This window comes from Leuresthes tenuis, unplaced genomic scaffold (genome assembly GCF_036924035.1).
Source record: "Leuresthes tenuis unplaced genomic scaffold, fLeuTen1.0.hap1 SCAF_21, whole genome shotgun sequence".
Classification (NCBI taxonomy): Eukaryota; Metazoa; Chordata; class Actinopteri; order Atheriniformes; family Atherinopsidae; genus Leuresthes; species Leuresthes tenuis.
Genome location: NW_027325375.1, coordinates 20,021,616 through 20,231,559, shown reverse-complemented (window position 1 = coordinate 20,231,559; position 209,944 = coordinate 20,021,616). Strand labels below are relative to the sequence as shown.

Genomic DNA, 209,944 nt, shown 5'->3' with positions numbered 1-209,944 from the left:
AGCAGCAATAAGTTGAAGTAATGGTTTTCTGTATGATGTTATCAGTCTTTCACATGGTTTTTTCCAACGTTGGTTCAGCTCATTGACGCTTGCAGCATTGGTTTATGCACAGCATTTCAGTCAGGTTGAGGTCTGGACTTTGACTGGACCATTGCAACACTGATTCTTTTCTTTTTCAGACGTTCTGCTGTAGATTTGCTGCTGTGTTTGGGATCATTGTCCTGTTGATGACCCAGTTTCAGCCAAGCTTTAGCTGTCAGACAGATGGCCTCACATTTGACTCTAGAATACTTTGGTATACAGAGGAGTTCATGTTGGACTCAATGACTGCAAGGTGTCCAGGTTCTGTGGCTGCAGAACAAGCCCACATCATCATCCCTCCACCACCGTGCCTGACAGCTGGTATGAGGTGTTTGTGCTGATATGCTGTGTTTGGTTTTCTCCAAACGTGCTGCTGTGCATTATGACCAAACATCTCCACTTTGGTCTGGTCTGTCCAAAGGACATTGTTCCAGAAGTCTTGTGATTTGTTCAGATGTAACTTTCCAAACCTAAGCTGAGCTGCCATGTTCTTTTTAGAGAGAAGCTTTCTCCTGCAACCCTTCCAAACAAGTCATACTTGTTCTGTCTTTTTCTAATTGTGCTGTCATGAACTTTAACCTTTAACATGCTAACTGAGGCCTGTAGAGTCTGAGATGTAGCTCTTGGGTTTTTGAACTTGCTGGGACGTCCACTCCTGGGAAGATTGACAGCTGTCCTGAATGTTTTCCACTTGTGAATAATCTTTCTCTCTGTAGAATGATGGACTCCAAATACTTTGTAAATGGCTCTCTAACCCTTCCCAGATTGATGGGCAGCAACAGCTGCTTCTTTCAGATCTTTGCTGATGTCTTTCCTCCTTGGCATTGTGTTGATACACACCTGAATGCTCCAGAGCAGCAAACTAACAAAACTGCTGCTTTGATAGAGGTTTAGTCCAGATACAAAAAGCCTAAGAATTGGGACGATATTCCTACTTTTTCACACAACTTGTTCAATAAATAGAAAAGGCTTTGTGTTAAAGAAAAATATTTTTTCCAAAAACAGGGTGGAGGAATTAGAACATCATGAAGGGATAAAGCAATGTTGAAGTTTCCCAGAGGTCCAACCCATCAGCGCTCATTTAAGTCTCAAATTCATGAAAAAGTGTCATTTTAAAATGAAAATAAACGACTCATGCTCCTCCAGATGCGGTAGACTTCTGCAATGTAATACAGCAGGTTTTTTAAAACACCCATAACGTTTTCACAATTTTAATTTGTTACTATTTTAATCTTTCAGAGTGTCAGGAGTAATTTCAGAAATGACAGAAGGTTGAACTGTTTTTGAGTGTTAAAGGTTCACACACACCAACAACTCCAACATTTAGTACGAGAGACAGTATTTTCATCTTGTCCAGTGGGACACTTTTACACACAAAGGTCCATCACAGGAACTGAGAGCATGCTTCTGCATCTGCTGATAAATTAGACGGTATCCAGTTCAGTGAAGCATGTGGTGGAGCGGGAGACAAAGTGGTTGAGGCTGAGATCACAGGCTGAGACTTCTAGCTGTTTCTCTTGGTGTGGATGAGGAGGTCCCTCTGCAGGTTTACTTCGAGGTTCCCGACGGTTTTGCTGCCAGGGGGGTCCGTGACCAGAGTCAGTTTGTTAAACACTCCACGGCCGAAATAATCGGCCACGACCGAGAAACCGTCGTTGGAGCTGCGCAACTGAAAAAAAAACAAACAGAAAAACATCATCGTCAGCAGCAAAAGGAAAAACTCAACTCCAGATGTGGGCAGCTGGCTTTCAGAGCAAGTTAAAACAGAATGTAAGGGACTGTGACGCCTGAAGCCGTAGCTTTTCCCTCATACCTGTCGGTTGAAGTGGTCATGGAGGTCGCGCTTCTGGTCCTGAGCGCGCAGCATGTCCATCACTTTGCGGTTCTCCGGCGTGCAAGTTGGACACTCGGCCTCGCTCTCCGCGTAGCTTTCGAAGCAGTGCTGGTGAAAGGAGTGGCTGCAAAGGAAGTGAACCGACGGCAGCTCCAAGGGGCTGTTGCACACGTTGCACTTGGTCTTCTGGAATATCTTGGCACTGCGTGGAAATGCTCAGTTCAGTTTTCACAATGACACGGAGCCGGCAGCTGCATGACACCGGTGACGTCTTAATGCCACTCACCTCGTTTTGAGTTCCTGGATCTCCGAACGAAGGTGGGCGGTTTCCTCGCGGTACTGGCAAATCTTGCGCTCATCGTCCTCGATCTGTTGGCTTTCTCTCTGCAGCTTGTTGATGAGGTAGTCCTTTATAACGGACAGAGTGGCTGTCGAGTTGTGGGCCAGGGTCTGCACAACTGGTCAGGAGAGAATTTACACATGTGGTACTGGCCAAACCATCTTCTATGAAGGTCATAATATCAACATAGTACCTACAAGCTTATCACAAATTTATCATAATCCACACAAGCATGCAAAAGAAGAGGCCCTGAAACACAGCTTTGGTTGAACTAAACTTCCCTGGAATATAATGAGAAAAGTAAAAACAGCACACAGGAAACTCTGCAAACTCATGCCATCCTGGCATTAAGTTTCTCAAGGTACAGTCGTGCAAAAAGTCTGGAGCCATCTCTCATTTACATATTGCCTAGAAAGCAGGAAAAAAAGGTGCAGGTCTTCAGGAGTAGTTCTCCAGGCTTCTTGAAGGACATCCCAAAGCTCTTCTTTGGATGTCGGCTGCCTTTTGTTCCGTTCTCTGTCAGATGATCCCACACTGCTTTAATAATGTTGAGGTCCGGGCTCTGGGGAGGATTCATCCCTCCATAAGACCTGTTGCCACTGATTTTCAGTCCACTTCTTGTGTCATTTGGCATAGCTCAGCCTTTTCTCCCTGTTTCCCTTCCTTAAGAATGGCTTCTTGACAGCTATCCTTCCATGGAGACCATTTCTGATGAGGCTTGGGCCAACAGTCCTTTGGGAACTTTGGGAATCACCTTCTTAGAGCAAAATACTATCTTCTGTCTGTCAAACTGTTAATTTTTGTACTTTTCATAGATTCAACTAAAGAAATGAGAACAAATGATGTGCCTAAAGATACAGTTGTCTGTTATGTCTGGACTTAACAGCGGTTCATCCCTTGAGTTAGGAGCCTTTTTTTAAGTGGCTTAATGAACAAACACATTCTCCTGAAAATGTTCAGGTACAAGAACTGGACTGAAAATGAGTGAAAAAGCAGCCAGTGTCCAAAGAAAAACTTTTAAAGACCTTCGGAAAGCCTGCTCAAGACCATTTTAAAAGATTCCAAGAAAGTCTGGCTGCTTGGAAGCAAAATAGAAAGAAAAGAGATGGTCCTTCAAGATCTTTGTGCAGTCTCTCCCCATTAGTTGGATGCGTTCATGCGTCTGTCGGCTTCACGGTTCAACAAACAAGTTCTGCAGGTGATTTCAGGGGAGTGAGCTGACCAGACATGACAAACAGCCCAGAATCCTTCTGTCTTCTCCCAGTAGTTTTAGCACAGACTAGTGGTGTGCTTGAGGTACTGCAGCATGACATTTAGGGTCCCATCAAACATGCTCCCGGTGGTACAGCAAGACACGGCAAGGTGGAATAATGTTAATGCTGATTTGGGGATATTATAGTGGTTTCTTTCAGCCATACAAACCTGCAACCTGAAGTCTTCTCATGGTGGAACAGGTCAGAGTTTGCCCCACTGAGGTAAAGATGACTAAATACCTTCTGAACGCCTACTGATATTTGGACTTTTTGTAGGTTTATCCTTCCCCAGCTGACTTGTGCTATTTATTGGGGAACATCCTGCTGTTTTTACATTTTCAAGAAAGTGTTTGAAGTCAAATTTTGACTTCATGAGAGCAGTAAACCCTCACCGTTTTGAAGATGCTAAAATCTTCTATGTGGTATGAAATAAGATGTGGACCAGCTTACCGAGTAATGGGGGCATCAGGTTTTTCTGATCAATGTGTTGCAGGACCTCACTGATGTAGGCCTTGCAGTCTTCTTCTTTCCTGGCAAAATATCCAAGTGCCTGCTCCCAAAGGCAACCCTCGTTGTCTCCGTAACGCTTGCAGGCTTCCACCACTTTCTCATACTCCTCATTCTGCATGTGGTAGTGCATGATTTGCTGGTACCTGCACAAAAATGGAAATAATGTCAGAGAATTATTTTATCTGGACACAGATCGGGAGCTTTGTTTTATTACAACATCAACGAAGAAGAAAAACAAGTCGGAATTCAGTGATTTGGTGCTTTCACCAAAAACTGACTCAGAATGGTGGTAAAAAAAAACAAAACCCCACTCTGATCCCCTTGTTGATGAGGTCAGAGAGGATTGCCTCATCTGTTTTTCCATTTTCTGTGTGTCTACATACTCCTGGTTCTTAGTGACTCGTTTATATCCTGTTTAATGCTCATGAGGTATCCTTTCGTCTTCCCTGTTACTTTAAACAATCTCTAAAAGAAGTCATCTGCCGGCTAAGCCCCGTTCTTCTCTCCGTTGTCGGGATTTGGGTCCCCTCCTCTACATATCGGGACATATTTCAACTTAGGGTGAGAGTTTGTACGTTTTTCTACACATACAGAGCTCCAGATACACATACAGAGCTCCAGATCCATCACTGTGATTGGTCAATCCTGCCCGTTTGTTAATAACAGCTAATAACCAGCGCTGTAGTCCCGCTCAGTGCTATGCCGACTGTTAGGGTTGTGAAGTCTGATAAGAAGAAGACATGTTTAACCTAATCGCACGTCATTTAGTCTCAATTACAACCGCAGCAGATAATGTTGAGCGTGTTTTTACGTCACAATAGGTCTCTTGGATCTGTTCTACTTACAGTTTGCCCTTCTCATAAAGGTAGAGGACACCTTCTTTGAAGTTGTGCATCTGGCAGAGTACCAGGGCCTTATCAAATAGCGTGTTGTCACTCCTCAACAATGACAAAGCTTCCCCCTGCAGCACCTTTTTTCTCTGCCAAACATATGCATCAGAAACCATCATGAAAAAGACAGAATTTTTGATCATCTTGAATGGCATAACCAAATTACATGATCGAATTACTGGGACAGCATTTACGACCGTTTTGTGCGTTTCACACTGACCTCGAGGACTTGTTCGTGTGCCCAGTCTTGCAGTCGGAGCTCCAGCAGTGTGTCATACACACCCTGGGGAGAACGGGGGTCGACCTCGATCATGTGCTCCAGGAAGGCTTTCAGCTCTCGAGGGTTATTGGCAAAAATTGGGATGAATTCCTCCGAGTTCGCCTTAAACCACAACAAATTCGATTAGTCATATTTCTGACAAATACATGAATCAATCCTGTGGGCAAAGGAGAATGACGGCACTGCTGGCTTACCTTGTTGACCCGACTCCTGTCCACGCTGTCTTTTTCCAGAATATCTCCACTGGGTTGGTAGTTGGTGCACAAGCCCTTTAGGAGCAACGTGGTGCCTTCAGGAACATGGTGCATCAGTGTCTTGCCGTAGCGCTTCATGTTGCTTTCGGCTTGTTCAAAAGGCAGACGGCCGATGTAGCGCAGCCCCTCCTGATAGTTCTTTAGGAGGGAAACAGGATACGTGAGCTACTGTACGGGCCACATGTTGCTGAGGTTGACTTGAGATGTAGCTCATTGGGGTGGGTCTGAAACCACCCTGGAGGTATTACAAATTGATGTTTTAAAAGGGGACATTTTCTCAAAAATTATTTTCTGTGCTTCAGAGCAAATACAGTATTTGATTGTCTGAAGTAACAACTGTTCATTCATTCATTCAGTGAGTGGCTACGTCACACTCCCAGCTCAGAGTACAGATATCAGGCCTTCTCATCTTTTTCTCCACCCAACTCCAGCTGAAGTCACTGTGCCTCCAAACGGGAAGTATGATCGCTTTACTCTTGCTGAGCTCCTATCATTTGATATTTAATCTACTTAACTCGAGAAAGAAAGTAGATCATAACGACCGAACAGGTCTCCAATTGAGCTTTTACATCCTGGTATTTATCTCTGGGCCAATTGAAGACGAGGGAAATGTGAGAATATGAGAAAAAACATGTTCTGATTCGTATTGGTTCATCTTTACACCCCACTTTAAGACTCCGTCTTATACGTTTAATCCACATTTCATCTTCAGTCACCTGCAGTTTGTCCTGTCAGGTCACAACCAATTCAACATATCTAGAAATCCAGTTGACAGTTTTACCTTGAGGTCCTCCAGCTGGATTTTCAGGTACCATTCGTGGTGTTTGTGCCTTTCAGCCAAAAACACAGCGTGGCTGTGGTAGCCGGCCTGACGAAGAACCTTGATGGCGATCTCGACGTCAAAATGGACCTCGGTTTCACTGCTCTGTTGAAATACAGCCATCTTTCAGTCACTTATCCGTTCCGATCCGTTTGTCATGGAAACCACAAAACAATACAAGTGTGACAGACTGCTAATGATCATCACCTTGATGAACTCCTCCAGCTTGGAGCTGTCCTTCAGCTTGGTGTAGCAGTTCAGCAGCAGCGTGGTGTGGTCGGCGTTAGCCAGCGACTGCCTGTGAAGGGCTTGCAGGTAAGCGGTGAGGTTGTGGATCCTCTGTGCATCCAGGAACTTCCTGATAACGTACGAAGGCTCCAGCTTCCCAATGGTGCTGAGGGAGAAACGCAACGAGAGATGGTCGGTGAGCGGTTTGGTTGATGGGGCAAACTTGGTAATCAAACCGCAGATGTGATCAAAACTAAATGAAACAGAAATGTGGAGCGAGCCAATTACCGAATGTACTGCTGGATGGCGCCATCGTGATCTCCCTTCAAGTACAGGTGATCTCCATACTGTCGGAAGATCTCCGATAGTCCGTCGCTGTCCAGGTGCTGGCTCTTAGCCAGGTTTATGGCCATCACAAACAGGTTCTTCTTAAATAGCATCTTAAAAGACAAACAGGCCACTTTCTTTATAATTGATGCTCTTGAAAGAAAGAAAAACAGCTGTGAGTCAACAACCATAGACTGGACTCACCTCTAGTTTGGTCTGTGTGTCTTTCTCCTGGAGAACGAACATTTTCCCATCTCTGGTCAGGATGTAGAACGAGCCCCACTCTGCCACCACGTCAACGACGTCATCAAAGCAAGCGCTGTAGGCGATGAACTTGTTGTCCAGGTCGTAGATGGTTAAAATCTGCTTCTCTGACGGCGAGCTCTCACCGCTGCCGAACCCTGATCTGGGTTCAAAACAAAACGCCGTCAGCACTCTGGAAGGAAACTCAGGAGACTTTCAGTCGTTCTGGAGGACTGTTGCGAGCTCCTGAATGATCATCCGACCCGATTGTGGGACTAAAACTGGTGGAAATGAAACGCTCTGGTGTATTTTCTCACGGAACAGCTGAGGGGTTTCATCTGGAATATCTACATTTAAGTAATGTGGAAGACGAATGGATTTCAGCTGATCCCACATCGAGCCGACTACCCTTATTGATGTTCTTTTCTTTATTCCATTAAGTAGAGTGCGGCATGCTTTTTATTGAGCTTTCTGATCAAATTAGGGCTGTTTTTCAGTTCTTTTTCAGGTCTTTACTGATACTACAGACACGAATGAGCCCAGTCAGAGTTCATTTGTTTTGCATTAAGCTTCACCATGATGACACGATGCTGCTTTGGCTGTAATATTTGCAGATGGCTTTTATGCTTTATTATCAGTTCAATAGATGGATTAACACGGTAAAGCTAACCAGAGCCATGTCAATGCGCTGATATAAGCTTTGCTGCACAAACAGTGAAGCAAAAACATGCTGTGTAATTTGTAATACTATTCATCTTGAAATTATATCATTAACATTAAATTAGGACTCTGATGACAACTCTTATTTCTTTATATTTTTGCTTCCAAGCAGCCAGACTTTCTTGTAATCTTTTAAAGTGGTCTTGAGCAATAGTTCTCCAGGCTTTCTGAAGGTCTGCTGCTTTTTCACTCATTTTCAGCTAGGTTCTTGTACCTAAAAATCTATCTGAGACCTGACACAGAACCCAAGAGATGCATCTGGACCTTCAGCTGATCCATCTACTGTTGGCCCAAGCCTCATCATAAATGGTCTCCGTGGAAGGGTGGCTGTCAAGAAGCCATTCTTAAGGAAGGGAAACAGGGAGAAAAGGCTGAGCTGTGCCAAATGACACAAGAAGTGGACTGAAAATCAGTGGCAACAGGTCTTATGGAGGGATGAATCCTCCCCAGAGCCCGGACCTCAACATTATTAAAGCAGTGTGGGATCATCTTGACAGAAAACAGACCAAAAAGCAGCTGACATCCAAAGAAGAGCTTTGGGATTTCCTTCAAGAAGCCTGGAGAACTATTCCTGAAGACTACTTAAAGAAATGGCAGAAAGCTGGTCTAAGAGGGTTCAGACTGTGTTGGAGAATAAAGCTGCTCATACTAAATATTCACTTTCAAGCTAAATAGTATTGTTTAAATTATTCTGCCTTAACAAACAAAACAATCATAATGTCTAATTGCAGTCATTTCAAATGTCATATTCCTGCGATCACACATGCATATTCTATCATGTGAATATCTACGTTATCACACTAAACCCATTCGTTCAGTCTTGTCCTTACTTGTTGGGCGACTTGGCGTCTCTGATGAGTAAGAACAAATACCCACGGTGCCAGTGGGCCAACAGCTTCTGCCCATCAAAAGCAAAACAGGGTCCTCGTTCATCAGGCTGGTACAGGAACACGCACTCATCACCAGCCACAATGAACTGGGAATCCTGGGACGGATCTGCCAGAGATGAGCAGTACAGCGCGCAGCCATGAGAATCCAGCTCCACTTTAGGATACTCCTTGATGGACAGGGTGTAGCACTGAGCAAGGGAAGACAAGCAGGAGTCAGAGCAAACTTAAATTGACGAATACTTAATGGCTGATGATGCAACCGGACTTACAAAGACTTTCTCCAAAGTGGCGACAAACAAATGTGTAACTTTTGCCATTTGGCGGAAGGCGAGGCCTGTGACTGGGCTGCTTCCCTCGTGCAGAGTTAGAGTTTTACTGTGACGATCTCTGGTGATGTCGCCTTTGGTCAGAACCACACTGCCATCTGTGAAAGCTGTGAAGAAAGGCGCCGCAGTTACGAGCAATGACAGAGAAGCGTTTAGTCCAGCTGCGGTCAGTGGGCGGGAACCGGGTTGCTTCTTTGCGTCTTACCGATAGCCATGAAGTTGAGGTTCTCGTGCACGCTCAGGCAAGACACTTCGGTCGGTTTGTTGCCAGGAATTGCGGGAAAAATCCGGGTGCAGAGCGGGTTCCCACTGTCTCTCTTGTCCAGGTTCCAGACCTTCACCTGTGAAGTAATCGCAGGTTCAGCTTGGTGGTGAGGTCACCCGGTTAGACCTGATAAAACATGTGTATCTCTCTCAGACCAGAGGGGTGTGCTTCAGAGCAAGAGTAACAGCTTTGTTCGGTATGTTGAGCTTAAAGTGAGAGAGTTTTCAGTGTCACAGAGGAGTCTCTTCTGGCCTCGTTACATCAATACGGTATCTCAGATATCTGGCCTCTTAAAAAAAAAAAAAAACGAGGTTTAAACACTAGAACGCAACAAAGACATGGAATTAAAATGTTAAACTTAATCTTATATGCACACATCGTTCCACTTCTCAAAGCGAATCAGCAGATGACACTAACAGCCAGCTGTTTTGACACAAACGGCTATAGGATTTCAGTGCTCCATCCTTTCAATCCATTTATTCGGAACGATTTCTCAGACGGCAAAATCAGACTGCACGGTCCAGGGGGAGGAGGATGGGTGAGGTGGAGAAAAGGTTTATCACACTCCCTTTTATCCAACCTCTGTCCATTCTAACTTCGTACTTTACAGCTACTCTTCTGATCCATTTCCTCATTTAATTCCCGTTTTCAGTGTCACGTTATGTTTCCCGATTATCTCTTTTCTTTAAGTATAAACTCTACGTTGATGCCTCACGCTGGAACCTGACTGAAAGCATCTGATTGAGGTTTGCTGTCAAATAATCCATAATCCATAATCCAACCGTCGGCCTAAAAGCCGGTCGGCACAGACGCTGATGAAGTGCCGGCGTTTTAATCACCATCATCTTTTCAGTATTTGATCTATTAAACAGTTTGAAATCTGAACTAAACGTGAACCCTTTTGTCTGGGTTTTGTCAGTTGGGGGAACATATGATACATAAAAGCTGTTGAGCTGTAAGTTACGCCACAGGGAGAGACTCAGTGACCATGTGTTTACACACAGTGTGTTTCTTTCTGTGTCTTCTGATGTTAAATCAAACACAGATTGGAAAACATGTCCATATTCTGAGCATATTCAATCAATAATACCCACATCTCTTTGATTGGGTTTGAAATAAAGATGATTTCGACTTCATCACTGGTCATTTCTTGGGTATAAAGTTAAAGGTTTCAGAGCTTTGTGCAGCTAAACAGCAACAGCAGGCGGATTATTGACTTTGTACACGCGGCAGTTTTCTGACTGCAGAGCTCTCGCCTGAACGCAGCAGCGTCGCTGCTCTTTGCGGTCGTGACTTTTACAGTTTTCAGGAATAAGGCGTCACGTAATCAATGCCTTTTATCAATGTCAGTTCCACACTGACAGGATACATACATACATAGGCTCATCAATGTCCAAAACACTTGTATTGACGACCATCAAATGTGACATCAGCAAAAACTGTCGGTAATCCACAGAAACAACCACCTCATTCTGAAGGTTGTCCCATAAATCACAACTAAAGATCTGATCGGGTCTCACCCAAAACCGGTGATATTGACGACTGGGTCTCAGTTGAATTATGTTGCTCAGACTTTCATAGACTGAGACTAATTGTCTAATTCCAAATTAGTCCAATTTATACAAAGCCATTTAAAGCCTCACTAAAGAAACAAGAGAGAGATATGCTGACGACAAATCAAGGTGACAGCTAAGCACAATCTGACGTGGCAAGTAAAAAAAAACCCAGATGCTCAGTTCATATAACAACACAGTTTGTCAGCATCTTCATCCTGACCAGCATCTTTCAGAATATTTGTGTTTTAGAGGCCAAAAACACGTGTCTCCATTTGGACGATCGGCAAAATAACTCGGAGTTTGTCAAAAGTGCAGAAGTGTGAACACTACTGAGCCCGATTTTTCAACAAAAGTCGGAAAACTCAACCTCTGAAATGGTTTTCCCGGTTCAGTTTAGTTTCACCGGAGGCTGAGAAATGACAGTTACAAGTTTTCCAGATAAAACCTGGTTTCAGAAGACTCCTTAAACACTGATCTAGTTCTGGAATGCTTTTTTTTTTTAAACACTTAAATGTTAGATGTGAATGTGTCAAAATCACCTACTGCCGTGTGTTTGGGGCCAAAAAGGGCCACACTTACTAGGGGGTTTATTCCGTGCTCATCCTGCCCCACCGACACAAGGATACTGTGCTGTTTCAGCTGGTAAAGGTGTGTTACCCGCAGCTTGTAGGCCTGAAAGGACATCAGCTGCAGGGAGCGCGTCAAGAGCCAGATTTTGCCATCCATATGTAATATGACAGAGGTTAAGATAAAATTACAGGAAGACATGTATGGCACCTCAAAACACAGAAAAGACACAGTTATTGCGGTTTTAAATTCAAATAAAAGCAACTTCCTCACATGTGCTTGCATGTCACAAGTATGTGATACAGCAAACCAAGTCAGTTATGAAAAGAAGCAGAGGCAGGTTGATTAGGTGGGACAGTGCAGGTGGTAGAAAACAAGCCAAGGAAAACATCTGAAGACACTCAGCTGAACTCGAAGGGCATATGAACGCTCCATCCACCGCCTTTAAACAACCACAAGCGCCACAGAACAAGACCCAGGAGAACTCCACATTAAAAAAAAATGCTTCACATCTTTAAGAATTTTTCCTACAATCTTTCCTTAAACCCTGATGTATTCAATACACACGTCAAGGGAAAAAAAAGAGCCAAATAAAAGACGCAAGGTCATTTTTCTTTCCTTTTCGATCAGACCCTACCTGTCAACTCGCAGCCACAGAGAGCATTTCCAGACTGTCGCTTTGCTCTAATAAAAATCCTGATTTTATCATTTAAAAAATTTCAACTGGCTTCAGATTTGTCCCTAAACTGTCACTGAATTAGGGACAATATACTTTTAAATATGATGCTCCACCTGCTCGGAATCACGTGCAAAAATCCCACTATTCTTCCAAAGACAGCTTCCCCAAATAAATTAATTGATTTAAGGTTAAGATTTCTCCCTTTTTACACGTGCATTGTTGGATGTGGATGCACAACACTTTGTATTACTTAATTCAATAAATGCACCCCATTAAAGTATATCTTCGCCTTCATGTAAGTTTGAAGTTAGAATTAGAAGGAGGAAGTATGCAGTGTTGCCTTTAGTTGGAATTTAGGTTACTGCTGTGGTGAGGAAGTAGCTCTCAATTATTTCCAAAACACAAAGTCAGTCTTTGATTCAAAGATTTGATAAAATGTTATCAGCTAACTGGCTAATAAAATAACACTATGACAGATGCTAAATTTGCTCGGTTTGATGTTTTGTTGTCACGTTTGCTTAGTCTTGGTTAGCATCAGCTGTCAGCAACTTAGCATAACATTAGCCGAAAATGCTAACTGTTGCCGGTAAAGGATATCTCCAAGAACGATGTGTCCCCGGCCAGAGTCACTTGTCGTTATTCCTTTGGGAAGGACAAAGTTTTTCCCATTATCCGCGGGATCCTTCACCGTGTCTTTGTCGAAGAAGACAAATTTTCTCCACTGTAAGAACGCTGCCATCTTGTCAGCGTTAGCAGCCTAGCGTCCGAAGGGCGTTGTCATGTGATACATTGTCACGTGACTCAAAAGGACGTTTTCATTTTTACACAAGCGCACAAAGCGGCTGAAACAGGAGGTTTGAGTGCAGCTTCGGGTGATTTCGTGGAGATTGCAAAAGACTGCTGTGGTTGAATGAAAAATAATTGATGTGTGTTTATTACGAACGCTCAAAGTACCAGAAACATTTACAACAATATAAAGTATACAATGGAGGAAAGAATTGGGAAAAAATTATATATCATATTTTTCTTCCAAACAGTCAGACTTTCTTGCAATCTTTTAAAGCGATCTTGGGCAAAGTTTATTTCAAAGTTCTTCTTTGGACATTGGCTGCTTTTCCACTCATTTTCAGTCCAGTTTTTGTACCTGAACATTTTCATTGGATTGTGTTTTGTTTGTTAAGCCACTTAAACACTTCCATAAAGTTTATAAATCACTCAAGCATGAAAAAGACTCATAACCCAAGGGATGAGACAGTGTTATGTCTACACACAACAGGCAACTCAGCAAAGAATTCATTTTAAATGGTATCTTGAGGCACTTTGTCACCAGCAGCCTGTCAAAAAGACACCACTTTTCTTTAGTTGCATCTATGAAAAATATCAAGGTAGCTGGATTGACATACAATATTTTTTTTTCTACCAACAAATGATCCCCAAAAAGCCACTAACTGAAAACTTGGCATATCTCAACATGGTTGCAGTTGTTTCACAAAGTCACTTGCACAAGCAGGTGATGAGCCAAACAGAGATGTCCTGTTGTAATCTTCATTGTGGCGCTCACTTTGATTTTCGGGATCCAGTTCTGGCTCAAACACACATAGCTGGATCTCACGTGTGGTCATGCTTAAAAACATAGCTTGTTTTTTTTCTTGTTCTTAAAGTGTTTTCTTGCAACTGAGCTAATGAGCGCTCACCAATCACCATCATCCCCTTCCATGCTCCCTCATGAACCTCCAGGAATTCATCAATCAGACACTTGCAGCCAGATTCTCAGGAGGTTTCCAGGCCCCATATCCCAGCGACCATTGGGTGAAATGTGGGGTACATCTTGGTCACCTGTCCATTGCAGAGGAGGAGACTTCCCTCCAGAGAACGTTCTGCTTGTTCTGAATTGAATCACAACCTATTTTGAGTTATGTGCAAGGCTCATCTGGAGATATCAACAATTAAGAATGAAATAACTGGAAATTACACCAATGGGTGCTTTTGGATTGCGGGTGGAGTAGTGAAATTAGGACCCCTTTGGCTTTCCATACACACAAACTCTGCTGTCTGACCCAAACTGCCCGAACTTTAATAACAATCCAAACAGAGCACCGGTCCTATTAAGAATCATTTGAGCGGTTCTGATTGGATCAGCCGGAGAGGCACTTCGCTGTGATTGGTGTTCAGGGTTCGAGAACGTCAGAAGGTGGGATCAGATGCGCCATCTTTGGCGTCCAGTTGTCCGGCAGGCTGGGGGGAAAAAATGGGGAAAAACAAGGATTTAAGTGACTTTGAAAAGGGACAAATAGTGATGGCCAGACGACTCGGTCACAGCATCTCCAGGACGGCAGGCCTGGTGGGATGTTCGCGGTTTGCGGTGGTGAGTACGTACCAAAAGTGGTCCAAGGAGGGACAACCGGTGAACCGGCGGCAGGGTCACGGGCGGCCGCGGCTCATTGATACCCGAGGGGAGCGGAGGCTGGCCCGCGTGGTCCAGTTGCACAGGAAAGCAACCGTGGCTCAGATAGCTGAGAAGCTGAACGCTGGCTGTGACAGGAAGGTGTCGGAGCACACGGTGCACCGCAGCCTGCTGAGAATGGGGCTGCGCAGTCACAGACCTGTTAAAGAGCCCCCGCTGACCCCCGTCCTCCGCCGCCAGCGCCTGCAGTGGGCGCGGGAGCGTCAGAACTGGACCGTGGAGCAGTGGAAGAAGGTGGCCTGGTCCGGCCAGTCACGGTTTTGTTTACTTAACGTGGACGGTCGGGTGTGTGTGCGCCGTTTCCCGGTGGAAGACGTGTCGTCAGGATGCGCTGCGGAAAGAAGGCAGGACGGTGGGGACAGTGTGACACTCTGGGCGATGTTCTGCTGGGAGACTTTGGGTCCTGGCGTTCATGTGGATGGGACCCTGACACGTGCATCCTACCTAAACGTTGTTGCAGACCACGTGCACCCCTTTATGGCAACTCTTTTCCCTGATCGTAGTGGCCTCTTTCAGCAGGACAATGTGCCCTGTCACACTTCAAAATTACTTCAGGAATGGTTTGAGGAACATGATGATGAGTTCAAGGTCCTGCCTTGCCCTCCCAACTCTGCAGATCTCAATCCGGTTCATCATCTATGGGGTGTCCTGGAGAAACAAGTGGGATCCGTAGAGACCCCACCTCGAAACTTAGAGGACTTGAAGGATTTGCTCTTAACATCTTGGTGTCTGATTCCTCAAGACACCTTCAGAGGTTTGGTGGAGTCCATGCCTTTAAGGATCAAAGCTGTGTTGGCTGAACAGGAGAGGGTGGACACAGTTTGAGATACGACAAGTGGACTTAGTGTGGGGTAATTTTCCATTTCTGTATGTGTGCAAAACTCTTGAGCCACCCCTCGTTTCTTAATATGCTGTCAGTTAAACACAAAGCTTCTTGTCATTTCTTCAAGTAGTCTTCACGAATTGTTCTCCAGGCTTCTTCAAGGACATCCCAAAGCTCTTCTTTGGATGTCGGCTGCCTTTTGTTCCGTTCTCCGTCAAGATGATCCCACACTGCTTCAATGATGTTGAGGTCCGGGCTCTGGGGAGGATTCATCCCTCCATAAGACCTGTTGCCACTGATTTCCAGTCCACTTCTTGTGTCATTTGGCATAGCTCAGCCTTTTCTCCCTGTTTCCCTTCCTTAAAGGGGAACTCCGGTATTTTTAAACCTAGACCTTATTTCTGGTATGAAATACGTTTATCTACTCACCGAGAACAGTTTGGCGAAAGTCGGCGTCCTTCGGACGCTATTTAGAAAACTCGCGATCCATATAACGGAGTGAACGGGGCTAAGACGATGCAGCCTCAAAATAAGGCATATTTCACCTATATTTTAAGACGAATGAACGAACATGTACTATACCTCTGTTAGCTCATAGGTGCTGTTATGTGGCTACTTGCGGCTATAAGAAAGCTAACGGAGGGATTTTTACACAGGCACTCTACTGGGACCACTTCATCCACACGCCCCCCTGGAGCACAGTTTATTTACTCCTTTCTCTGTGACAGTTGGCTAGCTTCACACATAGTTTGGTACTGCTAGTTTTGTGCAACATGGCAGGATGTTTATCAAATTTTGACAATGTGAACAACGACTTTGAGTAAGATGGACGTTCTTACCGGAGTGAATGAGCTGTGCTGCAGCCATGCGTGTGGATGAAGTGGTCCCAGTAGAGGTGTGTGTAGAATTCCCTCCGTTAGCTCTCCTATAGCTGCAAGTAGCTACATAACAGTAGCTATGTGCTAACAGAGCTATAGTATGCGTTCATTCATTCGTCTTAAAGTATTGGTGAAATAAAGACAGATAATGCCTTATTTAGTGGCTGCATCGTCTTTGCCCCATTCACTCTGTTATATGGATCGAGAGTTATCTAAATGGCTTCCGAAGGACGCCGTCTTTCGCCAAACTGTTCTCGGTGAGCAGATAAACGTATTTCATGACAGAAATAAGGTCTAGGTTTAAAAATACCGGAGTTCCCCTTTAAGAATGGCTTCTTGACAGCCACCCTTCCATGGAGACCATTTCTGATGAGGCTTGGGCCAACAGTAGATGGATCAGCTGAAGGTCCAGATGCATCTCTCAGGTTCTGTGTCAGGTCTTTGCTGGAGTTTCTCCTCTTTCTTAAGGACATCACTTTCAGATACTGTTCATTTGCTGTAGATAGTATTTTAGGCCAGACTCTACTTCTTTTGTCCAGTTTCCTCAAATGTTTTAAGGACACGCTGCACACCATGCTGAGATACAAGTTTTCAGCTAAGAGCTCTTTGGGAATCACCTTGTTGCTATAAAAATACTATTTTCTGTCTGTCAAACTGTTATCTTTGGTGTTTTTCATAAATGCAACTAAAGAAATGGGAACAAATGTGTCTTTGTGACAGGCTGCTAGTAAAGAAGTGTCTAAAGATACAATTTGGTTCTTTGTTAAGTTGTCTGTTATGTGTAGACACAACACCGGTTCATCCCTTGAGTTTGGAGCCTTTTTTCATGCTTGAATGATTCATAGGTCAGCGTTTGGAAGCTTAACAAACAAAAACCAAATTCCTCTGAAAAAGGTTCAGGTACAAGAACTGAACTGAAATTAAGTAAAAAAGCAGCCAATGTCCAAAGAAATACTGTGAAAGACCTTCAGAAAGCCTGGAGAACTATTGCTAAAAGATTCCAAGAAAGTCTGGCTGCTTAGAAGCAAAATATCAAGAATAGTTCTGTACATGAATACATATCCGCATACATTTTATGCTTGTGGGCTGTCCAGCAAAGTATAAACACACTAGTCCATGCTCATGTCAAGAGTAGTTTGTAATATTTATTTCTCTCTCAAATAGTTCAGTACTGTCTGCACACTGACACCAGGGCATGAGCCTCAGTCTGAAATCGTTGCCTTAATGTTTTCCGCCTCAATGTAACCAGCCCGTCCAACAAAGGCAACTTGTACAAGCCAGTGATACTTAGACGGGACGTCCACGAATAAGACGGCTCACTAACGCACAACAGAATCTGTTCACACGGACTCCCAGATGTAATAGATGTTATTTAATAGGTGTTGAAGAAGTAATAGTTGCATCAGCAAACAGTGTTATGACAGAGACGTGGGTCAGGTTCGGGAGGGTGGGAGGTGGCTGAGGGGATCCCACACTATGCAGGGACTCCAGTAAGGCAAGGCTGCATCAAACGAGTGGGCTTTAACAATCAAAAATGCATATGTCATGAAGAACACCGATTACATAAATTATAGAAAGCACATGATGAACAACGTCACATGATGTACAACCTATCGGAGGAAGGAGACTTCTAAGATGTGGCTTAACTTCTTCATCACAAACAAAAAACAAAAAAAAAACAAAAAAGGAAGCAATCTACATTCCAGTAAAGGGCAGGTAATCTCATACAAGTTCATGTATAAACAGATGCATATCGAGTTTTCCATCGTTGGTTTTTTTTTGTGTTTTTTTTAAAATTTTATTTATTTATTTGACTAAACTTTTAAAAAGGAACAGTAATAAATAAGTCGCAACTCAAGCATCCGGTCGCTCTGACTGCAGGAGTGTCCCTGTTTTATAAGCTCTCCTGAACAGACTTTCACCTCTACTGCAAAAAAGGGGGAAGGAAAAAAAAAAAAAAAAAAGAAAGAAAAAGGAAGAAGAAGCAAACCAGGGAATGATATTGCCCCACCGCTCGTTTTAAAAGAAAAAAGAAAAAAAAAAATGCAACAATCTCTCATTTATCAGTCTCATGGATGCTCACGTGGTGCGGTTTAGTCCTTTGGACTCATTTTCCACTGAGATCACAGCGCAGCAGCTTTATCCCGTCATGAAAACTGTTGTAACAAACGATGCACCTAAGGAGCAGTATACCATCACAGCATACCTACAGTACAATCAAGACTGAATTAGAAAAATACAGGTACAAAATGATTACATTCAAGAAGACAGTACTAGCACAAAAGGGTATAATCGTCATTTTGGTAACTAATATAGGAATCTAAACATTATATAAGCATTTTCTAGATAGAAAAAGTGAAGGGATGGGAGGGGGTGTTTAATGACAGAAATATGGCTGCTCTATAGATGTGTGGTTTTGTCGTTGACTGGATTCTTGGGTACATATATAGTCATTAAAATGCATCATTTACATAGAGTGGGTAAAAATGATATATTTTCTCTCAAAGACCATGATCATTTTGGTTTGGGTCATAAGGTGCAAATACTTTCTATTAAAAGAGAGGCATTGGGTGGTGCCATTATTTTTTTTTTAGTTGTTTTTTTTTTTTTTAGTTTTTTTTTTTTTTGTCGCCCTCTGGGTTCGAACGCAAAGGTTCTCCCATTCGATACGCAGGATGAATTGTGCTGATATTGTTACCTGAAGATTCAAACACTTAGAAAATCCAGTGCAACCGTTATGCTAGCTTTCTTTTTTTTTTTTTCTCGTATTGTCCCCTGCAGGATTTCCATTTGAATGTATATTTCCACTTCTTTGGCAAAGGTCAATAAACTCACTTGCAATAAGCAAATATATCCATTTTGGGAGGGGAAGACGGTCCGCTTAACGTCTTATCGGTGTTAGAAGAATTGTACTGTGGATGCGTGCATCCGTCACGCGGACTTTCTCTCGTATCTGAAAATATATGTGACATTACAAACCACACCGCGGTTCCCTTCGGTTTAACTGGGGAACGTCCCGTTTGCTCGACTTTGAGCACAAATTTATCGAGCAAAGCGATATCATCTATCGATGCCTTGGTTTAGGGAAAGGAAAATACTCTTTATTTCAAGAATAATCGGCTTTCTTAGACCCATTTGTTTCGTTTTGTAACGTATCAGAAAGCACTCTTAATGTATATCCAAGAGATAGAGTCAAACACAAACGTCCACGGCCGAAAAAGACCAGCTCGTTGTCTCGAGACGGTGCAATTTAGCTTACCGGGTAATCGCAGGCGCATTCAAGGTCTATGAGCTCACGCTTTCGAACAACAGTCATAATCCAGTATACTTGACCTCGAGGGAAAACAAAAACAACACAAAACACTTTCATACAGGACTTCGATGAAGGAACAGCATAAAAAAAAAACACTTGAAAAGCGAAATGATCAAAGAGGAAAAACAACAACATCAACAAAAAAGAAGCCACTTAAGTTATAAGTGTGACTGAGTCTAAAATGTGGTGATTTTTTTTTCTTCCCACGTACTGATCGACACAGAGGAACACGAGGCGGCTGGGTAAGGAGGCAAAGGGGGGGGTAATGCTGGGGGAGTCGGTGCAGCAGCTCCGGGGAAGAGGACAAACATCCCTCTGCTTTTACAGTCGCAACTATGGCCGAGACAGAGGAGTGAAATGGAATGATTCCAACTGAAGAGTCACAAGGAAAAAAATTAAAAGAACGCCAAGTTTTATGTATATATAAATACTTGGAAAAAAAAATAGCTTCTGTGTGACCTCTGGGTAGACTCGGACTGAGGGAAATACAATCTCAGAAGGCCAACAGGAATCAAGTAGGGAATTAAGAAATGCCTTGCCTCCACGAACTCGAAGAGGAACCAGAGCACAGCACTGCCAACCGATGCTTTATCTCGGCGTAATCATCCCCAGCAGAGTGCACCCCTCATATTTCCATGTGTTGCCATGGATGTCCACAGAAAAACTTTTAAAGACCTCCAGAAAGCCTGGACAACTGTTGCTCAAGAGCACTTTAAAAGACTACCCCAAAGTCTGGCTGCTTGGAAGCAAAAATATAAAGAAACGAGGCCTGGATTGGATATCACTTCTTCGAACTTCTTCGAAACTTCGTTTTTTTTTGTTTTTCAACAATTTTTTTTTTCACTCATTTTATGAGACGCGTATCGTAAAAACCGTTTTGAGGCCGTCAAACCTTCGAACATCGATGACGAAGCCTGTGGCGGGCTCGTGTCAGGCCCAGAGGTCAATGAAGACAAACCTGAGACGAGAACACTGCGACCGGCAGAGACAAGGCATTTTACTACACCCTTCCATGAGCAACTCGAACGCCTGCTACGAATTAGTGCAGTTCATATGGAATAAACAAAGAAAACGGCTGAAAAAAAAAAGATCCACAAGAAATTAACCTTTTTCCAACTGCTACGCAAACTGCAATAGGGATCAAGTACTGACGAAAAAACTGCATTCCACTATTGAAAAAGTGTTCACACTGACTGAGGCTGAGGCAAACGGGGTGTCGGCGGGAAGGTTAAGGCTGTATCTGAATCGCTTTCAGTCAACTTCGCCACTACGAGAAGCAGTTTTTTTTTTTCTTTTCTTTTTTTAAGCAGACGCACTTGTCACATAAGCCTGTGAGGGACACCGTGAACATCGCACTGAAAGATAAACGGGACGAACACCCTCTGCTATGATCAGTCCTAGTTCAGATGCAAGGGAATGCACACGTCTACTCTTCACATTCAGTCTAACATTATTTGTTGCCACCACATACCGTGTTAAAGTAGCATCATCATAAAATACATATAAAAAGCGCATCCATGATTTCATTTTTATATATATATATATATTTATATATATATATATATGTATATATGTTTTGAGCACACGTTGGTGTACCACAGGGAACAAAAAAAACTAAACAAGTAGTTGGTAATGGAAGCCTATCCATCATAATTTACCCTGGTTAAAGTTAAAGTCATTTTGGGCTGAAGCTGGAGGGAATGGAAGGGATGGGAGCTGTTCAAATACAGAGGTGGAGGGAACTCTCAGCAGGTGTGTGTGTGAGGTAAAAAAGTGACAGAAAGCTGTATTCGTCTACAAAACAAATGCACTGTTGTGTGCCTATCCTCCCCCCCCACCCACCCCGCCCGCTCGCTCACCTAAAATTCTACTGTTTTTTGTTTTTTTTAACTGCAAGGCTTGACCTTAAAAAACGGCCTCTATCGGACTTAACAGTGTACAATAAATCCATAACAACCATCTCTATAACGGAAGCCATGCACTGGTGGACAGCTTGGTTCTCCCACAGCGTCTTAACAGAGCATCTAAGGATTAAGGGTGGGGTGGGAGAACACTCTCAGGGGGTTTCTTTGCACTGGGGATGCACAAGGTTCTCTTCCATGGTCGGGTCATGACAGACAGCACTCAGTGGTTAGCATCAACCCCGCTTTGGAGAAGCGGACAGGGGAACCAGCACAGAAGCTGAGCTATGCCGCCGCCTCGGAAAAAAGTCAGCAGCAAAACATAGCGAACGTGGGGGGGGCGGGTTTTGTTTGTTTTTTTATGGTTTAATTGCATAGAACATATCGGTTTATATGGAGATATAACTGCTTTAGGAATGGAAGCATCTGGAAAGCCAAAAGACTCGGGAGCTGTTGGTCTCCCACACTGAAAACGATACACAAAACCTAACCGACTGAGTTAATGGTGGATGATCAACTCCCATGTTCTTAAATTACCGGGTTTTTTTTTTTTGTCAATGAGCCTTGGTGCCTTTGGAATGAGTAATGTAACGGCTTCAGGTTCTGTTTGGAAATTTGACATGGTTGATTTTTCTTTAAAAAAAACAAAAAAACAAACAAACATTTTTATGAGCCTTTTTTACCCCCACAGGTGGGTGAAGTAAGTTCTGCGTCTGTGCCGGTCCTCCTGTCTGCATCTCCAAAAGAGGGCAACACTGACCACCACTTCCTGTAGGGAATTCACTATGAAGTGCCTCGTACAATGTCACTTCAAAGACACAAAACTATCCCTTGAGAAAGCGTCCGCCCTCAAACCAAAGGAAGGCTTCGGGGGGGAAACACTGAGACACCAACAAGCAGGGAGAAGGAGGAGGAGAGGGTTTCTTTCCCCCACGGATCCTGGCCCGAGCAAAAATCTCCACAAGGGAAGCTGGAGTCTGTCCGAGGCCTCCTGATCGAGTGATTACTGAGGAAAGTAAAGCTCCACTGCCGCCGTTCGCGTCATTTTCTCGTCAGAGCAGCAGCAGATGTTCACTGATCGGCGCAGGAGATGAGAACCGGAGTCTGGGCCAGCTCTTTCTTCTGACTCTGAGCCAAGCCTCTCTGGCCTCTGAAACAGGACACGAGAGAAAAATTTAGAGCGCACCGACAGCTTTTACAGCGAGCTTTGTGTGTGAACGCGTGTCAGCATAATACAAACGGTTTCCTCGGGCCTTCCTCTGGAGCAGGTGCGACCACAAAGGTGAGAAAATGGACAGATTTGGTCGAAAACTGGGCAGGTGCTGGTAAAGGTCCTACTTAACACCAATATCCCCAAAATCTCTTTAACTCTACATGTATTTTCTAACTAATACGAAGTATAGAAAACATACGGTCTCTCTAAGGCCTGAACAGTGTGTCTCTGAGAAAATGGGACCGTTACACCACCAAAAGAAGTCTCACAGGAAGTATGACATCATACGCAACTGCTTAGTTTCAACTTCTACTTCACTTTTCAACTGTTTTTGTCACGTTTACGATCTTTGCACCTGATTTGGTTTTGATGGGTCGTACAGAAGATGCCTTTAGAGATAAACCTATCGCAAAAAACCTGTAACCTAGCATCTTACATGAAGGATGTACCCGTTCAGATTCTAACAGACGCGACAGCAGGCATGATGTGTTTCTACCTGTGAACGTTTTCCATGGCGGCCACCTCAGCGAGCGCTGCCAAGCTGAAGAAAGCAGGTAGCTCTTGTGGTACGGTGCTCCTCTCTGCCTCCTCCGCTGGGTCGCTGCTATAGCACCTTGTTTCATTGCATAAATTCTGTTGGGGTAATGGCTTCTTATCCTGTTCCTGGTTGGGGTCCCGAGTTTTGTCCTCCGTCGCTAAAACGCACAAACCGAAAAACAAATAACGTGAATAAAATAACTTCTCTAAAGATAGCAATAGCATCACTTTGTACCATGAGTATCTCTTTAGTTTAGTTAGTGAAAAACTGCTTTGTCTGATATCGTGATTCCACATTTCCATACATCACTGCACCTATTTCCCATAATCCCCACAATATAGAAGCAACGAGGTGTGGCTCAAGACTTTAAAGCCGTGCTTTGGGACTCACCTTCAGCTGGAGACACGCCGCCATCAGCTGTGCGCACCAAGTGTGTGATCTTGGTCTTTCTCGCCTTCCTCTTCTGGCTCCCAACCAGCATCTCCATACTGGCGGTGCCCTGGACATCTGGGAACATTATGGCAATGGGGGCACAAGATTTGGCTTTTGAAGCTGAGTCCAGCGTGTTGGAATCACTCTGCGGCACTGCAGAAAAGAAAGGCTTCTGAACAACTGCACAGTGATGGCGACAGTCCTTTAAGGAAGGACGGATTGATTTATCCGCCGTGGTGTGTGTTAACTTTTCATATTGTTTTAATATAGCCCATTTTCCTGCTTTTGTTCACCCTGAACACGAAGCCCTCTGGGGGTCAGCTTCTCTTAATTTAGTGGAATATATAAAAGGAGGCGAATTGACTGAACTTCATGGTTTCATTTATCTTTACGTGATGAAGATAGCCCTTCATCGGGGAAAACCAGAGCAACGGGATGTCACTGAGTACCCATGAAGTAGCTTTAACTCACTGTGTGTTTCCACAGGAACCTTCATGAGACTCCATTCCTACCTTTTCCAGCTTTAGAGGTGTCCTCTTGGTTGGTGGGGCTGTCGGCCTTCTTCTTCTTCGCGACAGCGGCCCCCTTCTTATCAAAGGTCACCGGGCTGTACTGTGGCAGGCTGTTGAACTTCTTTTCAAACTCCTCCTCCAGTTTCCCAAGTCTAACAAACAAAGTTCAAACAGAGGCTGATCTCAAACACGAACCAGGATGCAGAGAAACCTTGTCCTGCTCAGCTTTTTCTCAACAATGTTGGCACCCTAAAGTCAAATCGTGCTGCATTCACTGTCACTTAGAAATAGGACGTTTCAACCCTTGCTCTGCTAATAACAGCAAATTCTCATCAGCTGTCACCGCCAGCTTGTTTTATATCCCGACTAAGAAATTGGCTCTTTCTTTTTATCCCAGTCAGTCAATGGATAATCTGATTTCCCATTAGTCAAGTGACTGCACCAACAGCAGCTCCACCGTCACCAAAAATAACTCCACACTGTCACCTGTTAACTGAGGTGTAAATTCATGGAGGAAAAAAATAAATAAATAAATAAAATCGAGCTATTATACTGTATTTCTGTGGTATTTTGGCTAAAACTTCAGGAAATTGCATCAATATGCCCCCTTTCAAGACGTCCCATGAACATAAACACCTTCAGTGTAACACAAGGAAACATGACTGACCCCTGTGAAGGCTCATCTTTGGACTTAGACTTTTTCAGCTTCTTGGGATTCGGTCCTATCTGTGAAACCGCCCAGCTGTCGTGAGTCCAGTTGGCGTCATCAAAACCCCGGAAAGCCCCTCTTTTACCTGCAGACACGAGCACAAACCACAGAAATCGCATAAGATCATCGATATCCATCAACGTCACCAAGTGTACGAGGTAGACCGTGTCCTCTATGTGGCTAAATGGATACCTCGGTCAATATTGGCTCTCAGTGAAGTCAGCATCCCCTCAGAGACCAGAGTTTTATACAAGGCGCCTTTACAGCTGCGCTCGGATTTCCTGGAGCCCCGGCTCTCTGCGTTTAACTCGCAGGCGGTGTCACCAGCCCTCTCCTTCCCCTTGTCCTCCTCTTTGAGCTTCACGGGTGAATAGTCGCATTGGGGTTGAGGAGGTTCTGGCGTGAAGCTCTTGAGATCCGTGCCGTCTACGTTCGCTTCCTCTGCTTTTGACTTGGGGTTAACGTCAGTCATCGCCTCCTTCACCTCCGCGTCCGAGGAACCATGCTGCCCACTGCTGTCATCCACCTCCTCCTCTTTCTCTTTGACCAGCGGTTTAACTTTGATCTTGCTTTTCTTTTTGGGCAAACCCAAATTTCCAGCAGTCAGACTGGGGAGGACCCTCTTCTTGGGCTTGTCCTCTCCGTCCATCCAGGCCCCTCGGGCCACAGCCTCAATGGTACTGAAAACACTGTCCGCGTTTATTTCCGAATGGTCACACTTCTTGTTGAGCCGCTTCGCTGAGCACGGGAGCTCATCGTTGTCGTTCGACTCTGCCGCCTCTTTCTTCTTGTTCTTCTTTTTGACACGTGCACTTTGGCTGCTGTGTTGCAGGGGAATGGCATCAGTGGAGGTAGAAGTGACAGAGGGAAGAGAAGGAAGGAGGGCTGACGTGAGAGTGGAAGGAGGATAGTGGTCAGTGTCTGGTTTCTCCTCTTTGATCTCTGGCTTGATGGTGGTTTCCTGGAGAGACGCTGTAGAGGAGCTGTCCTCTGGCTGAGATACAACTGTGTCCATTTTCCCAGCTTCAGATGCTAAACACATCTGATCAAACACAAAAGAACAAAACATGTCAAACAGATGAAGAATAATCCATGTTTTTAATCATGCTCACACTCCTTTTTAGTAAGAAATACCGTCTTGATGTGTCTATTTTAAGCTGATTTCAGAAATGAATTCATCATTCTGAACTCTCACCTTGAAATGTTTCGATCAAAACTGAGGGACCTTTTTTTTCAGGATGTGCACATATAAACATACAAATGTGAAAAAAAAAGTGCACTCAAGAAAATAAGTACTTAATATGAAATTCATCTAGTCCCTATCAGGTCTTAAAATAAGGGAAATAAAAGCTCAGAGGAACAGAAACACATGTTAAACTGTGTCATTATTTATTTATAGAGAAGCAATTGTTGCTGCCCATCAATCTGGGATGGGTTATAAGGCCATTTCCAAACTATTTGGAGTCCGTCTTTCTACAGAGAGAAAGATTATTCACAAGTGGAAAACATTCAGGACAGCTGTCAATCTTCCCAGGAGTGGACGTCCCAGCAAGTTCAAAAAGCCAAGAGCTACATCTCAGACTCTACAGGCCTCAGTTAGCATGTTAAATGTTAAAGTTCATGACAGCACAATGAGAAAAAGACTGAACAAGTATGGCTTGTTTGGAAGGGTTACAGGAGAAAGCCTCTTCTCTCTAAAAAGAACATGGCAGCACAGCTTAGGTTTGTAAAGTTACATCTGAACAAATCACAAGACTTCTGGAACAATGTCCTTTGGACAGACCAGACCAAAGTGGAGATGTTTGGTCATAATGCACAGCAGCACCTTTGGAGAAAACCAAACACAGCATATCAGCACAAACACCTCATACCAGCTGTTAAGCACAGTGGTGGAGGGATGATGATGTGGGCTTGTTCTGCAGCCACAGGACCTGGACACCTTGCAGTCATTGAATCCACCATGAACTCCTCTGTATACCAAAGTATTCTAGAATCAAATGTGAGGCCATCTGTCTGACAGCTAAAGCTCAGCTGAAACTGGGTCATCAACAGGACAATGATCCCAAACACAGCAGAAAATCTACAACAGAATGTCTGAAAAAGAAAAGAATCAAGCTGTTGCAATGGTCCAGTCAAAGTCCAGACCTCAACCTGACTGAAATGCTGTGGTGGGACCTGAAGAGAGCTGTGCATAAAGCAATGCTGCAAACCTCAATGAGCTGAAGCAACATTGGAAAGAAGAGTGGGCCAAAATTCCTCCACAACCATGTGAGAGACTGATAACATCAAACAGAAAACCATCACTTCAGGTTATTGTGTCATGTGTTGTTGTATTTACTTAATTTAAAGACCTGGTAGAACCAGATTATTCCTATTTTTTTTTTTAACATTCTCTGTTACATGGATTACAGGATTTAAAATGAGGTGCAATTTATATTTCTCATGACTGTCCGTGTGTGTTTTTAGAGTGACTAACCACACACACACACACACACGCGTTGAGAAAATAATTCCATAAACAAACGTGCGTGTGCATTTCCGAGCCAACGCACACAAACGCGTTCACAAAATTACGGTTTTTAAAATCAGACGGCTAAAATAACATGTGACCCTGTGCTTTGTGAGGAGTGTGAGGCTTTATCCAGGATGGGGTCACACACACACACACACGTAAACTGACGACTAGTAATTGACCTGTTTACAGGTAAGAAGATTGATCAAGTGAATTATTTGACTCAGAGGTTGAACTAGTATCAGCTGATTAATCGGAGACATTAACCAACTATTACTTCGTGCCTGTATACAAACAATGAATGCAGACTCTTCTGCGATGCAATCAGTCGGTGTGGGACCATGTTAGCACTCCCCCTTGTGGCAAGTCTGCCACACTGCAGGCAGACATCAGGAAGTGCTCCATTACCTCTGACATAAGAGAGACGGGTAAGACTCACATTCCGAGGTCTCACAGCTCGATATGGTTCGCTGGCAAATGTTGACTTTATGCAGTCTGGAAATAACTCAATTCAAGTCCTTCAGTAACAACACTTACGACAACCCGGCATCACATTTGTCAAACATTTTCCTTGTGAGCCTTCAAACCCGGTAAATTAAAAGTTTACTACGTTCCAAAAACACCTTTACGTCGGAAAAAAAAAAATCTGCAAAGGGAATTCAAGGGATTGGGACTAAACAGGACTGGGGTTGCTGCGGTTGGTCAGGTCTAGGTTGAGCAACGTTATGCGCCCAAAGGATGAGGTCAGCTGACCACCTGAGTGGACTATATGACCAGGTTACTCCATCAGTGGATTTTTTTAGTTCCCTGATGACAATGCTGGGATTGATCGGGCTCAGATTGTGAAGGAGTGGTTCAAGAGTTGTCCAGTGAAAATATTACTGTCTTTTTGGACTTGCAGCGTATTTAAATGAGAGGAGCCTTACTGGGAATTTGGCCGTATTAATATTCACTGAAACTTTACTGTTTTTATCAAAAGATGGAGGCATGGAGGAGTGACTGGAACCCCAACCGTATGACCTGGGTGTGTTAGAAGCTCAGTTTTGACCGATTTTGGTCGGATGAACACATTTTTTGATAACTTAACTTCTAAGAAGTTTAATCTGAACCCAAATGACCCAACTAAATGATCCACTGTAGCTTCAAGGATCAGTATAATAAACCGTGTTTTCATCATAAAGCTGAGGTCCTGTTCATTGTTTTATATCCACCTCAAAGATTAAACTAGAGCTTCTTGATTAAAGTAACATCACGATCAGATTAGATTAATACCAGCAAATAAAAGCAACAGGTGTTAGAGGTTATTACTGTTTCTTAAACATGAAGCAAGTCAACACACCTTAAGACTTACTATCGGCATAAGAGACGACTGTTACTAACATCATTTTTACAATCTTTCAATGTTTAAGGATCATTTTTCCTACCTCAGCCAGCTGGAAGAGAGCAGACTGTCTGCACGGTTTTCCTTCAGGAGCCACTGACAGAGAGGACTGTGAACACACCACAACACGATTTGTCACTTGTTGCATTGCTTATAAAAAATCATCCTGCTGAGCCCTCTGAAGATGCTCTTTTTATTGAGCAAGAGGCACTCAAGATAACCTGCTTCACCGTGTTAATTTTCACTGAAAGAAAGAGGAAAGCCTGAAGCTTGTACCATGAAATACTTCCAGCTGAGTTAGACTCTTTGAAGGTTACCTGCCTTCGCTGGATCTAAAAGTGGTTGTTTTGGATAACTGGTCGTGTTAAAAGTTCACCAGCGACACCATCAGAACCATAAAAGATTTTAGCTGATAATAGAAGGTGTAAAAGAAATAAAACAGAACAGAAGCTGTTTGCAATGACTGAGTATATGATGAATATGTTCAGAATATTTCAAATATTTTACAAAGTTACATCTGATTAAGTCCTTATATATTGCCAGGTAAACAGGAAAAAGGTGCAGCAATCTATGGAAACATAAACAGAAATACAGTATATAAGTACATGAGAGTTTGTACAATTCTAACTTTAGACACTTTGTTAGAAGCAGCCTGACACAAAGTCACATCATCTGTTCCCATTTCTTTAGTTGCACCTATGAAAAACACCAAAGATAACACAGTCTGACAGACAGAAAATACTATTTTTGTACCAACAAGGTGATTCCCAAAGAGCTATTAGCAGAAAACTTGGCATATCTCAGCATGGTGTGCAGTGTGTCCTTAAAACATTTGAGGAAACTGGACAAGTGGAGGACAAAAGAAGAAGAGTCAGGCCTAAAAAAACTATCTGAGACCTGAGAGATTAACAGAAACCTTCAGTTGATCCATCTACTGTTGGACCAAGCCTCATCAGAAATGGTCTCCATGGAAGGGTGGCTGTCAAGAAGCCATTCTTAAGGAAATTCAAATTCGTCGTTCACATTGTCAAAATTTGATAAATATCCTGCCATGTTGCACAAAACTAGCAGTACCAAACTCTGTGTGAAGTTAGCCAACTGTCACAGAGAAAGGAGTAAATAAACTGCTCCAGGGGGGCGTGTGGATGAAGTGGTCCCAGTAGAGTGCCTGTGTAAAAATCCCTCCGTTAGCTTTCTTATAGCCGCAAGTAGCCACATAACAGCACCTATGAGCTAACAGGTATAGTACATGTTCATTCATTCATTCGTCTTAAAGTATTGGTGAAATAAAGACAGATAATGCCTTATTTAGAGGCTTCATCGTCTTAGCCCCGTTCACTCCGTTATATGGATCGCGAGTTATCTAAATAGCGTCCGAAGGACGCCGACTTTCGCCAAACTGTTCTCGGTGAGTAGATAAACGTATTTCATGCCAGAAATAAGGTCTAGGTTTAAAAATACCGGAGTTCCCCTATAAGGAAGGGAAACAGGGAGAAAAGGCTGAGCTATGCCAAATGACACAAGAAGTGGACTGAAAATCAGTGGCAACAGGTCTTATGGAGGGATGAATCCTCCCCAGAGCCCGGACCTCAACATTATTGAAGCAGTGTGGGATCATCTTGACAGAGAACGGAACAAAAGGCAGCCGACATCCAAAGAAGAGCTTTGGGATGTCCTTCAAGAAGCCTGGAGAACAATTCCTGAAGACTACTTAAAGAAATAACAGGAAGCTGGTCTAAGAGGGTTCAGACTGTGTTGGAGAATGAAGGTGCAACATATAAAGAAATGAGGGGTGGATTAAGACTTTTGCACTCTGTTGTAGATAATTACTTTTCTGTTTGCACATTTCAATAAATCACTGCACCTATTTGCTGTTTTCCTCACAAAATATACCGACACAAGGGTTGGATCAAGTATTTTGCACAGTGCTGCCACATTCATTCCTACCTCTGCCACCGGGGAAAGGGCGGACTTGACCCTGCTTTCAGTAATGTCAGGCACTCTGTTTGGAATAGTCCGAGACGACATCTGAATGCGTCAAGCGTGTGAAAGAAAACAAGTCAGTCGGCAAGTTATTAGATGAGACTATCTGCATGAAAGGGATCCAGCTGATCAAAATTCATGTAATTCGATTTAGGGAGACGAGGCAAAGACTCATTTTGTTGTTAGAACCTTTGATTTAAAACGATCAAAAGAGCCAAAGATAGGAGTACTCAAAAAGCACAATGGCTCATTTCACATTACCATAAACCCATCACTCTAAATCTAAATGATGGGGCATTAATGAGCAGGAATAGAAAGGAAGCATTACTTTAATGTTCCAGGTGGTAAACGTGGCTCTATCTTTGACTAGTTTTTCTTTGGCTGTTAAGAACTATAAATATATCCTATCAATTGTCTACATCTGCAAAAAAGACCTGGAATATATTGAGAAAGGTAAGATAGAAAACACACCTCTTCCTTATCCTCTGGAAAGGAGTTTCCTTCATTGGCTATGTCCGGTAAACTGGGTTTAATAGTTGAAGGGACCTGGAGATGCAAAGGTTAGTGAGTCAAAATAGAAAAACGTAACGTGAAAAAGAAATGCTTGCACAACAAATAAGACATCAGATTCAAAAGGATGCATCTGTCTGTAGGTTTTTAACAGGAACCAACCTCTCTGTTTGTGAGGGCGTGTTCACCAGCTAACAGCAGCATGCTAAGGCCTCCCATCTTTGTAGGATCTTACAATGAATGACACAAGTTACAAAAACACTCAAAGACTTGGTCGTGCTACTGCGGAAAACCATCATCTTTCACTATACGCACCTGCCATGGCAAAGTTTAACTGTGGCAAGCTGTCGGTTTTGGGCACTTTTTTGGCAGTGGAGTCCTTGGATGAGTTGCAAGGGAAGGACCAAACTTTTTTGCGGGGGTTGCTGACTGGCTGACAGGAAGGGCTCTTCACTGGTTTGCTGGTGGTGGGACACCACTTGTAGCCTGGGTTTGCCTTCATAAAGGCATCCTTGTACTGAAAGAACATGGAAGATTGATTAACAATGGGTGCCTAAAAGAGTGATCGGTACCAACTGTCTCTGTCGAACTGCAGATGAGGGAAATCTAAATGTTTTGAGGATTAAACTGCTTCCCTGCTTCGTTTGGTGTGTGGTAGTCTGAGCTGATTTTGCTGTGTGTGCATGTGTGAGCTCTTAGGACTGTGTGCTCTGTCATGTAGTTCAATGGTTACTGAGTGCAACTGATCTCAAAGGAGGCAGACCCAGTAGAAAGGAAGGGTGGAGTGGAATGAGTGGGTCATTCCACGCCCTAAAACAGGTCAATAGAGGTGAAAGAGGTGTAAATTCAAGGATAAAAGGTGGAAAATGAGCTGCTGTACTGTCTTTCTGTTGTATTTTGACCAAATCATTTCATTAAAACCACAGGAAATGGTGTCAACTTGTGAAAATTCTTCTTTTTTGTACAGTTTGAGACAAAACAAGAAGCAAATATGAATTAAAAAGAGACATGGACTCTGGGAGCAGTCTTACCTCCTTAGCCATGTCGGTGTATTTCTGCTTCTCTTTGGGCTCCAACACAGCCCACCAATCAGCCAGGATTTTGGTGGCCCCCCGGTTGTCAAGACGTGGGTGTTCCTGGCGCACCAGGGAGCGGTGGCGTTTGCAAAAGAGGAGGAAGGCATTCATCGGCCGGCGTGCCCGCTGCTCACTGGAGTCCTCCTCAACTTCCTCCGTTGTGCTTCCGCTCTGCACCTGCGACTCCCGCTCCTCACTGCACAGCGCTGGCTGCTGAAAAAACAAATTCAGAGAGCGCAAAAGCTTTACCGCGTCCGTGTGATAAACTCACAGCTCGGCTGTTGAGAGCGTGGCATTCAATGACATGCTGTGGCACGCTCACCTTCTCCAGCTCCTCTTCATCTTCTTCTTCCTCCTCCTCGGAGAAATCCAGGGCCTTTTTGGAGAGAAGAGGGTGCCACTGCAGGCATTTGCGCTTGGGGCGTTTCCCGGTGACCTCCCCTGCAGCAGGCGGCTCCTTGCCCCTTCCTCCGCTCTTCATGGTACTACCGCACCTGAGACAAAAGAAAATAAGAGGATCCATTTAGTACAAAACAACAGAGAAAACACATCAAGCCTCATTGATTACATGACAATAACAACTATTAATCTGCACGACTCGGCCAGAGGACGTAAAAAAAAGGCCTTTCAAATACAATGTAATGCTGTTTCAGTTCTTTTTAAGCAAATAATTAAAATACTTGAAACGATAAAATAACAATTTCAAGGGGACTTGAAATAAATTAAAATCCCCTGAAATAAAAATGTGGGATTATGAATTTAAATTAATCAGAAACAAATAAAAGTAATCGATTAAAATGGATCATTTTTAAATGACAAACAGTTATTTATTGTGCTGCATCAATTCTAAATATTAATATTCATGGAAATTTGCCCTGTGATGGACTGGCGACCCGGCCTCTCACCCAGTGGCAGCCGGGGAATTCAACTTTGGTTGCTGCTGCTGCTGCTCACGGCTCATTCCTACCAGAGGTTGGCCTTAGCTGTGTCTAATGTCCGGTGATTTCTCACTGGGACTAATTGGAAAATGCTCACCCTCCACGTGAATGTGTGGAAGCATAATGACAATGAAGAATTCTTGATTCCTGAGAGCATATTTCCAGGAAAACAATTGGAGACGATCGATCGATCGATACCGGTTTAAACGTACCGATTCTGGTCTGTGGTGACACAATTATCCCATTTTATTAGCAATAAATAGATGGAATTCATCCAGTTTAAGTAATAGTTCAGTTATAGACCCCCCCCCCCCCCCCAAAAAAAAAAAATTAAAGGTCATTACAACAGATTATGTCATAAAAATCCAGCTTAATTTTGAGGAACAAGTCTTTTCAAACCTCTGAAATGAAGCTCCTGTCTATATTTAGTCTGTCGGTTTTCTTATGTCACTGACCATCACTTCACTGGCCTCAATTTATTATGCTAATTCTCTCAGTTAACTGGCCTCAGATTATCCCCCCACTGTGGGATACACGAGCAGCCGAGTATGAGAGGAGCAGCAAACGATGGTAATTTACAGCCGGTGGACTCTATATGTGACCTGAATATTGAACAGGACCCAATTTATGATCGCACTGCGGTCTAAGCTTTCTCATCTGCCCTGTGATAGAAATGGGAAAAGAACTTAGTGGACACCCACATCCAGGTTTTCAAAGAGCTCACAAAACGTTTAAAGGCGTTCTAAAAATGGAACTTGAACCAGGAACCCGTCTAAATGTTTGTCATCGCGGTCATTTTTTCCGATTCGTCTGTAGATGACTGTGGCTGTCGGATCACAGCCTGATATCAGTCCAAGTCATGTCATATGTCCAGGAACTTTCCAGAAATTCTTGTTGACCATTAAAGCACAACGTAGGAGATCCTCCAGGCTTGTAAGAAGAGTGAAATAAAAAGCCAGCAACTCTGGCTTTACGAAAACGCGCGTACTGGACAACACAGCTTCTCATGCAGAGGGCTCAAAGGTCATCCAAAACTCTTAGATTTCCCCAGACTTCCTGAATCTTTTCACAATATTCTGCTCTATAGATGTTAAAAGACTGAACTTCTTTAAGATCTTTCATCGAGATGTTTTTTTTTAGGACTTATTGATGATCCTCTGACAGAGTTTGACACAAAGTGGAGAACCAAAACCCATCGTTGTTGGACGTCTTTGGTGGATGCTGCTTTTATACCCAATCCTGACACCCTCACCTGCTGATTGGAGAAGCTTCCAAAACATTCTTTCTTTTGTTTTTTTTAGTGTGTTGTTGGCATAAAACTTTCTCTTTGTTTATATTTTCGAAATACAACGAAGCTGTTCAGTGAAGACACTGAAAATACGTTCTTTGGACTCGTGTGTGTTCAATAAACGTTCAAATGAATTTGCAAATTACGGGTTCGGGTTTTTAACTGAATTGAGACAATTTCACAACATTTCTGGGAATAACCCTGATGGAGAATCCGGCATGTCCTTCTCCAAGTTTTGCCAAATGAGTCCTCCGTAACCGAACCCCAAGCGGAGGTAAAATACCCAAAGCCTGTTGTATCTGTTGCTCAGTGCAGGATATTCATTCATCTCAAGAGAGAAGCAAAGAAAAGTCTGTCTGCGGCCTCACTTTTTTGTTGTTAGCACGATATCTTTCACATTTTTTTAGTCCAACTGTGGCATCGATCGATAAATCTCTAGATTCCCTTTATGTGTGTCCATGAGTCCAGTAAACAGGGTATTATAAAAATGATAATTTGTCACCTTTGTCACTTGTAAAAACGTCAAAGTTAACATGTAAAGCTACGATGGAGAGAAAGGGGATTCACGACACTACTTTAGTTACAAGACATACAAACAAATTCACAATGCCTCACTATGGTATGGACGGGGACCAAAAACCAGAATTAGCACCAGCTCCAGGCTCGTAAACAAGCATCGATAAGGCCAAACTCTTTAAAGGCCACCAAATTAAACAGAAACGCAGTGAAATGCATCAAAAAATGACCTGAGAAATGCTGACAAATAAAACTTCATCCAATACAAAGGATGGCTTCTGCACAGCGGCCTCCCCCGTAAACATCCCAAAGTCATAAAGCTAACTCTCAGATCATTTGGAGAAGAAAAAAATGTCTGCAGTTATTAACTCGGGACACGGTAAGCGTTAGCTTGGAACATTTCTAAGTGATGTTGTCAAATAATGCCGCAGGCGACATGAGTCAGGAGCCATCAAACACCGTCGCCCAACACATTATTCATCAGCAGGTGATGGAAAAGCAGCAGAAAGTCACTGCAGTTTATTCTGAAGGAATTGCGTGAAGAGACAGTTGAATGCAAAGTCGTTAGCCTCAGTTTTTAACTCAGTGTGAGGGCTGTCCTGACAACCAAAGATAACCCCCGTGATTAATATCTCTAACTACGAACAGGCCATGCTTATCAACAACATCGTGCATCGTTGCACTTCGCATTGGTCCACAGATCCCAGGTCTGTTGATCGTACTACAGTCATAACCTGGTTCAGTTCAGCTCAAAACGTGAACACATGATATGTGACGCGTAGTAAACAACCCAAAGCAGCACCCAGAGATTCCACCCTTGCTGGAACTTTGCATCTCCACAAACAGGTGACGTGTCGCTCGACTGTAGTTTTCACATCTAACAAACAGAGCCTACTCCACTCTGTGGCAACTATCGGGGGAGCGGTGGCCCCGCCAAGGACATTTTCGCTACTATGTGAACGCTCGGCGAGGCATTATTTTGGCCAGGCTCTTCACTGAGACTCTGGGCTCTGCCAGAAAAGGGCACAGCGGCAGCAAGCGGCGAACGACACAGACCGCAACTCTGATTTTCACCTGGTAGCTGGTAAAAAATAATACCATCAGCATTGCCTGGATCTTAGGCAAAATAATAATAATCACAATCCAACCACCGACAGACACGGATCCCAATCATTTCAACTGACCGAATGAGAGGGCAGACAGTGTTATTTCGGTAATGACATGAATGTACACCCCCCACCACCACCCCCCAAAAAAACAAACAAACATTGAAGTCATATTGATGCTTAAGCATCGATTAAGCAGGCTGCAAATAAAAAAAAATCCACTGCTGTTTACTGGTGGGGCACATGGTCTTGTGAGTGCTTTGGGGAAATCGTAATTAGAGACGAATCACTTGAGGAAAACATGCATTAGGCAATATGTTTGTTGAATATTACAGCGACGATTTGACTTTGATAGTTGGAGGGATAGTGGAGGCCAGCTGTCATCAATACAGCTGCGACTGTCCTGTTATTGATGTCGATATCCTGATATTGAGCGCGTTAATACTTTTGACGCTTTCAAAATATCGTGCAGCCCTACCGCAGAAAGTTACAAGTCAGTTGTTAAGAGTTTCTGCAGTAAATTAATTAGAAAGTTCCAGCCATGTCTAATTTCTTTGTTGATTTTTCTCACGTTGCCGCAAATTCTGAGCAAATACTAATATATAGTATGAGGAGAATTTAAGCATTCTCGCGTATCAGTTACAGCTCTAATCATTGGTAGACCAAGTGTTAAGAGATATTTGTTTTGTTAAAGAGGGGCCGCGTGAACTATTTGCGAGCAGTCCGTGTCTTACCTGCAATAGAAATCAGGCCAAGCTAACCTCGGCTCGGACCAAACGACAACTAAAACGACTCAAACCTCGAAAAACTTCTTGGAACTCTGAGCGGATGCTATATTGTGGGCTTTCGCGATGCTCCACTTTGGCGTCAGACTGTTATTTACAACCGAAGCACATCTGTGACGCAAGCAAACACCTGTCTGACGTCAAAGGTACGGGCTGCACAGATCCACAAAGCGGCGCTAACTTGAAATGCTCTGAAAATCTTACGTATGTTTGGCTTGTTTTAGATGGTTAACATTCACCGTTCTCACGGCCCTGGACTGAGCAGCGGTTACTTCGGCTCAACTGTGAGAAATCTTACTGAATTTACCAAACCGAGAGCAGTCTGAACACTTCCTGCTGCAGGTCAAGGAGGATACACGCTGAATCGCAACAACCGATTCTAAGCGTACCGTTGAAGGAAAGTGGGTTTTATGAGCTGGCAGGCTGAAAAATGACTGCCCCGTTTAATATAGCGTTTTAATGTTTGCCATCTTTCATCTGGGACTTCAGGGTTCAGAGACAAACTATTCTGAAATATAACCCCACTGTAAAAAGATTAGGACATTGTGGAAAATGTAATTGAGAAACAGAATGCAATTGTTGTAAATCTCAAAAAAACAACGTTTCATTCACAGCAAAATATGTTTATGAAACAAAGAAATTAAGACAATTTGCTGTTTTATGAAAAATATGAGCTCATCATGAATCTAACGGCAGCAGCACGTGTCAGAAGTGTTGGGATGGGGCAACAAAAGTTTGGAAAGGTAAGAGGAAACAGCTGGAGGAACATGCTGCAACTTGTCAGCTTAATTGGCAACAGGTCACTGACATGTTGGGTATAAAGAGAGCACCTTAGAGAGGTAGAGTCTCTCAGAAGTAAAGATGTGCAGAGGTTCAGCAATCTGCAAAAAAAAAAAACTGTGCCTGCAAATTGAGGAGCAATTTCAGAAAAATGTTCCTCAGACTTTAAATATTCCATCATCTGCAGAACATAATATCATCAAAATATTCAGAGAATCTGGAGGCATCTCTGCTTCAGGCAGCTCTGCATTAAAAACGGACCCGATTCTGTCCTGGAAATCAATGCATGGGCTCAGGAACACTTCCAGAAATCATTCTCTGTGAACATCCACAGAAGCAGGTTAAGGCTCTATCACGCAAAGAAGCCACATGTGAAGAGGATCCACTGGACCACTGGACCAAAGCTAATCTAAAATGGACTGAAGCAAAGTGGAAAAAAATGTTTTGAGGTTGGATCAAAACCTGAAATTCTGATTGGAAATAATGGACGCTGTATCCTCCAGACTAAAAAGGGAGAGGGACCATCCAGCTTGTTATCAACTGATAGTTTGGGGGGGCATGGAACAGGAAACATGCACATCTGGAAAGGCTCCATCAATGCTTAAAGGCTTAAAGGTATAAACAGGATTTAGAGCAACATGTGCTTCCATCCAGGCGACGTCTTCTTCAGGGAAGGCCTTGCATATTTCAGCAAGACAATGTTAAACCACATACTGCATCTATGCCAACAGCATGACTTCGTAGTAGAAGAGTCCGGGTGCTGGACTGACCTGCCTGCAGTCCAGATTGTTCACCACCTGAAATCATTTAAAATACAACAAAGAAGACCCCGGACTGCTGAGCAGCTACAATCCTACATCAGAGAAGAAGGGGACAACATTTATCTCCCAGAGGTCCACCAGCTGGTCTCCTCAGTTCCCAGATGTTTACAGACTGATGTTAAAAAGAAGAGGAGACGCCACACAGTGGGAAATGGGAACCTGTCCCAACTTTTTCTGAAGTCCTGTTGCTGCAATTAAATTCAAGATGAGCAAATATTTCTCCCTTTAAACGTTTGATCCATTTCCGATGTTCTCTTGTGAATAAAACACCGGTTCATGAGATCAGCAAACCATTGCTTTGTGTTTGTATTTACTTTTTTTTTTGGTTCTTGGGGTTCAGAAATGAAAATGCAATATCCATTGAATAATTCAAGAGAAACTAGATTCTCCCCTACAAACATTGTATTAAGTGACAGTTTTCTTCTTATATCAGGAGCTGCAGGGCGTCCCGATGCTCTTTAACAACAAACAAGTGGAATTATTTCACATAAACAATGAACATTTCTGCATGCTGTCATCTCTTATCGGCGTGTGTTCTGTCTCCTGTGGCACACACGAAATTAACCATCAATGAATGATCTAATGGCTGCATCCCTCTGGACAGGGATGCAGACTGGATGCGAGTGTTTGTATTTATTCGTGAGTGGAAAAACGGGATACTTACTGAAGAAAAACTATGGAAATGCTGTATGAATGATGAAGATGAATCTGCCACAGCCTTTGTCATACAATGACGATGACCTATAAAATACAAGACACTGCTCTCAGTCATGCGTTACACCGTCATCTCTGTAAGGACTGTGCTATTACAAGATGCTCTCAAAGCCACTTTAGGGACACATCAGTGCGACACATCGAACAGCGACAGACTTCATCAGCCTCAAAGTACGGTGGGACATTTTGTCAGACTTGATCACTTATCGTGCCGTCGATCCGCCCTTGTGGCCAAAAGCTAAACATGTAGGCCAAAACCCGGCTGCCACTGGGCGCATTTCACACAGCACTAACCCGGTCCAAATCGAGCAGCCACCGCTTGTCGCGGGCGACTATCTGGCCGTGCAAAGGTTTCGATGTGATCTCAGGTGAAACTGCTGACGCCCGATCGGACCGTTGGTCTCAGAAGTGAAGTCTCGTGCTGTTACATCGAGCTTCTCGACGCACGATAACGGTGCAAAATGTGCGATATACGTCCAAATAAAAGACCAGTTCGCCCACACTACGGGTTCCGACCTCGAAGCGAACAGTTTTTGGTGCGTGTCTGAGTAAAATGTCGATCTAAGCTGCGACGAGACAGACAAGCCGAATGAGAGTCCATCTTGCCTCGGTTTGGAGGAGAAAACCCAAAGTACAGTAGTGGGAATTTCACTCCTGTCAAACTCTCCGATGACAATGTCGCCGATTTGTCTCCTCGTCCGTGGGGAAAAAAAACACTCAGAGTGGTTAATTAAACTGGGGATCTTCTGGCGAGGCAGATGCATATGTGAATGATGTTTGGCAGAGCAGCAGCTCCATTTCCTAGCACTGTTACTAGGAATAAAGTAGCTAGTTAGCTTGCTAGCTCTGCCTCCTGCTAACTGGACGCGTCACGGTTTTAAGATGCAATTGTTTCCCAAAAACAGCCGGAGCTCGTTGACCAATTGATGGCAAAAGTCAGCGGCCGAAACTGCGGTCGAAATCCTCGTTTGCACTATTGCAACTGTTCGTTAACATGCGGGTCCGGAGGCTGTGATGCGGATAGAAAAGGGAAGAGACGGGGGGGCCAAGTCATACCACCTCTGAGAGAAACAGTTGACATTTATTTCACACGGAAATTTCAGCCGAGGAGAAATGTTTCACGGTGACACAAATGCGCCCTCTTTAACCCCAGTGCTCATTGAAATGTCGATGGGAAACAAACTCATTCAGAGGGAACAGCCAGCAGGCGGACATCATGTCCACAGCAGCGATAATAACAATTTTTCAGTGGCTCAGAGGCTGACAAAATAATCACCGGGTTTTAACGTCAAAAATCGACCGAGCCACGAGTTGTCTGCCATTAACGTTCCCATTTACGCCTCGACATACCTCCAGTATTCTTCCCAAGAACCGTGGGGGTCCTCTCATCATTGGTCGTCCACCTTTTTAACTTATTAACACATGATAACAGTTCAGCACTTGCTGTACTAAAAGCACAGCTTCGTCAAGTGCAACCCAGTGAGACGCAGGCAAACAGGAAGTGGGACACATTTCATCGACGTAAAAACACTCAGGAACACATGTCACGCAGTCTGGTGGATACGAATGTAGCCTTTTTTTTTTAAAACCAGCCTTTGGATCAGATGCAACGGTTATTATGTTAAATCTGTTCAAGTTTTGTGCAAAACTCTTGAGCCAACCTTTATATAAGTAGAGGCGTACTTTAACATGTGCAAACGTCAATAGAAATACAGTAAATAAGACAAAAACAGAGTTGGTACAATTATAAGGAAATTGAAAGTGAATGTTTGGTGAGCAGCTTTATTCTCTGAACCCTCTAAGGGACGAGCTTTCTGTCATTTCTTTAAGCAGTCTTCAGGAATAGTTCTCCAGGCTTCTTGAAGGACATCCCAAAGCTCTTCTTTGGATGTCGGCTGCCTTTTGTTCCGTTCTCTGTCAAGATGATCCCACACTGCTTCAATAATGTTGAGGTCCGGGCTCTGGGGAGGATTCATCCCTCCATAAGACCTGTTGCCACTGATTTTCAGTCCACGTCTTGTGTCATTTGGCATATATCAGCCTTTTCTCCCTGTTTCCCTTCCTTAAGAATGGCTTCTTGACAGCCACCCTTCCATGGAGGCCATTTCTGATGCATCTCTTTCTTAAGGACATCACTTTCAGATATTGTTCATCTGCTGTAGATAGTTTTTTAAAAATCTTTTAGGCCTGACTCTTCTTCTTTTGTCCTCCACTTGTCGAGTTTCCTCAAATGTTTAAAGGACACACTGCACACCATGCTGAGATATGCCAAGTTCTCAGCTAATAGCTTTTTGGGAATGTTGGTTTTCTGTCTGTCAAACTGTGTTATCTTTGGCATTTTTCAAAGATGTCCAAATAAAAAAAAAACTGAAAGGCCTTCAGAAAGCCTGGATAGAAAAGATTACAGTAAACTCTGTCTCCTTGGAAGACAAATACAAAGAAATGAGGGGTGACTTAAGACTTCAGCACCAAATAGAATATTCAAGACTTTTTCAGGATTGAAGCAGGCTTCCTTTTTTCTTCCTTGCCTCTCACACGATTTCACTCAATCTATCAAACTTTCTTTACACTCTCATTGTACTCGCCGATTGACAGCTACATTTAAAATGAGAGAAGAAAACAAAGTGGAACCAACATCCTTCTTCAGAAGGAAGCCATTTGGGTCTTGTACCACTTTATCTTTTCAAGAGATTTTAAATAGTAAGGGGCTCCCTTGTTACTCTTTATCAACTGTAACAATGGTGTTGTTGCCAGGAGAGAAGGATAATCTAAGAAATACAGATACAGAACATTTGTGAAAATGAGTGAAAAAGCACATTATTCAAACTATAATTGTTCAACTATCAACTATTCAAATTGGTCTTGAACTATTATTCAAGACCACTTTAAAATATCACAGTAAAGTCTGGCTGCTTGGAAGCAAACATATAAAGAAATCAGGGTTGGATGAGCACTTTTTGCACAGTGCTGAAGTGAAACATGGTTTCAGGAGACTAAACTAAACTCAAATGCAGAATTTGTACTTTCCAAAAACAAATTTTTTAAGGCATGGAAGTTGACTTTAAAAACAAAAGACGAGTAAAAACGTTTATTTTCATATGTAAAAGGACACAAAGTGTGTGAAATTATAGACAAAAAGCGATGGCGAATGTTTGGGTTGGTCAAACCCAGACAGACGAGTGACAAAATGAACGATAGTCTCACAGTGCAACGTGTGGTTTTATTTCCTAAAGTAAACCGGAAGTCGTCCTCGGCACTCTTTGTTGCTTTACGTTGGCACGGAAACGCAGCTTCTCACAGATGATGAATGTTATTGTCGGCAAAGACGACACATTTAACGACCTCAACCCCCCAAAGTAACACTGTTATGAGTTCATTCTTTCAAAAAAACAGACTTGTTCAGTCACTTAATTTAACAGAAATTACTTTCGTTTTCCTCGAGGTGGGAGTAAATTCTCATCTCAGCTCTCCCCTCCCCCGGTTAGCAAAGTGCTCTCACCGCCGACCGTTTGGCTTGCCGACACCATCCCTGACTTAACTTCATCTTTTAGCGTCGTTACACAGACAAATGTTGCCGAAAAGATGAACAATATCTCAGAAAACTCAGATAACGACTAACCGCTGTTACAGTCAGCTGAGTGATTACTTGTCAGGAGCTTCCTGGGTGCTCAGCGCATGATAACCGATTTAAACAGAGTGATTGAGATAAACACCGACAATTTAACAACACTTACCTGTCTGAATACGCAGGATGAGGGTTGATAGTTGTTTAAATCCTTTAGGTTAGAAAACTATCAACAGTTTTGCAGCATACTGTACATATTGAGAATACCCACCCCCAACATACATCCCTGTAAGCGAGTGGTCATCTCTTTTGATTGACAGTTCCTTTCCACCAATGAGAAGCCTCGCTAGATTGAAGTGGTCGGAAGTTGCAGTCCTCAAAGTTTGTGTTCAGAAAGCATTTATGGTGAAGTTAGGTTTCAAAATATAAATACTGCTTCTCTTTTATATGTAGGAAGAACGAAACTGGAAGTTTGTTTTCATTCATGTACATTTTTTCATGGTGTTACCCACAGATATTGTCAAGAATGCTGCTACAAAGTGCAGTATGCTTGTAGCCAGTGCACAATGACTAAGTTTGATAGATTTATCATTATTTTTTTGAGAAGCCTGCTTGAAGATTGACTTCATCAGTTCACCAGGAAGAGATGCTCAACTGATCCAGAAAACAAAGAATGACTGGCCCAAATGTTGCTTTGAATGATGACACTGACTCTGTGAATTCGGCCTCCTATATTTCGGCCCTTATCCACCAGATATGACCCAAGTTTGGATTTTATTTGAGCCTTTGGGACATGTCTATCTGTGGTATTTGTGATATAGCAAACTCTGAATTTGAGAGGCACAGCAGCCTCCAGCTCAACTGTGGCAAGGTTTCACTGCACATATAAAGCAATTGTAATGTGTTTCTAATTCACTCAAACACACACATATAACTATGTGCTTTATACATGCAGCCCTTTTTCCCATCGTCAGCCAGGTGTTTAACCCAAATCCTCCCACTAAAACTCACAGACGGAGCTAAAAAAGCCATTCATCAGGCCAAATTTAAAGGCCAAGTTTAACTCTGAGGGGGGTGTCTATAGGGTCACTTTATGTCACACACCCCAGAAAGGTGGGATTTGTGGAACAGGGGACAGAAAAAGCCGTTGCTTAAAGACAGATCTTATTTTTAAACAAGTAAACATGTTTGAACTTGATCAGTCACCTGGAAGACTCCAAGCTTACGGGAAAAAGGTTCTTTGGTTAGGAGTGAGTAGCTTCTAGTTCCTCAAACAGCGACGTTGGAAGGCAGATCCCGTAGTCCTGGAAAAGATGGTCATTCAATCATTGAACTGCCTCAAGCACACAAAACAACTAAAGAGATGATGCCACTTCTCAAACTTGGGTATTGGGACTAAACAGCTGTGTGGCTTTAAAAGTGAAGCCAATCAGAATGAAACAAAAAGATTGGACTCTGCCGTAATGGAAAATTGTAATTTGGTCTGAGGAGTCCAGGTTTACTGTTCTAGAGTGGTGGAGCATCAGAGAATAAAGACTGTTAGTCGGTCAGGCCTAGGTTCAGCAACAGTATATATATTGGAGAAAATGAAATGCAACTCTCGACTGAATGCTCCCACACTGTGATCAAAGCGAGAGGTGGTCAAAGACACATGAGAGTGTGTGTGACTTTATTTGGCCAAGCAGCGTAACACACAACATAACTTCTGAGGTTGGTTTATGTGATAAATCAGTCACTTTTCAGTTTAATTTAAGCACTGGACACCATCGCTCTTTCAACAATGTCAACTCAACCGTCTTCCAATATCGTAAGTAAAAGGACTGTGAAGTTGTTTCCTTTTACAAAAGAAACAACTGAAAGGGTAAACTGTGAAACATATTGCCAAGACACAGCGTCTTACATAAGAGTTTTTATTCGGGTTTAAAATAGACACAGGTCTGAGTAAATGATCGGGATTGGTTGGCTGAACGTGTCTCGACACTCAGCAGATTACCTCAAGGCTTCAGTTGTGCTGAATATTGCACATCTACAAGAAACAGGTGACTGTTGTAACATGCGTTTTGTCAGACATACAATTCCACATAAAGAACCCCCCCCACCCCAAAAAAAAACTTGTCCGGTAAAATATTCTGCGTTACATCACAATGACTTTGGAAGATCTGAACGCCTCTACTTGCCATCATTTCCTAAATGATATTACACAGTATATCCTCAGTCTTTCAGATTGAAACACATAAAGACATGTTCCTTAGACATGATATCCGTGAAGAAACGTTAAATACATTAAAACAAAAATAAAAGAAGCTTTCATCGCTGACATACAGTAAACTTACTCTGTTAAGGCAAATGGTGACAAATACCAAAATCTGCAAAATAATCACGGAAGATGTCTTAAAACATTGTAATAATAAAGCAAACAGTGTTGATCTAAATGTACTGACAATGGATTAGTTACTCCATCGGCCACTAAGCTAAACCAATCTCACACACGGGGCATAAGCATTAATTTAATTCAACATCTAATAGAACTGTAAGGTTTTTGTCGTAGATACTAGTGCTCATTCCAGGAAGTTGAACTACATGAGGACTCTTTATTCATTTTAAAATGTAATAAATGTGTTGCTCAGTGATGATTTCTCTATCTTGGATGAATCTCACTAGTTCAGTTGCTAAAATAGAAGCAGAGGTCCACTGAGAGGCCACCTGAGGATCAGACTTTGCTCGGTATCATTAAGAAACAACCTCCAAATGAATTTTTCCAATGGAAAATAATTGCAAGGACAAAATCCACAGTCCTTTCTCTGTATAAAACGTGTGAAAACGAGGCCCTGGCAGTCTGAGCAAGGTAAATCGTGTTGTCTTAGAGTCTTTTTATCAACTGAATCACCGTGGGTGGGGTGGGGGTGGGGGGGGTCAATCATTTATTCTATTAGTAAAATGAAACCTGCTCTGTAAATAACCCTTAAAATGACACTTTTTGTGCTTGTGAGCAAATTAAGTCGCAAAACAAAGCATTAAATTAGCTTATTTTGCCTTTTAGTTGTCACTGGGACGCCAGAAATAATGAAGAGAATCAAACTGTGAACATTTTCAGACATTTTCATTGAAAGAAAAAGATTACAGAGCAAACAAACACCAAGCAGCGTCTGCAGGCTACGCGGATGCAAGAACGAGACAAAACGCTCGACTCCATTTGTTTATTTGTTGGTTGCAGCGTGAAAGGAGAAAGTCGGTATTACAGTTGGCGTACCCACTTTCCAGCAGACATCTGCAGTGTCTCTGCCACCTCCAGCCCCAATGTGGATACGTTGCCCCCCCGCATTTATTTCCTCTTCATTCTAATTCGGTTCCTTTTTATTCAAAATAACAAAACAAAATCAAAGAATATACAAAGATTTCAAGATCCAAGACTTAAAATTTCCTTACATTTTTCTTTACATTCGAGAACTGTTGAGTGAAAAACAATAACCAAACGGCAGAGAAAAGGAAACAAAATAAATTAGATTTTCAATAAGAAATGTGAATGAAGAACCTATTCGTCGCCACAGTTCTCGTATCTTACAGCTTATTATTAGTTCCTAGCAGTCCAACTCCCTTCCGGGGAGATGAGTCGTTATAGTTTCTCCTTCGATGGGATCCAGATATAAGGTCCTGAATGTTCCTCTATGACCTGTTTGCAGTGGTTATAAATGTCGTCTAAGGTGTCTCCTTGAACCAGCGCTAAAAAGGAAAGAGAATGTGCAGTTAGATTGTAACCGTGGCTCCCTGAGAGAGTCTCTCTGTTCTTTTACATGCTCCACATGTACGGGGAATGATGCCCTGCCTGTCGCGGTGAAAGGGAACTTCTTCGAGACACTTAGTTGCACCCTGTTGTTTATCTTTACTGCACTTAAGGTCTGGGCAGTATGGGATCACTAATAGTTTGATTAATGTGGAGAAATAGCCTCTTCATTCTGAGAACCAAGAGGGATCTCCCCACATTTTCAGGATAATTGCTTGAAGACATACTGTGAGGAAACCATGCAGCCCACAGGCCTGATGCAACAACAAGTGAACTAATTACAAATGTACACTGTTTGCTTACCAGCAAGGTCCGAACATTCATACATTCGGACTGCGTGTCAAATGTGACTGAGATCAGATTTCTTTCAAGACAGTGTGAACAGCACAAGTCGCATGGAATCTGACTTTTTCAATTCCAATTTGGCCTTCAGCATGTCACAAATGTCATTTAAGAAGATACAGACTGGATTTCTTTTTAAATGCGACCTCAGTCTCAGTCGGCCCAGTCAAATGTGAATTCATGCGACTTCCGATTGATGTTCGTCACAATTCTGCAGAAGTCATCACATGGTGCGTCAGTCTTTTCTAAACATGATGGTAGAGAGCACAGAAGTTAGCCAGTGCTGTCTTTCTCTTTATTTTTCTTTATTTGGAGCTTGCTTATCCTCTTGGTGTATCTCACCCAGTGTCCACTGATGTCTCACAATGTTTGTGGGCAACACGCCATCCCTGCCAGAGATGTCTCAGCTGGTTTTCGAGCGCTCACCTCCTGTCTAGATGACTGAGTATCCCCACCAGCACGGTGCTCTGGTGCAGTCCAAAAGAAATCACGTCCTTGTCTGATGGTAACTCTGTGGAGACAGGCCCAAGCCCAGCAGGCAACTCTGCACAGGTTGCATGTTCAGGAGGGCAAGGGGCTGCAATCAGGGCAGAGCTCCGAGTCAACCCACTGAAGCAGCTGGAAGCGGTTGATGAAGGCTCTAAAGACCTGCTGCCTCTCCGGGGTAAAGACAACAGCCACCATCATAAAGTCCAGCACTATGCCCTGAAATGCTGCCATCTGAGAAGGCAGGAAATTGTCCTTCTGGTGATACAGGGACACACCTGGACTTTCAAAGTGTTTGAAGCCAGTGTATTTAGTCATATTGTAAGATATAAATCAATTCCAGCACAATGTAACTGTTAAAGAAATGCCCTAAAATATCTATATTTCTTCGATTATTCTTCTCTTCTTTAATGGCAACAGCACGTTTTTTACAGTTGATACAGTTAAACAACTTCAGCCATAACTGAATCACAATCTTTAAAAGCCTCTTGAAAAGAAAGTCGTACGAAACCCAACTGGTTTCAATATGTGTCTGAGCAATATTTTGATGAAGGATGTTAGTTTCCCTTTGTTTTCCTTCCTTTTCTTGAAAAATGTAGTTCTCAAAATCCAGCAAAGACCTGACACAGGACCTGAGAGATGCATCTGGACCTTCATTTGATCCATCTACTGTTGGCCCAAGCCTCATCAGAAATGGTCTCCATGGAAGGGTGGCTGTCAAGAAGCCATTCTTAAGGAAGGGAAACAGGGAGAAAAGGCTGAGCTATGTCAAATGACACAAGAAGTGGACTGAAAATCAGTGGCAACAGGTCTTATGGAGGGATGAATCCTCCCCAGAGCCCGGACCTCAACATTATTGAAGCAGTGTGGGATCATCTTGACAGAGAACGGAACAAAAGGCAGCCGACATCCAAAGAAGAGCTTTGGGATGTCCTTCAAGAAGCCTGGAGAACTATTCCTGAAGAATACTTAAAGAAATGGCAGAAAGCTGGTCTAAGATGGTTCAGGCTGTGTTAGAGAATAAAGGTGCTCACACCAAATATTGACTTTCAAGCTTGCTAGCAGCAGAGGTTATTTAAAAGGTAACTGATATGTCAATACCGGGATTAAAGTCAGTTTCTCCAAATCCGAGGCCGTGGTTCTCCACCTCTGGGTTGGGGTAAGAGGAGTTTTAGTATCTCGAGATCTTTTTCACGAGAGATGACAGATTGGGGTGAGACATGGATAGACAGGTTGGGGTATTCGTCAGCAGTAATGAGGGCGCTGCTCCAGCGCTGTGGTGGTGAAGTGGGAGCTGAGCTGGAAGTAGAAGCTCTCATTTAACTGGTCCATCTTTGTTCCAACCCTCGCCTATGGTCACAGATATGGGTAGTGACCCAAATGGCTAGGCTCAGCCTTAGAGATAGAGGGGAGGAGCTCAGCCATCTGGAGGGAGCTTGAAGTAGAGCTGAGGAGGTTTGGGCATCTGGTTGGGATGCCTCCTGCTCGCCTCCCTTTGGAGATTTTTCAGGGACCAACCGCCAACTGGGAGAGCCAGACCTCAGGACAGACCCAGAACTCAATGGAGGGATTACATATCCCCTCTGACTAAGAAATGCCTCAGGATCCCACAGGAGGAGCTGGATAAATGTCGCTTAGGGGAGGGATGTCTGGGTTTCCCTACTGGACTTGTCACCAAGGCAACAGCTATCTAACTATCGCACTTCTGCTGCTTTAAGGGACAGCTTAAAAGTCAGGTGTGGTGTGTTTTCAAATTTTATTTAAGCTACATTCAATGATGAGGCATGAGGTGATTACACGTTTCGTGCTAATATCAATATCTTACCTGTGAAGTATTCACCAAACTCCTGCTCCAGTTTCATAGCCCTGTCAAAAGTCTTCTTTGCTTGCTCCTCAGTCAGTCTTTTATTCATGTCCCTGCACAAAGGGGCATGACACAAACATCAAGGTTTCACTTTAAAAGACCCCCCTGCACTCAGAAATGCTTTGCTGTACTGAACTGAGCTGCAGTTCACTGTGCTTTTGTCAAATTTGACTTCACCGTGTGGTTGCTTTCTGATCAGTTTAACACTAGATGTTTGGACATCTTTAAGGTCACCAGAAAACACATTTCAACGTCATCACTAATATCCTGGAAAAGAAAAAAACGAAATTAAAAAAAGAACGAGGCGCAGCTTTTCAAACTATATTTGTCGAAAAAAAAAACATTCTGCCGTGTTTGTAATCTCGCCTGAACTGGAGGGGATCGTTATTTCGCCGGGCAAACTAAATGAAATACCTTAGAAATAAGAGAAGGCGTGTGTGCGGAAAGCCTACAGCTTGTTCAGTTCAGTGACAGCAGCAGGAACAAAGCTGTTTTTGTCGCGCTTTGCTCTGCATTTCGGGACTAAAGACGTCATCCAGATGGCCGATGCTTAAAATACCGAAAGAAGGATGAAAGTCAACACTGTAGCTGTCTCTTGTACTGGGACACTGGGAAAAGTTGTGGCTCACCAATCAGACGAATTTGACCATCTATCATGTAAAATCTTTCACTTTTCTTGTGATTCAGAGCTTATATTTGGGTGTCCTCTGTAACGAAGTACTCAAAAACTATAAAAACACAAATGAGGCATGAGGGCCTCTTACGTTTGAAAATATCTCATCCAGTCAATGATTCTGTTAGAAATATCCAACTTCCCTTTTTTTCCTTCTTCCACCAACTTCATCGTCACATCGTGCTGCGTTCGTTGTAACTCTTTTGCTCCAGCATTTTGCTTTGCCATCGAAGAGAAATTTGAGAAATCTGTCGATGTTCTTTAGCTAGGAAACTTTCTTTTTAATTGGCTCTGTATGGATTGGACTAAATTGGAATATAATGAATTTGATTTGATTGGATTATGATTGTATCACAATGAACTGGATTGTAATCAGCTTGAACTGCATCTCTGAATTGTCTTGAGATGACATTTGCTGTGATTTGGCGCTTAATATGAAACTGAAATGAATTGAATTGAATTAAAAGGTGTTTACATTAATCTACCTTCAATGCGGTGTTTGGACCATCCCAACTCGTTCAACACACAACCAAAGACGAGATTGTGCCTAAATCGGTGCTAACTGTTGGTTGAAATGTAGACAAATGAAAATAAAAATAGCCAGCCAAGTATTTTTTCTTTCCGTTTAGTGGTTGGTATTGTGAGCTCTGTTTTTGTGTGTGCCTGTGTGAGCTCTCTGGCTGGGTGCTGTCATTCATGTTTGCATGTCTGCGAGTTTAAAGTGGTAGGACAGATCTCAAATAAACCACACCTCAAAGGACCAGAAGTGTGAAGTGGAGTCTAGTGGCTAACTCCATCCCCTAAAACCAAATGCTATGAAAAGAGCTGTAAATTAATGGTTATGAATCTAATTTAGCCAAGGCCTGTGTTCATATTCTTCTTACGTTGGTGAATAGTGAAAACAAATAAGGAAGTGATTATAAAAAAAACAAATACTCACAATAGTGAATCAACCGACTTCGGTTTTATCAAGATGGCGATCGGATAGAGTTGTGCTACTTGTAGTCGTTTGATGGCATTTCCAGACACATCCAGAATACAGTGTTTACCCTGAGACAGAGGCATGAATTTAGAGATGTACCATGCAGAAAAACAAAAGCTAAACTATGTTTTTTCCTCTTCCAAATAAAGACTCTCTTGCAATTTTGAGTAACAGATAAAAGCATCAATCTGTTTCTTTTTTTTTTTACATTAAACTGTTTGCCTCCCTCTGGCGCAGTTTTAACACACTAGTTAAGAATCTCACCCTCTCGGCCACATATTTCACAGACTGGACGCTTGTTCCGTACAGATTATCATTGTACTGTCCTGCCTCGATGAACTTGTGCTCTTGGATGTCTTTCTCCATCTGCTCTCGGGACATCACAAAGTGGTAGTCTCGCCCATCGACCTCGTAGTTTCTCCTCTGCCTAGTGGTATCTTCGGTGAAAGCAGGAGAACGAACTCTTAGGATACCATAACAAGACGGTTGAAGAGTTGCTGAACCCTACTTCTCTTTTCAATAAAAAACTAAAATATTACCAATGAAAGTTTTGCCAGATGAAGCGATCATGACCGCTGTGGAAATGTGTGTCAGAATAAAAGGGTAAAAGGGACAAAACAAAGACTACAAAGAGGCTATATCCATGCTGAAGCCAGCTAACTTTTTGACTAATGATAAGCTGCTGCTGGTAACTGATCGGCTGACGGTAAAGAATCCAAAGGCAACTACTTTAGCACTTTAGCACCCAGAAACCCATTGCATCTCTTTACAGTAAAATTACAGTACTCAAAGTTACCATGTGCCTGGAACAATGATCAGAAAACCCTGACATCTGGCTTTCGATTGCAATGAGAAAGTGTTTAATCTCCATTCAGTGGCATATTTAACCTATTCAGTGCTTCTTCTTTTTTTGTCTTTTTTTTAAAATTAGGTTCAGCTTTGATTGTCCTTGATGGGAACACAACAACTGGGTGAAGATGCTGATTTTCAATAATAGCGCTGCAGTCAAAGGAAACATGAACAGGCACCAGATCACTTTTTTCCTGACCGAAACATACTTTTACAAACCTTTGAGTCCTGCTCGGGTGTTTTAAAACAACTCTCTGACAAAAAGACATGAAACAACTTAATTTGTTGTCTCTGTAAGACAACCGGCAGCCCACTTTAAGTCCTGCTGTGAGGGGCTGCGGTCCAGCAAAAAACAAGAAACGAGCCTAATTATTTTAGAAAGTTGAGCTAATCAGAAATTGTAGTCCAATACAGCCTGCAGGATGCAGTGTAAATCCATGGGTAAACTCACAAAAACAAGCCAATCAAACCCTTTACCCATTGCCTGATGTTGCGTGTTTATCCTTAGCGCTCGAAGGCCTACAGCGTCTTCAGAACCAGTGCAGAAACTACATCTACCTCCTTGGGTACAAGCCTGTAACTACAGCAACATGAAAGGATGGCATTACACCGTAACCGACAGGCTGTGTTGGACCACAGCTTCTGATGAGCAGGACTTTCTGAGATCACTAGGCTAGTTTTTCTTTATTTTTGACTAGATCGTGGACGTGAGCAGAGTAAGACTAAGAGTGAGTGGCCAGCTGTCTCTTCGTTGAGTAAAATAAATAAAATTGCTTCTATTTTTGTCCACCAGTTGCTGCTTTTAATATCAGAGCCTCCACGTGAGATGGTGTCGACCATAAAATGTGCGTTTCAGTAAAGAAAATGTGAGCTGCTCCCACCCATGTCGCCCAGAGTGCAGCATCCTCAGTTAAGAGTAGTGCTGACACCAAGGTGTTGTTGTTCCCATCGATGCAGACTGGAATAATTTGAAGTGGGACTGAATTAAACACTTTCCTTTTGCACACAATAAAGAGATGTTAGCATGTGTGAATGCCTTTTACACAGATGAACAAAGATATTGAACAAAGCTAAATTTATCTTTAAAGAAACAAGTTGTCGGCTTTTACAAAGCTAACAAATGCATTTATTATAGACACTGCACACATCTAGCGTTCCTCACACTAATGCTACCGCTTACAAATGCTAACAAAACAATAAAAAGGGGGTAGAAGCATTGGTAGAAACAATTAACTCACTTTCAAAATACAATGGGGAAATCACCAGTTTGTTCAGTTTGCTCACTTACCTTCACACTCTGAACTGCTAGCAGCTTCATGTGATTTAGAGGGTAAATTGAAATGAAAAAGACGTGTAAATCAAGACATGCAAAGTAAGAAGTGACTCGGTGAATGAGGAAAAAGGTCACACACTGCACAGACGAGTGAGCTGATCTGTCAGGATGAATTCAAATAGATGGACCTCCATGTGACTTTTATTTCCTTACAGACAGCAGAAAGGGATGCACAGAGTTATCAGCCAAAATTCAGCTTGGCCTGTAATATGAAGTCATAGCTATCTGACATCGCCCTGAAACCGACAGGTTTAGCCTGCAGCTGCAGTTTCAACAAACATCCAACAAGTCGCTGCCTAATTTCATAGCAGGCCATTTATTTATTTTTGTCTGGTCTAGCAGGTGATAGTTTAACAAGCTGAAAGAGCTTCTGTAACTTTTATTTTTCACACAAAGGATTTTCCTCATGTGAAAGACTATAATAGAAGGTTTGGATCAGTCAAAGACAGCACGATAAAAGGCAGAAATCTGTTCATTAATTTTTTAAAAATACATTTTATTAAAACTTTTTTTCTCTTAAACTAAATTTAATTTGGTAATAAATGTCCCTTTTTGAATTTCAGGCCTGCAACACATTCCAAAAAACAGTTTGAACAGTAAAATTAGCACTTTGTAATCTTTTCAGTCCTTCTTACAACACAGAGGATACCAAGTGATGAAGAATTTCAGGAGTTAGTTTGTCTCATCCTTCCTGCAAACATCTCCTAAGCTGTGCAATAGTACGGGTCTTTGCTGTATTTTTTGATTGAAAAGAATGTGGGTTTACATGGTGTTGAGAAAGATGTGGAACTTTTCTGCACAAATGCTGCCATCGTAGAAATGAGCTTAGCCAAGATCTCTGATACAGCCCCATACCATCACAGAGCCTGGCTTTTGGACTGGTTGCTGACAATAGTCTGGATGCTCCTTTTGCTCTCTGGTCCGGCGCACATGGCGTCCATTTCTTCAGACAAAGATCTGGAGTACTGATTGGTCTTCCCCAACCTTAAATTTGGGAAACACTGTTTTTAAACAATTTTGCCACTATCTTGCTGACCAAGGATCCTCTTTGCTCCTGAGAGACTCAAGCGGAGTTCAAATTGTCCAATCTTTCTTCATAAAGCTCTGTCTGAGTAGCAGGATTTGAGAAATTACAGGTAAAACATGCACCCAAACCATAATTGAACGTTTATTTGTTCGCTCTGAACACTAAACATGTTGGGGGTAAGTTGTGTTGCGGGCCGGAAATACAAAAGTGGATGTTAAATGAATTCAAGCTTATGATATATCATACTGTCTGTAATGAGTTGAAAAATTGTCCTTCCACTTGTGCATCATGAACATAAAATAACACAAAGACGACACAAACAAAAGAAAAACATGAAGAACAAAAACCTTTGGAGTCTTCCACATAAATTGGATCCATTTTAAAAAGCTCAACTTTGTCTTTAAAATTCGATGTATTCATCAAAGTTAAATATTTCAAGTTATTTGAATAAATCAAAGTTGGATTGTTTTGTTTTTTTGTTTTTTTAAGTAAAACTGTTCTGTGGATACTATATTTCGCAATGATGTTAATTAGATTAATTAAAAAGATTTACCACCAGAGAAGTTGGAGTCACTGAAATGGAAACAAAAAGCAGTGGAATGAAAAGTTTCCCCCTCGTGATGACGAAAAGAAACACCTGTCATATTGTTTATATTCACAAGAAATCATAAAGATTTCCTTTAACAAGGTGTAAGCAGTGTTCAAATTGATAAAACACTTCTTCGATTCTGTCTGAAATGAGACATTTGTAATTAAAGAGTAGTCGAATACAGCAAGAAAAGATGGCTGCTCCTACTCTTTGACGGCTCATCAAATCGCTGAAACTGCTCATTGTCACGATACTAAAGTAAGAGGTTTTTAGCTAAAGTAAGTAGGTTCTTAAAAGCTTTACTGTATGAAAGATAAAAAACATCCAGTCTCACAGCGGAAAGCTGGGAGTAGCAGAAGAAATCGTCCAAATTAAACACAAATATCTATAAACATTAAGGAAAGTAAGGTGGTTTATGATAATTTAGTACAATCCTGAATGTAAAAATACAGGTTCTGCAGTCCTTTATCATAACTTAGAATATATAGCAGGGTATTTAAAAAAGACACATCAAATGTGGAAACAGAGACATTTGACTGGATTAGGGGTTAGAAATGATGCCTGAAGCAAAATAATATGTATTTCTTGTTAGCATGACCCCATTAAGTGCTACGACTGTGATGTCACAGCTCCCACGGTCCCTGATGCTCATGAAAAACAAATGATAAATGCTGTTCTGTACTCGGTACTTACGTGGTACACAGGAACCAAATTTGTCCGGGAACTCTGATATCAGATCGTCATTGATTCTGTCCTTCATGGGCCCGAGAATTATGACAGGCCTGGCATAATTAACTGGAAAGAGAAGAACTTGGTGAATTTCTGAAATAACTCCTAAACGACCGGGACATCAGCAACAGTTTTTCATGAAGGGGAATTCCATCAAGATATTTGTCAGTTGTCCAAAGATATATTTGGCTCTTCTGTGTCAGTTTTGACCAACTTTCTCCAAATTTGCCCACTTGAAATTGATTTTAGAAGCTAAATCAAGACACGTGATCGTGAAATCTCATATTTTAGAGCGATTACATTTAATTAAAAGCCAACCGAAAACGTCTTATGTAGGTTTTGCCTTTTCTTTTAAAAGATCAATACTTTCTGCTGAGCTTGGGTCTTCAGGGAAGTGTTCCAAAAACATGCCTTTATCACAGTTTTGTTTTCATTTTGGGGATTGAAATAATAATAATAAAAAAAATATATATATATATATCACACAAATCATACAAAGAAGAATCGAGAGCTTTGAATGGTGTATATGATATTATATTCTGTAGATGATGAATATTCAAAGGTTTTCCACAGAGGAACATTTTTCTACAATGTTTAAAATTTGTAGACACGTTTTGTTTGCAGATTGCTGAGACTGTGCCTCCCTAAGGTGCTCTTTTCATACCCAATCAAGTCACTGACCTGTTGCCAATTAAGCTGACTAGTTGCAACATGTTCCTCCAGCTGTTTCTTTTTAGCACCACTTAGTTTTCCTGCCTTTTGTTGCCCCCGTCCCAACATTTTTAAGAAGGACTGCTGCCGTCAGATTAAAGATAAACAATGAAAAATGTCTCACTTTCAACATTTGACACATATTCTATAACTTTTTGGGGGAATTCGGGTTTGTACTTTGTGGGGTTCACATTACAAGTCTGCCAGAGAGTAACATTGTGCCAAGACCACAATATCCATATCTTTGAGATGCAAATGAGGGTGAAATTAGGAAAGGCTGCATCTGCTACTTAGAGAGCACAAACTAAATGGTACCAAGTCCAGGTGGGAGCAAGGGCAACTAGGAATATGGAAGCTGTGTTTTCTGTATATCAATAAAACACAAGCCATGGTGACAACAGACTGTGTGAAGGCCTGCGCTTTAAAAATGTAATCCATCTCCACCAATTTGACCTTTATCTATTCTTTTGACTTACTTTCTTGCCGCAACACAGGTTCGTATGAGAGAATCACATCGTCTTGACTTCCTGGAGAGATACACAGTGACAAACATCAGAACATGCGTTTCTGAATAAATCCAAACTGAAGAATTGGTTCCAGTGTGTAACATTTAGTGCGAGCTATCAAGCTGAACTTAACGATCGCATAAGAATGAGAATTGGTGTGAATTCATCGCCCGAAGGACAAAATTTATATTCATCAGATGATTGTCTCATTAACTCATACAAACCGGATCACCTAATTTAGTTTTTCCCCACATCTCCATCTTTGTACATGAATGGATTCAGAAACTCAGAAAACTTCACACGACATGGAAAAAGATTTAAAGATACTGGGAGAAGAAGTCAAACCAAGGCATCTTCGTAAGGTCACTGTAAAGAAATCCCAGTTTTTGTTGGACAACAGTGATGTTTCATCTTTGTCTTATAAAGTCATGTAAATAAGAAAGGACAACATCTTTAAATTCTAAGGCTTTAAATATCAGGACATAATAAAAAAAAAAGAATCATCTGGTTATTACCAGGTCTTAATATGAGGTAAATACAACCTCATCCATTGAAGAAAAATGCAAGTCAAAATGCAGCAGTCCACCCTCACTGCTTCCACAGGTAAGTGTGAGCACCTCTAATTAAAGCAGCAGTTTTGTCATTTTGCTGCTCTGGAGCATTCAGGTGTGTGTTAACACAATGCCAAGGAGGAAAGACATCAGCAATGATCTTAGAGAAGCAACTGTTGCTGCCCATCAATCTGGGAAGGGTTATAAGGCCATTTACAAACTATTTGGAGTCCATCATTCTACAGAGAGAAAGATTATTCAAGAGTGGAAAACATTCAGGACAGCTGTCAATCTTCCCCGGAGTGGACGTCCCAGCAAGTTCACCCCAAGGTCAAAAACCCAAGAGCTACATCTCAGACTCTACAGGCCTCAGTTAGCATGTTAAATGTTAAAGTTCATGACAGCACAATCAGAAAAAGACTGAACAAGTATGGCTTGTTTGGAAGGGTTGCAGGAGAAAGCCTCTTCTCTCTAAAAAGAACATGGCAGCACAGCTTTGGTTTGTAAAGTTACATCTGAACAAACCACAAGACTTCTGGAACAATGTCCTTTGGACAGACCAGACCAAAGTGGAGATGTTTGGTCATAATACACAGCAGCACGTTTGTAGAAAACCAAACACAGCATATCAGCACAAACACCTCATACCAGCTGTCAAGCACGGTGGTGGAGGGATGATGATGTGGGCTTGTTCTGCAGCAAGAGCACCTGGACACCTTGCAGTCATTGAGTCCACCATGAACTCCTCTCTATACCAAAGTATTCTAGAGTCAAATGTGAGGCCATCTGTCTGACGGCTAAAGCTTGGCTGAAACTGGGTCATCAACAGGACAATGATCCCAAACACAGCAGCAAATCTACAACAGAACGTCTGAAAAAGAAAAGAATCAAGCTGTTGCAATGGTCCAGTCAAAGTCCAGACCTCAACCTGACTGAAATGCTGTGCTGGGACCTGAAGAGAGCTTGTCTAGGTTTGTCTTAAATAATGATGGGGGGTTATTTGTCATGAGTTGTTCATCTGAAGTTGTATTCACCTAATTTTAAGATCTGGTCTTGCTCTGTAAAGCCTTCAAATGAAAGAGGTTGTACTTCCTTTCTTACATGACTCTGCATCTGTACATAAAACTAAGCCTTTGACCTGCACAACACAAATCATTATGAAGGCAAATGCGACATGTTCCAACGTTGTATTTCAAACTGACATGCTCACAAGCAAAGGAAACATTTAGGATGTTAAACCTGGCATCATGCAAACATGCACAAATCACAGAATCACATCTGAGGACAGCAGTCAGTAAGGCCTACAGTCAAAGAAAAACAATATTATTGATAAGAAAAAAAGAAAAACATGAACCTAAAAAGTCTGTTTCGCATGCTCGTGTAAGTGTGAGGGGTCCAGTATAAAGGAGACAATCTGATGGCTCATTAACGATTCATTATCACCCAATAAATAGGTGGCCAGTTGACTGTCTGTCACATGGTTTCTAACCTGGAGTATTAACAGTGTAAATGGACAAGAACAAGGATTACAATAAAAGGCATTTCCTCCAACAGTTACAACAAATTAAGTCCAGTTTAACCAGAACTCAGTGTTGAATTATCCACCAATCACAGCAGATACTGAATGTGCAACCTGAATGTTGAATTTGCAATATCTATTTAGAACTTTATGGTCACTGAGAATGTTTTTATCTTTCGTCTGATTTACTGATGTACATTCTACACGGCTTTGATCTAATGATTAGACAAGAGATTTATTCCAGAGAATATTCAATCAACAGATACATTTAACTGTGATTTAGTCAAAAACTAAAGTGATTTCCACATCTCCATTACTGGAAAGCATCAGAGCTAAACGCACTTCCTGAGTTTATATTTAAATGTAGGATATCAAGTTTAAGAGCTTTGCTGTTCGTGGGCAACGTTTTTACTGAAAATAACAAGATTTGTCCCTTGTCATTGACATCCATCAGTGTTCTGTGCGCTTTACTATCTCTACCTTTGGACTTGCCGTTTTCATTTGAGCTGGAAAAATGGACTGCGGCAGGCAAAAATCACCTACAAATAATCTGCAATGAATTTACAAATGAAAGTGAAAAAAATACAGGGAATTTAGCAGTTTTTCCTCCACATTTCACCCCGTAAAAAAAAGCATCGCTGCCTCAATCTCAATCAAAGCTGCTGCAGACTGAAGACTAAATCAACTTATCTGAAACATATCAGTTTAAGCAATAGAACAAACAGATGATGACTCGACTTAATCCATGATCAAATCCCTGCATGATGTGATTATCAAATTAAAGTTAAGACTGTTCAACCTCTTGTGATTAAAGGAGACACATTATGCCCTTTTTTCCCCACAAGCTGACACTTTTCCTGAGGTCTTTATGAAAAGTCTGTGACATGCTTTGGTCAAAAATAACAAAGAGAAACAGAACAGCAAATACTTTTGCATCCATTAGTTTAAACTTGTATCCAAGTGAGTCATTTCCACTCGACCCCACTCTGCCTCCTACTTCCTCAGGGTCTGCCTTTGTCAGATCTGTAGCGCTTACTAACCCTTCGAGAGAGCCAACAGTAAAATATCCTGTGAGCTCAGCTCAGACCACGAAGCAACACATTTATTCTCAAATACCTACATTTCCCTCGTCTGCAGCTGGCAGACGACTGAAACCTCTTTTCGGCACAATCTCATCACAAGTCACGAGTCGAACCGGCCCAAGTTGTTTAAAACACAATGCAGAATCATAACACCTGCTGGTCGATTTATGACACCAGCGAGAAAAAAATGTGGTAATTCCTCCATCTCATATTGGCTCCAGTAACTCTGGACTTCCCTGTGGCTTCGTTCCTTTGCACTTTGTTTCAGATTTTAGGAGCTAATCCTGCTAATCCCGTTATCCTGCTGTGCAGAATTTCTTCTGACACCAATAAAAAGTCAGATTTAAATAAAAGAAAAAAAAGAAACATTGAATAAAGTACTTCAACTATTCACTCAGTTAGAGAAACTCTATAACTAGTGATTATATTTGCTGTTACTATCAAATCAAAGGAGTTTCAACTTCTGAGGTACAGTGAATGCAGCATCACCTGAAGCTGAGGTGAGGTGGAGATAAAGAGGTGGCTGGACAACCTTGTCGTGTTGCAAGTTTCTTCTACAAACCTGTACAACTGACTGACTGTCACATTTGAAAAAACTTGGGTCCCAAAACAAAACTCCAAGCGTGTGTTTTTTTTCGAGCAGACTTCAGACACCCAAATAGCATGCTGTCAAGCACAGAAAAAGCGGTTCTTCCATAATATGTACCCTTCAAAACAGTACAAAAACCGTCATGCACTTCCAGTTTAGAGAACCTTCTTTTGACAGACACTGGGAACCAAGAAACAAGCCAAATCCAACCACAACAGCATGCAGTGATGCAGGCAGGAGAGACAAGTTCAGACAAGGCAGGTGACACACTGGTTGTTGTGGGGTGGTCGTAGTAAACAGAGGTGAGGAATCATTCCTGGACCAACTTACTGAATGTCTTTGTCCCATACCCATCATCACCTATTCCCAGGATGTCCTAATGGCCGTCCAAAGAGAGCCGAGGCAGGAGAAAAAAAAAAAGAAGGGGGGGACAGTCGCGCCATAAGCAAAATGTTGGAGGCAGTGAGTCGAGGGAGGAGTTAGCCCTCATATCTGTCCCTGTACAGACAATGATCAGCCAGCAGAGGGAGCCAAATACAAAACGATAACAGCTGGGACTCTTGGGCCTGAACCTAAAAGATATCCAAGAAGAAACTGGGTCATACAATATCACCAGAAGGGGAAATATAACACCAAAAAAAAAAGGAGCTGCACTGATCTGGCTTCTCTCCTGCTGACTGATCAGCATCCGAGACGGTGATGCAACAGGAAAAACAAAGAAAAAGACAAAGTGACGGGAAAGGATCACAAGAGGAAGCGGGTAACGCGACCTCTGTGAAGCCGCTGCCCTTGAAATGCACCTGTGATTCCCCCCTGCTGGCTCTCCGGGCAGCGTACACTGACTCTGCGTGGAGGTGCATGTGTGTCTGTGAGCTTTACTTACGGTGTGAGTCACTGCCATCCTGCTCACCATCTTTGCTCTTGTAGAAGGGGAACTTTCGTGTAAAGATGAAATTCTTTTTATGCTTGTCAGTGAATGACTGTGAGGGGAGAGAAAGCATGGGGCAAACGGGCACATCTGTCAAAGTTCATGCAGACAAAGCAACCGCTTGCAAAAAAGTGGGATGTCAAGAAGCTTTTTCCAAGTTGCGTTTCAGATTTACAAGTGATGCCGACGTGAGTCGCTTTCGTTCTCCAGCAGTGTATAGAGAACCCGAAGCTGATGTCACACGTGTTGACTTGTGGGTAATTTTGCTTACACACCATGCGGTGAGGATCTTACTCGGTTAGAGGCTACTTCTATATGAAGTGCATTCACGTTCTCTATAGGCAGCGGAACATCTGATTTGGATGAAAACAGGCCACAGTTCTTAAAGATCCCTATTCAAAGATGTTTTGTTCGATAACTCACTTAACTAACTTACTGACATGTTAAATCCAACAACTAACTTTAAAAAAAAAAAGGTAAATAACTGATGTTTAACAGCTCTACATCTGAACAAAGTGATGTGAGCACACACCATGGCAATACTGCATGGTTTCCGGATACTTCCCATTTCTACGGACAGGGTTTTGATTTTCAGTGAACAGAAAAGCAGTTCTGATACTTATCAGGCTCTCTGGTTATAATCCAAACTGCTGCATGGCAACCGAAGACTATCTTTTCATCAATAAATTTGCTTTCAAGCGCACTCATTCAGCATACACGAAGATTTGATTGTAGGAGGTCAGATTTCATTTGAAAGGGAGTTCGCAAGGCTGAATTGAGTCCTAAGACGACAGTAGATCCGGCTGACTAAACACGGCACTTAGAACTTTTTAAAACAGAATTTTTCTTCATATCAGTTCACCTATTGGACCGTTTTATGAACAGTGACCCTAAAACTCATCCAACTAAATAAAACCAGACGAGGTTATGATTTTACAAGGCATGTGTCTTACGTGCAGCCCTTCAAATTTAGCCCTTTTAGCATGAGCCGATAGCATAAACGCTTGTAAAATCTCGAGTTTGACCACATGTGTTTGCTTCATCCCTTTGTGGGTGGACTACTTCTTGACATGCCACAGCTGCGTCATAAAGAATGAGAGGAGGGCAACGAAAAAAAAGTGTGAATCTCTTTTAGAGAACAAGGAAATGAACCGGGGAAAAAGTAAAGGTTGAAATATCGTCCCGTTTCTTGGACTTATTCGCTCACATTTCCACCTTTCGTTGTTCTTTTGGAATATTTCCTCATTCTTTAACAGAGTTACTTTTTTTCCGTTCAGCTCTCATCATTCCATAGTGTTCAGAGCCGTTTAAAAAGTAAAAGCAAGGCGGACGGACACGTTTAAAAAAACAGAAAAAACAAAAATCAAGCTATGAAAGAAGCCACATAAATTAGGAACAGACACAGAAAACACTGTCGCCACACGGAACAGACATGCAGCGATCGGAGGGAAAGATGGAACAAAAGAAGATGGAACGCATACGACGCCATTAACAGACCAGTTCTGAGATGACATTGTGTCCGTGAGTTCATGCCTGCTGCTTAAAACGTGCTTCATACAGCGGCCGTGTTTGCTGGAATATTCTTTTATTGTCGCATCGTTTGAATGAATTAAACATTTGAGCAAAAGCTGAGGGGACAACGAGTGGTGAACGCATCGAATTTAGCTGGTCCGCACGTTTAACCGTTTGACTGGTGGAGGGTAAATAATGACGAGAACAAGCGAGTAAGCACGACGCCTGTGTTTGTCTGTCACAGAGAGACAAACAGGTGGTTACGCAGATGGACAGAAAAAGTGAGTCAAGCCTTTGTCTGGCAGCCAGTCTACAACATCTCACATCATGGGAATGATGACAGATTTCATTCTGGTCACACATGAATTAATCTAGTCCTGTTCAGGATTTAAAAAGAAACTTTTAAGTCAACAGTTACAGCGCTGTGCAAAAGTCCGGATCCACCCCCCTCCCCCGTTTCTTTCTTTTTTTATTGTTCTGAGCCAGACTTTGCTGTGATCTTTTAAAGTGGTCTTGCACAATAGTTCTCCAGGCTTTCTCAAAGTTTTTCTTTGGACATTCACTCCTTTTTTTTTTCAGTCCAGTCCTTGTACTTGAACATTTTCAGATGAATGTGTTTTTTCTTTGTTAATCCACTTAACTCTGAACTACGAATCATTCAAGCATTAAAAGGCTCGTAACTCAAGGGATGAACCAGTGTTGTGTCTACATATAACAGACAACTTAGCAAAGAAAAGTTTAAATTGTACCTTTAGGCACTTTGTTACTAGCAGCCTGTCACAAAGACACATAATTTGTTCCCATTTCTTTCGTTGCATCAATGAAAAACACCAAAGATAACGCAGTCTGACAGACAGAAAATAGTATTTTTGCTCCAACAAGGTGATTCCCAAAGTGCTTTTAGCTGAAAACTTGACATATCTCAGCATGGTGTGCAGCGTGTCCTTAAAACAGTTGAGGAAACTGGACAAGTGGAGGACAAAAGAAGTGTCAGGCCTAAACAACTATCTACAGCAGATGAACAGTATCTGAAAGGAATGTCCTTAAGAAAGAGGAAAAACTCCAGCTAAGACCTGAGAGATGCATCTGGACCTTCAGTTGATCCATCTACTGTTGGCCCAAGCCTCATCAGAAATGGTCTCCATGGAAGGGTGGCTGTCAAGAAGCCATTCTTAAGGAAGGGAAACAGGGAGAAAAGGCTGAGCTATGCCAAATGACACAAGAAGTGGACTGAAAATCAGTGGCAACAGGTCTTATGGAGGGATGAATCCTCCCCAGAGCCCAGACCTCAACATTATTGAAGCAGTGTGGGATCATCTGACAGAGAACAGAACAAAAGGCAGCCAACATCCAAAGGAGAGCTTTGGGATGTCCTTCAAGAAGCCTGGAGAACTATTCCTGAAGACTACTTAAAGAAATGACAGAAAGCTGGTCTAAGAGGGTTCAGGCTATGTTGTGAAATAAAGATGCTCAGACCAAATACTGACTTTAAAGCTAAATAGAATTGTAAGTGTGTCTCCTGTATTTACATTGAGGTTGGCACAAATTTCAACAAACTGTTGAACCCGTTTCCTGTAAAATAAAACGTGGCTCAAGACTTTTGCACAGGATCGTATATCTGAGCTGGATTACAGCTCATAAAATGAACATGAAAAAAAACGCACCCTTTAGCTCTTATGAACTTACCCCTTTTGAATCAAATGACCCCAGTTTGGCGTTGAACTTCACAGTCTTTAGACGTGCCCGTTCTTTCCTTTCCACCCTGGAAAGAATCGTGTCAGTCACACTTTCATTGCTCAGGAGCGTCACTCAGGCCGACATCACGCATTTAGTTGATCATTTCCTGTATCTCTTGTGAAATGCAATGAAACAACACGACTGGAAACTAAGACTCAAACTCTGCTCACCTTCTCTTGCTGGGGATGACTCCCATTTCCTCACTGTCCCCATGCGGGGTGACCCGACGGGCCTGCCACCACTCATCATCCGAGGCATTGATCACGTGGAGGATGTCGCCGTATTTGAAGCTGAGCCCTTGGCTGGGGAGGCCACTGTCCTTTGATCTCTCGTAGTCAAACAGCGCCCTATATAGTGGAGGAGAACACGACGATCAGGTTTGGTATGAGAAACGCCATCATTCCCGTTTCTACGCCGTCCAACTCTGTGGAGAGAAACTGGAAGCTTTACCAGGTCAGAGAGATAATAGTGATGTGAGTCCGTGGGGGCTGCTACATTTAGACATGGTCTCCTGTTTCAGTCACATTCTCAGACCCGGTGTGAACGTGTGCACGCCTTCATCATTTCCTTAATTAGCTCCACAACCGTACGCATACAGTAAAGAAACGCGAGTTGCACCGCTCTTCACCGAAACAAGCATAAAATGCAAGCGCGACACTTTTCATCGCATCCTTTAAGAAAGAGACGTCTCGTGGAAGTGGAAAAGGCGTTTCAGTTTGTGCTTTCTCAGAATTTAGCCTAAATGTGAAAAAAAAAACAAGAAAAACAATGGAAAACAAAACAAAACTCTGCTTAAATCCAGGACAGACCTGACATAGAGTGACCTCTTCTGATTAGTTCGCAGAGATCCCGACCCGGAGCTCATGCTGTGGTTCATCATCTGCTCCCGGAGGTCATGGATTTTGGCCTCAAAGCGCCCGTATTCTGCAAGACAAGATTAGAGCGGCTGAAAAAAAAAAAAACGAGACCAGGGTCTTCTTCTTCTATTCAGGAAAATAAGAGAAAAACGAGGTCAACACAACAATGTCTCTCATATTTAGATCCAACAGTTAGAATTAAAGGGAAATTGTCTCTTAGAATAAGGTGCTCCAACTTTTATTATGAACTTAAAACTGAAGTGAATGCACATTTAATTAATTCTAGTGTGGAGATACTTTAAATGTACAGACATGTGAAAAAAAAAGAAAGTACACCCTCTTTCAATTCTAAGGTTTAACATATCATGATATAATAAGGACATCTTATGGATCTTATCAGGACATAAACATGAGGTAAATACCTCAGAAGGACAGCAGCACATGACATATTACACTGATATCATGAGCTACAAACTGACAGAATTGCTAAGATCTAACACTCATCGTCAGTCTTTAAACAGATGCTCTGAGAAGCACTTTTGTTTTCTAACTGTGTTTAACCAATGACATGATTTGAAAGAAAAAAGAGAAAAAAAATTGATATTTTTAGGCAGTTTTTTCCCCACATGGTGACAAACGTTGGTCACAAACTCTTCCTGATTGTAACTGGTGCCGACGAAACAGTTCATTACTTAAGATGCCAGCTTGTTCCCTCAAGAAAACACTCCATGTTCAGCTGTGACCAACCGTGACTGTAAGGGACAGCCACGTCATGGTCGTGCAGCATCGCATCTATGACAGCCCGGTGGAATGCAAAACGTAGTCTTGTCACAGTTCTGCAGCCCAGAGGGTGAAGAAACTGTGGACCAACGAAGCTGCAGCTCATTCTGGTTTGAGTCCTTTTGTGGTCAGGAGCCACTGAGAACTTCTCATTTCCAAATGAAACTCCTCCTGCAGATGTTTGCGTTCAGCAGCGTATTTGCTCCACAGGGTTTCTGTTTCCTTTTTTGCTGACTCACCTTCTGGTCTGTACTGAGCGATGATGGTGACCACCTGCCCCGCTCCTTTCAGTGCCGCCGCCGCTTGTTCATGCGTGGCCACCCGTAGGTCAATGCCGTTAACCTGTAGTAAAAGAAAGGCAAGTCACAGGATTATTCTAAATGATTTTACAATTTCTTCCCACCGTTGCCTCGTGCATGTTCAGTATCTCTTGGATCGAAGAGAAGCTTTGATGCAACATTTGATCTAATTGGCTCTGCATGAATTGGGCTCATTTGGAATTAAATTCACTTGATTGAATGGATTATGATTGTGCAACAATGAATTAGATTGAATTGAACTGGCTTGAATCGGACTCTTGAAGTGCCTTAAGATGATGATTTGTTGGGATTTGGTGTCTTATAAATAAAGTTGAATTGAACTGAACCAGAGCGACTTCGGATATATGAACCCTTTTTTTTGTCCAGGTCATCCTAAATCCTCCAACAGCAGGAGGGATTAAGAGCTGGTTCGTATGTTTGCGGGTAACAATGCTTTGTTCCGACAGTCCTCTCAGGTTGTTATCGTCCTACATCATGTCTGGTCCATGAGAAGCAGACTCTCACTCCCGCGGGACTCAGCAGGTGACCGTCTGACTCCTCTGCTCCTCCTGACAGGAAACACTCGTAAAGCTCGACAACAACGAGGGGACAGAAGCGCCGATGCGGCCCGTCGACCAGCAGAAATAAAACGAATCCACAAAATTCAGCCCATCCCACCACGTTGTGAGCCAGAAAGAAGAGCTGCGCTCACGACATTCTTGGTATGAAATCAAGCAAAACTGCTGAGTCGACAAATCAACCGACATTTACTCGTGACTGATAAAATGCTTTGGGGACGAAGTGTCAATTTAGTCTCCAGAAACACAAAGATGCTGATGTGTTTTGAAGAAGTGGACTGATATGAAGTGATTCTAAAATAAAAAGTTCAAAATTTTCTGTACATTTTCTCTTTGTTGCCAAATTGTTTATTCATCAGTAATGGAGGTAAGATAGAAAACATCCCGGTTTAAATGGTCATCCTAAGATTTTTTTGGACTGGAACACGGATGGTGATGCGTTAACATTTTATCTGTGAATTCAAATCTGATTCTTAAGAATTAAATGCAACACCAGAGAACACTTTGACATACTTTGACCTTTGTTACAAACATTCCTGGGTCTGTAAATTCCATCGAGCACCCAGGGGCTGAGAAAACTGGTTTCTGGCGCCGCACCACACTGTTTTGCTTTATAGTCACTTGGCTTTTGATGGTGTCTTTGTGGCCTCTTCAGCATGACAACAAGTTCTTGTGTATATCTGTACATGTGCAGGGCTAACACACTTTCCACAACTGTAGGGGGAGCCAAAGAGCAAGAAATTAGCCTAATTATCTGGTGTCATGTTGAAATAGACTAAAAGGCACTTGACTTTTTCCAAATAAACCAGATCGACTTACCCGTAATACAGAGAGGGGAAAAAAAACACGACATATACATGTTGGTTACTGACACAGCTTCAGTTTAACGCATGGTGTGCTTCATTCTGTCATCGAAGTCGAAGAAAAGCAGCGACGGACAGAAGAGTGGGACAGTAAGTGGGAGCAGACGGGGGAGTTATTGTTAGACTTTAAATCCAGGTCACTGTTGAATATTAACTGCCTGCTTTCATTTAGGTAGAACAAGAAACTGGTTGGACATTAAACAACAGTGCCCCACTGAGCTGTATTGTTTGCAAATGACAGTGTGTAAAAAAAACAACTAAATCCACTCCCACTGCTTCTGCAGGATTCAAAAGATTAAGTAGCAGCCAGATGATCAATGCACTGATTAATTGATCATCAGTCAGTGTAAGCACCTCTATTAAAGCAAAAGATTTGTCAGTTTGCTGCTCTGGAGCATTCCGGTGTGTGTTAACACAATTAACACAACGCCAAGGAGGAAATACATCAGCAATGATCTGAGAGAAGCAACTGTTGCTGCCCATCAATCTGGGAAGGGTTATAAAGGCCATTTCCAAACTATCTGGAGTCCATCATTCTACAGAGAGAAAGATTATTCACAAGTGGAAAATGTTCAAGGCAGCTGCCAATCTTCCCAGGAGTGGACGTCCCAGCAAGTTCAAAAACCCAAGAGCTACATCTCAGACTCTACGGGCCTCAGTTAGCATGTTAAATGTTAAAGTTCATGACAGCACAATTAGAAAAAGACTGAACAAGTATGGCTTGTTTGGAAGGGTTGCAGGAGAAAGCCTCTTCTCCCTAAAAAGAACATGGCAGCACAGCTTAGGTTTGTGAAGTTACCAAAATTCCTCCACAACCATGTGAGACTGACTGAGAACGTCAAACAGAAAACCATCACTTCAACTTATTGCTGCTAAAGGACATTCTACCAGCTGTCGTGGGGTTCACTTAGTTTTTCACGCACTGTTTTGGGGATTTAGCTTTGTTTTTGTTAGATAAATAATAATGTTGTTCACGATGCTTTGAATTTAGATCATTTAAGAACCTTTGATCAGATAATTTCTAATAATGTTCTGATATGTAAAACCTATGAAAAAGGGTGGACCTTCTTTTTCACATTACTTTGGTCAGCATTGGCTTATTTGTTCCAACAAACAGCTTTAAAGATATGATTGATCATCGTTTAAGCTACAGCAGCTTATAACAGTAAAATATGACCAAACCGTGACAAAAACTCGCTTAAATCTGTAATCTATCGGGTTGTTCGTGTTGTGATACAGAAGATACAGTTAAAAGTTCAGCTATGGCACTCTGTAATTTGCTTGGAATGCACAGATGTGACAAAACCTAAAAGTAGGACCGCACAGTATCGCTTTCATATCTTCTAGCATGGCTCTGTGTTAATCAGGGCGCGGTTTCTCTCTTGTACTCACCGATAAGATCTGGTCGCCTCGCTTCAGCTCACCGCTCAGGTCAGCTGGCCCTCCTGCAAGGATGAAGGAAACAAAGATGCCCTCGCCATCTTCACCACCCACAATGTTGAAGCCCAGGCCCGTGGAGCCTTTGTGGAGCACCACTTTCCTGGGTTCTCTGTAAAGACAATTAAGGTAATACATCAGCTCTGGGGTGTCGGTGGGTCTCAGCATCTTCAGCTCTGGTCGAGGAGGAAAGAAAGGTGGACAAAAGTCACGAGACGTTGAATGCCTCTGAAGCTTTTCTCGGGCAGAGGAAGCGATAGACTGCCACAGCTCCACAGGGGGATGGTGCTCTACTTAGGATCATCTGTCCCAAATTCAGGTCTGACGCGAGAGGAACCTTTTCAAAGAGACGCTTCCTCTCTTTATCCGTCCGCCTCTCTCACAGCTACAAATACCAGGATGTGCACCAGTATACACATAGAAAGCCGTCTTCCTTACAGACGCGTACGTCACACATTTCCCATTAAGGAAGATTTGATTTAGTTTTTACTTTCTCATTTCAAATCCAAATTTAAAAAAACAACAACAACACTGAAACCAAACCATTTATCTTTTGTCCATCTCACCCATGCTTCTATAATAAAGTGATAGTTGACATACTAAAAGCATCAACACACAATGTTTCCAGAGGATGAGGATGTCATCTCCAACATGAGCGGCATCTGCTGCCATCTGGTGGTCAATGCGTGAACTACACCACCAATCACCGAGTGTATCTCTGCAACACGACGACTGTTCTTAAATCCCCCAAAAGAGTTTAACTGCCAACAAAGCTATTCAAAACATCCAAAGAAGTCATTTTCAGTGTCGTTGCTGACCAACTTCATGGTATTTGGAAAAATAAACTAATTTAAAGTTGGTTTATGGGTATATTTAGTGTTCTTTTCTGAGGCCACGCTGCATTAAGTCAGAAGGAGGAACAAATATACTTCCTGACGTGTAAAACATGTAGAATTGAACTGAGTGTAACATTCCTCTCAAATGGCTGTATGTGTAGGATGTAACAATGCAATTTCCTGCAACTGTTTTGCTTTTCTAAAAGTTCCTTTTATGGATTCACCTATTTGTCAGACAAAGATGATCCTGACAGAACATAAAGTTCCAGCACAGAGGTTGTATCCACTCACTGATCACACTTCCTGACACCACTACCTTCCTTTCTCGGAGGTTTTGTCATCATTTAGTGTAAATAAATGTCCCTCCAACAACACATCTTAATGTTTTTCACTGGCAAATGTGTCGCTCGGTCTTGCAGGATGACGTTCTTTGGGACAGTGAATGCAGCTCCGTGAGTTGAGGCTTTTAAACAGCTCTTCTAGTTTATGCAGTTCACCTGCACGCCTCAACAGAACCACAAAGTGGAGGCCTCCTTATTTGTTTTTAACAGCCCCTCCGTCTCCAGTGGTAACTCTCCATCGATGGCGACGACGCGCCACAGTCTGCACACTCAGCAGAAGATTTCATTCCTCACTTTAAAGGTTTTAAACGGACCGGCACCCTTTTATTTATGTGAGCTGCTTCTCGTCCGCGGCCATGTAAAAGCTCTAAGGTCAGCAAACCTTTGCAGTAGCCGCTCCTCGTCTATGGAACCAATTACCTGTTCACATCCCGTCAGCTCACCCTTTAAACACCTTCCATTCCCTGCTGAAAACACTCTGTTCTCTGTTTTTATTCTGTCGTTGAGCATTGTGTAATAATATCGTCGTTCTTAGCTTTTACCCAGTTTCAGAACTGCTTTTAATTTCTACTATTTCACTGGATTCAATTGGCCGTTTTTTAGTCATTTGCTTTCCAGCTCCACCCACGCTGCTGTTTTTAAATGTGCTCTACGAATAAACTTGACCCTGATTTTAGCCCAGCAGTCTGTGACCCTGCAGAGGCCCTTCAGTGTTTTCTTGAACGCATGAAATGCAGGATTTCTCTGACGAGAATGGTTTCATGAATCTGACTTCTGAGTGCAGAGCTGAAAAATGACTCGAATCTCAAACGAGAGGCTTGCGCGGCAGTTAGCGGACGTTCTCTCCATGCATGCGGGGGTTCTCGTGAGTGTGAGGGTGCATGATTGTTTGTCTCGATTGTGTGAGCGTTGGCCCTGTGATGGACAGGCGACAGCACCTCGCCTCTCGCCCAATATGAGCTAGAATTGCCTCCAGCCACCCCATGACCCTGAATTGGATTATGTAGGTATAGAAAATGTATGTATGGATGGAAATTATGTAGGCTATGTTGTTTTTTTCCACACATATGAGGAGGCCAACACCGAGTAGCTCCTTAAAACAAGCGATCGGGGAACATGAACTACTTCATACTGAACTGAACTTGGAGCTCGTGACCCTGCTCAACACTGCCTGTGGCTCCTTTCTCCTCATCTCCTTTAAGACACATTTAAGGAAGCGGAACATAAGTCCAACGTTATCAAATGCATTTGGTTCATGGACGACGGGAAGGAAGAGCAAGGAGGGGAGGAAGCAGAATGAGCTAAATGGAAAGAAACGAAAGGCTGTAACTGACAATACATGCAAAGAGGCGCCTTCCCCATCGATCATTGTTTCATTCAAGTATGTTATATATCAAAGCTTATGTATTCCTGGAGATGTGATCAAGCATAACAACCTTATTCAGATCTACAGCCAGAGGGACCTTATTTTAACATGTTCTTTATCAGAAGAAAGACAGCATGCAGAAAACAGGTGGGTAGACTAACTAGGCATGCTTTTCATGCACTGGGATAATTGGTGGAGCACAGAGAGGAGGTGGTGGTGACGATGGTGGCGGTGTCAGAAATGTACCTGGTGATGTCCAACTCAGGGAACGGGCTTAAGTGATAGTTAGGGAGGGGAGCGGAGTGGAGGAGGCTTTTGTTGCACTCCACTGGGGAATAGAGTCGGGAAAAGGGCGCTTTGTCACATAGTTTGTTCACAGTGCTGTAAACTGGCTCTGGAGGCCTACAGTGGAGCAGGAGACAAAAGCAGAGAGGTTAGTGTCCAGAAACCGAGGCAGGGATGAAGGGACAGGGGATAAAAGATGAAAAGGAGATGCTACAAGGCATGCAGGCAAAAAACTGGAATAAAAATAGAAATAAAGCAGCTTGGGAAGCAAAGGAGAAAAGAGAGAGCGCTGGTGTACTGTGTAGATGTGTAAATAAAAGGTCTCTCTGGTCATTTTTCATGGTGAAATGATTTTAATCAAAACATCATCGCCTGAAGAATGATATTTTAACTCATATTCTTTCAATTAAAAAAAAAAAAACCCTCTTATTTCCCCTAAAATAGCTTTAAGTTTGTTAAAACCTAACTTCTCTCTGTCAGCGACTTTCTGAAATCTGCTCACTCTGACAGAAAAACTGAAAAACGTTGCTTTTCAGGAAGCGCCACCGTTTAAACTCCTGATATAGCTGATAGAAACGATCCGCCACAGCATTAAAACCCCTGATTGGGTAAAGTGAGTAGCACAGCTCATTTTGTTTGAAATGAAAGTGCTCTGCTGGGATAGCCCACATCCTGGCATTCGCATGGATCTTATTTGGACTGAGCTGAAACAGTTTGAGGTGTTCATATGGGCTCAAAACGCCACAGATACCAATCTGATGGAATCCGATGGCGCCTGTGGGAACCAAGCGTCATCCCCAGAGCCCAACTCACAACTGGCAAGGGCCCCATAGTTTCTATTGCTAACAAACCAGCTCTTTCTAAATATTAGGTGGTTTTAATGTTATGGCTGATGCCCTAACGAGGGGAAAACACAAAAGACCCCTCAAAGTCGCCACAGTGGGTTTTATCGCTTATCAGACGTGATAATATGCACTCAAGACTATTCTGTAGCCTAAAACAATTACCTCCTTTTCAGAATTAGGAGCCTTCGACCATATTTTGGACAAAAGCCCGAAGGATCGACTTCAATGAGGTCGAAGCAGAGAAACTGAACAGTTCTTCGTCGTTTCTTCACCATGATGAAAGGACACTCCTGCTTTCTAAGGTGCCGTAATGTCAAAACCGTTTCCAGTTCTCCTTTACAACAAAAGAGGAGCGAAATAAAAGGAAAGACGCATGCAAACACATGCAGGGGGTGATAAACTGCATTAAACCTCTCACCTCATTTCAAAGTGGTTGTAATCAAACTTGTTCCCTTCTCTGTCATCGAGCGAGGAATTTCTACCAGAATGGAAAAAAGTACATTTTGATAACGGCTCACCAATAGCAGTCTGATGTATCACCATTCAAACACTCTGCACGATCACAGGCACAGTTGAGTTGAGCTATGGCTACTCTCTTCGTCCCAGTATTCATGAACCAACAAGCTCAATAAAACGGTCTTACGAGTAATTAGTTCATACCCCTCAACACGTCCTGTGAAGAACCGCTCTTACAAGAGGCACAATGGAAATACAACGGAGCAGACGTCCCTCTAAAGACTTTTGAACAAGAAGCCACAAAGTCCTTTTAAGGAGTTGATGGAGAGGGACGGACAGAGCAGCAAAGCGCTAAACTTTAAACAAAGAGCCTTTGTGTGACGTGAGATCAAGACACATCAGTCAGTAACCGGTCAACGCGGCACTAAAACATGAAGGTCTCTTTACAGTTGGATGTGGACAACATCAGTCGGTCATGGTGGGGTTTAAAATACACTCATTTTACAATGGGACCGTCATCAGGGGCGCCATTTTGGTGACGGTCACGTAAATACACGCCGAAATGTCACGTTCTGGTTGGCTTTGGAAGTCTAGAAGGCTTTATCTATCACAAACTGTATGATCTCCACTTCTGAGTGAAGAACCTTTGACCAGGATCTGTCCTTTGACTGACATACAAAAGGACCGCTTTCTTTCACCTTCGTAATATCGCCAAAATAAGGAACATCCTGTCTCAGAGTGATGCAGAAAGACTGGTCTTTCCATTTGTTACTTCCAGATTGGAACACTGAGCCCTTTGCTCACAGACTGCAGGTTTACTTGTGGTTCCCAGAGTTCCTAAAAGTAGAACGGGAGGCAGAGCCTTCAGTTATCAGGCGTTCATCGTTACAGGGAGAGTCTCTGCGAAGCACAGCAGTGATCAGATCAGAAGTTCACGGATGAATTTGTGGAAGTTGAAGAATCTGTGTGCAAATCTAACATCAGCCAGGACGAGATTAATGACGACGTAACAATGAATCTCTCTGAATGAATAAAACACCTAAAGGCAGACCAGTGTTTATGGTGTTTGCATTATAAGCAAACCTAATTAAACCACAGCTTGTTATATTTCACACTTGTGTTCCAGAGGAGCATTTACTAGTATCTATTTGTCACTTTTCTGCACACGGCAAACAAGACATAGAATTAAAAATGATGGATGGCATGAGAATGAGTCTCCCAACACATTTGGGTTTTTTTTCCCATTATTCTTTGGACAACATCCCCCAATGGCCAGAAGACTCTCCATTTAGTCCGCTGACAGGTTCATTTTCTTGTAATTAAAACATATCTGGCTCCAATGACTGACCAATCGCCTCACTTTTGCTCTATTCCATGTTCCTAAACCATATAAAACAATTACTAATGTCAGTGTTTTAGGCTGGAGATTCATAAAACATCATAAATCCACTCGACAAGCATCATAAGTCAGTTACTCAGAACTGATCATCAGCAGATATACTTATGGGTGGAAGCCAATGAATGTCCCATCCGAAAGATCGAAATTAGTTGAATTGACACAGGTGGCATCAACTATTGCCAGAGTGCCACGACTTATATCAGCACAGCAATCCCAAAAGACCACATGGGATGCAGCTTGAGCGTGAGCAAACAGCTCATTGGTTCCTTCCCGAAACAGTCAGCCTGTGATATTAGCTTCCATTGTCTCTCTTCTGGTTTTTAATTTGCAAAATGGAAACCACGCAATCTTTGCCCCAAAGACAAAATCATATAAGCGAGCAGCACTATGTGTACACGTTCATTATTACTGTGTGCTTTTCATTATTCTTTTGTGACACAATGACACATATTCATTTAAAATTCAAAACAAACACGTGAAATTGGGAGTTCTGAGCATAAAGGCATCAGGCTCGGGGAAGTGTTGAGGTGGGGAGCCCCTACTGTGTGGCTGTAAATCCCTCCAACAACACATCTTAAGCTCTCTGCTGTTTAGACTGACAGCAGATGGTAGAGGAAAGGGACTCAGAACTTCCAACAGGAAGGCTTTTTGATGGCTTTTTGGAATTATCACACACACAGATAAGTTAGAACAAGAGGGAAACAGGAGGGGTAAAAAGCTTCTACCTGCACATCTGGTACGAAGGAGGTAATTACCGTAAGAGTGAAAAACCATCCAACCTGTTTATATCCTCTTCACCCAGTAAGTGCTTAGAAAGAGGGGAATAGCTCCCGGGGGAGATGGAGGGCAGAACAGACTTGTACTCCAGAGTGCCGCTGTTGATCGGCGAAGAGATATGATTTTCCATGGCAGGCAAAAAAGCTGCAGAGAAAGAGTGAGAGAAACAAGCGGAAATATAAACCAGCTGACCTTTTTCCAAGATACCAAGAAGCTAGCTCTGCGTACGCCTTTGTGCGCCTAATTTTCAAGCTTTCGACACTTTGTGTTGGCGTCCGGAAAAAGAGGTCGCGAAAGGGTCGTGTATCCGACAAATCAGTTAAGAAGCTTTAAAGGACTTTAGTTAGTTAAGGAATTAGTTGTCAGTACAAGAGCTATGGTGTGGGTGCCCACTAATCTAATGTGTAATAAATGTGCGATAAGCCCACCCAACGCAGGTATTCTAACTTCACTGAGCAACACTCTCTGATGCCGAGTTGAATTTTCAGTTTGACTGATAAGTTACACTTACAGTGTGTGATATCAGGGGGCCCATACGAATCCGATAGGTACACATTGGTGGGCTTTCCCACTTTTACGTAGACCACGTCTGACGTATTCTTCAAAATGACCACAGCCTCTTCGTGAGAAACCTCCTCCAGACTGCAGTTGTTCACCTGTGCAGACACAGACCATTCATCCTTTTGTGCATTCAAAAGTGTTCTTTTTCTGTCTCATTCACGTGAAAAGTGTGTGTCGTGCCTGTCGGGAGACTGAAATCTGGCAGACAACAGCAGGAAATGAATTAAATTAAGCGCCGGTTCCGCATGAGGGATGCCCTCCTCAAAAGAGGACTTTGGAGTACATTTCTGAGCCTGTAGGCAGCTGCTTTGTTGCTTTCCCAGCAGGTGCGGGACACACACTTCATCACTTCCTTAAGCTTTGCTTAAAATGTTAATGTTTCATCAAACTTTCCCAACACATATGACATTGTTTCCAGCATGCCTGACGCTTACCATCAATAACCTGTCTCCGACTTGTAGTCGGCCATCTTTTTGTGCTGCCCCACCGTCAATGATTTTGGTGACATATATGCTGTTGTCACCGGGGATGTGCTGGTTTCCAACTCCACCTGCGATACTGAATCCAAGTCCTGCGCGTTTACATGAAAGTAGCTGGTTAGTTTCGGACAATATGTGCACTGACGTACAGAAACGCAAAAAGACAACAGCCTCTCGGTTAATTCTTTGTGTGTTCTTACAGGCCAGCAATCAAAGATGTAAATAATTAATGCTTTTCAGCAAAGATATCAACTGTGCATTAGGTTTTTACAATAAACTGAAGGGCTGCGTGCGCAATTCTGATAAATTTCATTGAAATGATCTCGCCACAGACAAAAAACTGCAGTATAGATAACAAGAAAATAATTTGAACATATTTAACAACTCTAAAGTCACGATTATCCTCTAGTCACCTCTCGTTTCTTTAAATATAACAGTAGATGGATCAACCGAGCTAAAATGACGTTAAAAAGCAGCCACTGCCCAAAGAAAGACTTTCACAAAGTCGCTAAGAACCTTTGGTTTGATTTTTAAAAAAAGGATTTTAAGAAAGTCTGGCTAATTGGAAGCAGAATATAAAGAAATGAGGGGTGGATAAAGACTTTTATGTATAGATCGTACATATCTATGTATATGGACAGCACCTGAACCCACCTTTTGGTCCTTTGATAAGTTTAATCTCAATGATGGTCTCAAGCATTGGCCTGCGGCGCCGCACGTACAGACGTACGATGGAACCCGCAACCTTCAGGGCCTCTACAGCCTTACTGTGAGAAACCTCAGACACATCTGCATCATTCACCCGCAGGATGCAGTCATTCACCCTGGAAGAGAAGCAGAGATAAAAAAAAAAAAGTGATTAAATCATCCGACGCCATGTTTCGGGGCGAGAGTTTTTTCTCATTAGTCTACTCTCAGTACCTCGTGATGACAAAGTGAAAAAAGAGTGTTAGAAATGATTGTAAATCTGCTATAACAAAAAAAAAAAAGGGAAATATAACATTTACATTGAATTCAGGCCCTCTGCAACAACACTTTAAATCTATCTGAGGAGGCTCTCATGAGATGTTTCCGCACCTTAACTGGAGTCCAGTTGGGTAAAATCAAATTGATTTGGAAAGTCACACATCTAAGCACACATCAGAGCAAAAGCCAAACCATGAGGTCAAAGGAACTGCCTGCAGAGCTCAGAGACGGGCTTATTGCACAGCACAGATCTGGGGAAGGCTACATAAAACATTTCTGCTGCACTGAAGCTTCCCAAGAACTCCTCCGTGATTCTTAAATGAAAGAAGTGTGCCAAAACTGGGACTGTTTGCCCTGCCAATCTCAGCAATCGAGGGAGAGCCTGAGCTACAGCCGCCATATATCAGAGTAGCCTCAGAGTTGGACCATCCAGCTCCACCAACATCTAATAACTTATAATAATACCTTAGAAGCCACGCTCACTGATCCTAACCAGTCGAACTGGATGTGGGATGTTCCAATCAACCAGACAAATCCTGAGGATTTTTTCCATTTTGAGGAGTCATGCACTGAAATATGCAACCTCTGTCTGGGCCAAACTGCTGCTGTGAGCAGGGCTCTTTTAAAAAGGGCCTCGAGCAAAGACTCGGTTCAACTAAATACTGACTGACCTAATTCTGGAAAACAGCTGCCAGCAGCAGCATCATCAGCATTACCCACTGACATGTGCAGCAGTTCTAGCCTTCGCAGCAGAAATTTTACTGTCATATATGCATGCAGTAATTTAGCCCCGGCACACATAGCACAGAAACTGACAGACTTTGACAGTAAAAGGGTTCTCCACTCATTTCTGACAGCCGGTTTTGGGTGTAGTCTCAGTAAATGCTGCTGCTGTCAACTTCTGAAGGTTGTGTATCTTATTAGTAGGAATAATCTCAAGTCCACCAACTGAAATAAGTGTGGAAAGCTACCAGGCAAAAGGAGAAATAGCATAAGTTTGATGCCTGACAGGAATGGTCAGTCATATTTAAGGACACTCGAGATTCAAAGTGATACAAAAGATCACATATACAGTAATATACAAAGTCTTGAAAGACCCCTCAGTTTTTCATATTTTGCTTCCAAGCAGTCGGTCTTTCTTGTAATCTTTTAAAGTGGTCTTTAGCAATAGCTCTCCAGGCTTTCTAAATGCTTTTCTTTGGATATTGGCTGTTTTTTTTTCCCCCCACCCATTTTCAATTTTCAGTACAGACACTTTGACAGTCAGAAAATAGTGTTTTTGCAGCAACAAGGTGATTCTCAAAGAGCTGTTAGCTGAAAACTTGGCACATCTCAGCATGGTGTGCAGTGTGCCCTGAAAACATTTGGACAAGTGGCTCAAGACTTTTGAACTTAAGGAAACCCAAGAAATCAACAGAAAAATGACGCAGATCGTAGATTTTCCTCTAAAAAGAGTAACTGACTGACCTCAGGCGACCATCTTCTGCAGCAGCTCCTCCAGGAATGATCTTTGTGATGAAGATGCCGGGATCGTCACCAATGTGTGGGTTATCAGTCCCTCCAGCTATACTAAAGCCCAACCCTGAGTTTCCCTGTGGGCAAAAACAGTCGGTGACACCAGGAACTATACCGACAGAACCTGTGAAAAGTGCCAAAATGTCCTCCCTGTTCATAAGGATATAACAACATAATTACGCTCAAATAATATGGGACTGTAGGAGTTGTGAGAGCAAAGGCGTCTGAACCCCCCCTGGCAAAAATGAAAGGGTTAGCAGGACCCCCCATGAGTTGTTTTAAAGGGTCTTTATTGGAGGAGTTGTTGAATCCTCAGTAAACCTGGTGCAAATCATATTTCGATGTACCGGTACTTCTCGTCTCGGTTTTTATGCTCTTTCACCACCAGGGGGCAGTACGCTGAAATTATGAAAAGAGATCTTTGAAATTCACTCCTTCTCCCATTGTGTGAGAGATACAAGCATGTTCTTGTCTTTTAAATTCTGCACCAATTACAGCCAGTTCAGCTTGAAGCAAATGCAACGATTGGGTGACTCAACAAGAAACAATTCTTCAGGAATCCCACATTCTAGCGCCCGTCTTTTCTTCTCTGCACATGCGGAACGAAAAAGATAAACTACTAAAAACCAGTCTGAGCAGATAAAGGTCATCTCTGGCCACAAGAGACCCCCAAAAAAAGGTTAAATCATCCATTAAATGATGAGATAGTCAGGGATTACTGAGGCAAACTGAGCATCTGCAATGTCTTAATTTTCCGAACTTCTGGGGTTAAACGCAACTTTGGGATCCGAGATACTCACCCGTTCTAATGTGATTTCTTCAAACTCATATTCAATTTCTGTGCCATTGATCTTAGGAAACGAGAGCAGAAAAAAAACAAATTACATTTAGTTCAATTTTACCTCCTTAATGCAATCCAAACCTGCATTCCTGTCTTACAAATGGCTTATTTTGTATAATGCGCTACACCTCAGATTACTACTTAGTAATACAGCTTCTCCTGAAGTGTTACTTTACTACCCAGAGGATAGACGGATCCTGCACTGAAGAAGTCTTAACGGATGCAATCAAAACATACTCACAAAAGGAACCGACTCCAAAGTTTCTGTGTTGACGATTATTGGAGCAGGGCTCGCCTGTAGGAGACAGAAGGAGATAGGAGAGGAGAGATGAGACCGTAAACATGCTTCAGTATCAGAGAGCAGCCTGGGCCCACCACTGTCCTGCCTTCTACGGGACAAGTTTGTGTTTCCACAAAAACTTTTCAACTTTTATACGAAGGACGACACCGTAGACACTCCCCCCCTCATACAACAACACTGACAAATGTTACAACTGAAGTTTAAAAAGCCAGAGGAATGACAACATGGGGAACAATCAAATGAATTTGGTAAGTCTGTGTCATTGATTACTGAAAGCAAGTCAAACCAAGCAAAGTTATTGTAGAATTAATAATTAACATGTGAAGGCAGCTTGCTTAAAAGCCCCGCTCTGTTACAAAACAAGTTTTTAAGCGTAAAATGTCAAAAAGATACGTTTTTTTTTTTATGTTACAAGGTATATACTGAAGGAAATCATCCAGCAATGCGGCAGCTGAGGAATTCTGCTTCAGATAGGCGTCAGATAGGCGAGATCGGACAGTCGGTAAGTTCTGCGAAGAAGACCGCAGGGAACCGACGCTGGATACTTGCTGGGAGGGGTTGAACAGTTAGTTTGGATGCGCTCAGTAGAAACAAAGAGGTAGATGACAGACGGGACCTGCTCTGTTTGTGATCGCGACAGAACAAAATCAGACTCAGACAAAATATGTTCAACTAAAGCAGAAGAGGCCTTGGTAGTACTTCTGTGTCTGATTTTCAGCCACGATCTTTCAAACTGTGTGTAAAATAAAAGCTCCTGGAGTTTCTGCTCTTTTGCCTCCTCCCTGCCAGTTGCGTAACAAGTTTCAGGCGACATTTCAGGATGCGGCCGTGGACTGTGTTGAGTGAAAGTATTTTTTCATGGTCCTCCGGGGCCCATGTGGCTGCATTGATCATGTCGGCATTACGGTTTCTCATGCGGCGCTGCCTCGGGGCTTTAAGGTCATCCAACAGTGGTTTCTGTCCTTGGCCTTTGCACACTGAGATTTCCCCAGACTCCCTGAATCTTTTCACAATATTTTGCTCTGCAGATGCTGAAAGACCAAAGTTCTTCTCAGTCTTGTATCGACAAATGTTTTATCAGATTTTATTGAGGAATCTCTGACTATCTGGCACTAAGTGGTGGGCCACCAACCATCCTTTCATGGAAAGACTAAGGCCAAGCACACGTGAACACGGGTATTTTTAGAGAAGTCTCCTCTGTTTTGTTTGATTCCGGTTTCTTGTTGAGTTATTGGTTTGACTTAGGTTTGCTTCTATTTGCATTACTCATTGGTCATCCAGCCTGGCTGCACTTTCAGTTTCACTTTTAATAAAATCTTCAGTTAAGTTTCCATCTGCCTATGGTTTGCTGTTCTGTTCTTGGGTCCCCCCACAAACTCCAAAACTTTAAGACACTCATCCCTCAATGTCCAGGCAAAACAGCTCACGACGACCGCTTTGTTCACGAAACAGTTCCCACAACTAGAGGTCCGACAGAGCCTCGTGAAAAACTAGGGGCAGTGGCAGCTGGTTGTGTGTTGGATGATGTAGCGGTGAACTCTAAAGTTCATTCTGATGCTTCCGTTCTTTGATAAAGTCAAAGAGAATGCAGTGCAAACGTGTAAGAAGTGCTGCCAACAAGGTTGGTGCCAGCATTATCTGCCTGGGGTGTTCTGTTGCACCGTCACCGAGGCACAACTCGGCTCATATTCTGACATCAGACCAAGGAGTAAAGGCCCAAAGCTGCATTTGGACATGGACGACAGGCACAAACACATCTGTGGTATGGTGTGGTGTGTTCAGGGTCTGGGCATTGGGTGAATGCTCCTTTAAGACCTAACCCTGACACTCACCTATCACCGTTAAACAGTGCAACTTAATTGTAAATTCTTCAAATATCATGGTCTTTCTTTGCCTCTATTCAGGCTATTTTTCCTCAGCGTTTTCCTTGCACTAAATCGCATTTTTAAAATAGAATTTAATTGGCCAATGAAGACACTGAAAACTTGTGCATGATAAAAAAAAAAAAAAAGGTTTGAATGAATGAAAAAGTTACATCTTTAAGTTTGTATTGCATTTAGAAGACATCTAAACTTTTCCGTGCATCAAAATTGCGCATGCAATGAGCCTAAAAAGCTGCTCGACACAGTTCATACATAAACACCTCCCATCTGGCTATGTCTTAAAAGCACGTCTTTGACACCGAGAGGCGGTGCGGCCTCCCTACACCCGACATTGTTCATTCAGTCTTTTAACTCTCTGGAAAAACTATCGACTCCGGGGACCATCCTCACAGAACCAAGCACTTTCATTGGCTTAAACGTCTGAATGTAAAAATGAAATCGACCGCAACGGGGTAAATAATATTCATGAACCTACGCTACTCTATGCAACGAGGTAAATGCTCTGATCCGAGTCATTTTTATATACTTTTTACAATATAGTACAGAAAAGTGAGGAAAAAACTGGAAGGGGAGGATATTAAAAAAAAAAAACACTCACTTAAGAAGGCAAGTCCAATGAGAAGTAATCAAATTCGCAGACTTGTAGTCTATGGTTTCATTATTTTTGCACGTGCAGATGGTCTCACCGGTTCGAAATGAAAACGAAGGATCTTGTAATTTACGAGTTGTCCTCGATGTCGAAATAGCTTTTCCCTTCGATTCTGCTGGTTTGACCCCGCATTGTTGGCTTTTACTCCCATGTGACAACACACCTTTGGAGTAACTGTAGTCTTAATCCCAGAACTGTGCGAGTTAAGCTGCATCGGAGTTCAAGACGCATCTCGCATCGTTACACAGACCAACCTGTTTTCTATGTGAAAGGCATTAAGAACGGAACGACAAAAGCATTTAAAGTCTATACTTAAAAACCTTACAGCATAGGAAAGGTGACCGGTCTTCAAGCCTCTGTCAAGCACAAGCTTTCTAACCTGCGATTCATCCTCGGTGCCAAAGTGTCTCTTCTTCAGTTTCCCCATCAGGGTCTGTTTCCACTTGCAGACGGTAGCTAGAGAGGGCCATCTCATAGGGCTTAAACGTAGATTAAGTCCTGTACTTAGGCTCGACAGATCGGGGGCAAAGCTGTGCAGGATGTCCATGGAAAATCTCTTCTTGAGGGTCCCAAAGCCTTCTCTGCAGGAAGGGGAAAGAAGGCTCGGTGCACTTCCCCCATGAAGGCTACAGCCCATAAATGACTTGTTCATTACGCTTCCCCACCTATGCTTTCCCACAAAACTCATCTCAAACCCGGTTTTGTACAACCCGACGCACGCTTACAGGCAGAGACAAACGAACACGTCAGACATGCTTCGACTAACAATCGGGCATCCTGAGACGAGAAAGCCGAGAAAAAAAAATTCAGTAATTTCCCACAACATCTGCAGAAGTAAAATAATCCATCCATCAGCTTTATCAGCTTATGCTTTTTTTTTTTTTCTTTTTAAATCAACCTCTTATCCATGAGCTGAGGTTTGGATGGATTCGGTGCTCTTAAAAGCTGCGTTACGGTGCGACAAAGTGTGTTCTTTCAACATCCAGGAGAACTTCAGAACAATGGATGCAGTGGGGCTGTGGAGGGCAGATGGGTGATATTGCTCCAGGGTGGGGGGTGGGGGGGCGGGGGTGAAGCCAGTAGAAAACACTTGCACAGCATACTCAATATATCTGATTGGGTGAGAGCTGCAGCGGCAGGCTGCAAACAAATATGTGATTGGATTAGGCCGGGCAGAGTGCTGGGTGCTCTCTGATATAAATCACACGGAGGCGTAATTGATGCCTGAGGGAAGACAGCTCTGTCAGGAAGCCAAAACTAGATTAGAGACAAATCGATGGAGCACGTCGGCAAAAGAGGAGGAGCAGCTGTGCCAAGTGCCACTAACAGACATGAAAGCGTCACTGTGAGCAAAAAAACTCACAGAACTAACGGAAACTACAACGCAGTCACCTCTGTGGGAGTTATATGAAACACGGGCTAAATGCTAATGAAAGAAATTCTAAATACAGCACCTTTAAGAGAGATGAACAGCTTCTTTTGCCTGTCATCTTGTATTCTCCCACCACTCTCAAACTGGGACTTGTGTCCTTAGGCTTCCTCATCTAACGTCACACACTTTTCTATATTTCTGCATCCCCTGATTTGCCAGATCATTGGCGGGGGCCCTCTTAAAGCCCTCTTGGCTATCAGGCCACTGCAGCGCGCACATCCATTATCAACAGGTTCTGTTTCCCACACACCAAATGGCTGCTCTGCCACTGGGACATCAGGAGAGTAACAACCAGTGGAACAAAACAGGCAGACGAGGACCACAAACCTAAAGAGAAAAGAGAGTGATTGATAATAGCCGACAGAAGGGCTTTTCCCCTTGGGAAAAACCAACAAAAAACAAGCTAATAAGGAGCTATTTTCAAGCAGTTAGATGCTGTATGTTGAGTTTGATTTTAGGTATAGAAATTTTCTTTAAGTGAGCTTATCTTATTGAAAACACAGTTTAAAGTATGTTTTAGCTAAGGTTTACATCAAACTTTCACCCATAGCAGCTAATACAGACTAAAAGCATTTACATCTGATTTACATTATCTCAGCAAACTCAAACATTTGCTTAGACAAACAGGCTTTCGAAGCAAACTGCAGACACTGCTTCCTGACTGTAAGAGCATATCGTGTGATGGATCGGATAAAGTAGCTCTCTGCTGTTCTTATCCTCGTCTGCCTTCACTTGGCTAATGAGCATAAGCCGACCTCAAGCTAATGCTGACTAAGGTAGGTCATCTCTGGCCAGGTGACCCCAAGGATCAGAGTTGAAGAACACAGCTTAAACAATGCTGAAATGTACAGAGGGTTAAGTCCACCCCATGATCCAACAGCTGGTAGAACCTCCTTCAGCAGCAATAAGTTGAAGTGATGGTTTTCTGTATGATGTTATCAGTCTCTCACATGGTTGTGGAGGAATTCTGGCCCACTATTTTTTCCAACGTTGCTTCATTTAATTGAGATTTGCAGTATTGGTTTATGCACAGCTCTCTTCAGGTCCCACCACAGCATTTCAGTCAGGTTGAGCTCTGGACTTTGACTGGACCATTGCAACACCTTGATTCTTTTCTTTTTCAGACATTCTGCTGTAGATCTGCTGCTGTGTTTGGGATCATTGTCCTGTTGATGATCCAGTTTCAGCCAAGCTTTAGCTGTCAGACAGATGGCCTCACATTTGACTCCAGAATACTTTGGTATACAGAGGAGTTCATGTTGGACTCAATGACTGCAAGGTGTCCAGGTCCTGTGGCTGCAGAACAAGCCCACATCATCAGCCCTCCTCCACCGTGCTTGACAGCTGGTATGAGGTGTTTGTGCCGATATGCTGCGTTTGGTTTTCTCCAAACGTGCTGCTGTGCATTATGACCAAACATCTCCACTTTGGTCTGGTCTGTCCAAAGGACATTGTTCCAGAAGTCTTGTCAGATATAACTTTACAAACCTAATCTGTGCTGCCATGTTCTTTTTAGAGACTGATGGGCAGCAACATTTGCTTCTCTAAGATCCTTGCTGATGTCTTTCCTCCTTGGCATTGTGTTAACACACAGCTGAATGCTCCAAACCAGCAAACTGACAAAACTTCTGCTTTAATGGAGGTGCTCACACTTACTGATGATCTGACTACTACTTCCTAATTCCTGTAGAAGCCGTAAGGTTGGACTTAGTTTTTCACACACTGCTTCTGTATTCTAGTTTTGCTTTTGCTAAATGAATTATGAAACAGTATCATGTGTCATGTGAAGCTGTTCATGTGAGGCTGTATTTACCTCATTTTAAGACCCGGGAATGACCAGGGGCCAAATGTATAAAAGACTGCTTTAATGCTTCAATGAAACAGGGCGTAGTGACGGCATAAAGTACAATAATACACTCATCTTATCACATATTGTTCAATCAACAACAATAAAACCAGCTGCAAAGAACAAGAGGAACTTCACCGAGTGTGGGACCGAAGTGCTGACCACAGAGGAGGAGGCCCGCACAAAATATTATTAGCTGGTTTGTCTTCTGGATCAGGAACAAACGGAAAATGATGAAGTGGCAGTGTCATCGTCGCAGTTTGTGTGGCTGAGTCAAAAAAACAACCCAAAGCTGCAAAATTAACCCTGTCCGGAATTAAAAAGAAAGCAAAAAGTGGTCTGACGTTCACGTGAGCATAGAGGGTAATTGTGCAGTGCGTGACTGAGAGGATGATGTACAGGAAAGCCGGAGGTTGGGGCATATTAAAACAGGTCGGCTGCTATTTTACATTTAAATCTCATTTCAGCACAGTAAGCATGCTGTGCACAGTGACACCTCATAACGATGATTACTGTTGTTATAGATTGTGAAGCAGAAACCGAAGGGTGTCGTGCCAAGGAGACGACGCCATGACGACACCTGAACCAGGCAGAGTCAGAGGAAAGGGGAGAGAGGGACTTTCCAATTAAGCCCCACTGTCTCAATGGGAAGAAGGGGATCTCATATGCAAATAAAGTGTACTGCACATATGAAACGTACAGAGCTGTAAAGCCGTACGATTTCTTATGGTGCTCTTTGTAAGACCAAATTTTAGCTTCCAGCTAAAATGTTTGGCCGTTGTTTTGTTCCGTTTACAGGTCAACCCATTTATAAAGCCCAACACTAAGAATAAGCCGGGTTCGCTGTCAAGTTTCACAGAAGTCAGTGATACAGCACTGTGCAAAAGTCTTGAGCGACACGTTTTTTCTTTATCACTTTCTTCCAAGCAGCCAGCCTTTCTAGTAATCTTTTAAAGTGGTCTTGAGCAACAGTTCTACAGGCTTTCTGAAGGTCTTTCAGAGTTTTTCTTTGGACATTGGCTATTTTGTCAGTCCAGTCCTTGCACTTAAACATTGTCAGATGAATGTGTTTTTTTCTTTGTTAATCCACTTAACACTGATCTATGAATTATTCAAGCAGAAAAAAGGATCAAGGGATGAACCAGTGCTGTGTCGACACATAATAGATAGCTTAGCAAAGAAACAGTTTAAATTGTACCTTTGGGCACTTTGTTGCTAGCAGCCTGTCACAAAGTCACGTCAATTGTTCCGATTCCAAAATAACACAGTTTGACAGACAGAAAATAGAATTTTTGCTCCAACAAGGTGATTCCCAAAGAGCTCTTAGGTGAAAACTTGGCATATCTCAGCATGGTGTGCAGTGGGTCCTTAAAACATTTGAGGAAACTGGACAAGTGGAGGACAAAAGAAGAAGAGTCAGGCCTAAAAAAAACTATCTACAGCTGATGAACAGTGTCTGTAAGTGATGTCACTAAGAAAGAGGAAAAACTCCAGCAAAGACCTGACACAGGACCTGAGAGATGCATCTGAACCTTCAGTTGATCCATCTACTGTTCATCAGAAACGGTCTCCATGGAAGGGTGGCTGTCAAGAAGCCATTCTTAAGGAAGGGAGACAGGGAGAAAAGGCTGAGCTATGCCAAATGACACAAGAAGTGGACTGAAAATCAGTGGCAACAGGTCTTATGGAGGGATGAATCCTTCCCAGAGCCCGGACCTCAACATTATTAAAGCAGTGTGGGATCATCTTGACAGAGAACGGAACAAAAGGCAGCCGGCATCCAAAGAAGCGCTTTGGGATGTCCTTCAAGGAGCCTGGAGAACTATTCCTGAAGACTACTTCGGTTTCATCAAATTATGGTTATATTGGCAGTATACTTGTATCAAGAAATGAGCAGTGGCTCCAGACTTTTTCACAGTACTGTACACGGCGACAACATAATCAGCAGGATTGATGCTTTAATTACTGTTGAGTCAGTCCACAGTAACAAAAGCAGGAGGGCTGTGTCCAAGTGTGACAAAAGACCAAAGGAAAGAACTTAAGGCGTCCAGATGGTGTAGATGTCAAAACAAGGACTGTGCCCAGGACTCATTTAGTCTCATTTACTGAAAAAAAAAACAAACACAAACAACAGCTGGCAGAGGAAATGGGTTTGGACGGAAGAAGAAGAGGATCCGCTTCCTCAAGTGCCACCCAGCAAATACTGATGAGAGTCCAACCTTTGGATACAAACTAAGTCCCAACTGCACACAAAACAGAATGATTAACATCCCGCAAACATCCCGATTGCGTAGTATGTACGCTGAATGTGGGACGAGTAAAGTAGCAGCCACAGTCTCACAGAACACCCACGCGCAGGACTTCCACCCACTCCCACTGAATTTCTGACCATCACCTTCCCTCCCACCCAGGCCAGCAAACTTTCCATCTACAAAACAGTCACACCGAAGAAATCTGTCCAGATATTGGACACGCTTTGCCTTGCTTTTGTCTTGTAAAAGCCCTCCTTCGGTCTTCTTCTTAATTACACAAAGTCCCTCCGTTACTGTGGTCAAAGGTAAGTACAACAGCCGGGATTTGCTTCATTTTTGACCACCTACTCCCTCTTACTGTTGCTCACAATGTGAGAAAAAAAGAGCTAAAATAAAAAAAGACTTTACCCTGTAAGGTGCCTTTAATGTGCTCAATGAATTTTACCCATTGGGAATTTTTCTTGTTGACAGATTACAGTGGAATAAACAGGGTGGTTAACGGGCCACCATAGAAATGACTATAGAAATAGCCTCTTTATAATCAGAGTTAATATCTTTAATAGCAGATCTCATTCCTTTTCATTGTCTATTCCTCTTGGGTCACATCAGCATTTGGAGGCTGCAGGCAATAATCATCTCACTCTTCTAAAGACGAGGGTGAACAGCGTCACTGTGAAAAATTAGTAACCATAGGCAACAGAGAAAGGCTCCTTCTACAATATCAAAACTTGCCCGTGTTGAAGGCTAGATGACCTAAAAGATATTGCCACAAAAGAAACTGTTCAGAGACAGTATGAGAGAGGCAATAATCATATTCATTGAGAAGTGATGTGGTACCATTTGCTGCGGCACAACACAGATCATAAAGATGATGAGGTCACCCGAAGTGTCATTCTCACAATACTATTATGTTCTCTACTTGCTTTGTTAACACAAATTGAATCAGCAAAGCGTGTATTGTGTTAAACCTACCTTGTCTTTCAGCATTTTAGCTTTCCAGCTGTTCTGCACAAGTCGTCTCGCTAGCTTCTTAGCATAAAAAATAGAGGTAAACATAGCGGCAGGTCAAATAATTCTGTAATTCTGAGTGAACGGCTTTAGCTGGCGTCCATTTGGACGGAGTGCTCCTCATCAACCGAGTGTAGCGCACAGGCGAAAGCAAAAAAAAAAAAAAAAAAAGAAGAAGAAGAAGAAAGGGAGGTAGAAAAGACGGGGAGGATGCTGAGTGAGGGAGAGCGTCTGGACAAGCAAAGTCAGGTCTCCGTTGAGCACGAAAGCATGGGGAGGGAGAGAAAGAATAATGGGGGGAGGAAAAAGGGAGGAGGAAATGGCATCTTTCCATGTGGAAACAGCATCTTCAGCACCAACTGACACCTGCTAAATAGTTGTCGGCAGCTCCCAGTTTTCAGAGGGAGGTGGGGGAGAGGAGTGCGCAGCAGTTCTCACTGTTACTGCTGTGCTTTTCCTGCGTTGCACAGGACTCAAATTTCATATTTCTTCTGTGGAAAGGACTCGCAGAGCATGACGTATGCAAAATAAGATGCTTGCAATTTGTTTAATGGGCAGAAAACTTTTAATCGTGAAAAAAGTGACGTCGTCACCACACTCTAAATAGTTTGTTTCTGGATCTGAAGCCTCTGTGCACCAGCTGGAGTGACGACAACTCTTCGCTGCACCAATGGACACTGAAATACTTCCATATCTACAGCATCGACAGTTTCCTTTTGCCACCAAAGCGGTTCCAGTGCTGCTTCAGAGCCTGCCCCAAACAGAACCGAGCATTTCTATTTCAACCAAACAATTGATAAACCAACTCTGAACTGGCTCTAGCATCAGCACCGTGGTCAAAAAGGGGGAAAAGAACATTCTTCAAGAAACAAAGTGGGACCAGGGAGGATAACTCTGGGAAAATGCTCTGGCCCTAATGCCGAATCCAGCGAGATCATCACAAACAGCGGCTATGGATACCGGTTCTGAGGTGGAGCGATCATCAGCCACCTCCTCGACATGGATGACAACAAGCTGTGGGACAGGACTGAGAGAGACTTCTACTCACTGATCCACCACATCAGGACATACAGCACGGACATTCAGACCAGATAAATGTGGCCCCACGGTATCAAAGTGAGGCAAGATGATCACAACTGAAAGGGTTAAACTACCACATGACAACGCAGCAGGACAGCTCCAAATACTTCGGGATGCCACGAGAAAATGTCCGATATGAAGAAGGCCCGAGGAAGCCGGGCCACAACCAAGCGCATACAAAGTGAAGGGTATATACTGAAGAGTCGGCTGTGTGGGGAAAAAGTGAGAAATCACCACATGAGTCCAGCCTGTCATCAGAAACCCAGCTGGTGGTATAAGAAAGCAGAAACAACTGATGAAAAAAAAAATCAGGTAAGATCTTTCGAACAGTAAACAAGGAGTTACAGAAGTTTATTATAATCCCCAAACTGCGGTTTTGAGCCCTGGCTGAGTGCGCATTAAGTAATGTTTGAATATAAGAAACCCGTCTATCGGTGAAGTAGTTCTTAATCCTTCAGACTGGTGACTGACCTTTAGATTCCTTGTTAAAGCGAAGGAAACAGATTTAATATGTACACCTTCTCCTCACCTCTTTATTCACGACTCTCATCTGATGTTATGTATAATGTTTAATCAGTTAAAACAGATTTAACACATCACTGCTGTTGCTGAAACTGAAGAGCGACTTGGCCTTTGGGTTTTTTTGTATTCGCTTCATTAATGAAAACGTAGCTTAAATGAGACAACACATGGGTCCTTTGGTACATCAACATAGAAGAGAAAGGAGATTTATCAACAGAAACAAGAGTAACCGCACAGAAATGGAAGAAAACAAGCACGAGGAAGCTGATGGGACGTGGGTCAAAAGAAGACAGGGGTTGTCAAAACAAGAATGGGGAAAATAATATAGAAATAAATACCAAGAAAAAGAAATGACAAAGGGACAATAACCAAGAGGAAATGGAAAGACTGGTTCTTTAGGCACTGGATCAAACATAACACCAAAACAAAGGAAATGCATGACCAAAATCAAATACAACTTGCCATGTGGTTTGCTGTGGTCACACTCTGGTATTCAAGATCAAAACTGGTAACCAGTGCAGGCTGCGGGTAAGAAATGAAAGATAAGATCTTTAACCGGCACTTTGGAGAACACAGGAAAAAGAGAGAGGGGGAGGGGACAAATGCAGCAGGTAAAAACATCAGCATAAGTGACAATAGCAAGTATGTGCAGGGAAAAGGACTGAAAATGGCATCGTCTGAAATAAATACAAACATATATTAATGGCCAAACAAGTGAGTTGATACAATAATTATAATAAATGCTGCTATAACAAAATAATGACATTTGCATCATGAAACAGAAATGTATGGAGAATGTCAAACGGAGGCAGGGAAACGTCAAGAGAAAACATGGAAATAAATGGGTCTGGGGGAAATAAATATACTGGCGAAATAACAGAAAATTAAACATATCAATAGAATAAATTAAAAAAATTAGATGTGAAAAAAGTATATGGTGAAATCAAAATAAAATAAGAAAAAAAAAATCAAGTTGAGGGAATAAAAAGACCAATGTGAAACAAATAAAAACAGGAATTACAAATCAACAAAGGAAAAAAATCAGATATATTCTAATTCAAACAACAAATAAAATTTAAAGCTGAGTGGCAGAATTAACACAAGCTTTAATCAATACAGTTTAAAATCAAAGCAGAAAAAATGATTTTACATTCTTATTAATTACTTTTGCATAAAAGATTATGTGATACATTGTTTTAGCAGCATCTATTAAAATAAAAACCCATTGATTTAGCCAGCTAAACATTTTTGCATTCATTTTGGATGATGGCACTTTCAGTCCTCCGTAGAATACACGCTCTAAAGGGTTAAATATAGATGAAGTCAACGGGGAGTGGATCACTGTGTCTTCCTGTCGATACGCAGAGGAAAATATCAGATTTCCTTCATACAGCCCTAATGCCAATATTTTACCCACTGAAAGACTATTACATATAAATAAGCCCCCATGGAAATGTGCAGTATTACCAAGCCTTCTCATTGCATTGTGGGTAACACTGAAGAGATGTAGTTTTGTGTTGTTTTAAGGAAGTAGAAAATGTAGGCCTATTACTCGCGATCAGCCGTTAAGTGTCGAGAGATGGACCCAGGGTATGAAAATTGTTCACAGTCCCTGTCAGGACCGGCCTCAAAGCTCGCTTAGAAACCTGGAACAAGACATTCAAGACAATCCCAACTCCACTCAAATGGTTTGATGCTCCAAACGTCCGTCTTTTTTTGAAAAAAACCAGGAAAGACTGAATAATACTGGTAAAGCACAGGTGTAGGTTGGGAGTCCATAAGTCAGAATGAAAGATGCCTCCAAAGGTGGTGAGAAAACGACAGAGCTAACAGGAAGTGGGAGAGATGTGGGATATGAAGGCAACAGTGGGATCGGTGGTAATCTGAGCATTCGAGGCCGTGACCCCAAAACCAATCCCAGGAACGGCGTCAGACATCTGCGTAGAACCCTCAAGCTCCGCCCACAAGCAGCCTTTTTTGGAGAGGACCCTTTACCTGAAAGACTCAACTGGACTAACAATAAAATCCTACGCTGGACACTTTTCTTTGTTATCTTGAGATCGTGAGCCAAACTATCGCATCATCTCCAGACGACGAAGCTCGTGTTGCAGGTTAGTATGTTCTTAAAATCAGAAAACTAAATACCACATAGAAATAATCCCAATAACACCTGCAACAATGGAGCATTTCAACCATCTTTTAACTCCACGGCGGCCGCTGCCACGACTGGGAATTAAAGTCACAAAAATCTGGAGGGCACAGCGAACTACTCTGCTTTCCCCAACAAGATTTATATAAATCCCAGGATAAAATAAACCATTTATGAATAAACGTTTTTTATGGAGAGGGAACGAGCATTTAGTAACACCAAATTAACTGCTGTAAAGTTGCTTTGGTGAAGTAAAGACGTTCTGATCAAATTAGAGTAGGTGAGTTAACTATGAAGGTCGGTCTGTCATTGAATATGAAAGAAAGGAAAAGTATTGGTCTTATTTGGTCAGCAGGGGGAGCTTAAAGCACGAGCAGAGGTAGAGGAAGTCCCTGAGGATGAGGAGGATCAATGAGTGGCTGGTGAACTGGGTGCAAAAATCACATGGAAGCGTGTGAACTGCATGCTGTAAGTTTAATTATTGACCCTGGTCATTTGATATCGAGCCACTGAGCTACTTCAGGCTGACTTCACAGTCACAGCATGGACCTGGCACCTCTAACCACAGCTGAAATGTGCTTTCTGGAGTCCAAATCCAAACCAACACCTCATCAATGAAGACAGGAAGGAACGTGTATGCAGGCAATGTTCTATAATGTCCTTACTTTAAGAAAAAAAAAAAACGTGGCGCCTACATCTGCTCAGTGGATAAAAAGGCAGTGTGAGAGGGGGCGTGCTGTAAGGCCAAAGGGTGCAAACCTTGAGAGGAGAGATGTGGGAATGGGACACGTAGCCGTGCACATTCTCAATCTCAGAGATGTTCTTCTCTGACACGTGCACAAGCTCAGGAGCGTGCACTTCATTGATGAGCCGTGGGAATCCCTGGTCCAGAGGCGGCGAGTCTTCTTCTTGGTAGTGGAACTGCTGCGAGTTCAAAAGGTAGAGAGGCGAGAAGAAAACAGGGTTGTTAATAAAGAGGGAAAACATGCCCACGTGGAAATATTCAACAAGCTCTGAGAAAAAGAACGAACGGCCTCGCTTTACTGGGGTGTAAATATTGGATATTTGGTAGGATAGACATCAGTAAGGCAACAAGACGAGATCCTATCAGTTTTTTTACGAACAATATCGTTTGCTAAATCATTTAAACACTGTAAAATGTAAATAAAGATAAAATACAATGTTTTGCAAATAATGCCGGCAGCACGAGAGACGACAAATAAAAAAAAAATCAGTCGGGCAGTCGGGATAACGACGTCATCGTGATTTTAAGGGAATTTTGGTAACTGCATTCCACTCAAAATCGGAGGTAAGAAACTGTAAGAAAAGCACAAAACCCAAATGTTTGAATTTAAATCAGCCGAGATCAGACCACCATGTTATCTTCGGTGTATTTTCAACATTATGTCAATAATTTGCAAATATCAGTCTATGCAGGTGTACTGTGGTACCTCTAACTGTGACACAGATGGAAAGAATGATGTCATTGTGTGTTTGAGTTTGGATGGGATGAAGGAAACAACTTTGCCCCTCCTCCCCGCTCTCACCCAGGGCGTGTTCGTCAAGGCAGGGGTCATGCAGGGCTGATGCTGGCCGTTGTGGGGTGACCCCTGTGCTGCTGGCGGCCTGTTCTGGAAAGAGGAACCGAACCGCACGTGACCACCAAGAGCAAACGTGTGACTTGCGCCTCGTTTTCACATACGAGTTCGTTTGATATATAGTTCCGTCTGGTGTGCGACACTGACACCTAGTGTTCAATTGCAGGCATTACATTTCTTCTCAGACGGACTAAAAACGTCACTGTGGCAATGGGAAAGGCTAATTTCAACAGCTTCCCCGTTCAATTTGATGGAATAAGGGAGACATAAGTTGAAAGAGGTTGGTCTATCATGTGGTCTTTTTGGTTAAAGGACAGTTAATACAAAGCATGGACTCTGCATGCCACACAGCTTCCTATTATTTCAATCCAGTGTTGGCGAAATAAAGTTTTAGTTAAATGTTTTAAGTTCTTTGCCTGTTAGCCACAACTCACAGGCTCAAAGTGCCATCTCTTCCCAAAATCCACAGCAAAAGTTACAATTTTGACAATTTTTCGGAGGGGAAGGATCGCACCCCATCGGGACTAAATGAGATTAGAGTTTATGAGATTGTGTATGTGAAAACGAGACGCTAGAAATTAGGTCCACAAACAGTCAATCACATCAAAGATGCTAAACAGAGGCGGCACAGAGGTAAAAACACAAGAGACTGAAGGAGGTCATTCATTAGCACTGGTACATGCTTTACTGTTGATGCCTGTGAAATTCTGCAGTAATAATGTCTGAACACGCAGAACGGATGGGCTCAGACTCACAGCAAACCAAAACACATGACCACACAGAGGTAGGAAGAGACAGATAGCCCTTAAAAAGCTTTCACACTATCCCACGGCAGAGTCGAGCTGCATTGTTGGTACTGTACATTTATTATTGGAAAACAAAAATCAGAAATAACAAATAAAAGTACACCAAAAGGAGATGAGTGCGTCTTTCAGGCATCTGGAACCTTCACATACAGAAGTGATTGTCAAGCCAAGTGTTTTCAGCTCCATTTCTGAGAAGCACATCAATTTGTATAAAGGCAGCATGATGTCAGATATAAATATCGAATATTAAAGGATATACGCTGACATTTATTCGGCACGTTCTCGAATCCTTCCAGTCACCAGTAAATGTAAAACTGTGCATTCCAGACTCATCGTTCTGAAGTACGTTGAACAATTCACTGATTTTGGGGGGGCTATCAAAGCCAAAACTCCCGCTCTATGCACCAAAGTTACAGAGTGTTCGTATGCCGGTTCATTAGCTCAGAGTGCAATTATAAGAAGCCAACGGTGGAACTGCGACAGTGAAGTGAAATGTGGCTTAAGGACGTCTGAGAATTAGAGATTAAATCCACTCTGGAGTCCAGAGTTCATTTAGCCTCGAGGCTGAAAGAAACCCGATGACCTGCAGAGCGGCAGAGCCACGACAGCACTGGTGTAAAACACCATCAGGGCTCCGATTACACAACCTTAGAGGTATGAGAAGCTGTGTGAGAGGCCGGAACTTAAAAGGAGGGATTTTTTTTTTGCTTTTTAACTATTTGTATCAATAGCAATAAGACGATGAGCAGGATCACTGGATGCAGTGAGCCTCTTGTTCAGTTTGTGCCAACCATTTAGAGCCAGAAGAAGTCGTAGAAGATACAGAAAACCTCAAACCCACCTGTCCCTTCATTTGAGATAAGCAGCTCTGTTCAAACCTTCGAATAGATAGAGTAAACAAGTGGAAAATGTTCTCGTTCATTGTTTTCTTCCTTTTTCTGGCTTGGTAGCACACACTTGGGTCTCTGAAGTCACACAAAAACAACTCTATATATATATATATGTAGACAGATAGATGGATTAGATAGATAGACAGATAGTTAGAAGACCATAATCACAGCACACATCCCTGCAATGTAATGGCTCTCCACTTGAGTGTTGATAATATACTATAGCCGTGGTAAAACTGAGCTGTGCCCAAGACATAACTGCTCATGTGTGCGGTTTTCATGCTTCACTGAGAGGATCTCTCCTCACCGATGCTTAGTGAAGCCCTAACAAGCACAATAACGATGAGATGGAAACGTGGGGTGGCACGGCCAAAGCCTGATTCAGAGCCTCGGTGAAGATTTATTCGACCATCCCACAGCAGTGGTCCACACTGACCTCATTCTGTGGCTTTCTACACCTACAACTGGACTCTCTCCCCCCTCATCTCTCCATCAAAGGGGGAATTGAATCATGGTATACTTAATGCCTGCCCTGCTTTCATTGATTTCCACTCTCATGCTCTCTTTTAAATGGGTGATACCTACATAATGTGTGTGGGTGTTTTTGTCCAAGTGACGGTTAAACATGCCTCACTCAGAAACTACCAACAACTCCCAGGGGACAAACTTGTAACTGCGGCAACATAAAGCAACAGCATTAGTGTTTGAGTTTGTCACCATTTGCAAGGTATCAATACTGAATAGCTGCTAATCCATCGTCTGCTGGTCTAATAAAAACAAACAAACTATGAGACAGAAAAAATGAATGAAAAGCAGCAATGGGTGATCCACAGCTAGCTAGCCATGGATCAGCTGTCTATTAACTGCATTAAGTCACAGCATAAGCATCCTTACTGGTGGCTCACCTCAGCTCTGAGTAAAGCCTCGTCACCCTCATTAAAACGCATGCAGGCGGTGGCATGGAATCGCAAAGTGATGCTGCATCTGAGGCAGCTCGTCACAGCAGATACATCCAAAAGTATGGCCAGTGACACAGAGAAAACCACTTGGCTCCAAATCTATTAAGATTTAAAGTGGGTTTAAGGGCAAAAAGGTCTGACAAATTAAGCCAAAATCCATCAAAAGAGGTCACTGCGATGAATGAAGGGGTGACATAACAAGGATGCAGATATATCATAATAGCTAAAAATAAACCCTCAGTAAGCCTCATTGAACATTAATACAGCTTTGCGGATTGAAGACAAACGGACTTGAGCGAGCGCTGCTTGTTGTATAAAAAAAACGAAAACAGCTGCCCAGGCTGTCAGCTCAAAGGAGAACACAGCAGTGTAATCCTCATCTAACAGTCGTCTCGCATCCAGCAAGCGTACTTTGCAATACTACAGACAATTAACTGGGAACTGACTGAGAAAAGTCTGCCACCTACCTTACATCCAAACATCAACGACAACGTATTGTCGATGCAGGCAACTTTGCAGTGGCACAGCACCGGGGTGCACTCTGGGCTTTTGATTATGGGAGACATTCCCTTCAGAAATAATAGACTGTGTTGAAGCTTGGTGCTACCTCAGCTTCATCAGCCAAAGACCAAAGACTACAGCAGAATGCAACCAGACAACCAGAGAGCGCTCTTTGTCTTCCTTAAGAATGCCCTGAACACCGTCACCACCCCTCCTCCTCGTGCCAGATCCATCACTGTTAAAAGGTTAAACCTATCAACAAACTCTCATATCACCTGTCCTTAATATTCATTTTACATATTACATTCACAGAATGCTGACTTAATAGTTTTTCTGTACATTTGTAGTAGCAGGTCAACCGTGCAACCACTTTCAGTCTTCTAAGGGTTCCCCCTGCTGGCCGGTGTTGTACCTGGGTTCTCCACCTAAATTATTTCATCACACAATAAAATCTTACTGAATAAATGCATTTTTTTTTTACTATTATTTAAAAAGTATTATAAAATTCTATAAGTGTGAACTTTTGTTTTAATTAACTGCCAAAATGATGCATTCAGACGGCAAAAAAAATCTGTTAAAAATTAATAAAATGAAAAAAAAGTGACATGAAAGAAGGATATCAATCACACAACCAAAACACAAGGAACCTAACATGTGAAAAACCCAGGTAGTCCACAGCCTGATTTATTGAAGAGTTTCTGCTGGGTTTAAAACAAAAATATTAATCAATGACTAATTTCGTACTAATTTAGTAGTTATTCAAATTTATTTTTTCCACGAAGGACTCCACAGCCATATGACAATAATTCCTAAACTGAATAATGTGAAACATGAAATAAATGGCTGGATTTAACCATCTAAATTATTTCAATTGAAACCTTTTCTTCCTGAAAGCAGTCAAACTGTTTGGATGACACTTTGCTAATCCTAAAAGGGAAACTCTATTGTTGCAGTTCAAATAAAGAATTGACTGACATCAGTCATTATAAGTGTTATTGTCTTGGGCAGGAATGACCTGGACTGTTCTTTGTCGCAGCAGGGCTGAAGAAGCCTCTGGCTGAACACACTTCGTGGTTTGACCGCTATGTTGTGCAGCTTTTGCAACATTCATCTTCGCAGTATCAGGGTCCGGGGGGCTCCAGAGCAGTCCCCAACACAGAGCCAGCCCTTTTCATCAATTTGTTCAGTTTCTATGAGGCAGTGGCTCTGATGCCGCTGCCCCAACACATGGCTGCAAAGCAGACTTCACTCCCCATCACAGACTAACGGACCTCAGCTTCCTCAAGAAAAACAATCTGCTCTGTCGATTCTTGTAGACAGCCTCAATGTTGCATGGTCAATCGAGTCTGCTGTCCACGTGAACACCCAGGTATCTGTATTCCTTAATAACCTCCCCCACTTCTCCCAGGACAATTAAAAAATCCATACATCTCTTTCATTTTTAAAAAAACAAGATTAAGTGATTGTTCTCACACCATGCCACAAAGGGATTGACCAGTTCCCTGTACTCAGCCTCTTGTTCATCAACCGCAGAGTCATCAGAGTATTTCTGGGGATGACAGGACTCTGATCTGTACTGGAAGTCTGAGGTGTAGAGTACGGTCCCCTGTGGTGCTCCCAATCACCTTCTCGGACATGCAACCCCTCACTCTCATAAACTGTGGTCTGTTTGTCGGGTAGTCAATCATCCAGGCGTTGTGGAGGTGTCCACCGTTACTTTATGGAGCTTCTCACATAACAGTGCAGGCTGCAGTGAATAGCAGAGGTTTAAACTCTGGGCTTCAAGCTACCTGCAATGGAAACCAGTGGTTGATGTCACATCTGAAAATATATTTATAAACTGTGTGTTTTCTGAACAAGAAGATAAAAAGATAAAAAGATTTTAAAAAACTCATATGACCAGCTATGCAAATATACAACCATCTAAACTGGCAGTGGAAACTACATATCATGTACTTGTTGCCACATTATTTCTTATACCAGCAGTCATTGGTCGCAGTTAATTTTACATTAATGTCAAACTGAATATTAGGAAAAGCTCTGCGGTAAATACACAGCACAGTAAATGCCTTCTGTGCCATAAGCTGCCTCCGTACACAACATGCAGCCATGCTGCAGCTCTGTTGAACCTCTGCCCGTCTCTCACATTAGTCATGCATCTGCAGGGAGCTGCACAGGAGGAGATCATTAAAAGTTTTCAGAGGCACTGGGAACTTTTGCAGTATAGTAGAAGAGGATTGCGTAATGCCAAAACCCGCAGGACTTATACCCTGAATGTTTTTTAGACACCTTGGCAGATACGGTGTGAACTGTGCATTCTGACACTGCCAAAGTGTTGAACCACCCCTCATTGTTTTATATTGAGATCTATAGAGCCATGTGCAAACATGCAAAGTGTAAATACAGTATTTAAGGCAAAACCAGAGTTGGTAAAATTATAATGAGCTCTAAAGTCATTATTTATTCTCCAACAAGCCTGAACCATCTTAGACCAGCTTTCTGTCATTTCTTTAAGTAGTCTTCAGGAATAGTTCTCCAGGCTTCTTGAGGGACATCCCAAAGATCTTCTTTGGATGTCGGCTGCCTTTTGTTCCGTTCTCTGTCAAGATGATCCAACACTGCTTTAATAATGTTGAGGTCTGGGCTCTGGGGAGGATTCAACCCTCCATAAGACCTGTTGCCACTGATTTTCAGTCCACTTCTTGTGTCATTTGGCATACCTCAGCCTTTTCTCCCTGTTTCCCTTCCTTAAAAATGGCTTCTTGACAGCCACCCTTCCATGGAGACCATTTCTGATGAGGCTTGGGCCAACAGTAAATGAATCAACTGAAGGTCCAGATGAATCTCTCAGGTTGTGCGTCAGGTCTTTGCTGGATTTTTTCCTCACTTACAGATACTGTTCATCTGCTGTAGATAGTTTTTTAGGCCTGACTCTTCTTCTTTTGTCCTCCACTTGTCCAGTTTCCTCAAATGTTTAAAGGACACATTGCACACCATGCTGAGATATGCCAAGTTTTCAGCTAAGACCTCTTTGGGAATCACCTTATTGGAGCAAAAATCTATTTTCTGTCTGTCAAACTGTGATATCTGTGGTGTTTTTCATAGATGCAACTAAAGTAACGGGAACAAATGACAGTGACAATGTCTTTGTGACAGGCTGCTAATAATAAAGTGTCTCAAGATAAAATTTTAAATGGGTTCTTTGCCAAGTTGTCTGTTATGTGTGGACACAACACTGGTTCATCCATCCTTCAGTTCAGAGCCGTTTTCTGCTTGAATGATTCCTCTGAAAATGTTCAGGTAGAAGAACTGAACTGAAAATTAGTAAAAGAGCAGAAAATGTCCAAAGAAAAACTTTGAAAGACCTTCAGAATGCCTGGAGACCACTTTAAAAGATTACAGTAAAGTCTGGCTGCTTGGAAGCAAAATATAAAGAGGGAGGGTGAGGCTCAAGACTTTTGCACCATTCTGTATATGGAGTGCAGTATAATGTTGTTAAGCTGAACCACTAGATGGAACTATTACACTGAGGATATATGCAAGTGTACAACAGAGAGAAACGGTAACTAAAAATCCGGTTTTAGCTCACTTTAATGAACACCAACTAAGGTCAATGAGGATAAATTAAACAGGGAGCATCCAACCCAGAGAACAAGGCTGAACACACATTCAAGCCTGCTTTACTTGTGTTTGCAAAGGAAAATACGAATGCAACAAAAAGCCTAGATTCTAGAGTTGTGAGCATATCTTGATTGATTTAACCCCCACTTTTAGTAATTCAGCTCACATTTTCATCATTGGCACCTTTTACTTCTTTTGTTCACCCCCCATACATATGTATAAATGAGATAACAGTATACAGGCTATTCATTACAGCTGAGTGATCTTGAGAATGCCATATGGGCAAAAGATTACGGTAATCTATTCAATACTAGTGCTGACCAAGACACATTTCCTGAAAAATTGCATAAGCTTTGGCCAAATATGCAGTCCCCGTCTGCTTTTCTTTTAATGACATCTTTTTTCTTTGCAAACATTACAAAAGACTAGAAAATTACCTCCTTATGTTGATATATTTTTTTTTCCACCCACCCCAGTCACATAAATAGGTAACAGGTATTAGAATTTTCTTTAACTCAGCTGTAACAAACCTATATGACCTTTTTTTAAAGTATTATTATTTTGGAGTATGTTTCTTGTTTTTTCTTTTTCTTTAAAGTGGTCTTCAAACATTCCAAATGTGATTGGGCTGAAATGGAGCATTAAAGTGTGTCTTAACACTATGCCAAGGAGGAAAGACATCAGCAATGATCTCAGGGAAGCAACTGTTGCTGCCCATCAATCTGGGAAGGGTTATAAGGCCATTTCCAAACAATTTGGAGTCCATCATTCTACAGAGAGAAAGATTATTCACAAGTGGAAAACATACAGGACAGCTGTCAATCTTCCCAGGAGAGGACGTCCCAGCAAGTTCACCCCAAGGTCAAAACCTCAAGAGCTACATCTCAGACTCTACGGGTCTCAGTTAACATGATAAATGTTAAAGTTCATGACAGCACAATTAGAAAAAGACTGAATAAGTATGGCTTGTTTGGAAGGGTTGCAGGAGAAAGTCTCTTCTCTCTAAAAAGAACATGGCAGCACAGCTTAGGTTTGTAAAGTTACATCTGAACAAACCACAAGACTTCTGGAACAATGTCCTTTGGACAGACCAGACCAAAGTGGAGATGTTTGGTCATAATGCACAGCAGCACGTTTGGAGAAAACCAAACACAGCATATCAGCACAAACACCTCATACCAGCTGTCAAGCACGGTGGTGGAGGGCTGATGATGTGGGCTTGTTCTGCAGCCACAGGACCTGGACACCTTGCAGTCACTGAGTCCACCATGAACTCCTCTGTATACCAAAGTATTCTAGAGTCAAATGTGAGGCCATCTGTCTGACAGCTAAAGCTTGGCTGAAACTGGGTCATCAACAGGACAATGATCCCAAACACAGCAGAAAATCTACAACAGAACGTCTGAAAAAGAAAAGAATCAAGCTGTTGCAATGGTCTTCTACTTCACATTCATAAATAACTACAATACAAGTAGTAAGTCTTGGGTGTCTCTTAGCTCCAAAAGAAGATCCAACGGCCTAAACTGAGGCAGCGTGGCTTCTTACTCCTTTTGTCTTCGCTCTTTCCTTCTTCCACATTTCAATCGTTTAAATTCCCCAACATCAAGTCCAGATAATCACAAACCATTTATTCTCCAAACAACAACTGCATTCTGACAAGAGATGAGATGAAACAGAGCAAGAGAGAGAAGACAGAGAGGCGACCAGGCAGAGAAAGTATGAATAGGCTCCCACTTTACTGGCTTTTGCATGAAGAGGCTGTGGGACACAAACAAATGGAGTCAGCCTGCTTTTTCCCACTTGTTGTCATAACAGTTGCCCAGAACACAGTCGCTCCATCTGCCTGGCAAAAAGAAATGGAAAACAAAGCTATTTTTTCATGATTAAAACATACTGTCAGATATACAGCTCTGAGGAAACAACTTCATAACAGTGACAGGGAGCTCTATTGCGGTATGTATTAAGAAGTCATTGATGGTCTAACTGATGGTGAAAGTTGATAACATCAGGTTCTGTGCAGATAACACCTTCCCAACAACAAACCCTTGATTATCAGCCAACTGAAGGCTCTGTCGAATCGAAGAAGAGCGTTTTAAAAGGGACAAAACAAATCCACAGCGGCTACATCAGCTCAGTCTTTGTAAAGTTCCTCTCTTTCAATGCCTCTAGACAATATTTCAGCAAGATTACTCGCTGTGTGGCTGGTTTCAGTTGTCCTCGCATGTGACACATGAGACCTAAGTCTCCATTCATCGTCAGTATAAAGAAAGGTAAGTGTCAGATACGAACTCTTAGCTTTGGGTACTTCACTGGGACAAGTTTGGGTGGCTTTTTCTGCCCTCTGCAGTCCGGTTAAGCTGTGTCAGAGAGTGGAGGATTGGATGGTAACTTTACTCCAAATGCCGTCTCGAGCTTGCTTTGTTTGGGATCGGTTTGTCTCAACAGATATGTACAGTATCAGGGTCAAGCTAAGCTAAATGGTTTTGGATATATGTGATATTTCCACAGTATTTTACCTCCATCTTGCATGACTTATACATAGCTTAGCTCTTGGCCAGGTCTTCACCTCCTTGCAAAGTTTTTCAATCCACTCCTGCCAGGTTGACTGAGCCGAAACCCGGTACGACCCATTTCTATTTAATCTGGTAACCAAAGTCTTGGGACCACAATAGACAGAGGAACTGGCTTCTGTTGCTACAACATGCTTACAGTGAAGTGAAAAAGAAAGTATATCCTCTTTTGATTCAAGGGGTTTTCATATTAGGATATAATCGATGATCTGCTCCACACTAGATCTTAAAATGTGGTAAATTAAATTTCAGATTGACAACAACGTATGACATATTACCCCACGTCGTTTTTAATTGGACAAAAATAAAGCTGAAATGCAGAAACGGTGTGATAAAAACCTGCATCAACAGAAATGAAGACAATAAGCAGCAGCCAGGTGCTACTGATCAATGCACTGATTAATTGATCATCAGTAAGTATGAGCACCTCTATTAAAGCAGGAGTTTTGTCAGTTTGCCAGTCTAGAGCATTCAGGTGTGTGTTAACACAACGCCATGGAGGAAAGACATCAGCGGTGATCTCAGGGAAGCAACTGTTGCTGCCCATCAATCTGGAAGGGTTATAAGGCAATTTCCAAACTATTTGGAGTCCATCATTCTACAGAGAGAAAGATTATTCACAAGTGGAAAACATTCAAGACAGCTGTCAATCTTCCCAGGAGTGGACGTCCCAGCAAGTTCAAAACCAAACCAAACACAGCATATCAGCACAAACACCTCAGACCAGCTGTCAAGCACAGTGGTGGAGGGCTGATGATGTGGGCTTGTTCTGCAGCCACAGGACCTGGACACCTTGCAGTCACTGAGTCCACCATGAACTCCTCTGTATACCAAAGTATTCTGGAGTCAAATGTGAGGCCATCTGTCTGACAGCTAAAGCTTGGCTGAAACTGGGTCATCAACAGGACGATGATCCCAAACCCAGCAGCACTACAACAGAACGTCTGAAAAAGAAAAGGATCAAGCTGTTGCAATGGTCCAGTCAAAGTCCAGAGCTCCACCTGATCGAAATGCTGTGGTGGGACCTGAAGAGAGCTGTGCATAAACCAATGCTGCAAACCTCAATGAGCTGAAGCAATGCTGTAAAAAAGAGTGGGCCGAAATTCCTCCACAACCATGTGAGAGACTGATAACATCAAACAGAAAACCATTACTTCAACTTATTGTTGCTAAAGGAGGTTCTACAAGCCGTTGGATCATGGGTGTTCACTTAGTTTTCCACACACTACCTCTACATTTTGTCAATAAATGATGAGATAATGTCATAATATGTCATGGGTTGCTGTTCAGGTTGGATTTCCCTAATTTTCAGACCCGGTAAGGACCTGATGGGTTTTCATTATTCCCTCACCTGTAACCTGAGAAATGACAGGGGCGTACTGGGGGTACAGCTGCCACTCAGAAACTTTCAAATTTGTACCACACTTGCCTTCCCAGCCCTCTGATCTTTTTCATTTTTGGTGTACGTTTTCCAGTAATGTCTTTAAAATTGTCTTCAGCAATTCCAAATGTGCTTGGGCTCTAATTTCAAAGACCAAATAGAAGTCATGTTTGTCTCACTGTAGCATCCAGAGAGCAGGTGGTTCCATCGAGTACGACGCCACACAGAATGTACTGAAATGTAAACATCAATGGCGGCCGAAAGAGAAAGGAGATTTCCTGTAATATAAAGATATCACGAGTCTTTTAAACATAACATTTATATGGCAATATCAATCTTAATGAAGCTATACAACTCCTATTACTCACTGTTCCTTTTGAGGAAAATGTCAGAGACCGTCTCTTTTTACGAGAATCTACTGTATAAAATACCTCAAAACCTGTATACAATCAGAGACCAGAAAACAATCAAAATTATTTCAGAAATTAACAGATTATGTCCACTTAGAACCCCATTTTTAGTCAGCTAAGACACTGATTGTTTCACAGCACAGCACATCTTTTTCTTCCAAGATCCCCACTTTTACAGCATGTGTTCAAAGAGTTAAGTCTAGCTTTTAATCGATCAGTTCCACAAATAAAGCAGTTTGTGGAACAATAAACAACCCAAAGCACGTCGATAATGTGATTTTCTTTCATATATAACTCAGTGGCTGCGTAGTTGATGCTGTCAGAAGACAACGATGGGAAAGAGAGCAAGAAACTAAAGCAGGCTGGGACGACATGGAGACTTTGCTGCAGTTTGCTGCTACTGAGTTCAAGTTCCTCACCACGCAGGACTGAAGGGTGAGCTGGCAGCAAATGTACACTCACTCACACACACACACACACACAGGCATTCCTCCCTATTGCTAAATTGTCAACATAACCGTCTTTCCTTACCTCTGTGCTTTCTTCCTTCTCCTCCTGCATGATCGTAAATTAAACTGTGTGTGTGCGGAAAGCCGTGTGTGTGTGTGTGAAGATTCAGCTCGATACCGTCCAAGCTGAGAAGTGCTCCCATCAAACTCCTGCCTGCTCTCTCGCACCACTCAGACTAGTTGCTCATTGTAATGATGTGGGTGTGCATGTATGTGTGTGTGTGTGTGTGTGTGTGTGTGTGTGTGTGTGTGCAAACACTGTCGGGGTTGTGACATGAATAGTTTCCCCGTCGCTGCATCGGCAACTGCGGCAAACCTCCCACACCCCACCCCGCTGTAGGGTTTACAGCCAAGTGGGAACCACCAGCCTGACAGGCAGTGCTGCAGCACGGACACTTCACAGGGTAACACACACACACACACACACACACACAACCACAGCACAAAAAAAGTTTTTACTACCAGGAAGCGTTCGATTACGGACATCAGTGTTAGTCTGTTTACACGAAAGCACGGGACAGAAACAGCCTGTAAAAAAAACCCAAGAAACTAAATCTTACACGGAGCCGTCTTGTATGTGAAATGATACAAGGCTGGCTAAAGGGAGGGACTCACGTGCACTGAAAGGGACTCACATGCACTAAAATACACCTTACCAGCCTGGCCGCCAACACAGAAACAAGAAAAACAAGCAGAGAACAGAAGAATACAAAGCATTATGGAAAAGTTGTCTGCTGGTATGTAAAGTTTGAATATGTCAAATATGGGAGCATAAACTACTTAAACAGTAATACACCTTTTTTTTTAAAAATTTTATTTGTTTCCTTTACAAAAGCTCGACACTTATAGTCTCCCAATCCCGTATTTTAAACTGAAATATCTGTAACACCTCCCCAAAGCTTCAGAAGGTATAAATTGGCACCTGATAACTTGCTTTTCCTATTGGAAGAACACTGGAATCTGCGACATATATGCGATAATGAAAAGTCCGAGGATGTCTGCATTCCCATAACACGAAAGAAAGTCTTTTCACTCGTTTTATTCATTTAATTTTTACATCATAATGCGCGATGGGGAGCAGTGGCATCAAACCACTGCCATCTCTGGATGTTCGAGTGGGATAAACACGAACTTCAGTCTTTTCACTTTGAACCAAGACAAAGATGAGAGAGGTGGCAAAGCCAGAGAGGAAGTCTGTGTAACGGCTTCCTTTCAGTGCCAATCGAGGTGCTCCGCCTTCTGTCACCAGATGCTCAGAGTAAAGCAAATGTCGCTGAGAGGGACGGGGACTCTTAACGAGGACAGTTTCAGACTTGTGCCGAATTAAAACCCGGGGCGTCGGGTTTTTGATGCGGTTTTGGCTTTTAACTTTGGGTTTTCCAGTTCTAAACGTTAATGTGTGATCTATCTAGTCTGAGGTGGTGGAAGAGGAGGAGGAGGACAACAAGTCACACCACTTCAGACATGAGATGATGTCACTGATGAGTGCACGTTTGTAGTTTGTTACCCCGGCTACTGTGCACCCCCACCATGTAACAAACTGAGATAGTAGCCGTTGATGGCGTGGCCGCTAATTCCACTGAGCTCTTACAGCAATGAGTGAGCAAAGCTTACACTGAGCCTACTTAGCAGGATGCATCAAGTTGAATATCAGCTAAGGTTAAAGGTGAGCGTGTTTGTACAGAACAGCTTTGTGCTGGTGGGTTTAAAGTACGAAGATGTCCAAATACAATGTGAAGAATTTGTGAGATCCAGCACATAACAAGCAGTAGCCAAAAGAGAGGTTTGCTAAAATATACAAGAGTGTTGTGCAACACAGAGTCTTCTTGTGTGCGGAATGTCGCACATCAACGGGGATTAAGGTTTTTTTTTTTTTTTCCCTTCACATCTCTACCTCCGTTATCTATTCTCACACACGCGCGCACACGCGCGAGCGTGTCATTACATAACAGGCAAGATTCCACACTGTCACAGCTGTGCTCTGAGGAAAAACACAAGAATGAGAACCATTCAGCTCAGTTTTACGTATGTAGCATCAATTTGCAGGGGGAAAAAAAAAAGAAAAGAAGAAAAATGGCCACTGCAAAGCAAGCTATCTCAGTTTTTAACCAATGCAGGTTTCAACACTGCGACGACAGTTCATCTGAAACTTCAAGACTTCACAACATGGCATGAAAAAGGGGGGGAATCGGAGACCGAGAAATAATTACTGAGACCTTTCATCTGCTTGTCCTTCTTTACGAACACTATGCTGTGACTTTTGCTGGCGTCTTTTATGACATGATCGTGTGGTACGTATGATCAGCCAAGACATTAACAATGTCTCAGCATGTCTGAAGAATATCAAGGAAATCTAAAGAAAATTAGGAATTCTAACAAGCTGAGACAAAAACCACGTCGCATCGACTACAGTCAAACACCGACGTGCGAGAGCGAGACCGCGACCGGGCCGTCACCCGCGGCAACAAGAAAAATCGGCCTTTGTTCTGAGTTGACTGGGTCTGAACGGGAACTTAATCACTTTGACATCACCTATTTCACCTTTAAGACAAGCTTTGAACGCATTTCGAGAAAGAAAAACCCGAGTTACGCTTGTTTGGTCTTGTGTAACACCTGTGCTAAAACTTCACTGACTGTTTGGGTGACATAATCTGACAGGTCACTGTTACTGCAGGATTAAAAAAAAAAAAAAAGTGCAATTAACACCCAACAAATAACAATACACATCATATATATATATATATATATATATGCATAAATAAACAAACAACTTGTCTTTATTCATATATTCCACATTTATTCATTTAACATTTATGCATATTTCCTCAATTGCAGAACCTTTCTCGAGCAAACCCTCATTTATCCATCTATTGCCAGGAAAACAGGAAACATGGCTAGCAATTTAAAGGTCAATGTAGTTTGTGCATTTCTAAGGAGCTTGAAAGTTGATATTTGGTCTGAGCACCTTTATTCTCCAGCACAGTCTGAACCCTCTTAGACAAGCTTTCTGTCATTTCTTTAAGTAGTCTTCAGGAATAGTTCCCCAAGAAGCTTGTGGCTGTGATGCATAACCAGGCATTAGCAGAGGGAAGTACACATGGCTAACCATAGCACTGCTTAACTGTAATCTTACATGCACTTGATTTGCTTTCTTTGAAATTGTTGCTGGGATCAGGTTTAATGGTTAGATTATCCTGCGGTTGAGTAAATGTTCATAGTTCTTAGATACACAGGACCTTCCACTCAGGCTTACAATCCTGCTCTACTTAAATCGGCAACATAAACACCCGTCACCAGTTCAGAAATATGGAATTTGCTGTTCCACGAGAACAAGTAACGGTTGTCAGGTTGTGCACAGGCACCGGGAGGAGAAAAAAGGGAGTTATTAACTCAAAGTGTGCAGCTGAATTCACTGTCTTTAAGTTACCTGAAAGGTGATTTTGTTTTTGACGACGCAGCGGTTGTAAGAATCGTAATTTTATTAGAGCAGAGCGACGGTCTGGAAGTGTTCAAAGTGACATTAAGTGAACATAACGGGCTGATTTTCAGTCACAATTTCTCACGTGTTTAGCCGCCTGACAAAAGCAGCAGAAAAATATGTGAATGAGAGCAGCTTTACTGGGAATTCAGCTGTGTAAATATACACTTTTACAAAAAGTCTGGAGCATGCACAGTGAATCTAGGACAATTTGAGTCTAAATAGGCGTAAACATGCCAGAGTAATTTGATCTCCACCCATTTTGTTAGAGTTTTGTACATAATGTCAAGTAATCGAGAGGTTTGTTGACTTAAGTATCATAGGTCGCTAATCACTGTTTCTAAAGTTCAATAGATGCCATTGTAACATTTAAAGATGATGCGGTTTGCGATCAGTAAGCAAGTATATCCTATGTAAGCCCCCTTTCCTCAGTGCCAGTTAATCAAAGTGGCGTTATGGTGTTTTTCCCCCCTCTTTTCCCTCTTTTCTGTCTTCTCAAACCCCAGCTGGTCGAGGCGGATGGCCACCCTTCCTGAGTCTGGTTCTGCCAGAGGTTTCTTCCTGTTAAAAGGGAGTCGTTCCTTTCCAGGCACGCTCAGGACGGGAGATTGGACTGAAGACAAGTTTCGGTGCAATCTGTTGGTTTCCTTAGCTAGGATATTAGTTTTTTGAATTGGCTCTATATGAATTAATTGGATTATGATTACAATGAATTGAATTCCAATTGGCTTGAATTGGACTATATTACTTAAGTTCCTTGAGATGACAATTGTTGTAATCTGGCGCTATATAAATAAAATTGAATTGAATTGAATTGAATTTCACTAGAGCCAAGAGGAAAAAGGCAAATTTCAAGGTCGAATGATTAACCCCACCCGCCGTGATGAGATCGACTTAAATGTTTAAATGAACACTTGCAGAACTATCCGTTCCCACAGGTAGGTTTAAAAAAAAAAAACAAAAAAAAAAAACAGTCCTCGTGCCAACTTACTCAACTTGGTAAATCCGGCCCTCGACTTTTCCTTCTTAACTCCGAGTTTGAAGCAAAGTTTACGGCAACACTCATCCTGCTTAACTAAATGAGTTGCATGAGAAAACCAGTTAACAAAATGACTGTAAGGGGAGATGTTATAGATGTTGAACTGGATATATTTTTGGTACCAGCCTTACTGTTGCCATGGCAACACATCATTGATTCTGCAGTACATGAACAGAGAGGAAAGTGGATCTCCAGCCCCCCTACATTTCTTATTTATTTCTTTCTTCCTCGCAGAGTGTGAAGTCGAGCTCGGGGAGGAAGAGAAGGAACGTGGGAGATCAGATAATGAGTAGAGAAAATGAAAAAAGGTGGAGGAGGAAATCTGGGGGCGGGCGAGTTTGAATCAAGAGAAAATTGCTCGAAAATGACCCAACTTAGCATCGTGGATGCAGCGGGTGATCTGGCAATGCTGACCCCGCTGCAAAGTGTGGCGCAGATTACGACACCCCCCCCCCTATCTGAAGCGACAACTCAGAGCTGCAAAGTTTGTCCTCAGCTCCAGGCTGGATTCATGGTCACAGTTAAGGCTGGTGAATCCTTCACTATGGCAGAGGAGATTTAAAAGATTTACAAAGGACAGTTGAATGGAGAATCTGCAGGAGAAAAACGCTGGATCGGGACAGATCAGTACTGAAATATTAGCTGGATACTGGGCCGAATCGAGGCCGGAGTGGGTTCAATCATCAATTAGGGAGTTCACTGTATAAGACAAGCTCACTCTTTGTCAACATAGAAGGTATCTGACGGCTCAGTTCAAACTATTCTGCAGATTTTAAATCTAACTGACTCTAATAACTTGTATTCGTATATTTACTTTATGACAGCCTACCTGTCAGATTCATCAGAGATAATTCTGGGTCTTCACCTTTCTCAGCAGGGACAGGGTTATTTGCTGATGAAAGCATTTGATGAAGGGGCGTTTTTTTCGTCCATGAACATCGTGATCTAATTTCTTTTCAAAGCCCTTCTTTAATTGTTCTGCTTCATATGACATTTGAAGCAAATTCTGTGACTAATAGTTTCACATTTTGCTTACCAAACGACCTGACATTCCTCAGTAATTTCCAGACTCATCTATTTGCTTACAATGAGTTGCGAGTTCTGTGTCTGTTTGTCCTCTCGAATAAGGATTTTACTATATTTTACGATCCATACCTCCATTTCAGAACACTTTGCATCGCTAACAGAAGAATAAAACAATTTGTACTTCCTTGTTGTTAAGAAATTCCATTAGGGGCAAGATAGGAAAGCCCTCCGTCAGAAAAGACCTCACAACAGTGTGATAAAAATCCAACACTCAGCAGCAGCTTTCAGGGTCTGGGACACAAAACGGCTCCACTGGGCTTGTTGTGCTAATCTATTTTAACACATCGTGAAAGTTCAATCCGCCGTTGACTTAAATAACGAGGTGACTCTTTCTGCCCATATGAACGGTCGTCTGAGAAGCGGTGGCAATAATATCAAGAGCACCTTTCTGAAAAGTTTCAACTGAAAAAAAAAACTGGGAGCGACCTTACAAAATGTGGCGCTTCTGAAAAAAAGCTGCAGGATGAAGTTCTTTTCTCTCAGATGCTCTCAGATGCTCCATACACAAAGAGCTCGAATAAGGGCAGCTGGAGCCGATATTCCACCACCAACTAGTTCAGAACTGAAGAAGCCTTTCGGATGAGAGGTGAAACGTCTTCAAGTGCGGCTGCCATCATTCAAGCTCCTGGGATTATCATGACCTGGATGACTGAGAATCTACACTGGGATGTTGTAAGGAAGAAAGTGGAGAAAAGGCAACAAGATCCTAAAGTCATGAAATGCTTCGACAGGTACAATATGTTGCAGTTTAACAATCAAACCTAAAAAAAGATGTTCATCAATGTTGGAGGGCATTAAACCTCTGACTTTTTCTTTCTTCACTCCTACCCATTAAATGTGGAAAAAAAAATAGAAAAAAAATAAATAAACCTGCACAATTACGAGAACAACGACCTGCAGAAATGTCATCACGTAGTTTCTGATCGTCAATTGCGAAACTGCGTTCCTAACATGTGGATTCCAAGCACCTGCCACACATTTCCTGGTGAGACTTGACTGGGAAAAGAATGTGGCAATAAAAAAAAAAAAAAAAAGAAGAGAAATTAAAACATTGGACTAAACCCTTGTATGTAAAAAAAAACAAAAAAAAACAGCCCAGTTACTAAGCAGCCCACTGGGGAAATGCTTAGCAACAGTGCTTAGCAAAGACTTTAATCACTAATCCCTAAAAAAAAACAAACAGATGATCTAAAAGCAGTTAAATATAAAACAACTAAAAATACACCCGGGTCCGTATAAACTGGGTTCTATCTAAAGCGAATCTAAAGCAGAGCGACACTTTTTTTCTCTGCTTTAACAAAGCAGGAGCTGCACCTACAGCCCGGGTGCTGCCTTCAGGCTCCTGGTCGGATCACAAAGTGAATAATCATAAAGAAACCACAAGTTTTGAAGTCAATTAGCAGCAGCTAAAAAGTCCCAAAATAAGGAAACCCCAAACAGCAACTTCAGTGAATAGCAACAGTCAACAAACCCAAATCCATCCCGGTCTACAGCGACCTACACAGACCTTCTGCAGGTAAGAAAATGTGCTTACAAAGTAAAAAACAATGAAAAAAAGAAAAAAAAAGCACGGATGGCGTGATGTAAACATCCACAACATAAGGTTTGTTCAAACTGAAAAACATTTTTTTCCAGCGGTTTTGTTTTAAATGGTGAAAATTAGCTGATGTTTTGGTCCCGTTCTGAGGAGCTGTTAGCTTAGCTCAGCCATCAGCGTCCGACCGCTGTCTGCTTTAGAGAAGACAACACAATCACGCAATCACATCTCTAAAAAAGGAACAGATCATACCTCAAACGCCTACTTTTACCATTGTCTGTTAATCTGAACGGAACAGAGGAGGTCCTGAGTCAATTCTTAAAGGTTTAATGATTTGCCTTCGTTTTGGGAAATCCAGACAGATAATTGGATGAAATCTGACCGTTAATGACCATCCTCTCACCTCCTTAACTTGGGATGTCAATCAGTCACAAAAATATTTACTTTACATTGTATCACACAAAAAACTGAACCCACTGTAAAGGCTTATTTCTTCCCAGTGTATCCTGCACCATCCGGACCGTTGGGCCCCATCAATCCATTTTTCAGCCAGTTAAATGTGCTGAATCAGTTTCCGGTCAGTGACAGACTGGCTGTTCAGCATAAGTAATAAGCCCTGAAACCCCTTTCCAACCGTTTTTGGATAATCAATCATGTTTGTCCTGAGAAATCCATCCTCTTTTACATATTATCCAACAAATCAAGAAAATGTGACACCGGGAAAATACGTTGCTTCAGAAAACAATGGTAGATGCCTCCGCATCCTCCTGGGTTGTTGATTATCTCACGTACAGACCACAGATTATGCAGCTGAGGGGTGGTGAGTCTGCGTGGGTGGCCACAGCTGCACAGAGGAAGTCCACTCTCACCATTTCTTTTCACGTCAGACTTCCAGTCCAACCTGAATACTCTGAAGACTCTGCAGTTGTGGATGTATCCCTGAAGGACAAGAGGCCGAGTGCTTTTCAACCACGCTGTGGCACGATGTGGAAACAAAAGACCAAAAGAGACGCAACAAGCCAAACATCTGGACTGGACAGGGAAACCAGGCCGTCTACAAAACAGGACGGAGCAGATTAAACTCTCTGAGGAGGTCCTTCGTGGGTCTGCAGCAAGGATTCTGCATCAACATCCTCTGTTGTTTAAGTCTGTGGTGGAAAGAGGCATTTTTTTCTCGTAGCAGTCAGTTGGGGAAGCAAATCAGAACCAGCGGCTCAAAAGCAACCTGGAAAAACTTCTGAAGAGAGCTGAAAGAAGCTGCTCAACTGACTCACATGAGTCAGTGCCAGGAGAGACATAACGGGTGGCTGCAATGCATAATTTTACTGTAGTTAGTTCATCGCGGCTCATCACAGAGTTACTCATCAAGTTGATCATTACGGAGTTATTTATTAAGATATATTTTTTATTAAAACCATGTTTTCAATACGTTTTTAATACATGATGACAACCAAAGTTTAGAGGAAAAATTCAGGTTAATTACAAAGCCCAAAACCTTCAAATCCCACATCCCATAAGCTCTGACTAGTTCTTTTAAATGGATGACTATCAGAATAGTTTAACTAAACTACAATCCTGTCAACATGCTGATACTCCAACTTGTTAGTTATCAGTAGTCATTGCTGCATTATCGCACATCTCTTGTGATAAGCAGCACTCATCCTGAAACTGTGCCATGACGTTTATGACTGCACGCCTGCAAACATCTGTCTGACCTCTGTTGTGTTGACGGAGTCTGTACACAATGCCTTTGTTGCAGTTCTCGCCACACACTGGTTTTCTCATACATTTCGCCACGACGACACGGACAAAATGAAAATACAGCAGCCGTATCGCCGTGTGTGGTTAAACCTTCGAACTCTGAGCTTCACAAAAGTGCGGTTCGCTGGCCTAATGAACCGAATCGCCGACTGCTGCGGTTGTTCCATGAACTCGATTTCCAGAACAGTTGGGAAGTTTTCAAAACCTTCCCGGAGAGGCAGAGATCATCGATGCCGTGTGACGACCCAAAGAGCTGAGCTGCTCATGCTGCCGACTGTAAATACCAACAGACGGCGTGCAAGAGGAGGGGAAATCCCAGCCTCCATCAACACACTTTTGAAGCACCGACGCTTCGTTACAACGGTTCTTCTCACAATTACCAACAATGCAATGCGGGTTTTCTCAAAATTACGGGATTGCATTTGTGCCAAAATTATGCTCACAAACTCACCGTTTATGTCCACTCAGCACATGAAAAAACAGCGATCTCCACGCATGAATAGCTCTGAACTATACATCAGTTATGACAAAACTATTTCAACAATGATGTTGTCTGTGTAGGATGCCAACCTAACAAAACGTTTGACTGTCGGTTCAGCTTTAATCCATACTTCTGTGTTTTTATGAAGACAATATGCGTTTTTGTATCAATAAACTCTCTGCTCCAAGTTTATTCACTTGAAATTTAAGTCTCCATTTGATTTATAATACGATTCATGTTTGTAATCGCGATTAATTGCATTTTTTTCCACAGTTAACGCACGATTAATCTTTATATTAAAAATATAGAATCAAATAAACACAAAGAAAAAGTTACATCTTTTATTTCTTCTTTCAAATAAAAAAAAAGTGCATTGTAGACCCACTTGAAAAAACACAGCACATAAAATGCCACAACAATGTGGTCTTAAAACTGAAGAACAAGGTCTAATGACAGTTAAATGAATGAAAAACTGCAGTCATTAGACACATCCCATTCAGAACTATGAACTCTTAGTGACTTTTCTCCTATTTATTAAGCCAATTGCTAAGGCTGCAATTAATGCATAAACTATGACAGCCCTAATTTATAAATATATGTATATTTTTTTCATTCCGGTATTTATGTCTCCATTTTTCCTTCCTTTGCATGGTGCCCTTGAACCCAACCTCTCCCCCAGTGGCAGCTGGGACAGGCTCCAGCCCCCCCCCTGGACTCCAGAATCAAATTAAGCTATTAGAGAAAATTGATGGATGTTGCCTCTGACTCATTAACATAAAAGTATTCATCTCTGCATTTTATTTTTCATTTTACAATGTATTTCATCTCATTTAACTGGAACATCTCAAATTTCTAGATTTATTCACTGCTCCCTTTGCATTATCTCCCATCAGTTTCCACAAGTGTCCTTTTTACCTCTGCGTTTCTGCTTTATTACACAAGCGGATGAATACCGAATTGAAAATTTAAAGTGAATAAAGAGGCATCAACACCTTGTGGAATTGACAAAGTTGAAAATAAAAGCATTTTGGGGACATTTAAGAGCACACGAGTTGATATTTGTAGCCTTTTGCGCATTGCCAGCATCATCGAGGCAATACTAAAAAAAAAAGAACAAGGTCAAAACTACAGAGAGTGCAAAACTACAAAGGAATAGTTGAACTGACAGATCCAGATGTTCTGGAAGGTCGGAAATCTGTAGTTTTCAACACGGTTCTGTACAATCCAGAGTTATATAAACAAAGTCAAATCTTTTGTCTTGTGTTGAGTTAAACAGTATACATCGGAACATAATGTTGGCACAAATTCACCAGATTTCACCATTTATGCACATATGTGACATACATTTATATAAGTGTACTCCTCAACTTCCAGATGTTTCATGCAGACTGCAGTTTGTGAGCAAACGACACATTTTTCCCTCAAACACTCACTACGAAAAGACTAACTTGCAGCAAATTTAAGCTGGAAGCATCCAGTTACAACACTTCATATCGAGCTGACAAGGTGATGAAAACCAGCGGGAACACGAGTAAAGACGACATGCGACATGCAAACATTCAGAAAGACCCAACACTGCCCCATTCTGCCACCATGCTCATTCTCTCGGTTTCAGTCCACGTCCACCTTCAGTCCCGTCTTCGTCGGTGTCGTGTCGCTTACCTTAGTGGTGACAATGCAAAGACAATCCATGCTGGCCAGACAAAAAAAAAATCTTTCAACCTATGCTTGAATTCATCACCAATAACATCACCGCGGGAGCAAAAAAACGTGGGAAGATGGAGCATAAAAAAAAACAGCATGAAGGAACAGATAAAAAAAAAAAAAAAAAAAAAAAAAAGGTAGTGGAAGCTGAAGAAGAGGAGGGGGAGGATAAGCATACACACTCACACATTCACAAACTCCCCGGCAAGGATGAGAAGCCACAGAGGACAGACGCTACTGCATGTGGGCTGCTTCTGATGATCGGGGTGCCTCCTCCACAGCGTTTGAAGGCTATCAGCATTCCTCACACCGTTTCAGAGCACAGCACGCGTCACCAGCCAACACATGAAAATAAAACGCATCGCAGCCGGTCTCCTCAGACAACATGGAATAATTCCTCTGTAGCTTCTCCCCCCCTCTCAGTCAGCCTCCTGGTTCCAGTTCCTCCTCTCCTCCTCTGTACCTCTTCTGTCTCCGGGCTGAGTGACTAAGCAGCGTCATGGGATATGAGAGAGGGAGGTAAGATAGTGAACGATGAGTGCGTCAGCTCCGCGGGATTAATTAGTTCCTACGCTCTCCGTTTCATTTGTTGTTAGCTGCTCTGGCAGTCAGCTGGATGCTGACCACACACTGGCTTTACGTTCTTGCTTCTGAGCAGCGGCAGCTCTGCCATCCACAAACATGTTTCATAGTTTCTGTTTGAGGTTTTACCAGGATAACAAGTACTGGGATGCTATAACCAAAGCTATCAGTTAGAATAACTCCAACAAACAGAAACTCCTGACACGAAATAAAATGAAAAATTGAAATAAGAAGTCAAATCAATGGCCCCAGTCCGGGACTCAAACCAATGGCAGCTGCATCGAGGAACTACAGCCTCTGTGCATGGGACGCCTGCTCGACCAGTTGAGCTGTGTGGTTTTTGAATGTCAAACATTTTTTAAGTTTTTGAATGTTTGAAAGAAAAAAAAAAACAAAAAAAAAACAAGAACCTCCCCCAGAAACTTCTCCATTTTATTGCCAGGAAAAAACCTCACATGGCTTCAAATGGGTTGGGGGTATGACTCTGACTTTTTCCATCCATCCATCCAGCTTTTCCGGAGGCAGCAGCTTGAGCAGAGAAACCCAGATGTCCCTGTCCACGGCCACTTCCTCCAGCTCTTCCAAGGGGGACACCGAAGCATTCCCAGACCAGCCGAGAGACATAATCTCTCCAACGTGTCCTGGGTCTCCCCCGGGATCTCCTCCCAGTGGAACGTGCCCGGAACACCTCACCAGGGAGGCATCCTAACCCTAATGCCCGAGCCACCTCATCTGGCTCCTCTCGATGCGGAGGAGCAGCGGTTCTACTCCGAGCCCCTCCCGGATGACTGAGGTTCTCACCCTATCTCTAAGGGAGAGCCCAGACACCCTGCGGAGGAAGCCCATGTCGGCCGCTTGTATTCGCGATCTCGTTCTTTCGGTCACTACCAACAACCCGTGACCATAGGTGAGGGTAGGAGCGTAGATTGACCAGTAAATTGAGAGCTTCGCCTTCTGGCCCAGCTCCTTCTTCACAACGGGCCGGTGCAGAGCCCGCAACACTGCAGACGCCGCACCGATCCGCCCGTCAATCTCCCGCTCCATTCATCCCTCAATCGTGAACAACAACCCCGAGATACTTGAACTCCTCCAATTGGGGAAGGATCTCATTCCCGACTCGGAGAGGGCATCCCACCCTTTTCCGGCTGAGGACCATGGGCTCGGATTTTCTCGGATTTGGAGGTGACATAAAAATACTTTTTATGTAATCCAATGACCCCGCCTCCACCTCCACCCAGCAGATGACACCGCCTGCCCCGTTTACTCCAATTCTATGCTTTGAACCATTCCGAATGAAAGGAAGCTAAATTATACAAGGTCACATGTGTATGGAAGTGTCAGACTGGTATTAGAAATGTATCGTTGGTTGGATGGTCGGAGCCGAAGCTGCAGGTCAGAGCTGAGGCCATTAATGGCTGCTTACCTCCTCGACAGCCCAGTTTGTGTGTTTACAGTCAACATCCCAACCAGAGATGGGATCTGATAAGAATAAACTTTGGGTTTACCGTCTTTGCCAACTCCATAAAGGTAATGCGAGTACAACTTGTTTGCTATGCAGTGCTGCACATTTTGTAGAATTTCAGTCTCTATTTTGATTTTGACGACCTACAATTAAATAAAAAGTGTCGTCCGAAATCTAAAACTCGTGCCCCATCAATCCAACTCAAAGCAAAGGCAAATCAAGCGCTCCCTGTTGACCGTGAGCCAATCACAGCTGTTCCTGGCAGGAGGAGCTAGAAGTTTCCCGGTTGAAGTTTGGACGAGTAGCGAAACAGAGAACAGAGTGTGGAAACGAAAACCATATCATCATCATCATCTGTTGTTTGGAAATACTTCGGATTCAGGGCACGTGTTGTTAACCAAGAATAAATCACATGTAAATAGTGCTGCAGCGTTGTGTCTGCACCGCAAAGCAAGACAACTGACTGATTAAACCATCTGAAAACACACCACTGACTACAGTATGATGAAGGCCTGAAGGCCAAGAAAAACGGTCCAGTGGTTGTTAACCTGGATGGTCCGACATCCACCGCATTTGTTTTCTACACGTTTTAATGAATGAAACGCCATGTGAAAGTGGAAGCACGGCCCTGTTGATTTATTCTGTAATTGGTTTTCTTTTAGATTATATTTTACTTCTTAGAGATGCTCTGAATTTAGCAGAATGAACATTAGCAGGAATGTAGCACATCATGGAGGAAAGCAGTGTTACGTTTACGCGAGAGTGGAATTAAAACATTCTTTTCTACTGACATATGTGAATAATCGTGACGAATAAAGAGAAAATTTCACTCTTGAATGTGTTATTTTCATACCAGATAATTAACTACTGTGGAACCTGACAAACGGGACATCTTGCGACACCACGTCGACACTGGTTTCCTCGCTCATCGCTCTCCACGGGGGGCACAGAGAGTGTGAAGGGGTTGAGCTGAGCTGTCAGTAACCTGAGAGCTGAAGTCAGCTGTCTGTCAGTCAACGTTTATGGAGGAAATGAGGAAATATTCATTTCATCGAGGCTTTCTCAGTCAATGATTGCAGATGAGGTGACAGGTTACAGATGATCTGGTTGGTTGTTAAACAGTATCAGCGGCCCATATGCAGCACACAGCACAGAAATTACTGGTGAAATGATTTAGCAGATGTTGGAACTTCCCCATTAGTCATAAAATGAAGCCATCTTTTTGGCTGCTGCCTCTTCCTCTGTGTCTTGATTCCATTTTTTGTACATTTTTACAGCAACACGTGTATGATGTCGCAGAGCCTGCTGCCATCGAAGAAGGAACCGATGAGCTCAGAGTAGAACTATTCGATGTTTCGGAAGAGCAGAATCCCCTACTGCTGTAGCAGCTGCTCAAAGCAACAAATAACCTATTCTCCTTAACCGAGGCTCTCGTTTCATCGCCAATTAGGATTGGTTCCTCTGAGTTTAAGGCTATCTGACTGTGGGCAGTGCTCTGCCTATTCAAAGCAGAAATCCCCAACAACAACGACATCGATGGCTGATTTCGGGCCATTTCATTTCTCGAACATAAAGCATCTTATAGTCGCGTTAACGCGATTAAGAAGTTTAACAACAGAGCTGCCTAACCCTCCCTCTCCGGCTTCTGCTCTGTGACCGACGAGGCTGAGGGCGCGAGCGGCAGCGCGACACCAGATGAAGTGAAACGACATTTTCCTCGAGGTGAAAACGTTCACGCTTGTTCCTGTCAGTGAAATTAAACTGTCACAGGTAGAAAAGCCAAAAAGGTCTTCATGACACCACCTGATCGACAAGCTTAAATATGTGGGAAAGTTGTGTTTTCAACTGATCCCATTCACGGTTTCGTTTCGTTTTACACAACTTCAGCACACTTGTATGGCTAACTGGAGGTGTTATAGCTATAGGACATGTGTAGGAAGAAAATTCTACTCTGCCATAGCTCTCTCATTGTTGTCATGGGTAACCCAAATGAAGCCGTGAGGAACGTGTCAGACATAACAATCACAACCTAAATATTTTGTCAGCCGCAACTAATGAGCATTAATTAAACAGAATGCACAACAATACTGACAACCATGCTGTCGATGAACTCAGCAAGTGCAAAGAGATCAGCAACAAGATCCCTTAGCCACTCAGGTGTCTGGATCCTTCCCCCTTTAAGAGACTAAAAAGTCTCCAAACTCTCCCACGTGAACTGTCCTAGTACCTGTTTACTCGATCCATCCCGTTGCAGAGACGCGTTGCAGATTTTGACCGTGATAACCGCCTTCATTTGCAGACGAAGAAGCTCCCATACACTCACAGTCTGAGCTCATTCACCTGCTCGGGCTTCCTTTGCTGGAGCAAAGGGGCTAATCTTTTCAGGTGATGCGGCTCAGGCAGCCTCAACTTATTGCATTAGAGGGAAGGAATTATATAACCTCCTTTGTTAGGGCTGCCCCTCATATGTACAGACTGTGTGAGACAAATTTGGATTCCTCACTGTAAGTAACAGGACAGATAGTAATAACAGCCTTATAGACCGATTTACCCAAAAGCCAGCCATGCATGTTGTCTCTGAAGCTGGCCTGTGCTTGGCCATAACACGCATAGAAAAAGGCTTTTATGGAAGGTATATATTCTCTGACTGACTGTCGTTTAATTTCAGTATGTTCACAATTAAAATTCAGCACATTGTAATCTCATTTGGCGCTTTTCCCCTTTCTGTGGAGTAACAGAAACACAGGAAGAACCGAAACCGAATTCAAATTACTGAACTGATTGAGGTCACTGCCATGAACACAAGGGGAAGATTATACAACTCTCCACTTTCTCATGTGTACTTAAAAAGAAGTGGAGCGCTCCAGAGAGCGCCGGCTGATATCACTGTGCAGCTGATAATCTCATTTAAATTTGTGACCTCATAGTTGCTCGGATTATGGAGCTAAAAACTGCTTCTTGAAGGAAACGGCGGCTGCGCGGGGAAAGATGTGCGGGGCTGTACCAAACTGTGGTGTGAGACCCTGAGTGAAAGAACCAAACTGCATGTTAGCAACAAAAACACACCGGCTGACGTGTGCCATGTGCAAGAAAATCCATAAAAGATCCCACAAACCTAATGCAAGGCATACATTACATACAGAAAGTATGAATGGTTTCAGAAGGACACTGCTGGGTTCAGAGCTGCTGTGCTCCCTCTGCTGGGAACAACAAGCAGGTGCCAAAGTACTCAGCACATTCACACAGAGTTCCCTCCGATAAAACCAGTGTGTGCAGCCTTTCAGGTACTGACGATAGCACACCCAGAATGCACTGCGAACATGGCTTCTGCAGACATTTTCTTAAAAGTTGGTCCACTGTGTCAGCGGTTTGCTCAAACAAATCAGAAGACAACTCTTCTCCGAATCCCCTGTTTCTTGGGCTTAGTTTATAATAGAAACATCTTTTAAAGTTTAAACAGGTCGCGGAACATTAAACTTTTACAAACTGAAGAAGTATTTTGACATATTTTATGTTTTTTTTTACTAAATTTCTGGGTCAATTTTATGATTTTCGAGGCTAGACTGCAATGATGTCCCACTGCATTTTGACACTTTAAAATATGCAAAACCATTTTCCTTTTAAACTAGTTTCATGCTTACAATTTCTCCTCTTCATATACAATTTATATATTCATACATTTAAAGTGGCCATTTTTTGGACTCTTTCGTCTAGTGTGATTTTTATCGTTATCGGCCTCACAGTTTTCTCTTTAATCACTCCAAAGCGCCGAGTGCTCATACCCAAACTCCAAAAATACTCCCATTACATTGAGGTTTTCGCTACACAATTAAAAGTAAGGGATCTCCTTAACCTGCCATAAAGAAAAGCTATGTAATACAGTCCAGATTAAGTCCGTCAACCACAGTAACCGGTCACTCACGGTGGCTCCCTGACACTCACAAGAAGTTAACCAAATCAGCGAACCCCACAGCTTCATTATTCTAGGTTTGAATCTCAAAACAGATGTGTATAATTTCTAAGAATAAGTTTAAGGGGTTTTCAAAACTGTCAAAGGAAGTATCTCAACGGGTGGCCATTGCATTGGCACCTTTCAAAATTTCCTCCGAAAGTTTTTTGGTTTGAATCGTTGACCAACATATGGAAAAGATGTAAATATGTAACGTATAGTTCGGATTGACAACAAAAACAGAAAACAGTTGTGTGTCTTACGTAAGAACTGGCACAGACAGATTAAGTCATCACTTGCTGGTTAATCTTTTTGCTGCTTTAGTACGTCTTTGATTAGAAGCTCAGATAGCGTAAGCCTTTGACCCTGCAGAAACTAAAAATACATACCTGGCAAACTGAGGCAGACTGAGGTACACTGAAGAACATTGAAGCAGACTGAGGCACACTGAAGCAGACTGAGGCAGACTGAAGCATACAGAGGCAGACTGAAGCATAAAGAGGCAGACGGAGGTACACTGAAGCAGACTGAGGCAGACTGAAGCATACAGAGGCAGACTGAAGCATAAAGAGGCAGACGGAGGCACACTGAAGCAGACTGAGGCACACTGAAGCAGACTGAGGCACACTGAAGCAGACTGAAGCATACAGAGGCACACTGAAGCATACAGAGGCACACTGAAGCATACAGAGGCACACTGAAGCATACAGAGGCACACTGAAGCATACAGAGGCAGACTGAGGTACACTGAAGCAGACTGAGGCACACTGAAGCAGACTGAGGCACACTGAAGCAGACTGAGGCACACTGAAGCAGACTGAGGCACACTGAAGCAGACTGAGGCACACTGAAGCAGACTGAGGCACACTGAGGCACACTGAAGCATACAGAGGCAGACTGAAGCATACAGAGGCAGACTGAAGCATACAGAGGCAGACTGAAGCAGACTGAAGCATACAGAGGCACACTGAAGCATACAGAGGCACATTGAAGCAGACTGAGGCACACTGAAGCATACAGAGGCACATTGAAGCATACAGAGGCAGACTGAAGCATAAAGAGGCAGACGGAGGTACACTGAAGCAGACTGAGGCACACTGAAGCATACAGAGGCAGACTGAAGCATACAGAGGCAGACTGAAGCATACAGAGGCAGACTGAAGCATACAGAGGCAGACTGAAGCATACAGAGGCAGACTGAAGCAGACTGAAGCATACAGAGGCACATTGAAGCAGACTGAGGCAGACTGAAGCATAAAGAGGCAGACGGAGGTACACTGAAGCAGACTGAGGCACACTGAAGCAGACTGAGGCACACTGAGGCAGACTGAGGCACACTGAAGCAGACTGAGGCACACTGAAGCATACAGAGGCACACTGAAGCATACAGAGGCACATTGAAGCATACAGAGGCAGACTGAAGCATACAGAGGCAGACTGAGGTACACTGAAGCAGACTGAGGCACACTGAAGCACACTGAAGCAGACTGAGGCACACTGAAGCAGACTGAGGCACACTGAAGCATACTGAGGCAGACTGAAGCATACAGAAGCAGACGGAGGTACACTGAAGCACATTGAAGCATACAGAGGCACACTGAAGCATACAGAGGCAGACTGAGGTACACTGAAGCAGACTGAGGCACACTGAAGCACACTGAAGCAGACTGAGGCACACTGAAGCAGACTGAGGCACACTGAAGCAGACTGAGGCACACTGAAGCATACAGAGGCAGACTGAAGCATACAGAGGCACACTGAAGCATACAGAGGCACACTGAAGCAGACTGAAGCATACAGAGGCACACTGAAGCAGACTGAAGCATACAGAGGCACACTGAAGCAGACTGAAGCATACAGAGGCACACTGAAGCATACAGAGGCACATTGAAGCAGACTGAGGCACATTGAAGCAGACTGAGGCAGACTGAAGCATAAAGAGGCAGACTGAAGCATACAGAGGCAGACTGAAGCATACAGAGGCACATTGAAGCATACAGAGGCAGACTGAAGCATACAGAGGCAGACTGAGGTACACTGAAGCAGACTGAGGCAGACTGAAGCACACTGAAGCAGACTGAGGCACACTGAAGCAGACTGAGGCAGACTGAAGCATACAGAGGCAGACTGAAGCATACTGAGGCAGACTGAAGCATACTGAGGCACACTGAAGCATACTGAGGCACACTGAAGCATACTGAGGCACACTGAAGCATACAGAGGCAGACTGAGGTACACTGAAGCAGACTGAGGCAGACTGAAGCACACTGAAGCAGACTGAGGCACACTGAAGCAGACTGAGGCACACTGAAGCATACAGAGGCAGACTGAAGCATACTGAGGCAGACTGAGGCAGACTGAAGCACACTGAAGCAGACTGAGGCACACTGAAGCAGACTGAGGCAGACTGAAGCATACAGAGGCAGACTGAAGCATACAGAGGCAGACGGAGGTACACTGAAGCAGACTGAGGCACATTGAAGCAGACTGAGGCAGACTGAAGCATAAAGAGGCAGACGGAGGTACACTGAAGCAGCAGACTGAGGCACACTGAAGCAGACTGAGGCACACTGAAGCATACAGAGGCACACTGAAGCAGACTGAGGCACACTGAAGCAGACTGAAGCAGACTGAGGCACACTGAAGCAGACTGAGGCACACTGAAGCAGACTGAGGCACACTGAAGCAGACTGAGGCACACTGAAGCAGACTGAGGCACACTGAGGCACACTGAAGCAGACTGAGGCACACTGAAGCAGACTGAGGCACACTGAGGCACACTGAAGCAGACTGAGGCACACTGAAGCAGACTGAGGCACACTGAAGCAGACTGAGGCACACTGAGGCACACTGAAGCATACAGAGGCAGACTGAGGCAGACTGAGGCACACTGAAGCATACAGAGGCACACTGAAGCATACTGAGGCAGACTGAAGCATACTGAGGCAGACTGAAGCATACTGAGGCAGACTGAGGCAGACTGAGGCAGACTGAATCATACAGAGGCACACTGAAGCATACAGAGGCAGACTGAAGCATACAAAGGCACACTGAAGCATACAGAGGCAGACGGAGGTACACTGAAGCAGACTGAGGCACACTGAAGCACATTGAAGCATACAGAGGCACACTGAAGCAGACTGAGGCACACTGAGGCACACTGAAGCAGACTGAGGCACACTGAAGCAGACTGAGGCACACTGAAGCAGACTGAGGCACACTGAAGCAGACTGAGGCACACTGAAGCAGACTGAGGCACACTGAGGCACACTGAAGCAGACTGAGGCAGACTGAAGCAGACTGAGGCACACTGAGGCACACTGAAGCAGACTGAGGCACACTGAGGCACACTGAAGCAGACTGAGGCACACTGAAGCAGACTGAGGCACACTGAAGCAGACTGAGGCACACTGAGGCACACTGAAGCAGACTGAGGCACACTGAAGCAGACTGAGGCACACTGAGGCACACTGAAGCATACAGAGGCAGACTGAGGCAGACTGAGGCACACTGAAGCATACAGAGGCAGACTGAGGCAGACTGAGGCACACTGAAGCATACAGAGGCAGACTGAAGCATACTGAGGCAGACTGAAGCATACTGAGGCAGACTGAAGCATACTGAGGCAGACTGAAGCATAGAGAGGCAGACTGAAGCATACAGAGGCAGACTGAAGCATACAGAGGCAGACGGAGGTACACTGAAGCAGACTGAGGCACACTGAAGCACATTGAAGCATACAGAGGCACACTGAAGCAGACTGAGGCACACTGAAGCAGACTGAAGCAGACTGAGGCACACTGAAGCAGACTGAGGCACACTGAAGCAGACTGAGGCACACTGAGGCACACTGAAGCAGACTGAGGCACACTGAAGCAGACTGAGGCACACTGAGGCACACTGAAGCAGACTGAAGCAGACTGAGGCACACTGAAGCAGACTGAGGCACACTGAAGCAGACTGAGGCACACTGAGGCACACTGAAGCATACAGAGGCAGACTGAAGCAGACTGAGGCACACTGAAGCATACTGAGGCAGACTGAGGCACACTGAAGCATACTGAGGCAGACTGAAGCATACTGAGGCAGACTGAAGCATACAGAGGCACACTGAAGCATACTGAGGCACACTGAAGCATACTGAGGCACACTGAAGCATACTGAGGCACACTGAAGCATACAGAGGCAGACTGAAGCATACAGAGGCAGACTGAAGCATACAGAGGCAGACTGAGGCACACTGAAGCATACTGAGGCACACTGAAGCAGACTGAGGCACACTGAAGCAGACTGAGGCACACTGAAGCAGACTGAGGCACACTGAAGCAGACTGAGGCACACTGAAGCAGACCGAGGCACAATGAGGCAGATTGAAGCAGAGTGAGGTACACTGAAGCAGACTGAGGCCCACTGAAGCATGTCTTTGACATGCTTGTTTTTATGGAGTATTTTCTTTGTTTTGTTTCAGTTTAAGCATTTCTATCACGTCTCAGATGTGGGTGGGAGTTAATCTAGCTTCAGATCTTCTCCAAATCTAAATAATATGTCACATATACTGTATGTGTGTGTGTGTGTGTGTGTTCATAATGTTAAATTAGCTTGTTATTAGATGAAGTTATATTCATAACTGCATGTTAAAATGGGCCATGCAAGACAAACTAAAGAACTTGTCCAAGCGGCTTGTATGTTTTATAGCTATGTTATGTTCAAACATACCAGATTCATTACTGAGACCTTTTACTGGTACAATCAGCCAAACAGAACAGGGAGATCACCATTTCTTATATTTCAGTAAAAAAAAAAACCAGAGAACATATCAAGTAGACCTTGTTAATCTGTGTAGACAGCGCCATCTGTCATCTGAGTCTGTGATGGTACATTTGCCTAATCTTCAGAGGGCTGATATTGGGACCAAAAGTGGGGATATAACAGCAGTGTGCTTATGACCTCATCATGAAGTCATCTGTCTCTAAAAGGACCCTTTAATCTCCTTTACTTATCCTTATCCTTGTATGACTGAATCACCGCAGCAAAGTGCTTCAGCTGCTCCTCCTGCAGCAGAGGCAGTGCTTTGAGACATGTAACCTCTGAAAATCTCTTATACATCTACCCTCACCTTATCATTTAGCTTCAGATTACAAGGCAGGGATGATGGACAAGACCCAACTGTATCTAAGAACAAGATTACTGGCAGATTATCAAACTGGCTGGTGCCAAGTCTGGCTGGTTTGCACAGACCCTTGGGTCCACATGATCAAAGGCATCCGAGTTAAAAGAACTGCTTCACACTAGGCCGTAGCATGGTGTGTTTCGAGTTGTGCACGCATCCCTTTATCAAGGTACTTGACCTACATTTGAGCTGACTGCCTTTGTGGTAATTACATTTATCTTTGTACACCTCTCCCAATGCCTTGCAGGTAAAATAGTGAAACAATCTGTAAACACCCCACCAGCATCCTTGAGACCGTTTGTGGGGCTATTCTGTCTATTAATCAAGTAAACTGGGTAAGAAATCTTTTTACAATAATAACCATTTAAAAGAGAACAAAAGAAAGGTGTCTGAACATGAACCATTCATTTCCTTGGCATTTCCTTGCCTTCTGGTACTAAAATGAGAACCTTGGAGTTATTTATGACCAGAATTTGTCCTTTGACGCACATATAAAACAGGTTTCTAGGACTGTCTTCTTTCACCTTCTTCATATTGCCAACATTAGGAACATCCCGTCTCAGAGTGATGCAGAAAAACTGCTCCAAGCATTTCTTACTTCCAGATTGGACTACAGTAATTCTTTATTATTGGGCTGTCGCACAAATTCTCCGAAAAGCCTCCGGCTGATCCAAAATGCTGCAGCCAGAGTTCTGATGAGAACTAACAGGGGAGATCATATTTCTCCAGTTTTAGCTTCTCTTCATTGGCTCCCTGTTAAATTCAGATTTCTCCTCACATATAAAAGCTCTCGATGACCAAGCTCCATCATATCTTAAAGATCTCATAGTTGGATATTTCCCCAACAGAGCACTTTGCTCTCAGACGGCAGGTTTACTTGTGGTTCCCAGAGTTTCTAAAAGCAGAAAGAGGCAGAGCCTTCAGTTATCGGCCCCTCTCTGTGGAACCAGCTGCCAGTTTGGCTTCAGGACAGACACCCCGTTTACCTTTAAGATTACTCTTAAAACTCTCCTATTTGATAAAGGTGACCCTCAGGTGACCTTAAAACATCCCATAGTTATGCTGCTATAGGCTGAGACTGCTGGGGGACCTCCCATGATGCACCTCTCCTCACTCTGCTCTTTCAAATGTTGCTTGTTGAAAAAAAGACCAAAATCTATGAGACTGAAGGGTTTTGTGTCTGAGAAGGTGGTCAGCAGCACAGGAGCACCACAGGGCACTGTACTCTCACCGCTTCCTTTCACTTTATAGACCTCAGACTTCCCGTACAACTCACTGAGAAATATCCAGATGACTCTGCAGTTTTTGGGTTTATCAGAGGCACTAAAAGAAGGCCGACTCTATGCTGGTGCAAGTGTGTGGGGGTATAGCAGGAGTCCTGATGTCATAACTACTCATCTGATCGATCCGTGCTGCTGAGATGGGACCAAACACACATCATGAGTATTCAATCACCAAAACCATTTTCATTTGGTCTGAGATTGAGGTGATTTTTATGTTATTGCAGGACAGCCTCAGAGCTTGACGAGTATGAAGTTTAAGAGCTTTGTGCAGCTCAACATAAACAGTAGGTAGATACTGAATTACTACTTCGAACAAATGAAAAGTCCTCATTCCAGTTCTTTCTGTCTTGATTGCAAGAAAATTGTTGCTTTTTGCCGAAAGAGTGCCTCAACATATGTTGCATCTGCTCTACTCTTTGCTCCTATTATGGCTGAGGATAGTTGTTTTGCAGTTCTGCCTTCCTGATGATACCGTGGGATGGATAAAAATCTGTACATCCGAAGTGGCAAAAATGTTTGCATATTTCTGTATATCTTCTACCTCTTGCAAGACCTCGTGTAAAGGTCCACATAATGACGTTCAGCTGACGGGTTCAGACCAACAAAAGGTCAACACAGCACATGTGAGTCTCTTTAAAAGGCTTACAGCTCCACTTTTTATTTCAGCCAAGCTGCTGATTCGTGTTTTTTTTTTTTTTTTGCTGCAGCTGTCTGCACATTTCTCCTCCACCTGCTCTTCACCTCTGCAACACTTTCAGCACCTAGAAAACATTTTTCTCGAGAGCATTCATGTTTGAACCATTTCTGGACAAAAAAAAAACAAAAAAAAAAACTCACCTCCTCCAGTGGACTGGCAGAGCTTTGTTTAGAAATGCTGCTCTTCCACCTGTCCGCCATGTGGTTGACCTCATCCAGCTTTTGCTCGCAGCTCTTCTGTGCATTTAACAGCGTAACTTCGTAGAACTCCTGGATATCTGCGGACATGCATATATTTGAATTATTCGTGTGTTGTTGACAGTTGATTAGCAGTCACTGAATGACACAACTGAGGTTTTTCGGTCAGCTAATCATGCACAGCCGTTCACGTAACAAGGTTTTGCTTCAATGCCCGTGCCTCAACACTGACGACATCACCGAAGTAACAGAAGCTTTCAGCTCACAAACTTGTTGATGGATCTATAAAGACCCACTAAAAGACTTCCTGACTTATCTACTGAATACTGTCAGACAGAAGTCTGCACATTCTCTTGAGCTTCTGGCTTCAACCCCAATATCAGCAGAAACATCAGACTTTATTCGACTTTAATATCTGTAACTCACACAAGAAGAACACAGCTGAATGTGCTGCAAGTGTGCAAGTGTCACATTCAGGTGTAGCTTTGTTGTAATTCCACTAGATGGCAGTAGTAGCATGTCATCCGATAACATCCACCTCTTTGGATTAGTCCAGTCTGCCGTCTGGTGCGACATGTCTGCACATCTTTTGGAGTAAAAACCCAACTGAGGACAAGAGAGTTTCAGACCAGTCACATTCTAAATGTCTTTTGATCTCTGCAGAACATGTGAAGAATCGAGCCTTCGTTCGTCAGCATCAAAAACAGCAAAACTATGACAAGTCGTGCGAATAAAAAGCCGAAGAAATAAGGAAGCAAAGGGGAGTCCAAGACAACTGAAATCATCTGCAGAACCATGTGACAAAGGGATCCAACAATAACCGCTGAGAGGAACGGTGAAAACATCAGGCAAAGGCCACAGCTGGGGTGACATACACCTCCCACTGTTCACAAAAAAAAGAACGGGATAGGAGAATTTTCTGAGAAGTTGCAGAAGCCCTTTCTCTGTAGCCCAAGTCAGTCTCGGATTGTTTAAATCTAAAGTTTGTTTCCATTAAACTGATCATAGTTCAGCAAGTGAGGGTTAGTTTTTCAAAATCGTCTTCCTCCTCCTCCTCCAAGTAGCCATCAGAAATCGATGGGTACATCTCCATGCATGGCAATATTCCAATAATAACCCAATTTAAACCTCACTCTGAAGACACTAGCGTGCAAACAGCCTTTTCTGATCAATCTAATCACACTATCAAGTCCTACCAGACTTTTTCAGGCTTCTTGCAACACACAGTGTTGTTTTATACCTCAGTGAAATGAGGAATATGGATATAATTTCGGAGAACTACGCACGGAATTATGGACCAAGCACAGACATACGGAAACAAGGCATGAAGTCAGATTACGGCTGCAAAAATCCTTTAAAGCCCTTTTCTACAGTGTCAGTCTGCAGCCTGTGAGTCAAGTTAGTTTCATACCTTTTGAGTCTCAATTTGTTTTCAGATAACTGACCAGGAGTCAGAGTTTAAAAGTCATTAGTTTTAAAGCAATTTGCTCCAGGGAGCCATGTCACCGGGGCCCATATTGTTACGGCTGACTAGTTCACACTTTAGTAGTCTTTTGCAACCACCAAATCCAGGTTGTCTTCACTAAAATAAGCTGCAATGATCTGCTAAAAAGGCTCCCACATAGAAATATTTTAAACTGGCTCTGGTATTCCCGAGACAGAGTTAGCTCGAACCTTCAGTTTTGGCTGCGTTTGTCTTGGACTGAGACTCTCCTGCTCAAGTGCAAGAACCCAGTGGTATTCAAGGGTTGTATATTGGAAATTTAAAGTTATCAACACAGACACAATACTTCATCTTTTAGCTGCCCGATAAATAAGCGGTTGCTTCTCGACGTGAACTAACGATAGTCGGCTGACATTACCATAACAAAAAACCAGGGTTCCCTACAAGAAATGTTCAAATCTGTGCCATTTTTATTAAGTTTTTTGCCACCTTTGCCATCTGCAAAACAACTTTTACCTTTCCCTGAAAGACAAAGAGCTGAGATAGTTTCAGAGAGAGCCATCAAACACGCAATTCCACTTTATTAAATAGTAAAAACCACCACTTTACGGTTCAAACGAATGCTCCCGTAAAATTTACAAAACATTACCTGAGTGCGACCCCAACTAAAGGTAACCGATGGTGATGTTTGCTTATCAACACTAGCAGCAGGGTACAGCTGCTTGGTTTGAATGTCAAAGTTTTAAAGGTATTGAGTCATAAACCATTTAAAATGTTGACTTCATTGTGGACTTCACAGTTTACAGTGTGTGAAAAAGAAAATAACAACTTCCCCGTTTTCAGGAGTGACGGGCAAAAAAACAGCACCACCAATAAAGGATCCACTCCATTTTGAATTCAGGGCTCAACTTTGGTGGAAAACGGGCATTTTCCTCTAAATAATACGAAGTATCAAGCTTTAATTGGTCCGTCGGTGAGTCGTTCAACTGTACAGCTCGAAGCAAAGCAGAATAGTCGGGATGATGAATGGGTAATCCACCTATGGATCCACTCTGTGATGATGGGGTTTAGCTGGGGGCCCACGCCACTGGCCAGATTAGACAGCACCTAATGCTTTATAAGATGATTACTTCTATTTCAGGAGCCATTTATTCCCTTCCAGACTTCTGTTTGACTGCATTGCACGGACCTACTGTTTCTAATCACTGCCCGAGGTATTGGTAAGAATTGGTAAAGCCTAACGGTGATTAATAAAAGTTTAAAAAGGTTAAACTTTTGAAAAAGTGCGAGAAATCATTTGGCAAACATATCGGTAGCTGAAGTCACTACAATCTTTTTTTCTTCTCGTAGTAATATGTAGGGAAGGGGGGAAGGGATAAGGAGGATTACATGCAGTAAAGGGCCAGAGGTCAGAACTTGAACCTCATATATATATACATATATATCTATATATATATCTATATATATCTATATATATATCTATATATCTATATATATATCTATATCTATATCTATATCTATATCTATCTATATATATATATATATATATATATATATATACATATATATATATATATATATAGATAGAGGTACCTCACAACTTTACCAATACTGATTAGAGGAAATGGTTGTAATGCACCTATTCCACCTAATTCCAACGCTGAACTGCCTGCAGCAGGTCAGATCCCAATTCGGGCGTAGCTCTCTAAAAAGGAACATTTGTAATGCTTGGGATCGTTAGCACAAGATATGAGCGAGTTTGTGGAGAACATCTGGCGCAGGATATTACGTAAGCATACTAATGTAGGGAAGATTACAACGAAATGAAAATGAAAAGAGTGCCTGTAAGTGAGCCATATTCCGTGTGTAAAGCCACAGGTTAATAACACTCAGGCAGGGATTCGAACAAAAGGACGGTAACAGGAACTGGTCGTGAAATCGAAAAAAGATCTGGCACTGAGCGAAGGAATCCCGTTCATCCTTTCATTTTCTGCAGCCCCTTTTATTCCCGTTTTCCATCGCAGAGGGGCTCGAACTGAGCGGTGGCGGCACAGACCAGGAAAAGCTGCCAGTCCTGTCACCATAGTGACAAAAGGAGACCAAGCAGCATATACACACATGAGGAGAGGTATTCATTGTTTCAAACATGGCTAACTGGCATGACTCTGGTTCCACATATCTTCTTTGTTGCTGTCTTATAATCAGAGGAAAGTAAATAAAGATGACAAATGATAAAGCTCAAAGCCGTGTAAAGTTGGCTGTAGTTGACAGGCCTTCAGACCAGAGTCTCTGCACAACCACATTGCCAACATAACTTCTCGAATGCACACGGCAGATTGCCTCATTTACACCTAAAATCTCCTCTAAGGCTAGCTTTTGCACAGCAGTGACCACAAATACTCGGTCGTTACCATTGTTGTAAACTATTTCCAATTAATGTAATGTAGACTTTGGACATTTTCTGCTTTTTCCACCCATTTTCAGTTCCGTCCTTGTACCTGATCATTTTCAAAAGAAAATGTTCGTTGTTGAGCCTCTTAACTCTGACCTATGACTCATCCGAGCATGAAAGGCTCCTAACTGAAGGGATGGTGTCTCCGTCTCGGTCTCAGAGGCCAGTGTTGTGTCCACAACTTAGCAATGAACCAATTTCAAATTGTATTTTTATGTTAAAAAAAAAAAAAATCCAACAATGGAATGTCCTTCAAGAAGCCTGGAGAAGTATTCCCAAAGACTACAGTGCTCAGAACAAATATTGACTTTCAAGCTATTGTCCAAACTTTTTCCTTGTATACTGTATTTTCATTTATGTTTGCATATGTGTAATAAAACGCTGTACTTATTTACGGCATTTGAGGCAACACACTTGGCTCGTGACTTTACTGCAGGTGTTAGATGATCCCCCAGAAAGTTAGAAGCTTTGGAATGAATTTCTGACATAGTCCACAGCCTCCATAACACCACAAGGACAACAAACAAATGCACAGGTGCAAAGCTCACATGAGCTCACAGATGCTGCCGGTGCTGACTGAGCAGAAAATAAAGTGTTTATGCAGTGAGAGCGAGACCTCATTCTTGCACAGCATTCCTGGGGAGGTCTGTCCAAAAAAGCCGCTTGATTTGTCACTCGTCACTTTTTTCTGAAAGTGTAGCCGGCAAAAGTTGGCAACAATGCGCATACTGGCTCAGACTAAGGTGCCATACAACCCACTGGAATGTTTGGGTGTAAGCCAGGCAGTAACTCAATTGTTCATTATGATATGCGTATATCATAAACTAAATATCAATGTTTCTGAGATTTTCTATCGCAAAGTGTTTGAAAAGTATGCAGGAAGTAAAGCCTACTGATGTGCAAACTGACTGAACATCCCAAATCCATAAAATGTAGTATGAGAACTTAAAGAAGCTATCTATCTCTTAGAAATATACATGTGTGCATGTTAATGTGCCATGATTTGGACCCACAACCTGATAGCGGAACCAACTTATAGAGATTTTCTAGAATTAAGTGTTTTTTGAAGGTTAAGACTTGGTTTTAGGGTCAGGGATGGGACCAAGTTCTGGTTAGATTTAGGGTAAAGGTAGGGTTAGGCAATGAGTTGTGACAGTTAAGGTTAGGGTAAGGGGCTCGGGAACTCGCTTCGCCAAACAGACGATCCCCACAGGGATTTAAAATTAGGCGTGTGTGTTTTCACTAGGGATGTAACGATTACTGGTATTACAGAAAATCGCGGTGAAATTCTACGCGATAAAGATGACTGTTTATGTTTGAATTAATGTCATTATCTCGGTGGATTATTGGGATATGTAAAGTTAGCCTCATCCAAGTCACGTGAGCGACTCGCGACCGTGTCTCACATGAACACGTAGCTTGTAACGTAGGCGTCGACAAAAAGCACGGCGGAAAGCAGTATCTCTAGTCCTAAAATGCAACAACGTTTTTTCCGTTTTGAGACACTTAGGAGCTACTAGCTAAGTAGCTACTACCTGTGTTAGCAGCAGTGTTGCTAAGTGTCTCCAAATGAAACGGAACCGAAGGCACCCAGTCTACTTCTAATATTTTAGTATGACAAGAAAATCACAAGATTTCGTGAAATTATTTGAATGTATGTGTTTTTTGGACATTTGTACAGCAATTGAGAATATCGAGATAATATCGTTTATCACATATCGTTAACCGTGATAATTTGGTCACCATAATCGCGATATCAAAATTGCCATATCATTACATCCCCAGTTTCCACAGACCAAAAAGGTGGAGATGTTGTTAAATAAATAGAGAAAGACACTCAAGTAAGACCAAAGAGTCTCGGTCGGAAAAGATTTTCTCTAAGAACAGAAAAATCCATGAAAAACGCAACAGAATAAGGAAAAATACCACATCAAATTTGAATAACTTAAGGGAACAACAAGAAATCAACACAGAAAATAAAATAAAAGCATTTACTGATTAGAGCACGCACGCAAGTTAATATTCTCTGTAACAAAAGAAAATCAAATCAAAAAGACATCAAGATGCTAACTTCTGTTCATGTGGAAGTAGAATTATCCCTCCACAAAATGAACAAAGTGTGCTTTATTCACTACGAGCAACAGTCCCCAAAAACCGCCCGTCTGTTAAAAGATGCACATGTTGTAAAGACCGGTGACCCGGTGCACAAAATAAAGTGGTGGACCATAAGCAACAATCAGTGGCGGATGAGCTTTGTGGACGATTCTTCGAGCCGCCGACTGGAGAGCAGCGGCAGCTGGTGAGAGTAGTCGAGTCTTTTCCATAAGGCGTGCGTTACTGCCTCATCAGCTTCTGAGAAACAGGTAACAGAGACTCACTGAAACAGTGATACAGTCTGCGTCTTGGGTTACACATGCAGGCTGCAGATGCACCGTCAGACTGAAATGGTTTTAATCCTTCCAAACACCCCAGCTGGGACTTCAAGAACAGCTGCAAAAATTTGCTGCAATGTGTCAGCCTTCGAGCTGCAGTCGGGCTCGTTGGTTACTCAGTCCCAAAGTGATAAAGGCAACAAAGTGTGCTTCCTTAATACGGTTTCATACGAGCCAAGATGGAGTGAGAGTGCTGACAGACAGATGTTAGGATGATGTTACCCAGAGCCTCAACTTAGCTTCTGTTTCTCACAAACACACACTTGCACTTTCCCCTGGTTTCACAAGACGATGGCAATAAAAAAAAAAAAAACTGGCACTCCTACTTAACGTATGGAATCTGGATCCCTGTTCCACCATTTTTGCTTGTTCAAAAGTCTGCCAGATGGCCAGGTAATTTCTTCTGTTCAGCTCTGCTGACCTGAAACAGAAAACACTCAAAATTCTGACCTCAACTGACTGTTCAAATGAGCAGAACACACGTCAACGTGTTCATTGCGACTGAAATCATATCGCATCGAAGCTCTGAATGCCGGGCTAACACGCCCACATGATGCGGTTAAAGGTCAACTTGCTTTTGCATGTGTACGCTCAGCTAGACTCAAGCTCTGTGCACGCTCCACAGATCCCATCCCGGGCGTGAACCTGGGAAATAACAGAAGACGCAGAAACAAAGTAGAAGAGGCCATTGACAAGAGAGAAAATGACCACAATGGATAACATGCATGCAACCACAGCTCGACTCACCATTCAAACATAATGAGGAACAAGTTACCCGGTGAGCTAGAGGCTGACCTTGACTTAAGAAACTGAGCCAATGCGCATCAACAGCCAGTATAACTCTGCCGAGACTCTTACAGATGCAGGTTAGCCACCTGCGACTACCACTCATTTGTCAAAGCCAACATCCGAGACCCATTTCAGCCCGCTTAACAAACTGCTGCCGTCACCGTGGGAACTGAAACAACAGCAAGGAACCGACAGCAGCAGTGCTGATCAGAGAACATCCAGGTTCCGGTAACAGGGTCACTGCTGCCCATGTACCGCAGCTGAACCAATACGGCGTTCCTTTCTTGATGTTCGCAGCGGGTCTTAAAGAGGACAAAAGGATAACCGATCCGTCTGTTCATTTATCGAGGTCGTACGTTTGATTGGAGTATGTCAGAAAAGCAACACTTTCAGAGGACTTTTTCCATTTTTACTGCAGAGGAGGGGACACGACAACATTCCAGCACATTTGAAGAACAGTGTGGTTACGCCATGCCACTGCTTTCTGCGTTTCCGGATAGAATCCGTCGACTCCGCCTGCAGGACAGCAGCTCTGCTGATCACACACACACACACACACACTGATACAGACAAATGTTGTTTACCCTGGACTGACTGACAGCTATGCTGTTCCCGTTGTCTGGAGGCAGAGCAGAGAGACTGTAACTGCCTCCATGGCAAATTGCAACTTGACGATTTAACTATCAAAACTGCAAAATCATCAAAGGTCTCATAAATTAGACAGCCGGATTTAAACGAGTCGGCTGTTTATGTGGCAGCTGGCGCTCACGTGAAACGGTTTACATGGCTGCCAATAAGTGAGCAGCAGACGTACCTCCACAGAGAATCCACCTTTTTCTAAAAAAAAAAAACTCTCCCTCTTCCTCAGGCTTTATTTTCTGACACCTCTCAAAAAGCTTTGAGCCCGCCTCACCTCATCTTCCTCACTTCCTTACAATGCCGGCATCAGCATGTGCGGACATGATGTGTGGCTGAATCAGAGGAAAATTGGATTTCTGCGCGTCAGATCTGCTGATTGGCAGCTAAAAAAAAACAGCCACTTCTGCTCACCACCCAATCAATCAGATTGCCCTTAAAGGAGCCGGATTATGTTCAATTGTTTCTCTGAGATATTAGGAAAAAAATGCTTCTTGAAGGCCAGACGGCCCCTCAACAATCTGTTTCTGATCATTACGATCAGTTTGAGTAATAGCACAGTTAAACATCTTGATAACGACCCTTTATCTCGCCCACCGGACGAGGTGTGACGTTCCCAGACCGCACTGGTGGGAATTTCTTTCGACAAAACAATATCAAAAATCCTCCTCGCAATGCAAGAAAGACCCGAACTAACGTCTAAAATATCCGGGAGTGGCCAGCTATTTCTCAGAAGCCGATCAGACTGTGTTTCTGCGGCAGTGGAGAGGTTTCACGATGGCGTCAATGGAAGAGACGCCTGTTAAACTGACCGTTCACAGCTGGGCTATAGTTTGACTCATTAGCTGAGTAGCTCAGTTTAAAATAGTGTGACGAGTAATCTGTGAAAACTGATGTCGTTTTGTCATGTTGCTTTTTTTTTTTTTTGCTCATCGGGAAGAGATGCATTGCATTTTGGGCCAAGCAGTTTACAAAAAGGGTCCAGCTGTCATGACCTGTGGTCGTATGTGGACCACATATACACAAGTGTGTGATGTGGGTCTGAAGCACAGACATTTTCAATAATTATTGTACAAACAGTGCTTTAGATACTTCCTCTATTGCAATCTATATCATTTGTATGCATATCATATCAGAGATAATGTAGAATATTCCTTAATCGTCAAAGCTCGTAACTGAAATAGGACAGAATGTTGCTCATACTCCTCCTCCTTTCCTAATATTTATCCACATGAATCACAGTTAGCGAGACGGGACATAAAATAACCGAGGGCCGCTATAAAAGCCGCGGCCGCGAGGAAACGTGGGGCGGGATCACCTCCTCTGTCTCATAAAGGATGGGGTGGTGCCCCCTCTGCTCAGGGAGATAATTAAGGAAGCATTGGAAGCTCCTTTCATGAGCATTTGGAGAATTCAAACAGCTCTCATCTTGGCTGCTGTTCGGTTACTTCCGGGTGATTTCACTCGGTCAGGAAGGTTCAACCAGACCCACAGTGTCTCACGACTGACTCATTAGAATGACTCAAAATTTCCCTCCTATCATTTTCAGTATCAGCCCCACTACCGTTTGTTGCTGACATTTGTCCGGTTAATCAGGATTAGTCACTCACAGAGGCAGCATCTCTGAGTTTTCAGTGTATTCTTACCAGTGTGCATCACCGTGGCTATTTATGCAGGAACCCTAACCTGCTCAGGAGCATGTGAACGCACCACCGACTGAACAATCAATCCCTCTTAGGAAAGGAAAACATAAAGCAACATCTGGGTGTGGACAGAGAGTCTCTTCTCTCTTTCTGAGTCAAAGGCTGTCGATGGTGTTTAACTTTCCCTGAGAAACATCTTCATGACACAAATATCGGCCAAAAGGTAAAGCTTATGGAGTCTTAAATAAAAAAAAAAAAGAGACTAAATTTTGTTCCAGCTGATTTTCCAAGATTTGGTTTTAATATTTTCATTCATTAAAACCGTCACTGAAGGAAATAAATAATTCCCCTCCCGCTCTCTTAGACAGTGGCATGAGCTATGAAATACGTTTCAAAAACTAATCACTGGAGTGCGAAAACCTTTTAGAAGTCAGCAGTTTAATCTCAGACGCTCACAATGAACCCGCCGACACTTTAAAGAACATTTAAAACAGGCCGTGTTCAAACTGAAGCCGTCTCAGTGTGGATACGTTTGAAAGATCAGGTGCTCGGTTAAGTGTCAAGCATACGTTGGCGGGGCAACCAGTTTCATGACGCGGAAAACCCACATTTAATCATTTAATTACAACTCTGAGACATTAAGGCCATGTTTGTAAACCTCCGAACTGAAAGAGGATGCGCTCTCTTGTCACATGACCACCGTTTGACGTCCGAATTTATATTTCAGACGAACATTTAACTCCGACATACACAGATACTTAAAGCCAAAGTCTTTAAAGAATATATAAGCCAAGTGCAGTGAAAGTAGGATAAAAACGACCTCTGACGGAAGTCAACCATAAACCTGAAGAAAATGCAAAGTTTCACGTAACTCTCCATGAATTTTAAACCTACTTTAAAGGCGGGACAGTATTATAGATGACCCTTTGACATTTTCGCCTTTATATTCAAACTTGAGAACTAAGATGCTCTCAGTCGACTGTTTGTGCTTCACTGACTTACCAAGAAGAGCTTCAAAGAGGTTGCTTTTGAAAATTCCCAACACTCTCTGAATGGCAGTTTTAAGCAGCTGCTCCTCTGGCTTCCTCAGTTTAGTGCAATAGTCCTCCAGAAGCCCCAGGGCTCGAGCTGTATCTGCAGAGGAGGAGAAAACAAAAGCTCAGGGTGGGATTTGGTTTGTTTTCTTAGGATGTTTTTTTTTTTTTTTTTCTATAAAAGCACTGTGCAAAAGTCCTGATCCAGCCCACATTCCTTTATATTTTTGCTTCCAAGCAGCCAGACTTGCTTGTAATCTTTCAAAGTGCTTTGGATCAATAGTTCTCCGGGCTTTCTGAAAAGTTTTTCTTTGGGCATCGGCTGCTTTTATTTATTTATTTTTACCCATTTCAGTTCAGTCGATGTGTTTTTTGGTTTGTTAAGCCTCTTAACACAGATCTATAAATCATTCAAGCATAAATAAAAGGTAGCTAACTCAAGGGATGAACCAGTGCTGCGTCTTTATCTTCGTTACAAGCAGCCTGTCACACAAACACATCATTTGTTCCCATTTCTTTTGTTGCATCTATGAAAAACACCAAAGATAACAGTTTGACAGACAGGAAATAGTATTTTTGCAGCAACAAGGTGATTCCCAAAGAGCTATTAGCTGAAAACTTGGCATATCTCAGCATGGTGTGCAGTGTGTCCTTAAAACATTTGAGGAAACTGGACAAGTGGAGGACAAAAGAAGAAGAGTCAGGCCTAAAAAAAACTATCTAGAGCAGATGAACAGTATCTTAAAGTGATGTCGTTAAGAAAGAGGAAAAAAATCCAGCAAAGACCTGACACAGGATCTGAGAGATGCATCTGGACCTTCAGTTTATCCATCTACTGTTGGCCCAAGCCTCATCAGAAATGAGCTGTCAAAAGGGTGGCTGTCAAGAAGCCATTCTTAAGGAAGGGAAACAGGGAGAAATGGCTGATATATGCCAAATGACACAAGGAGTGGACTGAAAATCAGTGGCAACAGGTCTTATGGAGGGATGAATCCTCCCCAGAGCCCGGACCTCCAAAGAAGAGCTTTGGGATGTCCTTCAAGAAGCCTGGAGAACTATTCCTGAAGACTGCTTAAAGAAATGACAGAAAGCTAGTCTAAGATGGTTCAGGCTGTGTTGGAGAATAAAGATGCTCAGAACAAATACTGACTTTAGATCTCATTATAATTGTGCCAACTCTGTTTTTTCCTTTTGATAAATTGTTACACAGATCTTTGGACAGTTTCTTATGTCCACAGACTATTCACATCAACCAGAATAGACGACGATCAAAACAACTCACCTTTTTTCCTGATCGTCATTTCTCCGTCACTCTGTGTAAACTTGACCCCTCGGTGGGACAGCAGAAGAAGAAAAAAGGGGTCTCGGTAAACTTTTCTCCACTCCACATGCGCCTCTGTAAGGAAATAAGGTAAACCGGTGGCTCTTCAAAGTGGTCCACAGCCACCAACAGAGGCCCACTGAGGAGCAATCCAATCAATGTGGAAAAAAAACTAATTCTGCAGACTAGATTTGAACTAAGTAATGGGATCAGAAGTGTCCCAGGTGTTCATACGAATAGTCATCGACGAACAGCTCAGAACAACTTCCCTCTGAGAACTTCTCAGTTTTTCCAAGGGTGTCGGATTAGACTTGATATCCGTGGTGAAGCAGCAGTTTTAACACATTCTGCACATGGTGGTGTCCGTAATACCTCTCTGTGGATCCAGGAAAAACGTCCACTGGCTTAAGAGGTGGCAGAGTGCAGAAGTGCTTCGTCATGACTGGTTCGCTGCTGGTCCAAACAGTCTCTCACAGACGGAACGGTTCACATTACAGTATGGCAGATTGAACAGTCCACACAGCTGTATGAGATGTGGGCAGAAGAGCTGGTTCACTGTCCCATACTGGGGAGTTTCTGTCGGGTGGAAGGAGCGGTCCGTCCATAGCAACTCAAGGCCAATGTTGTGGGACATCTCTGGGTAGTTCCACGATAAGAGGAGTTGTTCCACATCATCCTGCCTGGCAGTTTAAGGCAAAAGTTTATTGTACAAGTGTGTAATCCAAAATGTAGGACGCTGACTTAAAAAATAAGTGTCAGTCGTTTTCGCTTTTCTTTTCACATCCTTAACAAAACGTCAGCAAACACGTACTTCAGTGTTCCGTGTCTGGAGATTTTGACTTGACGTGAAGCCCAATGAGGCAGGTGGAGACAATTTTTGTCAATTTGTTGTTGTAAAAAAAATTCAAATTAAAAACTCTATGGCTACCAATTAATGTTGACTCCGCGCACAGATAGAAACATGCGTTTTTTTGTCTATTTGTTTGCTAGCATTCATGCAACATCACCTGCCAGCGGCAGCGGCAAGTTGAATGATTCTGCGACGCCAGGCTGGAGGAAAATACCTGCCTGCCAACTGCGGGGAAAAACGCATGGCAGTCAAATTACTCCATGTATTTTAATTTTCCTCAAAGCTGTGACCGTGCAGTCGCCACTAAATTCTCCTGACAACACACAACCCTCGAGCTGACACATCGCTAATCTTAAATCAGCCACAGAACCGAACCGTTGGACGTATGAACTGACAGCGTCGCCCACAGTTTTAAGTAGAGAGACCAAGCAAGCCATGATGACCAACGGCACCTCCGTTTTAAATTTTCAAAATAAAGTTATTAAAACACGTTGTGACTTTTGGCTTATATTTACCCTTAATAATCTATAACGAATGGGGCATATGTGGCTAAATGTATTACAAATGTATAAATATACAGATGTGAGGGACAAATCCATTAATAATATCAGCTCTTCAAATTAAACGATATATTATTGTTGACGTGTAAAGCTACTACTTTTACTTTTGAAGGCAAACTCACTCAACTTCATGAGAACATCCGGTAATTTACCGCAACTGTTTAATTTACCTTAGCAACGCAGAGGTTGATCCATATGGTTGGTCGGTGCTTCGCTGGCCCTTTTCTTGATAGACAGAATTAATAACCAATCGAATTGTAATATTTCTTCCCACGTCAGGACGGGTTGACCAATGAAAAGACTGTAAACCCGTGAGAACGGTCGGCTTGAAATATTGCTGCATTGAATGTACAGGAGTCTAGATTTTTCTGATCTCCACCACTGTATATTAATATAATTAATAATAATAATTTAATTACACTGATTATTATTATTGTTATCATTAAGTGTACATATAAAATCTTACATCTGCTGTTTCATCTTGTTTCAACATTAGATTTAATATTTTAAATATTGCATATTGAGTCATATTGAATGAAGAGCAAGGATGATGTAAAACAGCACTGACTGTGTTCGGTCTCAGCAGTGCATGACAGTGCTGAGCAGCACATTTCAAGTGTAGTGAGGTTTGGGAACGTCGCTGTCCAGAACTATTGGTCATGTGTGACTCAACAGCGGACTCTGGTGGTCAGGAAAAATACGAACTCTAACGTCAGTGCACACGCTGCTCAATAAAATTAGATGCAAAAATGATAATGAAAACAACAACACAACTACAAACAAGCAGACCTTAGGTGCGTCCACTACAGTCACTGATTTTTGTCCTCAGTAGCTTTAAAAGCCTTTTTCCTGATGCCACTGATTATTGCTTTCCTATATGAAAATGTATTTAATCTGTATGTGAAAAGTTTATAATGAACTATTCTCATTCACTGTTTATTGATTCCTAGAACAGCTTAATGGTAACAAGCAAAAAGTCACTGTGAGCGAGGTTCCTGTGAACCTGAATGAGGTCTTTTTAAACTGTCTATTGAAAGCATTGATAATTGATTCAACATTTAAATCATTTACTCATTTATTTATCAATATATTCTCCCATTACAGTGTTTGAAGAAATAAGGACTTCAGAGAAGTGGTGAATTTGATGCTACTTTTCTTTTTTTTTTTCTTGAATTATCTGGATCTTTATTTTCTGACAGATAGATTTTCTTTTCCTTGAGACACCAAATAAATGTCATGTTTTTGTAAGTGAAAGAGAAAAAAGTTTTTCTAGACCTTTTTGATGTTTTTTCCTGGATCATTCCGTGTTCTGTGACAGCAGACATGTTTTAATTTTCTAATTTTGCTGCTTCTTTTAGTACAATTTATCTTGTCAACAAGAGGGTGAAGTGCATCTTTGCCTTACCCAACACCAGAGACACTTTAGTGGACTGATAAAAAGGAATTCAGCGCTCAAATGGGCTTCACATTTCTTCCTGTACTCAAAATGAAAGCGTGTTTTCTGTTGGCGTTAGCAAGACTTTCCTTTGACGAGAAATGTTGATGAATCAACACCATTTAGTTTGCCATTTGTGTTGTGTGATTGCAGATTGTCTCTTTAATAACGTGTGTACAAAGTATTTAATGGAGAAGTGTTTCTGAAAAGTTGTGAATCACTTTAATGTATTTTTTCCTCATCAAGTTCAGAAATCCAGAAGAAAAGTAAGCCTTCAGAGCAGTGCTCCTGAAAACACATGTTTTTCCCTCCCCGCTGCTGCAAGAGTCTGTTTTGTACAGGTGATAGTAAGATCTCATTTATGCCATTTTCTTCACAGTGAGGAGTTATTGTTTGTGCAGATTGCATAAACAGCCCTTTATGACACAAAATTCACAGTATTTTGGAACAGAAGGAGCTAAATGGAGTTAACTTTCCTTCATGGATGTACTTTGCGCAGGTGAATATACATGACTTCAGCTGTGACAACAATCTCAACCCTAAAGGATTATGGGAAGTACGTAAAGTCCACATAGTCCATGTATTCAGACTAAGTCACGGACAAAGCAATTCCATCACTTGCAATGATTTGTCCAGTTCCTGGCAACCTATAAGATGGTAACTGATTAAATTGATGTTATCCCAGAATGTAGTTGATCCCAAAACTGGGATAAACTAACTTACTGGCTGGACACACGCAAAGGCTCATATTAGACCAAAAAATGTATGACTACTTAATTTCTTCACTTCTGATCAATAAGACTGCTCTGATATCCCCTTTAAGCAACTTAATTTATACTTTTCTCAATCTGCATGTTTTTGTCTAATATTTCAGTTTGTTTTTGGGGGTCATCAGTTCCGAGACAAAAACACGACACATCGCAAGTGCTGAACAAGCATTATTCAACACAATCAGAACACATCTAAAGCAACAGATAAAAACAATGAATAAAAAAATGAAAATAAATAAAAAGCAAAAACAGGTGTGAACACACTTAATAATGTCATGAAATAAATACAAAAGAGTTAAAAGGGTTCAAATAGAGCTAAAAGGGTTCAAACCAGGCTAAATGTCAACCTGGAAAAAGTCTGCAAGAAACGGTATGTCTTGAGATGCATCAGGACTTTTGAGCATGAGCTGATTCGATGTGAGAGACTGTTCCACGTGTTGATTTATTGTCGGTCAGTGAAATGTATCTTCTTCAGACAAAAACCTGTGATTTTCTGCAGAGATAAGCAACCTGAAGGCATATACCTGAGTTATTCTCTGCTCACTTCTGTCTGTGTGTGCAGCTCCTCCCACCAGCAAAAGCTCTATAGTCGTTCCAGTTTAGGTTTCATTCAGCAGGGAGCTACAGAGCGGGGTGAGCTGACTGCTTTCTTACTGTACACTTGTCTGATCAGTAAACAAGTTGTTTGGATGCCGCAGTTAGCCTCTTAGGAGTAGAACTAATGACAGCAAGATCTTCATGGGAATTTGGTTTAGCTCGTATGAGAGTAACTAGTTCATTAGAGAAGAGAATCAGTTGATAGTCAGAGTAGCCTTTTAACTGCAGTAGTGTGTTTCCTTAACAGCAAATTATGTCATACAACCGTACTGATTTTCATCCAGCTAATCTCAGAGCCACTGCACTCAGTAACTTTGATAGAAAGCGACTCTTTAATGTTTTTTGATCCCATATTATGGAACTACTATGACTTTAAGAGCGCTGTTCATCTACGCTTGTAAAAGGTTTTCTGACCAGTGCCAATGAGCCACTGAATCTGGAGATTAACTGTCCTGATTAGCTGACTTTGAGTAGTGCTTTCCAATGATACAATTTTCAGAAAAATACTTCTTTTCAATGTTTCATTGTTTTCATTGCGATAAAAAAAAAAGAAATATCTGCACTTTACTCAGGTAAGACCGTGTTATGCAAGGTTTCTTCCAAATCACTTTGGAGCCCTTTGCTCGAAAAATAAAAGATGATCACAATGTAATCCACAGCTCTGAAAATATGTCACTATTACATGACAAAACACTTTCTGTGCAGCAGCTGAATTGCATCACTTCCACCTTTTGTGAGCACAAATTCTGATATCACTTTTTGATGTGGGTGGACGTTCGTGCTGTTACAACTTGCAGCCATTCCACAGGAAGATCTAATCTCTACAAGAGAAAACAGCGGCTCTGCTGAGATTAAAATTTTTGCATGTATTACGGACTAAAGTTCACACACTTATGGTATAGTTAAAGATTTATGTTTGTATTTGTACTGTCCTCTTTATTAGACACTTGTGCATCGCATCCAAACAGATTTTCATTGTTATTGATCTGTGGCTGTGTTGCAGAAGAATGAGAGGCAAAGGTGGGAGGAAGGTGACAAAAAAAAGTTAGTGTCTTTGGTGAGAAATAGTCAGAAAGTGTTTGTACATTACATGTCAAGGCAGAGCTGTCTGGATGGCATGAGTTTCAAGCAAAAAATTGCTCCTCTGGACTCAAACAAGACGTGTCTGTTCCTGCTTTTATTGGCTTTAGCACACAGACAATATTTGACTTGTTTCATGAGGTGTATTTTTCAACACTGATATTTGAACTGTATTATTGTGTCACTATTTCTAACAGAAAAAAACAACTAAATGGATTATTTTTGTTCTCTAACCTCTTGCATGGCTTGGCGAATACTAAAAGAGAAACTCTCACCTGTGGACATCAAATATTCAAATTCCTCTGCCCTTTTTATTTTTATCAGGCTAAAAAATGGTCCAAACAGGGTCCAAATAGGGTCTAACATTGCCACAAACAATCCTAAGTTGAGGAAAAAAGATAAAAGGCTCTTTAGGGTTTCGGCAGTGCCTCAGTGTTATGTTTTTCTTTCTTGCAAAGCACAGATGACTCACTTGGAGGTGCCAGCCGTGTCGAGTCACTAGACTCTGACACATGTGGAAAGTTTGTGGAAGGTGAAGCAAGAGACAACAGCGACCATGATCGACCTGAGTTTCCTGACAGAGGAAGAGCAGGAGACCATCCGGGCTGTTTTGAAAAGAGATGCTGAGCTGAAGCAGGCCGAGGAGCAGCGTGTCCAGTGAGTCCCTTGATCCACCTTTCTCATTTCAGCTATTCATTAAAGTTGATCTGCCACAGGCAGAATTATAAAATGTTAAGGACACAAAACTAAACCAAGCCGACAAACGGCGGCAGGGAACAACTGTCTTTGTTGTCTCTTTGGTGTTGACATTATTTTAAGCCAATTTAGTATAATGAATTAGCTTTTGATCTGTGAATGGAAGAGAAAATTCTGATTAGCTGTTTAGCATAGCTGGAGAATCCCTGAGTGCTGTTTTTCCTTGAAATCCTCGATGTCTTCTGCCTCTTCCTGTCCTTTTCCACAACCTACAGGCCGAGCATTGCCAACGCCATTGCTAGAAAAGGTTCTCACTCACCCTGTTCTCAAATGAAATCGAAACAAAACTATGTTTTTGTCAATGCAGTTTAACAGTTTCCCAAGTTGAATATCGAATACCATTTGGTGGGGCACATTCTCACTGACTATACTCTGTCTTAGGTATGTAATACCAAAAGAAGGCATTCGTTATGACATAACTTTTTCAAAATGTCCTACTTTTACCAAAAAGTGTCTCCTCAACCATTTGTGAAAAAAGCAGAGATGTTGATCATTATTGCTCCGTTTTTTCTCTGCTTATATTGTTAAAGGGTTCATTTGGGAAACACATAATGGAACTGGTAACAGTCCCACTGTCAATGCCACCCAAGACACACAACAGCAAAGATACTGATATAGCTGTTAAACGGTTGTTGGCCTAGTAGTGGCAATAGTGGCAATTTATACTTTGCTGTTCATGCATGAAGCGTATTTCAATGCTAACAACTTTACAGTGACAAAAAGTAGGATTAAATCAACCAAACTTTAAATGCATAAAGCACCAGCGTTGATTCATCTTCTGTTTGCATCGTCTTTGATGTAGACAAAGACAGAGGAATAACAAAAATCCCTGGATTGGTTTATAAGAACCTCTAGTTAAAGCTTTACAATGTGTTTCTCATTCGTTGTAAGCTTAGCTTAATGATTACTATTGACGCTCTTGTGAATGACGACAACATGGGCCAAAAGTGACTTCAAAATACCTGGTTACTATACTCGAGAGAGAGCAAGAGTGTCGGAGGCCCACAGGCATTTTTACGACCTGTCCATGATGGAAAACAGGAAGTCCCAGATGGAGGGAGTTGACCACAGTTGTAAAAGATGAATTTTTTGCAGAAACCCATGGTAAAACCACTTGGATTAAATCATGAAAGCAAAAAAAAACAAGCCCAAGCCCAAAGGCCAAATCCAAATTCTGCCCCTTGACCTTATCAGTTGGGCCTGCCCCCTCGATTTTCCCGCGATAAGGTGACCCTTTTCTTTAAGGGATCAAGTCGTAATTATCTACCAAATCCAACTGGCCCTCAATGCCACAGGCAAAAGGCTTAATGACTGCCACTCCATGATCCCCAAATGAAAAGGGGCACTTTACTCCCACAAAACAAAGGGGTATGACAAGGTGGCAGAACCAAGAGGAGATTCTGGGCCAAAGTGGAACTCGAGGAGAGGCACTTGCTCAATGACATTGAGTCTTGGCAGTACTCTTTGTACGAAATGCAGGGTTTTCGGTCAGTGGTTCACTACTCTACCGTTTAAGCCACATCCTCCACATTGCCTCAATTTTATAGAGCTCGCTGAAAATCATTTCAAGGTGTAGATGAAGAAGAAATAATGAACATATTGATTTATTTGCCACTATATGCATTCAGGAACCTGCAGAGGACTGTGAGCGATAGAAACCAGCTGAGGTACCTGACCGGAGACTGGTTCTACGAGACCAAGCAGCTTCGCCATCAGGACCGCATCCATGGCTCCGACATCATCAGGGCCTCCATGAAACACACATACAAACCGTTAACGATATGTGAGTCTTTTATATCCTTCATTGCTTCCCTTTCATCTGTGCACAATGCAACACGAGTACAGGGGTTTAAAATGCAAGGTGTATGTGCAAAAAAGAGGTTATTTATCAAAATATTTGCCTATAGATGCCAGGTAATAGTTTTATTCCACGTGTGTATTAACAAAGGTAGTAGCATAGCAATAAGGGGTTAAAAACCATTACCTAAACCATTACCTCTGCCATTCCACTCCATTACCTATACCTACTTATTACAGGGGATCTGCAGTCTATCCCAGTAACACGGGATAGGAGGTATGGTGCACCCTGGACAGTCAGTCACGCCAGCAGACAATACTTAATATTGCCAACGTAGTGTGATGACTTAAAATGTAACTTTGCACCACACGAGTCCCCAAAATGGCTGGGGCCTTTCTGTGTGGAGTTGGGACGTTCTTCCCACGTATGCACAGGTTATTACCAGGTACTCTGGTTTCTTCTTACGGTCCAAACCATGCATGTTTGATTATTAGGTTATTCTAAATGGACTTTAGGGGTGAGAATGCATGGTTGTTTATCTCTCTGTGTTGGCCCTGTGATGAATTTCATATGGTACAGTCTGCAGACTCTGGAGATGGATCTAAAATAGGTTTTCACATTAGTCCTCTAGTGAATGGACTCTTGAATATTTGAACATAATGTTACAATATCTGGGTTCTGTTGCCATTTTGGATAAGTACATAGAGGATGTGAGGAAGAAAACATCAATGGAAATAGTAAAAACAATAATAATAAAGATGGTATGCTTGCTTGAGGTGGTTTTTGCCTGTTTTAAAGAAAACGTGATTTGCTTCATGAGGAATGAAAACAACTTTCTAAACTGCCAAACTTCCAAAATGACTTACTGTTTCTGAGCTGCAAACAGTAAAATCATGTGATTAACCAGCATCGTACCAGATATGTGATAATAAACTTGATATTCCCAGAGATTAAAGTAATTTCCTCTTGTGGATGTCCACCACAGTTGTTTATTCATCTTCTAGCTTTGTTTCTGGTTAGAACAACTACTTCCTTTACTGAATTGCAACTACGGTAGCCTATCCCACCACCCTTTGCTGACACTCACATACTCAACCTGCTTCAAACCAGTTAACGAAACATCTCTGACTCCATTTCCTTTTTTCCCCTGTATTTTTTTAAAACATTCCTTCAGATTTGCTTCACACGTGAATGTAAACCTGGTCAGAGACGTTATGACACAACCCAGGATGCTCCCAGTTAAATTGCGTGACTCGCGGTTGGGAGAAAGCTTTTGAGAAATCCACCCTGTAGTTATTGCCATTAATTGGCTCTCAAAAGAATATTCTTAACCCAAATAAATGTATCAAAAGGGATCAGATTCCTGTAAGCACTGAAGCAGTAGTGCTTCTCCTTGAGGGAGCCTTTCGTGAAGTTTAGTATAGTTTAGTATGGTAGTGTAGTAAATTTCTAGCCAGTGTGTATACCTACTCTTACTTGATGGTTGTTAATGATACATCAATTTGTAAGAGAGTTATTAGGTTAATATGTTGTAATGTATACAGTTTGTTATATTGTGGAGGATGACCTGTCGTTAACACAAGCTGTGCATTGTGTGCTGCAGTGGAGCTGTCTCACATATTGCCTGAGAGGCCCAGTTTTGTAAGCAGTGACAATAAAGATGTGTTTCTCCCACCTGTGCTCTGTGGACTGATTCAGGAGCCCGATATGCACCTCATCAATGAAGGGTGAGTATAGACACTGCTTAAGTTGGGATTTATGGGGAAATGTTTTTGTTTGTGTCTTTTTTTGAAAGCTCGCATCCAAAAAAAGACTTCAGTCTGAAAGAAACACTCTCAAAGAGCAAGTCTGATTGGTAACATTTGACCCATTGGTCTGAAAACAATCCTCTCAACAACAACATAGTAGAGTACAAATGGTAAATTAGGAAACAACTAAGGGAGATAACAATTAATTAGCATTCTATGGTATTAAAACATCCTCTAAATTCATGATGTAACTAGAAAATGATCAAATGAGCCAGCACTACAAAGCCAATAATGTGTTAACAATGGCTGTTTTACACTAATCTCATCAGCACAACTTCAAGCGGCAGCAGGGAGATGATTTCAATGAGAAAGCTCTGTAAAAATCCACTAGACATGACTTGCATAGCAGCAAACAACTTTTCCCAGTAAGAAACTAGTTAATGAACTCTGTGGAGCGACACATCCAGAATCACAGTTGCAAAATGTAAATATCTATAGTCGTAACCATGTCAGAGGAATGTTTTTTTTTGTTGTTGTTGTGAAGCCACTTAACTCTGACCTATGAATCATTCATGTGAAAAAAGGCTCCTAACTGAAGGGATGAACCAGTGTTGTGTCTTCACATAACAGACAACATAGCAAATAACCCATTTAAAGTTGTATCTTTAGGCACTTTGTTACTAGCAGCCTGTCACAAAGACACACAATTTGTTCCCGTTACTTTAGTTGCATCTATGAAAAACACGACAGATAACACAGTCTGACAGACAGAAAATAGTATTTTTGTTCCAACAAAGTGATTAGCTGAAAACTTGGCATATCTCAGCATGGTGTGCAGTGTGTCCTTAAAACATTTGAGGAAACTGGACAAGTTGAGGACAAAAGAAGAAGAGCAAGGCCTAAAACATCTACAGCAGATGAACAACATCTGAAATTGATGTCCTTAAGAAAGAGGAAAAAAATCCAGCAAAGACCTGACACAGGACCTGAGAGATGCATCTGAACCTTCAGTTGATCCATCTACTGTTGGCCCAAGCCTCATCAGAAATGGTCTCCATGGAAGGGTGGCTGTCAAGAAGCCATTCTTAAGGAAGGGAAACAGGGAGAAATGGCTGATATATGCCAAATGACACAAGAAGTGGACTGAAAATCAGTGGCAACAGGTCTTATGGAGGGATGAATCCTCCCCAGAGCCCGGACCCCAACATTATTGAAGCAGTGTGGGATCATCTTGACAGAGAACGGAACAAAAGGCAGCCGACATCCAAAGAAGAACTTTGGAATGTCCTTCAAGAAGCCTGGAGAACTATTCCTGAAGACTACTTAAAGAATTGACAGAAAACTCGTCTAAGAGGGTTCAGTCTGTGTTGAAGAATACAAGTGCTCCTTAGAATTCTAAGTCTGTTTTTGTCTTATATACTGTATTTACAATTATATTTGTACAGGTTTCAGTAAATCACTACAATACATAAAGAAATGGGGGTTGCTCAAGATTTTTGCACAGTGCAGTTAAAGAGGTTGGGTTTGCAGCACGGTTCTTTTAGGTTTGATGTTTTCTTTTCTTTTAAATCAATTCAATGAAAAGATGATACAAAAAAGTAAAGCTCACATTGAATGGTTTTATGCTGTAAGAGATTATCAACAACGGTTTAATACACATCTGCAACTGTAGATTATTTCGCTGGAGTATTTCTGGATATTGTCTGTAGGGATTACTATATAACTGATTGGATGGACTTTAAGTACATAGGATTCATTCATTGCTAATTTGGGCCAGCAACGATCAAGTTCCATTATCATCTAGTTTTGAATGGCACTCTCTGTTGCACTTGTGGAGCAGATTATTTTGGTTTGCTTGCTTGTGAGTACACTTTATTGAGTATTACTTTATTACAGTATTGCACACAGTATAGGGACACTCAGTAACTGACCCTGTAGTTCTTACTAATCTTCTTACAAGTATCACATGTTCATGTTTTCCTCCGCTTCTGAGAGGTGATCTTAAGCTCCTTTCAGACATGCCCTTCTTTCCATTAAGCTGGTTGCAGCTGAACATGTTGGCCTCTCGTTTGAGTGACCACTGTGGTGCTTTTCCATAGAATTTTTCGAAAGCAAACTGGCTCAGATTGGTAAAATGCTGGATGTATGTCACTTTTAACACAGCACGTGTCTGAACTGCAGCAGTCGCATGAACAGAAAGGCATGCACAGCAGGGTTTTACTGGTATATGATCGGCTGTACAGTTTCAAACTTTTTGCCGGGCTGCAACTAACTGTTGCCTCACAGCGAGAGGGTTCCAGGTTTAAATCCCAGCTAGGCTTTTCTGTGTGGAGTTTGCATGTTCTCCCCGTGTATGTGTTGGTTCTCTCCAAGTACTCTGGCTTCCTCTCACGGTCCAAAAACTCTAAATTCTCCCTGTGATGCCTCTCGCCCAATAACAGCTGGTATAGGCTCCAGCCCCCTGCGACCCTTCAGTGGAATATGGATGGATGGAAACTTTTTCCTCTGAAATGGCTCCATACACCTTTTAGCCACTTTTTAATTTCTTATTGTCAATATCTTTGCTTTTGTCAATGCTGATGGAATGAGATTTGACAAAAGTTAATGGTTTGGATCAAGGTTAAAAAACTTGACTTGATGTATATATGTGATGACTTTGACTTTAAGAGCTTGAATAAGGGAAACCGGACTTCTTTTTCTTGGTTTTTGAAAATGTTTCACCTCTCATCCGAAAGGCTTTGTCTCTCTCCTGACCAAGAAGTTTAGAACTGAAGAAACCTTATTCTACATCAAATCGACACCGACATGGTGACTTTGATCATTAAAGCTGAATTCTGCTTGTTGTTGGAGTAAATTTGATCATTTTCTGTATAAAAATTGGAAGAATCTGCAAATCTAAAGTGCACCTGAGCCTGTTTTCAGCTATCTAAATGAAGAATTTCCCAAAATCTATGCAGAACTACACAAAGAAACATTCATATTAAATTGTGGAGCAATTTCAGTGAGCTGGTGTGATACGGTTACATGAGCATTTCCTGAATCAAGTTAAGAACAGCTTGAAGCTTGAAGTTGCACGTCCTTTGTTTGTAAGAAAAATCATGAACACATAATATATCTTTATTGCTCATTTAAACAGGTATCAAATCCACAGTCCTCGTGAAATCGAACAGGACACTACAAAAACAGCTTTGCGATCACCCACAAAGGTAGGATCCTGTCCGGTCAAACAATTTAAAAGCTTAAAAGTTGATTCAAATGCTTGTCGGTGTATCTTGCTGGTGTTACCTGTATCAGTCTCTCTTTTCTGTTGAAGCAGAGAAAAAATCCATTCAACTCTGAGCTTCCTTGTGAAGAAAAAGATGGTCAGTTATTGGATGGAGCTGCGGATCAAACTCAAACTGAGGGTGAGCTATTTTACAAATATCACACTGTGAAAATCTAGAGTCAGTGTAAGCACGTTTAATCCATGTAATCTAATGATGCATCATTCATTATGTTTTAAACTGAGTGGACTTGATGGACAAACTGGGACAGCAGTAATGATACAAAGCAACGTAAGTCTGGCTCTACTAGCTTGTTTGTATCCAGGTGTTTCGGTCTTCTGGATTTCTCAGCTCTTCCTGGGGACACAATGTTGGCAGTAGTTGTTGCACAGCAGTTGAAAGCTTGCCTTGGCTTATCTTCTGTAATTTTTCTATATCTGATCTCATTCTCATTTGCTGGGATTTCAGTGAAGCACTGTAAACAACAGCTGCCCAGAATGTGAGAAAACACATTTTCATGATTTAATCAAAGTTTTACAGCTGAAATCATTCTTTTTAAAAAAAAATTTTTTTATCTGGTTTACATGGCAGAAGCATTTTCCATGTTTGTTTCTTTCTCACAATCGCTCTGAAATGAGCCAGTGAGCTGGCACCATGGAGTTTCTCACAGGCTGTCAATGGGAGGGGAAGCCTGAGGAGGCCACTTTAGCCAGCGAATTACACAGAAATGCATTCCGAAGGCCTAATCTCTACTGCATGACTTGTGGCCCCTGGACATATTTTTCAGGCTCTAAGTCGGAGAAATAATTCAGTGAGAAGGAAACAGGCAATGCACGTAAAGACCCAACAGATCCAGCGGTTACTTGGCCCAGATGTGTTCTTGTACCTGTAACCAGTAATATGCACATGCATCACGTTTTATGTTTAAGACCAAAAAGTTTTTTTTTAAATGTATATCTGGAATCTTTCTTTAAAATCTTTTTTTTGTTGCAAGACATTACAAGTAAGAGCCCAATTTATGAGTAAAACACGAGTAGTTTGTTACAACTTTAGCGAAGTACGTTTCAAAAGATGCAGCACCAATGACAACCGTTACTCAATAGAAAAAAAAAGATACTCAAACTAGGAGGTAGGGAACCAATGTGCATTCAATCATATTTTCATCTGTGTATTATAACCATGATATTGACCTTTTATTCGTTTAATATCAAGTATCGCCCCTGCGGTTACATCGTGACACTCCAAATCCGGATGATATTCCACAGCTGGGTTGGGTCTTTCTATCAAAGTCTCTGGTTTTGGTTTGGTTCCTTGTTTAAGGACAGCTGGACTCTGTCTTTTGGTTTCTGGGTTGTCTTGTTCTCTGTTTTTTGGTTTGTGCATTTCAGTTTTCAGTTTTCCTGCGTTGGTTCACTCCTGGTTTCAGTTCACGTATCTTTACTCTTCAGGCTTCATTCTGCACGACTTTCTTTGTTCCTTTGTGTCGGATCCTCGTTGCCGTTATATGTTCTGTCCTCTTCTCTGTTTGTCTTGCCCTTTGGATTTTTTAATATGGACTGTTTTTGAATTTTTTGGCAAAGCAGCGTCTTTTGTTGGCATCTTCAACAAGTTTATTCATTTTACTGTTAAAGACTGGAATAGTTTGAACTTTTAGGGTGCTTTCAAGATACCCAGGATTATCCTGAGGGGTTGTGAGGTGACTAATGTGAGAGGAAAGTTATTAAGTTGCTTTGGACAGAAGTAATTAGTGTTTTTAAAACACCTTTAGTGAAAGAACAATCTGGTGTGCTGATGCTTAAATGTATTTTGTTTTTGTGTCTTGCAGAGACTGCACTCTCACCTGACAGTCACATCTCCAGTGTTACTAACCTTAAAGAAAACTTGAATGACAACGACGTCACCCAGGATGCATCTGTTTCAATTCAAATGCCTGAAAGCAGAGTAGTCGACACAAATTCTCAGGACTCTTTTGTAAAGGTAGATGGGTCAAGTGGTAGGCAGGCTGGTTCTGCTGACCTGCAGGCCGTCATCGAGAACAGGTCAGCTTCCTCCTCCACACAGTCACTGTTCTTTCACGAGGTCCCACAGAGTCCTGTTAGCCCGGCCACTGAGACCTGGACAGCCAATAAGCAGCTGAGTTTCAGCTCTGATCAGAGAGCCGTCGAGGAGTTGGATGGGAAGCAGCTTGGAGAGCGAAGTTCGATTCACGCCGAGCCCCATCCTCTATCTGAAGTGGAAAACGCCGGTGGCCTTGAGAGCTTTAGCTGTACCAACGCTGGCACACAGGAACCTCTTCTCCAGCAGAGTCAAGTGGATGCACAGGAAGATGAACTCAACTGCAAAATAGAGGAAAACTTCCAAGACGATGAAGCCGGCCCACACCAGATCATTGGTGGTAAGAGTTTTATTCAAAACTAGTGAGACAACCTCACAACCAATCAGAAAGTTGACCTCAGTATCTGCACATTTAGCTACCAAACAGTTGATGTTGTTTGTGGATGTTCAGCTTTATCATCACTGGGCGTCATTGAACCGTGTATTTGTGTCATAGTTATTTGGGTTATAGTTAAATAAATTACAGTCTCATTTGACATGTTGGACTTTTCAGTTCATCTATAATCTGACTAAAATGAAGTGTGACACTTATACTCCTAAAGTATGCAAGCGTAGTTGTAATAATTTGAGGTTTGCAGGCATATTTAGAATTTTTCAGTTTGGAGAAGCAGGGTGGAGGGCTGACAGGAGAGCTACCCAATGTAAGGACAACAGAAGGTATAATGTTTGACTCAAACCTGAATAATTTCATGGCACTTCACTGGATTTTTACACCACATCACTTTTTCATCTGAAAGTTACTCATTGCCACATTTGGAGGGCTAAAAAGCTTGCATTGGGTTTGTTTAAACAGTTGTTTCTGGTGGGTAAGAACTTCTCAAAGGAGGAGGTGAGGACAGGTACTAAAATAACGAAGCCCTGCTAGATGAACGAGCGAAGGAAAACCGGGAGAACATACAGTATACTGGGGAGTAAATTACAATTAATGCAGTTACAGCTCTGCCTTTCCAGCTCACTACTCAGGAAGCTTGCCAAGAGTAAAAAAAAAAAAAGAAGAGGGGAAGGCCAGAAAGTCAGGAGAAGAGAAAGAAAGAAAAATCATCGCAGGTCAACGTATCCTGCAGCTGATCAGCTGTGTCCGTCAGGAATTGTGTCCAAATTGTTTGGAATCTGACTATATTGTTCGTCTCAGCTGTTTGTCTTGTTGTAGGTCTGGGATTAGACAGGTGGAACTATCATTCACATCTGATCAGCAGCAGGATCACAGCCACGGTGCCCTTTTTACCAGCTGAAAAATGGGATCAAAGAACACAAAAAACAAGAACAAAATATAATATTGTATTATATAATATCAAGACAGTAAAAAATGACCAATCAGTGTAGAAGACAAAAGACTATGCAGATATTTTGTGTTTTGTATCAATAAACTGACATAATTGTTTGCTTGTATCCACTTCATTTGGCAGCGATACACTGAGAAAAGACCAGCATAAATCGCAGTGACACTGTATATTGTTTAAAGAACAAAATGTACATGAATGATCAATCTATCTTTGCAGATGTGTCCGAGCAATGTTTGTCGGAGCCACAAATCCCAGTTGCGTCCAGTCTCGTTTCTGCTGTGAAGGAGCCCGCTCAACTGGAAACTGAGGTTGAAGAGGACTGTGACTCCGTCAGATCCAACATGTATTCTCTTGAGGCCCCGTCATACGCCAAACCATCACCTGTTCGCAGCTCGAAGAGATCACCTCATGTCCTCTCACAAAAATATAAGCAAAAACTGCTTGGATTATTACGGCGAGAGAAGGAGAAGCCTTCCCATGTGCAGAGTCCACAGAAAAAGAGGCTCGTATCTCAGCAGAAAGACTACAGATCTGCTGCAGATACAACTGTAGACAAAAGTAAATCAGCTCAGATCGTAGAGGCCCGATCGATAACACTCACAGCTCTGCAGAACACTCCGTTCAAAGAAACTCTGATTTCATCTGATGCAGATCCTTGGCAAGAAGGGTCAGTAAGCCAAGCTCAGTTTTCAAAGACGGCGTCTGACCTGAAAGAGTTTGGGATGACAGAAAAGAGGGACCTCAACATATTGCCTAGAGAGGAGACAAAACATGTAGATACTCATTGCCATACAGAAATAGCAGCTTCTCAAGGTCTTCAGACTAACTCTGACGTAAGAAACATAAACAATGATGTGTTGCCTCAAAAGGAAACAACAATGGAGGACTCTGCAGGAAAACCCCAACCAAAACAGTTCCCACCACAGACAGATCAAAAAATGTTTGTGGATTTATCAAAAGACGACGGCACATACAGAGCTCACCCTGTCTTTGTCTATGATGAGATGAATGACTCTTTAGCAGGTTCAGTGACAGATTTACACATTTCTGAGCTGCAGGATGAAAGTGTAACCTGTCCTGTACCTCCTGTATCTTTTATCACCCCAAAACCGGAACAGAATATCCCAGTTTCCCTTCTCACGCAGTCCAGTTTCACATCTCAGAGCGACACGGTAGCTGAGATCAGTAACAAAGAGGTTTCCCCTCAGTCTGACCGGAGAATATCCTCAGAGAATAGAGAGAAATCTGAGGAAGAATCACAACTAAATCAACACAAAAACAAGCCATTTGCTGTCACATCCTCAAAAATGACAGACAGGCCCGATCTAGGGAGCTTTGATAGTAGCGTGGATACAAAGTTGCCATGTCGCCAAGATACTGAGTCTCAAGAAAGGCACCTCAGTCCGAGTAAATCTGCACGACCAAAAGACAAGGATGACAAAGTCAAGTGGAGTCCATCCAAGACCTACCACCCAAAGGTCCTACCTAGAGAATCGTCAAGTGGGAAGGGATCCAAGCTGGAAGGCTCTCCCTTGAAAACATTTCCGATAGAGATTGACCCCAAAGCTAAAGTTGCAGAAGAACAACAAGGGAGTCTGACAGCAGTGCCAAGGCAGAAGAAGAGTCCCTCACATGTAACAAAGCAGGCAGCGCTAACAGACACAAAAGACAACACCTCTTCTCTTCTGCTTCCACATCCAGCAGACGGAGAGACGTGTTTTAGTCATGTAAATACACAGAGAACATCAAACACCTCGACTTCGCCTCATTCCAAGGAAGAGTCAAGGAACAAGGTGGAAAACTTCACATCCCTCCACAGGTCTTTCATCCCCAAGGACAACCAACACTATCTGGGACCAACAGAGAGGGCCCACAGTCCTCCTTTTCACCACGACAAAGCAGAGAGTGATGCCGGGCACAGACCCCAAAGAGCCCTCTTAAACTTTTTAGGAAACCAGAGTGACAATCCCACTGAGAGAAATCCTGACTGGAGTTCTTGGAATGTGCAAAGCAAAGACGAAAACGCGAGCCAAGATGCAACAACCAGGACCTGGTCTCTGTCTCGGGCAAATTCAGGGAGTGAGCTTTCAAATTCTGACCTCACTGATGTGGCTAAAAGCTGATGACTCATAAACAAATCATATCAAATAAATGATTAGAAGTTCTCTTTCACGTTTATACAATCTGCCATGCTAATGTACCATTGATTTTATCACTACTATTAACATTCAGTCTGGTATTACTAACAGTTTTCCTCTTAATCCATCAATATATATATATATATATATATATATATATATGTACAGAAGGGCATATTTGTAACATTTACTGTGATCATTTAACAGATTTACAAAATATTGCACTTATTACACTGAAATATTCAATTAAATGGTCTTGTGTGGTAGGTTATGGTGAAAGTCCAATCATATCCACTCTGAAACGATTAGCTTCGAGGAGCAAGTCTTCATCCAAAAGTCTGGAAAATCTCACCTCACAAACAGGTAACAGAAAAATGTGTAATGTGTTTTTGTATCAGTACCGTAACCACTGTGTTGTTCAAATAATCTATTTTCTGGAAAACATTTTTAGGGGTCTCCAGTATTGATGGTAATTGTGATGTTAAAAGAATAGAATATCAATAATGTGTTTATGATTTACACATAATTACACACGTTTTGGTCACGATTATAGATAAAAATCAAAGAATTACTGAATGAAGAGGAGCCTATTAAATATTATAAAATTATACATCATATAATATACAGTATATTAACATATTTGATAAAAACATTTGATACCTTTTTGCCAACTCTTTATCTTCTGTATATTTTTTCTCTACTTGTACTTGCTCTAAGTGTAAATAGAGCAGCTGAAACTTGAATTTCCTTCGGGATCAATACAAACACAAATACCTGATGTAGAAATGTATTTAAAGCAGGGGTGGTATCAAATAGAATTCAATCTTAATGCCCATTTTCTATCCAAAGTGGAGAGGAGAGGACCAAAACCTCCTCCAGAACAAGTAACACTGAAGTGTTGATTGCGGTAAAAAATGTGGTCTTTTCTGAGGAGCTATTTATTTAACGAGCTACATTCATTGTAATGTTTAATGCACGTTGTGAGATGAAAAGTCATATGTTTCTTCCTCTCTTTGACAACAGCGTCTCCTGTCTCCAACTCAGAGTCGATGAAATGCAGCATTTCGGTGCCATTTCTTCAGCAGGAGGAGGTAAATCATTCCGACGTGACTTGTGCTTCATCCAGAGTTTGAATGCATTTGCAACGCACAGATGTTTAGTCTAATTCTGTCTGACTGTTGTGGGATGTTTTTCTTTTATCTGAACACATCATCAGACAGTCAGAGAAAGCACTTTTCAGACCAGCTTGGGACACAGAAGAAACAACAGCACCTCGTTTTCTAACTTGACTCTCTCCTCGGGAATGGCTTCCATGTCATCTGTAAGTCTACATACAGCTCACTGGATTATGTTTTGATCTTCTAAATTTAAGGGCTGGTAAGATGATGACTTTTTTTTAATATTCTATGAAATGGAAAGAGGGGTGGAACCTGAAAATTACACATCAGATGAAAACCACATGTCACGGTGTGATCAATTAGCTTGTCAACATTATGCATGCAAACAAAGTAATGCTGAAGAATCTGGCAGTTTTTTTTTTGTTGTTGTTTGGCTCCTCCTACAGTTGGGATGGTGGGATGTTACAGCCCTGCACATGTACAGCCACACACATGAATTTGTTGTCATGTTGAGGAGGCCACAAAGACGCCATCGAAAGCCCACACAGCACAATGGTGTCGTACGGGGCAGGAAACCCAAGTCATGAACTGTGGTATCTCAGCCCTCCACGACAGTTTCAGGCCCAGGAATGTGCAGAACAAAAGTCGACATACTTTAGAACCAGTTAGAAGCCCATGGTTTTAAAGTTCACAAACTTCTCTAGTATTGTTTTAAGAAAGGCGGTCACATATATCGACTTATGATTTAAAGGAGGGCTCAGCACTTCTTGTTCTAAAAGTTCTAAAAGCCACTTTAAGACATCTCCGCTTTGGTCTGGTCTGTCCAAAGGACATTGTTCCAGAGATCTTGTGGTTTGTTCAGATGCAGCTTTGCAAGCCTAAGCTGTGCTGACATGTTCGCTTTAGAGAGTCTTTATTACCCTTTTTCTGTATTTTACTGTCCATATTACATGTGAGAACCAGCGGCAAGGGGCTCTCTTTATCTTCCTTCAGTACAACCTGGTCAATCTTGTACACAAATTTCGATGTGCCACGTCAAGTATGATAGATTTAGAGAGGAGCTTATTTTCTCTCTTGACACAGGTCAGCAGCAGCATAAGTAGCCTCTACCCTGCAGAGTTTGGAGACATTGAAGTCCAGGGAAGCATCCAGTTTGCTGTGAACTACATCCAGAAACTTGGAGAGTTTCAGATCTTCGTGGTGCTCGTCAGGGGTCTGGCTGTGGCCGACACCAAGAAGAACCGTTCTGACCCGTAAGTGCTCGCTATGAACGTCACGGTCAAAACGGTAATGCCACAGCATCACATCAGATATGGACTGATTTCAAATAATAGCTCCAGCTTGTTTCACTATGGCTGAATGTGCAATAACTGGGACAATCTGTGCAATATTTATCCTGATTTCTTTGTTTTTCAGCCATACATATTCCTAATGATTATTTATTCACCTAAATACATTTTTAGGTATGTTTGAATGTGTGTATGTTTGAATCTGTCATTTTATTAATTAATTAATCGCCTTGTACTGTTTTACGATCATGATAAAAAACTTCTGTTTCTGATTCAGACTCTGATTCTAAAGAAATATTGTGAAATTAGTCATTTTAAGGTTAAAAAACAGAACCTACAGGTCAAAACAGAGGTTAAAACATGAATCTCATATGTCAGTTGACTCCTGCTGGAAATAATTCTCGAAAATGGCTGAAATGCACAGTCTTTGGTCAGCAAATGTGTGATGAAAGATAGTTTTGAAAACAGTCTTCCACAAAGATCGGACGTCCATGGTCCAAAACCACATTCTGCACACATTACAAAGGCAGAGGCTGAGGAAGGAGAGGGTACGGTTACCTCATCTGCATTTTCGATACTGTCCTGACTAACTGTGCTGTGTTTGTGCAGGTATGTAAAATGCTACCTTCTCCCTGACAAAAGAAAGTTGGGCAAGAGAAAAACGACAGTTAAAAAGAAGACATTAAACCCCACCTACAATGAAGTCCTCGGGGTGAGAAAGCTATATTCTCTATTTAACAAGCATCTGATGATATCTACTCTATATTTCATCCACTGACATGTTTGCATGTTGTGGAAACCGATCGTTGTTTTACTTTGATGGTGACATGAAGGTGGTCAGTATGTCGGTGTCGTCCTGCTTTCTTCTTCACTACACTTCACAGGGAAATGTTGATCATCAGCTCGACCATAATTATTTGACAGTTTAATAGGCTATTTGGAGTAGCTGGTTGAGAAATTGGCTTGTTAGTTCATGGGAGTTTCAGGTGACTCTTGTAAAAATGACAATTGTGTCATAGTTTCAGCTTTTGATGTTTTTCTTACAATTGCAAATTTATACCCCATGATAATTAATTGGTTTAAGCCAGTATGGAAAATGGATGATTAGTTATGAAACAAGCATTGTACCGCGGCAGGAGTCATTAAGGTAATGCGAATGGGGAAATTCTCTAAATCTCCTGAGATTTAACAAGTTATAAAATGACTCAACTCATAAACTGCATTGAGTACATATGTAACATACTTACATAACTTAGGTGAACATTGGGAGTCAGATTAGTCATAAATGCCTATAATAATTCTTCCACTCCTGTTTGCTGCCTTATTCTCTCTTCACAGTTTAAAGCAAAAATGGAGGAGTTGAGAACTCACCAACTGAACATCTCAGTGTGGCACAATGACACTTTTGGGCGGAACAGCTTTCTGGGCGAGGTGGACCTGGATTTGTCTCAGTGGGACTTCAGCAACACGCAGATAAATGAATATGCATTGAAAGCCAGGGTAAAAGCCAAGTGTCTGTGGATACTTTGTGTGTTCCAGTCGCGATCCAACATTTATTCACCTGAACTGCATCCTTCAGGTCTCAGAACAAATCTCAGCATCATCTTCATCGGGCCTAATGGACAGCAGCAGAGGACAGATGAGAGTCGCCCTGAGATTCCTGTCACAGACACCCCACAGTGAGCGAATAACTTACCCCTCTTTATTCATTCTCTCCATCTATTTTGTGTTTTTCTTTTAATCAGCACCACCTGTTGTGGTCTCACTGCATCCACAGGCAAGGGGACACCTCGGATGGAGACGGGTGAGGTGCAGATTTGGGTGAAAGATTGCAAGAATCTTCCCCCAGTCAGAGGATTCATTATCAACCCGTTTGTGAAGTGGTGAGAAACTTCCCCGTAAACTGCTGTACCAACGACCACAAAGACACGAAGTTGATCAAAAAGAAGTGTAGTCAGTTTCTGAGAAAACTAAAATTATAAGATGATGCAGCATTTTTGAATGCATTTCACTACTATTTTCCACTCTGATGGGGTTCATTTCTAAAAGTAAACCAACGCCACATTTAATAGTTTTAAAGTGGTCCATTTTCTCAGAATGGACTCTTGCTTTTCCCAATCTCCACCTTTGATTCATTTGTTTTTCTGCACCATATATGTCGAAAATCGCCTGTCCGCTGCTGCCAGCACCGTTCTTCCCGATACGAGCAGCAAAAGCCGACAGAAGACGCGGGTGGTAAAGAAGACAGCCAGCCCCATGTTCAACCACATCATGGTGTATGATGGCTTTCGATCAGAGGACCTCAAAGAGGCCTGCGTGGAAATCACGGTGTGGGATCACGACCGGCTCAAGAACCACTACATCGGCGGTCTGAGACTTGGGCTCGGGACAGGTGATATTTTGCTTTACTGTGTCTCTTTTGTCTGGCTATCTAGATGTGTTTTATTCATGTATTATACTATGTTTCCATCTGGGAAAGTGTGATCTGAATATGGATATACTTGGAAACACCATAATAAGTTTTACAACCGAGGATGTTGGAAAATGATGGTGCAGTGTACAGTAAAAAAAAGCCCATGTATACAAAGGAAAATTATACAAAATGCTAAATTTTGCAAATGAGCAGCAGGCAGTTTGTGTTGTACTGGAAGAAAGACATGCTTTTTTCTTGCATGTAGACTGAAATAAAACTCTGGTATGATGCACATGAGCTTTGAAACTGCATTTAAAATGACATCTGTAATTTGTTCATTCATTTGAACCTTTATTTCATAGATACAAGTCCAAAGAAATGATTCTCTGAGTCCCCACCATTAAAATGTATTGTATTTAGTTCATACTCAAAGCAGCAGCATTGTGTAATTCAAGCAGTATGTCTTCATGTGACCTGACAAGAGCTTATTTTGTCCAACTGCACCATCCCATCCATCAATTTTCTACCAATTATCCAGCACAGGGTGGATGAGGCCACACTCTGAGGAGAAATCCCCAGACTTTCCTCTTCCCAGATGTAAATACGGTCTTTAATTCAACATCTAAATAATTTCTGTGATTGTCTCTGCAGGAAGGAGTTACGGAGTGGAAGTGGTTTGGATGGATTCGACGACGGATGAAGCGAATTTATGGCAGAGGATGTTGCAGCGTAATGGTGAATGGGTGGAGGATGTTTTGCCTCTGAGAATGTTGGTGACAGCAAAGAGCTTGACGAAGTGATCCTGTTCAAAAACGCGTCGGCACGTTTGTCGGAGCGAGGGAGGATCAATGTATGAACTTTTGAATGGAACAATGTGCGACACACGATGAATGGAAGCAGCAGCCTTAAAGAACTGATTGGATTTAGAAAGTGATTATCACTGTAATTATAAATGTATACGTTGCTTTAATTTATGTAGCTCAAACTACGTGAAAAATTAGACATCTCCTTAACTTTTGATATGATAGATATCTTTAACATCAGAAAAATATTGCGGAAAAACAATCTGTATTATAAAGTTCTGACACAAATTTGATATAAAAGGCATACTTGATGTGAAGACTAACTATTTGTACACTGTATAACAATATAATGTGATTACTGCAGTCAACTCTTCATCAATAAACAGTATTTTCATGTGAGTTGTAAATTAATTGGGTAAAATATCAGATTACTTCATATTAGAAAAGCCAATGTTGACAGCTATGAGGGCACGCTCTGTTTCTCTTTTAAGCGAAATCCACTCTGTGTCTTGTGTACATCCAGTTTCTAGAAAAGTATCCAGAAAAGCAAGCCAAAGTTATAATGGAATGCTACAATCTAAGTGGTTGAAAATGTCAAATGATGTGGTATACATTCGTTCCACATATTTGAATCATATCATAGTGAAATATAATCTAGGTACAACTTGACAAATATAGTCAAATATAGTAGTTGTGCACTTGAATGAAGTACTATGTGCCTGGGAGCACATGCTTGGGAAAACTGACAGTGCTCAGAAAAAGAGAAAAATAACATCTGGAAAAGCAATACAGTTTACAGAGGAGACTGCATATAGTTGATTGGTTCCTTGCAATCCACAAACTCTTTCTGCCCTACTTCTTTGTTTACTAGTACTGTGGAAGGCGCTTGCAGGTTCTATTCTATACAGAATTTCAGCTGTTATCAGCTCTTCTACCTTACCAGTTTGGGGGTCACCGCCCTGAGTGCTGTGAATTACCAGTCGCACCACTTGTCGAATGTCATTATAGATTTTGGACAGTAGGTGGCGGTGTTCAAATTAAAGAGTCTGCTGATAAACGCAAAGAGGGGTGAACAGGAAGAGAACGAAGAAGAGTGCGTTGTCAACTAGCTGGCAGGGTACGTCGAGGAAATTTCAGGTGAATTAATATTTATTCTTTCCATAGTGGTATGTTGACCGGTTTGCAGTTGTTGGCCGTTTAGAAGACGCCGATAAATAATAATGCGGAGTGGATTTGATTTACTGTTTGCTCCCGTAACGCTTGCTACGTCAAAAGCTCGACGGTTAGCATGTAAACGTTAGCTAGGATGCTAATCGTGCCGCTGGGGGTCCCTCGTTGCAGCGCTGTTTGTTGGTGTTCTGCTTACTTGAAGCTGCGCTGGCGCTAAAACACTCACATGAAACATATGAGTTGTTAAACGGGATAAGCTGGCCCTAAAATATTCCAGTTGTGACATGTGGTGCCGCTGGGTTTCCTAAGCTGCGAGTGAAAACAGTCAAACATTTGTTCATGTTGCTGTCATGGTAACAAAGAGTATTCTCTCTGTCTGAAGCTGAATATGAACACATTTCTGCATGTATTGTTGTAGGGCTACAGTAGTTTGAATTCACTTTACTCAGAAAACCGCCAACTTACGACAAGATATGGGACATCACCTGAGCTACCTTTAAAAGTCACAAGTGTTCTCACGTTTAAACTAAAATTAAGACAATACGTATTTTAGTAGATATAGAAATGAACAGTTTTAATATCTAGGGAGTGTAACACGAGAGGTTTAAGAAAACTCTGACACGATTTTACGTCCTCGGGGATCTTCTCATTCTTATGAAAGAGGCTCACAATCTGGCATGAGAAGTGGAGAAATGGTGCTGGTGAAGTGTATGTGCAGAGCCCAAAGCAAAAATAAAGACAAAACTCGTCCAGCTTTAGTCTGTTCACCCTCATACAGATGCACACGTATCCCCCACCGTCTAATCAGCTGTGATACTACCTAATTTATAAAAATAACTCGCATATGATACATTTTTTAACTTTTTCTTGTAAGCAGCATAGAGAAAACTGCCTCTTGAAGTTAGTTGTTCAGTGTGTCCCAGGCCTGTCAAATTAATTTTGATTCACCTGTATGAAAACAACTGCATTCAATCAGTGTCTCATTTCCCTTATTTCCACAATTTGATAGCGCTGACTGGTTACAGTTACAGAGAGTAAACCCAGTTTATTCTAGTCCAACTTTAACCTCACGGTGTGTGAGCTCTGAGTAAAAACTCCCGTTTGTCCTGTAATGTTGACTAAAATGTTTTCAACATCAAACGGAAGTTAAGTCGGCATGCAGCAAGGCGTTGTCGAGCACTTTGTTTTTATTTGGTAGTAATCGTGCAGATGGTTGAAGTGGCTCACGGCGTTTCACTCTGAACGGCTTTAGTTAGTCAGCGTCAAAGTATGTAACCTGGTAGCCTTGACGACGCTGACCTCTGAGTGGCTGCGATGGACAGACAGATGTGTGACGATTTGACTCAACACAAAAAATTCCCAGGATGCAGCAGGTGTAGATTTATGTACAGTCTACTGGTCAGATGGAGTTTTAGCTCCTTAGTGTCCTCGGCTTTGTTTTTTACATGGTTTTTATTAAAAAAAAAGTTTTGTTTGTGTGTTGCACATTGATTAAAATGCATTCACTGATATCTTCTTTTCCTCCTCCAACAGAGTTAATTTATTCAGCGTGCTGGCCCCGTCCCCCCCTCCCCTCTACACCCCCACGAGCGCTGCAGGACTGTTGGGATTTTAACGCTTCACCTGACCTGCCAACATGCCAGCCGCACTTACAGATTCCAGTCAGATAATCTGTGAGGTCTGGGCGAGCAATGTTGAGGATGAAATGAGGAAGATCCGGCAGATTATTCAAAGCTACAACTTCGTTGCCATGGTAGCACGCTGCCGTTTTACAGCTTACTCAAACTTAGCTTAATTTTGTCATCCAGTCATATTGAAATTCAGTGTATTAGTTTGGAGTAAATGTTGTAAAGCTTCTGGATGAAGAACATTTCTGTGCATTTGTTTGGGAATCTTGAATGAAACTGTGCTGAGTTTCACCATGAAACTGACGATGCAGAGTGGGAACAAATAGTGTTTGTCAAAGCGTCGTAGACTGATGAGCTCCCTGTCTCATTGTTCACCAGGACACAGAATTCCCCGGAGTCGTAGTCCGGCCGATCGGTGAGTTTCGCAGCACAGTAGACTACCAGTACCAGCTGCTGAGGTGTAACGTCGACCTCCTGAAGATCATCCAGCTCGGGCTCACGTTCATGAACGAGGATGGAGATTATCCTCCTGGCACGACGACGTGGCAGTTCAACTTCAAATTCAACCTCACGTATGTGGACTCTTCCTTTGCCTTCCGCTCAAAATTCAACACATTTTGCTTTGGCTCTGTTTGGATTCTCGAGGCGCTCTGACGCCTGAAGAAATGCTTTAATTTCTATGACAATAATATATCTTAACAGCCTTTTACTGCTGTTTTATGATAAATATGACTCCCCTTTGCGCAGTAGGATTTATTTGTCAGTATTGTATTTGTTCCCATCGCTTGACTTCATATTAGTAATGAATGAGTCTGATACAGCTCAATTCACAGCCTTAATTGTAATACTTACAGATATGAGTGCAGAATCTCTAGTTCTGAGTCTGGTCAGTCAGCTGGTGTTTAATTTCAGACACTTATCCGTATAGTTATTATGTGCCAGATATGCAGTTATAGTTGCAGTTTGTACACGTCAAATGTGAGGCAATGGACTCCACAACATGTATGAACTGACACAAGCACCAGCTGCGGCTGTAACCATGTAATTATCTCCTAAATTAATAGTTTCAGAGGCCCGCCGGCGCCTATTGATGCAACTTGCATGCAAATGTTTCTAAAGCTACACAAGTCTCCCGAGCGCATGTTGCTGTTTCCACTGAAGAACGAGAAATGGCACTTCATGGTTGAGTCTGTCGCGCTTTATTAAGCGAATGCAAAGTTACTACAGAGTGGTTTGTGTAGTTACCAAGTGGACAAATCAAACACAACCTCAGTTTTACTGTCTGTCTTTGCTTCAGTGAGTTTCTGATGGAAAGAAAACTCAGAAAGCCACGTTTCAATCGTGAAGTTTCAGCTGTCCATTTTATTCCCCTCTTATAATGTCGGCTCACTGAGTGAGAGCCGTTTGTTGGCTGTGAACATTTAAACCTTAAAAAGATGCCCACTGAAATGTGATTTTGAGTATCCTAAAAGTTAAGAGCTTCGATATTTACAGCGAGTGATGCTAATACAGCTCTGTTAGATTTCCTCGACGACATTTCTTCTGCACTTCAAAAAGCAGCTGCGGCTTAAAGCTGCTAATCGGTTGACTTCATAGTTGTTAAGAATTTCCACCAGGTGCATGATGGGAAATAATCTCAGAAAAATCCAGTGACCCTGTAAGATCTTTAGTCTGTGACTTAAAGCTCGGTGTGAGATGGCGTCAGGTTGTTAGTGTCTTTATTTATTTTTTTAAAGAGTTAATTCATGTTAATCTTAACTAAAACTGATCTGTTGGTGGTTGAGCTCGATGTCTCTGTAACTTCTCCCCACAGAGAAGACATGTACTCGCAGGACTCCATAGACCTGCTCCAGAATTCCGGCCTCCAGTTTAAAAAACACGAAGAAGAAGGAATCGACACGCTCTACTTCGCTGAGCTCCTCATGACGTCTGGTCTGGTGCTGTGTGAAAACGTCAAGTGGCTGTCCTTCCACAGGTTGGTCGGCTTTTGCACCACTCAAATATGTTTAGCCATTAAACTAAGTAGAATTCCTAAAATAACGCCGACTCTAGATCATTTCCATTATGAACCAACGTGCATGTTTTTTTTTTTACCAGATATCGTCGCCTCAGCTTCAGTTAATTTATCATTTCCAACTGATCTGTTCTTTCTTCTCAACTGGAAACTGTTATTGATGATCAAAAACATGTAACATTTATTTATTTTGGCCGTCATACCACATGATAATATTTTAGCATCGGTCAGTAAGATGGTGCTGAACAGGAACGTCTGTTTCTAAAAGCAAATGCAGCCATTATTCTAAAGAAATCAAAACAAATTGAGTTCTCAGATGGCTGCACTTAATTAGGACCCAGTGAAACCTGGACTGAGCCTCGTGTTTTCTGTTCCTCAGTGGCTACGACTTCGGCTACCTGGTGAAGCTTCTGACAGACGCACGGCTTCCTGAAGAGGAACACGACTTCTTTCAGATCCTCAACTTGTTTTTCCCCGCAATCTACGATGTGAAGTACTTAATGAAGAGCTGCAAAAATCTGAAGGTATGTGTCTGCAAAGGTGCCTCGGGTCCAGATTTGACGCCCGTTTCCTCGCTGTAGCCATGGCTCCGAAGGTCTCTGACGGGCGTGTTTGTGTGCAGGGCGGGTTGCAGGAAGTGGCAGACCAGTTGGAGCTGAAGAGGATTGGACGGCAGCATCAGGCTGGGTCGGACTCTCTGCTCACAGGCATGGCTTTCTTCAGAATGAAAGAGGTACACTTGCATTCATATTTACTCAGTGGATTTTACATTTCATTTTACAACCGAGAATTGGCTGATTCTTATTTCAGGATTGCCGCCTGATGGTCAACTGAACGTTCAGTCGTCTGTTATTTTGCCCAAATTCATATTTTCGCTCATTGTTTTTTTTTTTTTAATTAAAAGCATCCGGATGTCTTCATCTCCCCGTTTCTTTCTCAGATTCCCGGTGTCGTCAGCTGTCGTGCCGATCCTCGTTTATTTAGACCGAGGTCGAATAGTCAGCAGCCACATTCACGTGGTCCAGTCAACTGCCTCTAAATATGGAGACGGAACGCATCGCGGTCAATAGGACGGCGCTCCTGATGCTCTGTCCATGAAGCAGAGACGGGCAAAGAGGCCATTTCAATAAATAAATAAATATGCCGAGAAAATAAATCTGGGAATCTATCATGAAGGGTTATCATTCTTTGGGACTTTAGATTTATTTATTTCGAGGGAACTTTTAATTTTTCAGTTATTCAGACATCCGCCCCTCCCTCACCTTCTGAAACCAGTGAGTCTCTTATGTGACTTATGCAGATTTGTGTTATTTTGTGTTCTATGAGGCTAATAATAGTAAAGAATAGACCAAATTCTAAACAAACGTTTGTGCTCTTGTATGTTATACTGCCACCTTGTGGTAATAAACGGTATATTTCTTGGGCAGCACACTGATAAGATCAGTCCTTTATTCTAATCATCATTATTTTTATTTTATATTGGTGTTATTTATTATAGTATTTGGGATGATGCATTTCATGTTCGATCAGCATTTAAATATGATTTTTAGCCGGTCTTCTAACCTGTTTTATGGCTTTGTTTTGTTTGGTAAAAGGAGTCAGTTTGTAGCTTGTTTTCTTTATGAATAATTGGGTTGGGGCCACTTCATACTCTATAGAAGATATGTTCTTTAGGAAATAAAGTCACAAAATGAGACAGAAAAGCACCAGCGGGGTTATTCATGCGACACCAACAAGTTCAGTTCCTGCCAGCGCACGCGTGAACGGGTCAGAATTCAACTTCTCTGGGTTGCAAAAACGCCGTCTTATAACAGAACATTGAAACATAATCATGTCACTAATCTAACGGATCGATTTGTTTTCTGATCAGCTTTTCTTCGAAGACAACATCGACGACGCCAAGTACTGCGGGAGGCTGTACGGCCTCGGCTCCGGATCCAGCCAACCGCAGAACGGCATCTCCAGCTCGGGCCAGGAGGAGACCAACAACAAGCACTGACCGTGCGCCCGACTCCTTCAAGTGGAAACGCACTTGTTTTAAAAGCCAACCAGCAGAAGTCCGAGCTCGCGTCCTTCAACAAGACTTCACTAAATATTTGAGCCTCCCCCCTGAGCGACTGTTCGATGGACTCGCAGGGAGAGCGGAGCCTTCACTCGTTTCTTTTTAGTCTCTTTTTACTGAGTATAAGGCAGTGTATTCAGAACACTTTTTAAAAGAAAATCTTTGCTTTTACAGCATCAGTTACAGCAGGGGACCAGTTCCTGTATCAAACTGTGATTTTAGACACTTCAGTTCAGACTATCCTCACAGGGATTTACTTTTCTTTATTTTTTTAAAGTTAATGCTGGAAGGCCTGTAAATTAAACTGTATAATTTTGATGATAATAAAAATGTTTTAGCTCATTCCCACTCTCAGAAAACATCAGAGTGTGTAAATGTTTGGTCATGCATATGTTTCAGTGGGCGAACTGCTGTTTTTCCTGTACATTCACCACCAAACCAATCTGTCAGCTTTACAGACGTCGTGGTCACTGTTTTTACATTCTGCATTGTTTAACAGTTGTATATTAAATTCTTTTGTATTTTCAATGTAAATACTAAGCATCTGTGTCTGTGTGCGGCTAATTTGGCAAAGAACAGAGACGACTGAGGCAGTGGACGAGTCGGAGAAGTGCAGTGCTGCTGCTTAACTGCAGACTGATCCGCAAACTGGAGACATTTAGAAAAATAGACCATCGGATGCAACGATCTTTAGGTTTTTTTTTTTTTTGCCAGGGTACGTTGTATTTCTTACATTTACCAAACCTGGATGGATAATCTGCAGAAAAACTGGGAAGTTTACATTTAAATTATATTTAAAGACAAAAAGGAGTGGAAGATGAGAGGGAGGATTTCTTAGAAAAATAGATTAGATGTTTCCCTGTTGGTCGGAATGGCAGATCTTAAGATTCATTTTAAAGCGGTTTCCAGCAGCTGTTACCTGAATCTCCTCGGGGCTGAGATGCAACACGTCTTCCAGCTTCAGGACCCCGGCTGAAAGCAGCCTCGTTCAGGCACTTGGATGTAGCATCGCATTGATTCAGGATCAGTTTATTCAACTTTTTTTTTTTTTTTTTTGCAGTATTCAACAAATATCTGTACAGGGAAAACAGCTCATGTGAGGAGTCGCTCACAGGCTTTCAGGACAGAAGGACTCGTTCCGTATTTCCGAAGCAGATCTCTGGCTTCTTGTTGGAGGGAGTCGGAAACGGAACACGGAGACTTGCTGAGGTGCAGGAGGACGAGGCAACACTCCACCACATCTGGGTGTGGAAACATCTGAAAGACAAAGAGGGCACAGCTGGTCAGGACTGTTTGCCTGACATCAGACAGAAAACTCATTCCTGTCTCTAAATTCAATCAACTTTGGATTCAGAGGTCTGAACCTGGCTCCATCGTTGAGCTGAACTCCTTCATTCTCTCAGTGCAAATTGAATTAAGCGCCTCTGTAAGTGTTTCGTAAACAAGTTCAACACAACCAGGCCTTCTTTGTGTTAACTATCAAAAGATCTCAACTCTCTCAGAGAAGCAGGTGTCTTCTAAGTCTTTCGAAGTCTCTGTGGTATAAAATAGGCCAATCACCGGCTCATAAGAGCAGCAGGTTGTATGAAGTGTGAAAAATATAGAAATTCTTACAGAAAACACTGTTGCTGCTGTTTACATCAGCATAAAGCTCTAGAACTCAACATCATAAGGACATTTAGCCCAATAATAATGTGATAGGATGTAAAAACGGATATAACCCACTCTGATTCACCCACTGAAAGCAGGGTCGTTATGGTAACGGGACGCACAGCTTACAAGATTTACGATGGATCGAGAGGTTTGGGTCGTTCATAAAGGCTATTCCTTCAGCTGAGGAGTTCATTCAACAGTGTTCTGGCTGAAAGGGCAGATTTTTAGTGGAGAATTAAATCCACAACGGGCCAAATATTTTGAAGCTCTAAATGCGGCACAAGGACCAACTTTTCAAACCGTGGTTGAATTACTGATTTTCGATCAGTTGGTTAACAACCTGACGTTTGAATTCTGTTAGAATGTCAGACATCAGACTCTCAGTATCCTGCCTGACGACATTTACATGCTCCAGTCGTACCTTCATTGTGTCGGGCAGGTCAGACAGCTCTTCCTGGTATTTGGACATCTTGGCGGACAAAGAGAGAGGCGTCTCCTGCTCCTCGGAACTGATGAAGAAATACAGCTCAGTGATTAAAAGAATCAAATCCCGGGAGTAAACTACCAGCAGCATGTTAATCCTCACAGTGTCCGTGCTGCCAGGCTCGAGACACATTTATCAGAATGAAACTATTTGGATTAATTACATGTATTAATGTTAAAGTGACTGCACTTGACCTACTACTGGTTGTACATAAGATGGAAAAAGATTTATGGCCTTTGATCTGGTGTCTATCATTTCTTTTCTGATGGATTTTGAACAAAAACGCCATCCTGGAACTTTGAGCACTTTGTTTTTTTTAATCTAATTTGACAGAAAAGGTCCTGTAAGTGATGTGCGGTTGTACAGAACACGTCAAACAGCCTCACCGTAGCGCGGCATCAGCAGAGCTCCGGCTGTCTGACGGTGAACTGGCGTCCCGTTCGTCTCCGGAGCTGTGCTGCCCCGCCTGAGCTCGGCTGTGCTGCAGCACCATGGCGGCCAGCCGCTCCTGAATGTCTCTCACAGACCTCTGGGTGGCCTGAAAGGCGGCGTGAGGCTCAGACAGGAGCGGTGACACTTCAGAGTCCAGTTTATCAAACCGCCTGCTCTCGTCTGACGTTCCTCGACTCGTCGCCTTGTCATTCACTTCGTCTTCAGGACAGGAGTCAGAAGCTGAGAGGACAAGCCCATTCTGGACCTCCAGGCTGCCCGATGAGGCCCTCCACCAGCACTCATACAGACGGTGGTAATGGACAAAAGCCTGCAGGCTGCTGGCAGCAGCTTTGGCTTCATCTTCTGTGTGATGAAGCCTTCTGGGATGTTTCCTGGAACAAACGCTGACATCACCTGAATGACAAAGAGGGATCATGTCAAAAACTCTTACCTCCTAATTCATCAATTCCCGTTTTACAAACCAATCTTTAGATATTAGCAAACATTTTACTGATGATCAGACAGAATCTGTGTTGCACAAACGCAGAAATGATTTCTCACCATCTGGGAACAGCAGCCTGCAGAGTTGAGCAGAGACACTGAAGTGTCCTGCATCTCTGGGCAAAGCCACCGCCTGCCACAGCTCCTTCATCAGCTGCCCGTCATCATTCAGTAACCAGCTCAGCACAGCACGGGTCAGATGGACGGAGGAATACAGCAGGACCTGAGGATGGAGCGGACACCATCTTTAAAACCAAAGATTTAGCCGTTTTTTTTTCCCATCTTAATTGTAGTTTATGGACCGAACCTGTCTGAGGGGGACGCTGGCGGTGGGTGCAGGACTCTCCACAGACTTCAGCTCCTGAAGAAGAGCCGCGATGCTTCGATGTCCTTCTGAGCTTCGGGAAACGCCAAACTCCTCCTCCCAGATTTCTGTGGCTCGGTCCTGGATGCTGGTGGGACATTTGCCCGGCGAGGCCCACTGATGACTGGAGACGCAGGACGCTGGAGAGATGAGCTCAGAGTCCTCCAGCATCGCAGCCAGCAGCTCAGCCACACAGAGGTGCAGTCTGTGGACCTGCAGAGGGTCGGAAATGGGTCGGAAATGGGTCATTTGTCAGCGGTGATGAGATTCTCGCACCAAATGGAAAGCAAATGTATTCTTTTGGACGGAGAGGTTGTTTTAGAAGTCGTCTCGGGTACCCACCAGCAGGCTGTCCTGTGAGCTCAGCACCTCCTGAGCTCCGACCCAGTCCTGAGCAGCAGCCAGATCTTTAGCACATCGCAGCGCCAGCGACTGAGCCAGAGCTTCCTCTCCCGAGAGTCTCGCCAGACTGGCCGCCGTCCTCAGAGACGCGACATCGTTCTTCCGGGTGATGACTTTGGCTGCGTCGAAGCTGGAACCAGCTGCGAGGTAACTGGGAGAAAAGATTAAACAAGCAAGACCGGTTTTGTATTTGAAAACCAACTGTCCTGTTCAACCACGCAAGCAAACGAGGGAAAAAAACTTATGTTACTTGTTCCAGTTCTGACCATTTAGCAGCAGCAGATAAATGTCCATCTTTCTCCAGCACGGCCGCCCAGCTCGTGTACAACTCCTTCAAGAGTGATTCATCTGCTGGCAGCCTGGCTTTGACCAGAGCTATGGCCTCCCTGACAGACACAGAAACGCCTCCTCTGTTAGACTCGTAAAGCTAACACCGATTATAGATGCAGATTAAACGTCAAATATTTCATTTCATTGTTAAAACGTGGCGCAAATCAAAAGAGAATATGAAAAACAAATCTGCGAAAGAAGAGCACCTGAAGAGCTTGTGAGATCTCAGCAGGTCGACGGCCTCGTAGACTTTGTTGATTGACAGCAGGTGGGACGCTGCCTTCAGGTACTGCTCCTGCTGACAGAGCTGCTTGACAAAGGCCTCCACCGTTTGGCTCCACACTCGAAACCCAGCTGGACAAAAAGAAAAGACACTGAAATAACACCAGGTTCAGAGAAGTGAGCTGTTAAAGTGTTCATCGTGATGGGGTCACGAGGGACAACCTACTCCAATCAAAAAAAAACAACAAAAAACCCTGTTTCTGACTTAAAACGGCCACATCACGGGACAGCATGCTGGAGAGAAAATAACTCTGACAAGCCAGTAAAATATACGTCAGCGATGGCATCAGTTGTCACACCACACGGTGACCGAGTCTTTACCCATGGGAGCGATGGACAGCAGGTGGTCATTCAGTTCTCCTCTCTCCGTGGCGAGCTGCAGCGCTCCATCGAGGTCTCCACTCCACAGCCGCAGGTATACCACAGAGTCATAGTGACCCGCCTCCACGTGAGCCTCCTCTGAAGAACAACATACAAAGTTGAATGTAGGACTCAAGCGACAAACTCCTCACCATTTAAAAGGACACATTCTATAGAAAAATCCTTTTTTCTTCTGAATTTAAAGAGCAGATGTTTTGGTGTCCGAGGCCACAACCAAATGAAGAACCCAGACAAAACCCAACCTTTTCATTTAATCTTTAGGCCCCATATTTCTGAAAATGTCTCATAAAGTGAGTTAGTTAGATTCTTAGGAGAAACTACAAGGTTATCCAACTTCTCCATCTGTATCTCCACCTAAACTCAGCCTCAGATGATGCTGTATTCATTGTAACTCAGAAGTGAGCTGTTGAAACTCTTCTCCTCTTGCTTTTTCCTTTGCTATTGACATAAAATCTCATCATTAGTATGTAGTTCACTTAAAAGAAGAATTACATTAGCTGATAATAATGCTCTACCGGCACTTTGTTTAATCCCAACAAGGAAATCCGACTTCTAATGGGCATTCACCAGCACGAACTAGGAAATTCTGATTTCCGATTTGTTATTGAACGCACCATAAGCACAGCACTGGCTACGAAAACAGACACCTGTGAAATATTGGCCATATAACCAAAAGTTCTTATTCTCAGTTGCTGAAAACTGAAACAAAACACAGAGGAATGGAGCAACAACCGAGTCCAGAGTTTATGAAGCACATGTGTGAAGAAGAAATCATGACAACGGTGTGATTAACCAACCAGCAGCCTCCACAGTCTCAGCTCATGACCCACAACCCAACTGTGGCTGAAAGGTTTTTTAGGTAGCCTACCAGCTGTCTGTGGCTCAACTGCAGGCGAGTGAAATTAAAGTATTTGAGAAGTAGAGGAGTAATAGAGGAGTAAAATAATGGATTAAACTGCAGTTGCTGTGCCGTCTCTGTGTTATTTTGACCAAAGCCTGTCACATGTATCCGCCTGTTAAAGCTCATTCCAACAGCTAATTCAAACAAACAGACACAAACATACACACCTTCTGCTTCAAACATGCGGTACAGAGCCTGTCTGTCAGCAAACAGGCCCAGATGGATGTGATCTCCCTGTCCTGGGACACAGCCTGCAGGTGGTTCTGGAATATAAACAGAGTCCAATGAGCAGGCGTCATTGTGACGGTTCCAAAAGTCCTGTTTTCCCACAGCATCTCTGTGTCAAGAAGTGCACAGCAGTTTAATCTGAACCACTTTTTATCCAACCAACGGTTCAATCTGAAAGAAAACGCCTCATTAGACTGATCCCATCCAACTCATTCAGAATGAATTAATCAAACTGAGAGGTGAACTTGAACTTGAGTTGTCAGACGGTACAATGACTTTAAGGGCTAGAAACATGCAAGCAGCAAAACAAAACACGTCTTAGACGGATGCTTCTGAGTAAATGTGTTGTGGAACTGCTGCTTCATGTAAAAGGAGCTGTAGAAATGCTGTCAATATATGATATGAATCGATCTAGTTTGTCTTCTATTTAATCAACTGAGTTTCATCAGTAAATCAAGTACTTTAGTTCCACTTTTTCCTGGTCTGTGCTTGTCAAATAGCTCAAGTTGTCATGTAAAGGATGCATTCGGATCTCTAATCTTATGGCGATATATTTGAGCCTCTTTCCAGCGCGAGCAGTTGGATTCTGAGCGCAGACAGATGCGTTTTGCGAGCGTATCGGCTGTATTCTGAGCAGAAAATATTTTCAACTTAATCGGAGCAAACAGAAATCATTCCGAGCAAATAAGATTTAATTCAATTAATAAACCGATCACATCGTTTTTTTCCGTGTTGGATGACATGCGGTGAAATTGTTCGGGTTTGTGTATCGTTTGTATGGTTTTCTGGGATCTTTCTGGGAGGTGCTGTTGCCCCTGAACAGAAGAATATTCTACACAAATCAGGTAAAGTCATATTTTGCCGGGTATTTGACCGTCTGTGCAGTTGTATACCTCGACCAAATGTAACGCCATATAATCCAAATTATTTCAGATTGGAGAAATATTTGTCCATGGAAATATGGCTGCCGTTTTGCAAAAAAAGTGTACTTTTGACCATTCACTGCAGGTCTGATGTGAATGTGAACGTTTTGGCTCCGACAGCCTCACCGTTGCAGTGTTTGACAGAGGCCAGAGTGACACAGTCCTGCAGCAGCTCCTCTTTGGGCCGATGGTCCATGGATGTGCTGAGGGGCAGCATGGAGCGAGGCTTCTTCTTCTTCAGCAAGTTTAAATCTGAAAATACACACAGACGACGATTCAAATTAGTTACCCAACAACAAACAACAAGGATACCCTCATTTTGCCTTTTACTGCCACTGTGGCATCACGGAACAGAAGTTACAACATAACCTTGTAACATAACCACAACCTTCACTACACAAGATTTTAAACCAAGGAATCCAGAGAAAAGCCTCAATATAAAAGTGCATTATATGCTACTTTTGAATTCATTATTGGATTTTGCGTGTAACAATGTGATGGATTTACAACTGATCAAAGAAAATACCGTAAACAAACTATATCAAGGTTTAAACTAAGACCATGTGTGCTTCAGTGACCACACCACAGGACTGCAGCACCGTGCCCTTAAGCCCTCTCACCTGCAGGCATCACAGTCATGAATAAACACACACACCTGTAAACATTGCCAAACTATAATCCAACTGAAATCGAAATGCAAACCAAGAAATTGGCTCCTGCAGCGATTAATCACAGGAAATCAGGCGATTAAAGGATTTAATATTTGCACAGCCCTAAAATAAAAGCTGAATGAACATCCTCCAAGAGCGCTGATTCCATGTTTTTCTCCCAGGAGTTGGACAAAGTAGAACACGGGCGATAAAAATTAAACTGCGTACCTGGTTTGTCTTTACTTTTTGCAGCAGAAGAGGATCTTCCTTTCTCGAAAGTTGCTGGACGACAAAAAAAAAAAAAAAAAAAAAAAAGGTGATAAAAACATCCAAATAAAAATCGCTCACATGTGTTATTTCACACTTTGCTACCTGCTGGTGGCTCCAGGCTGTGCGTGGAGCCGACCTCATCTCCCTCGTCCTCAGACAGCTCCTGTTCCGTCGCCGCCTTCTCTGCGTTCATCTTTGGCACCGCAGCTCCTCCGGTGCCCGACGCAGCCTTGTTCTTCGTCTTCTGCTTGGAACCGGTCTTCTTCTTCTCTTGCAACATCGACATCTTTTTCCCTGAGTTGAGAACAAAAATGCAAAGCTTAAAGCGTTCCGACACCAAATATCAGCGAGGATGCGCTCCTGGCGCTTCAACAGACGGACGTTTACCTTTTGGCGGCTTTGTAAACTCTTGTTTGGAGACTTTCCACTCCTGCACGGTGAAGTCTTTGCCTCCGGTCCAGATCACATCCGGATCAACAGGTGACCAGTCCGCACACAGCAGATATCCAGCATGACCTCGATAGTTAGACAGAGCTGCCTCTTCCAGCACATCCCACACCTAAATGAAACAAAAAGGTTCAACAGCATAAACTCCACAGCACATCTAAGAGGTTAAATGGTGGTTTTATAAAGCCAGCTCATTGAAACAAAGCAGCAATCTGCCATAAACGTTCCCCATACTCACCTGGGCTGTGCCGTCATATGACGCAGTGACCAGTCGGGCGCTGTGGTGCGGACTCCAAGCCATGCCGGTGATTTTAGCCGTGTGGCCACACAACCTGCGATACGGCTCTGTCAGCACCACAGGGCTCTCTGGAGGATTCTCTGAAGAGAAACAAACCACTGAGATGTCAAATATCTCAAATATGACACCAAACTAACAACAACAAGCCAAAAATACATGATGCGTATGCTTTATTGAGCTCTCTTTAGCTTTCTTAAATAGAATTTTTCAGTGTGGAGAAGAAAGTTCCTCTCAGATTTCAAGTGTAGGTAAGGATTTAAGTTACCACTTAGGTTTTAAATAGTGTTGTTTAACATTTGGAACTTGTGACAGATGTGGTGAGTTTGCGGCCTCTAAATGTGGCGCTTTGAGGAGATTTCTTTTATCAGGTCAGAAAACATTGGCGCAGAGCGAAGTGGGTCAAAATGCCACCTCCACCGGGCATTTAATAAGTGCTCGCTGGTGTTAGAAAAGTGTAAAGACACCAGGAGTTTCTTCAACACCAAGAGGCGCAATTTAACACCAGATAGCACCAATTAACACCTGGTTGTGTATGAAAATGATCTCCAGCCTCAGCCAGTGACGTTTTCACCTGGTGAGGATAAAATAAGGGCCGGAGCCAACACATTGGGGCTAATTTGTGGCACCTTTAAGCCAAGCTTTGACTTTATTTCAGCTTCCAATGGGAAGATCCAAATCAAAGCTCTTCTAATTTCAAAATTAATTTAGCAGATTTACTCAGGGAAATATCTTGGACCGACTGGATATTCGAGGGACTCCTCTCACCTATAATGGTGTGGAGATCGTGCACATAAACGATGGCGTTGCTGGATCCTGAGGCCAGGAGACAGTGCAGTTCGGGTGGAGAGCTGTGGTCGTGGTGCCATCGTAACGTGTTGATGATCTTGTGGTGCTGCTGGATGCTGCACAGCAGCTTCAGATTGGGAGCCTGATATACATCAATGCACCTGTGGGAGAAGCACGTGGTCAGATGTATAAAAGAAGGGAAACAAAGGAGAGAAATGAAAAGGGCCAACAGCAAACTAGAAATAAAAGACAGAGTGCTTTTTAAATACTGGCAAATACATTTTTTAAGGGACATCTGACAGAAATCACTGCCGGACAGTTTATTTTCACCTACTAGCTCTAAATTTTTGCCCTTCTGACTCTGACAGTTGGCATGCAGTGAGTTTTAGAGCTGTCCTCCAATCACAAAGTCCTCCAACTAGATAACCCAGTTCAACAGTTCACACACATCCAAACTCATTATTCTGTAGCCTCCAGTCAACACACAGCTATTGGACAGTCGGCGTGTTGTGAGATGGGTCGTGTCCCGCCCGTCACTCACCCATCCTCGTTGCCGATGGCAACAACTTTCCCATCTGGCTTCCAGCTGAGGTCTGTGTGTGGAGACAGCTTGTGCTGTAAAAAAAAAAAAAAAGCAAAGCTCGCAGTTTTAACCTATTCAAATCACTTCTATTTACATTCAACAGCAAACATGGAACAGGAAGCCAGTGCCAGGCAGGATGCCGGCTGCATTAAAGCTCTGGCATGAGGAACATGAGTGTTTCTGACAGATGCTCCTGGTTCACTGACGGGTTCCTGAAATTTGTGTTTCCATGTAATTGTTACCAAAAAGGTACCAAATTAATTCTCTGTGCACCAAAGAAAGGCATTTACCTACATAATTACATCATCATCATCATCCTCCCACCTTTATGCTGTTGGTGTCTCTAATGAGCTTGTTGATGTCCGACGCCTCCCCGGTCAGTTTGGACGGATCATGCTGCAGAATGACACCCTCACCGGCACAGCTGTACAGGCTGAAGCTTGGCTTTCCTGCAGCACCTGAATGCCGCACACACAAACCCAAAGATTTATAGACTCATAGACTCTGTTCATCAAGAGTGACTTTTAATAGATATGCAAAGGCAGCAGCAGTTACCCTGTGGTAACATAACAGCGTTGGGTGCACAGAAGTGTTTTTTAAAAATCCTGTTCACGATTACAAGCTCACAGCCCTCTTCCGTGCCCTTGTTGCTTTGTTTTCTGGAGCATGACCACCATTTGTAGTGACCCACTCGTACAGAAACTCCTCCACCGTGCCATTCAAACACGAATCAGGGGTCCTTTAAAGCAGTAAACTCGGAGAGAATTCTATTAAATGTGTTCATCTTGGACCTAAATGCTTTTTTCCATGCAGCATTTACACCAGGCACTACACACATTTGAGCTAAACACATGTTATTTAATGGATGAAAACCTTTTACAATGGCACAGACACAGATAATTTAACCCAATTACTCAGATAAACACCCCAAAAGACTTCACCCTGCAGACAAATGTACAATAAGAAGCTGTTGTGAGGAAATGCCCAACTATAAAGGGTCAAAATCTCAGCGAGAAAATCCCTCTCCTTACACCACTCGGGTGGATATAACTGATGTATTCTGCAGCTGTCACCTGCGTTCACCTTCTTCCACCTCAGTTTGCACCTGCGGGCAGTAAGGATGTAAAGAGCTGACATGTGACAGTCTCTTAGGAAGCAGCTGGTCCCAATTCCCCCTGCACACCTACTTTAAGTCATCTTGGCATTCTGGGCCAATCAGAGCTCCATGATGTGGTCTGAACTGGCGCCAAAGCTGCAGGCAAAACTATCTGCTCCTTTTGTGCGGAAAGGAGACCGAAGCAGATTGCTGCCACAACAATTCCGTTTATGGCTTCGAAGCCGAGCGACTGATGCTTTAATCAAAACGTCATGTGCCGACAGCTGGTGAAATTAAATTACAACCCGGCTTCCCCCGTGAGTGAATCAAGTGGAGGGAGGTAAGCTCCAAGTGTTTTCTCAGCTCATTCGATTACAGAATCGATTACAAAAGGACGTGTGGAGACGTTTGGGCTTTTAAGCTGTTTTTTTTTTTTTTTTTTTTTGGCCAGGTCAGAACCATCAGAGCGAACAGCAGAAGTAGCTCAGAGATCATTAGAGGAAACTTACCGAACGACACCGGGGGGACTGGAGGGCCCCAGGCCAGTGTGTAAACCGTTTTCTTGTGATAGGAGTTCGATATCTGAGGAGGCCTGGGAGGAGATGAAGCAGAACAAATGCCCAATACACAAGGTTCCAAAAACAAAAGCAAAGATGGACCTTTTTGGCCAATTGAAGTCAACAACATGGAAGTATTTTCTAAAAAGTGCAATGAGGAGAAAAATCCCATCTACCTCGGTGTTCTTTAAAACATACAGAGTATCATTTAGGCCTAACACATACTCAGACTGCATCAAAGGTTCTTGCTCATAAGCAATTCAGTAGTTGTTTTGGGATTAATGAGACTATAAATAAAAGGAGGAGAGTAAGTGTCTATAATAAAAGCTTTAGGTGAACTTTGAGGACCTGCGATGGGTTTTAACACGGACAGGAGACGGAACGTGTGAGGAGTGGTCAATACAAAACGGGTCTTACTTGTTGGAGAAGACATCGTAAATGCCAACTTTGCCGTCATCTGTTCCAAAAGACAAGGATCCTTCTCTTTTCGGGTGCCACGCCAACTACAATAAACAAAAAGTTTCTCAATCTTTCTCATCTCAAGTGCTTCTTTTGTGTCATCGGTGACATTTTTCAGACACGAACCACGGCCCTGAAAATGAGGTTGATGTTATTTTATGTGAAAATGCAAATGTGGGGATAAGACGGAGCGGACGTGGCACACAGTTTACCGTGCCAGCTGCTCATATAATGTCTGGATGATATTCAAATGAGACTGTGTGAACGAAACGGGCGAACACTTAAAATTACGAGGAATTAAGACTCCGACAAACCAGTCGCCTCGGCACGAACCGCATCAGTGTGTGTTTCAATATGTGAAATCACACAGGAGTTTTTCTGTTTGAAAATGAAAACGAAAAGAAAAAAAAACGTCTCACCGCTGTGACCTTGGACTTGATGCCCTGCCAGAAGGACCTGATGTCGTACTGGTTCTGAGTGGTCAGCGTGTTCCACACACGGATCATGTTGTCACCGACGCCCAGCGCCAGACACCCCGAAGCCACGGGGGAGAAGGTGAGGGCGTAGATGACTCCCCCGAGGGTGGGCAGAGTCCAACAGCAGCCCAGAGAGTTCAGATCCCAGCATTTCACCTGAAAAATATCCCAAAAACAAAAACAAAACATACAGACTCATACCAAACTGATCCCATCAGTCATTTTCAGCAAAACGGAGACTTTTTGAGTTGTAAACTGGTAAAATATCTCTTCTAATAACGGTGGCACAAACAGGCCTGAAGGTTCTTCGAATGCCCAGAGAAGCCCGACTAACTCAGAACCCTGAAATCCTAAAAAGCTCTGACTGAAGGATTATTTCATTCATTCAAAGCAAACTTTGGATCAGAGAAAGGTGACCCACCTCTCTGTCCATGGAGGTGCTGATGAGCAGCTCTCCGCCGTCCTGAAGGTGAACTGAACTCAAGTTGAAGACGATCCGGTTATGGTTCTGACCCTCTGAGGACGACCCAAACAGGCTCCATCTTTGCTTCCCTGCCTTGGTCAAATCCCACATCACCAACTCCCCACTAGAGCCACAAATAATCAGATAAAAGCCAGTTTAAGGAAACCAGAACTACTGAGCACTGCTGTCGGGTTTGATTTAAATGAGGAGGCTGTACCTGAAGCAGCTGGACACGAGTTGCGTCGGTCTTCCTTTAGGCCAGTGGACATTGAGCCAGATTCTCTCTTTGACCCCGGGGTCGACCGCAGAGCCTCTTCTATTCAGGTACGGCATCTTCAAAGTCATCAAACCTGTGACCGGAGTGAAGGAGAGGATTACACAACATGGTCAAATTTCATCTTCCTTAAAGGACATCAGCGGTCTGATCCAAGTTCTCTGCACCTGGGAGCTGATTCCTGAGGAATTTTTAGCTTTATGTTCACTCTGAAGTGAACATCTTCAAAACTAAATATAAACTGAGCTTAAAATGTGTTCAGAGTCGTGCTGTTTGCACCAGCAGCCCACAAATCTGCCCAGTGATGCTGGTGATGAACCCCTCACCTTTTCCCTTTGCCGTGCTCCAGATCCGCACGGTCTGGTCTTTGCTTCCAGACGCCAGATAGCAGCCCTTCTCCTCTCCCGTGGACACCCCGTTTGTTGCTGAAATACATCAAAAACAAGTCTCACGTTTACAGAAAAACGGTGGCGCCACAAGAATATGCTCGAGTTGTGCTCGATGGTCGTTTCTTTCAGTGTGACTCGACGCCGTTACCTTCACTGTCCTCAGGTCTGCTTTGAAGAGAGTCCTCACCAGCCGAAGGCGACCACGCCAGCGAGTGGATCTCATTGTCGTGTCCACGGAGACGGTGCGTCACCTCGCCTTTCTTACTCAGGTCCATCAACACAATCATCCCATCCTTGTACCTATAACGGGGTTGTCACAGTTACTGAAATTCTTCTCTTTCACACATGGGTCAGAGGTTTCCACACCCTTCATTCAGTCATCCCTGTGAAAGTGACGGCGCCATGGTGACCATGCCATATTTGCCATTCACGCGAGATTGGACAGTACATCGCGTCATGTGGCCATAACAATTCATATCACCGTGCAGTGGTTGTGTGGAACAGCAGCGACGGATGGAAACGGCTGAAAATAATCACTTTTCTCTAAGTTTGAGCTCGTTGAACTGTGAGGTTTAACTGCTCTACAGGAACAGCGTCGTGGTCATCAGCTCCTCTACATGTCACTGCTGCATCATCACACAAAACTAGGTTTTTATAGTATTTTGCCACAAGAATTCATATAAAGAGAGCAAACACAGAGTGTTGTGTTAAGAAAAAACGACTGTGGACGGCAGCAGCTGAAAACACGCATGTGCTGCAGCTAATTACCGTAAATTCCGGACTATAAGCCGCTATTTTTTTCCCAGGCTTTGAGTACCGCGGCTTATAATACGGTGCGGCTAATATAGGTTGTTTTCTTTTTTTTCATGCCACCAAAAAAACATTTTGCCTCTTAACATTAGACCAATAAAATTAACGAATAGTTCACAGTGGTCCAATGAAATTGTACGATAAATCGAACGCACTCACGCTACTAAATTATTGTAAATCGGTAATTTGTACTCACCTTCAACATGGAAAACGAACGAAGAAATGCATATGATGCAGCGAGTGACGACGTCCTGAACCTTTGATGGTTTTAGTGCGCAGGAGGAAGGTTACTGTCTTTTTTTTTATTATTATTTTTTTTAAACCAGCCGTGTTACAGGCACTGTTCGCAGAAAAAGCATTTACGCCACGTATTTGTGTGTTACCCATAGGTATTTAAGTTAAAACCATCGGTGTTACAGGCACTGTTCGGGAGAAAAAAAGCTATTTGCAGCATGTATTTGTTTATGTTACCATACGCATTTAATAAAAGTTTAAAAATCCTCACGTGTAACATCTTTCTGTGTAAATATCTCATATTACAATGTGGACACCCACGGCTTATAACTTTCTTTAAAAAAATAGAGGGTGCGGCTTATAATCATAATATCTATTCATTTAATAACGCGACACGTTGGACTTCTCTGAACTTAACCACCACGACTTTGTCTGTCCGTTGATTGCGACCGCAACAGTTCACAAGAGAGGAAGTAACATGCGACTCCGACACACTCAGCTGCTGTCAGAAACTACTACTAAAACTACTTTTTTAAAGCAATTGTACATATCATGTAGTCAGTAAGACTTAATTCCACAGTTTAGATTCCAGAAAGAATAGAAAATCATTAAAGAATCATTAGTTTGACTTCAGGTGGCCTAAAATCTGTCAATAGAGAAAGTTCTGTGCGTGTCTCAAAGACGATTTGAGCTACAATAAACTAAAAAACTAAATTCAAATTGAACCTTTTCACTAAAATGAAAGCGAAACACAGACAAAGCAGAGAACAAACAGACCTAACCTTTGTCCGTTTAAATCAGTGCAGAGAAATTTTTATTTTTTGCATCATAGCTGCCTTCAAATATATAAGTAATAAAAGTTCCGTTGAGGTCTATAATTTGTGTCTCTTTACAAACTACCCGGCGTCCTCCAGGTTAAAAACCACACCGAGTCAAATCCTCAGTTTTAAACCGGAACCCCCTGATAAAAGCACTTTTAAAAGCAACAATCTGCGGTCTGTGACTTTAACGGTGGAGTTTCTTCTTACCCAACAGCCACGGAGCTCCAGGTGTGAGGGGAGCAGGTGAGACAGAAGATGGTCCTGGGCTCGGGGAAGAAGCTGGCGCTGTCTCCCGTGTGGAACCAGTGGACGACCACGACTCCTTTCTCATCCCCAGACACCACCAGGTTTTTATCCACAGGGGACCAGTGCACGGCTGAGACGGGGCTCTGAGTGGACACAACGACAAAAGTAACCTCATGAGTATTTTATAGTCAGGTTCCAGAGGCAAAATGTTCACATCTTTATTCTTGTCATTGGCTGAATATTCAGACATAAAAAAATAAGAGCACGGTAATGAGAAAGTATACCAGATTGTATACCAGACCCTTTTCTTTTGGAGATCAAAGAGTAGTGGTCATCTTACCATCCAAATGGCCCCCCAACACACTGGTTGAAGGGGTTAGAAGGACAAAGCCAGCATAGGGGCTGGGTTTGGGCCTTTAAACTCATGTAAAACGCAGCTTTTGGTGCATGTGGGACAATGAGGCAGAAGAGCGGACTCTCACCTGATGAGCTGCATGCTCCTTTATCAGAGCTCTGCTGTCCGAGTCCCAGAAGCGAATACTGCCATCATTGGAGGAGCTGACACAAATGTGACTCTGTCCTGCATGCTGACAGAAAGAAAAGCCCGACACCAAGTCCCTGTGCCCCACGAGCTCACCTGCAAAACACAGAAAGAGGACGCTTTACATCAGACCCCTGACTCTGAACAAACAGTTCTGTCACTTCTTCTGTGAATCTGAGAAAACAGCCATGGAAAAATAGATTTTGTTATATTTGCATCTGAACTGGGTTTGTGGTTTGAAAGAATGGATACTCAGGTTTAATGAAGGAGTTTCTTGTGAAAATCCACACGCAGAAACTTGTCTGGAATTTTCCTACATAGATCTGAACCATTCCTTTAGTTAAAAATCCAACAATAAAAATCAGTGTTGGGTTTATTCTGTAACTGATAACATTTACTTTAATTGTTCTCTGAAAATTGTGAAAACTGTTGCCTCGTCCAAACCCTGAGAAATTCAACTCAGAATTAAATAAAAACCAAGTACATCTAAACAAATAGATTCCAAGAGCACAAGGAATCCGGGGTCCCCCGTCGACAGCTTCCGTTCTGACCAATAACAGAGATCCAAAAGCATTCAGGGTAACTTTAAAAAAAAAACTCCAGGCTCCTCTCATTTGTTCAGTTCAGATCAGTTTCAAAATAAGTTATCATCTCATTCCGGCCCAATAATGAATCCCCAAATGGCTTTTTCTTTTAGCACCAACTGTAATCGTCACACCTGAGAAGAATGTCTCGTTTCGTTTGGTCCATTAGGGGACTTATTATGTGCGTGCAACACATAATTTTTTGGCCGTAAAGACAAATGGAAGACTTAACCGTGTGTTTTCTGATGAGCGGCAGCTTCAACAGCCTCACCTGTGACCCTGCATGAGGATGCAGTCACGTCAATCAAGTAGATGACGTTTTTGGCTCCGACGCCCAGTAAACCTTTGCTGTTGACATCACTGCAGCGCGAGCAGTACCAGTTGGGAGAGGCGGGAAGCGACCTGTCACGCATGGTGCGTCCGGCAGTTGAAACACTTTTATATTTCCTTGTAAAGTTTGAAAACCCAAACTTCTCACATGTCACCCGGACTGTCGTCGCTACAACACTAATAGCCGTAAGATGAACGTGGTGTCGTAAATTCTGCTCGTGTTGAGTACGGAATCCCAATAGGGTGAAATCATGCGGAGTTCGCTATTTTTAAAACTAGACCAACCTCGTATTAACAATTTATTTTACGTTAAATTCAACATAACGTATAATTAACGATCTATAACAGAACTAGATATATTTCTACCTATTGGAGTCAAGAAATGACCAAACTGATATTGTATAACAACACGGTAAACGTTACTAACATAAATCGAAGAGGCGAGCGTCGTGAAAATCCAACATGGCGACTGCAATGACAGGACGTGGTGAGACAAACGCAACATATTTGACCATGTTTGCATTTTTATAGTATAATTGAAGCTTTTGCCATATGTGTTTTTAAATGGATCGGTGCTTGTTTTCAGGTGTCAACTTTTTAAGGAGTATATCTGGGTTGTTACACTCCAGGTAAGCTGATTAATAAATGTGTCCGTACAGCTGACGGTGTCACTGTCTCTGCAGAAGGACGTTATTTCTAAGACATGTCAAGTTGTTTTGTGTATAATATTGAAACATATAACCCCATGTATATTAATGTTTGGCTCGCATTGTCGAATGCAAATGAAAACCATTATTTAATTTGCTAGTCGTTTGGTCATTTTTTAAAATTCACAATCATACAAAGACAACTTATCTCCTGTAGAAAGTAAGAAACTGTATTGGTGTGTTAAAGGAAAAAAAAAGCTAATTTTAAATCTTAATACAGTAACAAGTTTGAAAAACTTTGGGACAGTTTACAACCGTATTACAGCCCCTTTAACAAAGCTTCTGGAAACAGATCAACGACTGCTTCTGTTGTTGTGAACAACACAATTTCCTCTGTTCCTTCTTGATTTTGGCAACTCAGTAGTTGATTGTTTTTTTTTGTTGTTATTGTTGTTGTTGTTTTAACGTCCATTCTGCAGCTGGTAACTTTTACTACAGATTCATGCTGTTGTAATTTGTACATAATGTGGTTTGGCACTGTGTTGCTGGAATAAGTAAGAGTCAAATGTGAGGCCATCTGTCTGACAGCTAAAGCTTGGCTGAAACTGGGTCTTCAACAGGACAATGATCCCAAACGCAGCAGCAAATCTACAACAGAATGTCTGAAAATATCATCGAGAAAGAGACTACTTCGAGTTATCGCTGCTGAAGGTGGTTCTACAAACTGTTGGATCATGGAGTGGCCTTTTAAATTAAAGGAAGAGTTAACAAATTTTTAGATTGACATTCTGTTGCAACAGCTTTTTTTGGGATCTGACATTGTGCAGAATAGATTTTTAAGCAAGTTCAATTTTATTACAGACCCTTCTTGTAGTTGATTTAGGTTACTGAGTTAGTCTGTGGACTGATGTAACCAGGGATGATCTTTAAAGGACTTTGTTTTAACTTTTAAGTCACATTGTGGTGCACAATATCTGAGTATCTGAGGGTGTGTGTCACTCTTGTACCTTTCTTTACCTTTTACTTTTCCTCTACGCCTCCCAGGTTGCAGATTCTGGGTGGTGCGTCGCCGCAGCTCTCATGTCTCCACACCAGCACTTCACTGGAGTCAAAACTCTGGGAAAGGAACAACCTGAAAGTGTATCCGCCTCAGCTGCCAGATGAACCTCGCAGGCCAGCAGTGAGTATTTCTGCCTGGTCACGTGTAACCTTCAGGTTGCTGAGAAACGGAGAGTCACTGGCTTTGCATTTTATGTTTGTGTGAACAGATTGTTTCTGTGATTCCTGAAACAGTGCGGCAGATGGCTCTCGTCTTTGCGAGTGACTGTACACGCTTATGCTTCTTTTCACAGGAGATCTACCACTGCAGGAGGCAGATTAAGTACAGCAAAGACAAAATGTGGTACCTGGCCAAAATGGTAAGAACCCCAACAGGGACTGATGTCATTAAAATGACTTCTCCGAGCTGCAATTGACCAAAAAGTATTTCCCTCCAGCTGTTGCTGTGTGTGCATGACCAAGTTGGGCATAAGAAAAACTGGATGGAAAATATCGCATCACTAAATGCAATGGAAACATAAATAAATAAATCGTGATATTCATATATATATATATATAGTGACATGAAAAAGAACGTTCACTCTCTTTTAGTTGACAGACTTTACATATCAAAACATACTAATAAATCCACTGGTCTTTAGATTTGATAAATCCAACCTCAGATGAATAACAACACATGACATATCACACTGTGTCATTATTTATTGAATAAAAACTGAGACAAAACACAGAAGCAGTGTATGAAAAACTAAGTGAACCCCATGATGCAACAGCTTGTAGCGCCTCCTTTAGCAGTAATAAGTTGAAGTGATGGTTTTCTGTATGATTTTATCAGTCTCTCACATGGTTGTGGAGGAATTTTGGCCCTCTCTTCAGGTCCCATCACAGCATTTCTGTCAGGTTGAGGTCTGGACTTTGACTGGACCATTGCAACAGCTTGATTATTTTCTTTTTCAGACATTCTGTTGTAGATTTGCTACTGTGTTTGGGATCATTGTCCTGTTGATGACCCAGTTTCAGCCCAGCTTTAGCTGTCAGACAGATGGCCTCACATTTGACTCTAGAATACTTTGGTATACAGAGGAGTTCATGGTGGACTCAATGACTGCAAGTTGTCCAGGTCCTGTGGCTGCAGAACAAGCCCACATCATCAGCCCTCCACCACCGTAGAACAGCCCTCTTGTTCAGATGTAACTTTCCAAACCTAAGCTGTGCTGTCATGTTCTTTTTAGAGAGAAGAGGCTTTCTCCTGCAACCCTTCCAAACAAGCCATACTTGTTCAGTCTTTTTCTAATTGTGTTGTCATGAACTTTAACATTTAACATGCTAACTGAGGCCTGTAGAGTCTGAGATGTAGCTCTTGGGTTTTTGACCTTGGGGTGAACTTGCTGGGACGTCCACTCCTGGGAAGATTGACAGCTGTCCTGAATGTTTTCCACTTGTGAATAATCTTTCTCTCTGTAGAATGATGGACTCCAAACAGTTTGGAAATGGCCTTATAACCCTTCCCAGATTGATGGGCAGCAACAGTTGCTTCTCTCAGATCATTGCTGATGTCTTTCCTCCTTGGAATTGTGGTGACACATTTCCACACTTCCTAATTTGGAAATTACCCAAACCTCAGAGTGTTTGTTATTTTGAAGCTCATCTGTTAAATGCGCCGCAGCTGTTTTCACATTTTCTTTGTTCATCAACTCATAGTTTTCCGTTTGCCACTCGCTGCCGTTTAAACGCAGCCTCCTCAGGCACTAGAACACCCTGTAGGCCTGACAGCTGTGCAGAAACATTTGTTTGGTTGTTTTATCTAATCCTGTCCCCTCCTTACAGATCCAAGGGATGAGCATTGATCAGGCCATTGCACAGCTGGAGTTCAATGACAAGAAAGGGGCGAAAATTATGAAAGAGGTTGGTAGCTGCGTGTTCATCCCTCTCATCTATCAGCCAGCATGTGTGTTAGAAGCAGTTACAAGTTTATTGTTCATCAAACTCTTAATTATAATTTTCCCTTTGAATTTTTTTAACAGCACATTTATTCATCGAGTCATGCTGTGTTAATGCGCCGTTATGACATCCTCCTCTGTGCACACAAGTGTATGCGCGAAGGTCTCAGCGCTTTGTTTGCTTCTTTCAGGTTCTCCTTGAAGCTCAAGAGATGGCAGTCAAAAATCACAACGTGGAGTACAAATCCAACCTGTATGTAGGTGAGTGTGTGCAGCACTTCAGGGGGCTTGTGAACAACTCCACATCAGCACCGCAACAAAACCTCCAGTTAGATGTTTTAACAAACCCGGCGTCGTTTGTTGATGCATTGTAATGGTGTTTATTATTCCTCAGTGTCTCAGTATAAAATATGCAGCAAGGCCACGTTGAAAAACCTTTTTTTTTCTTTTTTTTTTTTGGTGGATTAAGCTGTCGGTGTGTTTTTAATAATGGAGCCATGCGATCCCAAGTTGGAGCAATTATTCAAGTATGTTAAAGTTTCTTTCAAGTGGAAAGACTTCGTCTCCCCACAACAACGTAGACCTTTCACATTAGTCACCACCTGCCGTCAGCGTAAAAAAGCGAGAAAACAAATTAAAAGTGGGAAAGGACGATTGTGGCTGGGAGGGGAAACGGGTTTATCTTAAAGCAGTAGATTTGAGTTTTGATGCAGTACAAAGTGAGTAATTCATGTGGAGTTGCTACCACGATAAGCCTAAAGTTTTCATCCAAGGGCACCTCTTCAAATAGAATGATTTGTTCTGTCTCTTACACCCTCTCGTCATCACACTCTGCCCCCTCCTCTCTCCTCTCCTGTAGCCGAGTCGTTCTCCAGCAAAGGGAAGTACCTGCAGCGGATCCGATACCATGGCAAGGGCATGTATGGCATCATGGACAAAGTTTATTGTCACCTTTTTGTCAAGCTGGTGGAGGGTGTGCCGCCCAAAACCGAGGAGAGAACGAGCTTCGACCAGGCCAAAGAGTATGTCGAGAGCCTGAAGAACCGAACCATCATCCACAGTCTGTAGATCAGTCAGTGCTGTGTCTCTCTGTGTGTGTATGTATCATTTAACATTTTGTAAATAAACAAAAACATGGAAAAATGGGTGGTGATGATGATATTTTCGAATGATTAAATTTTTTTCTGAGTTCAAGAGGTTGACCCATCCCTCACCCTTCTCTCCCACAAGATCAGCCGATTTTGACATCTGCAGTACCCACTAACTTTTGATATATGTTCTAATCTTTAGAACCTTCAGTGTTTTGTGGCAGGGAATAGCTGAAGCAAATGACAGGTTCTTTCACTGAGAGAAACTAAATGATCTGGTAACGAGCGCACTTTCAACCAGGGTAGATAAGCAGATCCACTGATGAGACGACGAAAGAACAGCTGTGCACAAAAAACCTAGCAGAGAGCAGAGGAACGCCACAGTCACACCAAACTCACAGTATCACTGACACTCATGCTGGAGGAATGAGCCTCTTGAGATTGAATGCTCTCGAGGAATCAGCAGCTACAAAGATGGAGCTGATAAAACAATGCAACCCTGAATAAGATAATTTCATACAGGTTGTTACAGCTAATATGTTCTGGTTCCAAAGTGTCTCAGAATGTAAAATGGTGAAAGAGTTTTACCGCAGAATAGTCCTATGGTGCATTTCCTTCCACTTCAGCACACGTCAAGTCATTGAAACACCTAAAAGGTGTGGATGCGGACAGACATCCCCTTCTATTTCTGAAAAATCAGTTTTAATCCCCAAAGATCAGGTGAAAATGGAGCTTTGAGTGTGTGCCTGTCATGCTGTCACCACTTCTCGTGAGTGATTGCTGTGTTAGGGTGACAGCTGCGAACACAGCTCCCGACTACAGACCTGCCAACATCACTGTTCCTCATCCCTTCACCTTGACAACAGCTCTGTGGGAAACTGGCTTCAGGTGTTCCATTAAACGCGCAGCGCGTGTTGGGCTGAAAATGTTAGAGGGCCGGGTAGGTCTAAAGCTAGAAAAACGAGATTTCAAACGGCAACAAAATGCTTCAGTACACCTCCCATTAAAAGCATTTGCATGTTTAACTTTTGGTATGCTCCCCTTTTTTTTCCCCTGTTGTCTTTACACTCTTATGTAAAACTCCAACAAACCTGAATTATGTCTGCGCATTTTGTTGCATTCCCTTGAAATTTCTCAGCCTCAGACTCCTCATTACGTAAATTGAACTGAGATGAAAAGAAAACAACCTGAGGAGAACAAACGCTGGAGGAGACCTCAAAACATGCCCTCTTTAGAAATTTGTATTTTCTAAAGGCCACGGTGTCCCATTGTTCTTAACGCCCAGAGCTTCAGTCTCCGCTGATCCTAATTGGCCTTTAGTTTCCCATTTCTGATGCGATACCTTGTGTATCTGCCTGTCATCACATCCCTCCAAAGTGCTCGTCAGCTCTTTTCAAATAAAATGCCATCTGCTGGCCCAATTTCAGCAGAAACGTGCCCTCAATTTCAGGTTGGAGGCCTCCTCGGTCCCACAGCACGACGCAGCATAGACTTCTGAAAAGAGCAGGGGACTTAATCTTCTTACTTTCTTCCTCCTCTCTTGGCTCAACTTTTCTTTGGTGTGGCTCATTGTAGTATTTGTTGTTAGGCAGAGTAAGGGTTCAAAGTTGAGCCTGTACTGAATCAGAACTGAGATGATTGCCTAATACTTAAGTACCAATGGCAGCAAAAAGACGGCTTCATCACTGCAGCAATTTTATGAGATCTCTGTGTGGACGGGGCAAACAAATAAACAGCAAATTGATGTTTTCTAGCCAAACTAGACTGACTTTTTCCACAAATCAATCTTTATGTATATTAGTGTAACAGGTACACATGTGACATGAATTGGGTAGTGTCTAACAGTTAATATAGGCCAAATTGTAAAAGAAAGACGACGAAAGGCTGGAGACGACAAAAAAACAAAAAATTCAGCACTGAACCTGAAAGGCTTGTACTCATGCTGGCAAAGAGGCAACACAGTCTTGTTGTATCAGAAATTAAAGGTGGAAGCGAAGTAGAAAAGTAAAAGGACTATAATAAAAAACAGCAAACACTTAAAAGGCAAAGAGTTAAACAAGTAATTTTTTTTACTTTGGAATTTAATTCTTGTTTTCAGGTGCCGTTTATTGCAGTTTTCTGCTGCCGTTTGGTTAGGTTTAGGCATGAAAGACTGCTTGGCTTGCGTTATACCAGATACTATTACGACATACGGTAAAAACATCTCCTTTTCTTGGTTTAATAGCTGACAAGTTCTGTGCCCTCAGCAAAAAACAAAGTTGGATAAGCCAACCTTTACATTGCCAGTTGGAGTGTGCAGCGCAAAAAGAAAATCATACAAAGTTTCTACTTGCACAAGTTCAAAATGTTCTGTTTGGTTAATCGTTATCGTACCCCAACGTGCCTGTACACGGATTTACTTTAACAAACACAACATGCATGTACATCAGTACATGCAGTAGCAACACAATTTCCATTCAAATGTTTTAAGTCAAAAGTGTAAGGGGTGTGAAACATTTATTTTCTGAATAGATGATCAAAAATGAGAAAGTATGTTCCCATCCAGCTCTGTGGCACCAACATCCCTCCACAGGGAGGCCACGGCAGAGTTCAGTGGTTCCACGAACTAAATGATTTATCGTCTCTTTCCAAGCGTGGGCTCATCTGGCAATAAGACAAAAATGTGCGACCGGTTCAGGGAATTAGCTGGAAAGAAGATTCAAAATGGTCTTTAGGATTTTACTATTCATGACAAGTTGTATTGTGCACTGAAAATTCACAAATACACGAAATAATAATGTGCACAAGTGAGTGCTCCTCACGGCGCAGGGAAGCTTTCACACACACACACACCTTGATGAAAGACTGGGATACCATGATGTTTCCTTTCATTTGTTTTTAATGTCGGTTTGTCGGCCAGTGTGCCGGGCAGCCCAGCAGAAGCTGGAATTGAGAAACAAATAGAAATCAGAAGCCAGTTGTGCGGGGAGCGCCCAAGGGTGTTATTCATTTCCTTTTAACTTTCCCATTTTATGTTTCCGCCCCCCCCCCCCCCCCCCGTCTCTTTGTGTGGTGTGCAGAGAACAATAGCCACAGAAAAGCAGTAACTCCCAAATGAAATATTCGGCACAAACACAACAGAGCTGGCTGCCTGCTGGTCATTGTTGGATGCTTTGCCCTTGAGAAACAAATCTAGACATGAAACACTTTATTATTTCTCTCTAGGCAGCCTCCAGTGGTTAAATTCACCACTTTTTCCACTGAAAAGTGGTTCACAGTCTCTGTGACATCTGTCTTTAAAGTTGGAAAAGAAGAAAAGTCTGTTGGTCTGTTCTAATGTTGCAACTTCTCCAAATCTCACATCGGAGCAGGCTACTGACACCTACTGACACAAATACAAGAAGTGAGTACAGTTGCCCAAGAGAGAGCTATACATGCAGTGCACAAAAATAAGCAAAAGGACAGTCAGCTGTGGAGGACAGAGAAAGCAAGCGCAAAACACACATACCGTTACACCAGGGAATTCATGCAGAAAATGGGAAAAAATCCCCTCAGCCAAAACAATGTCCAGCACGTGGAGTGTCCTGCCACAAGTGTGGAAAGCTGAACCACTATGTAAAGGTGTATGAGTAATGCGCTGCCCAGAAAGTCAGTGCATGGTACGGCTCCAGAAATAGAAACCTTGTTCATTGGAGCTGTAAACATTGATCAGCAAAGTGCCAAAAAGGACAGGTCCGGGTATGCTGAAATAAATACTGACGACTTGGCTGTCAAAGTATGACAGAGGAGCCGAGGCCAATGTCCTGCCCCTGGACATGTTTAAGTCCATGAGAACGAAGGCCAGGTGTAGAAATGGAATGCACCAATCACTGCAGCCTACAAGAAGGAAGCTGGTGGCGTATGGAGGGGTGAAACTGAGACCAGAAGGGACAATAACTCTCAAATGCTCCACACCCAGATATCAGGCGAGCCTACTGTCTCAAAACACTGACCCACTTCCATCCTAGGTAAGGATGCATGTGAGGTGTTGCAGTTAGTTCAGAGAGTGGGCATTCTGAATGCAAAACTTCCACCTATTAAAGAGGAGTTGATGGTTCGACATGCAAGTCTCTTTGAAGGTCTGGGAGAGTTTTCCGGGGAACATTACATGCACTTAGACCCCGGAGCAACGCCAGTCAGACATGGCTGCAGGAAAATACCACTGACAGGGATGGACAGGGCTAAAGCCACGCTTGATGACCTTTTAGAAGCAGATGTAGCAGCATGTGTATGAATCCTGGACCCCAGTGATTTGAACAAGGCGATTCTGAGGCAACAGTACTCCATGCCAACAGCAGCTGAAGTGTTGTGCAAACTTGCTGGTGAGAAGATATTCACGGTGCTGGATGAAAAAGATGGCTTTTGGCAAATAAAGCGAGAGGAAGAGTCACGTTCAACACACCTTGGGGGAAGTATTGATTTAAGCGACTGCCTTTTGGAATCAAATCAGCAAGTGAAGTGTTTCAGCAGCGCAACTTTTGGGGACAAAAATAAAATGTGTTTTATAGCTGAAAATATGATCATTGTGGTAACAACAGAAGATGAGCATGACAAGATACTACAAAGAGCAAAAGAGGCAAATGCAATGTACCTGCTTCAGTTAGAAAAAGATGCTAATTCTAAATGACACTTTGTGTAATTTAATCATGGGAAGTATTTTCATGTTAACCCAGACTGATTCACTTGAATAGGATCAGTTTCTTGTAGCTTTCTAGGATCATATGTACTTGTGTAAAATTAGTTAAAAGCCAATTAAGCTTAATTAGATCCAATCCTTGTAAATAAGTTGAATCAGCTTTTGTAAATTATATGAGTCCGACCGAAGTTTATTGAGATGAACTGAGAGAATTGTTCGATTCTGACAGAAAGCTGGTTAATTTGTGTTGAAATTGTCATGGGTTTCATCATGAGTATCATCATGGTCCACGGTTTTTGTCCATTCATTTTCTGTCCTTTGGGTTCTCAGTCCTTCCTCTGGTTTAATGATTTCTTAATGCCTTGGTTTACTCTCATTTCTCTGCTGTTTTCTCTGACGTTTAGTTTGAGCTTTCTGAATTTTTTAGTCCTTGGTATTTGGATTCTTGTTTCTTATCATTACCCCTTGATGTCCTCAGTTGCCTTGATCTGTTCCCCTGGTCTCTGTCACACCTGTTTCTATTCAATCAGTCACAGCTGCAGTCGCTTTCTCATTATTTCCTCACAGTATATATGTGCTCATTTGCTAATCTCATTCTTTGTCAAATCTTTGCTATTACTCTCAACATTGATCATCACTGTATTGTTCCCCACTCATCTGTCCTGAATTTGATCTTTTAATTAATTTAGTCATACTTACTGCACTGTAACACAACCAAATATTATCAAGGAGACCTGAATCCATCATTACTTACTGGTTATTTAATTCTTTACCTTGACACAGTAGTATCTTCAAGAAAAGATGCTATCATAGAAAGAAATGAGATGTAATGGCTTAAAAAAAATGTCCCTGACATCATATTTTTCTATTCATAGCTTATAGGCAGGTATGATTGAGTTTCAGATGTGTTTATAGAGCGCCACTTAAAAAAAAGTAATCTGAAGGCAAATTTAAGAAACAGTCCAATCCCATTATAATTTTTTAGATAATATACAATCTACAATTCACATTCTCCCAGTGGTGCTGCACCTGGATGCACACACAGTACTTATATTTCAGTTTCAAGGCTAATCCCAGAGTGACTTGCAGAGTATGATGCCTTCATAGTGCATAAGTAGACTGAATATTCACACATAATCCTTAAACAGTTAGAGCATATGAGGTGCAAAGACAGTACGTCTGGAAACTTTGGCAGCATTCTATGTGCCTGAAATGGTCCAAGTACAACATCACCGTTATCTGGAAAAAAAAACTCGAGAGCAGAAAAAAACCTGAAAGCAAAAATAGAGAAAGTTAAATTATGAAGCTTTATTGGTTCACTTTTGTTAAATCAAGGTGCTTAGCAGCAAAAACAACTGAAATAACTGCATTTAAAGGGTTGGAGGCAGACGGTGTGAAGTGTTGTGGGTTAAATATTTGATCACAATGAGTTTTTCTCCAAATCCCTTTATGCTCCCCTGTCTTCAAATTCTTATTTGCAAAAGATGTTGTTATTAAAAACACATGATATTTGAATAAAAAAATGCTGAAATGACCCATCATAGTGTAACTGCCTGGTGATGTGTGTTCTACATGTTCTTTGCACTGGGTGTCACTGTTGCATCACATCTGGATCCCGCAGCATGTCTGAGGCTTCTGAGAATCCAGCTCCGCACAAGGTATAGCACGGCTTTCTTTCACATGTCTGCAGACTCTTCCAGAGGACCACATCCTACATGAAACCTGGACACAAATATAATACAGTGCTGCAGGGTTTGAGCACTCCGTGTTTGAATTCCTCAGGATGAATTTCAATATTTCAATTTGTCATGCTTTCTGACGCGCTCAGCACTGAGCGGTGTAGTTCAGGGCCGATGAGCAGCAGGCTGACAGAATAAGCTCTTTTAAAGACTGTAACAGTGAAATTCACTCTTGGTTATTCTGAAATTGTGTGTCTGCATTCCCTCATTTCATTACAGCGGTACAGTGGTTAATCAAATTTACAGATGCACAGCCCTGAATGACGAGCACAGCTGCAAACCTCATTGTGTTGTGTTGAGTGTTGTGTTGAGAGAGAAAGACTCCTTACAAAACAGATAGTTTTGAAACAGTTCATCCACTTCACCGCTGCCTGGATTGCTTGTCCTTGCTCAGTCACTTATCAGTCATTTTCAGTCTTAAGATACAGTACCTGTGGATGAAACGACAGGCTCTGTAATCCCCCTTTTTTTTTATTGTGTCATGTTTTGAGCCACTATACATCTTTAAGAGCTAATGTAAACTGATAAATATGTCAAATGAACACTTGTGTGCTTGAATGATGAATACACAATACATAATACATAACACAAAGTACATGGTACAAAATTAAATCTGAAGTTTTAAATTTACACAATCTATTTTATCATCCCAAATACATCAACTATAGCATCTAGCCTGACTGTGACTGTACTTTTGTAGGTATCCTAGAACTCAGTGGCATGCACAGACTTTTTGAAGGGCAGGGGCGTAAAGGAAAAAAAAGGAACATATAGCGCGTTCTCACCACTGTAGAGGGCACTTTAGCACGCGTTTTGGCTTCCAAGGTAGCACTTTAGCACGCGTTTTGGCTCCAAAGAGGGCACTTTAGCACGCGTTTTGGCTCCCAAGGGAGCACTTTAGCATGCTCTTTGGCTCCAAAGAGGGCACTTTAGGGCAGTTTAGCACGCGTTTTGGCCACAAAGAGGGGTGGCCGTCGATCTTTTTTCACCACAAACACATCTGATTCCTAAAAACACGATTATCCATTTTCCTTTCGATATTAAAACAGCCCCCCAAGGGACTCTAGGCCAAAAACTGGGATGCTATGTTTCCATTAAATGCCGACCTCTAGATCAGCACAATATTTGTCCGTTTATATTGTCTGACATTTTATCTTAATAGGCTTTTAGAAAACATCATAAAAAAAAAGAAAACAACAGAAATTCTAAGTCATGACTTGTTCACTTCCTTCCAAATCTTGTCCTAACAATGAAAGAATTGACACAATAACAGGAAGCTCATTTCCATTTTGTGCACACATTCAAATTTCACTTATTCTCAGCCACGTTTTTGTTTAAAAAGTCTTAAATAACTCAAAGAACGTGGATCATGAATGGATCAAATATATACCTGAAGAAGTGGATTATTTGAATGATTGTAATAATTACTGCTGTTGTCACAACACCTTGACAGAAATACATGAAATTTTGTGTCCTCCTAGTGTGTTCCTATAGCAACTAGCAAGCATATGTGGTGTCTGTGCCAGGGGTTGTGGGGCACTTTTACCAGCCTCTATCACTGTCATTTTTATAGTTGCTATGGTTACAAGCTATCCTCTTTTGAAGGGAGAGGCTTTAGAGGCAGAGCTGAAGCACAGCAGAGAGGAAAGGACACATACCTGCAATTTGCAGTCAACACATTTTCAAGCTAAGTTCAGATTTAAAAACATAATTGAAATAATTTCTTACAGACACAACTTTCAACCCAAGTGAGAACACAAGCCAAACCACACAAATCATGAATATTGCTATGAGGAATACCTTAATGTTGGCACTCCAACGTACACCAGTTCAACTATAGACTGTACATAAAAGATAGATTTTGTGATCTAGTGTCAGAAAAATACTATACAAAAATCCTTCCCTCTGATCACTTGTAGGTGGTCCATCTGAAATGGATTCCATTAATAGATAGGTAATTTCCCTTAACGCCAATAAGTGTTCAAGAGTTACAGTCCAGCTTCACTAACTTGTCCAGATATGATCATATCTTCAGAAAGACCAGAATGGGGATAGCTGGGAGCCAAACTCAAGGCTCTCTGGGTAACATCAAACCATTTATATCCACTTCGTAAAAACAATCTTAAGGGACCAACAAGTAGGAAAAGATCTGCTGATATTCTAGATTTTAACATAAAATTTGAATTCTGATGTGGACTTCACAGCTGTGAGGTAAAATTAAAATGATGGTCACCCATCTGCCAATCAGAGCTGAATATCCTCAGAGGTCATAAAGTTGTTTTATTCTCCCTTAATTGAAATCTACTCACCGAATGTGAAGCACGCAGGCTTTCTGTATTTCTGATCTGAAGGTCACTTTGTATTTGCAGCACTGTTAGCACAGTGACCGTACCTTCTGTCACTGGAGTTAGAACCAAAGTCAAAGAAGCCCACCTTTATTTTTCAGTGCTGAAAGTCGTTGGATCAGACACTCTCCTCTCTGGTCATAAAACAGCTAATAAACACAGAACGGTCAAGGGAGGAGCAACCATGTGTGTGTGTGTCTCAAGGAGCAAACTGAGTCACCATATCACGTGTGTGTTTGATGGTGTGAAGGCCAGGTGGAACATAAAAGCCTGCCTCCCTGCCTGAAAGTCACTAAAGCTAAACGTTAACTCTGTGCTGAGCCAAACCTTCTTTATTAACAAGGAACGTTGCACCTCTATCCAGTTAATGAAATATTGATTTGGAAATTGTATCGTAAGACAACAGAAAGCTTTTAAAGTGCTTAGTGCCCTTGCTCAGAGCCAACTTCATCAATTATTATTTTTTAATGGTATTATTTGAAATTCTCCTAAAGCAGAGAGCAGGTTTCCCCGGGCTTGGTGCGCACTGAGTCTGTGATTAGCGTAATATTTCAGTACCAAGGGACCTTGGAGCCTTGTACGGCTGCATGTTTTTTTAATGAAAGATGTTGGCATCAAACTGAGTCCCATAATAATGACAACAGTGGGACATTGCTGATTTAATGATGTGTTCGTTCCAACTCCAGTCAGCTATTGAAAGAAACAAAAAAAAAGAAGGGAATTAGACACATTTCCAAATGCAGTTCACTATCAGTGAGTCAGCATAATGGGATTGTGTGTCTCTGGTGTCTGAGCTGGGCCAGGAACCTCATGAATCAAAAGTGGCAAAAAATGCAATATGTCTGCATGGTAGAATCCATCTGTAGAGAACAGATAACAAAGTAATCCAAACCATATGGAATCCACTTGGTGCCTGAGTTTGGTGAAATTGGTATCTGTCCAGCAGCAGACTTTGGTGAACTTCTCAGCTCAAATGCTGAGATAAAACTCTTTTCAAAAAAGCTGAAAATATTCACTTTTCAGAATATGCTGAATATATGAATCAGAAAATACTGAATATATGAATCAGAAAATACTGAAAACAATTGATTGATAAAAGCAATAAAATCCTTCAAATACGGTATAATGGCTTAATTCCCTGAGAAATACCAGTCAGGTCATTTTCAAATTGGGGTGGAATGGCCCTTTAACAAATGAGCGTTTACTTAACTTTCAATAAAATCCAGCTGCAAGACTGAGATATGAGAACTGATGATGAATCCTCTTCCTCGTCTGCCACAGTACAGCCGCTTCCGTCAGCTACTTTGAACGTTCAAGCTCAGTGTAAATACCGAAAAAATAAATCTACACACTACAAAACAACCGAACATTTGTCTTCACCGCACCTCAACAGTGTGAAACACTACAATACAAATAGTGTCACAAAATCGGACAAAGAAAATCAATTTAATCAGCTGCGGTTTTGTTTATTCTACTCTGCCTCCAGCCTGATAAAATGGAGATGGAAACTGATACATTTCCATGACACTTATAAGTAACAGAGCTCCCGCCTCTCTGGATAATCCACAGATCATGGCACCACGCCTCTCATAGGCGACCATTTTTACAAATTTCATTACATTGCTTTTTCAACAAAACTCTTATCAAATATCTCAAAACTTGGACAAAAGATATCAAAACTTCCTGTCATAGTAGACACCACAGGGACAGACTCAGGCCTCGCTGGAGAGATTAAATCTCTGTTGTCTTGAGAATGACTCTGTGGCCCCTGGGGGAGCTGGAGGAGATGGATGGGGAGAGAGAGGTCCGGGGATCTCTTCTTAGACAGCTCCCCCTGTGACCCGGACCCAGATAAGCAGTAGAAAATCGATGGATGGAAAAATGGATGGATGGATGAATTAGATTAGTTTCACAAACCGTGTTTATAACTTAGGCAACAGTTTCCATTTTCATCTTTTACTTTCTTTCTTTGCAGTTTGGTCAGGTTAAAGCACACTTCCTCTTTTACTGATGCTTTTTTTTTGCTCCTTTCTGCATTTATTTAAAACTTTCACACTGGCCTTTTTTGTCTTAAACCTGTTTTCCGGTAGCAGATTATTCCACACCTGTGGTTTATTATCCATAATTCAGGTTGTTTTGCCATTGCTGTTGCACTTGCCAGATAGTTTTTGTACTCGAGTACTGAATGTTCCAGACATTGTTCCTGTGTTTGCAGTGCTGTATTTGGTCCTAATTTGTTCCATGTTTCTGAATTTTTGGTTGGCCTTGGACATTACTGTTTATATGGTTATTTGGACTGTTTTGGGTAAAACATTTTGCTTTCTGCCCACTCTCCGTCTGCCTTATCAATTTAGCTAACAACCTTTCTGTGCTCTAGGTTTTTATCCTCCCTTTGTCCCAAAAAACAACCTAACAAACCAATATTTGAAAAGGTTGCGGTTTGGGAAACTTCTTTGAGGTTAGTCAAGTAAATCTAAATTTGTGCCCGCTGTGTCTGTGATTAGAGTAACATTTCTTTTTGAGGGAACGGCTGCGATTTTTTTCTTTTCAATTTTTCATGTAAAAGCAGAATGAAAGCAGACATCAAACTGAGTTTCATGATAATGACAACAGTGGGACATTGCTGATGTGATGATATGTTTGTTCTGACTTCAGTTAGCTGCTGAAATGAAAATGAAATGGGGAAAAAAAAAAGAGGAGAATTAGTCCCATGTCCAAGGTGCAGCGTTATGTGATTGTGTGTTTCTGGTGTCCATCCATCTGTACAGTTCAGATAAATAAATTTGCATGTTCTCCCCGTGTATGCGTGGTCCAAAAACATGCATATTAGGTTAATTGGTGACTCTAAAATTGTCCTTGGGAGTGTGTGTGGCTGTTTGTCCCGTTGGTCTCTGTGTGGCCCTGTGATGGACTGGCGACCCTTCCAGGGTGGACCCCGCCTCTCGCCCGATGACCGCTGGGATAGGCTCCAGCTCCCCCATAACCCGACCGATGGATTAAGCGGGTATAGAAAATGGATGGATGAATGGAATCCAGTTGGTGCCTGAATTTGATCAATTTGGTATCTGTGAATTTGACAAAGCAGACTTTGACAAAGCAGACTTTGTCAAATTCGCAAAACTGCATCAGTTGATGTCTGCGTATTCACATGTACACATACATCTTTTAAAGTGTTTTAAACAATATTTCAAGTCATCAGACATCTCTTTTGTTTGGCTCTTTAGAGCCAGATTAATAGAATATGAACTGAGATATTTACAAAAAGACCACTGACTGCTTTTATGTTTAAAACATTTAGAACAGTCAGTTTTAAATCTGACAGAATAAGGCTATAACTTTCTCAGATACTATAATAATAATGAACACAAATCGTTTAGATCTATTCGTGCTTTAATGACTTGAATGCCTTTTTTCTTTATTCCATTTTTTGTTGGCTCTCCACCTATTTCACATGAACGCACACATATTCAGAGTTGGAAAACCTGGGTTGACTTATCGAGTCGATAACCAGCAATCGTAGTACCGCCGAGTGAGAGCTCAATTTTCAGGGCTTTTAAAGCCAGATTATCTAAAGATACCCTGGATCGCTTTTATGTATAGACCCCTAGTTTTGTTTAATTTTTTATTAGTTTTCAGTCTACTTTGTTGTGTCCTGTTGTCAAGTTTATATTCTATTTGTGTCCTGTTTAGTTTGTAGTTTTTGTGTCTCACTCCCTAATTTAGTGTCATCATGTTAAATTCTGTTTGTATTCAGGTTCATGTTTCTCTTGAATTTTTATTCCTTGGCTGTTTTCAGTCTTTGGTTTAGGTTAGTTCCCCCTATTTCTGTCATTGTCTCGAGGTCCCCATGCACACCTTTTTCCTGTTAATCACTCACCTGCTGCCATTCTACTCATCAACCCCCCCTCAGTATGTGTAGCCCGGATCGCTTTGTGATTATCCGTTTGTCGTTGTCTCTACCCTCACGGCTTGCCTGTCCCGCTGCTGCTTTGTGCTTGCTTTTTGTTCACTTGTTTTTTTTTTCAGTTTTTGGTTTTCCTGTTCAACAGTAATTTCTTTGACGGTGGATCGTAACGGAAACATAATACATGCAGTTTTCTAAGTGGATGAGTTGGCCAGAAAATGGATTTTCATTTTTTCACCTTGAGGAAAAAAAAAAAAAACTCTTTCCATGATCAAAGCACGTAAACGAGCAGTTGCTGGTCAGCATTTTATTTATCAGTCATGCTTTGGTGACTTGGAGCTGAAGTGTGTGAATTAGTTTCTGGTCATCATGGTTTATTACACACAGTCCATCAATGCTGCTTTCTTTCAGGTGACCTATAAAGAACATCCAGACTAATCAGTGCCATGGACAGCACCTCTCACACTTGACTCTGCTCAGCTACCACATCACACAATTGAAATGCACAGCATCGTTCACACTCCCATGATCTCAGTCCAGCCTTTGTTTTTACTCCATGCTCCAGCAGCCCTCCGCCATTTATTAACCATTGCAATAGAGGCTTTAATCAAATTTAGTCCACGCAGAGCAATTCATCTTTTTGCAGTGGCGTGCGACATTGCTAAAGACAGGGTCCAAACAGCAGCCAGTAAAGATTAGCAATGAATATATTTTTGATGAGACACGCTGCAGCAATGCAGGTTTTTCAAGCACTAAAGAAGAGTCAGGACTTACTTTGAGGTTTGCTGTTTACAACATGCTGTTATGGAGAAATCTGCACCCTGCCCACACGTGTCTGCTCTGGATTCAAACTATAACAAGCTGCTAAAATGTAATAACGTGGAAAGTTTAACATAAATGAGCACAGAAAGTTTTCTCGAACGCCTAAACAAGTTCATGTCGATAATTCAAAACATGAGCATCTAATATGGAGCGAGAGAATAATCTGAACACACTTGTCAGTTAACAAGTACATGAAGTCATCATGCTGAGCTGCGATAGTCACATCGGCCAGACTGGCTGATTCTTTAAAAGTTTACACTTGTCGGAACTGGGTGTTCATATGTATACACTTGTAACGGGTGGTGTATGGACCCAATTGCAGTACAAAGGAGTCAGAAGACAGTGGTAAAAAGTTCAAGGCTTTACTAAAACTCTGGCAGACAGACAAACGGTTTAGAAACCAGCAAACGGGAATCAGGAGAGGAGAGGCAAAGTTCTTGGTCAGGGACAGAAGGCTGGGTCGAATTACCAGGAGGTAGACGAAGCAGGGAATCAGGGACAGGCGAGGTCGGTACCGGTAAAGCTGGCAGGAGACCGCTGGAAAGACTTGCATGGCAAAGAACAATCTGGCAAAGGATAGAGTGTGGAGCTGGTGACTATATGCTGGGCTGATTGCATGTGATGAGAGGCAGCTGTGTGCACAGGTGAGTGGAGTTAACTGATGAGGTGTGTGTGACTGACAGGCTGAGTGGGGCAGAAGCAGGATCAATGGAAAATACTGATGGTTGGATGACTAAACTGTGACAACATTACTGTAACTCTGTACTAGATCAGTTGTCCCTTACAACTTGTTCAGAGTGTAGTTGGTTTCATGTTGAGTGGGAGGAGACCCTCCCCTCACTGGCTTCCTGTTAGTTTCAGAATCCAGTTGAAGATAATAAATCATGATAATAACTTTTTAAAATTTTTATATAACACCTTTTAAAAACAAAGTGCTTTGCCAGACCAGATAGAGGAAACTGTGAGCCAAGCAATTATACGTTAAGGGTACGATATGATCAAATGCAAGAAACAAACAACAGAGA

General features: G+C 42.4%; 8 protein-coding genes across 28 annotated transcripts; 4 read left to right on the top strand and 4 right to left on the bottom strand.

Moving 5' to 3' along the window:
- Window positions 1-1,276: 1,276 nt before the first annotated feature.
- Window positions 1,277-12,841, bottom strand: vps11 (VPS11 core subunit of CORVET and HOPS complexes). The gene is made up of 16 exons (XM_072374554.1): window positions 12,661-12,841; window positions 11,397-11,545; window positions 9,202-9,337; window positions 8,940-9,103; window positions 8,611-8,858; window positions 7,022-7,223; window positions 6,779-6,930; window positions 6,470-6,656; window positions 6,224-6,367; window positions 5,383-5,580; window positions 5,129-5,290; window positions 4,864-4,997; window positions 3,959-4,161; window positions 2,202-2,373; window positions 1,895-2,117; window positions 1,277-1,750 (listed from the first exon to the last, which is right to left on the bottom strand). The coding sequence occupies exons 1-16, from the start codon at window positions 12,800-12,802 to the stop codon at window positions 1,586-1,588; spliced, it is 2,781 nt and encodes a 926-aa protein (XP_072230655.1). The 5' UTR covers window positions 12,803-12,841; the 3' UTR covers window positions 1,277-1,585.
- Window positions 12,842-22,130: 9,289 nt separating this feature from the next.
- bbx (BBX high mobility group box domain containing) lies at window positions 22,131-43,113 on the bottom strand. Of its 6 annotated transcripts, none has more exons than XM_072374314.1 (15): window positions 42,991-43,113; window positions 39,207-39,283; window positions 32,631-32,802; window positions 32,264-32,521; window positions 31,548-31,749; window positions 31,395-31,462; window positions 31,194-31,268; window positions 30,687-30,767; window positions 28,783-28,848; window positions 25,039-25,888; window positions 24,805-24,931; window positions 24,138-24,289; window positions 23,584-23,805; window positions 23,152-23,350; window positions 22,131-22,592 (listed from the first exon to the last, which is right to left on the bottom strand). In XM_072374314.1, exons 3-15 carry the CDS (start codon window positions 32,787-32,789, stop codon window positions 22,514-22,516), a joined length of 2,538 nt encoding a protein of 845 aa, XP_072230415.1. In that variant the 5' UTR covers window positions 32,790-32,802; window positions 39,207-39,283; window positions 42,991-43,113; the 3' UTR covers window positions 22,131-22,513. The 6 variants fall into 6 exon arrangements, with proteins under 6 accessions (XP_072230415.1, XP_072230414.1, XP_072230418.1 ...); XM_072374313.1 differs by lacking the exon at window positions 42,991-43,113 and adding an exon at window positions 40,607-40,738; XM_072374317.1 differs by lacking the exon at window positions 42,991-43,113 and adding an exon at window positions 40,607-40,738 and having other exon boundaries at window positions 23,584-23,778.
- Window positions 43,114-46,004: 2,891 nt separating this feature from the next.
- On the bottom strand, window positions 46,005-143,850 carry dlg2 (discs, large homolog 2 (Drosophila)). 12 transcript variants are annotated; one of them, XM_072375697.1, is made up of 27 exons: window positions 142,598-143,850; window positions 141,284-141,415; window positions 130,829-130,965; window positions 94,762-94,845; window positions 93,974-94,138; window positions 91,528-91,587; window positions 80,334-80,387; window positions 80,052-80,102; window positions 79,204-79,328; window positions 77,425-77,594; window positions 76,726-76,862; window positions 76,242-76,386; window positions 75,709-75,874; window positions 73,517-73,576; window positions 72,215-72,370; window positions 69,381-69,537; window positions 66,488-66,590; window positions 65,421-65,535; window positions 64,782-64,958; window positions 64,561-64,636; window positions 61,318-61,414; window positions 56,664-56,714; window positions 55,441-55,542; window positions 51,214-51,386; window positions 50,908-51,017; window positions 49,256-49,347; window positions 46,005-46,541 (listed from the first exon to the last, which is right to left on the bottom strand). In XM_072375697.1, the coding sequence occupies exons 1-27, from the start codon at window positions 142,614-142,616 to the stop codon at window positions 46,435-46,437; spliced, it is 3,021 nt and encodes a 1,006-aa protein (XP_072231798.1). In that variant the 5' UTR covers window positions 142,617-143,850; the 3' UTR covers window positions 46,005-46,434. The 12 variants fall into 12 exon arrangements, with proteins under 12 accessions (XP_072231798.1, XP_072231801.1, XP_072231800.1 ...); XM_072375700.1 differs by lacking the exon at window positions 61,318-61,414 and adding an exon at window positions 60,765-60,810; XM_072375699.1 differs by having other exon boundaries at window positions 75,733-75,874.
- A 2,966-nt stretch (window positions 143,851-146,816) lies between these two features.
- On the top strand, window positions 146,817-161,014 carry LOC140280395 (synaptotagmin-like protein 2). 4 transcript variants are annotated; one of them, XM_072375712.1, is made up of 8 exons: window positions 146,868-146,884; window positions 147,792-147,879; window positions 148,392-148,585; window positions 150,313-150,467; window positions 152,086-152,209; window positions 155,367-155,436; window positions 155,544-155,784; window positions 157,319-157,413. In XM_072375712.1, exons 3-7 carry the CDS (start codon window positions 148,485-148,487, stop codon window positions 155,670-155,672), a joined length of 579 nt encoding a protein of 192 aa, XP_072231813.1. In that variant the 5' UTR covers window positions 146,868-146,884; window positions 147,792-147,879; window positions 148,392-148,484; the 3' UTR covers window positions 155,673-155,784; window positions 157,319-157,413. The 4 variants fall into 4 exon arrangements, with proteins under 4 accessions (XP_072231814.1, XP_072231813.1, XP_072231815.1 ...); XM_072375713.1 differs by lacking the exon at window positions 147,792-147,879 and having other exon boundaries at window positions 146,817-146,884; XM_072375714.1 differs by lacking the exon at window positions 146,868-146,884 and having other exon boundaries at window positions 147,585-147,879; window positions 155,547-155,784.
- Window positions 161,015-161,312: 298 nt separating this feature from the next.
- LOC140280398 (synaptotagmin-like protein 2) lies at window positions 161,313-167,051 on the top strand. Of its 2 annotated transcripts, none has more exons than XM_072375717.1 (10): window positions 161,313-161,392; window positions 162,074-162,120; window positions 162,246-162,350; window positions 163,231-163,400; window positions 164,046-164,148; window positions 164,775-164,936; window positions 165,016-165,115; window positions 165,214-165,319; window positions 165,623-165,828; window positions 166,501-167,051. In XM_072375717.1, exons 2-10 carry the CDS (start codon window positions 162,079-162,081, stop codon window positions 166,647-166,649), a joined length of 1,143 nt encoding a protein of 380 aa, XP_072231818.1. In that variant the 5' UTR covers window positions 161,313-161,392; window positions 162,074-162,078; the 3' UTR covers window positions 166,650-167,051. The 2 variants fall into 2 exon arrangements, with proteins under 2 accessions (XP_072231818.1, XP_072231817.1); XM_072375716.1 differs by having other exon boundaries at window positions 162,053-162,120.
- Window positions 167,052-167,688: 637 nt separating this feature from the next.
- Window positions 167,689-174,060, top strand: cnot8 (CCR4-NOT transcription complex, subunit 8). The gene is made up of 7 exons (XM_072374288.1): window positions 167,689-167,789; window positions 169,356-169,575; window positions 169,829-170,022; window positions 171,264-171,425; window positions 171,844-171,988; window positions 172,087-172,197; window positions 173,335-174,060. Exons 2-7 carry the CDS (start codon window positions 169,459-169,461, stop codon window positions 173,461-173,463), a joined length of 858 nt encoding a protein of 285 aa, XP_072230389.1. The 5' UTR covers window positions 167,689-167,789; window positions 169,356-169,458; the 3' UTR covers window positions 173,464-174,060.
- Window positions 174,061-174,593: 533 nt separating this feature from the next.
- Window positions 174,594-190,912, bottom strand: gemin5 (gem (nuclear organelle) associated protein 5). Its single transcript, XM_072374287.1, has 28 exons — window positions 190,663-190,912; window positions 189,749-189,903; window positions 189,228-189,409; window positions 187,304-187,455; window positions 187,093-187,191; window positions 186,710-186,842; window positions 186,451-186,616; window positions 185,973-186,185; window positions 185,512-185,597; window positions 185,047-185,129; window positions 183,766-183,899; window positions 183,400-183,473; window positions 182,838-183,019; window positions 182,013-182,152; window positions 181,715-181,886; window positions 181,430-181,621; window positions 181,286-181,339; window positions 180,534-180,659; window positions 179,424-179,519; window positions 178,296-178,433; window positions 177,899-178,046; window positions 177,629-177,748; window positions 177,303-177,513; window positions 176,904-177,173; window positions 176,657-176,819; window positions 176,050-176,509; window positions 175,601-175,688; window positions 174,594-174,783 (listed from the first exon to the last, which is right to left on the bottom strand). Exons 1-28 carry the CDS (start codon window positions 190,802-190,804, stop codon window positions 174,619-174,621), a joined length of 4,344 nt encoding a protein of 1,447 aa, XP_072230388.1. The 5' UTR covers window positions 190,805-190,912; the 3' UTR covers window positions 174,594-174,618.
- Window positions 190,913-191,138: 226 nt separating this feature from the next.
- Window positions 191,139-195,491, top strand: mrpl22 (mitochondrial ribosomal protein L22). Its single transcript, XM_072375419.1, has 7 exons — window positions 191,139-191,208; window positions 191,308-191,350; window positions 192,413-192,548; window positions 192,721-192,786; window positions 194,255-194,332; window positions 194,559-194,628; window positions 195,227-195,491. Exons 1-7 carry the CDS (start codon window positions 191,184-191,186, stop codon window positions 195,433-195,435), a joined length of 627 nt encoding a protein of 208 aa, XP_072231520.1. The 5' UTR covers window positions 191,139-191,183; the 3' UTR covers window positions 195,436-195,491.
- Window positions 195,492-209,944: the final 14,453 nt, after the last annotated feature.

Excerpts from the sequence above, each read along its gene's own strand:
- vps11 (XM_072374554.1), bottom strand. The coding sequence starts at position 12,802 with ATGGCAGCGTTCTTACAGTGGAGAAAATTTGTCTTCTTCGACAAAGAC. Across the intron at positions 8,859-8,939 it reads CCACTTTGGAGAAAGTCTTT|TGCTACACCCTGTCCATCAA; the intron begins GTAAGTCCGGTT and ends TCCCTTGCTCAG. Across the intron at positions 2,374-3,958 it reads CCTGATGCCCCCATTACTCG|TTGTGCAGACCCTGGCCCAC; the intron begins GTAAGCTGGTCC and ends TCTCCTGACCAG.
- bbx (XM_072374314.1), bottom strand. The coding sequence starts at position 32,789 with ATGAAGAGCGGAGGAAGGGGCAAGGAGCCGCCTGCTGCAGGGGAGGTC. Across the intron at positions 31,269-31,394 it reads ACGCCCTCACAAACAGAGAG|GTCCCTTCAACTATTAAACC; the intron begins GTTGGTTCCTGT and ends TTGCATCTCCAG. Across the intron at positions 30,768-31,193 it reads TTCCAGAGGATAAGGAAGAG|ATGTCGTCTCGGACTATTCC; the intron begins GTGTGTTTTCTA and ends TGACGCATTCAG.
- dlg2 (XM_072375697.1), bottom strand. Across the intron at positions 76,387-76,725 it reads TCGGAGACAGGTTATTGATG|GTGAACAACTGCAGTCTGGA; the intron begins GTAAGCGTCAGG and ends GTGTCTGCACAG. Across the intron at positions 46,542-49,255 it reads GTTTGGTGAATACTTCACAG|CGCTGGTTCAAGGAGACACC; the intron begins GTAAGATATTGA and ends TTTCCTTTTTAG.
- LOC140280395 (XM_072375711.1), top strand. The coding sequence starts at position 157,420 with ATGCCTGAAAGCAGAGTAGTCGACACAAATTCTCAGGACTCTTTTGTA. Across the intron at positions 157,889-159,107 it reads CCCACACCAGATCATTGGTG|ATGTGTCCGAGCAATGTTTG; the intron begins GTAAGAGTTTTA and ends CTATCTTTGCAG.
- LOC140280398 (XM_072375717.1), top strand. The coding sequence starts at position 162,079 with ATGAAATGCAGCATTTCGGTGCCATTTCTTCAGCAGGAGGAG. Across the intron at positions 162,351-163,230 it reads GAATGGCTTCCATGTCATCT|GTCAGCAGCAGCATAAGTAG; the intron begins GTAAGTCTACAT and ends CTCTTGACACAG. Across the intron at positions 165,829-166,500 it reads GAGACTTGGGCTCGGGACAG|GAAGGAGTTACGGAGTGGAA; the intron begins GTGATATTTTGC and ends TTGTCTCTGCAG.
- cnot8 (XM_072374288.1), top strand. The coding sequence starts at position 169,459 with ATGCCAGCCGCACTTACAGATTCCAGTCAGATAATCTGTGAGGTCTGG. Across the intron at positions 170,023-171,263 it reads AACTTCAAATTCAACCTCAC|AGAAGACATGTACTCGCAGG; the intron begins GTATGTGGACTC and ends TTCTCCCCACAG. Across the intron at positions 172,198-173,334 it reads CTTTCTTCAGAATGAAAGAG|CTTTTCTTCGAAGACAACAT; the intron begins GTACACTTGCAT and ends TTTTCTGATCAG.
- gemin5 (XM_072374287.1), bottom strand. The coding sequence starts at position 190,804 with ATGCGTGACAGGTCGCTTCCCGCCTCTCCCAACTGGTACTGCTCGCGC. Across the intron at positions 189,904-190,662 it reads ATCCTCATGCAGGGTCACAG|GTGAGCTCGTGGGGCACAGG; the intron begins GTGAGGCTGTTG and ends TGTGTTTTGCAG. Across the intron at positions 183,020-183,399 it reads GCCATCGGCAACGAGGATGG|GTGCATTGATGTATATCAGG; the intron begins GTGAGTGACGGG and ends CTTCTCCCACAG.
- mrpl22 (XM_072375419.1), top strand. The coding sequence starts at position 191,184 with ATGGCGACTGCAATGACAGGACGTG. Across the intron at positions 192,787-194,254 it reads TGTGGTACCTGGCCAAAATG|ATCCAAGGGATGAGCATTGA; the intron begins GTAAGAACCCCA and ends CCCTCCTTACAG. Across the intron at positions 194,333-194,558 it reads GGGCGAAAATTATGAAAGAG|GTTCTCCTTGAAGCTCAAGA; the intron begins GTTGGTAGCTGC and ends TGCTTCTTTCAG.